General features: G+C 42.8%; 3 protein-coding genes and 1 pseudogene across 4 annotated transcripts; 1 reads left to right on the top strand and 3 right to left on the bottom strand.

Moving 5' to 3' along the window:
- Positions 1-29,232: 29,232 nt before the first annotated feature.
- On the top strand, positions 29,233-31,669 carry ARL11 (ADP ribosylation factor like GTPase 11). 2 transcript variants are annotated; one of them, XM_047755693.1, is made up of 2 exons: positions 29,233-29,750; positions 30,518-31,669. In XM_047755693.1, the coding sequence occupies exon 2, from the start codon at positions 30,536-30,538 to the stop codon at positions 31,082-31,084; it is 549 nt and encodes a 182-aa protein (XP_047611649.1). In that variant the 5' UTR covers positions 29,233-29,750; positions 30,518-30,535; the 3' UTR covers positions 31,085-31,669. The 2 variants fall into 2 exon arrangements, with proteins under 2 accessions (XP_047611649.1, XP_047611648.1); XM_047755692.1 differs by having other exon boundaries at positions 29,693-29,750; positions 30,477-31,669.
- A 25,141-nt stretch (positions 31,670-56,810) lies between these two features.
- Positions 56,811-90,130, bottom strand: EBPL (EBP like). The gene is given in 5 exon segments (XM_047755691.1): positions 56,811-57,281; positions 57,284-57,354; positions 59,245-59,383; positions 64,792-64,861; positions 89,906-90,130. Coding segments are annotated over 5 exon segments (618 nt in total). The 5' UTR covers positions 90,077-90,130; the 3' UTR covers positions 56,811-57,114.
- Positions 90,131-96,312: 6,182 nt separating this feature from the next.
- KPNA3 (karyopherin subunit alpha 3) lies at positions 96,313-178,946 on the bottom strand. Its single transcript, XM_047755866.1, has 17 exons — positions 178,466-178,946; positions 130,915-130,959; positions 120,956-121,045; positions 120,734-120,763; positions 120,593-120,645; positions 120,360-120,455; positions 118,382-118,467; positions 115,413-115,499; positions 114,878-115,047; positions 112,596-112,640; positions 106,896-107,027; positions 105,828-105,956; positions 103,021-103,125; positions 102,853-102,924; positions 102,534-102,696; positions 99,254-99,348; positions 96,313-98,857 (listed from the first exon to the last, which is right to left on the bottom strand). The coding sequence occupies exons 1-17, from the start codon at positions 178,532-178,534 to the stop codon at positions 98,759-98,761; spliced, it is 1,566 nt and encodes a 521-aa protein (XP_047611822.1). The 5' UTR covers positions 178,535-178,946; the 3' UTR covers positions 96,313-98,758.
- LOC125113283 (reactive oxygen species modulator 1-like) lies at positions 155,076-156,051 on the bottom strand (annotated as a pseudogene).
- Positions 178,947-253,132: the final 74,186 nt, after the last annotated feature.

Raw genomic sequence — 253,132 nt, 5'->3', positions numbered from 1 at the left:
CAAAATTATTTCAGAAAAACATGTTTGTTGAGTAAAACGGGGTTTGAGTCATAAAATATGTCCTGAGCACTCAGTGCTTATCAGGTGCCAGATGCTGTATCTGGAGTGTCTTGGAGGATGAAAAATTGAATAAGACATGGTTGCTGATCTCAGGGAATGTGTATTCCGGCTATTCCCCAGTACAGGGTGAAACATGTGATAGGAAAAGCTCAGTGAACAAAATGAGGAACCACAAATTAGACAGGGGTTTAGAGAAAAACTTTATGGGGAGATGAATTTGTAGGATAAATAGTAGTTAGATGAAGAAGGGAGGGAAAGACCTTCCAGAAGAGAGAGCAGTGTATTCAAAGGTAGGGAAGTAAGAAACAGTGTTACTTACTTAGGAAAAGAAAGTAACTCTGTATGGCTGGAATTGATCTCCTTTGCTTCTGGAACAAACGAAACCTGATGTATTTCAAAGAATTACATATTACTTATTGGATTGAGTAACTTTCTATCAGATAAATCATAGGCTTTTCACCTAAAATTGGCTTGTGCACTAGTGCCAGTTTTTTGTTTGTTTCTTTGTTTTCCGGTGCCCACAGAGTATGTGGAAGTTCCTGGGCCAGGGATCAAACCCAAGCCACAGCATTAACCAGAGCCACGGCAGTGACAACCCTGGATCCTTAACCTACTGAACCACCAGGGAACTCCTGCCAGGTGATATATATATATATATATTTTTTTTTTACCTTTCCTCCCCCCAGCTTCAAAAGCTCTCTATGATTGTTATCTAAAAGCAGCAAAATTATTTCTTCCACAGAAGACTATTTTAGAGCCCTCTAAACTTTTTGCACAGGGCAGAACTCAATTTACAAGTAGTACTTTAAGGAAGAAACTGGGCTCTAGCTCCAGAGGTGGGGCGGGGGGAGACAGCTCCTCCTGGCATCCGTGCTAATACAGGACTATGCGGGTAAAAAGCACCTGTCCAGAACCCAGGGAAATACAGTTAATGTAAGGCTTAAGGTGAGGTGGGACATAGGAAAACCATCCTACTCACTCTTGGAGGCTTCGGCATCCCTTTCGAAAGTGGGAAACGAGGATGTCATCTTTTGTTGACTCCCTTTTGCTCACCGTGCTCTTCTGCTGGGTCAGCCAAGCTGGCCCCACTTCCTTCAGCTGGACTCTCTAATGCCTGATTGAATGCACCTCTTACACAATTTTCTTTGCCAAAGAAAATCTTCTGAAGGTCCCCTAGATAGATACTTGTTTTTCGCAGGTCACTGGAAAGTTCTTGATATTAAACAAGCACAATTGAAAAGGGTTTCAGTTTACTTCCTCAAAGACTTGAATATGATTTCTCCCGAGAGAATGAAAACAGTTGGGAGCACTCAGGTTATCTCCACTTTTTCTTGTCTGCCCTTTCTTCCCCTTGGGATTGGTCAAGACCGAGGGAAATAGGCCAGACCAGCAACTCGCTTAATGCCGAAATAAGGAATATTTAGGTCACTCTATAAAATCACTTAACCTGTTTATGTAATACATAGTCAGGAAATCTGACGGCCAATCTCAAAAACAATATCATTATTTTGAAAATTGAGAATGCTATAACTTATTGCATCTCAGGGAGATTCCACCATGATTTTCAATTAGCTTAACCAAGCAGCTAAACATGATCAGTCACAGTAAATTTTACCACTTCAATCATCAACGATCAAACTACTTTGGGAGTCATTTCTACTCTCATAGTTGGGGTAAATAAACATGGCACAAAATAGGGACGTGGGGGACGGGGACAGGAAAGACTGAGCGAAGTGGTAATGAAGCCCTGGAAAGGAATTTTAATTCTAATTCCTTCTTCCCCTCACCCCAAGAACCAGGTGAATTCCCTTTGCTCACCACGCAAACTTGTTAAATAAACACAGAAGTATCTTAGCCCTGGCCAAAGTAGAATGCTCTGCTGATTCACAGCTTCACCTGTGCTAAGGCAGACGCCATGCTGAACAGGTTGCAGAAAGATAAACCTACTTTGCTCCCTGCACCAGGCATGAGACCAGCATGAGATTGAAGCTCTCAAAGTGTCGGTATCACTTCCATATAAGATCACACTTAGGCATAAAAGTGTCCTTTGCCAGATGAAAGAGCTTCTTTTTTTCTTTTCTTTTCTTTTTTTTTTTTTTTGCCTTTTAAGGACCACACCCAAAGCATATGGAGGTTCCCAGGCTAGGGGTCAAATCAGACCTGTAGCTGCCAGCCTGCACCACAGCCACAGCAGTGTGGGATCCGAGCTGCATCTGTGACCTACACCACGGCTCATGACAATGCTGGATCCTTAACCCACTGAGGCCAGGGATTGAACCCACATCCTCATTAATACTAGTCAGGTTTCTTAACCACTGAGCCACAGCAGGAACTCCTGAAAGAGCTTCTTAAATATGGAATCCAATCAAGGAATCCACTTTATAGCAAAGGGGCTGTAGCAGTGGGCACATGGCCATAGAACCCATCAGAGCTATCCTGTGACATAACACCCAGAAGCTATCAGCCTAATAAGCAATAGAACAGCCTGTTGAAAACCTGGCTGAACTGCCAACTTGGAGATGGTACCATGTGAAGGTAAAGTGCTCCTGTCCAAGATGCAGTCAAGCTCTAAATCAGTCACCATCATGTGGCGCTATACCCCAACAGAAGAGTACCTGGAAATGAGACCAAAGGAGTGTCCCTGTTTACCAGTCAATTACAGTGACCCTCCAAGCACTTGGAGAATTTGTGCTTTTCATCCTTCCAACTGTAACTACATGTTTAAAGCTCTTGGAGTTCCCTGCTGTGGCGCAACAGGATCGGGGGCATTTGGGGAGCACTGGGATGCTGGTTCAATGCCCAGCCTAGCACAGTGGGTTAGGGAGCCAGCGTTGCTACAGCTGTGGCTTAGGTTGCAACTGCAGCTTGGATCTGATCCCTGGCCCAGGAACTCCATATGGTGTGGGGCAGTCAAAAAAAAGGTCTTGGTCCTGGGGGTGGGGTTGGGAGTACCTTTCTACCAGGGAACACAGCTAGAGTCTTCAGAGAATTTTTTTTTTTTTTTTTTTGGTCTTTTTGCCTTTTCTAGGACTGCTCCCACAGCATATGGAGGTCCCCAGGCTAGGAGTCGAATTGGAGCTGTAGCCGCCGGCCACAGCCACAGCAACTCAGGATCCAAGCCTCATCTGCCACTTACACCATAGCTCACGGCGACGCTGAATCCTTACCCCACTGAGCAAGGCCAGGGACCAAACCCGCAACCTCATGGTTCCTAGTCAGATTCGTTAACCACTTCGCCACGACGGGAACTCCAAGTCTTCAGTGAACCACATTCAGGTACTTTGGGGCCCTTATGTCAAAGATGAGCAGGCAGGAGTTCCCATCATGGCACAGTGGTTAATGAACCCAACTAGGAACCATGAGGTTGCAGGTTTGATCCCTGGCCTTGCTCAGTGGGGTAAGGATCCGACGTTGCCGTGAGCTATGGTGTGGGTCTCAGATGTAGTTCAGATCCCACATTGCTGTGGCTGTGGCATAGGCCGGCAGCTACAGCTCTGATTCGGCCCCTAGCCTGGGAACCTCCACATGCCACGGGTATGGCCCTAAAAAAAAAAAAAAAAAAAAAAAAAAAGATGAGCAGGCAAGAATAAGATCCTGGTGGAGGGTAACTGACTCTTACCATCAAGAGGCAGTAGAGTTTCTGTTACACATGGAAGCAGAGACATGCGTTTGAAACCCAGATAATCAACTTGAACGTCTCTCTGTGTTGTCTGTGCAACCTGCTGGCAAATGGATAAGAGCTGCAGGTGCTGCTGGGAAAGGCACAGGAAACAGTAACTGGAATGCATGGATTTTGAGAGTCTGAGTCACTCCACTAGGTATGTCACCTAAACCTTCAGAGGTGCTGAAGGGGTAGCACCTCTGGGTAGTGAGGAGGCTCTGGAAAGGTCAGCAGAGGCAGGAAAGCATGGGTATAGTTTGCTGCCTCAAGACCAGCTGCAGCAGCGGCGGCGGGGGGGGGGGGGGTTCTAGTTCATCTCCCTAACCTTCCTTTTGTAAGCATCCCCCGGGGAAAATGGCACCCCAGTGCCCTGAAGGAGCCGCTCCTCAGACTCCTGTGAAGAAAGTGGGTCTGAATAATGGGAGGCATGGACCGTCCTGGATGCAATCTGGGATGGCCCCCCCAGACCACAGCTGTCAGCCCTCTCTGGAATTGCTTCAGCTGAAGAGGGCTGGTTTGCTCAAAGTCACCTCCTCTGCGGGGAAGCCACCCTCGGCTGACTGATGCTCAATCCTATTTTCTTTGGTGCAGCAGGCGTTGATTAGAGCCCTACCCTAATAAACGTCCCATGTGCTAATCGCCATCTCAGAGCTGACTTCCCAGGAAATCTTATCAGTGGCAGTTTCTCTAGTGTCGCCTGCAGTTTGAAGGAGAAGACAATAAACAAATAAAATAAATGTGTGATTTGTACTCGGAAGGAAATGAGCAAGATGCAGGGACAGCAAATACAGGCAAGGTGACATTTAAGCCAAGAGAAGTCAGCCATGGGAAGAGGAGGTAAGAGGGCAATTGAGAAAGGGAAAGAAACATCATGAATAAAGGCTCCTCCCCGAAGAGCTTAGCTTGTTGAAGTACAACCCAGAGCTCTGTATTCTTTTGCAAGGATTTTGTTTCAAATGCAATGGGAGGCCTTTAAAGGGTTTTAAGCCAGAGAGTAAAATGCCATGATTCGCATTTAAAAAATATATCTCTGATGGTGTGGAGAACAGACTAAGAGGCAACCATGAAGGAGGTTACTGCAGCATTAAGAAACAGGCCCACTTAGGGTTAAGGATCCAGCATTGCTGCGAGCTGTGGTATGGGTCACAGACATGGCTCAGATCCTGAGTTGCTATAGTTGTGGTGTAGGTAGGTAGGCAGCTACAGCTCCGATTTGACCCCCTCACCTGGGAACCTCTATATGTCCTAAAAAGACAAAAAGACCAAAAAAGAAACATGCCCCCCTCAAAAGTTCGCCCCTTCCCTCCAAATCATGTTCCAGGTGCCTAAGACCAGGGACTTCGCAGGCCGCTTCTAGCATCTGCATGGACTTCTTCCCTATGTCCCTCCCCCAAGGACGGCCTGCACACCCTCAAGGTCATGGGGTGGCCAGGAAGGGACTGTTATAGGGTCTAGAAGTGGAGTGGCCCCAAGCATGTATGAGAGGCACCTTACAGTGTGAGATAAAGCTGGGATTGGAGAAGGTGGGGAGGAACTCCGGGACAGGGATCAGAGTGGTAGTCTCCCCCTGCGGAGTTCCCGTCGTGGCTCAGTGGAAACGAGTCTGACGGGCATCCAGGAGGACGAAGATTGGATCCCTGGCCTCGCTCAGTGCGTTAAGGATCCAGCGTCGTTGTGAGCAGTGGTGTAGGTCAAAGACAAGGCTAGGATCCTGTGTGGCTGTGGCTGTGGCCTAGCCAGGGGCTACAGCTCGGATTCCACCTAGAGCCTGGGAATCTTCATATGCCATGGGTATGGCTCTAAAAAGACAAACAAACAAACAAACAAACAAAAACGCTCTCCCTGCTGTGCCAAGTTCCAATATGGTACCCCAAAGATTCCAAAAATCCTAAATTCAAGGTTTGGCTATCCAAATTTTAAAAAGCTATCTTTAAGCTATATTTGTCAAGATACAATAGAACATATCTTATTTAACAACTTGTTAACTTGATTTTAACTTATAATTTTTTTTTTTCTTTTTTGGCTGCCCCAAGGCATATGGAGTTCCCTGGCCAGGGATGAGATCCGAGCCACAGTTGTGACTTAAGCCACAGCTGCAGCAACTCCAGATCTTTAACCCACTGTGCCTGGCTGGGAATCCAGTCTGCGTCCCAGTGCTCCCAAGATGCCACAGATCCCGTTGCACACCCCAGCAGGAACTCCAATTCATAAATTTTTAGACATAAGCTATGTGGACCTCCATTTGTAATTTTCCCCTGGGATTATAAATGTTAGGGATGAGCCTGAAAGTCACATTCCCTACAAAGAAACAATGCATAGACAAAGCTGGCTTCTTATCACAAACAGTGGATGCCAGAGGATAATGAAATAATATCTTCCAAATGATGGTGGAAAATATCTGTTAATCTAGAACTCTCTATCCAGTTAAACTAATATTCAAAAGTAAGGATTAAAAACAGACAATTTTCTGGAGTTCCCGTCGTGGCGCAGTGGTTAACGAATCCGACTAGGAACCATGAGGTTGCGGGTTCAGTCCCTGCCCTTGCTCAGTGGGTTAACGATCCGGCGTTGCCGTGAGCTGTGGTGTAGGTTGCAGACGCGGCTCGGATCCAGCGTTGCTGTGGCTCTGGCGTAGGCTGATGGCTACAGCTCCGATTGGACCCCCTAGCCTGGGAACCTCCATATGCCGCGGAAGCGGCCCAAGAAATAGCAACAACAACAACAAAAAAAGACAAGACAAAAAAAAAACAGACAATTTTCAAATCAAGACGAAGAAGACAAATAAACCCAGGAGGAAGGATTAGAATGCAAGAATCATTAATGAGCAAGGAAATTAGTAGACACATTGCTAAATCTAAGTAAATACTGAGTATGAAAAATTACTTGTGAGCTGTGGTGTAGGTCACAGACGCGGCTCGGATCCCGCGTTGCTGTGGCTCTGGTGTAGGCCAGCAGCTACAGCTCCGAATCGACCCCTAGCCTGGGAACCTCCATATGCCATGGGAGCGGCCCAAAGAAATAGAAAAAAGACCAAAATAATAATAATAATAATAATAATAATAAATTACTAATTTTTAGGAGGAAAAGGAACCCTTGTACACTGTTGGTGGGAATGTAAACTGGTACACCCGCCATGGACAACAGTGTGGAGGTTTCTTAAAAAACGAAAAAGTTACCAGAGGGTCCAGAAATCCCACTTTTGGGCATATATCCAGAGAAGACAAAAACTCTAAATCAGAAAGATAACATGCACCCCACTGTTCACAGCAGGACTATTTACAATAGCCATGGCCTGGAAGCAACCTAAGTGTTGGTCAACAGAGCAGTGGATAAAGGTGTGATATATATAAACAATGGGACATCGCTCAGCTGTCAAACAGAATGAAATAATGCCATTGGCAACAACACCAATGGACCTAGAGATTATCATATTAAGTGAAGTAAGTCAGACAAAGCCAAATATTATATTTCTATGTGGAATCTAAAGAATAAGACACATGAATCTATATACAAAACAGACTCATTGACACGGAAAACAAATTTATGGTTACTGAAGGGGAAAGGGAGAGAGGTAAGGGATAAATTAGGAGTATGGGATTAACGGATACAAACCTCTGTATACAAACTAGATAAGCAACAAGGATTTACTGTGTAGCACAGAGAATTATATTCAGTATATTCAATCTTGTGAATACCTATATCTGAAAAAACATACATATGTATAACTGAATCACTTTTCTGTATACCTGAAACTAACACAATATTGTAAATCAACTATATGTCAATTAAAAAACACTCATTTTAGAGAATAAACACAAAGTGAAACTAAGATATTACACAGCAATCAAATTGAAGGTGAAAGAGGAGCTCCCATCGTGGCACAGCAGAAATGAATCCAACAAGGAACCATGAGGTTTCATGTTGGATCCCTGGCGTCGCTCAGTGGGTTAAGGATCTGGCATTGCCATGAGCTGTGGTGTAGGTTGCAGATGTGACTCGGATCTGACGTTGCTGTGGCTCTGGTGTAGGCCCGAGGCTGCAGCTCCGATTCAACCCCTAGCCTGGGAACCTCCATGTGCAATGGGAGCGGCCCAAGAAATGGCAAAAGGACAAAACAAAACAAAACAAAAAACCACTGAATAAGTCATAATACTGACTGAAGTCATCACAAGGGAGAAATCATTTAAAATATTATTTACACAGATGTAGTGAACAAACTAATGGTTACCTGTGCAGAAAAGGAAGGGGCGGGGCAAGGTGAGAGGAGGAGAATAAGAGGTACAAACTAGCATGTATAAGATAAGCTACAGGGTATACAGCACAACACAGGGAACACAGCCAATATTTCATAACTACATATGGAATATAAGCTTTAAAAAATTGTTCATCATGGAGTTCCTATCGTGGCTCAGCAGAACCTGACAAGTATCCATGAGGATGCAGGTTTGATCCCTGGCATCTCAGTGGGTTAAAGGATCCAGCATTGCTGTGAGCTGTGGTAGATCGCAGATGTGGCTTTGATCCCCATGTTGCTGTGGCTGTGGTGTAGGCCAGCAGCTACAGGTCCGATTTGACCCCTAGCTTGGGAACTTCCATATGCCATAGGTTCAGCCCTAAAAAGACAAAAAAATTGCCAATCACTATGTTGTACACCTGAAATTTATTTGATATTGTACACCAACTATACCTCACTTTTTTTTTTTTTGGCTGTGCCCACAGTATGTGGAAGTTCCCAGATCAGGGCTTGAACCCACGCCACAGTAGCCACCTGAGCCACTACAGTGACTACACCAGATTTTTAACCTGGTGAGCCATAAGAACACTCCTATACCTCAATTTTATTTTATTTTATTTTTTATTTTTTTGGGTCTTTTTGCCTTTTCTAGGGCCGCTCCCACAGCACATGGAGGTTCCCAGGCTAGGGGTCTAATCGGAGCTGTAGCTGCCGGCCTACACCACAGCCACAGCAACATGGGATCCAAGCTGTGTCTGCAACCTACATCACAGCTCGTGGCAATGCCAGATCCTTAACCCACTGAGCAAGGCCAGGGATCGAACCTGCAACCTCATGGTTCCTAGTCAGATTCGTTAACCACTGCACCACGACAGAACTCCCCTATACCTCAATTAAAAATAAATAAATAAAATGTTGTTTTAAAGGTAGCACAAACAAATTTTTTATTTGATTTTCCTTGTTTTATACTGTGTTACATTTCCCTGCAAAATGTAAAATATATTAATACAAAATATTTTGAAAGTTACATGCAAGAACTGCTCAGATTTTTGCTACTTCTACACACAACTTTATCTCCTAGACTTTCTCTAGTTTTAAAAAAAGGAGGGGTCAAATCTTGAGTACTGCAGTATTGCTTGTGCTTTAAGTTCAGAGTTTTTAGGCTCCTGGTTTGTATCATTAAGAGTCATGATGGAGATACCACTATGGCAGTGCGTTGAGACTCTGACTGCAGTGGCTTGAGTTGCTGTGGAGGTGCAGGTTTGATCCCTGCCTGGGCACAGTGAGTTAAAAGGATCGGCATTGCCGCAGCTATGGCTTAGATTTAATTCCTGGCCTGGGAACTTCTATATGCCACTGGTACGGCTAAAAGATTTAAAAAAAAGAGAAAGAGAAAAAGAGTCATGATACTGGGAGTTCCCTTATGATGCAGCAGGTTAAGGACCTGGTGGTGTCATTGCTGTGGTTCTTGTTATAGCTGTGGTGCAGGTTTGATTCCTAACCCAAGAACTTCCGCTTGCCATGCTGTGGCAAAAAAAAAAAAAAATCATAATATCTAACATTTATTAAGCAGGTATTGTGCTAAGTGCTTTACATGCAATTTTAGTTAACGCTAGCTGCTGTAATAGACAAATCCCAGAATCTCATGGCTTAACAAAATTGAAATTTGTTTCTCACTCACATAAAGTCCAAAACGAGTGTTGCTAATAGTTATAAAGCTCTTCTCCATGCTGTGATTTGGGGACCAAGTTTCCTTCCATTTCCTGAAGATGTGGTTCTGCCAATTTCAAACAAGTGGCTTCTAGAGAAACTACAGAAGTTGAAAGAACAAGGAGAAGCACAATGGGAGAGTTTTGTGAGCTGAGCCTAGAAGTAGGATGCATTGCTTCTTGAATTCCATCGGCCACAATGAACTGCAGGTAAAGATGCAAAATGTGGTTTAGCTGATTGCCCGTGAAGAAAAAGAAATGGTTTGGCTTATGGTTTGGCAGGCTCTGCCGCACATACGTTTTTTTCCCCATTTCATCCTAACACCCCCATTGGATATGTACCATAATTTATACCACTTTACAGATGAAGAAACTGGAACTTGGATAAGCTAAATCCCTTTCCTAATAACTCATGGTCAATAAATGGCAGAACTCAAATTAAAACCTAGGCAATCTAACTCAAAAACTATACATATTTTCTCTTTTCTGACTGCCCCACAGCACATGGAGTTCCCTGGTCAGCACCACAGCTGGGGCAACATGGGATCCTTTAACTCACTGAGCCGGGCCAGGGATTGAACCTGTGTCCTCCTATTGCAGAGGTACTGACCACCCTGTTGCAACACAGCGGGAACTCCCTAAAGCTATACTCTTTATCAAGGTAACTGCGATATGACTGAAATTCTTATTCTTGAAGAATATTTAAACTTTCTTTTAATGTAAGAGAGGTATGACAATTTAAGAACTGTGATTAATCCAAATCCATTATTTTCTTTTTTTAAAGAGCTGCACCCGCGGCATATGGAGGTTCCCAGGTATCTAATCAGAGCTACAGCTGCCAGCCTACACCAGAGCCACAGCAAAGCGGGATCTGAGCCGCGTCTGCCACCTACACCACAGCTCATGACAACACCGGATCCTTAACCCACTGAGCAAGGCCAGGGATCAAGCCTGCATCCTCATGGAGACTAGTCAGCTTTGTTTCTGCTGTGCCACAATGGGACTCCCAAACCCATCGTTTTCATGATGAAGAACCTGAGATCCAGAGGTGGAAGGTCCTTTCGAAGGTTCAAATCATTGCTGCTCAGGCATCATACAATATAAGGAACACTTTCTAAGAAAATATAATTTTGAAAAACTAATAACTTACGTCATCTTTTCTAAAAGTTTACTTCCTAAAGGATGTGGTTTATTTTAATGTAGATAAAGCCAAGCATTGAGATTTGTTGCTTGAAGAGGACGCACAATGCAGAGTAAGCCTGCCACCGTGTGGCGAGGGCGGAAACCCAAGGTCTGTTAAATGTTCTATTCCCGTTTATTGTTTGCTTCCAGTTTATTCACTAACCAACCCAGATCTGATACTGCCTTTGATAAGAAATTCACACCCAGCTATAATAAATTCTATAGGTTTAAGAACTTTTAAACTTCATCCAATTCTAAAACCACTGCAATATTTCTGATCCTGCCACCAGGGTGATCCCATGTTAAAATGTGGCCCAGGCATTTTCACAAGAGGGTTAATTACATCAGTGCTTCACAAACAAGGAAACAAATTTAACAATGAGTAGGATTTTAGGCATAGAGGGTACTTCATTTTGCTTAAACAGTTCATCACATAGTCTAACCTATTCCAGCTCGGCAGAATTCTACAGTGGGATTTGAAGCTTTAGTGAAATTAAATGTGTAATTTAGCTGGCCCTTGTCTAGAATCCATATTCAGTGTTCCTTGGCATGAAAAAGAAATGTGTTGCTTCTGTAAGAAATTTCTCACATTTAAAAAAATAAATTATTACTTTCGCTATACATCTCTCTATAATATGTAGTGAACACTGCCATATACTATCAGCCAAATTATAATTTATAGAGAATATTATCCTATTTATATTATAAAATATTCCAGATGAAGATCTCATATCCAAAGGTTAGAATCTAAAAATTATTTGGCATTCTGTAGTAGATTTCATCTGTTTAGCCAAATTTCACAAATCTGGCAATATAAACTTACCCTTAAAAACTATCCTCGGAGTTCCCCATTGTGGCTTAGCAGAAACAAATCTGGCTAGCACCCATGAGGATGCAGGTTCAATCCCTGGCCTCGCTCAGTGGGTTAAGGATCCAGCATTGTTGTGAGCTGTGGTATAGGCTGCAGACGTTGTGGTGTATTTCCCAAGTTGCTGTGGCTGTGGTGTAGGTGAGCAGCTACAACTCTGATTCAACCCCTAGCCTGGGAACCTCCATATGCCATGGTTATGGCCCTAAAAAGACAAAAAAAGAAAAAAGAAAAAGAAAAAACTATTCTCCATGAATTATACTGATTTGTTTATAAGAAAAACAAATGACAACTGGTGTTTCTTTTTATTTGCCCATAATTTAATTCAGAGGTCCTCAAATTTTTTGTTTTTTTAGGGCCACCCCTGCAGCATATGAGGTTCCCAGGCTGGGGTCTAATTGGATCTGTTGCTGCTGGCCTATGCTAGAGCCACAGCAACGCCAGATCCTTAACCCACTGAGGGAGGCCAGGGATCGAACCCGAAACCTCATGGTTCCTAGTAGGATTCATTTCCGCCACGCCACAACAGGAACTCCGAGGTCCTCAAATTTTTATTATAAAAGATATTTGTGCAAAACCTACAGAAAACATTATACTTAATGCAAATATTGGAAGCATTACCACTAAAGACAGCATGGATTTTTTAAAAAAATAGCCACCAATTCTTTGGTACCCCCTCCAATGTAGAGACAGAGTCTGTGTATACCCCCTTTGAATGTGGGTGGGCTTATAATTTGTAACCAATAAAATGCAGCAGAGGTGGCCCTGTGTGACTACTGAGGCTGGGTTGGAAAAGGCGATGCAGCGGCTCGCTTGTTTCCTGGAACATTTGCCATTTCATTATGCCCTTTGTCCATAATGAAATGGAATAAAGGAGACGGAAACCTTCAAACCTACACCTGTAGGTCAGTATATGAACGAACATGCAATAAAGGTGGTTGGTTAGCCAGGAAGACAAGATAGCTTGTTCATTAAATAGCATTTATTCAACTCCTCTAAGTTGTTGATTTTATTGGCATAAGGTTATTCATGATATCCTCCTTGTCAGTTTTCTTCATGTCTAAAATCTATAGTCATGTCTCTTTTTTATTCCTCATAATTTTCTTTTTCTTCATCGGCCTGATCAGCAGTTTATTGATTTTATTGATCTTTTCAAAGAATCAACATTTGACTTTCTCAGTTTTCTCTATTTTTTCCATTTGATGGATTTCTATTCTTATTTTGATTATTTTATTTCTTGTATATATTTTGTATTTAGTTTGCTTTTTTTTCCTCTAATTTTGAGATTGGCACTTCGATCATTGATTTTTATATTTTTTTCTCTTCTAATATAAGCATTTAAGTGTATGTTTCCCGGGGCTTTTGTGGTAACCCACACATTTTTTATTTTTTATTTTATTTTTTTAATTAAAAAAATTTTTTATGACTGAACCCATGGCATATGGAAGTTCTCAGGCCAGAGACTGAATCCAAGCCACAGCTGGGCAATGCTGCATCCTTTAACCCACTGGGCCAGGCCCGGGGATCAAACCTGTGCCTCTGCAGCCACCCCTGCTACTGCAGTCAGATTCTTAACCCACTGTGCCACAGCAGGAACTCCCTAACCCGCAAATTTTGATACATTATACTTTTATTTTCATTCAGCTCAAAATATTTTCTAATTTCCCTCGCAATTTTGTCTTTGATCTATGGGTTAATTAGAAGTATATTATTTAATTTCCAAAAATTTGGGGGGGGGAGTTTCCAGGTATCTTTCCATTATTTATTGCTACCTTAATTCCACAGAGGAATATACTCAGTGTGATTTCAATTCTTCTATAATTATTGAGACGTGTTTTATAGTTCACCATATGGGCTACACTGGTGAATATACTGTGCTTCCCCCCTCCCAGTGTAATCACTGGGCATACTGACAAGACAGCATTCTGTCCCAAGATGGCAAATAGGAACCAGGGAGATGCCGGCTGGCAGGCCCCACCCTAGGAGACAGACTGCATCCAGGCTTGAAGGAGACAGACTCCACCAACTCAAAAACTAAGAACATGAACCCCCTGGTTGTTAGCTCATTTGTCTTCTGATTCAGGGTCTCCTGTTGTCATTCTATGTGGTTCCATGAAAACCCAGAGAGATGCTATAAAATAAGTGTGCTATTTTTTAAATTCATGGAACAAAGAAGAGCCCTTGAAATATTTTATTTTATCTTATTTTGTCTGTCTTTTTGAGGCAGCACCCACAGTACATGGAAGTTCCCAGGCTAGGGGTTGAATCAGAGTTATGACGCCTGACCTACACCATAGCCACAGCCACTCCAGATCTGAGCCAAGGCTGTGACCTACTCTGCAGCTCACAGCAATGCCAGATCCTTAACCCACTGAGCAAGGCCAGGGATCAAACCCACACATCCTCATGGATACTAGTTGGGTTCGTTACCCACTGAGCCACCATGGGAACTCTGAAAATACTTTTTAAAATGATAGATGAAATGAAAAGTATAAAGGAAGGTTTTTTTGTTTGTTTGTTTTTTGGCCTTTGTGCCTTTTCTAGGGCCACTCCTGTGGCATATGGAGGTTCCCAGGCTAGGGGTCGAATTGGAGCTTAAATCCGCTGGCCTACGCCAGAGTCACAGCAACACCAGATACAAGCCTCATCTGAGACCTACACCACAGCTCACAGCAATGCCAGATCCTTAACCCACTGAGCAAGGCCAGGGATCGAACCTGAAACCTCATGGTTCCTAGTCGGATTCATTAACCACTAAGCCAGGATGGGAACTCCTTTTTTTTTTTTTTTTTTTTCTGGAAAGTTTAAAAGATAATGTTGAAGAAATCTTCCAGAAGAGTGAAAAGGCAAAGAAATAAGAAAGGAAAGAAAATATATATGTATTTTTTTGTCTTTTTGTCTTTTTTGTTGTTGTTGATGTTGTTGCTATTTCTTGGGCCGCTCCCGCGGGATATGGAGGTTCCCAGGCTAGGGGTCATATCGGAGCTGTAGCCACCGGCCTACGCCAGAGCCACAGCAACGAGGGATCCGAGCCGCATCTGCAACCTACATCACAGCTCACGGCAACGCCAGATCGTTAACCCACTGAGCAAGGCCAGGGACCGAACCCGCAACCTCATGGTTCCTAGTCGGATTCGTTAACCACTGCGCCATGACGGGAACTCCATGAAAATATTTTTTAAATTAGCAAATAAGTCAGAGCTCAACAACTAAACAATAGGACTTCCAGTAAGAGAAACATAAAGAAGTGGAGAGGAGAATTCAAGAAGATGTCCCAGAATTTAAGGTAACTTACCTTTAGCAGTAGGCAGCAGAGTAAAGGGTCTACTAATCTTCCAACATAATGGGTGAAAGTAGACTCACAAATGCCCGATTATGAAATTTTAGAATTCCTGAAATAAAGAGAAAATTTTTATGAACTTCCAGAAAAAAAAAAAAAAAGTCACAAAGAGTCAGCCTGGGTTTTTTTATTCTCAACAGCAACAGTGGAAGCCAGAACACAAAGAAGCAATCCCTTCAAAGTTTTGAGAGGAGGAGTTCCCGTCGTGGCGCAGTGGTTAACGAATCCAACTAGGAACCATGAGGTTGCGGGTTCGGTCCCTGCCCTTGCTCAGTGGGTTAACGATCTGGCATTGCCACGAGCTGTGGTGTAGGTTGCAGACGCAGCTCGGATCTGGGGTTGCTGCAGCTCTGGTGTAGGCCGGTGGCTACAGCTCCGATTCGACCCCTAGTCTGGGAACCTCCATATGCCATGGGAGCGGCCCAAGAAATAGCAAAAAGACAAAAAAAAAAAAAAAGTTTTGAGAGGAAATGATTTCCATCCCAGACTTTCATACCATAGCCAAACTATCAATCAGTTGCCAGAGTAAAATAAAGACATTTTCAGAATTTCAAGTTCTCAAAAAACATACCTCCCATGCATCCCAGAAGCTGCTGAAGATGTGCTCCACCAAGACAATAGTGTGTCAACCTAAATGTCCATTGACAGATGATTGGATTAAGAAGATGTGGTACATATACACAATGGAATACTACTCAGCCATAAGAAAGAACAAAATAATGCCATTTTCAGCAACATGGATGGAACTACAGACTCTCACACTAAGTGAAGTAAGTTAGAAAGAGAAAGACAAATACCATGTGATATCACTTAAATCTGGAATCTAATATACGGCACAAATGAACCTTTCCACAGAAAAGAGACTCATGGACTTGGAGAACAGACTTGTGGTTGCCAAGGGGGTGGGATGGTCTGGGAATCTGGGGTTAAGAGATGCAAACTATTGCATTTGGAATGAATAAGCAATGAGCTCCTGCTGTATTGCACAGGGAACTGTATCTAGTCACAATGGAACATGATGGCAGATAACGTGAAAAAAAGAATGTACATGTATATATGTGACTGGGTCACTTTGCTGTACAGTAGAAATTGACAGAACATTGTAAACCAGCTGTGACGGAAAAAATAAAAATCATTAAAAAAAAAAAAAAAGACAGCAGTGTATATACCAAGAAAGGAGAAAACCTGGCCTCCAAAAGCAGAGGATACAACACAGGAGGCAAGTCAAAGGGATCGCAAAGAGGATAGGTATACTACGTAGAGAAGCAGTTCAAATTGAGGTGGTTTGACTCAAGAGACAGATGCATGAGAACTGTTATCATCAAGCTCCCTGCAGTGACTGACACCACACCCTCTTTACCTGGAGGAAAACACTTGCAGGCCACCCTGGGTCAGATTCGTAACTGTATTTGGTTGGCCTTGAACATGTGCCTGACTCAGATTCTTTCTTCTTCTTTTTTTTTTTGCCTTTTCTAGGGCCACTCCCTTGGCATGTGGAGGTTCCCAGGCTAGGGGTCGAATAGGAGCTGTAGCCGCCGGCCTACACCAGAGCCACAGCAACACGGGATCCGAGCCGCGTCTGCGACCTACACCACAGCTCACGGTAACGCCGGATCCTTAACCCGCTGAGCAAGGCCAGGGACCGAACCCGCAACCTCGTGGTTCCTAGTCGGATTCGTTAACCACTGCGCCACGACGGGAACTCCTAAAATGTTTCTTATTTTTTATTTCCTAGATGCTCATTCTACACATGGAAGGTCCAACTTTAGAGATGAAAGATCTAGTAAAACATATGAACCACTGCGCCACGACAGGAACTCAGATTCTCATCTGCAGTTGGTTGCCCTTGAACAAGTCTCCCCTCCTCTCCATGCCCTACTGCCAGGATCAGCTGAGACGATTCCTTTCATTCCAAGAAGTATTCTGATTGGCTGGCTCCTAAGAGCTGAAAATAAAGAGCAGTCTGACCATGGATAACCAATTATGGCCTGCACTGGAGGCTCGCTGGTTCCCCTAGCTGTGGTAAACCCTGTGATTCGTAAACTGTCAGTGTCCGGCCCAATGGCTACCTCAGAAGGGGCTCTTGCAAAACTCTCAAGGAAGATAAATTCAGCTAATCTATGACTCAGAGACTCTCTAGGAAGCCTTCATGGAATACTGATAGTGTTCCTTCTTGCTGAGATTCATGCTTGCTTCCCAGTTTTTGTATTGATCACATTTCATTTGTATTTATATAAAGACAGCTGTGGTAGTTCCTGTTGTGGCTCAGTGGAAAGGAATCCAACTAGTATCCATGAGGATGTGGGTTCAATCCCTGGCATTGCTCAGTGGTTCAGAGATCCAGTGTTGCCATGAGCTGTGGTGTAGGTCGAAGACGAGGCTCGGATCTGGCGTTGCTGTGGCTGTGGTGTAGGCTGGCAGCTATAGCTGCAATTTGACCCCTAGCGGGAGCCTCCATATGCCACAGGTGCAGCCCTAAAGAGCAAAAAATAAAAAAAGATAACTGTGGACAGATGATATAACATTTGATTAAGAATAAAAAAGAAAAAAACAAGTTGACTCAAGTTAATCTCTTTTAGCCTCACTTTCTATATTTATAAATGGAGACCAAAAAAATCTTAGAACTGTCGGGAGGAATAAATAAACTAATGTAGATATCATTTATGATACAGACTAGGGGCTTAATTGGTGATGGTTATATTTTTTAATCTCAATTTTTAAAAAATTTTGGCCATGTCTGCAGTATGAGGAAGTTCCTGGGCCACAGATTGAACTCTTGCCCCGGCTGTGACCTGTGCTACAGCAGTGACAACAACAGACCCTAAATAACTAGGCCATTTAAAATCTCAATTTATGACTCGAAAAGACACATGTACTCCATTGTTCCTTGCAGCATTATTTTCAATAGCCAAGACATGGAAACAACCTAAATGTCCATCAACAGAGGAGTGGATAAAGAAGATGTGGTACATATACACAACGGAATATTATTCAGCCATTAAAAGGAACGGAATACCAGCATTTAGAGCAACATGGATGGACCTAGAAATTATCATGTTAAGTGAAGTCAGTCAGACAATGAGACACCAACATCAAATGCTTTCACTGACATGTGGAATCTGAAAAAAAGGACACAACGAACTTCTTTGCAGAACAGATACTGACTCAGAGACTTGGAAAAACTTATAGTTTCCAAAGGAGATAGTTTGGGGGGTGAGGGGATGCGCTGGGCTGTGAGATGGAAATCCTGTAAAATTGGATTGTGGTGATCATTGTACAACTGTAAATGTAATAAATTCATTGAGGATTAAAAAACATAAAAATAAAATAAAGACATCATCAGCCTCCAAGATGTCCAGGGTAAAAAAAAAAAAAAAAAATCTCTGTTTAACACGACGTTTCCTTTGGTGTGCGAGGATGTGAGCGTGTCGTGTGTGTTTGGGGTTGTCCATACAAAGTGTAGTAAGGCAGGCGCAGCTTGCAGAGGCTTCCAGGCAACTTTTGAATTCCTGCAGAAAAAACTGTGAAATGCGACGAGGCAGAGGAGCCCCAGAAGGCTGTGAGCTATGGCAGAATCAGAGGTTTTGGTAAACTGGAATAGTTTACACCTCTTACACAGATTTTTATCTTTTACTATGGACATTTTCAAATGTATGCAAAATGGAGAGACTAATCTAGAACACCCCTGGTCTACCTGGCTTCAACAATGATCAATTATGGCCAATCTTGTTATATTTATGTCCCAAAGCTACTTCTCTTTTGACAGATGATTTTTAAGCGAAACACAGAATCACATAATTTCACCTGTAAATATTTTAGAGTTATACTTCTTATGGCCCTAAAATGAATGTAATAAATTCTTTTTTTTTTTTTTGGTCTTTTTGTCTTTTTTTCTAGGGCCGCTCCCGAGGCATATGGAGGTTCCCAGGCGAGGGGGTCTCATCAGAGCTGTAGCCACCGGCCTACACCACATCCACAGCAAACCGGATCATTAACCCACTGAGCGAGGCCAGGGAACCTCATGGTTCCTAGTCAGATTTGTTAACCACTGCGCCACAACAGGAATTCCAAATTTAATAAATTCTTTTAAAAAATAATAACAAAAAAGTAACTGAGTAGACTTACTAATGTGCACTCACATGGAGAAATCACACAAATGTTGTTAAATGAAATAAGGAAGTTACAGACATTATAATTACATTAAAAAGACCCACCCATTAAAAAAACTAAAGATAAGAGTTCCCGTCCTGGCTCAGTGGTTAACGAATCCGACAAGGAACCATGAGGTTGCCGGTCTGATCCCTGGCCTTGCTCAGTGGCTTAAGGATCTGCCATTGCCGTGAGCTATGGTGTAGACCACAGATGTGGCTTGGATCCCGTGTTGCTATGGCTGTGGTGTAGACCAGCGGCTACAGCTCCGATTCAACCCCTAGCTTGGGAACCTCCATATGCCATGGGAGCGGCCCTAGAAAAGGCAAAAAAGACACACACACACACACACACACACACACACACAAAATTAAAAACAACAACAACAACAACAAAAACCCCTAAAGATAGAGCTACTGTATCATCTAGCAACCCCACTCCTACGCATGTATCTGGAAAAAATGAAAACTATAATACAAAAAGATACATGTACCCCTATGTTCATAGCACTGTTTACAAAACCAGGACATGGAAGCAACCTAAGTGTCCACTGACAGAGAAATGAATAAAGAAGATATGGTACTTATATATACAATGGATTATTATTCAGCCTTTAAGATGAATGAAATGCCATTTGCAGCAACATGAATGGACTTAGGATAATCATACTAAGTGAAGTAAGTCAGACAGAGAAAGGTAAATATATGATACCACTTATATGTGAAATCTAAAATATGATACAGGAGTTCCCGTCGTGGCTCGGGGGTTAGTGAACCCGACTAGCATCCATGAGGATGGGGGTTCGATCCCTGGCCTCACTCAGTGGGTTAAGGATCCAGCATTGTCATGAGCTATGGTGTAAGGTCTCAGACAAGGCTTGGATCCCGCATTGCTATGGTTCTGGCGTAGGCTGGCAGCTACAGTTCCAATTGCACCCCTAGCCTGAGAACCTCCATATGCTGCAGGTGTGGCCCTAAAAAGACCAAAAAAAGGGGAAAAAAAAAAGAAGATACAAATGAACTGATTTACGAAATGGAAAAAAGACTCACAGACATAGAAAGAAAACTTACAGTTACCAAAAAAGAAGGGGGGAGGGATAAATTAGGAGTTTGGGATTGACAGATACATACCACTAGGTATAAGATAGATAAACAACTATGGCACAGCTGTTTGGCACAGGGGAACTATATTCAATAACTTATAATGGCCTATAATGGCAAAGAATCTGAAAAAGGATAAATATATATATGTGGCTATATAGGATATATACTACATATAGGATATATATATATAAATAATATATATATATTAATATACAATTGAATCACTTTGCTATGCACCTGAAACTAACAGAACATTGTAAATCAACTATACTTCAATAAAAAGTTTTTGCTTAAAAAAAAATAATAGGATAGTATGAAAGACTCAACCAAACAAAAATAAATCATTTTAAATAATAAAATAATATATGCGTGCTCCAAAATACTTCAGTATACTATAGAAAAATAACTGCAAAAAAATGTACATGAAACTGTGGATACTGATTACTTCTGAGGAGGGGAGTGGTGATTTGGAGGGTGCAGTTAGGAATGACACCCTGTAATTTTATATTGTTTGACTCTCATACAGAGAAATATATTCATCACTACCTATGTAATTTTTTCAATGAAAAAAAAAAGAGAACTGAAGCAAACACTTGACTACTTGCCGCCCAGAGTGATGAAACACATCAGGGAAACGTGGAAAAGTCTCCAGTGCTGATTTGAGTTTCTAACAGCGAGGTGACCTTCCACCCTCCTTCCTAATCAAATGGTTTTTTTCCTGCCAACTAAAAATACACTATCCATTTCAGGAAATGTGGCGGATGGAATAGTGGCTGCCGCAGAGGGCCTACTTTGCATAGGGAAACAACCTTGGAAGAAAAATAGCAAAAAGTTCCCTGTCACCAGCTCCTCTTTTGAGGCACGGCTGGAGCCCATCACACACAGTTCTCTTGGCCTCCACATTATCCTTCCTCTGTTTTCAGCAGTTGGTCTGTGGCCCCTGTTTCTTGCCTCCCCACCCCTGCAACCCCTTAGTGTCAGGAAACTTCCTGCAAAAACTGTAAAAGCAGAAGCTGAAGGAGCTTCAGTGCAAAGCTAACATTCTTTAGATCTTTCTCACACTGTTTCAAAAAGCAGATCATCCACGGCTGTTTCCTTTTCCTCTGTGTGCTTTTTTCTTTTTTTTTTAAGCGATTCACTGCCAAGATACTATTTCTGTACAGAGGGAGAGGGAGAGGGAGGAAGAGGGAGGGTGGTGGGAGAGAGAGAGAAGAGGCACAGACACATATCCCCCCCCCCCCAGCTCTGCCATGTTCCTCATTCAGTTATAAAGACATAGTGTTGCCAATAAAATGAAAACGAGAAATAGCAGAAAAGTTCTGGAAGATGAGCTGCACTGTAAATGTAAAACAGAAACCGCTTAAAGTGATAATAATTCAAAGGACAATTTGAGGGTAGAGCTCAGGGATAGAGCATTTGACTGCAAAATACAATCCGTAATGCAAAATAAAGACCTTTAGACAGAGTTTGCAATATTATGTGCTGTGTCTAATTCTGTTATATGATGTCCTGGTGTCGATATACATGAATACTGTTGACCTCTTCCGTTCACGTGGCATGCACGTGCATTCTGAACAGTTTTGGAAAAAATAATGTGGTAGACTGCGGAAAGCATTGCTCATAGCTGCTCGATAAAAATTGCACTATATCTGTAGAATATTCGAGCTGAATGAAATTTAGAAGGGACCTAGTCCAACCTTCTTACTTTACAGATTAGAAAACTGAGGTTGAGAAACATTAAGTAACCTGCCGAAGATAACACAGAAAGTAGCAGACCTGGGGCCAGAACAGAATCCAGATCTCCTACTTCTTCTTCTTCTTCTTCTTCTTCTTCTTTTTTTTTTTTTTTTTTGTCTTTTTAGGGCCGCACCCAAGGCTTATGGAGCTTCCCAGCCTAGGGGTCTAATCGGAGCTGTTACTGCCGGCCTACACCACAGCCACAGCAATGCAGGATCCAAGCCACATCTTTGACCTAGTCCACAGTTCATGGCAACGCCAGATCCTTAATCCACTGAGTGAGGCCAGGGATCGAACCCACAACCTCATGGTTCCTAGTTGGATTCGTTTCCGCTACAACATGACCGGAACTCCAGGTCTCTTACTTCTTCAATGTGCCTTCTTCCTAAAGTATGACAATGCCTCACTGCTCTGTCTCTTGCTTGCGAGATAGCACACCAGAACTACCACAGCATTTTTTTCTGATTTCTTATTTTTGAACTTGATGACCAGACTACACAAGCAACCAAGGATGAGCACCTGGGACATGCCCATGGGCACGTGCATGCATGCACACTCACACACACACACACACACACACACACACACTAACACATGCTGTAAGACAACCTTCTACCATGGAACGTTGGGGAAATGCACTAGACACGATTGCCCACCCAACCCTATTTCCGATTTATTCTCGATAACAGTGCAACTTTACTCAGCCATCAAGAGATGGGAGACAGTACGAGCAGAGGTGAACCCTGCCTGGCCAAAGCCCAGCAATTTCATTCTCTTGGAGGCTGAGATACTAGAGAAAATTGACTGGGAGGCTCTGAGGGAATATTTCCTTCCTGATAAAATATACACACCCATGCACACAAACACACAACTGCCACCTTTCACTTCTTCCTGCTTACTATTTTGTTTATTACTCAAATGAATTGATCACATCTGTAGTTGTATAATGAGGGCCACATCCGAGGCACATGGAGGTTCCTAGGCTAGGGGTCCAATCGGAGCTACAGTTGCTGGCCTGCACCACAGCCACAGCAATGAATTCAGTTGTGTGAGGATGAGAAGCTGGCACTGAGGAAAGGAAACATCACCCACAAGTTGATGATGCCAAAACGGAGATATGGAAAGAAACTGGCTCCTCGATGATGCTATCAAGGTGCCAAACCAACCTGGAACTGCTCCCTCCTTACCTAGGGCCTGGTTTCAGCCCCTTGCAGCTGGGTGTTCTGGAACTCACGGCTAAAAGCATAGTTACGTTGCCTCTCAGAGCCTCAGCTTGTTTTTGATAAAATGGTGATGACGATACCTACTGGGCAAGGTGGTGGCGAGGAGGAAATGAGGTCATTAGATGCCTAAGGTAAAGGAACTCCCTAAATGGCAGCCACCGATATCATAAGCATTATAACCAGTACACCAGAATCCTCAATGGAGGGAATGGTGCCTCCACTCCCCTGTCTCCGTGGCACCTGGAATCTTTTCCCTGTGACAGGGATCTGGCCATAGTACATCCAGCTGCCACCTCCTCTCTGAAGGCTGAGGAGCTCCAAGCAGGAGTGTTTGGGCCTAGGAGCTGGCAGGCTAGACGGCCTATAAAAGAAACAAATGTAGAGAAAAATCCAGCATGTAAAATCATGGTGTAACTTGTGGTGCCACTTGATGATATACTGTAAGATCGGAGCTGGACGTAAAGTGTTCATTTCTTCTGTCCCAGATAATCCCCACTCTGGCGATCTCGCCAATGGAAATAACCCAAATGAAGAGAAAGACGTGATTCACAAAATCTTGAATTCGGCATTATTTTGGAAGGACATAATAATATTTATCCTTGATGCCATACACTCATGAAGGCAACACAAAAGGTTTTATTGGCGACTGTGTAGGGGGAAGGCAGTGTCATTTTCTACACAGACTTAAATGAAAGCAATCAGAATACGGAAGTCCTGTGCACTCTGGTTACAACCACGTGGAACAGCTATAATTAGGCCGGACTATAACTGGCAAACTGATTATTAAGTGCATGCAATGGAACACAGGAAATAAGGGGGCTGCAGACTGTTGAAGAAACTCTGGCCAGAAAAGGAAGGAAAGATGAGAAAAGATGACAGTGATAATAGTGGGCCAACAAAGGGCATTGTTTTCTTTCCACTAAGGCCATTCGATGGATTTCAAAATAGTCCGGGCAGCCAAGCCTGGAGCTGAAAGCCTGGGCAGCAAAGGTGCAGACGTGCCCCTGCAGCTGTGCCCTGGGAAGGCCTCCCAGCGGAAGCCCCAGGCCCAGGACAGTCCCCAAGGGCACCAGGATGTACCAGGAAGACATCCCAGCTCTTCGGTCACCCTGAGGGAGGAACAGAGCATCCCAAACCCAGGATTTAGGGAACACAGGGATCCAGCTTCCACGTGCCATTTGCGGAATAAAGAGGTTTTTTTTTTGTCTTTTTTTGCTATTTCTTGGGCCGCTCCCGCGGCATATGGAGGTTCCCAGGCTAGGGGTCCAATCGGAGCCATAGCCACTGGCCTACGCCAGAGCCACAGCAACGTGGATCCGAGCTGCGTCTGCAACCTACACCACAGCTCACGGCAACGCCGGATCGTTAACCCACTGAGCAAGGGCAGGGACCGAACCCGCAACCTCATGGTTCCTAGTCGGATTCGTAAACCACTGCGCCACAACCGGAACTCCCCGGAATAAAGAGTTCTTATCGAATGTTTCCTATTGATTCAGCCCCTGTTACTGGTGCTAGAATAGCACAGGCAGACAGATTTGTGTGTTCTGGGGAAGTCTGTGGAGGGCAATGGATAGCAATATTCTGCTTCTCTGGGTAAAAAGCATGGGAAGGCACAGACCTATGAAAAAATAAAATAAATGTATTTATAGATATAAATATAAATACAAACAAAATATCTTTGTAGTTAACATCTACTGTATCTTATGCCTGTCCAAGGTCGGCCACCGGACACGGCCAGGATCTATGCAGGGTGAGACTGCATGCTACCTTGAAGGACCAGACAGCAAGAACAGTCACCACATATGACTTCCAATTTGGGTCCCCCATTTTCATTCCACCTGGCTCCTCCACAACTGGTCCCTCCCTCATCCTTTCCTCCATCCTCTCCTGGCGGGGGAACAAACAGCAAAACTCACATCTTGCTTTATAAAACACCTATTTTACAACATCTGTTTTTATTTTTTTGTCTTTTCCAGGGCCACACCCGCACGGCATATGGAGGTTCCCAGGCTAGGGGTCCAATCGGAGCCGTAGCCACCGGCCTACGCCAGAGCCACAGCAACTCAGGATCCGAGACACATCTGCAACCTACACCACAGCTCACAGCAGTGCAGGATCCTTAACCCACTGAGCGAGGCCAGGGATCGAACCCACAACCTCATGGTTCCTAGTCGGATTCGTTAACCACTGAGCCATGACGGGAACGCCAAGATCTATTTTTAAAATTAAGAAATGAAAATCAGAAATAATAGAATCCACCTGCCCACATAGTCTTGAAAGAAAACCAAAATAATGCTGTAACTAAAAGATAAGGAATAACTAAGAAAAAGCTAAGAGTAGTAAGAGGATCTCTATTTCTATCACACGTGCTCAGGCGCAATCAAGGTACAGACTGTCGAATTCTCGCATCTAAATGTAGAAATAATGTGGCCGAAATGGCACCTGATCCAGCGTCTTCCTGTGTCTTATCAGCAGCTTAAATGCCACAGGCATGGCTGCTGTCTGAGGTGTGATTTTCTAAAATGGTGAACAGCACATGCCAAAGCTCCAAACAAGACAAAGGGCGAGCTTTCCTCAATTCAAGGAGTAGTGACATTGCTGGAAAAAGACAGTGTACCTGCAAATGTCCTAGGTACTAATGTACCAGGCAGTAAATTGTCTGGGTTTACACATAAAATGAAATTAGGTTTTAGGATCAGATAATGTTTAAATAGTGGGCTTTTAAAAATGACATAAATGTCTAGAGCAGTCGCAAGTTGGATTCAGGAGTTCCCATTGTGGCTCAGTGGTTAACGAATCCTACTAGGAACCATGAGGTTTCCGGTTTGATCCCTGGCCTCGCCTACTTCCTTGTTGAGCCCGGTGTTGCCATGAGCTGTGGTGTAGGTCACAGACACAGCTCGGATCTGGCGTTGCTGTGGCTTTGGCTCAGGCTGGCAGCAACAGCTCCCATTAGACCCCTAGCCTGGGAATCTCCACCTGCTGTGGGTGTGGCCCTAGAAAAGACAAAAAAAAAAAAAAAGTTGGATTCAGGAGTTCATTGTTGGCTCAGCAGGTTGGGGATCTGGCATTGTCACTGTTATGGCTCTGGTCACTGCTAGGGTGCAGGTTTGATCCCTAGCCTGGGAACATCCACAGGCTGCAGGCACAGTTAAAAAAGAAAAAAGTTGAATTCAAATTCAAGAACTATTCTTTCTTGTGCAGAATTGTCCTGGGCACTGTGGGACATCTTTGGAAAGTGCTCACCAAACTTTCCAAGTGCTGCCACTGAGTCACTGGTCTCCGTTTATGAGTCGACCTGGGGACCTGGGCAGAAAGCTTTCTGTCCGCTTTCTCCAAGCCTGGGGAAAGCCCACCCAGGGCCACAGCTACCTGTAACCAGGCTCCCCAAACACACTGCACCTGTGGCAACCACCCCAAATTCAGACACACTGCTTAGGGCTCCACAGGGTTGCCTAACAAACGACAGTCGCAGGGGATGGAATTAAACATCTCAGAGAATTTCCACCTTCAGCATGGCTGGAGTGTTGACTCCCACCACAAGACCCCTCAAAGATGAATGGTAGAGTGATAGAGGCCAAGGGTGCCCCCAGGTGGTCCCAAGTCAAAGCCCAAACTGTTACTTTCTGTGCTTCATTGCCTCCCAGGACAGCTGTCTGAAAGCTCCTCCCACCTGGGTGTCTGATGAAAAGCCTGCTTCCTTGCTGAGCCAAAGGGACGGGGCTGGAGTTTATGGAGGCAATTCACCTCCATACCCACATGGCCTTTGGGCAGGACTAGAGCCCCATTCAATATAACTGCTGTTTCCCTGGCTCTCTGCTCTTCCAGCTTACACGGGACATTAGTGAATGCCTGTCCAGACCCCGGAGGGAGATGTCTCTCTGAGCCTGAGGTCAGTACTACAAAGGGCCCCCAGGTGGCCTGCATGCTGGCCCTGTGGCCCCAGGCTTCACTGGAATCCTCAGGGCAGGAGTCTGGGAAGTGTGCCTCCCCTCGTGTCACCTGCAGGCACTCAGCACCCAAGCAGCCTGGTATGGTGCCTCCAAGCCTTCAAGTCTATGGCTTCTTCCATCTCTGCCCACCTCCCTTCTCCCCTCCCCTGGGCTCACACAAGGGGAACAAGGGCCAGAGTAGTACCCCCTTTGCTCCCCAGCCTCCAAGCACAGGTCATCCTTTGCCTGCTGCACCGGTATCCTCTGCCAGTCACAATCCTGCAAAATCCTGGCAAGATTCCCACTGATTCATCAGCCAGGCCCAGACAGAGCTGGGTCCCAAGTTCGTCTGATCGCCCAGCACCACGGGCAAGACAGACAAGCGCCCTCCAGACAGTGCTGGGCTGCTTTAAGACAGCGCACTTCCTTATAAAATATGGTTTTAGCAATAATCCGAATCTCCACCCTCCATATCTGATCAGGTCGCTAATTCTCCACCATCCCCCAGATGAAATCTGATCACCTTGGCCTGTCTTTAGTGAAGACCCCATTAGGTCGGTTTAGCCAGAACCCTGCTCTCCCCTGATGCTTCTTCTTAGCAATTTTCCATATCCACTGACACCCACCCCCACCCCCAGCTCCTTGGCTATAAATCCCCACTTGCCCACGCTTTTTCGGAATGGAGCCCAGTTCTGCACGAAGGTCTCTTCCCCTATTGCAGGACTATTCTGCAATAGTCCTGAATAAAACCTTTTTTTTTTTCTTCTTTTTTTACCACTTTAACCATTGTTCTGCTGTGGTTTTTCTTTGACTATAATTCTACCTCTAAATCCCTTCCATTATGCTTCAGTTTCTCACCAAAACGACTGTAGCCAGAACCACAGGCTCCCCCCAAAACCCAAAAGGACAGTGACATCAACAACATGACATAGGGGTGCCCGTGTTTCCGATTTTTCCCAATCGCTTCCTCCTGTTAAGATATAGCCACCTTACAACGACAGCCGCTACAATGAGGTGCTCGCCATTTGCAAAGCACTTTCTCAGTGAGCAACACGATGCAATGAAAGAGAGACGAATTATAAATCTCAGCAAGATCATGAACAAATTCTCTCTCCCGTCTGAGCAATTTCTTCATTAGTAAAATGAGAGAATCCCAACCCCCATCTTGATCCTTGACGATTTAGTAAAGAATGTGCCAGAAAGCAGAACTGTTACCAGCTATGAGCGCCAAGTCACTGGAGCTCCAGAGCCAAGTCAGAATCTGCTACAGAAGCAAAGGCTTCTGAGTGGTTAATTTTTTGGAAAATTCTATTTTTTGGAAGTATCATTTTTTTTTTTACTGGGAAAAACAAAATGACATTGTTCAAGAAAAAAAAATTAAGCAATAAGCTTAATCACCCTTAGTTCCACCACATTAACACAACTTTTAATTTTTATGGTTTAACATATATATATTTATATACACACATATGTATGTATATATGCGATACACACACACACACATTTTGGTTTACCTGCAACATTAAACCTATTTTTTAAGAGTGTTTTATTTTTGTTTGTTTTTGGTTTTGTCTTTTTGTCTTTTTAGGGCCGCATATGGAGGTCCCAGGCTAGGGGTCCAATTGGAGCTGTAGCCACTGGCCTACACCAGAGCCACAGCAACGCAGGATCCGAGCCGTGTCTGCGACCTACACCACAGCTCACAGCAACGCTGGATCCTTAACCCACTGAGCGAGGCCAGGGATGGAATCTGCCCCCTCACGGATGCTAGTCACCGCTGAGCCGTGACGGGAACTCCTAGAGGGTTTTAATCCTATTTGGGCAGCTTGTAAGCACACATGGTTCCAAGCAAATAAAAGAATCTCCAGGCACCAGAAACACACTGAGCTGCGGGAAAAGGGGGGATTCTCAGATTCCTCCACCAAGAGGATCACAGGACGGTGAGAGGAAGAGCAGTAGAAACAGCAAACGCAGACGTGGTCCTGAACGGGGGTGGGGGGGCCCTCCCTGCAGCATAGAGTCTGCGCTGCTAAGAAGCAGGTGTTACTGAGGACGTTTTGTGCCTGACCCCAGCAGGTCTGCTCTCTCCCGGGGCCCAGAGCAGAGAGACGGCCTGCGGAGCTCGCCCTGCCCCCAACCACGTGGGAAAGGGAAACAGAAAAAGGAGAACCAGTAGCAGCCACTCGACTTCCCTCACCTCTCGATCGTGGGACCTGACTGAGCAGCGGAAAGCAGCTGCAGGGGAGGACACGGTCACAGGGGAGCTTTCAGCCACGGTCTAATCACATTGGGTAGTTTGTTTTTTTTCAGGGCCACACCTTGTGTCACACCACATGCAGGTTCCCAGGCTAGGGGTCCAATCGGAGCTACAGCTGCAGCTGCTGGCCTACAGCACAGCCACAGCAACTCTGAGCTGCGTCTGCGACCTACACCGAAGCTCACGTCAACGCTGGATCCTTAACCCGCTGATCGAGGCCAAGGACTGAACCTGCATCCTCATAGAGACTGGGTTCTTAACCCGCTGAGCCACAACAGGAATTCCCAATACTGAGGTAATTTTAATTTTTAAAATTAAACAGAGGCTGTCTTATTTTCTCCCAGGGCCAACTGAAATGTACTCCTGGGGGTGAGATGTTCCTTCACCTGCTCCAGCCAAGGCTTCCCTAGACTAAGTTGGCATCAGGTCTTAGTCTTAGCATCTGGGATTCCTGTAATTCGTGTGTAATGTTCTAGAGGTCACTTACCTCAGTAAGACACTGGAGGAAAGCCCTTTGCCCTGACTGGTACATCTGTCCTCAGTCAACAGTATTTATAAATAGCCACTGTTACAGGACGCGCAGCCTGGTCCTACGGGGAGTTCCAAAGGCAGCAGAAGTTACCTACCATGAGCCGACAGTCCCCCTCCCTCTGTGTCCTGACCCCAGGATAGCTTCCACTTCAGGGTTTAGGCTTCCAGGAGGACAAGAGAGGCTAGAAGCCACGGACCAGCAGGAATGGAAGAATCTTTCAGTCATTTCTACTGAACCAAGCTTGTCTAGCTGGAATTTGGTTGTGCCTCCTTGCTTTAACCACAGGGAATGTGAGCCCGCATTCCATGTCTTGGGGCGGGGGGCTCCGCTCTGTAGGAGGCAGACGGGAGAGATGGGTCAGCTGATTCACCCACCCCTACTTCCTGGCCCTTTCAGAGCCCAGGCCTGTCTTTGAAACCTGACATGCTTCCCTACTTTGGCCATAGAAACCCTTCCTCCATGTGCCTGCATGAATTTGTGTTCCTACAGAAAAGAATAGCTGATGTGTGCACCCGGCCGTTCTCCCCTAGGGCCTGGCAGGGGCCGCCATGGGGTCTGTGAGCTCCCGAGGTCACAGGGCGGAAGCCCAGGTGGTGATGATGGGCCTGGACTCGGCGGGCAAGACCACCCTCCTGTACAGACTAAAGGGCTACCAGCTGGTGGAGACGCTGCCCACCGTGGGTTTCAACGTGGAGCCTTTGGAGGAGCCTGGACATATGTCTCTGACTCTCTGGGACGTCGGGGGACAAAGCCAGCTCAGGGCCAGCTGGAAGGACCACCTGGAGGGCACAGACGTCCTCGTGTATGTGCTGGACAGCACAGACGAAGCCCGCTTGCCTGAGGCGGTGGCTGAGCTCAGGGAGGTCCTGGACGACCCCAGCGTGGCCAGTGTCCCCCTCCTGGTGCTGGCCAACAAGCAGGAGGCGCCCCAGGCCCTGTCACTGCCGGAGATCAGAGACCGCCTGGGCTTGCAGGGCTTCCTGGGGCGCTCCTGGGACCTGCGGGCCTGCAGCGCCCTCACCGGCGCGGGGCTGCCCGAGGCCCTGGAGAGCCTAAGGAGCCTCCTGAAATCCCGCCGCCCCTGCATGGCCAGGTGAGTGCAGGTGGGCAGAGAGTGGAAGTCCTGACCTGGGCACAGCATGGGGACCGGAAGCATGGGGACCGGAAGCCCGTGGGGACCGGAAGCCCCGCGAATCTCGGGGCATCTCAAATTCGGTTTATCACACAAGGAATCCCCCTGCGCTTGGACAGAATATTTTCGTCTTGGGCCTTATTGTCACCAGTATTTATACTGAAAATCAAGTATTCTTTGCATAATGTTACTCTAAGGAAAATCACATACGTCAACATAGTTCATTTAGTAAAAACTGAACTGTGGTAACAGAACCTGTGGTTGCAGAACAGTTCAGACAAATTCACAGAGGGACAGAGGTTTCAAAATCAAGTCAGCATCTCACCTGGACAAGGTCACGGTCTTATTTGTGATTTCCCTGGTAGCCCCCGGGTATGCGCCACCATCACTCTGAGAGCAGGCGGCCAGGGCCGGCAGGATAGAGTCGGCTTCTGCGGAATCTTGGGTTTAGAGGTTCGCTGGGGCGCTCAGCCCCAGCAGAGGCCGGGAGTTCAGGCCTTGCAAAACTGATCTTCTTCTCTGACCCCAATTAAACCCTTCTCCAACTTTTTGTTATCGTGTGCTAGTCTTTTTCTAAAAGCCTTCATTGCTTTCTTTTTTCCTTCTCTTGCCTCCTTGTAGCACATAATGTTTCCTTAAAAATCAGATTAATCCATGATTTCATTCATTTATTCATTCACTTAATCAAAAATATGTGTATCATTGAATTTGTGGCAAAGGGCAATGAGCTTTAGATATGGAGCTGGACCTCGAAGTAGGAGGTGTGAATTTTGAAGATATGTATGACAGCAATGAACCTCTCACTATTCACAGTGGGAAAAAAAAGTTGAATGTAGCATCCTAGAAGACTTTTCAGGTGATCTTTACCTAGGACCCATGAAGCTCTTGGAATTATTTGCAGAATATTATGTTGAGCCCCTTTTCTAGGGAAGACAATCCATAACTTTTGTCAGATTTTTACAGGCACCTATAACTCCCAAAAGTTAAGAATCACTGATTTGGCTTTATCTCTCATCCAATCCAGGAATACTTTCTATAATCTGAGATTTTTTTTTTTTTTTTTGTCTTTTTGCTATTTATTGGGCCGCTCCCGCGGCATATGGAGGTTCCCAGGCTAGGGGTTGAATCGGAGCTGTGGTCACCGGCCTACGTCAGAGCCACAGCAACGCAGGATCCAAGCTGCGTCTGCAAGCTACACCACAGCTCACAGCAACGCCGGATCGTTAACCCACTGAGCAAGAGCAGGGACCGAACCCGCAACCTCATGGTTCCTAGTCGGATTCGTTAACCACTGCGCCACGACGGGAACTCCAATCTGAGATTTTTTTTTAATGGCGAGCAGCTTCCATTTGGTACCTGCTCTCATGTGAAACAGCTCTAAATGTTGGGCTAACATCAGTCTCCTTATGGCTCCTGATGGTGGTTCTGCCGTCTCTGGGGTGACACAATGTAAACTGGCCCTGGACGCCCTTCCAACCTTGGAGAGGTTCCTCTACCCAACATCTTCCCTTCTAAAATAGGTTGGACATGCCTAGTTCTTTTCACTGCTTGTCAAGTGAAGTATTTCAACACTTCCTATGTTAGACATAGAAAAGTACAAGGATGCAAAAACTAAGGGAATAAGGCCTCAGCCTCCTGGACCTCTGGTTGAGGAAGCAGGAGATTGTGACTCCCATAAGAGGGCAAGGATTCGGCGTCAGCAACTGTGTATTGAGCATGCGCTGGGGCCAGTTCTGTGCTCAGTGCTTTACAGAGATTTTCTCTACTTCTTCCAGCTCTGCAAAATAGGTATCATGCCTTCCCATTTTCTATAATTAGACACTGAGTCTCAGAGAGGTTGTGATTTGCTTGAGGCACTCCTCTTAATGACATTTCTGGACTTTGAAACCAAATATGAGCCCCAGTGAAGCCTGCATTCCCCCACAACGTCATGCTTCTAGAAGGTTTAAACCAAGGTTGACCTTCAGTTGGCAGATGTGATCGGGGAGTCATCTGGTTAGAGGAGAGAGACTGCTTGGAGGCATGAGGAAGAGTGTTGGAAGGACAAATAAGCCAGAAAGGCTGAAACAGGACATTGGGGTGCGGGTGATGTATTGAAACAGGAAACAAAACTGGAAAGACTGTTCAGCTTCAATTTGGGGAAGGCTTAGACTTTCATAATCAGGAGTTTGTCTTGGAGAAGTGAAATCATCTGGCTTCCATTTAAGAGGCTGATTGAGTGGCAGGATAGGGGTGAAATAAAGAGAAGGGGGACACGGGGGATGGAAAGGTGGGGAGCCCAGCGAGATGCCCACCACAGTAATAGAGGAGAGAAGAGGAAGACAAAAGCTGAGAGCTTTTTTTTTGGCTGCACCTGTGGCATGCAGAAGTTCCCAGACCGGGGATCAAACTTGAGCCACAGCAGTGACAACACTGAATCCTTAATCTCTACACCATCAGGGAACTCCAAGAGACATTTTTAAGAGAAAAGGCTGAGAGAGGAAGAAGCTCAAGGTTTTGAGTCTATGTGGCAGGCGGGGACTGAACTGAACAAGAAAGTGGGCCCAGGAAGAACAGGTTGGGAAGGAGCCAGAACCTGTAGGTCTGAATGTACTTATAGCTCCTTTCAGCCCATTCCATTATCTGCTGCCCTTGAGGGGCTGAGGACCCTCTGGATGCGTTTGCTGGTTTCCACTCATGGAGGCTCATTTCCTCACATGATTTGTCTTTTTTTTGCTTTGCTTTTTTTGAGGGCAGGGCTGCACCCATGGCATATGGAGATTCCCAGGCTAGGGGTCTAATGGGAGCTTCAGCTGCTGGCCTACACCACAGCCACAGCAATGGCAGATCCGAGCTGCATCTGCCACCTATGCCCCAGGTCACAGCAATGCTGGATCCTTAACCCACTGAGCGAGGCCAGGGATCAAACCTGCAGCCTCATGGTTCCTAGTCAGATTTGTTTCCACTGCACCACAAGGGGAACTCTGATTTGTGGTTTTTTAATTGTGAGCTCCTCTTTAGTAGGATTTGTTTTCCTGTGTGACTCTCACGTGCTCTGGGTTGCGACAGTGTTTCTACAGAGCGATTTCACATTCATTCTGTAGGATCTTGGCAGTTTCAATTGTTTTAGTTTCTTGGCTTGAGGCTCATGGACCTCACAGGTAGCAGAAATCTGAACTCGGTGCTTATTCATGGCACAGGCCCCAGGGATTCAATTTCTCATGGGTGATTGCTTTTCTTTGCACCCATGTTCCAAGAGAGACCGTTTGTTTCCTCAGAACTTGCTGAAGCTGGTGGGCAGAACTTTCCAATCTCCTTTTAAGAAAGGGACACCATTTTCATGCTCTTGCTTTCCTGCTGAGATCAGATCAAAATTTTCTCTCCTCCAAGCAAGAGGAGGGTAGAACCCCATCCTCATTTAGAACGTTCCCTGCAGACCATGGGTGGGGGCTGGCCTTTCCCGCTGGGAGGTCGACGCTGGTCCTTAGGACTGAGAATTTCACTCCTCAGCCTGCTGCCAACAGCAGGGCAGGGCAGTCAGTGGCCAGCAGAGTAGCTTTGGCCCTTGCCTCCCCACCCCAGGCAGGCACGTGTACACACATACACACACACACACACACACACACACACACACACACGTGTATGCACATATGGACTTACGTCACAGAGCTGCAGTGCAGGGAACCTTAGGAAAAGACACATCTTGCCTTCTGTTTTATTTTGTTTGTTTAAAAGGTGCTTTTTCTGGAGTTCCGTAGTGGCACAGTGGTTAACGAATCCGACTATGAACCATGAGGTTGTGGGTTCGATCCCTAGCCTTGCTCAGTGGGTTAAGGATCCGGCGTTGCTGTGAGCTGTGTTGTAGCTTGCAGACGCGGCTCGGATCCCGCGTTGCTGTGGCTGTGGTGTAGGCTGGTGGCTACAGCTCCGATTCGACCCCTAGCCTGGGAACCTCCATATGCCAAGGGTGCGGCCCTAGAAAAGACAAAAATAAAAATAAAAATAAATAAATAAATACATAAAAGGTGCTTTCCTTGCGGGAGAGGTCTTTTGCCTGTTCCAATTCACCCCCACCTTTCAGATCCATCAGCCTCCCATCAACCCGTGCATGGGAGTGAGGAGGTGCTCGAGCAGATGTGGCTGTATGTGCGGAACAGCCCGTGTCCATTTCCTTCTTATAAATAAACAATCTCCTCTTATCCCTGTGAACACTGCATGCAGTGAGCTTCTCCACGTTGGAGAGCTAATTGCTTCTTTGACTCTGGGGTTGAGTTTCTCCCTTCCTGACTCATTGATTTTGAAGATGTTTCTCCTTCCCCTCTTGGTTGGAAGCCATCCTTTGGTAAAAGTAAGAACCGCAGGAGTTGGGGTTTGGTGTGGTCCTGCTGCGTTTTGGGATTCAGGTGTCCGTCCTTCTCCACCCTCTCCTCCTTCCCCTGGGGCTGGCACAGCTGTGTCCTTTAAAGGGGGCCAGGCCCCCATCCCCAGCATGCGGGTGAGCCAGGACTCTGCCTTCCTTCTGGTCCTCCAGGCCTTCGAACACAACAGACCTCGAGCGCCCCAGCCGCAAGCTCAGGTGAGGTGGTGAGATCACCTGGCAACAGACTCACACTTTCCTCAGAATCCACATGATGAGATGCCACCCAGGTGGGGCACTGGTCCCTTCCAGAAGCCCCAGCCCCACAGACAGACAGTGGCAAGTCAGTTGAGCAGGGGTGATGAGATTGTTCAGACTGTTTGGGTGAAAGTGGGAGAGTCCCTGAGTGCGCGGGAGGCAGACATCCCACACCTCTTGGGCCTGAAAGGGCAAATGCAAATTTAAAGAAGAGGCTTAACTCTGTTGAAAATAAGGGAAGAGGTTTCCCCTCCTCCCACTTTTTAGAGTATTCACTTTAGAAAGCTTGTAACTTGTCTCTTTGAAATGCATATAGGGATTCCCCATTGTGTCGCAGGGGAAAGGAATCTGACTAGCATCCATGAGGACAGGGGTTCAATCCCTGGCCTCGCTCAGTGGGTTGAAGCTCTATCATCCCCATGAGCTGTGGTGTAGGTCGCAGATGTGGTTTGGATCTCACGTTGCTGTGGCTGTGGTGTAGGCCGGCAGCTGCAGCTCTGATTCGACCCCTAGCCTGGGAACCTCCATATGCTACGAGTACAGCCCTAAAAAGCAAAAAACAAAACAAAACAAAACAAAAAAAGGAAAGAAACAAAAGAAAAAGAAATGCTTGTAAATATTTTATTTTTTTGTCTTTTTTTTTTTGGTCTTTTTGCTATTTCTTGGGCTGCACCTGCAGCATATGGAGGTTCCCAGGCTAGAGGTCCAATCTGAGCTGTAGCCACCGGCCTACACTAGAGCCACAGCAACGCGGGATCCGAGCCGCGTCTGCAACCTACACCACAGCTCACGGCAACGCTGGATCCTTAACCCACTGAGCAAGGCCAGGGACTGAACCCGCAACCTCATGGTTCCTAGTCGGATTCATTAACCACTGCGCCACAATGGGAACTCCGCATGTAAATCTTTTTAAAAGGTCAATCAGCCTCTTGCCAGCTTCAGGACTCAGGGCTGTCTTTCTCAAGGACCAAGGATCCAGCCCTTTGACACGAGACTGGCAAAGGACATAGGGCCCCTCTCCCATCTCTGGGAGGGCGGGAGCCTCACTCTGAGTTGCAGAACTACCTCCTGCCATAAAGATATGAGAAGTTTGGGAGTTCCTATTTTGGCTCGGCAGTAACGAACCCAAATAAATAGTATTCATAAGGATGCAGGTTCAATCCCTGGCCCTGCTCAGTGGGTTAAGGATTTGGAGTTGCCATGAGCTCCCGTGACTTGGATCCCACGTTGCTGTGGCTGTGGTGTAGGCTGGTAGCTGCAGTTCGGATTCAACCCCTAGCCCTGGAACTTCTACATGCCGTAGGCACAGCCCTTGGGGGAAAAAAAAAAAAAAGTCTCCTAGAAGGTTTTGGAAGGCACTTCATTAGGAAGGACAAGCACAAGTTCTGTACGACCTGCGGCACTCCCCTCTGCGGATGACAGAAACCTGTGATGGCCTCAGAAGTCACCAAGAGATGTATTTCTCAGCACACTGAAATTTGACCCCTGCATTCCCTTCCCACACAGCTCCTAAAAGCAGCAGCTCAGGAAAAACAAAACAATTTTAGAAGGAAAAAAAAATAGTCTTTTATTTTTACCTCATTGTCTTGATTTCCACTCCTCTGATAAATTCACCCCCAAGGAAATCTTGCTAAGGATTATAAGCATTTAAAAATTTCCACAAGGAATGGCATTGTTCTGCTTCAGATTTCAAGCTACAAACCTAATCACGAATCCTTCCTCCTCGCCCTGCTCCCTGCTAGCAACTGGGGACACGTGGGTATTTTGACAGCCGCCTTCGAGCATGAAATTACAAACCTCAACTAATGAATTCTCACAAAAGCACTTCCAATTCTTCCAACAAAAGGAGGCATCATGATTATAAATTACCTCCGGATTATGAACATGACATCATATCATTTTGCAATTTTTATTCTACTTTTTCTTTTAACATCCCGCAAACTTCAATTTCACATGGCATGAAGTGTTGGCTTAGCCTGGGGGAGAAACATAAAGGAGACAAAGAAACATATGTAAAGATGTTCAGAGTTATGAAAATTCTCCCGCGAGAGACTCACTACCAAGATGGAGATGCCCCCTCGTGCCCGCCACCTGCCTTTTTATCTATAGACACTTTAGTCAAAAACCAATTTAATCAGAGAAGTGAGAACAAACAGAGTGAAAAGACAACTGTAATAATAATTTATCCATTAAGCCAGGTCAAGGATCTTCAGTTCTTCTTCAAAGACTATAGATAATATTCCCAGCCACATCCTTGGAGCTGTCTGGCAGGTGCTGAAACCCCCACCAGGTGCAAAAAGTCAACTGTGTGCTGCCCACAAACACAAGGACCCTAGACTGGTTGGAACCAGAAGGTGGATGACGCTGATTCCCAATGACCTCACCACCCACTGGTCAAGAAAAGGTCCACGAGCTGATCACGCCCTGCTCCTCGAACACTGTAAGACGCCTCACTGCCTCTCAAAGCAGAGCACAGTCCTCGAGGCACTGGCCTGCTGTGTTCCCCTCTCTGCCTGGTGATGAAAGCTACTTTTCCTGTTTCCTCCAGCTCTGTCTCCGTGTTTCTATTCGACATTGGTGTAGAGAGGCAGCCGATATCTTGGCAACGATGCCACCCCAAACTTTGCTCAAATCGGTGCCCTCTAAAGGTTCTTGGCGTGGAGTCTGGCCTTGAAGTCCATCAGAATGGATGAGAACATGAGCTGAAACCCCCACATGAGCTCTGTTCCTCTCCAACCTGGCAAATTATTTAAGCCCACTACGCTCCAGCTGCCTCATCTACCGAACGGGACTAATAATAGGAGGTACTTCGCACAGCTCTTAAGAGAACCCAGTGAGATAATACATTCCTCTAGGTAATTGGTATCTCCCGAGCACCTGCTATGTGCAAAGCACTGAGCCACATGCAAGAGCTACAAGGCTGGAGGAGATACAGACAATCGGTGCCCTTGAATGGAGTCTAGCTTTCCATAAGGGACAGGGTTAACACTAAGTCATGCTGAAGCATGTACAGCACATGGTTGCTATTAAGTCACGCTGATTGAAGCACATTGAAGCGTGCAACAAGGGCAAATGAAGCATAGAGTTCTGGGGGCCCAGGCTTTTCTGCAGACCCCTCTCCCACCCTCAGAATTCTCTGCACTCAGGCTTGTTCTGGGGTGAAGAGGGGGCCAGGGCTGGTAGAAGGGTAGAGGGAGTGGGGGTGCAGGGCCCCAGACTGCTCTGTGACTCCTGAACTCTGGACACGCAGCCTCCCTCCTCCTCCCTACCACGTGCGCTGACATCTCTATCCCAGCCCTGCTCTGCCCAAAGCATGTTCACTTGGAGTATACAAAGCCCTGAATTAGTGTCCGCCCCATGCACTTTAAATGCACGCTTCTCTTGCAAAGGCTGATGGGCTGATCAGAGAGGAATGATCTGAGAAGGCTGGGGTTGAATCCCCCACTCAATTACACACCTCTCTGAAAACGTGACGGTGTCAGACTCATCCCTTAAACTTCAGTTTTTCAATGAAACCATCCCTAGAAGAAGGGCAGCGGGGTGTTACTTGCGCTGTAATGTGAATGAATTGTCAAGACCTTTTCAGGAGGGTTTTATTACAGAAGCAAAGCTAAATGTTGAGGATAGCTGCAAGAAGCAAGCGTGGGGTGCGGCCAAAAAGAATGGGCCAGACGTCACGATTGTCTGAGCTGGGGTGAATGTGGCCACACCCCTCTCACTGTACACAGGGCAAGGACCTACTGTGCCAGAAAGGAGCATGGGGGAGTTCCTGTTGTGGCTCAGCAGAAACTAATCCAACTAGTATCCATGAGGATGCAGGTTCGACCCCAGGCCTTGCTTGGTCGGTTAGGGATCCAGCATTGCGGTATGTCACAGACGTAGCTCAGATCCCGTGCTGCCGCGGCTGTGGCATAGGCCAGCAGCTGTAGCTCTGATTCGACCCCTAACCTGGGAACTTTCATATGCCACAGGTGGCCCTAAAAAAGCAAGAAAAGAAAAGAGCTTGGGAAGGAAGGTCTAGGTGTGTGGACCGCCACCTTCTTAGGTCCTTGGAAAAGGTGGCCCAGAGCCAGGGAGCCCAGAGCTAATGGGCTGGCCCAGGAGCACCTCTTTAGGCTGGGGAATGGACAGAGAATTAATAATCTGGCTTCTTCTTCCTCTCACCCTCCCATCTCAGGCCAGTGTCTCCATCAGAGCTTGTCCCAGGGCACAGAATAGTGTGGGCAGGTTTGGAGAAGGGATCCAGGGTCAGGTGGGGAATGGAGCATGAAAATAAGCAGCCCACATTCTTTATACCTTCTGGTAGAAAGTGCTCAAGTCCAAGGGGACAACCAGCCAGAAGCTTCAGATTTCATTGGAAAAGCCACCTTTTCCTCAGTTGTATCCAACACTTTGAGTGGGGCTTCTCTGTACACAACAGGACAACATCATGACCCGGGAGAGAAGATGGCAAAATTCCATGGGCCTCATCCTACCTGGGGAGGAATCCATTCTTTTAAACCAGCATTCCAAGCTCTGCAAGCAAGTCATCTGCAAAGGGGCCCCCTTCTACCATTTTGAAAATACGATCATCTTCTCTGGGTCAATCAGATGATTTTCAGGAATCAAGCTCTGGGCGGTGGGGCTGAGAAGCCTGCTGGTAGTTTGGTTCTGACACCACCATGGGTCACGAGGTTCTTACCCAAGCTCAGAGGGCCCCACCACAAACCCTTCCTTCCCCTCAGCCAGTGATGATGACTCAAGAGGTTTCAGAAAGAAGCTCATGGAACATTCAACCAGCAGGTTCCTCCTGGGGGCGCTTCTCAGCATCTTCTTTTTTTTTTTTTTGTCTTTCTGTCTTTTCTAGGGCCGCACCCATGGCATGTGGAGGTTCCCAGGCTAGGGGTCCAATCGGAGCTGTAGCCACCAGCCTACAGCAGGGACACAGCAATGTGGGATCCGAGCTGCATCTGCGACCTACACCACAGCGCACCGCAAACACCGGATCCTTGACCCACTGAGTGAGATCAGGGATCAAACCCACAACCTCACGGTTCCTAGTCGGATTCATTAACCGTTGAGCCACAACGGGAACTCCCGCAGCATCTTCTAGATAGAACATTAGGAGCTGGTCCCAGACCTGCCTGAGAAGCCTGGCATTCACTCTCTAGGCTCTGCTCGCAACTCTCCATGTGTTCAGGCTAGAATATGATGAATGTATTGCCTGAAGGGGGTCTTCAGAAGGGATGAAGAAAAGAAGAAAGTCGTTGAGACTTGTGGTTTATTGTAGTGAAATGCACACATACTTTCACTCTACTGTCTCCCCAAGCCTCACTGGAAGGACAGTAAAGGGATTTTTTTTTTTTTTTTTTAAAGTCAAACCCCACAAGGACAAAGAAAGCAGAAGTGAGACTAGCAGGCTTGAGATAGCACTGAAATTACAGAAGATCAAAAGTGATGTTGTAGACCAGGAAAGTAGAAATCGGAGTTAGTGGGGGTAGGAGTGGGTGTGTGTCATCAAAGGACTCACCCTGTGCTGGGCACTGGCCTGCGTGTTGAAGGTGTCTTAACCCGTGTAATCCCTCCACAACTCAGCAGTTCATAACCGGACTTGGGGAATAAGGCACAGAGAGGTTAAATGGCTTGGCCCAGGTCCCAGAGCCAAATCTGAACCCCTGCAGAGGTACAACCCTGAAACCATGCTCTACACAGCCTCACAGTGATCAGCAAGTGGTTCTGACCCAAACCCCTGGAAATCTCAGGACTTGGGATACCAAGGTGGGGCCGGAAACAGAACTGGTGGAAAGTCTGTATGAAGAGACAGACTCTCAGACGCCCTCATAGTTCTACTCAGGCCGGGGAATTGCCCCTCTGCTCCCTGGCAGTATCTCAGTTTGTTCCCCAGGAGGCGTCGCCCAGAGAGGATGGGGTGAAACATCGCTGAAAAGAGAATTCCTCCAAGGTTTGTGAACGGATGGGTGAGACTGCCTGGACCTTCCCCATTTGGCTCCCAGGGGCTGGCAGTGCGGTTTACACATGGGAGCGGGGACTGGGAGCTCCCCACTAGGAGCTCTGGCCAGCTAGAGAGAAGACACACAACACGACATCCGAAGGGCCTTAGATGAAATAGTTGGCTCACCCGCTAATGATCCCTTCTGCCCTTGTACACAGGGTTCACACAGATTTCTGGCAACTTTTTGGTATCTCCCTCTTTTCTCCACCTACATTTTTATTACGGAAAATGTAAACATACAGAAAAATTGAAAAAAAATACTGTAATTCATCTGTCAGAATGGCTATCATCAAAGTCTACAAATAATAAATGCTGGAGAGGGTGTGGAGAAAGGGAACCCCCCACATTGTTGGTGGGAATGTAAGTTGGTTCTCCCACCACTGTGGAGAACAGTATGGAGGTTCCTTAAAAAAAACTAAAAATAGAGTTGCCATATGATCCAGCAATCCCACTCCTGGGCATATATTCAGAGAATACTCTAACTTGAAAAGATACATGCACCCCAACATACACAGCAGCAGCATTTACAACAGCCAAGACATAGAAGTAAGCTAACTGTCCATCGACAGATGAATGGATAAGGATGTGGAATATTACTCAGACATAAAAAAGAATGAAATAATGCCATTTGCAGCAACATGGATGGACTTAGAGATTCTCATACTAAGTGAAATAAGTTAGACAGAGAAAGACAAATATCATGTATCACTTATTTGTGGAACCTAAAAAAATTATACAAATGGACTTATAAGGATAAACGAGATATCTGTGTAATCTTAAAGTATGTCTATCAATATATTTACTAACAGTAAAAGGAAAAATAGAAACTCTAGAGTGGAGAATCCTGGCATAAACTGCTTAGCCAAGTGATCAAGATAAATATCTTGAGTACTAAGTCATGGCACCATCATGTGCCCTGAGAGGATGGGCTCCGAAGGGCACATCAGCGATGGTATTCTTGTCCCAAATCCATAACCTCAGTCTAATCATGAGAAAACATCAGACAGATCCACACTGAGAGACACCTTACAAGATAATTGACCAATATTCTTCAAAGCTGTTAAGATCATGACAGATGGAGGAGCTGTTTCACTTGGAGGAGACTAAGAAGACTCAATAACTAAATATATTGTGAGATCCTGAATTGGATCCTAGATCAAGAAAAAGACATTATTGGAAAAACTGGTGAGATCCAAAGTCTATCATTTTGTTAACAGTAGTGTGAAGTTAATTTTTTAGGGTTTTTTTTTTTTTTTTTTTTGCTTTTTAGGGCTGCGCCTGAGGCATATGGAGGTTCCCAGGCTAGGGCTTGAATCGGAGTTGCAGCTGCCAGCCTACGCCACAGCTCATGGCAACATTAGATCCTTAACCCACTGAGCGAGGCCAGGGATCAAACCTGCAACCTCATGGTTCCTAGTCTGATTCGTTTCCACTGTGCCATGACGCGAACTCCTAATTTCTTAGTTTTGATCACTGTACTATGGCTATGTGAGATGTCAGCTTTAGGGGAAGCAGAGCAAAGGTGTTAGAACTCTGCAGTGTTTTCAGAACTTTTCTGTAAGTCCCAAATCATATCGAAATGAAAAGTTAAAAGAGAACATTTTGAGGGCTCCAACCTAGCATTTTACACCCAATCAAACTATCAATCAATTGTGATGATAGAATAATGCCATGTTCTGACAAACAAGAGCTTGTGCACCTTTTATTAGAAGGCTACCGGTCATGCTCCCTCAAGCGAGTAAACCCAGATGAAGACCTGGGATCCTGGGATGCAGGCAACAGGGAATTCACCGCCAGAGGGAAGCAAAGGAACTTTCAGAAAACAGCTATGCAGAGGCCTCCGGAGCCATCTAAAGAGATGGGATCCAGAGGACCAGTGGTTCCCAGGAGAATGTCTCAAACAAACAAAAAAATCCCAACTGTTTACCTTATCTATCTGATTGCACCAGTGAAATCTTCAGTTTGACAGCGTAGTGTTGTATTATTGTTAGGTTGACAAGTAGGTAGAAAACCAAGCAAACAGACCACAACAGGGATCATGGGCAGATAAAAAGTGGCAATAGCCATAGTATACGAAACGGCTCAGTTGTGAACTTTTTTTTTACATCAGTCATAATAATGTAAATACTTAAATATTCATTTAACCAAAGCACCTCTATAAGGAAGCTGCAGGAAGGGAAGTATTTGCGTGTGAGTGGAGCATGGGGGAGACTGGGAGAGAGCTAGCTTCTTGTCTTCCAGTGGAGGAAGAGAATACATTATGTCTAAAGTCGAAAAGTCAAGAAACAGCAACACAAACATGGGAAGAAAATGTAGAGAAAATATGCGAAGACACAGCTTCTAGGGAGAAGTAATTAGGGCTGAGAAGGGATGAGGCTGGAGACCAGTGTTTTCCATCATAAGTCTCTATTTGTATTTCACTTCTTAAACTAGACACTTGTATTATTTTTATAAAAATAAAAACTACATTTTATTTAATAAATAAATAAGGCAAGAGCAACCAGAACATCACGGATAACCCTACTTACCCAGTGGTTAATGTGAGCACATAAACCCAACTAATTGTAGGCTTGGGTCAGGGTCCCAGCCTCATCTAGTTGGTATTCCTTCCTGTCCTGATTCCAGGCTGACCCTCACCTGGCTGGCCCCAGGGGCTCTGACCTCGCCAGCGCTTTCCTTGGCATCTGTATGTCAGAGCATAATGGTCCTCACCTTTGGCCGTGGAAGAGTTGTCTGGTTGCTACACTGCTCTCTGCACGCCTGCTGCCCCTTCCTCCTCATTTGGGCTCCTGGGCTACTCACGCCCACCAGACCCTGACTTGGATGGAGCAGGGTGGTCACCTGGTTCTCCAGGGCCACTGGGCTCCCTGTAGCACCTTTGCAACAAAACGATGCCAGCAGCAACTGGCAGAAGAAACCCTTTATCTCTTTCCTGTTCGCCACAGGTGAGCATGGTGGTATTTCTTTTCTTTCTTTTTTTTTTTTTGGCTTTTGTCCTTTCAGGGCCATACCTGCAGCATCTGGAAGTTCCCAGGCTAGGGGTCGAATTGGAGCTACAACTGCTGGTCTACACCATAGCCACAGCAACACCAGATCTGAGCCGAGTCTGGGACCTACACCACAGCTCACAGAAACACCGGATCCTTAACCCACTGAGCAAGGGCCAGGGATCGAACCTGCAACTTCATGGTGCTGTGCCACGACAGGAACTCCCGCCTGGTGGTGTTTCTCGCCCCAATTCTTCACGCCTTTCTCCAGCCACATGCCTGCTCTGGCTCCATAGGAAGGCATGTCCTTCCTTGTGGACGCTGGGCTTGGCCATGTGACTTTCTTTGGCCAATGGGATGTTAGTAGATGGACGCAAGCAGGGCTTTGAAAAGCGCTTGCGCACTGGAGTTTACCCTCTTGGGCCTCTGCCATCGCCACTGGAAGAAAGAGTTTTAGCTAGCCTGCTGTCCAAGGAGGACAGGAAGGGAGCCATGGAGAGCCAACCTTCCAAGGCGCTTCAGAGACCCGAAGTGAGAAGCAGAGCCCCTGAGCCGCTGCAGCCTGAGCAGAGTCCACCAGCTGAGTCCAATCCAGATCAGCCAAACCCCAGAGGACCCTCGGAGCTCCGAGGACGAACGCTTATTGCTGCCCGCCACTGAGAAGATCTGTGTGTTTCCCCTCCGGGTGCTGGGTGACTAATATAGGCACGGAACATTGGAAACCACCTACCTGCAGTTTACCCCAAGATTTCACAGATTTATAAATGCTCAGGGATGGTACCCCAAGTACAAACCAGAAAAAAGAGCCTGAGTCTTCACGACATGAAGAACAGACTTGTGGTTGCCAAGGGGGTGGGGCAGGGAGGGGGAGGGACTGGGAGTTCGGGGTTAGTAGATGCAAAGGATTACATTTAGAATGGAGAAGCAATGAGCTCTGCTCTATAGCACAGGGAAAAACATCCAGTTGTTCCTGGGATAGACCATGATGGAAAAGAATATTAGAAAAGAAAAAATATTCATATATATGTGACTGAGTCACTTTGCTGTACAGCAGAAGTTGGCAGAACATCATAAATCAACTATAATTTAAAAAAGACCTTGAGTCTTTAATCATTTATGAGCTAAGATCATCTAACCTCGACAGGTGTGGTGGATGACGAAAGATGTCCTGCTTACTTAGCAAATGCTCTGACATTTTTTACGGGAGACAGTCCAACATGAACGTGGTGCGCCAGGGGATATGTGTCCTTGGGTGTTGACGGGGAGGATGTGGTGACAATGGCTACCTTTCCATTTTATGTTGTGTGAAATTGCATATTAGAATGCTTAGATTCCTTGGCTTCCTAATTTCATGTGCCCCCAGGAGGAATCCCTGGCCATAGAAACTCTCCCATTCTAGGGGTGTTTAGTTGGTCCTAACTTAATGTGAATGCACGCCTTAGATGCTATGTTTACTTGAGCAGGTTTTAATAAAGACTGAAGGGCTAGCAATGAGTTCTAGAAGCCAGAGATATTACAATGGATTCAAAGCAGAGACTCCTTTACAATGTTGATCAGAGCAGAGAGGAGGAAAAGACCATGAAATAGCTGCGAAATGCGCCTAAGCTGGGCCAGACCTCCTGGGATCTAATCCCACCCAGGCCTGTAACAGAGCATCCTCGGTCTTCCTGCAGTGTCAGCCCTGCTTGGAATGGGGCCGCTGGGTGGGAGAGACTCAACCAAAGCTTGGGGGTCTGGGGAAGCGAAGAGGAGGGGAACCAGGGATGAAGGACAGGTAGATTCAAAGGCTATGGTTCACATCTTGCTTGGATTTAAGGGGAAAAAATAGGGTAATAGGTTCTCAGAATGCCGGTCAGGGTAGCCAAGGCTGAAGTTTTCCAAATCAGGACTGAAGCTGTGTGGGGCGAGTTCACTTAATAAAAGGTTCCTCTCAGCCCCAGGGCGTTCCAGGCAGATGCTGAGGAGCTGGAAGGGAGGAAAGGGCGGGGGGCGGGGGGGGGGGAGCAAGGAGATCACTCTGACGGGGCTCCTGGCCTCGGAGGGAGCAGCACCCTCTGGCTGTTGATCTGGGGGTGGGGATGGGGAAGATGGTTGTGATGGATTTGAAGACACCGGGGAATTCTCCCTTCCCCGCTGCCTTACGATGGCTCAGCTACCAGGCAAGCTGGAAGGAGGTAAGCCGCCAGGGTTGACTGAGACTAGGACTGGGGAGATGGGCCAGGCGGGGCTGACTCATCATGGGATGCGCTCAGGTTCACTTTGGGGAGGGATCTGTGTCCAAGGAGAAGCCATCTGGGGTGGACGCAGCCACGAGTGAGGGCAGATGACAGCTCTCACGAGGTGGCTGTGGCACGGTGAGTGCTTTCCAGGGGTGGGATCTGTGAAACACGAGTTCTGAAGGTTGTGAAGGGCTGTTGGCCTGAAATGAGCGGTCTCTGGTCCAACAAGCTTGGGAAACGCTGGGTTTAATGGAATTACACAGGTTTCTCCACTGTAGGACATCTCAGAGCCCTGATGATGGGGATAGCGAGTCTCTAAAGCATGGCAGGCGGGGATAGGGTGTATAGCTTTCTTTCTTTCTTTTTAGGGCCTCATTTGTGGCACATGGAAGTTCCCAGCCTAGGGGTCAAATCAGAGCTGCAGCTGTCGGCCTATGCCACAGCTATAGCAATGCCAGGTCTGAGCTGCCTGTGCAACTTATGCCACAGGTCATGGCAACTCTGGACCCTTAACCCACTGAGTGAAGCAGGGATCGAACCTGCATCCTCATGGACACTATGTTGGGTTTTTAACCCACTGAGCCACACAGGAATGCCTAGAGTTTTTTTTTTGTGTTTTTTTTTTGTCCACACCTGGGCCAAGGATGGAACCTGTGTGATAGAGGGACAACACTGGATCCTTAACCTGATGAGCCACAGGGGAAGTTATGGTGAACAGGTGTTTTTTTTTCTTTTTTTTTTCTTTTTTTAGGGGCAAACCCGTGGCATACGGAAGTTCCCAGGCTAGGGGTCTACTGGCACTGCACCTGCCCGCCTACACCACAGCCACAGTGACACCAGAGCCAAACTGCATCTGCAACCTGCACTGCAGCTCACAGCAAGCTTGGATCCTTAACCCACAGGGTGGGGCCAAGGATTGAACCCGAATCTCATGGATACTACTAGGTGGGTTCATTACTGCTGAGCCACAACGGGAACTCTGGTAAACAGTTTTTAATCATGACCATGGAACCTTTTCTTCACAGAACATAATTTGGGACTAGGTAACTACTGACAAGAGTCCACAGATTCGAGGAGTTCCCTTCGTGGCTCAGCAGTTAATGTACTCGACTGATATCCATGAGGATGCAGGTTCGATCCCTGGCCTCACTCAGTGGGTTAAAGATCCAGCATTGGCGTGAGCTGTGGTGTAGGTGGCAGACACGGTTCGGATCCTGTGTTGCTGTGGCAGCTACAGCTCTGATTCAACCCCTAGTCTGGGAACCTCCATATCCTGGAGGTTGAGCCCTAAAATAGCTAAAAAAAAAAAAAAAAAAAAAAGATACTGCAGAGTCGGGGCTGGGCATCCATTGGGTCCGGCACCAAAAGGAAAAGGATCTGGATCCTTGTGTGTCGACACCTCCACTGCCGCCACCAAGCCCTGCTCCACAGGCCAGGTCCATTCAGAGTTTCAGGGCCAACAAGAAAACAAACTGAGGTTCGAGACAGATTCTGTCCCTGTGGCAAACTGAAGTGCAAACTTAACAAAGCCTCGCGGGTAGAGGTCTAAGGTGCTTGGGGCCCCAGCAAGGAGGCTGGGACCAGGGGACCCATGGATCCCTGGCGTGTGGACAGCACCCCACCCCCCCGCCACAACTAAGATCAGCCCGACGGCAACCCTATCCCCCCGCTGGAGACCTGGGGGCCCAGGCCTTGTCAGACTCAGTTTGAACAGGTAGGGGCAGCCAGGGGAGGACAAGCCTGGGGGGACCAGCTCAGCGGGTCTGGATGAAATGCGGGAGCTGACACTCCACAGTCGCAGCTGCTTCCAGCTCCCTCACTGCAGGAGGCTCCGTCCCTCCTTTCCCAGTTGCTCCAGGTCTCTTGCGGCCCCGATGTCAAATCCCCCTTTCCAGAAGCACAAGCAGAAGATTTCCTTAGAAAGGAAACCAAAGGATGCCGAGGACAAGGAATCACAAAAGCCCTGATGATGCAAAGCAACAGCGGCGTGAAAGTAACTCGAACCCAGCCTTGGACAGACTGACGAAGCTCCCGGGAGCAGTCTTGCTCATTTTCACCTTTTATTCTCTCTGACCTGCCTGCTCAGAAGCCCCAGGTTTGGGCCAGTTGTCCTGCTTCCAGTCTGAGCACCTGGCACGTTTAAGGGCTGGTCCTGAGACTGCCTCTCAGCCGGCGGCAGCGGGGATGTTGTATATTCAGGACCAGGACCACAGACCCAGTCAACGCTGAATAAATGCGTGAGCTTTTATTTGGTAAGAACAGCGGAGGGAGTGTGCTCCCCTCACAAGTGTGTGTGCCAAATACCATGACTCCGTTTCTGTTAAGGAGACGCTCAAAGCATCTTGCCCCCCCGAATACCACAGGTCCCCACCCAGCATCCCCCAGTGGCAAAGATGGCAGGGCTCCAGGTTGTCCCCCCCCACAGCCTGTGGCACGGGACAGATGCTCACCGTCCTCCGCCAGGTTCATCTTCCGTAGAAGGAAGAGGATAATCCCTGTCCACAGTGCGTATGGGATCATCGTGAGGATCAGATCAACAATGAGCAGGAAAGTGCTTTTTAAAAAAATTTCTCTCAGCAGTATTTTATAGTTTATTTTACTTTATTTTTATTGTGTCTTTTTAGGGCTGCGCCTGTGGCATATGAGGTTCCCAGGCTAGGGGTCGAATCGGAGCTGTAGCCACTAGCCTATACCAGAGCCACAGCAACACAAGATCTGAGCTGAGTCTGCGACCTACACCACAGCTCATGGCAATGCGGGATCCTTAACCCACTGAGCGAGGCCAGGGATTGAACCCGCATCCTCATGGATACTAGTCAGATTCGTTTGCACTGAGCCACGACAGAAACTCCAGAAAAGTGCTTTGAATTGGAATGAATGCACATGCAGGGCATTTGTAGTACACAGTCCTTTCCCTAGACACCAACCAACCTGGCAGCCCAAAGGTTTCACCCTCTCTGGCTCAGGTTTACCAAGTGCCTAAGGCAGATTCCAGAGGACATACCAAGAATCTGAAAACCAACAAGAGGTTGGGAAACAGACCCCACAACTGGGAGGCTTTGAACTTGTGATTCCCCCCGAACTCACCACTACCTCCCACCCCCACCCCACCCTTCTCCTAAAGGCTCCAGACACTAAAAATACCCCAGCCACCTGCTGCCCAGGGAGGCAGTAAATCACCGGCCCTAGAGCACCAGAATCCAGGCCGACGTGGCAGGTGGTGGCTGATGTGGGCCAGATAGGGCAAGTCCACTCGTCCCACCAGGTGGCCGGGATGGGGAGGGGCTGGGAGGAGGAGACTGCCCACAGGAAGCAGGGGCGCCGCTGCAGGTGCTCCTTGGGTGTAGGGTGACTGCAGGTGGGTGTGTCACGGGAGGGAAGGGGCCTCCCTGGGAAACGGTAGGGACTTCTGGGGCGACAGGCAACTGCTTCACCACAAAGAATTAGGTCATCTCATCCAAATCCACACATCTGCCACTCAACTGCTGTCCTATCGTCCCAGGGCCACCAGAGGTCACTGTTACAGGGAACATGAACGGTTGTGGTCCAGCTCCGGACAGGCACGGACTTTATGGGGACCGTTCAGACCCTGGACGCTCAGGGGCACATCAGTGAGGTCTGTTTCCTGCTTCCAGTTATAAGGGATTAGATCCCAGCCCCTGGGACCCAAATCAGTTCAACTCCCAACACGGAACCAAGAAATGCCAAAAATCTGTTCACGGTTACTTTGAGCACAAACAGTAAATCAGAAATGAGAGGCCAAGACACTTTTTAACTAAAAAGTCAGTTACTTTTTAACTAAAATACATCATCAACAAACACACTTGTGGGGAACAAGAAGCAGAGTGCTGTGGAGTGTTGCTCACATCTGAAAAAGTGGAGACCCTGATAGCATGTCCCCCACTTTGTCACCCCCCCCCACCCCCAGAAAAACCACTGCAAGAAAGGTAACTGCTGTCACAGGAGCACTGGGTCCAACCAGTGAAAAATACTAACAGAACAATGCAAATCACAAAATCAAAACAACACAATTAAGAGGCTACTCAAGTAGAATGAACAGACCCCGATGATCAGAAATGTACTGAGGTTAAGTTTTTTGATGAGAAAAAAATCCACAAAAGTGAAGAGTTTTCACAGATTATAGGTTTCTGGGAACATGTCTAACACCGTTGGACTAGAAAGAGCACATTTAAGTGAACCAGGTTCTAGTTTATCAAAAAGCTCTGTGGCCTTGGGCAGGTTACCTAACCCCTCTGAGCCTCTGTCTCCTCGTGTATGAACTGGACCTGTCCAAGGCCCCTTTAAACAACACATGACTCTAGGATTCTAAGTGTGGCCTTGAGGGGGCCCTGTGCAGCTGGGAAGGTGGATTTCAAAAACAACAAAACAGTGCAGGGACATTTAAGTGACACACATAAGGGCTGCAAGAGTTTTGGAGTCCTCGCCTTCTGAGTCCTGGGGGACGGAGGGAAAGCTTCTGGGGGGACAGGGATTAAACACCTAAAACACAACCCTGCAGCACACTCAGCACACTTGATCCCTCCCTTGAAGAGCTGGGAAGTGGCCAATCCAATATTTTAAGATGTCAACTTGATCTGTGTGGACGTAAACATCTAAGGAAACCGGTTTCCAAAAATAAATGCTAACAGCTACCCATCAACCTCTCGAAGCACATGCATTTCTCCAGAATGGGGCATGTTCTGTAACACTATCCAGTCGGTGTTGTGTGTCCGTGTAGACCTGCTGCTTCTTGGATGATGAATCTGGGGCAAGGGAGAGAGAGGAGGGAAGGGGGGAGGTCGAAGTCCTTCTTCAATTGTTAAAAGCCTCCCCCAAATGTTAATACACGCAAAGGCAAGAGCCTGAGAAATAGAAACTAGATTTGTAATAGTGGTTCTGTCTGATGATACTGGGGGGGGGTAATTTTTTTTTCCTTATTGCGTATCTGGAGTTTCCATTTTTCAGCAATGGACACGTATCAGTTGTGTAATATATTCTTTAATGCAAATGCATGAGGGAAGGATAATACATCAAGCCACTCTCACGTCTTAGCACCTTCATGTGAATTATTGGATGTGATTTGCTGCCTACAGTGAAGTGGTGGTGGGATGTGGATTTTGCTGGTTTGGGTCTGCCAGGCTGTGAAGGCAGTGGAAGGGGAGAGAAGATGCAGAGCTTCTAAAAGGACAGTGGGTGGAGGAGGCCTGCCAAGCCCTTCCTATAACTCAAGAGAGCATTTTATTAAAACTAAGAACAGCAACAGTTCACCTTTCTCATTCAAGGCTTTGCCCAATTATTCTCATTACTAATTATTTACTTTTAGATCCAAACTCCAGATTTCATAACAAACAAAATACTTGTTCCTGGATTTTAAGAATAATTTGAAAAGAAAGACAAAGGATTCTTCTCTACATTTTTTTTTTTTTTGGCATTTTGGTCTCCATCATGCCTTTTTTGGACAAAGCTTTATTTTATCATTTCACATTGCAGTCTGCAGACTTTTCCAGAAGCCCAAGCACTAGCACTTCAGGAGGTGCAAAGATGACATAATTAGATACAAGGAAACATCAGCATTTAGACTCTGGTTTTTGATGGGTTATGCTGATATATGCCTCGACATTATCTGTATTCTCTGCAAGAGAAGAGTCTGCAAAGGAAATCTATAGTGTCAACACTTCTAGGGAGGGAGGGAAGATTTGCAGGAATCTAGTTACCTCCAATATAAGCAATTTATAATGTACTGCAAATCATTTAACATAATTCAGCAAAACATGCCTTCTATGGGCAGCTCCTAGGAAACAAATATGATGGAAGGGGAGTGTAGTGGGCAGACAGTGGAGTAAGGGCCCAGGCAAAATTTAGACTTAAAATATATCTGAACTATACCCCCTCAAGGAGTTAAGAGTTACTGAGGCCCGAAGAGAGGAACAATATTGAAGGCAGTGATTTATCTAATTAAATCTAAGATGACATCAATTATAAGATGCTTTTTTTTTTTTTTTTGGTCTTTTTGCCTTTTCTAGGGCCGCTCCCACGGCATATGGAGGTTCCCAGGCTAGGGGTTGAATCGGAGCTGTAGCCGCCGGCCCACGCCAGAGCCTCAGCAACGCGGGATCCAAGCCGCATCTGCAAGCTACACCACAGCTCACGGCAACACCGGATCCTTAACCCACTGAGCAAGGCCAGGGATCGAACCCACAACCTCATGGTTCCTAGTTGGATTCGTTAACCACAGAGCCACGATGGGAACTCCAAGATATTTTTGAGGGGAAAAAACATTGCCACCTCAATTATGACCCATCAACTGTAAAATGCATTCTCATTTTTAAAATGTTAAAATGTGGGTGGAACATATCAACCCTAGAGCTAACAAAATACAGCATTACCCGTCTCGACTTGCCCCCAGCTGCCAGTCACAGGGAGATGGCTTTCTATTCACAGTGACCTGCTAGACTGTCCTACGAGGACACCAATCCTTCTTCCCACTCACTCACGTAAGGGCTAGGATGTTTAGTTTGTTTGTTTGTTTTTTGTCATGTCTTTGGGCCGCTTCCGCAGCATATGGAGGTTCCCAGGCTAGGGGTTGAATCGGAGCTGTAGCCACCGGCCTACGCCAGAGCCACAGCAACGCGGGATCCGAGCCGCGTCTGCAACCTACACCACAGGTCACGGCAACGCCGGATCGTTAACCCACTGAGCAAGGGCAGGGACCGAACCTGCAACCTCATGGTTCCTAGTCGGATTCGTTAACTACTGCGCCACGACGGGAACTCCAGGGCTAGGATGTTTAGATCTGCCTTTTCTTGGCAGTGGAGCGCATGTGTCCTCCACATTCCTGTCAGCCTATAATCTCCACTTCTCTCCCATCCAATACGCAGCAAAAACTCAGTGGTGAAAAATCATGTTTTCAGGACCGCCTGCAGGACCTGAGGCCCACCCATTTTTCTCTACTCTGTTTACCCGTGGATTGAGCCAGATCAGCAGAGCGCAAAGTACTGGAAACAACTAGGTAATCCTGCATAGAAAGGTTTTTACAGATTCTCTCTGGCATCCTGCCTTCAGGCCCATATGGGGGACACTGTTAGAAACAGCCTGAGTCGGAGTTCCCGTTGTGGCACACTGGTTAACGAATCCGACTAGGTACCACGAGGTTGCGGGTTCAATCCCTGGCCTTGCTCAGTGGGTTGAGGATCCGGTGTTGCCGTGGCTGTGGTGTAGGTTGGTGGCTACAGCTCCAATTAGACCCCTAGCCTAGGAACCTCCATATGCCACAGGAGCGGCTCAAGAAAAGGCAAAAAGACAAAAAAAAAAAAAGAAAGAAAGAAACAGCCCGAGTTGTACTGAATTTTTTGTCAAGGGCAGAGCATATTCTTTTTTTTTTTTTTTTTAGGGCCGTGCCCATGGCATAGGGAGGTTCCCAGGCTAGGGGTTGAATCGGAGCTGCAGGGGCCCAGGGATTGAACCTGCAACCTCATGGATCTTAGTCAGGTTCATTAATTGCTGAGCCTCGAAGGGCACTCCCGCCATGAAATATCTTAAAGTCAACTTATCCTTTTAAAGAAATCTCCTGGGATTGTAATTACATAGAATCTATAGATCAATTTGGCAAGAATTAATTCTTTGCAATACTGAGCCAACCAATTCATATGACATAACTTTCTGCTGATTTAGGTCTTATTTAACTTCTTTCTTTCAATGTTTTATAAATGTTTTTCATTTTCTGTGTAGGTCTTAATCCTTCATTTTTTCCCCTTAAATATTAGAATGTTTTGATGCTACGGTCAACAGTATTTTTTTTAATTCTATTTTAATTGTTTACTGGTAACTGTTTTTTTGTTTTTTTTTTTAATCTCATGAAAACTGAACTCTGTGCTTCCCTATCTGATGTCCCATGAAACACCACCTCATTTGTGAAAGTGATCTGGTAACTATGTTAGGAAAAGTTGGGTTAAACAAGTTAACCTATTTCCTTTGCTGCAGGACTTCTAACGAGTTTAATATGCTAATATAATATTCTTCAAACTTACTTGGCTCTGCTTATTCAATATTCAACAAATATGATAGGTATCATTCAGGATAAAAGTGTAAAAAACAGCAATTAGTCAAGATGTGTTAAGCAGAAGAATTTAACAGAGGAAATGAGATGCTTACAACACTCAGCAGAGGACTGCAGAGCAGGTGTTGGCTAAGAGTCCAGGAACGGGACCCAGGGACCGCAGGACAGACTCTCCCACTGGAAGCACCACCTGTGAGGTCACCACTGGAGCAGCTCAGCCCATAGACCCTTTGCTCCCGCTGCTCCAACCACAAGTGCCTCTCAGTACCCACGAAGCTGAACACCTGCTGTGCTAATGCCCCTAAACCCTCACATTTCCACGATCTTACTTGTCACCACAAAACAAACAACAACAGCAAGGAACAACTGAAAATGCTCTCCATGCTTTCACCCTCCAAATCCCTCACAAGTACCTCTGAAAGGTGAAACCAATTTTGCATGAAGGACCGTAACCTGCAGCTCCCTGCAGGGTACAAGGAACTCTAGAAGGTGGGGGGAACGCAGACCGAGCTCAGCGACAGGATCCACCACACTGATCGAGTGCCTGGTGTACGTATGGGACTTTTTTTTTTGTCTTTTTGCCATTTCTTGGGCCAATCCTGCGGCATATGGAGGTTCCCAGGCTAGAGGTCCAATCGGAGCTGTAGCCACCGGCCTACGCTAGAGCCACGGCAACTCGGGATCCGAGCCGCGTCTGCAACCTACACCACAGCTCACGGCAACTCCGGATCCTTAACCCACTGAGCAAGGCCAGGGACCGAACCCGCAACCTCATGGTTCCTAGTCGGATTAGTTAACCACTGTGCCACGACAGGAACTCCTTTTTTTTGTTTTTTGTTTTTTTTTTTGTTTGTTTGTTTGTTTGTTAGGGCTGCACCTGCTGCATATGGAATTTCCCAGGCTAGGGGCCACAGCAACACCAGATCCAAGCCACATCTGTGACCTACATCACAGCTCACAGCAATGCCAGATCCTCAACCCAGTTGAGTGAGGCCAGGGATTGAACCCGAATCCTTGTGGATGTTGGTAGGGTTCGTTACCACTGAGCCATGACAAGAGCTCCCTGGGGCTCTCTTCTAAGCAGAGACTCCATCTGTGAGCTAAGCGTCTACTAAGAAAGGCAGGCATTGAACCAGTTAGTGCAAGAACCTGCTCCCCACCTCTGACAGAACCGCTCTAACCATCTGCCCACACAGGTATGTTTCAGTGTTTTCCCAAACACAATGTGACCCTATTTCCCTCTTGGTACTGAAGGTAAGTGTCAAATTTATGCTTCACTTCTATCAATGCCACATGCCATCATGGCATGCATTTTGCATATAACTTTACCTTCATCTTATTCTTTCTCACTCTTATTTTCCCTATGTTCCTAGTTCCTGATTTTTTTTCCCTTTTTACAGCCATACCTGAGGCACATGGAAGATCCCAGGCTAGGGACTGAACTGGAGCTGCAGCCGCTGGCCTATACCACAGCTACAACAATGCCGGATCCCTACCCACTGAGTGAGGCTGGGGATCGAACCCGCATCCTCATGGATACTAGTCGGGTTCATAACCTGCTAAGCCACAAAAGTAAGCCCTGGTTTACTTTTGATTGTATGTTGGTATGGTATCTCAAATCTTCCTGCTTGACAAAGGACAGATATAAATCAGTCATCTTGTTGAATCCCCAGTGTTGACTCATGAGGAGTTAGCACACTCACCAATTTGTTCTACTATCATGCAAAACAGAAGCACTCATTTCGTTTCTGGTTTCACTTTGGTCAAGCTGGTGGGAAGATCAAAAGTTGAAGAAACGATATGTTCTTTGAAATAAAATATTAATATAACATGCTGTACGGAATAGTATTTCATGATAATTGGCTTTATTAATGTAGAACAATTAGTGTCAGCCACAAAAATGTATAACTCAAAGTGTTATTATTACAAGTTAAAATTTCTTCTCTGTTCCCTATCTTGCCATTTAATTGGAGACAACAACAACAAAAACTCGCCACCTTACAATCCATTTGAAATGGAATCCACTGAAATCCATTAGGCTGTTCAAAAATGACAATGTAAAGGAATGTATTATATTTTGGCCCAACAAGAAGGTTGATTCATTCTGGCTCATAAAGCAAAATAATAACATTTACAATTTTGAAAATTCACTGAAATTTTTTGCCTGCATTGGATCCTTTGCAATGCACGTCCTTGAGTTCTACCCACGACTGCCACAGTAACAGGCCTGGGATCAGAACCCACACACCATTGAAAAATACCAGATAGACCCAAAAGTAGAGCCAGTTGTTGGTGCTGAGGTTGGGACTTCCCAAAGCCAGTCTGGGCAGAAGGTCATCCACCCGCCATACAGTTCACACACGCACAGGGTAATCTGTACGAAATGCCTGTTAGAGAGAAAGAGACAAGGGATGAAGCTGCCGGCGGCACCACCGTGGCCAGTCTTCCAGCGCAGAAAACCTCCCTGAGACTGGACCGCGGGTTTTATGGAGTGTTCCTTTGATGGTGCAAGTTGGTAATTAAAGGAGACTGTGCTTTCTTCAAAGAAACAATACCGCCCTTTCTAGAAGATTATTCTCACAGTTAAATAAGGTCTCTGGGGTGTCCTGCCTTATTCTTTCTTTTTTTTTCTGTTTTTAATCACGGCACCCACAGCATATGGAAGTTCCCAGGCCAGGGATTAAATCTGAGCTGCAGATTTAACCCAGATCCTTAACCCACTGAGTGAGGCTAGGGGTCCTCATAGATATTATGGTAGGTTCTTAACCTGCTGAGCTACAGTGGGAGCTCCGTGCAGTCAGATTCTTAACCCACTGCACCACAACGAGAACTCCTACCTAAAAAAAAAAATTATTTTATTTACTTTTGTCTTTTTAGGGCCATGCCCGTGGCATATGGAAGTTCCCAGGCTGGAGGTCGAATCAGAGCTACAGCTGCTGGCCTACACCACAGCCACAAAAATGCCAGATCTGAGCCGAGTCTGCAACCTACACTGCAGCTCAAGGCAATGCCAGATCCTTAACCCACTGAGCAACACCAGGGATCAAACCCACATTCTCATGGGTACTAGCTGGGTTCATTACCACTAAACCACAGTGGGAACTCTAATTTTTATTTTATTGTTATATTTTTTTGGCTACACCCACAGCACGCGAACATTCCCAGGCCAGGGATCGAACCAACACCACAGCAGTGACAATGCTGAATCCTTACTAGCAAGACCACCAGGGAACTCCTCTCCCGTCCTATAGTTGGTAAGATTTAGTGAGGTCACACCTGACCCAGTAAAGCGAGACCTGGATGTGAATCTCTCCATAAGCCACAATTCTACCTGCTCCAAAAGGGATAATGATAATAATAATAGGCCATTCCTTGAATAATACTGTGGAGATTAAATGAGATATGTAGATAAAGCATTGTGCCCAGGACCCAGGAAGCCCACAACAATGCCTACGTTATAAATGTTTGAAATAATAAGAAATGGGCGGGTAATAAATCCACAACCGTGATCCCGGGGTCAAAGACGGGTAAGGCACCAAGGAGAAATTGCAACTTTCGTGCCATTTCTTTATGTAAAACTGAGCGTGGGGAGGGAAGTGTGATCTTTGAGGTCTCTTTCAAATCTGAAATTTTACGATGAAGCTCTACATAAGACTTCTGTAATAGAGGACGGTGGAAAATTGAATGCCCCTGGGCCTCCCCCGGACATTGTTTTAGGGAAATCATCCCCCGGAGAGCAATCTCTTTGTCCCGGGTCACTCTGTCCCTAAGAAGGAGATGAAGGGAGGGAGGGAGGAAGCGGAGTTCAAAGCTTCGGAGCCTGACGGATGGATGACTAGCCGGCCGTCTTCCTCCTCCTCTCCTGCCTTCCTCAGTCCCTCCACGACCTGCGTCTGAAAGCTTGTCTTGTATGTCAAGCTCCGAATTACCTAGGGGATGTTTTCTCCCCCCTGGCAAGTGGAATAGGAGTTTTCTAGAATGATTTGGGGATAAAAGGATGGCGATATTATCCTCTGATTCTCCAACAGATCAGTGGCCAATCTGCTAACGCTGTTAATACTGGGCTTGCCTCTGCAGCACGGAGGTGGTCACTGAGTCGTCTTTCTCATGTTTTTTATTGCAGATGGTCTGAAATGATCCTGGTGGCACGATTTTCGTTTCTACTCTACTTTTCCTCTAACCAAGAACAGCGGTCATTATCCACTCCCCAGGTCACTTTGGCATCAGGGCAGCGCATGGGTCTCCTCTTCTCAGAAGGACAGGAGAAGAGCACTTACCGATAATATTTCTCTTTGACGATGGCATAAATGAGGACCAGTGCCAGAGAGCCATCGAGGACAACAGTCAGAATTTCCAAAGCCACAATGGTGGGATCAGAAGTCAGCCACCTCGCATCAGCTTTGCCATATTCCTTCCCTAAAAACAAAAAACATGGTGTGACTCATCTGGCCATCGTTTCCAGGACAGTCGATGGCAAGGACCCCCTTTTCCCATGAGGAGGAGGTGAAAGGGTAACTACCACCCTCTCTACAGTTTTCACAAGGCTTTCCTGGAAGGCAAGAGAGGTCCTGAGAAGAAAAGGCACTTGCAACCCGACACAAGTAATAATAACAACATCCCGTTACAGTTGTAAAATAACTTGCAGTCTCCAAAGCGCTTTCACATGTGTGCCCTCTCTCCCCCCTCCCTTTTCATCACAAGCAGCAGAATTCTAAATTAATTCAACGCAGTCAGATTTTGCAACAACAATCTTTAATAATTAGCTTGGTAAAGGCATTCTGATTCCTTGCTTCCAAACTGCAATATAAAGTCTGTGCTCAGATGTGGGAAAATTACTATTAAGGAAATGTTTATAAAAAACACATGCTTATTAATAATTGAAGAGGAACTGAGGGGGCGGCAGGGAGGGGAGGGGACTCGCACAGCCTCAAGTCCAAAACGGACAAAGGGCGTGTTTCAGTCTACTGCAGGGACGGAATTTGCGAACCACAGCCACCGAAAAAGCCTCGCTTGTGCTGCCCGGGGAGCAGGTGTGCCCTAAGAAATCCTCCCAGACCCCACTCTCAGGACAGTTTCTTCTAGAAAGTACCATGAGGTCAGAAAGCCTTTTTATTTTTTTATTTATTTATTTTTGTTGTTGTTGTTGTTGCTATTTCTTGGGCCACTCCCATGGCATATGGAGGTTCCCAGGCTAGGGGTTGAATCGGAGCTGTAGCCACCGGCCTATGCCAGAGCCACAGCAACGCGGGATCCGAGCCGCGTCTGCAACCTACACCACAGCTCACGGCAACGCCAGATCATTAACCCACTGAGCAAGGGCAGGGACCGAACCCGCAACCTCATGGTTCCTAGTCGGATTCGTTAACCACTGCGCCACGATGGGAACTCCCAGAAAGCCTTTTGAGAGCTGGACCAAGGACCAAGGACCCAGGGGACGTTGTATTCCTCCCTCCCTCCTTCTTTCTCTCTTCCTTCTGTCTCCTTCTTTCCTTCCTTCTTCCTTCCTCACCCTTTTTCCTTTCTTTCTTTCTTAATTTATCAAAAACATGCTAGTCTAAGAGTTCTTATTGTGGTGCAACAGAAACAAATTTGACTAGGAACCATAAGGTTGCGTGTTCAATCTCTGCCCTTGCTCAGTGGGCTAAAGATCTGGCGTTGCTGTGACCTGTAGTGTAGGTGGCAGATGTGGCTCGGATCTGGCATTGCTGTGGCTCTGGCGGAGGCTGGTGGCTACAGCTCTGATTCAGCCCCTAGCCTGGGAACCTCCATATGCTGCGAGTGCAGCCCTAAAAAGACCAAAAAAAAAACCAAAAAACAAAAACCCCACACCAGTCTAAGATCTTAAATAGCCAGTGGGGAAAAACCAGAGGGGAAAAAACCCTGAAGTCCCTACCTCTTCTCTCCCTTTAAATACTATTCTCATGTTACTTAGAAGACACATGAATGGTCAAAAATTAGCCATGTGATCTGATTGGTTGGAGCAGCACAAAGCAATAGTCTCCTAATGGCTCCGGTTAGGATTCCTCTGGGGCCAAGGACAAAGGCTTCTGATGAAAGGCTGTCCCCAGAGAAAGGACAGGCCTGTAAACAGGATTAGCTATCTAATGACATAACACACAGACACATGCCTCTGAGGGGCAATGCGGTGAAAGGCCGGGCACAGCCGTCCAGCCTGTCCTTAGCCAACTACCAGCCATAACCCAACTGGAAAAGAACACCACAATGAAAGTAAAAGTTTTCCCTCTAAATTTAAACATAGTTACAATAGGTGAAATGTACCATTTCGTCATCCAAAATCCAAGAAAATATCATAAGTAAAAGGTCAATGCTTTAGGAGCTAAGAGATTAGTGGGTGTTTAGACATTCACGAAAAACAATCCCATTCATTCGTTCTTTCTTTTTAAAACATTTTGTAATTAAAGAACAATTGCTTTACAATGTTCTGTCAATTTCTGCTATACAGCAAAATGACCCAGTCATATATATATATATATATACACACACACACACATTCTTTTTCTCATATCATCTTCCATCATGTTCTATCCCAAGGGACTGGATATAGTTCTTTAATTCCACACCATTTTTGTAGCTCATAGAAGCCTCTGTGCCAGGTATCGAGAATGCGGGAGCGACCAGGATACAAAGTCTGCCCGCTGGTGGCTCACACTGCAGTGAGGCTGAACCGTGCAGATAGCGATGCAGACAGAGAATGGGGCCACGGAGGAGAGGTTCTCAGCCAGCCTAGGGGAGGGGGGTCTTGATTACTCCCTCTTCAGCTGGTACATGAGGGCGGGATTCCTGCCCTGGCTAATGTGCCCCCCCCCCCACCCCAATGACACTGGTCAGATGAGGCTGATGGCCATGCCTCAGTCAGATAACTCAGGCTGGGGGAGGAGGACGCTGCAGGATGTAGGGCCCCATGGGGGCTGCACTAGGAAGTGGAGTGAACGAGGGAGGGCTGGGGGGGGCTCTGCAGAAAGGGGCGGGATGTGGTGGGCTTGTTTGAGTAATTCCGAGAACAGGCAGGGACGGAAGCCGGCTCCTCAGATACACAGGCACTGAGCCTGGTCCCCAAGCCCAGTGGGGGGGCTGCTTGTCTAGGGACCTTATATGAGGAAGCAGGGCGGGGAAGGGGTCTGGCAGTTAGGATATGTGAAGCCCAATGGATTTTACCAGATCGAGGCACATCATGTCTTAAATCTTTTTGTTGTTGTTGTTTTGGGGCCACATTTGCAGCATGTAGAGATTCCCAGGCTAGGGGTCTAATCGGAGCTGTAGCTACAGGCCTACACCACAGCCACAGTGACTTGGGATCTGAGCTGCATCTGTGAACTACACCACAGCTCACAGCAATGCCAGGTCTCCAACCCACTGAGCGAGGCCAGGGATTGAACCCACAGCCCCATGGATACTAGTCAGATTTGTTTCTGCTGCGGCACAACAGGAACTCTGCAAGTATCTTTTCTTTAGCAAGTTCTATATCCTGGTGAATCAATGGCCAGTCTAAGATCAGCATCTGAGAGGCCTCTCCCCAGACCCTCCGAATCAGAATCTGCATTTTAACAAGACCCCCAGGCAGTCTGTGCACCACGCGTGCACCACCTTTTCAAGTCCAAGAAGCACCACCTGACCTTATCTACTGGATTTGCACTTTCACACTAATAAAGGGCATCTCCATTAAATGCGATTTCACTTTTTCTAAGGTGAAAATGTAAATTAGAGACAACTGATAAAGACTGAATTAGCTATTTGCATTTCTCAGGACTGAGCCAAATCTGGACTGTTTGCTTTCTCTGATGCCCAGCCGGGCAGCAGAGGTGGGAGGGCGATCACTCGGGCTTGGAGTCCGGCAGCCCTCAGGCTTCCCAGCAATTCTCAAGCACAGTTTAACCCGGCAGATGCACCGAAAAGGTGCCCAGCTGCCCTTCTCTCTGCCCATCAGACAGGACCTGATGGGCATCAAAGATGACATGTGGGGGTTTTTTTGGTCGTTGTTTTTTTTGGCCCCACCCATGGCATGTGGAAATTCCTGGGCTGGGGATCGAACCCTTGCCACAGCAGTGACCCAAGCTGCTGCAGTGATGCCACATTCCTAACCCACTGCATCATAAGAAAACTCCAAAGATGACACGTGTTTTGCTTTGAGAAGCACAAACTGTGGCTGACTCAATTCGGCTGAATTGAGTCAGCCACAGTTTCTCAATTCTCTTCTCAATTCTCCAGAAGAGTTTCCTAATACTGGCGGTGGACAGGAATCCAGACCTTGGCTAGAGGACAAGATTTCAGAATTGCAGAGGAAAGGAGATGAATGCAGAATTTCAGACGAAAAATCTGAAAGAAGTTATCTTGTGCAGGGCAGTTCTATCATAGTGGCCAAAAACCCAGTTGTGGCACTGCTCGCTTATTTCTCAAGATTGTCCAAGTACATGGGAGGAAGTCGATACTGACTGACTGAATGTTGACTGATTTATGGTGACGTCATGAAGACGGAAGACTAATATCTCTGCAGGGAATTCCCGCTGTGGCTCAGTGGGTTAAGGACCCAATGTTGTCTCTGAGGATGTTGATTCCACCCCTGGCCTCTTCCAGCAGGTTACAGATCCGGTATTGCTGGGGCTGTGGTGTAGACCACTGCTGCAGCCCCAGGTCGACCCCTGGCCCTGGAACTTCCATATGCCACAGGTGCAGCCATAAAAAGGAGCAAAAAAGGTTCTTGCTTGAAAGCTTACATGATTCAATCCTGAAATTAATTCATGCAGATACTGGTATAAAAGAAAAAACAACGGGGAGTTCCTCTGGCGCAGAGGAAACAAATCTGACTAGGAACCACGAGCTTGTGGGTTCGATCCCTGGCCTCGGTCAGTGGATTAAGGATCTGGCCATGAGCTGTGGTGTTGCCATGAGCTGTGGTGTAGGTCACAGACACGGCTCAGATCTGGTGTGGCTTTGGCTGTGATGCAGGCCGGCAGCTGTAGCTCCGACTGGACCCCTAGCCTGGGAACCTCCATATGCTATAGGCAAGGCCCTAAAAAGAAAAAAAGAAAAAAAAAAACCCGGAAACAAAACAAAACAAACAAACAAACCCAACTGTCTGCAGAGCAGGAAGATTTCTGGAAATTTATCTACAAGATTTTACATATATACATAAAGCTTGATATTAAAAATATGGAAAAATGGAGTTCCTGTTGTGGCTCAGTGGTTAACAAACCCAACCAATATCCATGAGGATGCAGGTTTGATCCCTGGCCTTGATCAGTGGTCTAAGGACCCTGTGTTGCTATGGCTGTGGCACAAGCCATCAGTTACAGCTCCAATTGGACCCCTAGCCTGGGAACCTCCCTCCATATGCCGCAGGTGAGGCCCTGAAGAGACAAAAACACACACACAAAATATGGGAAACATCCAGTTTAAATACTGTAAACTCTTCAACCTGCACACACAACAAATACTTTATTGAGATATAATTCACATGCCAGGCTTGGGGTCTGATTTGGGATCAACTATACAATTAAAAGTACATAATTCAGTAAGTTTCAGTATAGTCTTAGATTTGAATCGCCACAATCTAACTTTATAATGTCTCTACCCTCCCCCAAAAGATATCTGTACCCATTATAAGCCACTCCCCATTTCCGGCTTATAGCCTTGCCGTACCCCCAGGCAACTGCTACTCTATAATCTTCTCTGTAGATTCAACTGTTCTGGGTATTTCATGTTAATAGAATCGGACAACATGGGGTACCAGTACTCATTTCATTGACAGCCACACTTGCAATTAATCCCCTCGAACATGGCAAATGCAAAGGTTTTAAATTACTTACACAATGAAGCAATCAAGGCATCAGAATCTGTGATGTTTCCTACCAAAGACAAGTAGACAAAAGGGCCTTCCTAGAGAGAAGAAAAGGAAAACATGCTCTAATTCAGAATCATAACCACAGGAGGGCATCGCAGATACAGCTCAGTGCACCCGCCCCCTGCCCCCCGCCAAGCTCTGACCCCAGGAGCACACATCCTCAGCCCTGCATCTTGGAGCCTGGCTCCCTGACTTTGGAAGTGGATGTGTCCAAAGCAAATGTTTATACAATAAATGCTAGTTTTCAATGACTGGCATTATAAAATCAGAGGTACATTCTGATGGGGGGAAATAAGTTGAAATTTTGCAAAAAGAGGAGTTCCCTTTGTGTCTCAGTGGGATAAGAACCCAGCCAGTGTTCCTGAGGATGCGGGTCCCACCCCTGGCCTTACTCAGTGGGTTAAGGATCCTGAGTTGCCACAAGCTGCAGGGTAGGCTGCAGAAGAGGCTCAGATCTGGTGTTGCTGTGGCTGTGGCGTAGGCCTGCAGCTACAGCTCTGAGTTGACCCCTAGCCTGTGAACCTCCATATGCCGAAGGAGCAGCCCTAAGAGGAAAAAAAAATTGCACAAAGAAAGTGCTCAAATGTTATATTAAATAAGGTAAAATGTGGATTATTTCAGGGGCCTTCCACCTTTGAGAATCACTTTTCACAGCAGTTCATTTCATCTCGCCTGAAAAAAAATCCAAGATCTCTTTTAACAAAAGTGGCCTTCAAGTATCTCTGGCAGGGCTGAACTAGTCCTTTTTCTTGCAGATGGGAAAATTTAGGAAAATTAAAAATGCTTCCAGGCTACATTAAAAATTTTATTTATTTATTTATTTTGTCTTTTTGCCATTTCTTGGGCCGCTCTCGCCGGCATATGGAGGTTCCCAGGCTAGGGGTCTAATAGGAGCTGCTGCTGCTGGCCTACGCCAGAGCCACAGCAACATGGGATCTGAGCAGAGTCTGTGACCTACACCACAGCTCAGGGCAACGCCAGATCCTTAATCCACTGAGCAAGGTCAGGGATGGAACCTGCAACCTCATGGTTCCTAGTCGGGTTCGTTAACCACTGAGCCACGACGGGAACTCCTACATTTAAAATGTTAAGTAATGAAATATCTACAGTTATATGTAGTACTTGCCCATCACTGAAATGTTTCTTTGCCTAAAATTTCAAAAACTAACGAACTAGAATTCACTAGGATATTTGACTGGCATGTTGCTCCTTCAAAGAAATTTGTTGCTGGTCAATAGAACTTTTTTTTTTCTCACTTCTTTTGACCAAAACAATCACTTATGTGACATCAAAACTGTCTCTGCCTAATCCCTAAGCTCACTTCTAGTACAACTTCGCAGAGGCTACCACTTTTAACCACTTCTGCCTGTAGTTCTGGCAACTATCTTTCTAACTCATAATCTACTTATATTGCTATCTCCTTAGATCTTATCAATTAAGTGCCTCTCCTAAAAAACTATGATATAATTTCCTTCATTTCTCTCCCCTTCCCTCCTTCCAATTTTTGATAGCGTAGGGGGAGAAAAACTTCCTTCCACCCTCTTAGGTTCTGTACTTGGCCTAAGAATTAACCGACATAAAAAGATAAATAAGAAAAGCACACGCATTTTATTTAATATTTTTACAAGTACAAGGTAGTCTTCAAAAGGAATACATTTTTTTTTGTCTTTTTGGGGGCCACATCTGCAGCATATGGAGGTTCCCAGGCTGGGAGTTGAATTGGAGCTGTTGCTGCTGACCACAGCCACAGCCACGCCAGGTCCTTAACTCACTGAGCAAGGGTAGGGATCAAACCTGCATCCTCATGGATACTAGTCGGGTTCATTAACCACTGAGCCACTATGGGAACGGCCAGTCTTTGAAAGGAAAATGAAGACATGAATAAGCTGCTAGGGCCCCAAACTTAAATACCTTTTTACACAAAGAACTATGAACTGCAGGGATGTGATAGGACAAAGGGGCTTGGGCTAAGGACAGTAAATTGTGGGAAAGTGACTAGGAAATATATGGGGAGAAACTAATGAAAGATAAGGGTCATTTTAGTAGGTTTGGTTGTATAGGACCATTTCAGCATTGACGCCCGGTCCCCAGAGAGAAGAAGGTTCTTTCCTTTCTGGTAAGGGGGGGGAGGCACCTTTCTCATGGGAAATTCAAAGACCTGATTTGGTGGAAAGGGGGTGGTCAGAGAGCCCTGCCTGCATTTACTATTTCTCCACTGCCTTCAAGAGAGTCAACATGCCCAGTGGCATCTTTTGGAGTGGCATGTTATGTACCCCTTTAAGAGCTATATTAAGTTTCCTTAATTCTTCTATTAGTTACCCACATTTGTAGCCTAAGTAATAAACTCACAACCTCAGTTACTCATCCATCAATGCTGTGCAGTACATGGACCTCTTATCACATAGGAACCCCCGCCACACTCTCTCCCTTTCCTCTCCATTTCCAACTCTCAAGCTCTGTCCACATTGTTGAGATTAATTATATTTCCATTCTTGTTCTGTAAACATATCTGTCTTCCCTATTTTGTCTGTAAGTAGATTCTAAAAGCTGAAAAGCCAATCGATAGCACTTACAATACGGTGATTACCTAAATATTGTTCACGGCAATAGGCCACAACGTCTTACTCCACAAATCCTTAAGAAGAATGTGGCAAGTGGAGAGTTCTTTCTTATATTCATGAATTTCTCAAAATCATGCCACATTTTAGTTTGCTTCATATTTGGGCCATGACTTTCTTATAAGATATTTTTGTTTATGCTACAGTTTGTAATTGCCTTTCTTTTTCTCTAATCAAGAGACAAAACCTGACTTTCTCCCTATCTCATTAGTATCTTCCAGCTCCGTAAGATTGTCCATTTTCATCTTTGCCAAGCAGAGGCGTTGAAGCTGGTTTATTTTCTCTTTTCTTGACACTCTGTAAGTTACGTAATTGGTAAGTGTGGTTTATTTCAGAGCATAGGTAAAATGTATAGTCTTTAAAGAAGGTTTTTAAAAATTACATGTGAGGAGTTCCCGTCGTGGCGCAGTGGTTAACGAATCCGACTAGGAACCATGAGGTTGCGGGTTCGGTCCCTGCCCTTGCTCAGTGGGTTGACGATCCGGTGTTGCCATGAGCTGTGGTGTAGGTTGCAGACGCGGCTCGGATCCCGCATTGCTGTGGCTCTGGCGTAGGGCGGTGGCTACAGCTCCGATTCAACCCTTAGCCTGGGAACCTCCATATGCTGCGGGAGCGGCCCAAGAAATAGCAGCAACAACAACAACAACAAAAAAAAGACCAAAAAAAAATTACATGTGAGATAAATAGCAGTGTTTTTAAACAAGAAGTACTCCTCATTCATTTTGCAACTCTCTATTTTCACCAATTGATTTTTTTATTTTTAGCACAGCCATAGGAAATCTACACCTTTTTCCTGGCATGGCCTGGCAACTTTCTAGACAAAACACATCCATTGGACTGGCCAGTAGACTCAATAAGGCTGAGCAGAATTTGACCCTCTCCAGGCTTCAATCCATTTATCTGTGAGATGAAGGACTTCCCAAAATTAGATTGTTGATCTCATCCTCAAACTAGACGTGACTTCCACTAGCAAACTCCTCAGCTGGGGCCATCAGCAAACATGGACTCTGACACCTGGTCTGGGATCTTTCCTCAGAAGCAATTTCTTGGCTAAGAGCAAGATAGAGACTTGAAATCTATAACATGGAAGGGACCCAGGAATGTATATGAAATTTGTTCCTTTTAGAAGTAAAACTGTCCCTGCTTGTAGATGACATGATACTATACCTAGAAAATCCTAAAGACACTACAAGAAAACAGAGCTCATAAGTAAAGTTGCAAGTTACAAAATTAACACAGAAATCAACTGCATTTCTTTATGCTCACAGTGAAATATCGGAAAGAGAGAGCAGAGAAACAATCCCATTTACCTTTGCAACAAAAAGAATAAAATACCTAGGAATAAACCTACCTAGAGAGACACAAGACCAGTACTCCAAAAACTAAGAAATCAAAGATGACACAAATGGATGGAAAGATATACCATGCTCTTGGATTGGAAGAATCAATACTGTCAAAAATGGCTATACTACCCAAGCCAATCTACAGATTCAATGCAATCCCTCTCAAATTACCACCGGCATTTTTCACAAAACTAGAACAAAATATTTTAAAGTTTGGAAGCACAGAATACCCAAAGCAATCCTGAGAAAGAAAAATGAAGATGGAGGAATCAGGCTTCCTGGCTTCAGACTGTACTACAAAGCTACAGTCATCAAAACAGTATGGTACTGGCACAAAAACAGAAATATAGATCAGTGGAGCAGGATAGAAAGCCCAGAATTAAGCCCATGCATCTATGGTCAACTACTCAATGACAAAAGAGGCAAGAAAATACAATGGAGAAAAGACAGTCCCTTCAATAAGTGGTGCTGAGAAAACTGGACAGCTACATTTAAAAGCATGAAATTAGAACACTCCCTAACACCCTACACAAAAATAAACTCAAAATGGATTGAAGACCTAAATATAAGACCAGATACTATAAAACTCTTAGAGGAAAACATAGGCTGAACACTCTGACATAAACCACAGCAATGTCTTCTTAGATCCACCTCCTAGAGTAATGAAAGTAAAAACAAAAATAAACAAATGGGGCCTAATTAAACTTAAAAGTTTTTGCACAGCAAAGGAAACCCTAAACAAATGAAAAGACAAGCCACAGAATGGGAGAAAATCTTTGCAAATGAAGCAACTGACGTGGGATTAATCTCCAAAATATATAAACACTTCCTGCAGCTCAATACCAAAAAAACAAACAACCCTATCAAAAAAATGGGCAGAAGATCTATACAGACAATTCTCCAAAGAAGACATACAGATGGCCAAAAAACACTTGATAAGATGTTCAACATCACCAATTATTATAGAAATGCAAATCAAAACAGCTATGAGTTACCACCTTACACCAGCCAGAATGGCCATCATCAAAAAAGTATATAAACAGTACATGCTGGAGAGGGTGTGGAGAAAAGGGAACCCTCTTACATTGCTGGTGGGAACGTAAATTAGTGCAACCACTATGGAAAACAGTATGGAGATTCCGCAAAAAAAACTAAAGTAGAATTACCATATAACCTAGCAATTCCACTCCTGGGCACATATCTGGAGAAAACCATGACTCGAAAAGATGCATGTACCCTGTTGTTCATTGCAGCACTATATACAATAGCCATGACATGGAAGCAACGTAAATGCCCATTGACAGAGGAGTGGATCAAGAAGATGTGGTACATATACACAATGGAATATTACTCAGCCATTAAAAGGAAAGAAATAATGGCATTTGAAGCTACATGGATGGACCTCAAAATTATCATGCTAAGTGAAGTTAGTCAGATAGTAAGAGACAAACATCATATGCTATCATTTATATGTGGAATCTAAGAAAAGGATACAATGTACTTATTTGTGGAACAGAAATTAACTCACAGACTTTGAAAAACTTATGGTTGCCAAAGGTGATAAGGCTGGGGTGGGGGAGGGATGGGCTGGGGGGTTGAGACCGAAATGTTGTAAATTTAGGTTGTGATGATGGTGGTACAACTATAATAAAATGCATTGAATTTTTAAAAAGTATTTCCTTTATATTTACCTGTTGAAGTTCTACTCCTTTTTCAAATCCCAGCTCAAACCTTCCTTCTTCTAAGAAATCTCCCCCAAAACTCCCAGTAAAAATCAATTTCTTACTCTCCCTTGTTACTAAATGTGTGTTTCTGTAGTCAACTGTCTGTTGGTAGTGAATCTCCAGTCCCCGTTAGATCACACATCTTGGGAGTCTGGGATGTTGTCTTCTCCGTCTTCGAATCCCCAAACCCTGGGGCTATTTTGTGTTCAGTGTTTGCCAACCTTGAATTCATGATAAATCCACATAACGAAGTACTTAGAAAGAAAGGGGCCCTATGGGGCTTTTAGAAGGCACGGTATATGTCTTATGATATTACTATTCTAGGTGTAATGTAGTATAGGAGAGTGCATATAATGTATAATGAATATCTTCTTTGGAGAAATGCTGCAGACATCACCTCCTCCAGGAAACAAAGCTTCTCTAATTCTCCTGAGAGGAGGTGGATGTCTCTTCTGCACAGGATCTTATTTATGTCCTCCTTAGAGCTGTCAGTTCCTTCCGTCAGGTCTTTGTCTTTTATCTGTGTATTCCAAATGCCTTACAGAGGGTGCATACTAATAAACACTTACTAAAAGCATAATAAATAAAAGGAAGAGTGGGGGAAACGAGAGAGTTAAAACAAACAAACCAACCTGGGAGTTCCCGTCGTGGCTCAGCGGGTTAAGAACCCAACTAGTATCCATGAGGACATGGGTTTGATCCCTCGCTCAGGGGGGTTAAGGATCAGGCATTTCCATGAGCTGTGGTGTAGGTCGCAGATGAGGCTTGGATCCCACGCTGTGGCTGTGGTGTAGGCCACCAGCTGCAGCTCCAATTTGACCCCGAGCTTGGGAACTTCCATATGCCACACACAAGGCCCTAAAAAGACAAAACAAAGAACAAAAAACAAAAACCCCAAACAATCTAATTAGAAAATGGGCAAAAGAAATGCAGAAACATTTCACCAAAGAGAATATACAGATAGAAAATAAACATATGAAAAGACATTCAACATCATGAGCCATCAGGGAAATGCCAGTTAAAGCCACAATGAGGTATTATTACCTACCAGTCAGAATGCCTAAAATAAAAAATACTGATGGGCGGAGGGAGTGGGATGGACCTCGAGTTGGGGGTTAGTAGACACAAGCTATTCCATTTAGAATGGATGGGCAGTGAGGTCCTGCTGTACAGCACAGGGAACTGTATCCCAAGTTGTGGGATAAACCACGACGGAGGATAATATAAGAAAGGGACCGTGTGTGTACATATGGCCGGGTCACTCTGCTGTGCAACAGAAACTGGCGCAACACTATAAATCAACTATACTTTACTAAAAAAATAGGGACAATACCAAATGCTGATGCGAATGTGGAGACACTGGAACACTTACACATCTCTGGTGGGATGAAAATAGAACAGCCTTCCTGGAAAACTAGAGTTTGCCAGTTTCCTAAAACGAAACTAAACATGCAATTACCATATGATCTAGCCATTACACTGGGCATTTGAGAAAAATACAAACTTATGTTCACATATATATGTACACAAATCTTTTTTATTATTTATTTTGCTATTTTAGGGCATATGGAGGTTCCCAGGCTAGGGGTCGAATCAGAGCTATAGCTGCTGGCCACAGCCACAGCCATGCCAGATCCAAGCCACATCTGGGACCTACACCACAGCTCAAGGCAATGCTGAGTGAGGCCAGGAATCGAACCCTTATCCTCATGGATCCTAGTCGGGTTTGTTAACCACTAAACCACAAAGGGAACTCCACGTACAGATATGTTGATAGAGGCTTTTTTGGTGATAGCAAATGTCCTTCAACAGCGACAATGCCCAGTGCTTAACTTTTAGGAAGATGGGCCTAATCTACAGAAACTCGCCATGAGGAAGGTAAAATGATGAACACTGACTGGTCCACCATCTCTGCCAGTAATAGATTCAATGCAAAACTGAGCAAACCAGTAGCAGGAGGTAATGGCCCAGCCTCAGAATGAGAGCAGCTCTTATGGGCCTAAAGATTCTTTGAGGGGAGTTCCCATTGTGGTGCAGCAGAAACGAACCGGACCATGAGGTTGAGGGTTCGATCCGTGGCCTCGCTCAGTGGGTTAAGGATCTGGCGTTGCTGTGAACTGTGGTGTAGGTCGCAGATGCAGCTCAGATCTGGCATTGCTGTGGCTGTGGCTACAGCTCTGCTTAGACCCCTAACCTGGGAACCTCCATATGCCACGGGTGTAGCCCTAAAAAGGACAAAAGACAAAAAAAAAAAAAAAAAAGAAGAAGGATTCTCTGGGGGCTTCTGAACCAGATCTGTTCTAACCAGAGGCCTAGATCAAAATCACTGAAAAACATGAACTGCTATTTACCAAGGGTCCACATTTTCTGTAGAATTCTAGAGGGTGGAAACAGACTGAGCTCCTCCCATGAATTTACGTTTTACATCGAATGAATGTTAAAGAAATTTTTCTTCCCCCTTAAAACTAGTTCTAGACTCTGGAAAATGAAGCTTGTAGAATAAATTTGGAAGGTTATCAGCTCCATAATACCTGGTCAAGAACTAGCCATCTGGGAGTTCCTGACGTGGCGTAGCAGAAACAAATCCGACTAGGAACCATGAGGTTGTGGGTTCAATCCCCGGCCTCGCTCAGTGGGTTAAGGATCTGGTGCTGCTGTGAGCTGTGGTGTAGGTTGCAGACGAGGCTCGGATCTGGCATTGCTGTGACTCTGGCGGAGGCCAGCAGCCGCAGCTCCAATTAGACCCCTAGCCTGGGAAACTCCATATGCCACGGGTACGGCTCTAAAAAGCAAAAAAAAAAAAAAAAAAAAAAAAAAAAAAAGAACTAGCCATCTAGAATTAAAGTTCCTGTTTGGGCTCAAAAACCACCTGGAGGTTTTAAGGATGAGGTGGAAGGTGTGTGGTTAAGCAGCAAAGGCCAGGGAGAGGCTGTAAATTGGAAAGAGGCTTGGAACGGGGTGGGCATGTGGGTAAAGCGAATGTGTTGGACGCTGAGGATCTGGGTGAGCTTGTGCAAAAACAAAAGAGAAGACTTTACTTCTTACATTCCCGGCTACCTTTACCTCTCGGAGTTTCAATTCCCTAATCAAGAAAAGGAATCAGTCTTCTCAACAGATGTCTATGAAGGAATAATGGAATGAATGGAATGGAATTAGACCAGGTCTACTTCTCCGCCTTTTCAGAGTGTGTCTTACTGCCTGGAAGCCTTGATCGCAGGACCTGGTCCACTGCCCTCCCTGGTGAGTCCAGGAGCAGCGGCCTGGGGGCAGCGCCTGTCAGCAGAGGGTCAGGTGTGGAGGGAGGGGCCCCCGGGAGGACCGTGGGGTCAGCGCCTGTTTAAGCCCCAGGCTTTCCGGCGGGAATGGGCTGTGAGGACACCTGCCAACGCCCATCCGCCACCGGAAGGCCAGGCTCACAGCAGCCACCAGGATGGACTCCCTGCCTGAGCGGCTGGCTGCGCCGATGCCCGCAAGAACTCCCGCGCTCTCGCGGTCACTCCTGCCCTGGCGCGAGAGGCAGGCACCTGTCCCCGAAGAGGAGCAACCTGAGGTTCTAGCGAGAGACGAGACGGACTCAGGACGTAGGGGTGAAATGCTAGCAGGTCTGGATCCCCTTCAGGATACTCGGCAACAGTAAGATAAAAAGGGAGGGAGGGGAGTTCCCGTTGTGGCACAGTGGTTAACGAATCCGACTAGGAACCATGAGGTTGCGGGTTCGATCCCTGCCCTTGCTCAGTGGGTTAACGATCCGGCGTTGCCGTGAGCTGTGGTGTAGGTTGCAGACGCGGCTCGGATCCTGCTTTGCTGTGGCTCTGGCGTAGGCCGGTGGCTGCAGCTCCAATTAGACCCCTAGCCTGGGAACCTCCATATGCCGTGGGTGCGGCCCAAGAAATAGCAACAACAACAACAACAACAAAAAAAAAAAAAAAAGAAAGGGAGGGAGGGAGAAAAAGAAAAAGGACCGGTGAAGCAAGTACCGCAAGACTTGAACATGTCGAACCCTAACATTATTCTCTCTACGTGTGTCAATGTTTGAAATTTTTCATCGTCAAACTTCATTTAGAAAAGATATAGTTGTCAAACACAAGGGCTGCCCCTCACGTTTCTGGACTCGTGACTCAGGACCCCGTGGTCCCAGAGCCCCTCTGCCTTTGCTTCGGACACAGTCAGGAGCGCCTGGACCGCAGGCCCTGAGGCTCGGCTCTCCCAGGACGCCCTGGAGACCCCGTGCAGCCTGGGTGTGCGGGTCTGGGTCAGCCTGGGTAGCCCAGCTGAGGTGAAAGCAGACAGGGCTGCAGCCCAGCAGGCAGAGCGAGCACAGCACAGAAGTACACCGTCTGCCGTCCTTTCTCCCCGCAGATGCTCTTTATTTTATTTTTGTCTTTTTTAGGGCCGCTCCCAGAGCATATGGAGGTTCCCAGGCTAGGGGTCTAATCCGAGCTGCAGCTGCCGGCCTACACCACAGCTCATCACAATGCTGGATCCTTAACCCACTGAGCGAGGCCAGGGATTGAACCCACAACCTCATGGTTCCTAGTTGGATTCGCTTCCACTGCACCACTACGGTTACCCCCCTTGCAGATGCTCTAATATGTGCTTGGACAGCACTGCTGTGAGTCCCCAGGTTACTCAAACCTCGATAAACTTTAGGGCAAACCTGCTACCTTTTGCAGGTTCTTCTGCCAGCACCACAGTGCCCCTCCCCCCACTGTCCCCACGAGGACACTTGCATAAAAAGGATGAAAAGAAAGGAGAGAGCCAACAGTTATGACAAAAAAAGAAAGGAAAAAAGCTCTCATTATTCATACTCCTTTTCCAAATTACCTCTGCCCTCCTCGTGAATGACCAGCCATCAAAATGCCAGCCCTGGTGTCCTCCTGGCTCTGGGTGACAGGCTGAGCAAACTCTCTCTTCTTGCCTAGTGAAGTCGGCAGAGAAGCTGCACGGTGGGCTTTTGTTCCCCTGAATAAAGGCTCTCTTCCTGTCACATGTCACCTGTCCTTCCCAAGTCTGTGCTCCCAACATCCGTGGCATGCTAACTTGCCATCCAATTTTTCTTCACTTTTCTGACATTCCTTCTGGTGATGTACCTTTGCTATTTTAACTATTAAAAATTACAAAAGGGATATGTGCTGAAAGTTAAAAAAATAAAACAACAACAAAAAGCTGTAACTACATAATCCAGCCATCCCACTTTAGGAAATATATCTGGACAAAACTATTAATTCAAAAAGATACATGTACCCCTATGTTTATAGCAGCGCTATTCACAATAGCCAATACATAAAAAACAACCTAAATGTTCATCAACAGATGAATAGGTAAAAATGGGGTACATATATACAATGGAATACTACTCAGCCATAAGAAGAATGAAATAATGCTATTTGCAGGAAGAGGGATGCAACTAGAGATTATCATACTAAGTGAAAATAGAAAGAGAAAGGCAAATACCATATGATATCTAATATGTGGAATCTAAAATATGGCACAAATGAACCTATCTATCAAACAGAAATAGACTCACAGACAAACTTGTGGTTGCCAAAGGGAAGGAAAGGTTTGGAATAGACTGGGAGTTTGGGTTTAGTAGATGCAAACTAGTACAATTCAAATGGAAAGAACAAGGTCCTACTATATAGCACAGGAACTATAGCCAATCTCCTGGGATAGACCATGATATAAAAGAAAAAAGAATATATATATATATGTATTACTTAGTCACTCTGATGTACAGCAGGAACTGAAACAACACTGTAAGTCAACTATAGTGTAATTTTCAAAATTTGTTTAAAAAGCTATAGTGAAAGGTAAAAGTCTCTGTCTCTCCTGACCCCCCAATCTCAGCCCCCAGAGATACCACTGTTGAGTTCCATAGTAGCCTTAAGACATTTTTCATGTATATGTTATCACGTAGCTATAAATGTTTAAAATACTTTGTCCCTGCCATTAGTTTTTCTACTATTAACCTAGAGGGTGATGAGGAAAAAAATTCCACAATGATTATTTACTTAAAAAAATTTTAAAGTTCTGTGTACTAGGAATTTCGGTTTTAAAAAACATAGGAAAGTTCTGGAGTTCCCGTCGTGGCTCAGCAGAAACGAATCTGACTAGCATCCATGAGGACACAGGTCCGATCCCTGGCTTCGCTCTGTGGGTTAAGGATCTGGCGTTGCTGTGAGCTGTGGTGTAGGTTGCAGATGTGGCTCAGATCTGGTGGTGCTGTGGCTGTGGCTTAGGCCAGTGGCGATAGCTCCAACTGGACCCCTACCCTGGGAACCTCCATGTGTTGTGGGTGTGGCCCTAAAAAGAGACAAAAAAACAATAAAAACACAGGAACGTTCTTATTAGATGTTATAAAATGTGACTGAACTATACCTATGTAATCAAGTTGCTAACAAAATCAACTTAAAAGCTAAATTGTATCATGGCCAATAAATTAAATAACAAAGACCAGTCTCATTCTTCACTTAAGGTGTTCTGGACATGTAATTTTAACAAGGTGCTGTACAGACTTTAGACTGCTGTACGTCAAGGCTCAGATTAAAAAAAAATGCTTGAGCTGGGCAAGCTTTTGCTCTCTATAATTCAATGACCATTTTGCAGAGAATGCCCAATTTGCTCATTTCTCCATTCAAGAAAAACTGAGCAGCAAAAAAGGCTTTATAGGAATAAAAAAGAACATACATTTTCTTTTTTGTACTTTGTGTTTGTACTGTGAAGGCTGAATTTGTATGTAAATGTATTGCAAGTTTGGTTTTTTTGTTTTTTTTTTTAAAGTGTTTGAATGAAGAGCCAGAATAAACACTGCAACATTCACTAAGGAGTGGGAGAATAAAGCGAAGTAAAACTAGAAGCAGTTCGTAAATCCTGTCAAAATTTATTAGCATTTTCTGATCTGACCCACAAAATCTTAGCCCAATCAGACTTGATATTTCCATGTCCTAGCAACAACACACACCATTGTTTCTAGAAGGGTCAGCTGCTTCGGCTTCCTATGGCTCCTCGGTGATACGGCTTTAGTGACTTCATAAACGTATGCTGCACAGCTGTCACCCACTTAATGAGATAACAACTTCCATTTGATGGAACCTGCCCCGGCAGATGGGCTCTGGCCCAAGAGGAATAATGGACCATGCTGGCCCTTTCAGAACTTTGGGTATCAAACAGCCACAAAATTCGATGGTTCCTACAACCTGGCAGTTTAGTGTTTGATTTGAGGACTTCAAAAACATTTCCCCCCTTTTAAGAATCTACTCTTCTCTGCCAAGACAGTTGTTACTGCTTTGATTAGAGATCCGAAACCCCCCAAGGCTCATCTTAACTGGACATGTATATCATGATATGACATGCGGCGGGGGTGGGGGGGGATGAAAATTAAAGGTAATCCAAGTAAGGAGTAAGGCAAGGAGGGGTCAAAAGGGACAGAGGAAGAATGAACATGCCCTCAGCTCTGCTGAGCGTCAGGCACTGCACCCGGGGTCCACATCCTTGTTATCCAGCTGCGGTCCACGAACCACAGCATGGGCACCACCTGGGGGCTTGTGAAAAATGCAAAATCTTGGACTCTACCCCGGACCTAGGGCATCAGAATCTGCATTGTAATAAGATCCCCAGGCGATTTCTGTGCACAGTCCAGACTGACAAGCACTGCCCTAAATTAGAGATTTATTCCTCGTAACAACCATTTAAGGAAAATATTATTCCCACACTTTACGACACGGCCCCACATTCCTGCTGAAATCCTACTTCCGAAAGATGACAGTGTTAGGAGGTGCTTAAGCCTGGAGGGTGGAGCCAGTGTGAAAGGGATCCGTACCTTATAAATGAGGCTCCTGCAAGAGGCCCCCCCCCCGCCCACCAAGGTGTCAGCCACAAACCAGGGGGCAGGGCCTCACCTGACTGTGTGGACATCCTGATCTCAGACGTCCAGGCTCCAGAACTGTGAGATTTAAATTTCTGTTGTTTCTAAGTGACCCCATCTGTGGCATTTTGTTACAAGACAACAAGGAACTGAGACAGAAGACGTGTCCTTCCTTCCCGCCCCTCCGCATCCGGGAGGGAGTCTCAGCAGGGAGAGGGGCGCTGCCCAAGCTTCCCCAGGTGGGAAATGGCAGAGCCGGCTGCAAGAGCGCATCTGTCGACCCCGAAGCCCATACTCCTGCCACCTTCCCCCTCTGCCGCGGGCTCCTGACTATCGGTCAGAACTCTTCTGTCGGAGCGCTGAGTAACCAGCACTGCACTGGAAAGGCAGCCGGGGCATGTGTGGGGGTGACTGACAGGACGGAAGAGCCCCAGGAGGGAGTTCCCGTCGGGGCTCAGCAGAAAGGAATCTGACTAGTATCCATGAGGTTCCATCCCTGGCCTCGCTCAGTGGGTTAAGGATCCAGCGCTGCCGTGAGCCGAGGTGTAGGTCACAGACGTGGCTTGGATCCCGCATTGCTGTGGCTGTGGTGTAGGCCGGCAGCTACAGCTCCAATTCGATCCCTAGCCCTGGGAACTTCCATGTGCTATGGGTGCAGCCCTAAAAAGACAACAAATAAAAATAAAAAATGAATAAAGTTCATCTGGAAGGATAAGGGTTCACTTTATCAGCTCTTATGAAGGCATTATCAAGCTATAATAATAAGAAACAGTGTGGAGAGAATCGAAACCAAAAGATTCATAAGGTAAAACTAGGTTAAAAGATCCCCAAACATATCTACGCATACGAAAGATTTCAGCATACGATAAAAATGGAATTTCAAGCGGAGAAAAAATGAATTATTCAACAAAGATGAAATACTTTCTTGCCTCCCCTGCCAAAAAATGCATAACAAAAACTTGTAACTGCTATTATTTGCACTAAGATAAGAATATCTCTTGCAGATCAACAAGGAAAAGATGAACGGCCCCACAGAAAAAGAGGCTCTAAGAGGTGGACCTGGCAGCCCAGCCCAGATTCCTGTCTCAACGCCTGGTACAGAACAGCAGAGCCTCCCTCCAGCAAGAAAACGTGACGCTCAGTCTCTGAGGGCATCCGCTAGGATGAGGATGGAGCAAAGACTGGATGTTCCTTTTTCCTGGGAATCTTATAAGCCTCCTGGGTTTTATGAGACTTTATAAATGAGAGAAGACCCCCTAGTAACTGAGGTTGAATATAGTTCTCACTCCTGGGCAGGTTAAGAGCGTTCCAATCCAATTTATTTTCATTTTTTCAGCTTTATTAAGGTATAATTGACACATAAAATTGTAAGATATTTAAACTGTATAATTTATATATATTGTAAAAGGCTTCCCATAGCGAATTAAAACACCTGTCACTTCACAAATATACCTTTTTAATTTTTTTTTTTAATGTTTACTGTGGACATGATTTTATTCCTATGGGCCTCTTTTCTAAATTTTTTATTTTACTTTTTTTTTTGTCTTTTCAGGGCTGTACCTGAAGCATGTGGGGGTTCCCAGGCTAGAGGTTGAATGAGAGCTGTAGCCGCTGGCCTATACCAGAGCCACAGCAATGCCAGATCCGAGCTGCATCTGTAACCTACACCACAGCTCATGGCAACGCCGCATCCTTAACCCACTGAGCGAGGCCAGGGATGGAATCCTCAACCTCATGTTTCCTAGTTGGATTCGTTAACCACTGAGCCACGATGGGAACTCGTTAAATTTTTGATAAAAAAGAGAAGAACTATTTCTCATATGACACATTTGTGGTGGAAAAACTTATCTCCTTACACATACTTTTTTTTTTTTTTTAGGGCCACACCCACAGCATGTGGAGGTTCCCAGGCTAGGGGTCTAATTGGAGCTGCAGCTGCCGGCCTACACCAGAGCCACAGCAACACCAGATTGGTAACCCACTGAGCAAGGCCAGGGATCGAACCTGCAACCTCATGGTTCCTAGTCGGATTCGTTAACCACTGTGCCACGACGGGAACTCCTCCCTACACATACTTTTTAAACCCAAATCTCAGTTTTAGAAATTTGTCATACAGAAGTGAAGACATCTATTCATGGATGTTTATTGTAGTTTTTGGTTTGTTTTTAGTAGCATAAACTCCCAAGAAACCCCATAAAGCTGGAGATTGTGTGGTTGATTCAATTGTTGCATATTCGTGCTATGAGATAGAAGAAAAAGGATATTTTGACCCAGGTCCCCCAGAAAGTATTATACTATGTTCTACTGCTTTTATGGGTATTGCCATCCCAAGGAGGCAGAAGAGGAGTATGAATCAGATTGAGGCAGCATTACCGGCTTTAGGAACACTGCTTAGGAACAAGCTAACTGATTTTTTAAAAATTTTGGCTGTGCCTGCAGCACGTGAAAGTTCCCAGGCCAGGGATCAAACCCACACCCCAGCAGTGACAATGCTGGATCCTTAACCCACTGAGCCACCAGGGAACTCCTTGATGTTTCAGTCTTAAATTTTTCCATAGTTTGTATGAACTACCGCCTCTCTGGGGAGTCGACCTTAGGGGTGGAGGGAAGAAGAATTTATCCTGTGGCTCTGAAACACCCCCATCAGAAGTGCATCCTGTGGGCAGGTGTGTGGGAGCTGAGTGGGTAGGATGCCTGGGGCAGGTGCTGGCTGGTTGGGGCCCAATGAAGCTGGAGGTGGTCACTACCATGGTGGCAGCAGCAGAGCATATTGTCAAGGGTCAGATGAGGCCAAGAAGACCTGAAGGGATGCAGAAGAGGCATCTGATGCAATACTGGATGAGTGTGAGAAGGCTGCTGATGGGAATAAAAATGGGTGCCCTCTTTCTGGAATCTTTAAAAATGGGCTTCCCTGCAGCAACATGGATGGAGCTAGAGAATCTCATACTGAGTGAAATAAGCCAGAAAGACAAAGACAAATACCATATGATATCACTTATAACTGGAATCTAATATCCAGCACAAATGAACATCTCCTCAGAAAAGAAAATCATGGACTTGGAGAAGAGACTTGTGGCTGCCTGATGGGAGGGGGAGGGAGTGGGAGGGATCGGGAGCTTGGGCTTATCAGACACAACTTAGAGTAGATTTACAAGGAGATCCTGCTGAATAGCATTGAGAACTTTGTCTAGATACTCATGTTGCAACAGAAGAAAGGCTGGGGGGAAAATGTAATTGTAATGTATACATGTAAGGATAACCTGACCCCCTTGCTGTACAGTGGGAAAAAAATAATAATAAATAATTTTTAAAAAAATTAAAAAAAAAATGGGCTTCCCTTAGAACTAGAAATTCTACTGTCAGGATTCTTCCTGGGTAAGTACCTAAGGCCAGTGCATGAAAATGCACATAGAACATTCTAATGGCCAGCAATGGGAAGAGTCCGTAAGTCAACAATTAGGGACTAGGAAATAGAGTGAAAGTATGATGGACTCCTATGCAGTTATTTAACTATTATGAGGTAGTTCAACAGACGGACATGGATGCTCACTGAACAGCGTTAAGTGAAAAAGACAACAAAGAATGAATAATATGACTCCACTTCTTGTAAAAAGAATCCTGAAAAATAGTTACCTGTCTATTTTCTTTTCCTTTGGCTGCACCTGCAGTATATGAAAGTTCTCAGGCCAGGGACTGAATCCCAGCCACAGCTGTGACCTGCGCCACAGATGTGGCAATACTGGATCCTTAATGCATTGTATGGAGTGGGACTGGCACGGGGATTGAACCTGTGCCTCAGCAGCAACCAGGGCCACTGCAGAGATAATGTCAGATCCTTAACTCACTGTGCCACAGTGGGAATTCCTTGGATCTATATTTTCATGTAAATTCTGAAAGGGTATTCCTAAGAATATGAACAATAACTATCTCTGGGTAATTTTATCTTTTCTTCCTTTCAGATATATAAATGTTGTGTTTCGCAATGACTGTGGGAGTACACAATTTAAACAAATTCTGTGTTAAAAGACTATCTTGACATAGAAAAAGAACTGACATTTTATATATCTGAACAATTTGAGACCTAAAATGTAAATGACTACTATAAATAAAAGGACAGAATCATTCTTCCATTCATTTGCTATTAACCAATACTCCAGAAGCGCGCCTACAAACCAGGCACCATGCCAGGTACTGGAGACAAAGGGACACAAAATAGTTACAAATTGTGTTTCATGATATAAAGGAAAAAAGATACTTCCTTTAGAATGTCTTTTCCATTTCAAAGAAAATAAATTTTAGTTGCATTAAAAATTTTTGAAGTATTTATATACTTTCCCCTTATACAAAATTTTAAGTCAATTACAACAAAAAAATTCAATTAAATGGTAAAATACATACATAAGAATTTGGATCCAGGGACAAGAAGAAGGTCCACATACAGACCGTCTTTTGTTATTACAGAGCGTAATGGGGTTCTGAGCTTCCAAGCAGCCAAAGTGAAAAGGAGAAACGTTTATATTGTTCTTGCTGCCAGAGAGAAATAGACAGACTAACTTAGTTTTTCCTGGCACTTATCTGCAAAAGAAATTTCTCATATAGGCTTCACATTAAGAGCGACATTAGTAACGTCTTCTCCATATGACACAATAAGAGAAAAACTCTGCTATTCCCTAAGCTCTGGGAGGACAGGGGCCATTTATTCTGTGTCTAGCACAGCAAGACACAAATACCCAAGGAGGCACTCACATTTTGTGCAAATGAGGAACAAGAGAAATATAACATTCTGAGATGTGGCTACATAGACAGCCCCCTCTACGTCTAGGTAACATCCTTCTTCCGATGTTAAAAAAAAGACTGAAGTTTGTCTGCGGAAATACAAGGGCTGTTTACCCACACCCTCAATAATGGACAGGGGGTCAGGACTGTTCCTATTCTGGAGGCTTTTGATTAGGCACCATTTCTAAGTTTGTACTAAGCTTCTCTAGAGAAAGAGAATCAGTGGGAGATGACATCCATATCCATGTGTATACAGAAGTCTGTTCATCTGTCTAAAGAGATTGACCTGGCTTATGCAATTATGCAGGCAGACAAGACCTATGAGTCAGCAAATTGGAGACTCAAGAAAGCTAACAGAGTTCTAATCCAAGTCCGGAGAACCCACGGTGTCCGTCTAGGCTGAAGGCTGGCAGCCTAAGACCCAGGAAAAGCCGCTGTTTCCGTTCAGGTCTGAAAGTGGACAAAAGCCGGTGTCGCAGGTTGAAGGTGGTCACGAAGGAGGAATTCGCACTGATTTGACGGAAGGCCGGGCTTCCCGTACTGGTCAGGCTTCCCGATGTAGGATGAGGCCTCCCCAGAGCAGGGAGGGCGCCCTGCTTTACTCTACCACCCGGAACACTCACCTCATCCAAACACACCCTCCCAGAAACACCAAGGATCGTGCTTGTCCGGGCACCACGGCCCAGGCACGCTGACACGTGACATTAACCATCACATCGCTCTCCCACTAACACAGTTAAAACAACTGCGAGCCACCGCGCCTACCACACAGCACGACGGCCAAGTCATTTCCCAGAGAGGGTACCTGTCTTAGAGCCAAAGTGGAGCCAAACTGACCAAGATGACGATGCCAGAACAGGAAGGAAAACACGAGACAGCCACGGACGGTGAATTAAAAAGCACCTTCAGACCTAAGGATAAAGTAGGAGGTGGAAGACATTTTTAGAAAGTCCCAGAATGGGAGTTCCTGTTGTGGCGCAGTGGTTAACGAATCCAACTAGGAACCATGAGGTTGCGGGTTCGATCCCCGGCCTTGCTCAGTGGGTTAAGGATCCGGCGTTGCTGTGAGCTGTGGTGTAGGTTGCAGATGTGGCTCGGATCCCGTGTTGCTGTGGCTGTGGTGTAGGCCAGTGGCTACAACTCCGATTTGACCCCTAGCCTGGGAACCTCCATATGCCGCAGGAGCAGCCCTAGAAAAGATCAAAAAAAAAAAAAAAGTCCCAGGATGGGAGGCTGAACCGATGGCGACGTGACTGAGAAAAGGGTAATGTCCCAAATCCCAAATTGATAGGGCCTCACGCAGTCCCCGAGCTTCAGGATTTCTTCAAGATCACTCATGGATGTTAAAGCAGAAGGAAAGGAGAGACCACCGCGGCCTGGGTTTTCCATGACACCTGCCTCTCACACCAAACACCAGCCTGAGTCGTTTCCGGGGATGGAAGTGGGGGAGTGGCTAGTCGAGGGGTTTGAGCAGAAAACAAATGGTGGATTCAGGCCCAGGTGGCTCTCGGGAGGCCACGTGCTGCCAACACAGGGCTCTGCACTTCCCCTCCCTTGACTGGGCTCTTGCTCAAGGGCGCTCAGATCTTCCCAACTCACCCAGAACTCAAAGTCCCTCGGCTGCCCCTGCCGTGTCTTCTAAGCCTTCCTCTGTCAACAGAGAACTAAGGACATTGCTCATCACCCAGTTCCTCAAGAATCAGGTCAGCAGCCACTGCAGTCGCTGATGGACAGGGGACCCTGTGAGGAATTCGGGACAAAAACAGGAAGAGAAGAGTTCCTGCTGTGGCGAAACGGGATCAGCAGCAGTGCCTTGGGCATGCTGGGATGCAGGTTCGATCCCCAGCCCAGCACAGTGGGTTAAGGATCCAGCATTGGGGCAGATTGCGAGTGTAGCTCAGATCTGATTCCCGGCCCAGGAACTTCATACGCCACAGGGCAGCCCAAGAAGAAAACAAAACAAAACAAAAAACAGGAAGAGACACTAAGCTTTAGAAAAACAGAACCCATATATAGCTAGATGTATATTTTAGGAAGAATTTTAATGAGCCCGGATTCTGGCATCTTCCCACACAAGGAAAAGCACTGAAATCACTAACTTGGATGCCTGTCCCCTGTGACTAGCAGTGAGCTTTCCCAGAGGTGAGTGCTTGATGACACCAATTCCCAGCCAAAGATCATCATAAGCTGCTTTCTCCCTACCCCTTGGGAGGAGTTTCCTCAGAGCTCCCAAGAGTTTGTCCCCTGACCACAGTCCTCAGGAAGGTGGCGAATAAAATTTCAACTCACAACCCCTCACGCTCTATGTTGTTAAGTCAGCATCTTCCAACACTCTCCCTCCGCCCACCCAGGACATCTCCTGAGGATCTTGCACCTGCCACCCCACGTCTTCTCTATCCCATCTGCTAAGCCCTTGCCTTTGGCTCTGAGCGCCTTTATTCAGGCAGTATCACTTCACCATCGACTTCCTGATGCTTGGTCCCAGAGGCCCTGAATCAGCCCTCAGCCCTCCACTTTTTTTTTTTATTTTAATTTTTATTTATTTATTTTTTTTAATGGTACTGCAGCACTTAATCGTGATCTTGAAATTTCCTTCCTTGGGTCCCAGGATCCAGGACTATCCTGTCCTTGATCTTGTCCAGTTTCTCCCCTTCCTGGATCTTCCTCTTCCTGGTTGTTCAATGCAGACGTGTTGAAAGATTCTGCTGTCGCCTCAGCCTCTTTACCTGTCTGTTCTTACTCACAAGTCACCCATTCCCAGGGCTTCCTGCTGTGTCCTCCAAGGCGGTGAAGAACTTTCAGCTCTCTACTCTGCCCTGACTCTGTCTCTCCAAAGCGTCTTACACTTTCGATTGCTTCCTGGCCATTTCTCGTCAACTACACACCAGAACCCCAGATTCACGGTTCTAAAAATCCGACTTTCCTGTCTTTGTTAACATTATCAGCAGAACCCCTGTTGGCCAGATTCTAAACCCCGAGATCATCTCCATGCCCAGTGCGTCAATGGTCGCTCTGACTTGACAAGATTCTCTCTCCTACTGAGCTTCCCTCCCCATGTTCATTTCTCTCACCACCTTAGCTCAGGTCTTTCTTCTCACTCCTGATTTACTGCAACTGCTTTTAGCTGATCGTCTCTCCCCTGAACTACCCTTTCCCATCCACCCTGCATTGTGTTGGGAGACAACTCTCCAAGAACACCACCTATTCCTGCACAAAGGCATTTACACAATTGAAGACTGTTTACGTAAGCAGACGGTCCAGGGTAGTACAGCTTAGAGACCTCAGCCTCCCGAGATGTTCCAGGGTAGTGAAGATAAAGACCTTTCCTCCCCTTCTTCAGAGAAAGTCTGTTACCGTTCCTGAGGAGAGATCAGATCTCTCTCCACAGAGAAGTATGAGCAGGTCACCAGCAGCTCCAAATAAGAGGGGGACCTAGTTTGGGGGTTCCTCTCCGGTAATGCACCCCCATCATGTGCAAGTACCATGTGGCCCTCTCTGTGTGGCCGTGTGGGGCTTGGGGGATTAACCAGGCTAACTTGTATAACTTGCCAAATCTCAGACCTCTCACAGTTTGACTTAACACACCCCCACCACATTACCTTTCGAAAGATCTGCTTTGGCCACGCTACCTCCTTTAGTGAAACCCTTGAATGGCCTTCTACTACAGGATAAAACTCAAGCTCTTCCCTGCCATCCAAGATCCCTTTCGAGCCTGCCCTCTCACTTTACACAAGGGACGTAAGCACTTGAGGATTTTGGTATCCCCACAGGGCCTGGAAGCAATCCTCCACTGATACTGAGAGAGGGCTGTAGTATCAAGAGAGAGAAAGCAAGCAAAGCGTTGGCCTGTAGATGTTTATCAGCTGGATACGTGCACATACCAGATGCTGCCGGAATCTTACCCTATGTAAACCTTGTGCTGAAATCCATGTGGACTTCAAGATGTTTCCCCAGCATGGACACACACGTCCTGCTTCCAGGCTCTGGCCAGGCCTAGAGAGCCATACTTAGATAGTAGATGAAGGAAAAATCCATGAAGCACCAGTGCATGAAACACCCAGAGCAACTTCTGAGGAATGGTGAGCCAAGCCACTGATTTCCTCACCATGTCACTGGGGCACCTACCCTTCAACCCTGGCCATAACCAACAGAACTGAAGGTCGGTGCTGCTGCCCCAGGTAATTACACTCTGGTTGGACATTAGGGAGCTGCACTACCTCGGGAATGCTTGGCTTGAAACCCTGTCCAACAGGAGAGCTCCGCATTTGATGGTGGCCAACAGACCCGAATAGCTCCTATTTGAGAAGTAAAGTCAAAAAGGGTGAGGAGAGGCAGCTCAGGTTCTAGTGGGAACAAGTGAATTGTGGTTTTAGTTTTCCTTGAGGCTTTACATTCCAGTCTTAGCCTGTGCTACATTTTGGGGTATTCTTAACGACCAACTCCCAATTGTTCCAAATATGGACATGCATTTGTCTTGCAGGCTTCAACCACTTAATTCAAGTGTCCTCCTCACCAGTCTCTAAGATATGGGTATAAAGATGCTGGCTGAAGCACTGGGTGTAAACAGCAAATTTAACCAGCCCGCCCATATTAATAGGCGTATTTTTATCATAGTTCATCAATTACAAGTTACATGCCAACTTCCAAATGTGAAATATCCATAAAATAACCCACAGTGGATAGGTCACTGACTGTTCTAATATGTGAAAAAATGTGCATTTTAGAATTAAAGAACTAAGGTATGGTACTGCTATTTTTTGTTTTTTAGGGCTGCACTTGTGGCACATGGAGGTTCCCAGGCTAGGGGTCCAATCAGAGCTATAGCTGCAGCTGCCAGCCTACACCAGAGCCACAGCAATGCAGGATCTGAGCCGTGTCTGAGACCTACACCACAGCTCAGGCCAACGCCAGATCCTTAACCCACTGAGTGAGGCCAGCTGCGCCACAACGGGAACTCCAGGTAGGGTACCTTTAACTAGTGGGCTGTTCTACGACTGGGTCAAGTAAATGGCAGGAGGGGGGGCTGTGGGGGAGGGGAAGGGAGGCAGTTCCTCCAGAACCAGGAAAGCGGAGGGGGAGGCTGCCTTTCAAGGTGCCACAAATGGAGATGTGTGTGGTGCTACCTGCCACAGTCTGTGCTTAAAAAGTAGACTTAATTTTAAACCAGGGGATGCTCATAGGGGTTTACCTTTTAGTGTTTTTATACCATTTTTGTGTATCTAAAATATTATACACCTTTCTTTACGTGGACCTAGCAACCTGTTTTATTGGCCGCTTACTGTTCAAAGACAGCTTAAAAATCAATTCTGTAAGTAAAGGCGTTCGGGGAAATATTTACTGTCTATTACCTCCCCAAGGTGACTATTAGGAAAGAAGGAATTTCATCATTCCAGCAACAGCTGGTATGGGCAATATCCAGCTGATAAACATCCACCGACCTCGACGATGATCCAAAGCTTTGCTTTCTCTTCCTTAATACTCCCGTTCTCTCTCAGTATCCCGCCAGGATGGCCTCCAGGAATGCCCCCACCCCCACCCGGGGGCACCCACATCTGCAATTGCTAAAGTCCCTTATGTAAAAATGACATTATTTGCATAGAACCTGACATTCTCCCCTATATTTTCAATCATCTCTAGCTTATTTTAATACCTAATACAATGTAAAGAGTTGTAAATACAATGTAAATGCTATGTTATGAGTTGCCAGGCTCAGGGGTAGTGAGTTTGTGGAATTTTTTTTTTTTTTCCTGGTATTTTCTTTCTTTTGGCGGAGCCTGAAGTGGAAGTTCCCCGCCTGCACCATTTACCTGGCCAGGGATCACACCAAGGCACAGGAGAGACCCAGGCGCTTCAGTGACAATGCCAGATCCTCAACCTGTGTGCCACAAGGGAACTTCCATTTCCCGGTATTTTCGATCCTTAGTTGGACGCATCTGCAGATAAGGAGGACTGACTGCATAGACTCTGGCTTCACATTAGCTACAGGTTTGCCTACTACGGAAGGTCAAATTTGCAATAAAGGTATTTCAACAGAATCACTTAAATACAACCCTCCTGGCCATTTATTAGGTGGGTTAGAGTTTTAGGGATATGTTTCCTAAAGCGTGGCATGAAATCAGGTTGCAAGCTTTGGAGCCGGACTACAACAGACTCTGAATCACGTCAGCTGTGGGGCACTGTAAAGTCATCCAACTACGCAGGGCTTGTTTTCTCCTCTGCAAAATGAGGACAATAAAAAGTATTGTGGGGTGTGTGTAGAGCAGAAATTTTAAACACAGTATTGTGCCTGCATACAGTGCATACAGTCGTCACCCCATAAATGGCCATTACTATTAGGGCGCAGGGGTTTGGTTTTGTTACAGGCCCGGAACTCCTCTCACGTCTTTTTCCCTGCTCCCTCTGGCGCGTTCAAACCCGCACGTTTCAAGTAAGCCAAGGCCTTCGCTAGCTTAAAATCCGACTATCGTAACACCGTCCAGGAATAACAATTCTCAGGGTTTTGGGTTTTTTTAACTTGCTATTGGAAGTGGCACTAGGGAAAGCTCCGCTCTTCTTACGGACTCGGGACCTCCGGGGAGAAGCAGCATCTCGCCAAAGGCCCCGGGCACCGCGGCCTCCAGGTGCTTCCCGGGTCTCGCCACAGGGAACGGGGCGGCCAAGTCGTCCCGGTTCTTTTCAGGAAACTCCCTGAGCACAGGGAAGGAAGTGAGCCGGCGTCCGACCGCGCGTTCCGGGCCACGGTGACGAAACTTACCAGAGCGAAGTGCACCAGGGCGTCGAAGCACAGCCAGGCGAGCGCTCCGCGGTCCGCCGCCCCCCGCCCGCGGCCCAAGCGCAGACCCAGCGCGCAGCTCACCGCCAGCAGCGCGGCGGTCAGCAGCAGCGAGCCGCCCGCCGCAGAGCTCAGCTCCCAGCCCGCGCACATGCTTCCTGCTCCGGGCGCCGACTGCGGGCATCGAGAGCAGGGAGAGCCTGGATTGGGGAGGCGGGGAGGCGCGGCGCGGCGCGGGGCGGGGCTGCTCGGCCCCGGCGAGGTGGAGGGAGGCTTCCTCTCCCGCCCTGCCTCCCAGCGAGCGTGCCGAGCCCCAAGATTTTAAGTCAGGATCTTGCTCACCATCTCGCTGAACTGCCAGGACCCAAGCAGCTCCCAGACCACGTCCAAAAGACCGGTGGTCGGCACGCATCTTCTGATGCAGTTTGATTCTTAACAAGGCTCAAAACCTTAAGCCAGAAAGTGAAGTCCAGATGTTGGAAATTTTGCTAATAGACGGAGGAGAATTTTAGGGACAAAGGTTCTATTTAGCCCCTTGAAAATTTTGCAATTAGTACGGGTCAGTGGTGTTCTGAGCCACCCAGTCTGTTTAAAGCTCTCATGGCTTACTCTGATCCTATTTTTAAAAAAGCCAGAAAAGCAGCAAATGTTTGGGGGAGAGGAGCAATAGGCCACATGGACTTGGTGCTAGATACTTCCACCTGCATTATATCATCTAGCTTCATGCCAACCCTAGGAGGTCAGTATGTGCATTCCTATTTTATAAATGTGAAAATAGGCTCAGATCAAATAACTTGTTTAAGGGCTCTCAGTGACAGCCAAGACTAGTGCCCATGACTGGGTGTTGTTCCTAAGGCTTTTGACCCACACACACTGAGGTCTTAACAACCAACCCCAGTCAGCCCTCCGTATTTGCGGGTTTTGCAGCCGCGGATAGGGAGGGCCAACTATGGGATTTGAGCCTCCAGATTTGGGTATATTTGGGGACTTCTGGAACCATCGCCTGGTGGGTACCTAGGGACGACATACTAGCTCTCTTTGAAGGCAGTGTCACTTTATCAAGATCACCATATTAACCTTTTCTAATTTGCTAGCATCTTGTTCATTTGCCTTTAACCTTCTCCCCCTCTCCCTTCCACAGGGAGACTTAGCAATGGAGAAAGGAATCAGAGTTTTAAAAAGACTGTAACCCTTATTGATCAAGCTTGTGTTGTCAATTCTGAATAGCCAGATAAAATATAGAAAACCAAGAAAAATTTCAGATAAAAAAAGACTTAATTTAGAAGACTATTCTAATGTATCACTAGGGTACTTATGCTGAAAAAATTATTGTTTTAAAATATGGTATACACACACAATGGAGTATTATTCAGCTATAAAATGGGAGGGAATCCTGACATGCTATACCATGGATGAAACTTGAGGACATTATGCTGCATGAAATAAACGGGTTACAAAAAGACAAATGCTGAATGATTCCTTTTATATGAGGTCATTTAAAAAGTTAAATTCCTAGAGACAGAAAATAGAATGGTGGTTGCCAGGAGCTTAGGGAAGGGAGAAAAGGCAAGTTGTTAGTATGGTTAGAGAGTTTCAAATTTTCAAGATGAAAAAGTTCTGGAACATAGTTCCACAATAATGTGAATACACTTAAAGCTAGTGAACTGTACATTTAGAAATATTCAAGATGTGTACTTTGCACAAATTAAAAATGACTTAAGACAAATATATGATATCACTTATGTAGATTCTTATATAACTTCGACAACTATACTCAATATCTTGTAATAACCTAAAATAGAAGAATGTAAAAAAAGTATATATTTATACATATATGTATAACTGAATCAGTGCTGTACACCTTGAAACCTGCACATTGTAAATCAACTGTATTTCAATAAAAATTAAAATATGAAAAAAACCCCAAAATTTGACCTCAAAAAATATTTTAAAAGTGAAAAAAGGAAAGTGACTTCTGGCACTGAGAACAAGTTCAAAAACTTTCTCCCCTAGTTACTCACTATATCATTTTAAATGTAGCTGTTAACACTGTATGAAATTTATTTATACATGTATTGCCAGTCTCTTGCCACTAGAATATAAGCTCCACAAGGCCAGGGGTTGCGTCTGGCTTAGTTACTGTTGTATCCCTGGCACCTGTTACAGAGTTTGGCATATATGAGTTGCTCAATTAAATAAATGCCAGCTGAAGGAGTGGTTATAGCCAATCCTGTCTCCTATGCTTTGGATTCTCTCCTGTAACTTAGGTAATTAATGATCACTCTTCTCTTGTATATTCCGTATCTTTCTCAACTGGTTTTCCTCCATCAGTTTCACCACACCACTCTTAAGTGATTACCCTGCCTTGTTCCCCTTCAGAGTAAAACCAAAACTTAAGAACCTGATTCCATTCACTGGCTTCATATTCTGCACCTGCTCCTCAGCCCTTCCTACTGAGTTTCCACCCTCATTACCACAATGATACAGCTCTCACTAAAGGTGACCCCTGCATCACTACCTTACTTTTCCTGACCTCTCAATAGCATCACTGGACACTGAAATCTCTTCTCCCTTTCTTTCCTTCTTTTTTATTTTATTTTATTTTATTTTTTTTTTTAGGGCCACAACCGTGGCATATGGAGTTTCCCAGGCTAGGGGTTGAGCCAAAGCTACAGCTGCCGGCCTACACCAGAGCCACAGCAACGCCAGATCTGAGCCGAATTTTGCAACCTACACCACAGCTCACGGCAACGCCAGATCCTTAACCCACTGAACAAGGCCAGAGACTGAACCTGCAACCTCGTGGTTCCTAGTCGGATTCATTTCCGCTGTGCCACGACGGGAACTCCTTTTCCTTTCTTTTTTTTTTTCTTTTGTCTTTTTAGGGCTGCACCCGTGGCACATGGAGGTTCCAAGCAAGGGGTCTAATTGGAGCTGTAGCTACTGGCCTACCCCAAGCCACGGCAACGTGGGATCCTTAACCCACTGAGCAAGGCCAGGGATTGAATCTTCGTCTTCATGGATGCTAGTCAGGTTCATTTCCGCTGAGCCACGATGGGAACTCCTTCCCTCCATTTTCTGCGAAGGCACACAGGGTTTCTCTCCACCTCGCTAGCCATATCTTGTTTCCTTTGCAAGCTCCTCCTCCCTACATGCCCACCGAATGCTGGAACTCCACAACACCTGGTTCTAAGCCCTGTTCTTACGCTCAGTGCTGGACCCAGGCAGTCTCACCCTCACGCTTAGCTTTAGTAACCACAAAACAGGCAGAGGATTCACATCTCCAGCCCGGCCCTCTCCTCTGAGTTCCAGACCAGTATTCCCAACCGCCCCACTGGACAGTCATTTGGATGACACAACCCAACCCAACCCAAACTCATCATCCTCTACTCCATGTCTGAGTCTCAGTGTTCCCCATCTTATGTTACTTCATTCATCAGCTACAGCAGCCCAGAGACACAGGAATCACTGCTACTTCCCTCTCCCCACACTCCACATCTAAGGCATTGCCAGCTGGGTCAGTTTTAGGCCCTCTTGATCCCCCCCACTTCATGGACCACGATGTTCACTGTCTCTTACCCAGTACTTCACACTGTTTTGACGTGTACGCACCACTAAACCCAAAGTTCATTTCCTGTCCTTGCTTTACCACCCAGTGGTTGTTATTAAACACAATTCTCCTATCATCACTCGTGCTTAATGATTTACCATTGCTCTTAGAATACCGAAATTCCTTTATATGACTTACAGGTGTGGGGTCTGGCACCTCTCTCTTCAGCCCCTCTGCTGCCCCTCAGCGGTCCTCCTCCCTTTTCAACCCCAACTGTACTTTCTTTCACTCCTCTGAACTCCTGTGCTGCTTCCTACTTCATATGCGCCATTTCCTCTACCAGAAAAGCTTTTCCAGTGAATCTGCCCAATTAACTCCTGCTTTTTCTTTTTTTCTTTTGTCTTTTTAGGGCTGCACCCGAGGCATATGGAGGTTCCCAGCTAGGGGCTGAATCGGAGCTGTAGCTGCCGGCCTAAACCACAGCCACAGCAACCCCAGACCCTGAGCTGTGTCTGTGACCTACACCACAGCTCATGGCAACACCAGATCCTTAACCCACTGAGTGAGGCCAGGGATCAAACCTGTGTCCTCAATGGATACTAGTCAGATTCATTATCCCTGAGCCACCATAGGAACTCCCGTAACTCCCCTGCTTTTCATCATTTAAAAAAAAAACTTGTAAGTTTCCTTCTGAGTCCAATCTCATAATGCTTCAAAGTACTTTTCAACCTATGCTGTGATTTTTCTGGTTCAACTCCAGCTTTCCCAGAGAACTTAAAGATCTTCAATTAAATATGCTTGAAAAACACTACTATAGAGCAGCGTTAAGACAAAGGGCAGTCAACACATCTGGCTGTTTCACACTTCTTTTAGCCACGGGAGACATTTAAGAGGGTAGCAAGTTACCCATATTCCCATTTCTATCCAAAGTCCTTTTGCAGGAGATGGGCCCAGGGCTATCAGGAGTTCCCAAGGTGATCTGGGAAGTGTGGTTAGTGCTACCTCTGTTTCTCCTAAAATTGAGAATGAAGAAAAGGCATTTTTTTTTTTTTGGTCTCTTTTTATCTTATGAATCTGAAGAAAAAGCCTGGCACTATTCACAGAACAAAAAGGCATGCTTAGGCTGTCTCATCTGAACCACGGAGTTTTCTAAATGAGTTGGTTTAGGCCAAGGGTCACACCTGGGGCAGTTCTGGCCTTGAGGAAACATTTGGCAACGTCTTGAGACACTTTTGGTCATCCTGACTGGGGAGGGGAGAGGTGCTACCCACATCTAGTGGGCAGAGCCTAAGGATGTTGCTAAACGCCCTACAATACTAGGACAGCATCTCATAACAAAGAATTATCCAGCCTAAAATGTCAATGTTGAAGGGTTTGTGAAATCCCGACTTAGGTTAAAATTGGTTGAGGAAATTCACAGACAAATAAAGAGGCTAAAGATGTGAATAGGTTACCTTCCTAACTGCTCTTCCTAAATACTTTCTCTTGATAGAGTACTGAGCCCATCTATACACTGTGGACCCTTGCAGGGGGTTAGGGCGTTTTAAAGTCCTTTGCACACTTAAATATCCGCCTATAATTTAGAGTCAGCCTTTCACATATACACCATTTTCCATACAGCAGTCCCTCCGTGTAAGCAGATCTACATCAACGGATCCCACCAACTGTGGGTCGTGTGGTCATGTGGTACCACAGTGTTTACTGCTGAAAAAAATCCATGTATATAGTGGACCCAGGCAGTCCAAACCCACGTTGTTCAAGGGTCAACCTGGTATATAGAGATAGAGCCTCAGCTATATACTGGTTTTCAGTTGTTTAACAAAGCACATTTCTGTGATGAGTTCCTTTTACACTCTAGACAAGGGAGTGGTGAGCATTCTTTCTGATATATGCCTTAAGATTTACAGCTTAATGTACAGAAATTATACTTTCTCTACATAGATTTATTTAAAACCCCCAGTTCAATGAGCATTAAGAACATTCATAACCATTACTGTAAGACAACTGACATTCACAAATTTTTACTTGCAATAATTAAGTAATTAGTCTCCTGAAAAGAACAACCTTTCTGAAGGAAGTCATGGCAAGATTAAGTAGGAACACTCTAATTTATTTACTTATACACTGAGTTCTTTCAAAAATAATTTGAGGTGCCATAATACAAAAGTAAAAATATCTGCAGGTTTCATTTAGAGCCGTGACCTCTATCTAACGGGTTAAAACTACTGGGTTTATTTATTGTCTTCCATAGTTCTTGTTTTCAGGGGATAGAGAGGCTTTAATAAAGTTTGGATTTTTGTTTCATGAAAGTCTTAATTATTCTCTTTTCAAATGGCCTGAGTTACGGTATTTAAACTTGAGATACTCAGAGGGAACATCATATGATGAGGGCAGAGACTGCAGTGATGCAGCTTCAGGCTGAGGAATGGCCCGGATGCTGGCAACCACCAGGAGCAGGAAGAGGAAGGGTCCTCCCTCCCCTGGAGAGCACACCTCCCAGCCATCACCTTGGTTTCTGGCTTCTAGCCTCCACACTGTGCAAATTTAACTTTCTATTAAAAGGTAAGACGCCGGGTATTGTAAGCCACCTGGTTTGTGTACTTCATTATGGCAACTTAGGAAATTAGTGTAGATTTTGGTACTTCATTTTTGTTAGAAGATATTCTTAAATCTAGCATTGTTATTAGTTACCCTGGTTTAAAATACAATGAAAGAGCAATTCAGGATTCACCTCCATTGCAGCTGATGTTGGAAAAAGAGTTCCAAAGTTAAATTTAACCACATAGAAAACAAAAATAGGAAATCAAGATACTCTCAGAAAAAGTTCTTCAATGTTTTATCATATTTGATAGCAGCTTTTTTTTTTTATTGGTTACAAAACCTAAGCCCATATACAAAATTAGGAACACATTTAGATGCCTCTTTTGAAAGAACGTTTTAGTCTTTTTTAACTGAGTTTAAAAAAAATAAAAACAATGCAGTTTTTCAACACTGTTTTGAAAACTTAAAAGTGCAGCAATATACTTAGTTTCCTTTATCTATGAAATGGTGCAATTCCAATTCCAAACTGGTAAGGTCACAACAAACTGAATCAAGCAAATGCACACGTAGGTCTGCACTACTTGATGCTAACGTTCACTTCTGTTAGTTTGCACTTAAAACACAGGAGGAAATAGGAATCGGCACAGTAGAGGCCCAATTTAATCTTGATGTGTGCAAAATTTAAAAGGTAACTGTAAGTATGGGGAGTCAAGAAGAAACTAAACTGGAAGGGGTACAGTTCACAATATTAAGAAGATTTGGACTTTAAGGGTTTCACCGAAGTTTGTGACCTTACTTAGCTTTGACTCTGTCATTCCTACTTTTAGTGAACACCACACAGTTTCAAAAATTTAGACTAAAATGTCTGAACAGGATGCAGTTACCATATGAAGCTTTAACTCAAAATTTGGATAAAGAAAAAAAGGCACAATGAACTTCAACTCAATTTTATGTGCACAAGAGTTGAAAAGTCTGAGCCACCTTAAAGAGAAATTGATTCTAAAATTTATAAAACCTATAATAATCAGAGGCCAAACCACTATATTAAAACAGATTCTCTAGCAAGTAAAAATCTTGCAGTTTAAACATACGCTTGTATCCACTTGAGATACAAGACAAAACTCACTCTTTAAAGTGGCTCCACCTTGGCAGATACATAGATTTGTAATGAATGCACACCTGCTATATGTTGTTTATCAGTGAAAATACCCCCGCTGATTCACAAAGCTCTGATGGCATCTGTCTCATCTTCCTCACAGTAAGTACACCCCCCCATTGGGTAACTAAGTTAGTTTAGATTTCTATCCTTTCACATCAATGCATTGGGAAACCATACCCAGTAAACAAGAGCAACAAAACCATTTCTGTGACAGCACAAATTATTCAGTTTAAAAATGTTCAAATCCATATCCTTTCATTAATAACTGGGTCAGACAATTTACCAAAAGCAGTAACTTTACACAGTAATACCAGATTTTGCAGAATTAAAGATCACTGCAAATCAGGTTTATGTTAAATAACTGCAGATTATTCCTCCATGCAGATCCTTGTCTGAATCTTTTTATATGTGAATATGCTTTTCGAATAGGATCTGACTGAACTTTCCCATACTCAAAGAATGAAGTTTTATGACACTTCTAAATAGTTGCTGGTTTGTTGCCAACCACATTATCAAAAGCACTGGTTACTAAGTAAAAAATATTTTAAGACTAAATTACAGTAAACATGAAAGCTCCACAGTTTAAACCCAATATAAATCAACCATATCCAATTATCAATTTAAAACAAAAAATATTAACTCCTGAAAGCTGAAAGCAAGATTTTCTTTTTAAATATCACCAATGGGTACTTCAGACTTTTATAATTTTTGTTCTTGTTTTTTTCTTCATAAGGGACTCTTGCTTTCAACTTAAACAGAAGTTCAAGTCCGTAACAGGTTGCAGCTCAGGTAAAATACCATGCACAGCATTTGATTACTTCAAAACAGCAGGAACACACAGGCTGAAGTGAGTGGTCAAATAGGGCTTGCTGTTCTCAAAAATTAGGTATAACGGCGAAAGCTTTACCATCCATAGCTAAAGTTCTTCCTCCAACCCTGGCTTCTGAGGCAGATAATAAACACATCAATTACTGGTAGATGAAGTATAGTTTTTTAAAACTTATCTGTTTAATCAATAACCAAGTTTCTTTTTTTAAGTTACTTTTTTGTGTGTGTCAGTTCCACCAATGAAAATCATTTGGCTTGTAACTTTAAAATCTATTCTTCCACATAAAGAGTATGAAAATATGTTTGTGGAGGACAATGATGGAGGCTCAGGTCAGACTGCACCTCTTTAAAGTCTTCCAACGTGTGTGTGTGTCATACCAAAGTGTCTTGATCCACAGCGCACCATTTTGCAATGGAATATCAAGTGGGAAGCTGACATGCCACCACTATGGAATATTCTAAACTGAAGACTGCAGTTGTCAGCATGTGGCACCAGGGAACGGGGAAAAATACGGGAGTTGAGATTGTTAAGGAGAATTCTAAAACAGTTTAGGAAATCATGCATATGCATTTACAGTCCATGTGGATAGTGACTTTTGGCAACTGCAAAGTGACTGAGACATGGCTTGCTTTAGAAGCATCAAAACGAAGAGGCATGTATGTTTTGGAGCCTTTTGTAGTTGTTGTTCTTGTCATTTGGTAGCCATCTGGTGGTGCTTCATATTGAATGTGGGAGAGATGCTGCACTCAATTGAAATTAAAAATTAAATTCTTTTGTTTGAAGGTTGGCTGTTGGGTCAAAATTGTAAGTACCTCCTTGGGTTGCTTCAGGAATGAGGCTAGGATCTTCATCAATCTATAAAAAGCAAGAAAAAATCTTTTATGTTAAGATACTATACATTACAGTGTAAGTAAGAGTAATTTACTTCTTAGAGAATTCTGCATGAATGTTATTACCGAAAAACATTCAAGTAAATCAATAGTAATGTCATTAAGAAATTCAACCATTTAAAACTAAACACACATTTAAAAATGGCCCCATTCTTAAGCTCCTATATCTGTGGATTTATTTTACCTACCCAAACATACATCACTTCTATAATTACTAATTCTTCCCATTTAACAAATCACAAAAGCGACAAGGTGATGGAAATAGAGCATAAACCTAAGTCACAGAAAATTCACAGTAACCTTCCTTTATGTATAGATTTTAACATACATGCAGATGTATTATACTTTAATATATACTTACATCATCACCAGAGAAATACTGATCTATGATTTCAAATGCTAATTTATATATGTCTTCATTTTCATGTTGCTGTAAAACTTCAATTTTCTCCAAACCTGATAAAAATAAAACAATCAAAATAATTAAGAACACACTAATAAAAACTGTGCTCTTTTTGGTGTTCTGTTGTGGCTCAGTGGAAATGAACCTGACCAGTATCCATGAAGACGCAGGTTGGATCCCTGGCCTCACTCAGTGGGTTAAGGATCCGCCGTTGCTGTGCTGTAGGCTGTCGGCTACAGCTGTAGCTCTAATCTGATCCCTAACCTGGGAACTTCCATATGTGTGTGGCCCTAAAAGCCCCCCCCCCCCGCAAAAAAACCCCAAAACTGCTCTTTTTAACTATGGAAAGTCCTAATCAACTCAGGAACCCTCCCATTACCCTGCAAAGATGATATCTGGTCTTAAAAAAAGATAAAAAAAAACCTGAGCTGCTCTGGTTGGAGGTGTCACATCGCACTAATTTCTTCTTTTTTAGAAGCTCTTGAGGTACCCTGGCCCCTGAGGCAGGCAGTTTAAAAAACACCTAAACATCCCATTTGACAGTGAGGAAGCTGTGGCACAGAGACGTGAACGGGTTTATTTCAGGTCACATGGCAAGTTAGTGACAGAACTGGAACCAAGATCTTCCCCAGACCCCTTTCATATAGTCATGCTGCTGCATTTAGTAAATTTTATCTTTCTCTTTGTTTTCCAAAAGTTATTACTTTTACATAACTACAAAAAATAAAATTTCAGGGAGTTCCTGTCAAGGCACAGCAGAAATGAATCCGACTAGGAACCATGAGGTTGCGGGTTCCATCCCTGGCCTTGCTCAGCGGGTTAAGGATCCAGTGTTGCCGTGAGCTGTGGCACAGGTCGCAGATGTGGGTTGGATCTGGTGTTGCTGTGGCTCTGGTGTAGGCTGGCAGCAACAGCTCCAATTAGACCCCTAGCCTGGGAACCTCCATATGCCGCAGGAGCAGCCCTAGAAAAGGCAAAAAGACAAAATAAAGTAAAATAAAACTTCAGAAACTTAATGACTGATACAAATAGAAGATAAAAATTTTAAATTTGGGGGAGTTCCTGTCGTGGCACAGCAGAAACGAACCCAACCAGAAACCATGAGGTTGCAGGTTCGCTCCCTGGCCTCACTCAGTGGGTTAAGGATCCAGTGTTGCCATAAGCTGTGGTGTAGGCTGCAGACACGGCTTGGATCTGATGTTGCTGTGGCTGTGGCAGAGGCCAGGAGCTGTACCTCCAATTCGACCCCTAGCCTGGGAACCTCCATATGCCGCAAGTGTGGCCCTAAAAAACAAACAAAAATAAATAAATAAATTTTGAAGTAATTTCTTTCTTTCCTTTTTTTTTGTCTTTTTGTCTTTGTTGTTGTTGTTGTTGCTATTTCTTGGGCCGCTCCCGCGGCATATGGAGGTTCCCAGGCTAGGGGTCAAATCGGAGCTGTAGCCACCGGCCTACGCCAGAGCCACAGCAACGCGGGATCCGAGCCGCGTCTGCAACCTACACCACAGCTCACGGCAACGCCGGATCGTTAACCCACTGAGCAAGGGCAGGGACTGAACCCGCAACCTCATGGTTCCTAGTCGGATTCGTTAACCACTGCGCCACGACAGGAACTCCTGAAGTAATTTCTTTAAAAAAAATTAATAGGGTGCTTGTCCTATAGCCACAGTGAACTGCAGAATGCCTTTATTTATACTCCTAATATAATCTATGTATCAGTTGTACATCTATTTTAATAACAAATATCCTTCCTTGAAATGTCTTTTTAGCTAGGTTATTTTGAAACAGTTTCTTTTTTTCAATATAGTAATACACAAACCAGAAAAATGGAAAAACAGGTGTCAAAGGCAATGGATATAATGTGCTTTATAAAAATTATAAAATGCCAAGTAAATATATATCCAATTATACGTATTTCTCTCATAGGCAGAAACAACTATATTGATAAAAAGCTAGAGTAACAATTCTTTAGCTTAAACTTTCTGGGTTATGCTATTTGCACCAGAGTACAATGCTCTTTTCAAATTATCTTTAAAAGTAAAACATCTTAAAACAAAATGAACAGTGAATTAAATAGTAGTGCCGTACAAAGATCTGGCTTTTAATTATGCTTCTATCACTAACTACTTCTCTGACCATGCACAAGACTCCTTAACATCTCTACATTTTCTTCTTGTTACCAAGAAAATACTTCCAATCTGAATATTCTATGCTGTTACAGCATTTGTTTTCTCTTGAAAATAAACTTGATAGTATAATCATACAAATTAGTCAATGAAACATAAAATAAAACATGACGTTAGGGTAACTTCAGGTTTGGGCACTTTAGTGCATACTGAACATGCACCTTTAAAAACAATTTTAAAATATATGCTTCAAATGTCATTACCAAAGAAAATAATGACACAGTATTTCAAATCTGAGTCCTTTTTCATTAAAATTTCCAAGTAGGAGTTCCCGTCATGGCTCAGTGGTTAACAAATCCGACTAGGAACCATGAGGTTTGGGGTTCGATCCCTGGCCTTGCTCAGTGGGTTAGAGATCCGGCATTGCCGTGAGCTGTGGTGTAGGTTGCAGACGCGGCTCGGATTCCCGTGTTGCTGTGGCTCTGGCGTAGGCCAGTGGCTACAGCTCCGATTTGACCCCTAGCCTGGGAACCTCCATATGCTGCGGGAGCGGCCCAAGAAATGGCAAAAAGACCAAAAAAAAAAAAAATTTCCAAGTAACTTCTACAGTAATAATCTCAGCATGTAGTTCTAAGGCTGAAACAAAGTATCTAGATGACCGTGAAATCATTAACCTTTTCCAACAGTATGGAATAATAGTATTTTACAAAGTGAGGTCCAGAGTCACATGCTAATAGGTATAACATGAAAAAAATGTTTTCACTGTCAAGGAGTTTGAAAAACGCCAACTTTAACAAAGCTTCTAAGTTTCTCTACTATAGTGGTTTCCAGAGCTTTTAATTTGCTTGTATGCAATGTGACTTCAAAGGGAGTATTTAGGTTTCCTAAAAAGCACTGTGAATCTCTAGGAATGTTATGGAGTGTCTTTCACAACCAGTTGTTTTGGAGAAAATCTTCTGCAGTACTAAAACAGCAAGTGAAGAACAGCAACAGCCTCAGAGGATGTTAACAGCAATGTATCCTAACAGTTTTCTTTCTGATTAGCTCTCTCTAAAGGAAACAATGTTTAGAAGTTCTAGTGCTCAAGTACTTTTCTTTAACCAACTTCTTACCTCCACATTCTTCTATTATTTCAGCTATTGTGCTTGCTTCATCACCAGCCATTATCAGAATGTTTTTCAGACCATCTAGAACCACCTGAACGACTTGAGAATCTTTTACTGACAGTAAATTACAGAATGGTGGTATTACATTCTGCTGTACAAGGTACTCAACCTAGACAACAAAAGAGAAGAAATACTTCTATTTATATAATTCTCTTTCCCCCCCAAAGAACACAATACAGGGTTTATAACCAGTCAGAAACTCCTAAGCTTCAGAGTAGTATGCTTTCCAATTATTAACAATAATAACAGTTTTTTCCAGACTCACTTGATCTTTTCTGCCACTTATCGTTAAGTTGCTAATTGCCCAAGCAGCTTCTTTTTGTGTTCCAAAGTCCCCCTAAAGATTAAAAAAGAGACATTAAAATGAAATTTTTGGTCAAAAGTCTTGGTTATTATATACTGACAGACATGATGAACTCTTACTATGACTGACCTTAGCAAGCTGATGAATAATCATAGGGATCAGTCCAGCATCTATCACAGCTTGAACTTGCTGCTGGTTGCCTGCTGTAATGTTGGAAAGGAACCACACTGCTTCCTAAAATTGAACAAAGTACAGGGCACCTTTATTTGAAAAATTGTATCTTTAACATGTTTCATGTTTTATTTTAACACATTTATACATACAATAACAAAATCACCTCAATTGCATTAAGGGAAATGCATTTAAAAGTGATTAGGTTATATAGAATATCCTCTTTTAAACATATAAGGAAACTCTATCCATAATAACTGGGCCCATGAACCTAGCTTAACCTTGCTAATACAGATGCCCAGGACTACAGGCTAGACACTATTTTAGACAATGGTTATATGGCAATGAACAAAACAGACAAAAAAATACCTTTACTCGTCAAACTTACATTTTTGATGTTTGAGGTCCCTCTAAAAGACAGATGATAGAAATAAACAGACAACTGAATTTCCTAATACTTTCTTAAAACTACTTCTAAGAAAGGTGAATTGCTTTATTGTAAAAAATTTGCTGGTAAGATATATTTAAAAACTAAGCTTCTAACTAGACTAGGATGGTCAATATAACAAATTTTATTGTAACTTTAAAGTATTTAGGTCACAAATAGGTTTACTGTACTTTTAGTCATATGTACATCTTCCTCCTTCACAAATTAAAGATTGTAACTTCATTTTGCCATCCAACTGTGATGAGGTGTTAACAACTGACGAGTTGGTGTTTAGAGTACAGGGTGTTTACTACACTATTTTTGCAAATTTCTCGTAGGTTTGAAAATTTTCAAATTAAAATGTTGAGGGGGGAAAAAAATGAGTTGGTAATTTACACCTCCAAGGAATGTGATGTAAATAACCAAATGCAAATAACACAAATGCTCAAGGTGAAACTTGTGAAGCAACTACCTGCTTGCTGAAGCTGAGCAGGTTTTTTATTTGAACACTTTTCCTTTCCCCCTAATGTATCTTCACTGAGAGCATATCAGATAATGACCAGAATTTCCCTCCACCCATTTCTGTCTAACTTCCTCACTTCTCAGCTCTGTTTCCAATAACGGAATACATTTAGCTGCTAAAATCACTTCCTATTAGAACTTCAGTAAACATAACTTTCCTAGAGTCTAAAAGACTCTGGCTTCTTTCCTTTCACTGGAACAAAATTACATATAAAATGTGATTTCTGACAACATACTTTCCATGAAGAATCCAACTGTCAAATTATAACTACGTAAACATAGTTTATAATTTATGAAATTTATAAAGTAACTGTATAGATATAGTTATGACAACAGAAGCAATGATCATTTGTGTTGGTTTGGAGGATGGTGGCATTTCAGGCAGATAAAACTGTATTAACCTTAAATACAAATCAAAACCATGAAATACCACTTCACAGGAGTAGGGTGGCTACAATAATTAAAAAAGGGGGAGTTCCCTTCGTGGCTCAGCGGTTAACAAACCCGACTAGGACCCATGAGGATGCGGGTTCGATCCCTGGCCTCGCTCAGTGGATTAAGGATTCGGCATTGCCGTGAGCTATGGTGTAGGTCACAGATGCAGACTGGACCCCGTGTTGCTATGGCCGTGTTTTAGGTTGGCAGCTGTAGCTCCGATTCAACCCCTAGACTGGAAACCTCCATATGCCACTGGTGCGGCCCTAAAAAGACAAAAAGCCAAAATTGGAACCCGCAACATACCATTTGTGGGAATGTAAAATGGTTGGTGGGGCCACTATGGAAGAGTCTGGCAGTTCCTCAAAAAGCTAAACATGCAATTATCATATGACTTGACAATTCTACTCACAGATATATACCTAAAGGAACTGAAAGCAGGGACTCAGAGACACTTGTACACCAATGTTCACAACAGCATTATTCACAACAGCCAAAAGGCAGAAATGATCCAAGCATCCATCGACAATGAATGAATGAACAAAATGTGGTATACACGTACAATGGAATATATATTCAGCCATACAAAGGAATGAAGTTCTACACAGAGTCTCCAACAAGGATGAAACTTTAAAATATGCACATGAAGACTAAAGTACTTAAGCACATATTCAATGGTGGTTTGTATCTCAAGCTTAAAATCTTTAAAAAAAGCTAGTTTAATGATCCTTTAATTTAGGCACTGCATAAATTAAATTTCACAAGGAGATTAAATTACAGTCTATTTGTTTTTAAGAGACACCAGCAAAAAAGAAGGTACCAGACACCTCATGGAAAATTTCATATGTACTCTTACCTAGTGGCTATTAATTTACTACTGCTCTATTTATTGAAATAAAAACACTGGTTAATACAAAAATTTTATCCTGTGATGATGATCATGGCAGCACTTACAGGAAGAAATTAAAAACTGAAACATAGCAATTGCAGAGGTAATAATTCTCATCTTAACTAAAGTGGTAGTGGGGTTTGCTTTTTTTTTTTTTAACGGCCACACCCGCAGCATATGGAGGTTCCCAGGGTAGGGATCGAATCAGAGCTGCAACTGTCAGTCTACACAACAGCCACACAGGATCTGAGCCGTGTCTGCACCCTACACCACAGCTCACAGCAACACTGGGTCCTTAATTCACTGAGGAAGGCCAGGGATTAAACCTGCATCCTCACGGATGCTAGTCAGATTTGTTTCCACTGAGCCATGAAAGGAACCCCCATTAACTAGAGTGGTTTTGAAGAGCATCACAAACAGAAAAGGGAGGCAGTTAAAAACGAGATATGCAAAGAGAAAGAAATGCACTGTTGAGGCTGTTACATGCCTTACCTTATTTATCTTCTCTTTTGGGTGTGATAAGAGATTTGGGAAGTGGGACAGGACATCGCAGTTGAGAACAACCTGGGTCTGCTCATCGGTACCTGTCACTATGTTGCCAACCGCTCTGAGTGCTGCTGTCTGGGGTGGGGATAAAAATTTTTTTATAAATGTATTTGTTTATGATGAAACTAATTCTATGTTTCTCATAATCCTGAGAAAACGTAAAAATGCCAGGGGTGAGTGATTAAAACTTACTGCATTCTTACAAAGTACTTCACGGAACCGATAGCAATTTTGAATTTTAAATAATTATCTTGTAAAAACTAGAACTATATGGAAAAATTGTGTGGAAAATTGCTGGAAAAAAGGTTAAAATAAAAAATACAAAAGTCTGTTTTTAACAGTAATTTTTATCTATTACTAAATTGGCACAACAGAAAGATTTTACTCAAGGTCTGGAATGGGCACACATTTCTAACTAAAAGACACTTCGGCAGAAGTGGGATAAACAGATCTATCAGCCACCCATCTCTAATTAGAGTAAGGAGAAACTGGGTGGGGGGGGGGAGGGAGAGAAAGAGGAGGAAATGCAGTTAGGAAGCTGCTGCAATTATCTGGAGGAAAAAAAATGACTCGAACTAAATCCGTGGCTCTAGATACAAGGAGAAAATGGATTTGAAACCCATACAAGAAATGACAAGGTTTTGTACTGGAGGGAGACAAAGCAGGAACATTACGGTTTCTAGCTTGGACTCTGCTGTCCACTCAAGGGGGATGAGAAGAGGAGCAGGCTTGTGGGAGAAGATATGTTCCGTTTCTGCCTGGTTGAAATGACAACGGAATGCTTGAAGGAGTTCTCAGAGGCTATGCCTAAGGACTCAAGGGCAATTGGCTATATGAGTCTGAAACTCAGCGAAGAATATGAATGAGATAAAGATTGACAAATCGACAGAATCAGATTCAGTATAATAGCAGAAGAAATATTGAATATATGCGCATATATGCAGAACTGAAGCCTGGATGTACAAGTGAATTGGTTACAGCAAATACAAGTAAGAAAAATATTTAAATACTTACTTGAACTTTCACTTCCTGATGGCTCAGAAGAGGCACAAGAAATGGGACAACCCCTGAATCAATAACCATCTGTATCTGCTCATTACCTCCATCTGTCAGGTATGACAGTGCCCAAACGGTATCTACGAGAATCTACAAGAAATAAAAAAGAATTACCATCTAATGAATTGTGTGAATGCTTAAAAGACACAATACACTTAAGGGATGGTGACATAAAAAGTAATTAAATTTTGTTTTAGCTTGGTGGCAAAAATATCTGCTGAGGTGATTCATCTATTAAAAAGTAGATAAAACTCTCTCAATACCTACCTCAGTTCATTCCTCACAGAAATGACACAAAGAAATCTGGGACAACTTCTACCCCCAACTTCCACATATATATATTAGGTAGATAAATTTTAAAATGGGCTAAAAAGTAATTCTCCCTGCCCACACAAATTGAATACCCAATAATTAAGAGGAAGCACTTTGTACACAGAATGAGACCAATATATCATGCCGCTTCAACTCTAGGAGAGATCAAAAGATCATCTCTCTAACGCCAGTAGTTTTCAAACATGTTTATTTAGCAACGTAATTAATTTCTCAGACAAAAGAAATGCCTTGGCTCTTTAATTTTGGGGAAAAAAAATAATTATTGCAAAGCTCTTCAAAAAATCCCCAATTGAAGAGCATACAGTATAAACTATGCTCTACACCCATCTAATTTTGCAAATAATAAAATCATGAAACAGGCTCAGGTTTTCTGACTCATTCAAAGTCAAAGAGCTTGTATGTAGCTTTCCTTGATGTCTTCACAGAGGAATGTAAGCACAGGTTTGATTTCATGTGACATCCAGAGATGCCTCCTATTAGAATATTCAAATTAAAGATATTCAGTGCTCTGAAATAAAACAGCAGTCACTTGAATTCAAATTTTTCCATGTACACTTCCCAAAAAGTATACAGATTAATAAGAACAAATAAAACCACATATAGCCCACACTTCCAGTGTTACCAGGAGTCTGAGGACACTACAAATTTCAAATTACCTATAAGAAGAGAAAAAATGAATTCCAGCTTTTGTCTGGACCTCCTGCCCTAAGCCTATATGAGACTTCAGAGAGAGGAGACAGGAGTGAAGGGCTTAAAGGTAAGATGTCCCAGTAAAACGAGGACCACATGTAAAGTAAAACAAACCCACGTTAGTGGAACAGAGACCATGCGGCTAAAAGAACCTACGATATTTACCAATTGCCCTTAGAAAAATCTGCTGACACCTTTACTAGAGGATGAGCTTTGCTGAACTCAGAGATAACTGAGGAAAGAGTTCACTGTAGATCAAAGACTAACGCAAATGTGAAGATGAAAGTGGAGGAAAAAATTATAAATGTTACAATGTTTCATGAAAATAGGAATATTACAACTTTAAAAACAGGAGGACAGAAGCTATGCCTGAGAGCTGCACCCAGCTACCATCACACCCCTTCACCAAGCAAGGCCTCTTTGCTAGAGGTGTCTGCGGATGCTGTGTGTGTGAACAGAGCTTGTCTACCGTCCAGTCTGGCAGTTAACAGGTAACAAGACTTAAATAGGAAACAGGGTCTCATAACACCCAAAATGTGCAGGCTTCAGTTGAAAATTACTCGTCATACCAAGAACCAGGAACATCTCGACTGAAAAGGGAAAAGATAGTCAACAGAAGCCGACACTGAGATGACAGAGATACAGGAATTATCTGACAAGGATTTAAAGTAAATGTCATAAAAATACTTCAGCAAGCAATTATGAACGCATCTGAAAATAAAGCAAATGAAGTCTCAGCAAAGAAATAGGAGACATAAAGAAGAACCAAATGAAATTTAAAACGAAAAAATTCATTAACCAAAATTTCAAACTCACTGGAAGGAGTTCTCTCACAGTAGAAGGGAGAGAGGGAAAAAAAAAAGATATATTAATACAAAATCATCCAATTGGGGAAGGGGGGAGAGACTGCAAAGAATGAACAGAGCTTTAGGGACTTGTAGGATGATAACCTTTGTGTCAGCAGAGTCCCAGAAAGAGAGGTGACCTGAAAAAATATTTGAAAAAATAATGACTGAAAATTTCCCAAACTGGGCAAAAGATTCAAAAATGGGAGAACGAGGTGACAGAAAATAGAATGAGCTCATCACTTATTGTATGGATAAAGATAGGAATCAAGAAATGCCAGTCAGGGAGTTCACATTGTGGCTCAGCAGTAACGAATCCAACCAGCATCTGTGAGGATGCAGGTTTGATCCCTGGGCCTTGCTCAGTGGGTTAAGGATCTGGTGTTGCCGTGAGCTGTGGTATAGGCTGCAGAAGCAGCTTGAATCTGGCATTGCTGTGACTATGGCTGGCAGCTTTAGATTCAACCCCTAGTCTGGGAACTTCCATATGCCACACCTGTAGCCCTAAAAAAAAAAAAAAGAGAGAGAGAGAGAGAGAAGCACAAGGGCTTGTGACTAGCATCTGAAGTGTGACTGTGGGTGGGGGGAGCGGGGCACCACGTGGAATCTGACACTATCTATAGTGATAGATAGTACTGGAACTGAATTAAATTGTGGGACACCCAGCTGTGTCGTAGATGCTTTTTGTTGTCGGGACCCCTCCTCCAACACACTTGGTGATCAGAAGTATGAGAAGTGGTGTTTTGTGTGAGTAATAAAAGAGACACATAGGAGAGAAATACAGTAGGGAAGAAAAAACTGAGTATTCACTAAACAAATCTATCCTTTTCCTGTAAATTGTGAGCCTGAGTGTAAAAGCTTTTCAGTGATTCCTTCTAGCGAAAGACTGAACCTAAAGCTGGTGTTGGGGAGCTCTGACATACATATCAAAGAGTGTCACTAAAAATCAAGTCTCAGCAAATAACCAAACTGCTACAACTAATTAATTTCATTTATACCAGCAGCAAAATAAGGTAGATATGTATCAAATGTTAGGTTTACACTCGAAATTGTCTGGGCACATCAAGTCACAGATGGACAACTTCAACAAGGACAAGAAAACCAAATGCTATGGCCATCACTGTGATTTCACCTTAAATTTTAAGAAGCACAACTAGACATCAAAGGAAGACAGACTGACCTAAATCAGTCCAGATTCCTTCTCTAGTCCTCAGGGTCAATCAATATTCAGTTCTTTCTTCAATGTCACAAACACAGAGTAAAGTCCATAAACCACCTAATTCCATACCCCAACACAGCTTCTCCAGCAGTCTCACTGGTGACTGTCTCATGAGAGAAGTCATTCTGCTATTTTACACCTCTCTGTGCTGTTGTTCTTGTCTTGTCTTGTGTCGGCCCTTACATCCAAGTTAGAAAGCTGGGCATTATCCCTGACTCTTCTCTTACCACCCATGTCAAAACCAGCAAATCTATCATCTAACATTCCTCTAGTTTTCCCTTGTCCTCTTTATCCTAATGTCTAAGTTCCAGTATTGGCCCTAATTTTCCCCCATCCACACCACAAAATCACCAACAATCTGCCTTCTCAACTCCAACTTCCCCTAAAATCTACACTCCACTCAGTGGATACGAACTACCGACCCATAACATAAACTACACTATTATTCTTGGCTTCCTATCATCTACACAAAGATGATAGATAGAACCTAAGGTGGTATGCAAGACTGAATGATCTAGAACCTACTAAATCTCTGCCTTACTGTTTTCCCCCCACTCTTTGCTTCATAATTTATGCTTCCATCTCTCTACTTTAAAAAAACTTCTTGGCTGGTTCCCTTCTCCCTCTTTGCCACTGCTCAAATGCAGAGAATTGCTCAGAATTCAATTTTTAGCCCTTTTTCTAAATGCTACTCAATGTCCATATTTTCATGAATCCCTTAAGTGCTGATAAATCTCTAAGCACTGTTTTTTCCTTCCTGGAAGCGTTACTGTGGAAGAACAACAGGTAAGTCAGAATCAATAAACTCATCATCTTCCTCAAACAGTCTCATCCTTTGGCTTGACTCTTAATGGTTCATGGTATTATTATCCATTCAGACAGCCAAATTAGAAATCAAAGTAATTTTTACTTTTCCTTCTGATACCTTCCTCTTGAAGTACTAGTCACATTATCTCTCCTAACCATTACTGCTTGAGGTTTACACCTTCACCAACTTCCTTAAACCTTCCCAAACTGGCCAGCCTACATCCAAACTTTCCCCATTCCAGACCCTCCTTACAACTCTCCCAAGTTACTGTGAACATGAGCACATCACTCCTCTATCTAAAAAACTGGAATGACTCCGCACATATTATGAAATAAAGCCCAAACTCCTTAACACAAGATTGAAAACTCTGAAACTTAACTCCTAGGCAAATACGTTTATTAATTATTTGTTCTTCACACCTGCTGTGTATTCTCTTGAGCCCTTAGTATCTTTCTCCATGTACCTGAAGTGAACTTTTCAACATGATCAAATCCTTCTCATCCTAGTTGTATGACTTTAGACAAATTATGTAACTATCTGCCTCCTTTACTGTATTTGTAAGATGGAGATAATTATAATAACCAACTGCATAGGATTTTTGAAAGAAACAAATGAGTTAACATATGAAAAGTGCTTAAAACAGTTACCTGGCACACTTTAAACCTTTAATAAATGCTAACTATTTACATAGTCATCTTTATAAACAGACAGGGTTATACAAACACAAACATTCAACATTCAACAAATCAGAAAGATCGTGGTTGGAACATCAGAAGTCAAATAAATGCTACAATCAGTTCTAAATTCACTGCAATTGATCCACTGTTTTACTCCATGGAAGAATAACATTTAGCCCTGATACATCCAGGATAATTTTCAGACTGCCGGATACAAAAATTTGCCAGAATTTATAGAGTAAATGCTTAATTAAATCTCATGTAATGAACAAATTATCTAAAGACGGCTTTGCATTTAAACTATACTTGGTGTCCCTCAATACCGTACCTCAAAAGGTTGTAGTCGGCGGTCGGTTGTGGTTTCATGGAAAGAAAGCAAGATCTGTCATCATAAGATCTCAGTTTTCAGTACCAACTTTGACCCTAACAAGCTCTTCAACTTTGGATAAGTCACTTATTCTTTGAGCCCTGAGGCTCAATTTCTTATATTTTTCTTTCTTTTTTTTTTTTTTTTAGGGCTGCACTTTTGACATATGGAAGTTCCCAGGCTACGGGTGGAACTGGAGCTGCAGGTACCAGCCTGCTCTATAGCCACAGCAATGCCAGATCCCTAACCCACTGAGTGAAGCCAGGGATCGAACCTACATTCTCATGGATACTAGTTGGGTTCTTAACCTGCTGAGCCACAATAGGAACCCCCTCTTATTCTTTAAAATGGGGACAATAATATCTAGCCTATCCAATATAAAAACTGAATGAGATTAAAAGAATTATGAAGATGCTTTTTATACAGTTTTTATCACTTTATAAATACTGATACTTCAAAACACTAATAATAATGATACAAATAACTAATTTAACTACATCTGTGATAATTTCTCTAAAGTTATTATTTTTGCTATATAAATCACTTGAGATATAAACTTAATTTAGCTTCAATCCTGTTTCTGAAAACTACATATACATTGTGGAAGCTGGACAAGTTAATAAGATACATGGCAACATTTAATAAAAGCATTAAGAATAAATACCCCTTTCAGTCCCATCCAGAGTAAAATCTCAAATCTAAGCTTCTGCTTTACTTACATTTATGTCCGTATGGTATATGAGGACACATAATGCTGGTAAAATCTGAGGAAAGAAGATAGACAACAAGTAACACTAGAGTTGATGAAGATGTCTTTGTAAAACTAAATAACAGTTTTTTTAAGCAATAAATATTATTTGCAGGGCAAGAAAAACAACATTAAATTTGTGTGAATCTCTATTGGGAAAATAAAAATCTGCTAAATTCAATCTGAAAAACCAAAACCAAATTTCAGATGTCTAATTAAAATCTGGCAGAGATTAATGTCTCTTAGAGGAAAAATAATTGTTTTCAATAATCTTCTATATGAAATACGTCAACTGGAAAGAACGAAAATGTAACTATACAGCGCAGCTATTTTTAAAAAGCTATTCTTTTTTTTTTGTCTTTTGCTATTTCTTGGGCCGCTCCCGTGGCATATGGAGGTTCCCAGGCTAGGGGTCAAATCGGAGCTGTAGCCACTGGCCTACGCCAGAGCCACAGCAACGCGGGATCCGAGCCGCGTCTGCGACCTACACCACAGCTCACCGCAACGCCGGATCGTTAAGCCACTGAGCAAGGGCAGGGACTGAACCCACAACCTCATGGTTCCTAGTCGGATTCGTTAACCACTGCGCCATGACGGGAACTCCTAAAAAGCTATTCTTAAACTGCTGTCAATGTCTCACTTACCTGCATAAAGTAAAAATAAGATCTTTTTTTTTTGTCTTTTTGCCATTTTTTGGGGCCACTCCCGTGGCATATGGAGGTTCCCAGGCTAGGGGTTGAATCGGAGCTGTAGCCACCGGCCTACACCAGAGCCACAGCAACGCGAGATCCAAGCAAGCCATGTCTGCGACCTACACCACAGCTCACGGCGGCAACGCCGGATCCTCCTTAACCCACTGAGCAAGGCCAGGGATCGAACCTGGAACATCATGGTTCCTAGGCGGATTCGTTAACCACTGAGTCACAACGGGAACTCCTAAAAATAAGATCTTAAGACGCTACGTGAGTCAAATTAAAGTTTCTGACCTCAGATTTAGTCAAGAAAATTATGGCCAGTATTGAGTTTGCTGAATTCAGGCATTACAGATCTTTCTTTAATCTGGGGGGTCGGGGGGGGGAAACTGGAAGGAATTACTAAGTACCCTTCCCTTAAAGGCAAAAGGTGGCCCAAGATGGCAAAAGATGTCAAAACTATAAAGATGAAAGATTCAGGAGTTCCCATTGTGGTGCAGTGGAAATGAATCCGACTAGGAAGCATGAGGTTGTGTGTTCAATCTCTGGCCTTGCTCAGTGGGTTAAGGATCCGGCATCGCTGTGAGCTGTGGTGTAGGTCACAGACTCGGCTCAGATCTGGCGTTGCTGTGGCTGTGGCGCAGGTCAGCAGTAACAGCTCTGATTAGACCCCTAGCCTGGGAACCCTCCATATGTCACGGGTATGGCCCTAAAAGGACAAAAGACAAAAAAAAAAGATTAAAGATTCATAATCAACATTCTCTACAGTCAAGTGATTAAAGGCTATACAGGATTTTTTGAAACTTAACATACTTAGATCCATTTACAAATCAGGTGTAGATAGAAAAGATTTTATTTTGTTTTAATCCGTATATTTAACACAAAGCAGGTCACACATCACGAGCACTAATTTTGTCAGGAATCAAGGGAAATTTCAATTGGACTTCAGGCAAATTCACTCATGAACATTTGAATATAAGTTCATCATTTTATCTGTAGCAATCCCTTGTTTTTTTTAGTGTTAAAAATCAACAGTGTGGCGTTCCTGTTGTGGTGCAGTGGTAACGAATCTGACTGGTATCCATGAGGATGTGGGTTTGATCCCTGGCCTCGCTCAGTGGGTCAAGGATCTATGAGCTGTGGGTGTAGGTTGCAGACGTGGCTGTGGCCAGCACCTACAGCTGATTCGACCCCTAGCCTGGGAACTTCCATATGCTGCACCTGTAGCCCTAATAAAGAAAAAGAAAAAGAAAAAAAAAAGCCAACAACAACAACAAAACAATGCAATGTAGCAATAAAATGCTGACATTTTATTTTCTTTGGCATTTTTCTGCTTGAATTTTTTTATGTTTTCCTGAATTGTGGATTGACATTCATTCAGGTGCCACAAGTCTCAACTTGTATTTCACAGGAGTCAAAAGTTAAGTGTGACATGTTACTTTAAAAAATCTCATACCTGCAATGAAATCAGTGTTTGCATTATTTCATTTCCTGTGCATGAAAATCTAAAGCATAAACATAGGGAAAATATACCATCTGGCCTTTGCAATTCTTCATTTACCTCCTGAACTGTCTCCATAGGCGGTGGGGGGTCCTTATTCCTGCAGAGATTGACAATGACCCATGTGACGTTCCGAAGGAAGGTGATGGGAATGGAGGGATTGATGAAGGACAGAAGAGGTTTGACAACTCCCAGTGATATGACATAATCTCTACATTGAGGACCATCACCTACAGAAATGAAAATTGTATTTAAAAAAAAAATTACATTCAGGATGAGAAAGTCTGAAATGTATGCAATGGCTCATGTCGGGACACTGATGTTCTATGTTTCCTCACCATTAGTCAAGGGCATCAAGCACTGCTGTTCCGCCAGATTTTGATTTGGGGAACACAAATTTAACCTACCAATCCTGATAGAAAATTTTATATCCATTTCAAAGAGGTACCATCTGAAGTTAGTATTAATGAGGCAAGAAGATAGTCAACCCACATTAAAATCAGAGGAAACATAGTGTGTAATGGCTATGCCAATGTAGGAAAAAAGTTAATTAAGATACTTAAGTGGAGTCTTTTCAAACCTAAATGCAACTTACCTATAATATTTCCCAAAGCCCATACTGCTTGTTCACAAACATTCTGATGCGGTGAATGAAGAAGTCTTAGAAAAAGAGGTACGGCATCTACAATAAAAAAAAAAAAACCCTCTTATTTATACGGCAAAATGTTGAAGAGTTTATAGATTTCAGCAGAGTTTGGCACACCATAGCTGCCCAATTATAATTCACTGAATGAATAAATATGGCAAATACCTTTATCCTAAATAAATTCTATATTTCCCCTAATAATATTCAAGTAATAGACCTATTGAGAGGGTCTAAAAGTTACTATGAGAGTGTTAATTAAAAGAAAACAGCAGCATGAAATTTTTCTTATAACACATTAAAAAAAGTTTCTACCCTGAACATGTAATCTTAGAATATAATACTTTTAGTCAGTGTGATCCCTATTGCTGATAGGGGACTAACTATAAAGAACTGAGTATTCCCACATCAAGCCTACTTTATGTATCAAGACAACTTATCATTATAATACTTAGTCTTTACATAACTTACATGTTAATTCAAATTCCAAAACAGTGGTATCGTACTCACTTCAGATATGAAATTAAGAAAAAGTGGGAGTTCCCGTCGTGGCGCAGTGGTTAACGAATCCGACTAGGAACCATGAGGTTGCGGGTTCGGTCCCTGCCCTTGCTCAGTGGGTTAACGATCCGGCGTTGCCGTGAGCTGTGGTGTAGGTTGCAGATGCGGCTCGGATCCCGCGTTGCTGTGGCTCTGGCGTAGGCCGGTGGCTACAGCTCCGATTTGACCCCTAGCCTGGGAACCTCCATATGCCGCGGGAGCGGCCCAAAGAAATAGCAAAAGACAAAAAAAAAAAGTGGGAAAAAAAAAAAGAAAAAGTTAGATCACTTTTTCTTAAATTTTCTTAAATTTGAGTCAACTGTATACTACCTGTAGGATTTTTAGCTGTTTATCTCTATACTACTACTTGTATTATTTAATGTTTAAATTAAAATAGACTCATTTTAATAGCTTTACTGAGATATAATTTACATGCAATACAATGTCTGTTTTAAGTGTATAATTTAATGATTTTTAGTATTTATACAGGGTTGTGTAGTCATCACCACAATCTAATTTTACAACATTTCCATCACACCACCCCTGCCCCAAGAAATCCCATACCCACAATAGTCCTAAGACTCTCTCTCCCAGTTCTAGGCAACCACTTACTCTTTCTGCCTCTATAGCTTTTTCTATTCTGGACATTTCATATTAATGAAATTTTATAGTATGTAGTTTGGATTCTTTCGCTTGGAATAATGATTTTGCAGTTCATCTACGTTATGGCGCATATCACATTTTGTTCTTTTTTATTGCTGAGTAGTATTCTATGGTATATCACATTTTGTTTACTACTCATCAGCTAATGGACACTGGGGTTATTTCCATTTGGGGGCTATGATGAGTAATGCTGCTGAAAACATTTCTGTACAAGTCTTTATATGGACCTACTTTCTTATCTCTTAGTTTCACATAGTAGGGGAACTGCTGGGTCATGTGGTAACTCTATGATTAACCGTTTGATAAACTGTTTTCCAAAGAGGCTGAACTATTTTACATTCCCACCAGCAATGTATGATGGTTTGAATCGACTAATATTTGTATTTTAACTAATTTTAGTCATCACTTCTGTAACAGAATACCAGTATCAATTACCACACACGGAAAATAACCAAAAAATTAAAAATGAAAACAAGGAGTTCCCGTCGTGGCGCAGTGGTTAATGAATCCGACTAGGAACCATGAGGTTGCGGGTTCGGTCCCTGCCCTTGCTCAGTGGGTTAACGATCCGGCGTTGCCGTGAGCTGTGGTGTAGGTTGCAGACGCGGCTCGGATCCCGCGTTGCTGTGGCTCTGGTGTAGGCCGGTGGCTACAGCTCTGATTCAACCCCTAGCCTGGGAACCTCCATATGCCGCGGGAGCGGCCCAAGAAATAGCAACAACAACAATAACAACAACAAAAGACACACACACACAAAAAGAAAACAAAATATTGTTATTTAATGGTACCTACTAGTCTCTATTGAAAGCCTTAGTCTAAAATCTGTTCCCTTTCTTTTACAACTAACATCTACCTAGAAACCTTTTCTTTGACATTACTGAAATATCCGAAACAAAAGTGAAAGAAATAGATTCTCACTACCTGATTCAATGAAACTTACTGCTATTTCATAAGTGGTAAGCTACTCAGCACTTAGGAACAGAATCTATCTTTCTTTGTTTCTCTCTCTCTCTCTCTTCTCTCTCTCTCGCCTTTTAGGGCTGCACCTGCAGCATGTGGAAGTTCCCAGGCTAGGGGTTGAATCGGAACTACAGCTGCTGGCCTACACCACAGCCACAGCAATACAAGATCTGGGCCTACACCACAGCTTGCAACAATGCAGGATCCTTAACACTAAGCAGGGCCAGGAATTAAGCCTGAATCCTCATGGGTGCTAGTTAGGTTTGTTTTACCTGAACCACAATGGGAACTCCAAAACAGAAAATTTAAAACCTATCATTAGGAGGTGATTTATAAAATATAAAACCTTTATTCGCTTTTTAGTAACCACAATTCAAATTATTAAATGATAGATTACTGATGGCTATAGGAAAGATATCAACTATCATAACGTACAATATTCACGAGTTTAAAAATGTTATAAGACAAAACTGTCTTTACAATAAAACCCCACTTCTATCCCTCTGCTCAAAAAAAAAAAAAAAAGTCCAGGGAGTTTCTGCTATAGCTCATCAGCTTAAGGATCCAGTGTTCTCTGCAGTGACATGGGTTTGATCCCTGGCCCAGTGCAATGGGTTAAGGACCTGGCATTGCCACAGCTGTGGTAGGTTGCAGCTGAGACTCAGATTTGATCCCTGACCGAGGAAATTCCATATGCTATGAGTATAACCAAAAAAAAAAAAAAAAAGTTCAGCAAGTAAGGAAGTTAATTTACTTACTAGACTGTACAACAGCTTGCGTCTGTGCAGAAGTTCCTGATGCTATATTAGTTAATGCCCAAGCAGCTTCAAACTGTAATGAAGGACTGTAAAAAAACAATAAAAACAATCTTTAGACATATAATTACCATTTATATTTATGACCTGCAGATTATAAGGTTATCCTTTACTTTGTCCTTGAATTTCACCCTGTTGTATCCAACTGCGTGTTGGATTTTTCCAGCTGAATGTCTCACTGGCTCTCAAAGTCAGTCAATATAAACTTACTCCTTTATGTCCACTGGTAACTGCAGCATTTAGCCATTCGTTATTTTTCTCGACTCCTTCCTCTCCCACAGACATCTAATCAATAGGTCATATCAATTTTACCTCTTAACTATTTCTTCTATTTCTAGCACCATGCCTAATAAAACTATGCTAGCTGCAGCCCTCATCATCTTATCTGAATCACTGCCACAACTTCTGGCAGGTCTTAAAGCTCTGATTCCACTACACCATCTGCTTTATATGTTGGAGACATTATAAGGCTACATAATTTTGCTAAAGGGATGAGATCATTATAAACTGGAATTGTGAAGGAAGCTCTCACACAAAAAAAAGAATACCGAAGAAGCTTTTCAAAGAGGGATAAATAAAGAAAGGCGCCGACAGCTGGAAATACAAATAAGTATCATGGGTGGGATGATCATGATGTATACAGATGACTGGGAAGAGATCAAGAGAGCTGAAGCCAAGAAGGTATACAAAAATATAACATGCGATGAAACTGAAAGGGTAGGTTATCTTAAGTGCATGTGCGGTGGGACTAGTAGGCCCCACATCTCAGGCTTCAGAACTTGGAGTTTATTCTATAGACATACTAAGTATAGAGTGCTACTGAAAAGTCAAGTAAAGAAAACAATGTTGGGAGTTCCCACTGTGGCTCAGCACATTAAGAATCTGGCACAGTGTCCATGAGGATGCCGGTTCAATCCCTGGCCTCGCTCAGTGGGTTAAGGATCCAGCATTGCACAAATTGCGGCATGGGTCACAGATATGGCTGGGATCTGGTATTGCCATGGCTGTGGCGTAGGCCTGAAGCTGCAGCTCCAATTCGACCCCTGGCCCAGGAACTTCCATATGCCACAGGTGTGGCTGTAAAAAGGAGAAAGAGAGAGGGAGGAAGGGAGGAAGGGAGGGAGGAAGGATGGAAGGAAATAATGTTGAAGTCCATGCAGAATGGATAAAAAATGGTTAAAGGCTGATGTAGGAAAAATCTGTTAAGAAGGAATTATTTACATTAAGTTAGGATAGATAATAAAGATATATTCTTTTAAATAGAAGAACAAGGTAGGAGCTGGTGGTAGTGAGCAAAAACCAAGGATAGTCAAGGTTAAGGACTCAGAAGAAACCCTATAAATACTGAAGAAAGAGAATGAGGTGGTGTTTTTCCCTTTCTATTCTGGAAAATTATAAGCTGCCCTCTTATTTTTAATTTATCACAAATGAAAACAGTGAAGTTAGACAACTAATCATGGTTGGAGTTCTGTTAAAGACTTCACAGAGTATCAGTGGATCCGCTGGAATATTCCCGGGGTAAGAAAGAGCCACTCAGTTCTGGAAACCATTCATGTTGACTCAAGTCATGAGGTTAATCTATATATAGACTCATAAGCAAAGAGTGACTCAAACACTATTTGGGTTGTTTTAAAATATTACTTAAAAAAACCCAACTAACAAAGACTATAAATCTTTGAGACAAATCTTTGAGACAATAAACAGAAGCTAAAATTTTCCTAGAAGATATACAAACATGTATGTTATACATTAAAGAGAGAAGCAGTTTATGTCTGCTGAGTATGATCACAGAATAAGAAAATTACACAAAAATGCATGACAAATGAAAAACGTAATAAAACCAAATAGAACCCACTGGTTTAATAATCATAAATTTTCACTTAGCTGAAATAAGTGAACAGAGAGTCAAATTCATACTTACTTATCATCCCTTTCTAGACATTTAACTAGAATTGGTAAAATCCCAGATTTTATTAGGTCATCAATTGGTGGATTTCTGTCACTGGATAACAGCTTTCTAGAAAAAGAAATATAAGAAATTAACTGCTATCATTTTCAAACTATGAACAGAAATAACAACATACTATTTCCAGACTATCAGCTAAGACACCCTAGGTGTGACATCATTCTCTCTCTGGATAAATTAGTACTTACCTTGCAGCCTGGACAGCACTCAACTGGACAACTGGGTTATCACTTGTGGCATTCTGCAACATCAAATGTAAATTTCAGAAATTAAAAATAAAAATCAATGTCAAAATACTTCAAAATGAAAATATTATATTAATAACATACCTGCAATATAGCTTCTAGTGTGACATTTTGCTTAAAAGAAAAAAAGATAGTTCAGCAAGTAGTTTAATAGCAAAATTTATTAATTAAATAATCTATTGACTAAAGTTAAGAGTTAATGTACCTTAATTATCATTGTAAAATTGACCTTAGATTGAGAATAAAGTTCTCTGGCTATTATAAAAAATTATTTTTAAAACACCTTATAAGAACAAAATAACATACTGCTTTAAAATCAGCATCAACATCTGAATCTTCTAAACTTTCTTCTTGGGGAACATTTCTTTTTTTCAGTAAGTGTTCATCTCTTTTGTTCTGAAAGGTAACCAATAAATAGTTTAGAAGTCACGAGGGCTGCTGTTAATGAAAAATCCATTAAAATTATCTCAACTATCAGGCAATTGTGAAACACTGTTTTCTAAATCAGGGTAGTATGAATTATATGTATATACTGCAAACCAATGACAGGCTACATTTTGGATTTGGTAACAAAATTGACTGGCTTAAAGATCAGCTTTCATATACACACATACAAAATTTATCAAGTACCAATTGTTTTGACCAATACTGAGCCTCCTAACCTGTAGTGAGGATTTAAATTTTAAAATTATTATTATTATTAAGTCTAGCAAATATATTTCAACTATTTGGCTAGCTTTCATCAACTTATTGCTAATGGTTGCCTGAAGCAATTTATTAAGAAGTCAGCTTAATGAGAAAGAGTTCACTGCTCAAGCGTTTATTAAATCTGTATGTTTGTTGGGAGTGTGGGGAATGGAAACTTATTAGCATAAATGCCACCTACTTGCTATCACCCCAGATTTTAACTTTTGCCACATGGCTTTTATAATAAGAAGTCTATACTAGCAAAAATATTTCTGTATTTTATGAGATTTCAACTGCTTATAATGGCAACTTGTGCCATTTCACACAATATGTAACTTTGGATAAATTACACTTTCCTCTAAATTTTGAGTTTGTCTACAGAATTAAGTCAAATAAATTAGATGAAAGATTAAGTGATTTCTAAGATCCTTTCCAACTTAAAATTTCAAAGGATTTACTTTCTAGTTTTCAACACAATATTTACAGAAGTGTTTGATTATAAGTTATTGATGAGGTATTAATACTGATGTTATAATTCAAAAAAAAAGAAAATTAATACTAGAACTATATAGCTGAAGCTTACTCACTTATCTGCATGCATCTACTTTTATCCTATGTATAAGCAAGTATGTTTAAACAAACTGATGCTTATGTATATGCTAATGCTTAGGAGATTACTAACTTCAAATTACATCTCAGCATACTTATTTAGTAGTAACTATTCAATTCTTTACTATTTTAAAATTAATGCATCTCACAAACATGAAAATCCATGCATTGACATTTTATAGTCTCAGGTGGCTGCCCCATGAAATACTTCTTAATTTATAGAGGAAAATCCTGGCAGACAGCATCTTAACCAAATGGCAAAGGTTATCATCAAGAGTAAGGGAAAAATCAACATGATGTGCCTTCTGGTATGATGTATCGAGGATTTGAGTTCAATCCCTGGCCTTGCTCAGTGGGCTAAGGATCCAGTGTTGTCTTAAGCTGTGGCGTAGGTCACAGATGTGGCTCAGATCTGGTGTTGCTGTGGCTGTGGCACAGACCACAGTTACAGCTCCGATTTGACCCCTAGCTTGGGAACTTTCATATGCTGCAGGTGCTGCCCTAAAAGGAGAAAAAAAAAAAAAAAAACTGGTGTGGGGAGTTCCTGCCATGGCACATTGGGTTAAGAATCCAACTGTAGTGGCTTCGGTCACTGCAGATACATGGTTTGATCCCTGGCCCGGCACAGTGGGTTAAAGGATCTGGTGCTGCTGCAGCTATGGTGTAGGTCCCAGCTGTGACTCAGATTCAATTCCTGGCCTTGGAACTTCCACATGCCGTGGTGCAGCCATAAAAAAACAAGCAAACAAAAAATAGTCCGTACTCTTCCTTTAAGTATACCATCATGAAAGATAAAGACTGAAGAACTGCTGGCTGAAGGAGACTTAAGAAACATGACACTAACTGCAATGTCTAATCCTAGCTTGGATATAAAGGAATTATAAGGAACAACCAGCAAAATATGAGTAGGGTCTATGAATTAGATAGTAAAAATTTATCTATGTAAACTCGACACATGCACCGTCGTCATGTCGAAAGGTGTATGAACTGATGTATTACGGGAGTAATGGGGCACTGTGCTGCAACTTAACTGCTTCAAGGAAAGAAAAAAAAGATGTATGTGTGTCAGAAAGTAAGACAAAGGCAAATATGGAAAAATGCGAAGAATCAAGGAAGCCAGGTGCTGAGCAATGGGTGTATGGTTTTTCTGTGCTATCCCTGCAACTATGAATTTCAAACTTCAAGTTTAAAATTTTACCAAATTTTTAAAAATCTATGCTTTATACTTTGTAACACAGTTAATCTTAAAATCTATTATATGGTAATTTTTAACATCTCTTAGAATTTAAGCCACTTTTAAAACTTTCAATAAAGTTTATCCATGAACAGATAATAAAACAAAAATTATTCTAACCCTAACTTCATTCTATTTTCGTTGTTTCCTTTAACTTCTCCAGAGCCTGAGTAATCAAGCTTCCAAAAGGCCTTTTAGGGATCTTACTCCCCCCATTCCTCCTACTCTCCCAGGTATTTCAGGCATAAAAGCAATATAAAGCATAAATACAACCAACGCCTCCTCTATATACGGATGTCCAATCCAGGGATAGCATTTTACCATTATATATTATCCCTGCTGTAAGGAAGCTCCTTTCTAATCCTAATTTATGAAGTTTTTCTTTTATCTTAAGCCACAATATGTAATTAATTTTATTAAGTTGTGCTTCTTTTTGTAGCTACTGAAATGAACAGTTTTCCTCTTTCATCTATAAATGTTGTAAATTAATTGATTTTCTAATGTTAAACTTAGAATCTTGCAATGTTAAATTTATAACCTTATTAAGTCCTGGGATAAACCTTTCCTGGAGTTAAAAATATATATGGAGTTTCTGTCGTGGCACAGTGGAGACAAATTTGACTAGGAACCATGAAGTCGGGGGTTCACTCAGTGGGTTAAAGATCGGGCGTTGCTGTGAGCTGTGGTGTAGGTCGAAGACGAGGCTTGGATCCCGAATTGCTGTGGCTGAGGCGCAGGTTGGCAGCAGTAGCTCTGATTAGACCCCTAGCCTGGGAACCTCCACATGTGACCGGTGTGGTCCTAAAATGCAAAAATAAAATAATATATATACACACACACACACACACGATATATATATATATATATGTATATATATATGGTGATATATATTATTAGATTCAATTAACTAATATTTTATTTGCTTTTTTTTAAATGTATGTTCATAAGTGAAACTGGTTTTTAAGCATCTTTTCTCATGCTGTCTTGGTCTGGTTCTTGGTGTCACGGTTTGCTAGCCTCAAAAAATGAGTTGGGAAGTGTTCCCTCTACCTTCTCTGAAACCATTTAATATGGCTGAAATTGTCTTCTGAATGTTAGCTGGAGTTCCACCTGTAAGGTTACTGTTTCTTTTCAGGGGGGTGGGGGAAGTTAAATTTTTAGCTACTGATATAATTTAATTATTTTTAGACCTATTAAGGTTTTTTATTTTTCTTGAATAAGCTGGGTAAATTTTTTCCACTAGGAAATTATCCATTTCACCTATGTTTTCAAATTTATTGGCATAAAATTATTCACATTCAAATTGTGGTTGATTTTTAAAAAATGGCTATAATTCCCCTTTCCATATCTATGCCTCCAGATAACCTAGTCTTGCACTTATTCCAGATGTAGCTTTTTTTTTGGCCTTTTCTAGGGCTGCCTTCTCGGCATATGGAGGTTCCCAGGCTAGGGGTCTAATTGGAGCTGTAGCTGCCGGCCTATGCCACAGCCACAGCAATGCGGGATCCGAGCCACGTCTGCAACCTACACCACAGCTCACGGCAATGCCAGATCCTTAACCCACTAAGCAAGGCCAGGGATGGAACCCAAAACCTCATGGTTCCCAGTTGGATTCGTTAACCACTGCGCCACGACAGGAACCCCCAGATGTAGCTATTGACTTGCTTTGGCAATGGGACATTAAGTAAATGGACCTGAAAAGTGCCTACACATCCAAACATGTCCTCTCTCTTGCTGCTTCTGCAATTTTAGAACCACCATGTGAAAGCTCTGAGCTAGACTGCTAGACGCTGAGGTCATGTGGGAGACAACCATGGTCTCATCCAACAGTCAACTTGTGTGGGACCATCTTAGATCATCTAGTCACAAGCTAAACCACCAGCTGACTGGAGATGAAGGAAGGAGCCCAGCAGAGATTAGATGAAGTTTCTAGTCTATATTAATTGGTGTGCTGACAAAAGTATCTCCCACAATGATCATGTCTTTGACAAATTTCTCCTTGTAATTCATCAATCTGGCTTTACACATATTTGAACATATGTTTTGGGGCATATACAAGTTTAGTGTTATTATTGCTTCTTAGTAAGTTGAAACAATCTATTTGAATTGAAAACATCCTAACATAGACCATTTTGGGCACTGAAGGGCAAGAAAGTCATACTGTATTCTTAAAAAAAATGTACAAGTTTGGATTAACATTTACACACTACTATATATATATACACACACACACTATGTATATATGAATAGTATATACATTTCTACGTATATATGTGCATAACAATCGCTTTGCTGTATACTGGAAACTAACACAAAATTGTAAATCAATTATACTTGAATAAAAATAATTTTTTAAAAAATATATACAAGTCAAGAAAAGATTATTATTCCTGGGGAAGGTTTCTGGTGATCTAATTAATCAGTAAAAGAAAGGCTTCACCAGAATCAGTAACTTACACTGTACTTGTGCTTGTAAACCTACAGATTTTTATCCTCTTAGAGACTGTACTATAATAAGTTCAGCATCTATAAAAGGTATCTTTTTCTTTTGTTAAGTGGGAGGGGAGCTCAGACGATATGAGAACTTGTCTAGTTTCTACACCTACCTTATCTCAAACACATACACACAGATTATTAGATCCATTTTAAAGTTCCTTTAGAAATCCATTATTAATCTATTATCTCATATGTATTTAATACTTCTTAGATCTGCTTTCTTTTTTTTCTTTTTAAAGAAAATGGTTATTTTTTTTATGGCCACTCCCACAGCACGTAGAAGTTGCTGGGCCAAGGAGAGAACCCAAGTCCCAGCAATAACCATGCTGAATCCTTTTTCCCTTCTTTTATTTTCTTTAGGCTGCCCCCCTGGCATATGGAAATTCCCACAAGGGATCCTAGCTGGAGCTCCAACCTATGTCTCAGCTGCAGCAATGCCAAATCCTTAACCCACTGAGTTGAGTCAGGGATTGAACTGGTGATCAAACCAACACCTCCACAAAGATAAGATGGATCATTAACCCCACTGCGCCGCAGCAGGAACTCCACATGCTGAATCCTTAACTACTAGGCCACCAGGGAATTCCTAGATCAGTTTTCTGACAATTGGTTGAACACATGGAATTGCCTCTTTGTAAATCAAAAGCTTTAATTAACTATGGGAGATTTCTTATAACTCAATCTAATGTTTTTTGAGTTAACAAATTCTGTATTATTAATCTCTATATGAAGTTCCTTTTCATTCTATCTTGAAAAAGTGGTTTGCAATTCTTTACCTAAATCTGTAGAACAAGTCATCAGTTACTTCTTATACATGTTATGAAAAGGATATTTACCAGTCACATTCCAAATTTGAATAAATAATTAAATTTGTTTTAACCAGAAATACCCTCATTCTTTTAAATCTTTATCTAGTTTTAGTTCCTTTAAAAGTCAAACATTAATTTTAAGATGAATAAATCGGGACACAGAGAATCTGGCTAAATTAAATAATATACTTGGGAAATATTAATTAAGATGTGAACCCAGAGACTAGAGAACTACAGAGACTATTGTGGCTACAGAGTCTGCTTTTTCTTTTTTTCTTTTTCTTAGGGCCACACTCGCAGCATATGGAAGTTCCCAGGGTAGAGGTGGAATCGGAGCTGTAGCTGATGGCCTATGCCACAGCCACAGCAATGCTGGATTCGAGCTGCATCTGTGACCTACACCACAGCTCACAGCAATGCCAGATCCTTAACCCACTGAGCAAGGTCAGGGATTGAACCTCTGTCCTCATGGACACTAGCAGGACTCGTTAACCACTGAGCCACAACGGGAGCTCATAGATCAGGGTTTTTCAAATTAAAACTTTTATTGAGGGTAACTCCAAATCTGTATGCAGTTGCAATAAATAATGCAGAAATCCCTTGTATAGTTTACCCAGGTTCCCCCAATGGTAATGTGTCGCAAAACTATAGTAAAATATCACAACCAGGACACTGATGTTAATAAAATCCACTATCTTACTCAGATTTTGTCTTACTTGCATTCAACTTATGTGTTTATGTGTATTTAGTTCTATACAGTTTTATCACCTGTGTAGGTTCTTATAGCCACCATTCTAGTCAAGATACCAAACAATTCCGAAACCAGAAAATGCCTTCCTGTTGCTCTTTTATAAGCAAACCACCTCCCTCTCACTTCCCTTCCTCACTAACCCGTAACCACCACCAATCTGTTCATTTCTAAAATTTTGTCATTTCAAAAATATTCTTAAATGGAATCATACAGCATATATACTCTTTGTAATGGGATTTTTTTTTTTTTTTTGCAAAGCATAATTCTCCGGAAATTCATAAAAGCTGTTGCTTCTATCAGGAATTCGCGTGTTTTCCAGAGTGATTATACCATTTTACATTCCCACCAGCAACATATGAGGGATCTAGTTTCTCTGTATCCTCACCAGCATTTGGTATTACCACTAATTTTAGCTGTTCTGATATATGCTTTTAATTGGTTTTAACCTTCATTTCCCAGATGGCTAATGATGCAGTAATCATCATCATGACTGCTGTCTGTATACCTCCTTCAAGGAATTTTCTCTTCACTTCTTTTGTCCATTTTCTCATTGGATTGTCTAGGTTTTTTTTTTTACTGTTGAGCTTTAAAAGATCATTCCATTTGCTGGAAACAAGTCCTGTACTTTCAAGAATCTCAGTGTCAGTAATAACAATGCTGTGATTTTCTCCTCAATGGAGCAATAAAGACAGCAAGGCTGGAATCAGACACTCTGACCGTAAAGAGTGGAAGAATCTTCTCTTTAGGACTCTACACAACTCTACGGAATCATGTCAAAATCAATTAAGCTTTGTCTCAAGTTTAGGCTTTGTTTTTTTTAGGAAGGGGTCACTTTCTTGCTGCTTACTCAGGAAATTCTCAAATGTGAAATGAGGAATTATCTGAGATTTCTTTAGTTACTTTCATTTTGATCTTCCTACAAAGATTTTCAGGAATTAATCATAGTAATTGGAAAGGAAATGATGTTATCCAGGAGGAAAAAAAGAAAAGGAAATAAGAGGACTCTAAAGTAACCAAGGTGAATATTAAAAAAGATGTACTCTGACAAGCAAGATTTTTAATTCTATAAATTAAATACAGAGGGCAGGCACAACTATAAAAGGAACAAATCACCAAATATAAGTGAAGAGCTTAGATTTATGAGCATATCAAAAGGTCTAAAAAGCTTAAAACAGGGGAGAATTCTGAATAATACCAAGAGCAATACAAACACAGAACTATACTCCAAGCATGAAAAGTTAGGAGAAAGTAAAGGCTCACAGCTGGGGAGAGCTGCTGTAATGTGAAGAGATGACAAAAAAAGAATAATTATTTCCAGTTTTATTTCCACAGGCTCTATTAAAGTTAATGATCTTCATAAGATGAATGAAAAACCAGATACAGAAGGACACACATTATTCTATTTTATAAAGTTCAAAATATGAAAAATAATCTACAGTGTTAGAAATCATGATAATGTTATCTTTGAGGGAAAGAAGTAACTGGGAAGGGTCCCTGGGATACAGGTAATGTTTTCTTATTTAGGAGCTGCTTACACGGATGTTTGCACTTTGTGGAAATTCATCAAGCTATATACTTAAGCTATACTGACATTTTTGTGGGTATGTTATACGTTAATAAAAAGTTAAAAAAAAAAAAAAGAAGAAGAAGAAGCTAAGTCCAAAGTGTTAAGACTGGCAACGAGCTCACCTTACTCACTTTATTAAGCTAAGGCTTAAGTTCGTTTCTCTGGTCCAAATGACCGAAGCATCTGAAAAACTTGAAGATATGATTGCCAAATCACTGTTGTTAATCCGTAAGTATTCACAAAGAAGTTAAGGAATTGAAAGAACATGGGATTAGCAAGTACTTTTCAAATTTAAAAATGGGTGAAAGGGGTACAGGATAATGGATTTCATGAATTATATACCAAAATATCGATGCTGAGCAAAAATTCATGACACAAAGTGGGTATAAAATAAATACTTATTGAGACTTATTGAGTAAACAAATGCACAGGTCCATTTAATTCTAGTGACTCACTGAGAGAGTGTGTACTCTCAGAATCAAGACCTTTCTCTGTAAAACTGAAAAGTCAAGATGATAATATATGAGTTTTACAAGTAGATCAACAAAAGGATCTAATCTAAGAAAAACACAAAGATTTAGAACTGTTTCAAATCTAGTTTTTAAAATGTACATGTATACAGACAGAACTTACTATGTGTACTTTCTTTCTTTTCTTTTGGCCCTTTTAGGGCCGCACCGTGGCATACAGAAGTTCCCAGGCTAGGGGTCAAATCGGAGCTGTAACTGCTGGTTTACACCACAGCCACAGCCAACTAGGGATCCAAGCCGCATCTGCGACCTCACAGCAACGCTGGATCCTTAACCCACAAGAGAGCCCAGGGATTGAATGCGCATCCTCATGGATACTAGTCAGATTCATTACTGCTGAGCCATGACGGGAACTCCCTATGTGTACTTTCTTAATTAATAATTAAAATTTGCTTAAAATAAAATATGCTTGCATGAAAACAATCTAATGAGGATAATTCAAAAATAATGGAAAAAAATAAAATAAAACCTAATAGCAGTTGCATTTAGTTGGTAAGATACAAGGTTATTCTACTTTTTCTTTTTTGCTTTTTAGGGCCGCACCTGCTGCATATGGAGTTTCCCTGGCTAGGGGTCGAATTAGAGCTACAGCTGCTGGCCTACACCAGAGCCATAGCAATGCCAGATTCAAGCCGTATCTGCGACCTACACCACAGCTCACGGCAATCCCTGATCGAGGCCAGGGACTGAACCTGCAACCTCATGGTTCTTAGCTGGATTTGTTTCTTCTGAGCCATGATGGGAACTCCGGTTATTCTACTTTTATTTATTTTTCTAAAGCACCTTTAACAAGGATGTATAACTTCTACATGAGGAAGATGGAGGGATTCTGTCCAGCACAAAGCCCACAGAAAGAGGATGTTAAGAAAAATCCAGAGTATCTAACTTCGTCAGATGTTGGGAGAATTCCAATGATAGTGGTAAAGTACTTCACACAGTTAGTACCTCAATAAGTGGAAGCTATTCTAAGTGTGTACCATTATAAATTATTTAATGATATATTTTTATGCTGTGGGTTTTAGGGATGCCCACTAATTTGCCAGAGTATTTTCATTATTCAAGTTACATAAAATTTTAACATCAGGAGTTCCCGTCGTGGCACAGTGGTTAACGAATCCGACTAGGAACCATGAGGTTGCGGGTTCGGTCCCTGCCCTTGCTCAGTGGGTTAACGATCCGGCGTTGCCGTGAGCTGTGGTGTAGGTTGCAGACGCGGCTCGGATTCTGCGTTGCTGTGGCTCTGGCGTAGGCCGGTGGCTACAGCTCCAATTGGACCACTAGCCTGGGAACCTCCATATGCCGCGGGGGCGGTCCAAGAAATGCCAAAAAGACAAAAAGACAAAAAAAAAATTTAACATCAGAAAAATCTAATTTTTATAACACAAATCACTCTTACCTTCCTCTTTTTAAATTTTTTATTACTCAATGAATTTATTACATTTACAGTACAATGATCACCACAATCCAATTTCATAGGATTTCCATCTCACAGCCCCAGCGCATCCCCCCACCCCTCGAACTGTCTCCTTTGAAAACTGTAAGTTTTTCAAAGTCTGTGAGTCAGTATCTGTTCTACTCTTACCTTTCTCAATTCAACTGTCACTTCATTTCTGTGTCTTCGCATTGTCTGAAAAGAAAAACAAAAACTTCATAAGTATGTAAATATTGATACTGCTGGTATATAAATTAGAGTCTTAGGCATTTAAGATTTAAATTTTTTTAGATTTTATTAAAGATTAAGGATTAATCAGTTTTAGACTTTAAATGATGAACTATATGAAGTTAAAAAGCCAAAACTCCTGTCTATTTTACTGGATATCTGTTGATTAGTTTTGTGGGCTGTGTAAAGTACGGCTTGGCTGCCTAGGATCCATTCCCCTCTCCTAACTGCATCCAGGATACTTTGGGGAATTAAATACTCTCCATTGTGTCCAGTCTTTCTTTTTTTTTTCCCCCTCTTTTCTAGGGCCACCCCTGTGGCACATGGAGGTTCCCAGGCTAGGAGTCTAACTGGAGCTGCAGCCGCTGGCCTATGCCAGAGCCACAGCAACGCCAGATCCAAGTCGCGTCTGCAACCTACATCACAGGTCATGGCAACATCAGATCCTCAACCCACTGAGCAAGGCCAGGGATCGAACCCGCAACCTCATGGTTCTTAGTCGGATTCGTTAACCACTGAGCCATGATGTGAACTCTGTGTGTCCAGTCTTGATGGAACCATCTATTAAAGCAGTTCATTCTCTCTTAGCATAAATAGGGTATGAGGCTCAAACTCGGCCATCAGAAACTCTCTCCTATAACTCTGAATCTTAAGCAAAATGTAAAGAAAAAAGAAGGCACATTAACTTGCAAAGGCAGTATTTGGACAAGGTAGTGAACCATGCCTATATCCTGGACTTGCTGTATACTGAGTTATTTGTTGTCCCTACTCATTTTATGAACTACCCCATATTCTTCCAATAAATTATGGTTTTGTTTAAGTCAGCCAGAGCTGATTTTTGATGCTTGCAACCAATGTATTGTTTCAAGTGATTCATGTTTTAAAAAAGTAAATGACTCATTGCCATGGCCTTAAAAAAATCACATAAAAGTGAAAATAAATTTGGAATAGATATCTTGTATCAAAAGGTAAGGAAATAACTGAGGTTTACTAAGACGCTCTCTCAGGAATGTCTTAGCAAGAATTACTGAAATGACTAGATATCCCTTCTCCCTTTGACAAAGGGATATGATAGATTATTTTATTACATGTACAAGCATGGTAAATGCTTACATTTTAAGAATAAAGGCTACATTGAAAGCTACATGTCATTATATATTATTATTTTAATGTACTGCAAGATTCAGTATGCTATTATTTTATTTAATGATTGTTTTGCTATGGTACCTCTGTAAAACTTTCTTAAAGTGGAGTGATAATCCCTTGCTAGGGAAAAAAGAAAATCCCATAGAACCCAAATTACAAACTTACTAAATATATGAAAATATTAATATAGACATAAACTCATGCTTAAATATATACTAAATGTAAACAAAATGGGCAAACAAAATTCAAATTAGTAACATTTATTTAATGTGATGGAATGATGTACTGGTAAAAACCACTATCACTAATAAGGTTCAAAAGTATAAAGACAGAGCACTGAATCTAATTTTATATTTAATATGTTTCTGTGTTCCAACTTGAACACTATTTTTTTTTGTCTTTTGTCTTTTTTTTTTTTTTAGGGCCACACCTGCGGCATATGGAGGTTTCCAGGCTAGGGGTCCAATTGGAGCTGTAGCTGCTGGCCTACATCAGAGCCACAGCAACGTGGGATCCAAGCCACATCTGCAACCTACACCACAGCTCACAGCAATGCTGGATCCTTAACCCCCTCTGAGAGAGGCCAGGGATTGAACCTGCAACCTCATGGTTCTTAGTCAGATTCGTTTCTGCTGCGCCATTACGGGAACTCCTTAATTTCAACACTATTAATACAAAGAGTGCTTTATGTATAAACTCATAAGTGGTAACAAATATTGGGCAATTCTCAAATACCAATATTGTTATTTGACCACTCTGTAAAGCTGTCTTCATTCACTTGAAGATCAGAACTGTACTACTGTTAAAATTTGCCATATGAACATCTAATCCAGTTGTTACTAGAACTGAGAAAAACATTTACACTGCAATAATTACAACACCTAATTGTTTACAATTTTTTTGAGAGTACATTAAAAAAAGGATCTAGGAAGCCCCCTCCAAAATGTAATCAAGTTACTGCTACATTGTAATTCCCATTAAAATAATGCTTTAGCTTTTATAGAAGTGTTAACTTCTGAAGTATGTAAATTAGTAATCCATATTTCAGAGGAAGTTAGTTAGCATGCGAAGCACCCAAATCAGGAGTTAACTCCCAATCAGTAAGTGCTCTGAGTATCAACATTTGAATTTTAACATGGGTTTGTTAAATAACATAAGAGAAGCTGGAAATAACTTTTATTTCTGAAAAGGAATTGTTCAAGATATATGGACTAACAAGGAATATTGTACAAGTGCCTTGATTTTTACTTGCTGGCAGTATTAGAATCTGGCAAGCCCTGCAGTCAATCTTCAGAGAAGTTTCTGAGTCTAAGCTTTCCTTTGATCCTGTGTCCCACCCTATCTTGGAGGATTTTGTCCCCTAATCCTAGTCAGATCTTTGTGGTATCTTCTTAGGGTTGAAGTTTTATTGCAAGGTGGTAGTTTAGAATCTAAAGGGCCTAAACCCGTAAAACAAGCTGTATGACTTTTTGTGACTGCTTCCTAATACATATCTGTATAAGCAGCAAATTCTAAGGCTTGTTTTATTATTTTATTTCACTGGTAGTAAAATTTTTAAGGGGAAACATCTATTACCTTCACCAATCTATAAAATTAGAAGCCTCCTTATTCATCCAAAAGAACCTCTTAGTGTAAATGGCCAAAAGGCTTAGCTTAGGCCAGTTAGCAACAGGTACTACTGCATATGACAGAAGCACCTTTCAATTAGTCATTATTTAGTCTCCTCTCTGAGTTACAGAAAAAGGATCCACCTTAGGCCCTCTCCTCCCTTATATTTTTCCCAGGTGATCTCATCTACTCTCAGGTCTTCAATTACTGTTTGATGGCCACTCCCAAATATCTATCTTTATTCAACCCTCTTGCCTGGGCTTCAAATCTCTAAGTACAATATTTACTAATTCAACAAAAATCTACTGAATTTAACCAAAAGGCACCAGGCAATGTACCTGCAACTAGGAGCAATTATAGTCTAGTACAGTGGTTAACAAACTGCAGCCTGTGAGCCAGTTCTGGCAAGCTGTCTGTTTTTGCAACTCAGCGCAAGAGTGGCGTGTACATTTTTAAGTGGTTACATTATAAATGATACTAAGTGGCTACACAATACCCTTATTTTTGTCTTCTGGCCCCCAAAGCCTAAAGTATTTACTGTCTTTTTAAGAAAAAGTCTGCCAGCAGCTGGTCTAGGGGAAATGGTAATAATAACCAGTAATACAAATATGTTAACAGTTAAAGTAAACAATAAATTTCTACATCAGAAGAAGATATGATCAGAGGGTAAGGAGAAGGCTTGATGAAGAATTAAAATATGCGTGCATGTGTGTAGTTTGAGGGTAGAGCATAGTTTATGGAACAAGGCCTTAAACTCAGCTGCTTATAAATATCAAACCTGCTCCTCTTCCCCCCTCACCAAAAAAAATCCCACCTATGCTTATATGACTATTCCCTATATCAGGAAGCAGCAGGACCATGCAAAACAGTTGCAAGAATCCCTATCCTGGGAGATCGTCCACGTCTACTCACTCTCATTCTCTGACATTCACCAAAACAGGACTCAAACTTACAAGCTTTATTGCCACTATCCTAGTCTAAACCATCATCATCTCACTTGGGTCACTACTAGTCTCCTAATTAATATCCTTCTATGTACTGAATCAGTTTTCCACAGTGCAGCCAGAGCATTTCTTTTTTAAATGCAAGCCTGTATTGTTGTTCTCTTGAATAAAACATCTCAATTAATTTTTTAAATCACTTGAAATCTTTCCCGCTACCAAAAAAAAAAAGTTTCCAGGACAGCCAAACCAAAACCCCATAGACCAGATTTACAGGATGGGTGACAAGGTAAACCCACGAATTCTCAAATACAAGAAAGATCTGGTTAAACCACCAACTATAGGACTCATATGGTCTCAGTATATCTGCAGAAGGAAACAGAAGGGGAGAAAAGTAACAGGGTTATTAAAAGACTTGAGGGGAAGAGAACCCAAAATCATGAATCATTAGAGTTTAGAAAGGGATGTGAGAATAGGTGCAAATGGAAGGGATCTTTTGCACATGACAACATTGTAAGATATGCTAAGAGTAGACTCAAAAACAAGGGCTGAAGTCCCTCGTTCTGGAAAAAGCCCCGGAACTGAAAACAAATTGCTGGGAGAATTTGAAGTGAGCAAGACAAGTATACTACAGCAAAGCAAAGAGAGGATCCAGATGAAACTGGTTTAGTGAAACAGAGCCACGTCTCAGAAAATGGGAAGATATAGACATACATTTTATACATATACACATAATTCTTTTTGGTTTTTTTTTTTTTTTTAAAAGCCAAACAAAAGTGGTAACCTTAGAAAAGCTATCCTGACCCATCCCTCACTCCAAAACGTTCAGGAAAAACCTATTATAAAATGAACAACAGGATGTTCGCTTGTGGCGCAGCAAGTTAAGGATCCGTCGTTGTCATTACAGTGGCATGGATTCAATTCTTGGCCTGGCTTGGGAACTTCCACATGCCACGCGTGCAAACAAACAAAAACATTAGAAAACAAAAACAATTTGACAATTGGGGTCAAATTCTATGCTATAAGACATAAAAAGCAGAATGATGCATTAGAAGACTTCTGAAATGCCACACCTACAAAACAGGTAAAAAAATTATATCCTAGCAAATGACAGAAAATGTCAAAGAACATTATAAATCGAAATTAGAAAAACCCAGAAATAAGATTCTAGAAATCAGAATTTGAAAGAAAAAATATTTCAGAAAGGAAACCTAACCAAGAACAACCACATAACAGACAGTGCTTAAGAGATAGAGAACGTGCAAAGAAATAAATTTTTACTCAAAAAAAATGAAAGTGAAAATTATTAGAATTACAGTGACAATAAAGATAATCAAAGAAGATTCTAGATACATAAGTCATCCTTAAAGAAGAAAACCAATGAAACAGAGCAAATACTAAAATCTATAATTAAAAAGAAAACAACATCCTGAAACTAAGAGACTTAAAATGAAACACTGAAAGAGTACAAAAAGTACCTGGGCTATCAACCCAGAAAAACCAATACCAAGATATATTAACTAATGGATTTCAAAAGAAAAAGAAGAGAAGAGAAGAGAAAGAAAGAAAGAGAAAGGCAGGCAAGCAAAGGAGAAAGAAAAATGCCTCTGGGACATTTAGCCAAAAAGTGTATATATAGTGATTTCTAAGGTAGATCTAATAAGTTAGTTCAACAAAGTCAAAGGATACAAGACAAAAATACAAAAATCAATCTGTATGCCTATATACTAGCAATGAACACACGGACAACAAAATTAAAAATACAAACAATATCATTAACAACCGCCCCCCAAAATACTTAGGTATGAACCTAATGATACATGTACAGGATATATATGTTGAAAATGACACAACACTGATAAAGGATATCAAGAAACTACAAAAAAAAAGAAAAAATAATGGAGAGACATACTGTGTTTGTTCATGGATTGGTAGATTCAACTTGACGTCAATTCTCCCCACAATCCACAATGATACAAGGCTTAACACAATTCCTCTCAAATCCCAGCAATACTTTTTGTAGATACAGAAAAAAAAAAAAAAAAGACTACTTTAAAGTTTATATAGAAAGCCAAAGTAATTAGAATAGCTAAAGCAGTTTTGGGGGAAAAAAGAAAATAAAGTGGCAAGAACCAGCCTATCTAACTTCAAGATTTATTATATACCTACAGTATTTAATAAACACAGTGTATACTGGTGGAAGAATATATACACTGATCAACGGAACAGAACGGAGAACCCGAAAAACAACTACATAAATATGCTCAACTGAGTTTTGAAAAAGGTATGAAAGTAATTCAAAGGAGGAAAGATAGACTTTTCAACAAATGGTACTTGCTATTCAGGTAGATACTGATAAGACAAATGTATGAAGCTCAATTTAAGACGCATACCTTACACACACAAAAAAAAACCCATGAAATGAATCATGTTTAAATATAAAACTGTAAAACTTTTAGAAAAAAAAACAAAACAAAACACTGAGTAAGAAACCTCTGGAGAGCCAAAGAAACCTTTGGAACCAGGCAAACAGTTCTTAGACATGACTCTAAAATCATAATCCATAAAAGGAATAACTGGTAAACTATACCTCATCAAAATTTAAAAACTGCTCTGAGAAAGCAAAATGTGGAGAGAATAAAAAGACAGTTTAGAGAATGAAAAAAAAAAACTTGCAAATCACACATACATATATGATAAAGGACTGATGTCTAGAATATACAGAAAACTCTTACTCAATATGAGAGTAATCAATTATACTAGAAAATTGGCAAAGAAATAAAGAGACATTTCATCAAAGAAGACAAATAGATAACAAATAAGCGTATGAAAAGATGTTCAATAATATCAGCCATTAGGGAAATACAAACTAAAACCACAATGAGATATTACTACACACCTATCAGTACAGCTATATTAATATTTGAGACAACACCAAATGCTGGTGAATATGTGCAGAAACCAGAACATTGCTGGTGGGAATGTAAAACACTATCTGAAAAACTTAAAAAAAACAAAAACAAAAACTATTTCTTAAAAAACTCAACATGCAAATACCACAGGACTTAGCAATTGTACTTCTGAACCATTTATCCTAGAGAAGTGAAAACTTATGCACACAAGAAACCTATACACAAAATATTAGAGCAGCTTTCTTTATAACAGCCCAAACCTGGAAACAACTCAGACATCCTTCACAGCTTAAAGAAATTGTGGCACATCTATACCATGGAGTGCTACCCAACAATAAAAGGAATGACCTACTAACACAATTAACAACTTAGATACATCTCTAGGGAATTATGTTGAGAGAAAAAGCCAATTCCAAAAGATTGATTCATACCCAATGATTCCATTTACATAACATTCTTGAAATAACAAAATTACAGAAATGGAGAAGAGATTAGTGGTTGCCAGGGATTGAGGATGGTGTGGGATGGGGCAGGGAGTAAGTATGACTACAAAAATGACATGAGAGGAGTTCCCATCGTGGCGCAGTGGTTAACGAATCCGACTAGGAACCATGAGGTTGCGGGTTCGGTCCCTGCCCTTGCTCAGTGGGTTAACGATCCGGCGTTGCCGTGAGCTGTGGTGTAGGTTGCAGACGCAGCTTGGATCCCGCGTTGCTGTGGCTCTGGTGTAGGCCGGTGGCTACAGCTCCGATTCAACCCCTAGCCTGGGAACCTCCATATGCCGCGGGAGCGGCCCAAGAAATAGCAACACAACAACAACAACAACAACAACAAAAAGACAAAAAAAAATGACATGAGAGAATCCTGTGGTGATGGAACTGGTTTATACTCAACTGTATAAAAATCAGTATTTTACTATAAGGCTGCAAGATGTTACCATTGGGGAAACTGAGTAAAGGGTCTCTCTGTACTATGTTTTATAATTGATGTGACTCCACGATTACCTCAAAATAAAGGTCAATTTTTAAAAACCTTTTTAAAAAGCATATATTTTACATCAAATTCGGAGGAGGGGAAGAAGCGATCACTCCAAAATTCAATAATGCACATAATAGATAATCAATAGTTCATAACTAAAAGAGTAAGAGTTACTGCTGTGGCACAGTGGGTTAAAAAAAATCTGCTGCAGAGGCTTAGGTTTGATCCCTAGCCCAATGCAGTGGGTTAAAGGATCTGGCATAGCTGCAAGTAGCAGCATAGATTGCAGGTGCAGTTCAGACCCCACGCTGCTGTAGGTGGGCAACTGAAGCTCCAATTTGACCCTTAGCCTGGGAACCTCCATATGCCGCAGGTGTGGCCAATTAAAAAAGAGGAGCGAGGAGTTCCCATCGTGGCACAGCGGAAATTGATCCGACTAGGAACCCTGAGGTGGTGGGTTCAATCCTCGGCCTCTCTTAGTGGGTTACGAATCCTGGGTTGCCATGAGCTATGGTGTAGGTCGCAGACGTGGCTTGGATCTGGCATTGTTGTGGCTGTTGGTGTAGGCCGGCATTAACAGCTCCAATTCAACCCCTAGCCTGGGAACATCCATATGCTGTCTAAAAAGACAAAAGACAAAAAAATAAAAAAATTTAAAAAAAAGAGGAGCAAGAGGGAAGGGAGGGAAGGAAAGAAGTCCCTAACAAAAAACCACATATTATATGATTCCAGTTCTATAAATGTCCTGAATAGGCAAGTCTATAGACATAGAAAGTAGATTAGTTGTAGCTTAGCTATGGGGGAAGGACGGGGGAATGAGGAATGACTCCTAAAGGACCTAACATATCTTTTTGTGGTAATGAAACTATTCTAAAATTGGGTATGGTGATGGCTGCGTTATTCCTATTTTTAGTATGAATATACTAAAAAACACTGAGCAGACGTGAAAATGTATGTGAATTATATCTCAATGTTTGTTTTTTAAAAAAAGCCATATAATGCCACATACAAATCAGTCTTGGCAAATAAATTAATAAAGTATCCCAAACCTTTACATTTAACAACCAATTTACAAGAAACAGAAGGACATAGTGAACACCATTAGGTTGCAAAGAGCAAAATTCAAGATAAACAATAAGAAGCAACCAGACAAAAAAGGAGGGCACGGAGAGGTTTGCGAAATGGAGTAGGAGCCTATAGATTTTAAGAGATTTAAGAGACATAATCAACAAATCCAATACGTAGACCTTATTTGGATACTGATCCAAACAGTCATGTGTTTTATACACACAGTAGCGTGTGTGTGTGTCACATATAAAAATAACAGCTGGGGAAATCTGAACACTGGATATTTATTACTACTATTAATTATGTTTAGCTGTAATTTTAAAAATTACTAACTTTATTTTCTTTTTAGGGCATATGGAGATTTCCAGGCTAGGGGGTCTAATCGGAGCTACAGCCGCCGGCCTACGCCAAAGCCACAGCCACGCCAGATTCGAGCCATGTCTGTGACCTACACCACAGCTCACTCCAACACTGGATCCTTAACCCACTGAGCGAGGTCAAGGAAAGAACACACAACCTCATGGTTCCTAGTCAGATTCATTTCCACTGCGCCATGACGGGAACTCCTAAAATTACTATCTTTAAAAGATATAAAGTAAATAAATTCACCCATAAAAGAGAGCCTTGAAATAAACCAAAACATATATGGAAAGTTGGTATGATAGAGATGGCATTGCAGACCACTGGGAAAAAGACAGACCATTCAGTAAACAATTCTGGGCCATGTGGGAAAAAATGAAACTGGATACCTACTATATCACCATTCAGAAAAATCAATTCCAGATGGTTGGAAAACTTACAAAAGCAACACCTTAAGTTTTCACAGAAAAATTTCTTTATGATCTGGGAGTAGAGAAAGATTTCTTAAGCAGGACACAAAAATGCTAAACCAAATGAATAATTCCATTAAAATTTAGCATTTCTGTTCTTTGAAAGATGCCACACAGAAAGTGAAAAGGCAAGCCAAACTGGAAGGATAGTTGAAGCATGAATAATAAATAATTAATGTCCAGAGTATACAAAGTATTCATATATCAATAAGAAAAAGACAAAAGACAAACAGAAGACAGACAAAAAAAAAAAAGGCCGTTTCATAGAGGATAAAACAAGAATAGCCAACATGAAAAGGTGGTCAACATCAATAATCAGGAATATACAAATAAAGATCACAATGATATACCATTTTGTTCTTGTTTTGAGTTTTGTTTTTTTTTTTTTTTCCGGAGTAGGGGGAGTGCTGCACCTGTGGCATGTGGAAGTTCCCGGGCCAGGGATCAAAGCCAAGCTACAAGTGACAACACTGGATCCTTAACTGCTAGGTTACCAGGGAACTCCTGAGATACCATTTTGATCTTAAGATTGCCAAAACACTAGTCAGTATAACATCACTGAATAATGATGTTATGGTGAGCAGCTGGTGAAATGTCAGTTGATACAACCGTTTTGCGGAAAAAAATTGGTAAAATATGGTAAAGTTGAAAGATACCCAAGGATACAACAATTCTATTCCAAGGTATAAATCCTACAAAAACTTCTGCATATACAGAAGATAAGATATTTACTAGTAGTTTCTGGCATCACTGGTTTGCATAGCAAAACACAAAAACAAAAATATTGAAAGCAACTCAAATGTTCATTAAAAGCAGAATAAATGTGAGGCCCCTGGTGGCTCACTGGGTTAAGGATCCAGCATTGTCACAGCTGTGGCTTGAGTTTGATCCCTGGCCTGGAAACTTGTGCATGCTGTAGGCTCAGCCAAAAAACTCAAAAATAAAAAAAGAGAATGAATGAATCATGGCGCAGCATAAATGAATCGATGTATCCATGAGGATGCGGGTTTGATCCCTGGCCTCACTCAGTGGGTCAGCAATCTGGCACTGCCATGAGCTGTGGTGTAGGTCATAGCCGTGGCTTGGATCCCCCCATTGTTGTGGCTGTGGTGCAGGCTGGCACCTGGAGCTCCAATTCTACCCCTAGCCTGGGAACTTCTATATGCTGCAGGTGACGCCCTAAAAAGCAAAAAACAAACAAACAAACAAACAACACAAAAAACAAACAAACAAAACTAAATACCATGTTATTTCAGGAAACAAATATGTATGATAAATCTAGAAAAGCAAAGTAATGATTTACACACATTTCTGACAGTGGATTACTTCTGGCAGCAAGATATAGATGGGATCAGACAGTTTTTGTTCTAGTTCTTAAGTATAGATTCATGAATATCTGTTCTATTATTGCTTCAAAATTTGTATCTACATCACCTATTTTTGTACATCAAATATTACATAATTTTTTAACGTTTAAAGTAAACAGCACTACTGATATTTGACCATGCATTCTGAGTTGTCAACAGCTGTAATACACTGACTCTCATCTCACTGTGACCAGCAGCACCACCATAAAAAAATGGCAACCAAGCAAAGTTTAATGCTAATAGTTCCTCATCAGATTTCAATCCTCAGAATGTAATCCAGAAAATACTGATAATCTCACTACCACTCCACTGTCTAATTCAAACTTTGATTCACCTTCTCATACTAGACTTTGCTCTGGGTTAGGAGTTCCAAATTTTTGGCCTGCATCAGAATAACCTGGCTAGTTAAACACACAGACTGCTGGGCTCCATTCCCAGAGTTTCTCAAGCAGCAGGTCCTTGGTAAGAATTAAGAATTTGCTTCCTACAAGATCCCAGGTGATATTGATGTTGATGCTGCTCATCCAAGGAACCACATTCTCAACCACTGCTCTAGGTTAACACACAAAATATCCAACAAAAATTTCACTAAATTAGCAGGCATCCAAAAATGATACTGAATGATTTTCCTCTAAGGTACTTATAAACAATGTAAATTATTCAGCACACATTGAATACATATATATTATACAAATTACATTAGCGCACTATCCTATAATGGCACAACACAGTGGTTAGAAACATCTGCTCTGGAGTCAGCAGTCTAGGTTTAAATTCTGGCTCCCCCACAGGCAAGTTTGACAATATCCTGGGAATGTTACTGGCCTCTCCATCTCAGCTTCTTTATCTATAAAATAATAACAAAGCCTCCTAGGATTACTGCAACAAATGAGTCAAATTCATGTTAAGTGTTTATAACAGGGACAGCGCCTGGCAGAGAAAGCCCTTGATGAACATTAGCTATCTTCATCATTAATGATGCTTCCGTATTCCCTATGTGTCAGAGTCAATGTCACATCTATCTCTATACCACTTCAAGACCATGGTTTTTTTTTTTTTGTTGTTGTTGTTTTGTTTTTGTCTTTTTCTAGGGCCACTCCTGCGGCATATGGAGGTTCCCAGGCCAGGGGTCTAATCGGAGCTGTAGCCACTGGTCTATGCAACTCGGGATCTGAGCTGTGTCTGCAACCTACACCACAGGTCACGGCAACGCCGGATCCTTAACCCACTGAGCAAGGCCAGGGATCGAACCTGCAACCTCATGGTTCCTAGCTGGATTCGTTAACCACTGAGCCACAACGGGGACTTCAAGACCATGTTTTTAAATAGCTGTGGAAAATGGCTTATGCCATCTAACCATATCATCTGTGCCCATTCTCATTTCTGTCACCAGTGCCCTTATAATCACTAAAGACTAGGGAGCTGGCTTAGTTTTCCTAAGTTCTGACAACATCCCTGGTATCTTCAACAACCCTTCAAACAGCCCAGTTCAAGAGGCTGTCCAGGTACAGACTAATAAGGTTCTTCCTTTTTTCTACGTTTCCATCAATCTTTTCATCAAGAACCAGCCACAGATCTGCCAGTCCAATTAGGATATATTTTGGATGTTTTACACTCATTCAAAAACTCTGAAATATTCAACATTTTAATACAAAATTAGTAGGCTTTCTCTTAAGATACTATCTTCAGTGTTCTTTAATTTGAAACATCTCTGCTCCTAGTAGCAAAACTCTCCCTAGATCCAATTAAGGCATTAGACAATTTCCCATTAATCAGCCATTCAACAGACTGACCTAGATCCAGAAAGATTACTTTAGCCCCTTAGCGCCTTGATTTTCTCCCAATTTTTTTTAACCCCTTCTGTTTTTTTGCTTCATTTTTACATTCCTATCTAATTGCCCTGGCAAAAAGCTAACCTTGGGTCACTTCTATTCTCTCTACAAAGCTGAGTGGCCAAGTGCTACAAGAAAAAAAAAAAAAAAAAAAGCAAACCTCAACCTCCAATATGGATATTACCAATTCTAGGTCTATAATCTCACATTCTCAATGCTTGCTGTTTGGAAATCTTTCCAGCCTTCTCTAGTTAGATTCTGTACAAAAAACTACTGCTCTCAAGTCCGCTTTTCCACATCCTCCTTTCTCTCTCTGCAGAAAACCAAGCCTTCTACTTTTTTCTTTTCTGTTTTAGGGCCACACCTGCAGCATATGGAAGTCCCCAGGATAGGGGTCGAATGAGAGCTGCAGCTGCTGGCCTACACCACAACCTCAGCAACACTAGATCCAAGCTACATCTGTGACCTACCCATACACCTCATGGCAATGCTGGATCCTTAACCCACTGAGCAAGGCCAGCAATCAAAACTGCATCCTCATGGACACTAGTTGGGCTTGTTACCACTGAGCCACAATGGGAACTTCCCAGGCCTTCTACTTTTTAAGAAAACAGAAACCACCAGATAGCAGCAATTCCTTAATGTCCTATCATGCACATCCACATCTTTTCCTCAATTCTATCCCCAATAAACTGCATCTTCAAACATCCTTTTCTGTTTTCATCCTATCACAATGACAGTGCAATGGGTGGCTATCTTCCCTCTCATCTCCTCCAGGGTCTTGCTTCACCAATTATTCCTATCCCCCTCTCCCATTTGTAACCTCTATTTCTCATCATCATGTGTAAGCTCAAGTCTCACTTTATTTCGAAAAATAATAATAATTTTTTTAAAGAAATCTTCCTCAACCCACGTTTTCTTCTTCTTTCTTTTTTTTTTTTTTTTTAAGGGACACACCCGCAGCATACGGAGGTTCCCAGGCTAGGGGTCGAATTGGAGCTGTAGCCGCTGGCCTACACCACAGCCACAGCCACACGGGATCTGAGCTGCGTTTGTGACATACACAACAGCTCACGGCAACGCTGGATCCTTAACCCACTGAACGAGGCCAGGTATCGAATGCACGTCCTCATGGATACTAGTCAGATTTGTTTCTGTTGAGCCATGACAGGGACTCCAACAACCTATGTTTTCTTCGGACTACTGTCTTCCTTGGCCAAAATTCTTGAAAGAATAGTTCTCACTATTTTCCACTTCTTCACTTCATTCATTCAGCCAACTTTCCTAAAATTCCATTGATATTCCTCTTGCCAGCATCGTCAGCTATCTTCTATTCAAGGAAGGCAATTCTTGTTAACCATTCATTCTTACCTCCTCAACTTCCATAATACCCACCTCTGTGATCTTCATCCATCCATGATGTTCTTCCCTTATGTTCTGTCTACAGCCCTGTAGGCCTACTCATCTAACCACTCTACAAACCTCTTCTAGAATATTATATTTCCATGATTTTAGTTACCAACTACATATTAATAACTGAGTCATCTGGGTTTGTTTAGTGATGAATTCTCAAATGGGATGGTGTGTAACTCTTCAGTAAGGTTATAAACAAAATATATGTATTAGGAAACATCTAGTTAATACTTAAATATAGGGAAATATTTATCTGGTGTTTAAAACAGTACAGTATAGTGCTTGGTTCACCTGTACACAGTCTAGGTTTCAATTAGTCAATATGTCATACTGGAACCATTCTTCTTTTTGGTTGTTGTTGTTGCTTTGAGATATAATTCACATAGCACACAACTGAACCATTTCAAGTGTACAAATTCAAACCTATAGCCAATATAATACTCAATGAAGAAAAGCTGAAAGCGTTCCCACTAAAATCTGGAACAAGACAAGGATGCCCACTCTCACTACTGTTATTCAACGTAGTATTTAAAGTTCTAGCCACAGCAATCAGACAAACAAAAGAAATAAAGGTATCCAAATTGGAAGAGGAGAGGTAAAATTATCACTGTATGCAGATGACATGACATTACATTTACAAATCCCTAAAGACTCCACACCAAACCTACCTGAATTCATCAATAAACTCAGCAAAGTAGCAGGATACAAGATTAACATTCAGAAATTAGTTGCATTTCTGTACACTAACAATGAAATATTAGAAAAGGAATATAAAAAAAAAAAAACTTTTAAAATCACATCCCCAAAAATTAAATACCTAGGAATACACCTGACTAAGGAAGTAAAAGACTTATACACTGAGAACTCTGAAACATTAATCAAGGAAATTAAAGAGGATTCAAAGAAATGGAAAACCATCCCATACTCCTGGACTGTAAGAATTAATATCATCAAAATGGCTATACTACCCAAAGCAATCTACAGATTCAGTATGATCCCTATCAAATTAGGCATGATATTCTTCAAGGGTAATGAGCCCAACTAGTGTCCAGAACTAGAACAAACAATCCAAAAATTTATATGGAACCATAAAAGACCAAAATTGTAAAAGCAATTCAGGGGGTGAGGGGGAGGAGACAGCAAGAGGCATAACTCTCCCAGACTTTAGACAATATTACAAAGCTGCAGTAATCAAGACAGTGTGGTAATGGTATACAAAGACATATGGACAAATGGAACAGCATAGAGAGCCCAGAAATGAACCCAGACACTGACTCTCAATTACTCTTCAGCAAGTAGGCAAGAATACGAAACTGGAAAAAGTCTGCTCAGCAAGTGGTGCTGGGAAAACTGAACAGCTCATGTAAGCCAATGAAAGTAGAACACAACCTCATACCATGCACAAAAATAAAATGGCTTAAAGACTTAAACTTTAAGATACCATAAAACTCCTAGAAGAAAATATAGGCAAAACCCCTAGACACCATAAAACTCCTAGAAGAAAATATAGGCAAAACATTCTCTGACATCAACTGTACCAATGTTTTTTTAGGTCAGCCTCTCAAGGCAATAGAAATAAAAACAAAATAAACCAATGGGACTTAATCAAACTTACAAGCTTTTCCACAGCAAAGGAAACCATTAAAAAAAAAAAAAAGAAAGAAAAGCAAAGAAAAGAAATCAACTTACAGAATGGGAGAAATAGTTGTAAACAATGCAACCAACAAAGGCTTAATCTCCAAAATGTACAAACAGCTCATACAACTCAATAACAACAAAACAACCCAATTGAAAAATGGACAGAAGACTCAAACAGACATTTCTCCGAAGAAGACATAGGATGGCCAAGAGGCCCATGAAAAAATGCTCAATATCACTAATTATTAAAGAAATGCAAATCAAAACTACAATTAGGTACCACCTCACACTGGTCAAAATGGCTATCATTAAAAAGTCTACAAATAACAAATGATGGAGAGGGTGTGGAGAAAAGGGAACACTTCTGTTGGTGGGAATGTAAATTAGTACAACCAAAAAGAAAACACTACAGAGGTTCCTCAGAAAACTAAATATAGAACTACCATATGATTCAGCAATCCCACTCCCGGGCATATATGGACAAAACTACAATTCAAAAAGATACATGCACCTCTATATTCACAGCAGCACTATTCACAATAGCTAAGACATAGAAACAACCTAAATGTCCATTGACAGATGAATGGATTAAAACCATGTGGTATGTATACACAATGGAATACTACTCAGCCATAAAAAAGGACAAAATAATGCCACTGGGCAGCAACATGGATGCAACTAGAGATTCTCATACTATGTGAAGTAAATCAGAAAGAGAAAGACAAATACCATATCACTTATATGTGGAATCTAAAATATGGCACAAATGAACCTGTCTACAGAAGAGAAACGGTCTCACAGAATACAGAACAGACTTGTGGTTGCCAAGGGGAAGGGGAAGTGGGACTGATTGGGAGTTTGGAGTTAGTAGATACAAACTACGACATTTAGAATGGATAAGCAGTGAGGTCCTACTGTATACCACAGGGACCCATATCCAATCTCTTGTCACAGAATATGACAGAACATAAAATGAGAAAAAGAATGTAAAAATGTATGACTGGGTCACTTTCTGTACAGCAGAAATTGAAAGAACATTGTAAATCAACTATGATAATATTTTTTTGAAAAGTGTACAAATTAATGGTTTTTAGTATATTCACAGAGCTGTACAACCATTACCAAAGTCAATTTGAGAGTATTTTCATCACTACAAAAAGAAACCTATCTTTTAGCAGTCACCACCCCATTCTACTCAACTCCCACCCCAGTACTATGCAACAAATTTACTTTTTGTCTCTATAGATTTGCCTCTTCTAGACAGTCATATAAATGGAGTCATACAGTATCTACATTTTTTGTGACTGGTTTCTTACTTAGCATAATGTTTTTAAGGTTCATTCATATTTTATCAGTACATCATTTATTTTATTGCTGACTAATGCTACATTGTAAGGATATATCACATTTTACTCATCCATTTATCCCTTCACAGACATTTGGATCACTTCTATTTTTTTTATTACTAAGTTTTTGTGGAGATATATGTTTTCATTTCTTTTAGATATACAACTAGTAATGGAATTGATAACTCAATGTTTAACCTTAGGAGGCTGCCAAACTGTTTTTCAAAGTGGTTATACCATTTTACAAAACCACCAACAATGATGAGGCTTTTCCACTTCACTGCACTGTCATCAACACTTGCTATTATCTCTTTTATTATTTTAGCCATCCTAGTGGGTTTCATGAAGCAGCATCTCATTGTGACCAATGATGTCTTCATGCGTTTACTGATCATCTGTATAGTTTCTTTGGAGACATGTCTATTCAAGTCTACTGCCCATTTTTTAATTGGGCTGTCTTTTTGTTTGTTTTTTGCTTTTTAGGGCTGCACCTGCAGCATACGGAGGTTCCAACGCTAGGGGTTGAATCTGAGCTGCGGCTACCAGCCTATACCACAGCCAGCAACACCCGATCCAAGCCGCATCTGTGACCTACCACACAGCTCACGGCAACATCAGATCCTTAACCCACTGAGCAAGGCCAGGGATCAAACCTGCAACCTCATGGATACTAGTCAGGTTTGTAACCCACTGAGCCACAATGGGAACTCCTGGGTTGTCTTTTTATTATTGAGTTTTAAGAGTCTAGATGCAAGTCCCTTACCAAACATGTTTTACAAATTCTTCCATTCTGTGGGTTTCTTTTCACTTTATGATCTCCTTTGAAACACGAATATTTTTTATTTTAATGAAGTAGAGTCTATCTATTTTTTATGTGGTTGCTGGTGCTTTTGATATGGTCACTAAGAAACTACTGCCCAGGAGTTCCCGTAGTGGTGCAGGGGTTAACGAATCCGACTAGGAACCATGAGGTTGCGGGTTCGGTCCCTGGCCTTGATCAGAGGGTTAACGATCCGGGGTTGCTGTGAGCTGTGGTGTAGGTTGCAGACGCGGCTCGGATCCAGCTTTGCTGTGGCTCTGGCGTAGGCCTGTGGCTACAGCTCCGATTCGACCCCTAGCCTGGGAACCTCCATATGCTGCGGGAGTGGCCCAAGAAATAGCAGAAAGACCAAAAAAAAAAAAAAAATTAAAACTTAAAAAATTAGAAACTACTGCCCAAAGTCGTAAAGATTTACACCTACTTTTTTTCTTCTACAGTTTTTGGGGGTTTTTTTTGTTTTGTTTTGTTTAATATGTTAGCTCTTATATTTAGGTCTTTGATCCTTTTTGTGTTAATTTTATATAGTGTGATATAGGGCCTAACTTCATTCCTTTACATGAAGATATTCAGTTCAGGTGTCCCAACATCTTTTGTTGAAAAGACTACTTTTTCCCTACTGAAATGTTTTGGGACCCTGCTGAAAATCAATTTACTATAAATGTAAAAGTTTATTTCTGGATTCTTAATTATATTCCACTGATATATGCCTTTCCTTATACCAGTACCTCACAGTCTTGATTAATGAACCATGACTCTGGATTGCTAAACTGTTAAAACAGTACTATTAATCATATGTGAAGACCTCATTCCAGGATAAGCCCCCAAGAAAATATCAAATTAGTTTAAAATGAAGTTAAAGGAATTATCCTCAACAGAATCTCTTAATGTACATAACTAAATAATTTTTCAAGCTGCTATCCATGAGAAATGAATAAAATATGTGATGCAGGAAGGGAGGGAATATTTCTAAGGAGGCTTAATTTCTGAGAAGTCAACAGGGACAATAAATTTCAAAAGTCAGACTTGAATCACCCCTTCAACTGTAGTTCCCTTTAGCCAGCATTTTTTAAATAAACTGATGTATTTGTAAGTAAACAGATTTTGGTATATTCTGCAAGTCCAACAGCCTTGGGAATTTAAGCAGCTTTAAACTTTAAGCCCAGATCTCTCTCCTGAGCTAGTGAGTCTCCTGGATGACTTCCCAAAACACCCTACAAGTTCCTTAACATATTCAAAACTGAGTTCATCATTTTCCTCACAGATCTTGCTTCGCCTACTGTTTTTACCTTATCAGTAAGGAATGGTACTTTTAAAAAGTGGGATGGAGTTCTCTTGTGGTACAGCAGGTTAGGGATCCTGGCACTGTCACTGCAGTGGCTTGGGTTGCTGCTGTGGCACAGGTTTGATCCCAGGTCTGGGAACTTTTTTATGCTAAAGGTGCAGCCAAAAAAAAAAAAAAAAAGGCGGGGGTGGGGTGGGGTTGGGCAATAAACTACCTCAAAAAGTGGTTCTGAAAATTAAATGAGTAAATATTAACAAAAAACACTTGGCATAGTTTATATCAAATTAGGTAGTCATGTTCATTTCCTTTTATACAGGTTGTAATAAGCATTTCCAATTTTAAATACCATCACCTCTCCTGTCCACTGTGTATTTAATGTCAGTGCTTTTATTTTTCATTTCTAACTATATTAAGTCCTTTTCCAATGTTTTATCTACTTTGGTAGTGTCTTGTTTTCTTCCTAATGTTTCTGATTCCTCCCTAAAATGATCCAATCATTTTAAAATATTTATTTTGTAGTCTTTTTCTGATACCTCTATTACCAAATTTCTTAGGAGACTTAAGACTATTTTTGGTATGTGCACATTATCCATAATAGATTTATTTCCTTGTGTATTTTATAATTTTGGGTTATGAACTTGAGGTAAAAGGACTTCTCTGTCCTTTTCCTGTGCTAGAGAGACTGCCCAAAATTTGAAATATTTAGGCTTTCTGCAACAGTAATTAAAAAGCAAACAACTTAGAATTTAAATATCAGAACATTAAATTATCTCCATGATGGAAAGCTACTAATAGCTCCTTGCCTGTATATTAAAAAGGAACAACTTCCAGGCCAAATGTAGACTGAAAAGAGCTCCCTATGTGCACAGGAACCATAAATTCTGATACATATTTTATCCAACTGAAAGACCTATTCCAGCTTAGAGCAATGCCGTCTACAGTTTATTCTTTAATCTTTCATTCTTCTTTAAGTATGGGTTACACTGTGTGTGATCAACTACAATAGCTCTTCTTGAGGCATTAGAGAAATTTTCCAGGGAAGACCTTTTCTTAACCATTTTTTTCCCCCCACAAAGACTCAACAGCTTATGAGCTTGAAACTCACCAACATTGCTTTCTGTCTCTCTCAGATCTCTCTAAAATAAACAAAACAAAAACCTATACCAAACAACTTAGACTCTAAATACCAGAACATTAAATTATATTAACTTTTCTATTTGACTGGTATCAGTCTGGAAGTATCATTTTGATCTAAAAGGTCTTGTCTAATATGGAAAATAAGAATGAGTAGGGAATTTCAAACTTCCTTCTCTCTCAAATCCCTTTGGTCTGCTAGCTACAGTTTAAAATACATATATGGCATGGAGTTCCCATCGTGGCACAGGAGAAACGACTAGGAACCATGAGGTTGCGGGTTGGATCCCTGGCCTCGCTCAGTGGGTTAAGGATCCGGCATTGCCGTGAGCTGTATAGTGTAGGTCGCAGACGTGGCTCGGACCTGGTGTTGCTGTGGCTCTGGTACAGGCCAGCAGCAACAGCTCCGATTAGACACCTAGCCTGGGAACCTCCATATGCTGCGGGTATGGCCCTGAAAAGACAAAAAAGACAATTAAATAAATAAATAAATACAGCAGAGGAAGAAGTTTAATAGAAAACCTAACGTCAAAAAATTGAAACTTGTGGAATTCCCGTCGTGGCGCAGTGGTTAACGAATCCGACTAGGAACCATGAGGTTGCGGGTCCGGTCCCTGCCCTTGCTCAGTGGCTTAACGATCCGGCGTTGCCGTGGGCTGTGGTGTAGGTTGCAGACTCGGCTCGGATCCCGCGTTGCTGTGGCTCTGGCGTAGGCCGGTGGCTACAGCTCCGATTTGACCCCTAGCCTGGGAACCTCCATATGCCTCGGGAGCGGCCCAAGAAATAGCAACAACAACAACAACAACAACAAAAAAGACAAAAAAAAATTGAACCTTGTTTCAACTCGTCAAAAAATTTTACAATTTCATTGCAGAAAGAAAATTTCATTGCATTGGTGGTCTTAGGTATCAACTGAGAATTTCAAAAAATTGAGGAGTGAGATTTTTCATTTTACAAATAACTGCAATGGGATTCCTTTAAAACCTAAGTTCTCCTTATTGGCACAAGAGAGCTGGAAAGATAAGACTAGGAGATAGATCTTTATGTCTCAAGAGTTTAAAATTTTAAGTAATACCATGAAAGAATTGAATGCAAGAAAAATGCCACCCTTGGAGTTCCTGTCATGGCTCAGTGTAATGAACAGGAACCTGACTAGGATCCATAAGGCTGCAGGTTTGACTCTCGCCTTGCTCAGTGGGTTAAGGATCCAGTGCTGTTGTGAGCTGTGGTATAGGTCACAGATGTGGCTTGGATCTGGTGTTCCTGTGGCTGTGGTGTAGGTGTGCAGCTGAAGCTCAGATAAGACCCCTAGCAGGGGAACTTCCATATGCTGTAAGTGCAGCCTTAAAGAGAAAAAAACAAAAACAAACAAAAACAAATTTTTAATTTAAAAAATAAAAAAAGAAGAATGCCACCTAAAATAGAGAAAAGAGAAGTTATACATTATGAACATATTCATTATCTTGATTGTAGTGATTCGTTATCTTGATTGTAGTTCGTTCATAAGTGTGTACATGTGTCAAATCCTACAAATGGGCACTTTAAACATGTACAATTTTTTGTATAATTATACCTCAATAAAGCTGCTTTTCATTTTTTAAGTTAATTATTTTTTGGCCACGCCTGTGGCATGTGGCAGTTCCCAGGCCAAGGATCAAAGCCAAGCCACTGCAGTGACAACATGGGATCCTTAACCCACTATGCCACAAGAGGACTCCAAAAAGTTTTTTTTTTTTTTAAATAAGCCTTGGAGTTCCCACCCTGGTGTAGTGGGGTAAGAGTCTGACTGCAGTGGCTCAGGCCGCTGTGGAGGTGTGGGCTGGATCTCCTGCCAGATGCAGTGGGTTAAAGGGTCCAGTATTGCCACAGCTGTGTCTCAGGTTCAATCCCTGGCCCAAGAACTTCAACGTGCCACAGGTGTGGCCATTACATAAAAAAAGAAAGCCTTAGTGAATATGATTCAAACTGTAAGAGAATTTTATTTCTATGTACCGTATTAGATATTAAAGCCACAAAAGTGATACAGTGGAAAGAGTACAGAAATGGTTTTGCCAGCAACTAGTTACAAGATATTGAACATATTATATAACCTATCTGAACCCTAGATTCCTTCTTTTTTTTGTAGATTCCTTTCTTTCAAAGATGTTTGCATCTTTATAGTTAAAACGCAGCTTCTGCGGACAGTATATTGTTGGATCTTGCTTTTTAATCCAGTCTGACAATTTCTCCTTTTAACTGGAGTACTTACATCCATTTATGGTTAATATAATTATTGATGTGGCTGAAATTAGGCATTTGTTATGCTATTTTTGTTTACTGCCTCATCTTTTTTTTTTTTTTTTGGTCTGTTTTTCTATTCCCATTTGCCTGCCTTCTTTTAGGTTAATAACATTTTTTTAGTATTTTGTTTGCTTGCTCTACTACCCTTTTAGGTTTCTTTTTATTTTTCATTTTATTAATTTTCTCACTGGGGATTATAATTTGAAACTTTAACCTAAAACAATCTATACTACTGATTTTAAATGGCCCAGCATGTGTGTGTGTGTATCTGTGGAGGTGTGTGCATGCACGTGTGCATATGCATGTGCACACACCACCAGTGCATGCATAGTACAGCAGATTATCAAGCATTTGGGCAGAACTTACATGTAAATTTTAGGACTCACTCTCATATTTATAGCACCTGATCTGCCAGTATTTCCCCCCAAGTTTCTTATTCTTTTGTCAGCCTGGAATGCTCTGCTCTTATACTTTGAGCCAGTAAGACTGTAGTATTCTGCTCCAGGAAGCAAGAGGATTATAGAGTGACCTTCAGACAAAAACCCACTAACTCATAAATTTCATTAGACAATTCTAAGAACAGGCTCCTTTCTAGTTTCTGCCTGCTTTTGATCACTCTCTAGTACCTTTAAATAAAAATTTTAAAATATTTTGTCCAGAGCTTATAATTTTTCAGTAACTGTAAGGTGCTGTGCCATTACTGGAAGAGAGAACTCCACGTTACTCTTACAACATGCATTTTTCCCTTCTGAAAAGGCCTTCATTAAGTAAGGTAACTTGTGCTAGTATTAGGAATAATTTGCCTTTTTCTTTAATAACAGCTTTACCCAGATATAATTCACGTATCATAAAATTCACTTCTTTGAAGTGTAAGTTCAATGGATTTCAGTATATTGAGAGCTGCACAACCATTACCACTATCTAATTTTAGAGTATTTTCCTACCACAAAAAGATACAATATTATCCTTTATCATTCATTCCCCATACCCCTACTCTATATCCCCCGGTAATCACAAATTTACTTTCTGTATCTATGGATCTGACTGTCTGGACATTTCATATAAATGGAATTACAGTAAGTGGCCTTTTTTTTTTTTTTTTTTTTGCTGTTGTTTGTCTTCTCAGCATAATGATTTTGAGATTCATCCATGCTGTAGTATATTTCAGTACTTCTTTTTATTGCTGAATAATATTCCATTTAATGGATATATCACATTTGGTAAAATTTACCAGTGAAGCCTTCTGGTCCTGGACTTTTCTTGGGAAGTTTTATGAATTCAATCTCTTTACTTGCTACAAGTTTATTCACATTTTTCTATTTACTCTTGAGACAGTTTTGATAGTTTGTGTCTTTCTAGAAAATTTTCCATTTCATCTAGGTTATGTAATTTGCTGGCTTATAATTGTTCATAGTATTCCCTTATTATGTTTTATTTCTACAAGGTAATTTAAGTCTTCTTTTTTTCATCGGTCTAGCTAAAGGTTTGTCAATTTTGTTGATACTTTCAAAGAAATAACTTTTGGTTTCATTGGTTTTCTCTGTTTTCCTATTCTGTTTTATTTATGCCCTAATTTTTATTGTTTCTTTCCTTTCCTTCCTTCTGCTTGCTTTTAGTTTATACTTCTTTTGTAATGTAGGTATTTACAGCTATTAGTTGTCCTGAGTACTGCTTTAGCTTCATCTAGTAAGATCTGAAATGTTGTGTTTTCATTTTCATTCATCTCAAAGTGTTTTCTAATTCCTTTGCAATTTCTCTAATCCACTGGTTATTTAGAAATGTGCTAATTTCCACATTATTTGTGAATTTTCCAAATTTCTTTGTTACTGGTTTCTTTTCTTTCTTTCTTTCTTTTTTTATTCAAAGGTTTGTTTTATTATAGTACATGGGCTGGGACTGATTGGAGAGGCTGGATGTAATGGGCAACCACTGCCCTGGTTAGCAGCGGATGCCCATCCTGATGGCCATGAATGTGCCAAAGGTGCCACCACTCTGCATCATGGTTTTCCCGATACTACCCATCAGCTCCTCCTAACCCTGCATTCTGATCCTGAGACAGAAAAAGATGCCCAAAAGCACCCCGCCTACCATGCCCATGGTGCAACCCATCACAAAGTCCATCTTCATGTGGTCAAACCAGCTTGGCTGGGACTGCCTGTAGGGCCCCATGGCCACAAGCATCTCGCTTATGGCCTCCATTGCTTACTTCTACCTATTACTGATTTCTAATTTTACTCTACTGCAGTCACAGAATATGTTTAGTGTGATTTTAATGTTTTTTAATTTAATGAGTTTTCTTTTGTGACCAGACATAACCTATGATCTATCATGCAGAATATACCATTGAACTTGAGAAGAATGTATATTCTGCTGTTGTTGAGAAAATAATCTACAGATGCCTGCTATGTAGCCAAAACAATCTTGAAAGAAGGAACAAAGAAGATTCACATAAGCTGATTTTAAGACTATTATAAAGTTACAGCAATAGACAGTGAGGTCATGGCGTAAGGATAGGCACACAGATCAATAAAACAGAAAGGAGTTCAGAAATAGACCCATTTATACAATCAAGTAATATTCCACAAAAGTATCAAGGTTATTCAATGAGGGCTGGAAGAACATCTACCTGTATCTAAAAGTATACACAATATAATTCAAAATGAATTATGAACATAAATGTAACAGGTGAACTAACAACTTTCAGAAGCAAACAGAAAAACGCAAATTAAAACCACAACAAGACACCACACTCACTAAAATCACAAAAATTTAAGAGTGCCAATACTAGCGAGAGTGTGGTGCAATCAGAAATTACATGCTGCTTGTTGATGGGATTATAAAATACTACAATCACTTTGAAAAAGTTTCAAAGCTTCTCATAAATTTAAAGATATACTTAACATACAACCCAGCCATTTCACTTCCAGGTATTTATCCAAAGCAGACAGACAGACACACACACATCATAGCAGTTTCACTTATAAGTGCACAAAACCAGAACCCAAATGTCCAATAACAAGCGAATGGATAAACAAAGTGTGATATATTCATACAATGGAATATGGGTCAGTGATAAAAAGAATAAACTTCAAGTGAACAAAACAGTATTAATGTTGTATTAAAAAAAAAAAAAGCCAGACACAAAGAAGTATATATTGTGATAATACTGCATAAAATTGTTGAAAAGGCTGGAGTTCCCGTTGTGGCACAGTGGTTAACGAATCCGACTAGGAACCATGAGGTTGCGGGTTCGATCCCTGGCCTTGCTCAGTGGGTTAGGGATCCGGCGTTGCTGTGAGCTGTGGTATAGATTGAAGACGTGGCTCCAAGCCCGCGCTGCTGTGGCTGTGGAGTAGGCCGGCAGCTATAGCTCCGATTCGACTCCTAGCCCAGGAACCTCCATATACCACAGGAAGCAGTCCTAGAAAACACAAAAAAAAGACCAAAAAAAAATTTGTTGAAAAGGCAAACTGATCTACTATGATAGAAAGTAGATTAGAATTTACTTGCAGCTGGGGGAGGAAAGGGAGGGTTGACTGCAAAGAGACATAGGGGAACTTTTGGGGGAGAGAGAAATATTCTACATCTTGACTGTGATGGTGGTTACAAGGGAGTAATTCTTTGTCAAACTCAATAAGCTAAACACTTAAAATGGATAAACATACCTCAACAAAGTGTATTAAAAGCAGCTATTACTTGCAGGAAGTGAGGTGGTGAGGGTAATACTTACTACCCTCCTTTGAATTTGTATTATCAACGTGTGTATTACCACTGTGATTTAAAACAAGCCCATGACTACAGAGAAGTACTCAAATTATTTAAAGCCCTTTCTAAATTAATTTGCCTCAAAGATCAATTTTTCTATAATACATAATTACCAATAACATTCTGTTTTTCCTCCTATTAATACTGTATTATGCACTGCATCTGTGTTTCTTAGCACCATTGGAGCAGTTGATATGTATTCTCTGTAATTAAAAAAATTTATAAGCAGTCAATAATCCACAATAATGTTATAAATAAAACTTACACTAGTGTTTACATGATGCTTATTTAATGCTGTCCTTATTATTGTATGTAAAAGTGCTTTTATTTACAGTAGTTACATAGCCAAACTGACATTACTTAAGTTCATCCGGCAGAGGAACTGAACAAGACCTCAATCTTTCTTAAGAGCCCTAGCCCAAGACTTCTATTCCACTAACAACAACAAAAAAAGCCCCACGAAACACACAAACAAAAAGCAATCATATTCTGAAAGTCTTTAGCACCAAAACTAATCCCTGTGCTAGTCATACCTTAGTCCCCTTCATTGATAGAAGAAATTTGAGACTCCATTTTTTTCTCTCCAATGCAATGGGGGCAGGGGGAGTTTATAGTTCAAGCCACACTAGCCTCCAAATCTATGGCGTAGCCACAACTAGGGAGCTCTTCTAACACCTAGGCCTGGGTGTCCAGATGCCTGGTTCCTTTCAGGCTGCAAATTCAGAACTTAGTTTTTTCTCTTTTCTTCTCCCTTTTTGGCCCCTTATCGGAAGGGAACTCTGGACTTCCTCTTGAGGCTGTCCCTACCATAAGCAAGTTTGCCCAACTTCCCTTCCTCCCACCTGTCTTCCCGAGAAGAGTGTAGTTTTCTCAGCAACAGGTCCAATACCTACTACATTTACCACAAGAAAAGTGTACGTTGGGGTATCTCAGTCACAGTATATTCAAAGTTTAGTCATGACCACAAACATCACATCCTCATTTAATGCCATCATGTTCACAAATACAAAATCTGAGAATTAAGGTGAAAAATCTGGTAGGGCCTCCTAATCACTGCATGAACTAATGTCTAATTTACTAGAAGATTCTGTCTGCACTGGATTCTAAGACAATTTATCCAGAACATATTCTTATCATGAAAATATTCTAGCTGTTTTCACAAAAGTTAAATAATATACTAAAGAACTTATTACCAGAAGAGAAGGATTAAGTAATCTAAAATAGTGCTTCCCAATCTCTTTCACATGACAGCACACACAAAAGGTATTTCTACAGCATACTGAGACTGAGGGCCAAGACCACAAGGGCTCTACCACCCAGACTCCCGCCTGGGCACCCTAGGGCAGCATGTGAGACGAGAAACACTGATCCAAGAGCTCCTCGTGCTAATGCTCTGGGTCACTGCAACAAACTGGAGAGAAAATTATCCATACACTGTCATCAAGAAATTAGCTTAAGAAAAACAGCTGTTTCTTACTATACATGTATCTAACCTACACATCTTGTTTAAAACATGAAACATTCCTAGTTCATGTCATCTCCACTATACGAGTCCTGTCAGATCTTTAAGGCCAGAGTTCACCTGTCCTTCCTCTATGTTCCCAAAACCATTCTTTACTTTTATTAAACAATCTGTCTTGCAGTTACCTATAGCTGTATTATTACTCTATTAGATTAAATACCCTTTTGAAGGTAAATTTTTTTTTTTTTGTCTTTTTGCCTTTTCTAGGTCTGCTCCCGCGGCACATGGAGGTTCCCAGGCTAGGGGTCTAATCGGAGTTGTAGCCTCCGGCCTACACCAGAGCCACAGCAACAAGGGATCCGAGCCACGTCTGCAACCTACACCACAGCTCACGGCAACGCCGGATCCTTAACCCACTGAGCAGGCCAGGGATCGAACCCGCAACCTCATGGTTCCTAGTCGGATTCATTAACCACTGTGCCACGACAGGCACTCCCGAAGGTAATTTTTAAAGGTAGTTTTCACAACTGTTAAATCTCAACTTGTGGTGAGTCATACTCAATGATAATGCTGCTTGCTCTTTACCATAATCAGTGTATACAGCCCATGTACTTTCCCCCTCTGTATTCCAAAATTTGATTAGCTAAATTCTCAACTATTCCACTTTTCCAAACTTTCAAAAAGACCAAAATGTCCGTTTGCATTAGCCCCACATTCACAAAACTTAGTAAAGCAAATGTCCATTATAGAATGCTAACATCCGGAGTTCCCGTCATGGCGCAGTGGTTAACGAATCCGACTAGGAACCATGAGGTTGCGGGTTCGGTCCCTGCCCTTGCTCAGTGGGTTAACGATCCGGCGTTGCCATGAGCTGTGGTGTAGGTTGCAGACACGGCTCAGATCCCGCGTTGCTGTGGCTCTGGCGTAGGCCGGTGGCTACAGCTCCAATTAGACCCCTAGCCTGGGAACTTCCATATGCCGCGGGAGCGGCCCAAAGAAATAGCAAAAAGACAAAAATAAATAAATAAATAAAAATAACTTAAAAAAAAAAGAATGCTAACATCCAAGTATCAATTCTTTTATTCTAATCAAAAACAATGTTCCCTTTGGAGTTCCGGTCATGGCTCAGTGGGTAACGAATCCGACTAGGAACCATGAGGTTGTGGGTTCAATCCTTGGCCTTGCTCAGTGGGTTAAGGATCCGGTGTTGCTGTGAGCTGTGGTGTAGGTCATAGACGCGGCTCGGATCCCGAGTTACTGTGGCTCTGGTGTAGGCCGGAGGCTACAGCTCCTATTAGACCTCAACCTGGGGTCTATTAGACCATGTGCCGCAGGTGCAGCCCTACAAAAGACCAAAAAAAAAAAAAAAAAAAGTTCCCAGAACTCAACACATAACTGACAAACCCACACTACTGCTACCTGACATAGTCCACAACAGTAACTTTTAACTATCTGAGGAGATTGAGGAAGCATTTTAAATTAATGTCACTCCTACTGGGGAATTTTAGCCAATGAGAATCTATTCTCATTCAAGAGTATATGGGCATTTTTATAATGAAATGTTATGATAGCCTTACTTGGAATTATCACTTTATAAACTTTCTCCCTAAAATTTGCAAATACATCTGAATGCTAAAATTTTATTCAGAATCATGATTTATATTTTCATCTTCTCTTTCCCTTTAAAATACATTTAACTTTTAACAGTAAGTAGAAGAAAGAGAAGTATAAGTGAATATATAATAAACTACTAATACAAATTAGTACACAAATTAATGTCATGCAGCAACATTCCCAAAATATTCTATGTCCCATGTTTTTGTTTAAAACACCAGTTGCTAAAGTTAATAAAAATTTATTTTTGCAAAGTTTAACAAGAAAAAAAAAAAGCCTCAATAAATGTTCTAAATTGTACATTATCCCAAAACCAAAATACATATATATTCACGGAACTAGATTCAAGTTAACAAAATTAATTCAAATTTACAAAAAGATACTAATTGTAGAGTCCATGGCTCTCTGCTTAATTAATATTGTTTAACACCAAGCTTCTAGGGTGTTTATCATCTATGTTTGCATCTCTACCATCTATATATAGCCTGATATTTAGTTAACATGATCATACTTTTCAGGTTACCTACTTTTTCTTAGAGATTCAAATTTTGAGAGGAAAATAAATATACTATACAATCTAATTATTTCAGTGCCTGTCCAGCTACCTTCCTTCACACTCTGTTCAGCTTTCTCTCAGTCTCTATTGCTATTTTAATAAAGAAAAATGACAACAATGTATAACTGAACTGAACACACTCTGTAAACATCACAAAGATGTTTGGGAAAGCTTTACAACTTTCCAACTCTGAGACAGAGGATGCAAAGAGTACACACTATTTCAACAAAGGAAGGGTCCATAACACAAGATTCACGCTGTACCAATCTGTCTCTCTGTGATTCTAATGCTTCTACATTTAAGACAAAAACTTTTTCTTGCGTGGTTTTAAGTCAAGATAGAATAAAGTGGAATATAACAAGCTGTTTCAGAGACACAAAGTGTCTTAATATCTTTCTTATAATGTATGGCATACTCTGAGTCTGATTCATTCATTCATTCACTCATTTATTGGTTGCCCTGCCTGTGGCATGTGCAATTCTGGGGCCAGGGATCAGACCTGAGCTGCAGCTGCCACCTAAGCTGCAGCTGTGGCAACCGTGGATCCTTAACCCACTGTGCTGGGCTAGGATCAAACCCAAGTCCCAGCACTCTCAAGACACCACTGATCCTGATGTACCATTGCACCACAGCGGGAACTCCTAGAGTTATTTTCATTTTAAAAAGTAAAAGAAGGGGAGTTCCCGTCGTGGCGCAGTGGTTGACGAATCCGACTAGGAACCATGAGGTTGCGGGTTCGGTCCCTGCCCTTGCTCAGTGGGTTAAGGATCCGGCGTTGCCGTGAGCTGTGGTGTAGGTTGCAGACGCGGCTCGGATCCAGCGTTGCTGTGGCTCTGGCGTAGGCCGGTGGCTACAGCTCCGATTCAACCCCTAGCCTGGGAACCTCCATATGCCGCGGGAGCGGCCCAAGAAATAGCAACAACAATAACAACAACAAAAATAAATAAATAAAATTAAAAAGTAAAAGAAAATTCACTATCAAAAAATTGCAAATATGAAAAAGGCTTTATTTCTATAAAGTCTCCTCATTCTATAATAATTTGTACACTATCTTTGGAAATTAAAAATTAACTACCTGTTATTATTAATCTATTTTGAGAGAGACAGGATTAGTCCTTTACTTCCTAGCTGGAGAGTAGAAGGAAAATACTTATTAATTTCCTATGTCACATCCCAACCCCAAACACAAGACCAAGAAGGTTTCTTTTGAGTCTAGACATGGATAGAATAATAGCGGGTATTTTTACTTTGAAATTTCCTATCAAAAGTGATAAAGTGATACAACAATTACTGTTCTGGCTTCTTTTAAGTATAATAATATATGTCTTGCCATGATATTGTGATTTATAATATGAAATATACAGTTGGTCTCTGTCCACTGTTCTTGAACAGAGCCCCAAAACCCTTGGAATTTCCTAAGTGTAAAGAGCAGTAAAGATGTCTTTTGTGAAGTTCATGAGACAACTTCTGGACAGCCTCAAATAACCTAAGGTTGGGGGCTGTACGCTGTAGGAACTAGACCTATGAGTAGAGGGCTGGAACTTTCAGCTCCACCCCCAACTTCCTGGGAGGGTAGAAGGGCTGGCAGGTGAGTCCTGTCACCAATGGCCAATGATTTAATCAATCACGCCTCCATTAAAAACTTGAAAGCTCAGGGTCAGTAGAAAATTGACAGAACACTGTAAACCAGCTATAATGGAAAAAATAATAATCATTAAGTAAAAAAATAAATAAATAAAAGAAAAGTCAGGGTCTGGAGAGCTTCCAGGTTAGTGAAAAGCCAGAGACTGATATGCTCTGAGAGAGCATGGAAGCTCTGCTCCTTTCTCTCAAACCCTGCCCCATGAATCTCTCCCATCCGCCTGTTCCTGAGTTGTATCCTTATACACTAAACTGGTAACCTAGTAAGTAAAATATTTCTCTGGGTTCTGCACCAAAGCACTACAATAAACAGAGGAGGTTTATGGCCAGGAAGTCAGAAGTTGGGTGGGGGTGAGGGGCAGTCTTATAAAAAGGACTGAACCTTTAACCCATGGACTCCAACGCTATCTCCAGGTAGATAGCATCACAGTTTAGCTGAACTGTAGGACATCCAGGCGGTGTGGGAGAATTGCTAGCCGTGGGGAAAAACCCAAATGTTGGAACTGGTGTCAAAATCAGACTTAAAAACTTTTAGGCACAGATGTTAAAATATTGATATATAAAACAGAATATCTAGAATTTTGCTTCAAAATATTCCAAAGAAAAGTAAAAGTGGATAGGGATATAACTGAAACAAGACTGGCCAAAAACTGTAACTATTTTCAAATGGAATACAGGAGTTCAATGTTACTCTCTCTACTACTGTATGTTTCAAAGTTTCCTTTTTTTTTTTTTTTTTGTCTTTTGTCTTTTTAGGGCCACACCTGCAGTATGTGGAGGCTCCCAGGCTAGGGGTCCAATTGGAGCTTAGCCGAGGGCCTACACCACAGCCACAGCAACTCGGGATCCGAGCCACATCTGCGACCTACACCACAGCTCACGGCAACGCCAGATCCTTAACCCACTGAGCAAGGCCAGGGATCGAACCTGCAAGCTCATGATTCCTAGTTGGATTCGTTTCTGCTGCGCCATGATGGGAACTCCTCAAAGTTCTCTAAAATACAGCTTTGTTTTTAAGTGTGTTGTGTTACTCAAGTGTAGGAATCAGAAAACCTGGTTTTCAATTATGTGAGTGGACAACATTATTTCTCTACACCCTCAGTTTCCACCTCAGTTTCCCAAAAGGGTCTGGACTCAAGTTGTATTTTTTAAGATTTTGCTAGTTCAATTTTTTTATGATTCAACTGAGTTTGGTTTCTACACTTTGAATTTGGTTTAACTGACAATTTTAACTATAATCTAGAATGCATTCATAGCTACATCTGATACAATCAACTGGATATCATTCACAACTGTTACCAACATAACACTACAGTACTGTTGGTCCTATCTGTCCTCGGATTCGAAGGGCCAGCTGTATTCACTGTACCACACACGCCATTTTGTAAAGGGATCTGAGCATCATGGATTTCAATATTTGAGGGGCTCCAGAAACCAATCCACAATACCAAGGGATGACTGTATTTATCTCAGCTGAGCCTTCATTCCTAGATATTCTGCATTCTCCCAAACACTTTGTCTTTCACTATTACCTCTCTTAGACCCTTTATTCTCTGGAGATAAATTTTTCAAAGAAAACAGAGGCCATCAGGAATAATCTGTTCCAGTTTCCCCACCTGGAAACTGCAACAGCCCATCTTCACCTCTGTCTGTATTTCTCCAAGTCCTTTCCAACTGAAGCCCCTGCAAAACCTAACCACAATGTGGATCTCTCACTTCACCTCCCTAACAGCTCCCCACTACTCCAGGCTCAATCATTTATTCCTTTTCTAGCCAGGTCCTTAAGTCTCTTTTGCTCTTTTCTTCAGTTTAGCTTACAAGCAACAGTCAATCCCACCACTTCTCAACAAATGAGAAACAATAAGAAATTCTTTTAACCATATCTCCTCCTCAAGCTAACCTGCGGTCCCTCCTTCCCGGGGATTTTCAAGTTTTTTAACTGAGTTCCTACTGACTAGTTTAATCTACACTCAACTCCAACTCACTCCTTACCATATTATAATCTAGCTCCCAGCCTCCACCACTCTCTGGGTTTTCCACTTACCACTAGTCCTCAACTACAAAGAATTATTTTATTTTAGGTCCTCATCATCCAGAAGCACTGGATGCTCCAACGGTTATCCCTCCTTTAGGAAAGTCTTCCTGCCTAAAGTTCTTTCTTTAAAAAATAATTCAATGAACTTTATTATATTTATAGCTGTACAACCATCACAACCAAATTTTAGAACCTTTCCACCCCAAACCCTCAGCTTCCCTAAAGTTCTGACACACCACTTTGCTGTAAGCTTCCTACAGACCATTCTTCAGTACTTATGTTCACTAGTCCTCTAAAATGATGAGGTTCCTGGGGTTCTTTCCTCCCCTGGTCCTCTCTTCTTCTTATCCTTATGAGCTCTCATCTATATCATCATCTTAAACACTCTAAGCACTGCTTGAACTATTTTCCAAATTTTCATCACTGGCCACATCATCCTAGAACAGGGAGTATGTAAACTAGGGCCTGTGAGCCATATCTAGCCTGCCACCTGATTTTGTAAACAGGCTTTGTTTACCTATTGCCTACGGCTCTTTCATGCTCATAGTGGAGTTGAGCAGTTATGACATAAGCAGTAAAATATTTAGGCTTCTAAAAATATTATAGCCCTTTACAGAAAAGCTAGCTAACTTCTGTTCTCTGTTCTTATTCTGATCAACTAAATAGTCCTAGTAACTTTCTGCCTTTGGCGCCCAATGCCAGTGCTATTAGTCAGATCATCCATCTCCGAGACCCCTGAGAGTTTTCTTTCTCCCAAGCTCTCCTCCCATCCTCATCAATCTATCTCCTGTGATGCAATCAAAGCAATAGTTCTCAATGTATAAAACCCACTTCTCAATTTTAAAATCTTCCCCATGGTAAGTAAAGCTTTTTCACAATGCGACCCCAGCTTATCTTGTCCAACTTCCTAAGCACTCCACCTGTAAGAAATACTGAATAAGGAGTTCCCTTCGTGGCTCAGCAGTTAACAAACCCAACTAGAATCCATGAGGCTGTGGGTTCCAACCCTGGCCTCACTCAGTGGCTTGAGGATCCGGCATTGCCGTGAGCTGCGGTGTAGCTCACAGACGTGGCTCGGATCCCACAGTGCTATGGCATAGGCTGGCAGCTGTAGCTCCAATTCGACCCCCTAGCCTGGGAACCTCCATATGCCCTGGGTGCAGCCCTTTAAAAAAAAAAGAAAAGAAAAAGAAACACTGAATGATTTTAGTTCCCCAGAGCACATGATGCTTACTTTCAGGCCCAATGAAATAACTACACTTTTTTTCTAGTTTCAGCTTAAGCACAATCATCTCCATGAAGCTTTTCCTGACTCGCTCACACTCCCTAGGTGCCCACTGTACCCTCTACCCAATTCCATTATAATAATTATTTGTTTACTGTTACATCATGTCCGCACCAGTTCCTCGAGCAGAGACTGAAGCAGAGCAGGAGAATGGCAATTAAGGGCACAGAGGTTTTAAGTAAGAAATCTAGGACTGATGACAGTCTTGCCTCTTGCTAGTTGTTTGATCTTAAGCAAATTACTCCAGTTCTTCATCTGTATAATGGCAATTTTGTGAGGACTATTTAAGATTTTTGTTACAAGCAGAGTACTCTATACACAGTAAGTACTCAATAATTATCATTATTTTCACTGTTTTATCCCTCACACTTAGTTCAGAATTCAGATAACTGCTAAGTGAAGCAAGCTAGGGGGTTTCTTTGTTTTTGTTGTTGTTGTTGTTGTTGTTGTCTTTTTAGGGCCACACCCACAGCACTTACGGAGGTTTCTAGGCCCAGGGTCAAACAGGAGCTATAGCTGATGGCCTACAACAACGCCATATCCAAGCTGAATGTGCAACCTACACCACAGCTCACAGCAACATCAGATCCTTAACCCACTGAGCGAGGCCAAGGATCAAACCTGCAAACTCATGGACACTAGTCAGATTCATTTCCACTAAGCCACAGTGGTTTCACTGAGCCACAACAGGAATTCCTGAAGCAAGCTAGTTCTACACACATTATTTTCAGCTACATACTGAAATTTTCCATCTGAACATTTGGCTCCTAAAACACATTGCCCTTACTCCTGAACTGTTTCAGTTAGAGTATCCAATTTGTTAACCTTTGCCCAGGACCTTCCTGGTTTGAACACTGAATGTCTATGTCCTGAGAACTTCCTCAGTCCTAAGAAAGCCAGGACAACAGTTATCACCTTAAATTAGAGATATGTTGCCAACAGTAAAAACAGATTGGGTTAATTTAAGAAAGAAGGCGGGGGGCAGGGGGAACTGGGGACAGGAGGATTTATTGGGAAAATATAGAAAAATTCACAGAACCAAAGGAAAAGCTAAAGAATCAGATCTAAGAAAAAGATCAGGATGAAAGCAACTCCAAAGATCTAGGTGGTGGGAATTAAGAGATTTATTCATAGTACTTATGCTAGGATGAATCACTTAGGTCCCAGTATCAGCACATTCAAGATTTAAATGCCAGGGGACAAGATATGATTGGCCTATTTTGTTTATCCAGAAAGAGTGATCCACTTTAACAAAAACAGACAGAAGCATTTAGATTAAAAATTCCAGGAGTTCCCTAGTGCCCTAACAGTTCAGTTATAGATTCAGCATTGTCACCACTGTGGTTTGGGTCACTGCTGTGGCTCGGGTTCAACCCCTGGCCCAGGAACTTCTATATGCTGCAAGGATGGTCAAAAATAAAAGAAGGTTAAAAATTCCACCAAGAGGTATTCAATGGCAGAAGAACAGTTTCCAGAGGCGGAATCAGAATACCGCTTCCAAAAGAAGGGGGAAAAGATGTTAAGATCACTGTTATCAACTGTTGCTTGAACACGCCATGCATTTAACACTCCATGACCTAGTCACTGTTATCCATGTTATGTTTCCTTCTGTCCTGGCAAACTCCTGCTCTGCCTTCAAGACCTAGCTCAAGTGAGATCCTCAGTGTAAGCTTACTCAGTTTTCCCAGATATAGTTGCTCTCTTTCCCCATGCTCTCATAGTACTTTGCAAATTAAATACTTATATCATAGAGCTTATCATGCTGTACACTAGGTATCAGTCTCTCCCACCAAACTGAACTTCCCTAGAGCAAGGACAGTATTATTCATATTTATAATCTATAAAATTAACAATGCCTGCCTGGCACAAGCAAATGCTAAACAAATGTTTAATAAATCTGTTATCCAAGTCACTAGGATATAAACTGTATATGAAGCAACAAATTAAAAGGGAAGAGAAGAGCTACTACAGGTAAATATGCTGACAAGTAGCAAACAGAAAGGTGAAAGACTAAGAGCAAGGGAGGACAGGCAAAAAAAATTATGAACAGCAAAAACTCCACAAGCATAGAAATTAAGGCCAAAATTCTGACAAATCTATGAATTTGAAAAAAAATACATGTACCCTAATGTTCACAGTAGCACTATCTACACTAGCCAATACATGGAAGCAACCTAAGTGTCCATCAACTGATGAATAAATAGATGTGGTACATACATAAAATGGATTATTACTCAGCCATAAAGAAGAATGAAATAATGCGTTTGCAGCAACATGGATGGACCTAGGGATTATCATACTAAGTGAAGTTAAGTCAGACAGAGAAAGAAAAATGTCATATTAGTATCACTTACATGTGGAATCTAAAAAAATGATACAAATAAACTTATTTACATAATAAAAACAGACTCACAGATTTAGAAAAACTTAAGGTTACCGAAGGGTAAGGGGCAGGAGGAATAAATTAGGAGTTTGGGATTAAATACAGATACTACTACATATAAAATAATCAAAAAGGACCTGTTGTATAGCACAGGGAACTATACTCATTATCTTTTAATAACCTATAATAGAAGAGAATGTAAAAAAAAGAACACACACACATAAATATATAAAACTGAGTCACTTTGCTGTACACCTGAAACTAACACAATATTGTAAATCAACTATAATATAAAAATTTTAAAAAAGAAATCAAGGCCAAAATTCTAACAAATCCAAGAACTCAAAGGTATCATTTATACAAAAGCAAAAGTTAATAGCCATATGCATAATGGTGAGTCTCAAGAACCAAGAAAATAACTAATCTAAATTATATTCTATTTACAAAGGCAGAGACATGTATAGGACACTTTTAGAAATGTTGTCACTTCAAAATAAATGAAAATTTGCTATGTAAACAAATAAACTTAAATCCCAGAAAATTCAACAGTTCGGAAAGATTAATTCCAAGTAAATATAGTCATGATTAAATTTACTATATTTTAATTGCTAAAGTTGGTATCCTAACTTGTGACAAATTTTTTTCTTAATGGTGAAACTACCACAAAGCATAGCTACATCCTCTTTACATATTTAATACTGCTTTCTTTTCAAAATAAAGGAATAGAGATTTGGAAATGAGAATATAGCCAAACCTTACCCTAAGAAAACTAAAAGTCAACTTAGGAGAGTTCTATTGTGGCACAACAGGTTGATCCAGCAGCTTGGGTCACTGCTGTGATGCAGGTTAGATCCCTGGCCAGAGAACTTCCACATGCCCTGGGCACAACCAAAAAAGAAGGGAGGAGTTCCCGTCGTGGCACAGTGGTTAACGAATCCGACTAGGAACCATGAGGTTGCGGGTCCGGTCCCTGCCCTTGCTCAGTGGGTTAAGGATCCGGCGTTGCCGTGAGCTGTGGTGTAGGTTGCAGACGCGGCTCGGATCCTGCGTTGCTGTGGCTCTGGCGTAGGCCGGTGGCTACAGCTCCGATTCAACCCCTAGCCTGGGAACCTCCATATGCCGCGGGAGCGGCCCAAGAAATAGCAACAACGACAACAACAACAACAACAACAACAAAAGACAAAAAGACAAAAAATAAATAAATAAATAAATAAATAAAAAATAAAATAATAACAAAAAGAAGGGAAAAAAAAAGTCAACCTAGGAGTGCTGTCAGGCATGGAAAGAGAATGTCACTGACTGTGAAGTTAGATTTTCAAGACACATTTTCTAATTCTTTTATTGGATCCCAGGAAGTCAGGTGACTTTTTCCACTTCAAATGTTATTCAGGTCTTCAACACATTTCATCCAAACAACTAAAATTAATTTCACTAGAAGTGGTTAACTCTGACATCATGACATTAAACTATGCTCCATCATCTGAACCGTCTGACAGTCTTTTTTTTTTTTTTTTTAAGGGCCACACCTGCAGCATATAGAAGTTTTCAGGCTAGGGGTCGAAATGGAGCTGCAGCTGCCAGCCTACACCACAGCCACAACAACGCAGGATCCAAGCTGCATCTGCAACTTACGCTGCAGCAACACCAGATCCTGAACCCAGGGATTGAACTGCATCCTCATGGTTACTAGTCGGGTTCTTAACCCGCTGAGCCACAAGAGGAACTCCCATCTGACCAGACTTAACAGCATTATTGTGATATATTCTAAGGCACACAGCACCACCAAAGTATTTTTTAAATGAATATACTTAAAGATAACTGATTAAGCCTTTAAAACTAACCTCTACTTTACAGAAAATTGGGAAGGTGGTAAGATATAGGAAGAACAAGGTAACACCACAAAGAAAGACAAATCCATTAATTAAGGACGTTCTAATAGGTTGAGCCATATGAAATTGGTGATACTTGGTTGTTCTGAACTTCGAAAATGGCAAATTCATATGGTTTACTTAATATAAGAAAACTGACCTGATTTCCTTTTCAACAAATTAATGGCATTTTTTTAAAAGGTGGGAGAAAATAGCCAAAAGGTAGAATCTACCCAAGGATCCATCAGTGGATAATGAATGAATAAACAAAATGTGGTACATCAATGCAATGGACTATTCAGTCATAAAAAGGAAATTCTGACACATGCTGCAGCATGGATGAACCCTGAAGGTGTTATGCTAAGTGAAATAAACCAGTCACAAATGGAGAAACACTGTACGACTCTATATACAGGAAGTTCCTAGTAGAGTCAAATTCATAAAGACAGAAAGAAGAGTGACTGCCAGGGGCTGGGGAGAGCAGGACTATAGTTACTGTTTAATGGGGACAGAGTTTCAGCTGGGGAGGATGAAAAAGTTCTGGAGATGGATAATGGATATGGTTACACAACAGTGTGAATGTATTTAATGCCACACAACAGTAAAATGGTTAAAATGGTAAATTTTATGTGTATTTTACTGCAATTTTTTAAATGGTGGGAGGAGCCTATTCCTAAGTCTAGAGACTTAGGAAACATTATACAAGTGGTTCTAACAACCAAATGTTAAAAAGAAAAGAAAATTAAAGGACAGATGGGGAAATTTAAATGTGGACTACATCAGATGTTATGAGGAAATGATTAAATGTATCAGGGTGATGTGATATTTATTTAAGAATGCTTATTTTTTAGCGAAGCAGCTATAAGTCTTCAGGAGTAAAACTCTCATGATGTACAAGAAAATTTTAAAAATTATTTCATGTATCAATCTCTCAACATTTTTTCTATCACAATAAAAAGTCTGGACTTGATTTGGGAAGCAGTAAGATGAGGCACTAAAAGATTGAAAGTTTCAGTTAAAAAATGTATTTTAGGAAAGTTACTGTGCTGGTGGTACTTAGAATGGAAGTACTCATTCAAGAAATATTTTAGTGCTTGTTTTGTTCCTGCCACTGTACTAAGAAGTGGGCAAAGTAGGTATACATAGGAAAAACAGATAAAACATAATTAAAATACACTATCAAAACCACAATGAGTGAGAAGGGTTCCTAACTCAACCTGAGAGGATGAGAGGAGATTCAGAAAGATTTCTCAGAAGAGCTAAAGCCACGGTTGAGTATTTAAGAGGGCTAGGAATTAGCCAGGCAACAGGAGGCAGGGGAAGATATTCCAGTCAGCAGGACAGCCCTGAGAATAGAAACAGCACTGGCAAGCAGGGAGCAAGGGATTCCAGATTATGTATAAGCATATAAGAAGTTCAGTGTTGCTACAGCTTAAAGGGGTGGGGGTAGGGGGTGGACACAGAACCTGGAAAAATAATCAGGTATCAGGCTCACTGAAAAATCTCATGAGTTGGAGGAAGAACACCACTTTGGAGGCAACTTTTAAACTGCTAGGTGATAAGTAATAAGGCCAAAAGTAGGCTGGAGGCAGGGGAATAGAGAGGCGGGGTCCAAATCCACAGACAGCACAGAGATTCAAGCTACATGACTGGCATCTGACTGAGTGCTGGAAGGTGAGGAAGGAGTCCAAGAAGGCTCTTAAGTTTCAAGTTCAGGTCACAGGGAGGGTGATGATGCCATAAACAGAAAAAGAAAAAACAAAGGCTTTAAACACTTTGAGCCTGAGAAGCTGATGTGATGCTCATGTGATTAATTTCCAGCAGATGATTAAAACAGATTTAAATTCCCCACACTGAAATGATGGTTAAAACTAAGGGAACTGCTGATGTGGGCAAGAAAAAGTCTAGAGAAGTGAGTTGAGGACAGAGTCCCAAAACACACTTATACTCAAGGGGTAGAAAGAGTTGGTAAAGTCAACCAAAAAACAGTAATCAATGAGGCAGAAGGACCAGGAGAGATTATATACCTAGATAGTAAATTCAAGAAAAGATAATTATAGTGTACCTGCTAAATGACATACAGATTCCTTAAAAACTCATGTTCTGTAAAATTAGGAAGACAGAGGGAAATACATCAGGATGGTTGGAGAAAGAAGCACCTTTAAGACAGAACATATGGTTAAACAGAGGCAAGAGGCCTACTCCTGGGCTTCCTGTGTATGTTTAACTCTTCCTGCACTTCAGCTACTGGGAGGTTACTTGGGAGGGCTAAACAGTTAATGTGTTGGTAAAAAGCAACTATCGACCAACATGAATTTTGCCTGAACATCATTCCTCTTTACCATTTATGTATGAATTACCATCGTGGCGCAGTGGTTAACGAATCCGACTAGGAACCATGAAGTTGAGGGTTCGATTCCTGCCCTTGCTCAGTGGGTTAACGATCCGGCGTTGCCGTGAGCTGTGGTGTAGGTTGCAGACGCGGCTCAGATCCCGTGTTGCTGTGGCTCTGGCGTAGGCTGGCAGCTATAGCTACGATTCGACCCCTAGCCTGGGAACCTCCATATGCCGAGGGAGCGGCCCAAGAAATGGCAAAAAGACAAAAAAAAGAAACAGATTGTCAGAATCTGTTTCTAATTTCTATAGCAGAACAGATTGTCAAAGGAGGGCTAGGTAACACTATCAATGCCGTAAAGTCAACAAGGAAATAAGTTATTAATGTCTTAGTATAATACTGAACCTTCACCTCCCAAGTATATTATCTAGCCTCTCTTAGAGCATATTTCTTTAATTTTATATACTGGTCACTAAATGAATGGCCAGTCATAGACCAAGGTCCCTATCCTCCATGGGCTTGACAGAGACGACATACTTTACTACGTGCCATACACCCACAGAATTTGCTGTACATCACAGCAACTTATCCCAAGAGGTAAAGGAAAGCGCACTTAGAGAAAAGGAAAAGATAGGGACTGACAGAGTACTAAGTGTGTCATTAGTCAGGAAAAGTCCTGTAGAGAATTTCTGGAGGGTTTTTTTACACTATAATGACATGTTATGGCAGAATTATAATCCTGGTGTTCCAGAGATGCATAAAGGAGTCGGAGCGAAGAAAGAGTTTGACAGAGTAAGCCCCACTAAACAGAGAGCAAAAGAAGGTATATAAGAGAATAGCATATACAAGACATGGAAAGGAAACGTATCGGTCACTCCAGCATTTCAAGTACTTTATCACAGATGGCAAAATAAAACAGATAGAATATACAAGAAAAACAGTTGGTGAAGTAGAAAAGGCAGAGATTTTTGTGAAATTATGTGTGGCATGCTAAGGTTTCTAATTTTATTCTAAAGGCAATGGGATGATTTGCCAGGAAAGCAATATGAAAATATTTCACAAAAATCAATCTATAAGATACACTGGGGAGGGAAGATACAGGGAAGCCAGGTGTACTATCACACCTGCACAGGTGACAACGACAGGGGCCTAAACTAGAGCAGGGTGTAAGGTTGGTAACAAAGGTAAAAATATGAGTGCTCCTCAGAGGACTAATACAGAAAAGTGAAGGAGGGAAAAAAAGGGACTCAAAGTTAAGGATATGGTTTTAAGCTTCAACAGATAGTATTTCTTATCAAGAGAGGTTCCAGAGAGGGAAGCAAGTTTGGTGGTACTTGTTAAATTTGCAAATGAGAAAATATGCATTTATCCCTGGTATTAAAACTGAAGCATCAAGTTTAAATGTTAAGGCTAAGGATATGGGTTATTATTTTTCTGTGAAACCAATGAACTGACTTCTTACTGATAAGGAAACTTTGAAAGAGTGAAAAAAAAAAAGGCAAATAAATGATAAATAGGATGTCAAAAAATTAGCAAGGTTTTAAAATATCAAAATAGGAATTTTTCTGTTTCTTAAATATTTTCCCCACTAATTAACCTTCAGATGTGAATCATACAAGTCAAGTTTTAGGCTCTACTCACTGAAGAGCCAGTAAAGTTCAGTGCACAAGAGTTCTGGCTTTAGCGTCACGCTGCTTCGCCATAAGTCTAGGCTTATGCGCCACTTAAACCACCCTTGGACTTAGGGCTAAGTTAGGACTTAAGAACAGCAGGCCTCAAGTTTCCTCAGCAGTAAATGTGGATAATAATACATACATACATCAGAGGATTGTGAAACTAGATTAATAACCCATATAAAGTACTTGGTACAGGTACACTGTAAACATTCAATAAATGTTACACATTTTAAAACAATTATTAGTTACTGTCACTGATGAAAATGTCACATCCTTGTGCAGTGTACAGGAGCCAAGAAAAACTTCACCTGGATAGCAGTTACCTGCATGCTTCACTTATAAGTGTTCTCCAAATGGAACATTTCTGTTTGGTGCACTCTTCTAAAGAATATTTGAAAAGTTTTAAATACTTTTTTAAAAAGGAAAAAAGCCTCAGAGTTCCTGTTGTGGCTCAGTGGTTAGCGAACCCGACTAGCATCCATGAGGACATGGGTTCAATCCCTGGCCTTGCTTAGTGGGTTAAGGATCCAGCATTGCTGTGGCTGTGGTGTAGGCCAGCGGCTACAGCTTCAATTGGACCCCTAGCCTGGGAACCTCCATATGCCGCAATTGAGGCCCTAAAAGACAAAAAGACCTCAAAAATAAATAAATAAATAAAAGGAAAAAAAGACTAAGAACCAATGTCTCAAGTGAAAAGGTTTAGTATTAAAACATACATTCTGGACCAAATAAAATTAAGAGTTTCCTTGTCACTATGTATTTCCTAATTTTAGCTACAAATTCCACTCAACCTACCCAAATGCTAAATTGCTGTCCATGATAACTACTCCCTCTCCTACTTCCACCTATAAACCTCAGGACAACCTTTATCCACTTTGTCTCTGTGAGCTTTACCAGAAGGGGAAGAGAAAGGAGGAGGAGAAGGTTCAAATTCTTGTTCCATGTTAGGACCATCCCCAGTTTCGAGTTTTAAGAAAATTCCTCTGTGCACAGGAGATAACAACAGTGCTCCTCCAAAATTAACTCTAGATATGCCTGCAAGTCACCTCTTTCCAGTGCTGTAATCAGGTTACATCTCCAAACTCTACTTGAATAAATTCCTTCAGATCTCCTTATCAAGAAGTTTCCAAGCAACTTTTTGCCACAGAAATATCCTCAGACCACCACAGGTCTGGAAGTCTCATCTCTTCACTCCTTAATCTAATCTCTCTTCTTTCTCACCTGAATTTTTTTGAATGGCTGCACCCGAGGCATATGTAAATTCCTGGGCCAGTGATTGAAACTAAGCCACAGCTGTGGCAACACTGGAGCCCTTAACCCACTGCACTGGCCTGGGAACAAACCCATGCCTCCGCAGCGACCAGAGCCGCTGCAGCTGGATTTCACAGTGGGAACTCCTCACTTGGTTCTTTATTCACCAATATCTCATATGCCCTGTTCAAGTTTAGTACATACTTCCCTTAAAATTCACCAACCTTTCTTCCACGAAGCTTTTCCCAACTGAATGACTATGAAACTACTTTCTTCCTCAGCCCTCTCCCTACTCACAATTCTCTGGCTTAACGCCACACTGTTATTTTCTTTTAAAATATTTTATTTTTGTACCTAGCATCTTATTCATGTATCGTCCAGCCATATCACTCATAATATGTTTTACCTTTTATCTATCCCATGTATGAAAAGGTAGAAATCAAAGCTCATCAAAGTACATTTCACTTTTTGAATAGCCTAATAATCACTACTACTTAGTCACAGAGCTAAGGTGCAATGTAAGTTTCTAGTGTAATACAGTTTCTAATGGATAAGACTATATGGGGTGTCTAATCTCAGTTATACCAAATTTCACAAAAAAGCCACTTGATCGGATTTGACCCTTTAATCACATCTCCAGTATCTATCTCTCTCAGCAGTCCTACAATCTCTCAGGACTCTTCAATTACTGCTCCCTCATTCTGGAATGCCCCTTCCTTGGCCATCTTTCTTTCATCCTTCAGGATCAGCTCCCTCCCAGTCATCCACCAGGAATCAACCAGAACTCTCCCCTGACCATTCAGCTCCAAGTCAAAATCTTCTCATGCAGTCTCAGAATACACTTATTGATGTCCTGCACTGTAATCATCAGTTTACTTTCCTATCATTCCTACTGAACTATAAAAGTAAAATCCCTGAGTTACAAACCAAACACTGTTCGATACCCAGTAGACCAATGAATGAATGCTCATACCCACTTCATGACCTTGTGCAGACTGTGTAAGCACTTTTGTGTTTCCTCATCTAAAGTATTTTCCTCCTGTAAAGTGGTGATAATGCTACACCTAGCTCATAAAGTTGTCATAAGGCTTAAAAGAGGTATCATGAAGCTCTTAGTATAGTGGCTGCCACATGGAACTACCATTTGAATGTCTGCTATTTCATCCCTTAGTTATTCTCCCTCATGTATTCTAAGAATTGTAATGTGACCGCTATTTTCAGGCTTCATATCTTTTTTATGCATCTAGAAGTCACTGATCACATTCTGACCTTTAGCAGATATATACTGTGTGCATATTATGCGCAGGAGTCCTTACTAGGTATCACTGAGATCCCCAAACAATAGAGGCAAAAAAAAAGGGGAGGGGGAGGAAAGAATGTTAATTAGTTCTTCTGTACAAACAATACAAGTATTTTTCAAACTACATTAAGTTTTGCTTTATGACAGAGGGTAAGCTTCAAGAAAAATGACTGATGATTACGGTTCAAAATTACCTATCATCAAGAGGACCAATAACAAGAAGCAGTTCCAAATTTCTTACTGCTGTTCTTAAGTTGCACTTTTGCTTACAAGTATTTCTCACTGAAAAATTTAACAATGACCAGGACAGAAAAAGATGACTTTTATCTGTCTCAATAATATGAAAATTCCAAGGCATTTCCTTACGTTTTTTCCCAATTACTATTTAATTTTGTGGCTCCGAAAAATGGCCTCAGTTTTGTCTGTTCTTCTACAAAACAGAACACTGAACGGTATATTTTCCCCACCACCTTCTCTCTTTAAGACAAGATAAAATGCGCACTTCTTCGTCACACTGGCCGCTTAGCAAGAATGAGAAAACTGCAAATCATGTCACCTAGTAAAAGAAAAGAAGGCTGTGTACCTGAAACCACTTTCCCCCAACAATCCAGAGGTCAGAGTCCCAGTGAAGTTTGTGCATTACACTAACTACACTGCTTTTAGAAGCTGCAGAGAGACCTCTAGCGCTGCCTGGACAAGCCGAGTTTGCAAACAGTACCTGCTAATGTCACCTTAATGAGACAATGGCAACATGCTGAGTAGCAACGAACTGAGTGAACACGATCAATGTTTACAGTTTTGCAACCACTTGGAAATTCTACCAGCTTAGAGCAAGGCCCTATGAACCTATGTATCCAATTTATTTCAGTAAAACGTGTCAAAGACATGATTACCCTATGCACACCCTCACTACAAGAAAAGGCTAAGAAAAGAGGTCCTGTGAGCGGAGGTCGGAACAACGTCTCTTCCAAAGCCTCAACACAATAGACGGTAAACTATTGTCCACCTTCAGCTTGCTCCAAATGCCAGCAGTAACAGGAGTATGAGCTGGAAAAGCAAAGCGCGACTGGTCCAAAGAACCGCACTGGAATATAAGAAAATGGTCCTAGCGCATCCTACCCTCCCCCATTCACCACCCTCAAACAAGTCAGTTACCCGGCTGGTCCCCACCCCCCTCTGCGGGCCGCCACCGCCCGCCTGGGCCCGGCTCACAGAAGGTAGGCGCGGGGACCGGCAGAGCCGAGGCTCCATGTGCAGCAGCGCGGGAGGCACTGAGGGGGCCGCGCCGGGCAGGAGGCTGCACGGGCAGCGGGCGCGAGCCGTGGCCGCCCCCTCGGCGGGGCGGTCGATGGACCCGGGCGGCAGCATCCCCCCCAGCCCGCGAGGCCCCAGCCCGCGGACCCCGCCTCAGCTCCACATCTCTTCCTCGCCGACAGCAGGCCGCGCCCGCGTGACGGGGCCGAAAACCCCGGCGTTTCCCGGACTCCGCGCCGGCAGCTTCGAGAGGCGGCTGCAGCCCGGCCCGCGTCCCGCCGCCCGCTCCGCCCAGCCCCTGGCCGCGGTGACGGGAGACGGCAGCTAACTCCGACCCACCGCGAGCCGGCGAAAACCAGCCCGGCGCCGGCCCCCCGCCCCTCCCCGCCGCCTCGGGGCCGGCGCGGCCAGGCGGGCGAGCCTGGAGGGCCCCAGCAGCGAAAGCACACTCACTTCCACATCTCGGCCCTTATTCTTAAAGCTCTTGATGCGGTGGTTCTCCAAGCCGGGGTTCTCGGCCATGGCTGCGCGCGGCTCCGGCGGCGGCTACTCCTGCGGCTGCGGCGGCGGCGAGTCTCGGCGCGGGAGGGGGAGGAGGGGGAGAGCGGGAGGGAAAGGGAGGAGGAGGGGGAAAGGCGGGCACGTTCCGTGACGCCTCCGAGCGCGAGGTGGCAGCAGCGCCGGGGGAGGCGCAGGCCGACAGACGGGCGGGGCGGGAACCGTGCTCTGGAACTGCGCGCTCTTGTGGAGGCCGGGGTCACGTGTCCGGGGCGGGCTCCGGCCTGGACGCTCGCCCGGCTGGATAAGCTCCACGTGGTACTCGGGATGACCCCGGCCCCAGCCCCTCCGCAAATCCTCCCCACAACCCCGCCGGGCTTCAAGTATGGTGCCAGCAATGGAGCCGAACTTAGCAGCTTTTACTGCCCCCGGGACGCGGGGTTGCGGGAGGAAACTACAGTTCCCAGCATGCCATTCCCTAGCGAGGGTAACTCTCCCGGCTTTGACAGAATTAGAAGAATGCCGGGAACCCTAAGCGCGCGTCTTTATGCGCGGCGCGCTCAGGGAGCCCGGGCGCGGGGCTCCGCCCCCAAGGCCGCCTCTGGGCGGGGAGTGGGAGGAGCTTCCTCGGAGACGGCACCTTGCGTCCTATTGGGAGGGAGGGGGCGGAGTTTCCTGGGAGGTGCACCTAGCTCCCTGTAGCCTAGAAAATTAGAAACCGATGCACGGCTGGTGCTTTGCTCTCTTGCTTCTTTGCGGGGGGCGGGGCGGGGGGTGGCACGGGGGTCTCCTGAAATAGCAGCCACCCTCATTCGCTGTTCCTTTGCTCTGCTTTAGTTTTATAATTAGCATTTATTTCCACCTGACATGTATATATGTATGTATGTGATATGTGTGTGTGTCGATCTGGTTTACCGCATCGGAATTAGCTCAGTTAGGTAGGGACGTTAGGTATACTGCTGAATCCCTCCGTTAATACAGTGCCTGGCACGTCATGAATACTCAATAAATGCTTGAATAGATTAGTGTCTTCATCATTCTCCCAAGCTCGGTTCTGCAACCTTCACTCTGGCAGGTCCTGCATTTCTGTACTCTCGATATTTCTGTTCCACCTCTGCACATAATCTTCTCGGCCCTCAGAAAGTAGTCAAGCCTTGGTCTGCAGACTCTTCCAGTCTAGCATCTCCCTTTAGGGTCATCGTAAGAATGATCAGGAGAAATGTGGATCTGTAACACTGATAGTTGCTTTTTGGGCAAGTGAGCTTCTTTGAATGTAGATGAAATAATGATGTAGTTTCAGAATCTATGGCAGCTATAAGCAGGTATGCAATGTTATAGTATAATTCAAATGACTGAAGTCATTCAAAGGTTGGGAAGGAATATAACCATAAAGAGATTAAAGAAGATATTCCTTCAAAGCAAAGGGGAGTTAGAAAGCTCAAGGTCCAGGCTATGTCCAGGACATTTTTGTGAGTGCTGGGTGGTGGCCTGTCAATAAGCAGGCTCACTTACAAGCTTCAGATAATTCTTGCCATACTTGATTGTCAGGCCTGCCAAAGGTCCACATTTCAAGGGAAATCAAATGCTGTGTTCTCTTTTCTTTACTTTTTAAATATTGATTCATGTTTGGTGGGGTTTGTTTTGTTTTGGCTGTACCACAGCATGCAGAAGTTCCCGGCCAGGGATCAAACCTGCATCACAGCAGCACAGCAGTGACAATGGCCAGATCCTTAACCTGTTGAGCCACCAGGGAACTCCTCAATTTATCATTTTTTAATGCACTTTAGGGAATCAGTCACTTAAAAAGGCCTTCACATTATGTGATCCTAGTTGAATCACTCATTTGATGGGGGAGGAAAACACCCAAAGCTTAGAATGAATAAATACATTACTGTAACTCTAGTTCTTTAGGCAATAGAAGCTGCATGTTTGCCATTCCTCCTGCTTGACTAAAGAGAAACTTCCAAACTGTTACTCAGTCTCTATTACAACCTAGCAAGACTTTCTGTTTTCAGGTTACTTTACCCGCTTCTATCTCTTCTCGTCACCCTACTTGTCATCAATCATGTCAGTCATTTTCTTTCTTTTTTTTTTTGTCTTTTTGCCTTTTCTAGGGCCGCTTCCCACGGCACATGGAGGTTCCCAGGCTAGCGGTTGAATGGGAGCTATAGCTGCCGGCCTACACCAGAGCCACAGCAATGCCAGATCCGAGCCGAGTCTGCAAACTACACCACAGCTCATAGCAACGCCGGATCCTTAATCCACTGAGCAAGGCCAGGAACTGAACCCTCAACCTCATGGTTCCTAGTTGGATTCGTTAACCACTGAGCCACAACAGAACTCCACGTCAGTCATTTTCGAGTTAGATATATTCAGTGAGCCCTTAGCATGTGTTAGTCATTGAGCTGACAAAGGGATATATCTGTAAACAAGACAGCCTGCTTCCAGCCTCCACCTAACTCTGTATCTATCAGAGCAGACAGATAACAAAACAAGTTATCACCCCAAATGTGTGATGAGTGTTGAAGCTCACAGCAGGGAGATCCTTATAGCCTGCTGATTCCTAATATATGATGGCAAGATCCCAAATAGAGGTCTACATATCACATATCTAAAATTTTAAAGTTATAAATCAAGCTTACAAACTTAAAATGTATTCTATCTTTTGTCATTGACAAATACACTTTCTTTACAACCTGGAAGTCTAGGTTGAATTTAAATTTCCTCCCTTCTTGGACTTCTGCTTCAGAACATAGCTGTGCCAAGAAGGATGGAAGCTGGCCCCCAGCCCATTTTTTGTTCCCCTTCTATTTCATATCCTGGCTTCATCCCACATTGGAATAGACCATGAGAACATGTATGTGTGCATACCCCTACCCACAATGTTCAAGCTCTGCCACTCACCCCCAAAGCTCTATTCACAGCCCCCACCTGCCTCAGGAGATGCCCCTTGGCAACTTGCTCAAGCCTAAAGTGTGCAGAGCAGTGGCATCAGGTGCCCTGAGGAGAAGAGACCCAGGAAAGAGGCCTGGGAAGAGCCTGGAAGCAGACGTGGCCATTTGAGCAGAGAGTCTCAAGGTCCTGCTACCCAGAGCTGAGTCTAGGGGCACAGGTTCCAATGAGCATGACCACTTGGCCCACTGGACTTCCCATGGGCAGGAGTGCAGCAGAAAAGAGCCAGAATGAGGTCCCTTAATGGTCAGGGCCCAGACCAGGGCCCCTTCTTGCCCAAGACTAACTCAGTCAATTTGATTTCAGCATGGCCTAAGAGTGTCTCTTATTTCCATACTCTTTTTTTTTTTTTTTTTTGGCTGCACTCAGAGCATGTGGAAGTTCCTAGGGCCAGGGTTTAAACTTGCACCACAGCAGTGGCCTGAGCCACAGAAGTGACAACACCAGATCCTTAACTGCTGAGCCATCAGGAGCTCCCTCTCAACCTTCTTAGCTGGACCAAATGTCTACCACTTGAAATCCCGCCGGGCCTCGAAGTCTTTAATCTCTGGGAAACTATCTCCAGTGGCTCAGATTTGGGGCTTCTCACTGTGACCACCACCTCCTCTTCTCACTCACTCTACTCTTCGTCTTTTTCCCAAAACTTCTGACAACTCTTCTTTTAAATGGATTTCTTTTCCAAATATACTTTGAGTGTCCACCACCTACCAAACATTATATTCATCAGGCACTGACAGGGCAGGGAGTAGGAAGCAGAGCAGAGACAGGAAGGAAGGGCCCTCTGGCTGGATGCCAGTCAAACTCTTCTTTATCTTCTTCTGACTCACTACCCACCTTCCCAGGAGACAGTCAGGTGACAATATGCAGAAGGCAAATGCAAACACAACAGATCCAAAAAGGAGCTCATGGTTTTCCCCTTAAGTCAGCTCCTCCTGCAAATTCACCAACTCTGTTAATAGCATAACCATTCTTTCAGGACTCCACTCAAAGCTGAGAACCATCCCTGCCTTTCTCAACTCCCTCACTTTGGCACCCCATTAATCCACCATTCGGTGCTTCTTGAATCCCGCTCTTCCTCCTGTGCCACCCACAAGTCTACCTTAACGCCTCCTTCATCCTCTCCACAGCAGTCTGACTCACTTCTCTAGATTTTCCTGATTTTACCTCTTCTGGCAGTCGGTAAACTCCTCCCCCTCTACTGTTTCTGTCAAATCATTTCTTTTTCTTTTTCTTTTTCTTTTTCTTTTTTAGGGCTGCATGTGGAAGTTCCCAGGCTAGGGGTCAAATTGGAGCTACAGTTGCTGGCCTACCCCACAGCAACACCAGATCCGAGCCGCGTCTGAAACCTATACCACAGCTCAGGTCCTTTAACCTACTGAGCAGGGCCAGGGATCAAACCTACGTCCTCATGGATACTAGCCAGGTTCATTTCCACTGAGCCACAATGAGAACTTCTGTCAAATCATTTCTAAACTCCTCAGTCTGGGGGTTAAGATCAAGTGTGATGCAGGACACTTTTTTCTGACTCCCCTACATATAACTTATGCTTCAGTTTACATGTTCTATTCAACTTTTACCAAGAATATCTTAACCTTTCAAACATTCGCATCTTTGCTTTTTGATTTCCCTGAAATCCCTGATCTACCTCTGCCTGTCAAAATCAGTCCCACTTTAAACACTCAGCCCAAGAGGTCACCTGCTCCACGAAGCTTTCCCAGCACGGTACAGTGGAGGGAATTTGAGAATCTGAAAACTCAGACTCTAGGACTGACTTCCTACCAGAGCACGCCAGTCACTTTACCTTCCCTGAATCTTCTCCTCCTCTGCAAATGAGGATTCTGAATCACGGGGGTTTTGTGAGAATCAAGTTCTAAAATGCATGTGGGGTGTTCCTACTGTGGCGACGCAGGAACTTCCATGTGCTGCAAGTGCAGCCAAAAAAAAAAAAAAAAGCATTCAGAAGTGCTTTGAAATTGCTATATTCATGTTAGTTGTTGCTCTTTCCAACCAGAACTGGTATCTTTCTCTGAGCCTCAGAACTTACCTACTGTTTCATATTTCTGCAACTTGTGCTGAGTCTTGTTTCTCTCACTCACCTGTAAACCCTTAAAATGGCTTGTACATATTTGTGTTTTCCAGCTGAGAATAATCAGATCTTACGAACATTTTCTCTCTTTCTCTCTCTTTTTTTGCATTTTAGGGCCTCACCCGCGGCATATTGAAGTTCCCAGGCTGGGGGTCAAATTGGTGCTACAGCTGCTGGCCTGTGCCACAGCCACAGCAACGCAGGATCCAAGCCGCATCAGCAACCTACACCACAGCTCATGACAATGCCAGATCCTTAACCAACTGAGCTAGGCCAGGGATCAAACCCATGTCCTCCTGGTTTCTAGTCGGGTTCGTTTCCACTGCGCCACAACCGGACCTCCTTATGCATGTGTTCTGAATGAATAAATGAATTAATAAGAATGAACGAAATACTCCCTGCATGATCACATGTTGGCTATTCCACTACTCTCTTAGAGCACCTGAAACAAAGAACAAATACAGAAAACTGCAGAAAGTGACATTCAAGTTCATCAACTTAACTCCTGAAAATTTGGTGGTAAAGCAATCTGAAACAATAAGAGTTTTCATTTACTGAACGCCTGTCACATGCCAGGCGCTTACACACATTGTCTCTAATCCTCCTGCGAACACTACACGGTTGGAGCGATCATTTCCACCTCTCTCTGGGGCACACAGAGCTTGAGGCTCTGGTTCTAGGGCCGGGTGAAGTTCTGTGATGCCAGCAGGAGAAACAGGAAAAGTGAAGATAAAGACCACCAACTTTCCCAAAGGACAAATGTGATCTGGGGCTCTAGGAAAGCAGATCCAAGGGATTTTCCTTCTTAAGGAACATCAACCATAGAGATAGCTGTGTCCAGCAGAGCGACCATCTCATAACCCATGATGGCCAGTAGCAGCAAACACAGCATGTGGTGAGAAGTCTGAAAGGAAGAACCTGGAGTTCCCATCGTGGCTCAGTGGTCAACGAGTCCTGCTAGTATCCATGAGGACTCTGGTTCAATCCCTGGCCTTGCTCAGTGGGTTAAGGACCCGGCATTGCCGTGAGCTGTGATGTAGGTCACAGATGTGGCTCGGATCCCGAGTTGCTGTGGCTGTAGCAAAGGCAGTGGCTACAGCTCCGATTAGACCCCTAGCCTGGGAACCTCCATATGCTGTGGGAGTGGCCCTAGAAAAGACAACCAAAAAAAAAAAAAAAAAGGAAGAACCTGAGAAATTCTCAGAAATAACTGGACGTACCCAAAGGGGAACTAGTGCCTGGCCAGTGAGCTCCATACATAATAATGTGCATAAGAGAAATAAGGTGATTTCATTTTATTGTAATGGGCTCATGATCCTAGGACACATATATCATACTTCTGATAGCATTCTCAAATAATCAGGATATAATAAAATAAACTTAATGTTAAAACTGTAGCAGGCATACTTTAATTATAAAAAGCATAATTCAATAATTCAGAATAGGAGTTCCCTGGTGGCTCAATGGGTTAAGGATCCAGCATTATCACTGCTGGGACTCTAGTTACTGCCATAGCTCAGGTTCAGTCCCTGCCCTAGGAACTTCCATAAGCCGTGGGCATGGCCAAAAACAAACACCGCCCAAAACAAACAACTAGACTTAGTAGGAAGTGACTTCTTTGAATAAATACGAGATTTGATATCTGTTTCTGTGCCATTTTCTCCAGTAAACATCAGCACCTGGGGGAAAGCATACCTGGCATGTAGTGGGTTCTCAGTAAATGTTGAATGGAGTATAAATATATAAAATCGAGTAGAGAAAAAAACATGAAACCGACTGATGGCAGAGGGGACCATAAAATGTTTAGCTTAATAAAACAGAGGAACACATTTCTTAATGGTATAAAAAGTCTTATTATCCTAAGGATGGGGATTCTGGTTATAAAATAACAACAACAACAATAGCCAACACTGTGGAGTGTGCACATGTTTGAGGAGCTACGCTGAACCCTTCCTTGCATTACTTCATTTCATTCTCATAACTATGATTAGGTAGAAACTCTTTTAATCCCCATTTTATAGATGAAGCATGTGATGAGGCTAAAAAATGTTAAGTAACTCTTTCATGGTCAGAAGGAGACAGGGGACAGGCAATGTGATTCCAGAGCCCACATTTGTAATTTGTTTTTCTGAGGGTAGGTGCACAGAAAGACAGGGCCAAGAACAGTTTCATGGCCTGGCTGAGGCACCTGCAGAGTCTGGCCAGTTTGCCCGTCTCCTGCAGGACCCTTGCCCCTTGCCTCTGAGAGCCATGAGCCTTGTCCTGTCCCACAACACATGGAGACTCCACCCTTGATTGAGTATAAACATAAGGCTTTCCACAGAACAGTGAAGTTATAGTCAATTGTCCAAAAAAAAAAAAAAAGGTCTAGGAAGATTGGTAACCGAGAAAGGAATTAAACAAGTCTGATAAGTTAGTCTCTACTGAAAAGAGCTTTTATAGTCAAGTCAGCAGAGCTTGGAGACGACCTAGCGAGACATACCATAAATCCAGAGGTCAGACAAAAAAGGGGTTAGCGTGTGGCATTCTGTTAGGTAGGCATCTATATTTCATTTGCATATCACTCTTTGCAAGAGATGTAGTCTGTTTATTAATATTGAGCACTAAAGGCTCCGGTTTATAAATATTCAGCTCTAAAACTATTCATGGAAAATAGGATAACTGGAGGCAGGAGATACCTGAAAGCAGAAATCAAAAAGCTTGGTTAGTTAGTTTGATTGTAAACATACTCCTCTGTCCCTACTGCTTGGGAATTTGTGATTCCCTACATTGGAAAATGCCTAGAGAACTGAATATTGCAGTAAGGATATAGTTCTAGGAAAATTTTTTCCCCTCTTGTCAAGTTTCTATGTATCTTATAATCAATATTGCCAATAAATCAGTACTCTAAGTAAAATATACACCAGAAGTTTTCCAAAAGAAGTATTTCCTATCCAAATTTTGTGAGTCTTTCAGCTTTGAGGTCTATCTCCCTTAAAATCAAATTATTTAAATTTAAATGACTTTGATTAGGATGAAATGTTATTTTTTGTCTCCAACTACCTGCTCATTTTTGTTGTCTTTGACATCCAGATCTACTACGCGTGAGATCACAGTAGCTTGTGTTTATAGACGAGGCAGTGTGATGTCCTACCTCTGTGCAACCACTAAATGCATGTGGCTGTTAAATTTACATTAAATTTGATTAAAATTAAATAAAATTAAAAATTGAGGAGTTCCCTGGTGGCTCAGCAGGTTAAGGATCTGGCATTGTCATTGCTGTGGCTCCGGACACTGCTGTGGTACAGGTTTGATCTCTGGCCCAGGAACTTTCATATGTCACCAGTGCAGGAAAAAAAATCCAATCTTCTAGGATGGGCCATGATGGAAAAGAATGTGTGTGTGTGTGTGCATGCTTGCGTGTATGTATGTAAATATATGTGTGTGACTGACAAATATATATATCAGTATGTATATGTATGACTGAGTCACTATGCTATACAGCAGAAATTGTCACATCGTAAATCAACTATACTTTAATAAAACATTTTTTTAAATTGATTTCTTCAGTAACACTAGTCTCATTTCAAGTGCTCAATAGCCACCAACATTGTGGCTACCATACTGGACCACAGAGAAACAGAACATTATCACAGAAAGTTCCATGAGACACCATTGTCTCAGAAAGAACACAGATTTATCAATAGGCAGACCTGTGTTCAATTCCCATCGTCTAAAGAATTTTTTTTAAATGAATTAAAGTATAGTTGATTTTGGAGTGCCTGTGGGGGCTCAGTGGGTTACAAAGTCAAGTGGCTAGTTTCCATAAGGATGTAGGTTCAATCCCTGACCTCACTCAGTGGGTTAAGGTCCCAGTGTTGCCATGAGCTGTGGTGTAGGTCGCAGACGTGGCTCCGATCCCCGAGTTGCTGTGGCTGTGGCGTAGGCCAGCAGCTGCAGCTCTGATTTGACCCCTAGCCTGGGAACTTCCAATGTTGCAGGTGTGGCCCTAAAAAGGAAAAAAAAAAAAAGTATAGTTGATTTATAATGTGCCAATTTCTGCAAAGTGACTCAGTCATACATATATACACATTCTTTTTTAAATATTATTTTCCATCATGGTCTATCCCAGGAGATTGAATATAGTTCCCTGTGCTATACAGTAGGACCTTATTGTTTAATCCATTCAATCCTCTCTTTGACTAGCTTTTGAGACTCAAATACAACACTAATATTTTCTCTCTTTTTTTTTTCTTTCATTTTTCTTTTTAGAGCCACGCCTATGGCATATGGAAGTTCCCTGGCTAGGGGTCAAATCAGAGCTGCAGCTGCTGGCCTGGCACAGTGGAAACAAATCCAACTAGGAACCATGAGGTTACAGATTTGATCCCTGGCCTCCCTCAGTGGGCTAAGGATCCAGTGTTGCTGTAAGCTGTGGTGTAGGTTGCAGATGTGGCTTGGATCCCTCCTTGCTGTGGCTGTGGTGTAGGCCAGCAGCTGTAGCTCTGATTCGACCCCTAGCCTAGGAACTTCCATATGCCGCAAGTGCGGCCCTCAAAAGACGAATAAATAAATAAATAAATAAAAACATCATAGGGCACATATATTTTTGTTTCTTAATTTATGACATCATACATCAATAGGAGAAAAACAAGTTGAATTGCCCTGGAGAAACCTAAGCCGTCGGTAGTTGTTTAAATGCATAAATTGACCCAGGACATTTCTGATTCCCAAACCATCCCTAAAATGGAATGAACAGGAGCATGGGCAACAAATGTCTGCACTTGAACAGGACGTCTATTGGCCATCTACGTCTGGCTTGCAGAGCAATGAGGCAAAATTCACTCTCCCCTGTCCCCACCCTTTAGCTTAGAGATAAAACCCATGCAAGTTGTACATCCCAGCACTTTTGAAAGTACTTTAACTTATCTGTCTCTCCAGCCCCACCCACTCTCCCTACTTTCAGATCAATATGGAGACTTGTATAACAGCATCCAAAACTGAGAGAGCTCTGGATAATGTGCCCACAGAGCCTAATCCCTGCCTCGCTCACAGAGGGACACATTACAAATAGGAATGTGAGCAGCCAGAGCCAAGATCATTCCGGACTCACAGAACAATTGTTCTATCAACCACAACTGCACAGAACAACTCAAACAAAATAATCAGGAGAAGCTATGAGTAACTACAGCTCATCATGATATGAACTGCTAATGTCACGCTTATTTGAAAAATCCAGTTTTTCTAAGCTTCTCAAAGGGGGAAAAGAAGGAGAAGATTATGCAATGAGATGATAAAAAGAGGACAATACTCTGTCCTTACTAGTCAAAGCTGGACTGCAAAATATACTAATTAAAGAAAACTTTAGTTTGTTTCTCCTTAGACTTTAGTTGAGCTTTGCTTAGGTTTTCTCTCATATCAAAACAAAACAAAACAAAAAAACCCCCCAAAAAAACCCAAAAAAACCCCCAAAAAATAAGAAACAAAAAAACAAAAACCAGCAATGAAAGGAGTTCTCTCTCTTGCAAGATTACGACCCAGTAACTAATGGGAACGCAGGGCAGATAAATACTTTGAAAATACATAGGAAGATATCATGTGTTCTGACTCACAGTATAGGCAAATACACTCACTGACAAGAGAAAAATCTGAACCAAGCCAAGCCCTGCCATTTGAGACAGCCGTAACTCTGAAAAAACCATCCTCCTTACTAGTCATTTATTTACTGCAGAAATGAGAATAATAATAACTAACATTAATTGAACACTTCACATGTTCTGAGCACTGTTTTAAGTGATTCGCACATATTATTAACAAACCTATAAGGTAGGTAGATAATACCATCTCCCCATTTTACAGATGAATCAACTGAGGCACAGAGTAGTTACAATGACTTGCCCATGGTGACACAGCTAATCTGTGTGAGAGCCAGGATCAAAGCTTAGGCAATCTGGATTCATGCTACATTCTTAACTCTGTGGGTAGCGGGAACAATAATAAACCTACACAGACAATACTTCCTTACTACACACAAATGTATGCTCATAGGCCAAGACTTATACCTATAGTTGTTTGTAGAAACCAGTAAAGAACAACCTAAAAAATTTGAATTGTACCCTTATTATCGTCATTAAACCCACTTCTCTTTGATTTTCAAAATCCCCAGTAGGAAGACTATCTCAGCTGGCAGTAATTTAAAAAAGTCAAGCGGTGAATACATCTCACATTCTTTTGGCTCTAAATCAAACTGCTCCTGAAGTTGGAATAGTTCATGAATTTTTCTCTTTTTGTAGCTATATCACTAAATAAATCCTCCTTTCAAAAAACCTGGTTGAGGAGGTTCCCGCTGTGGCACAGTGGACTAAGAATCCGAGTGCAGCAGCTCTGGTCCCATTGGACACATGGGTTCAATCCCTGGCCCAGCGCAGTGAGTAAATGATCCCTTGTTGCCACAACTGTGGCATCACAGCTACCGCTGGGATTCAAACCCTGGCCTGGGAACTTCCATATGCTGCAGGTGCAGCCCTAAACAAACAAAAAACAAAAAAAAAGAAAAAGAGAAAGAAAAGAAAAAAAAGGAAACGAAAGAAAAAAAAAAACTTGGATGAGTTTCAATAGAAAGATCCATAGCCAGTACATCCTCTTCTGTAGCTATAGGCATCTCCACCCAGCAGGAGGGATTGTTCCAGGGGTGGGCTATAATTTGAGCCAGTCTATTCAGAGTAAATCTCAGGACTTTTGTAGACAGGACCAGAAAAGAAGCTCAGCAGAAAACTGAACTTGAACTTGGGTAGACATGAGCCTGGAGATACTATACCCAAGGTTGCTGGAATCCACTGCACCACTGTGTTAAAGTCCAGGGTACCACCCTAACTAAGGGAAGGTAGAGTCAAGAGATGGAGAGAAACAACCCTGTGACATCATTTGAGTCCGGAATCCTTTTCAGTGCCTTTAGCCAGTAGATTCTGGTTTTTGCATAAGTTCTATCATTAGTGATCAAAAGAGTTCAAATATACCCCTTTAATATTTCTCAGATTTATCTTCTCTCTTTCTACCATGTCTTGGATCAAGCTGGCATCCATTCTTTACAGGGTTTTCCAGTTATCTATTCTTGCCTTACAAGGACCCTAAGATGCAGTGATTTAAAACAACAATGATTTATCATGTTTCCCTATTCTGTGTATTGGTAATAGGTAATGATCCAGATGTATTAGTCAGCTTTATCAAAGTAGCAAATGACCCCCTGACTCCCAGTGGCTTGTAACAGCCAATGTTCCTTACTCTGCCATCATGTCTGCCACCACATTAGTGAAGGCTCTGCTTCTGCTGCCTGTGTTTGCACATTCTGGGACCAACACTGCAGGAGTAGCTCCTGAAACATGCCATTCCTGTGCCAGACAGAAAAGAGCAAGAGAGTAGGTAGAAACATACACAACAGCCCTTAAAGCCTCGGTTAAAATTGTGTCTATGCTATGTCCTTTCACACCTCATCAGCCAAAGCAAGTCCCTAGCCTGGAAGGCTCCCCATTGCTCTCAGGATAAATTAAGTTGACACCCAATGCCCTTTTGAGAAGTTAAGTAAGACAAGGAGATACACGAATGCACACACACAAGCACACAGAGGAGATTTTATATTTATAGATGCACACACACACACACACACACACACACACATGCAATATTTCACCTTTTTTTTTTTCTTAATCTGTGTTTGCAGCATATGGGAAGTTCCGGGCCAGGGATCGAACTTGTGGCACTGCTGTAACCAGAGTCACAGCAGTGACAAGGCCAGATCCCTAAGCTGCTGAGCCACAAAGGTACCTCAATATTATACCACTTTTGAGGCAACTTGACTTCTACCTGGAAGGGTGGGGGTCAGCCTCAACTTGCTATCTGGAATCAGTCCTTTTCTAATCAGGGGAAATGCAGGAAACCTCTGTCCAAACACTTGTCAGGCTTCGGTTCTGATTATAGGTCTTAGTTCTAGTACCTGGGAGTCTCCCCCTTTTTTTAAGGGTTGTAAAAACCACATAACATGACAATGACCCTCTTAACCATTTTTATGCGTACAGTACAGTAGTATATGCACTGGCTGTGCAACAGACCTCCCATACTTCCTCATCTTGCAGAGCTGAAACTTTATACCCATTTCCCTCTCCCTCCAGCCTCTGGATCCAGGCTTTTGTCCCATTTGTAGGGTCACAGTAACTCTGCTGGACTTCCCTTCCCAAGTGTTGCTTGGCTCTGTGTTGTCTTCATAGCCTTCGTCACAGAGCTTCTGCTCAAAGCCTACTACTGGGTCTGCCCTCAGGAACAGCCCCACCCATGAGAGTCTAATTTCCACCTCCTTTCTGGCTACAAATCAGGAGCTGAGATAATAATACTTTAATATAAGGTAATAATAGCATTTACTGTTTATTGCATGTCCTATAGCCTAGGCATCATTCTAGATGCTTGACAGATAGGATCTCTAATCCCTACATAACCTAGAAGTACTGCTATTCCTAGATGTGTCTCTCTTTACATCAGGCACCATTCTTGATGTAGATTTCAATGCTTTTTCAAGTCCCCTGTAACAATCCATTAGCAACAAAAGTATTTGCAAGCAATGTGAAATTTACTGACGCGTCCCCAAAGGAGTGGAACAGAATTCTACACTGCACATTCAATAGAAGTTGAATCCTCTAAGGAAGTGGGTTTTCTCTGACGTCTTCTGCTGTGCCACTATCAAGTCTCCTCCTTTTCTTCCCAAGGCTTAGCCTCCTCAATTTTATGCTGAATGTATAATAGAGTAACAGGTAACAGAATATGTAATTGTTTAAGCCAAATACAGCTTATATATAGCTTACACAATAAAGTTTATTATCTCTGGAGGCATCATTTCCAGGTTTAATTCAGAGGCACAACGATGCCATCAAATACCCAACTCAGGTACTTTCTGCCTTTCTCCTTTGCCATCCACATCATGTACGTTTTCATCCTCACAGCTGTTCCTCATGGTCACAAGAAGGGTGCCATAGCTCCAAAAATTATATCTGCAGATAACTATATGTAAAGGTAGAAAGAGGAGCATTTCTCTTCATGTCCCTTGCCTCCCACCCTAAATCAGAAAGGAAAATGTTTCCCAGAAATATCCCTGAAAATGTATCTTTAAACTCAATCACCAGGGTTGATTTACGGGCTTGTAGTAAATAATAATTGGTGTTTTTAGCCTCTAGAGTAAGAAAGTGGGTTCTGGTAGCAAGGACAAAGCCAGAGGGTGGGGGGTGGGTGCGGACATAGAGAATGGTTGTGGAGAAGAGATCTACCAGTCTTGGCTGTACAAAGCCTCTTGAAGTCCTGCTCATTTCTGTGCTCTGCAAAGTAAAATGTCCAAATATTAATAGGCCATGCTTCCTGGAAGTCTAGTTTACAGCTGTGTAATATTACTCAGGGAGGCTCTTAAGAGTCCCACCTCACCCATTAACCCTAGTGGGGTTATCAAAGCAGAAGATATTAAACACCCCCTCACCCGCCCCAGGATATCTGAAAATAGCTTTACTGCCATCTCCACATACAGCAGTTCTGGAGACTGTCATTACCCCATTGCACAGATTTGGAAACTGCATGGCTCAGTCTTGAAGTGATTTGCCCAGAGTCAAACAAGTATCACACTGCAGATCAATGTTCAAATCCAGGGCTGCCTGGCTCCAGTGTCCTCACTACCAATGAAAGCAGAACCAAGAACCAAAATAGACAAAATGGGCTTAAAATTTACCAGAAGGGGAAATAACTTCTTGGCCTAATTTAAAGCCACTATAAGGTTCTAAGAAGGATGTAATTTCTGTCCTTCGCTATCTTTCATTTTATTTTATTTCTGTTTTTTAGGGCTGCACCCATGGCATATGAAGATTGCCAGGCTAGGGGCCCAATTGGAGCTACAGCTGCCAGCCTATGCCACAGCCACAGCCACATCAGATCCAAGTCACGTTTGCAACCTACACCACAGCTCATGGCAACACTGGATCCTCAACCCACTGAGCGAGGCCAGGGATCGAACCTGCAACCTCATGGTTCCTATTGGATTTGTTTCCTCTGCACCTTGAGGGTAACTCTGAGTCCTGGGCTATCTTTAAAAGATAAAATAGAGCGGTGCTTTTAGCACTTGGCTGAGAACATGGAGGCATTTTAAAGCATCTGAATGAATGAACACAAGCCGAGCTTCTGAGTTCCTGACACCCAACCCTTTAAGTGGAGTCTGGGGAGATCTTCATTCAACAGCAAACACTTACTGTGGACTTGGCCTCCGCCCCGACAAAGAAGGTCTGAGGCCAAGAAGCTGGGTAAACAGATATTTTTGCCTCCGTGCAGTAAGTGCTATTATGAAAGTATGAACAGAGGGCTGAGGGAGAGGCGGGAGGGTGGATGTTAGAAAAACCAAGATCGCCATCGCCCTGGCTGAGGTCACACCCGTGTTCCAGGACAGTGCAGTCACTCGGGTTCAAGACAATGACCCTGAGTCAGGAGGAAAGAGCTAAACTGGACTCAGAATACACCTTCCACAAGGTAGGAGAGTGAGAAATGTTTTGAAAAAATTCCCTTCCAGAATGGTTTATAGGAACACATTTTAGCAATTCCAAATGTAAATTTCAGGCTTTTGTTTGTTTTGAAGCTCAGTTTATGGAACACTTCACATGGCTTATGTACATTATGTAACATAGTTGGTAACTTGCATACATTAGCTTATTTAAAGCTTACAATAATCCTGTGAGGTAGATAGTCTTATCTTCCCACTTAAATTTTATTTTATTTTTTTTTATTTTTATTTTTTTTTGGCTTTTCAGGGCCGGGTCCAATCAGAGCTGCCACTGCCGGCCTATGCCTCAGCCACAGCAAGGAGGGATCTGAGCCATGTCTGCGACCTACACCACAGCTCATGGCAATGCCAGATCCTTAACTCAATGATGGAGGCCAGGGATGGAACCCGTGTCCTCATGGATATTAGTTGGGTTCACTACGACTGAGCCACAACAGGAATTCCTAAATTTTTTTTAAAAATTAAAAAAATCCTCCCCTCCATTCTTTTAGGTGCAGATACTAAGGATCAGAGAGGTTAAGCAATTTGTCCCATGTCTCTAAGTTCCTAATTGGCAGGGCCCGATTTCGACCTTTCCTGCCACAAGGTCGAAAGACTAAGATGTCTTCTAGGAAATTCATTTCCAGAAAATACATTCTTTCATGGGAAAGGTGGTTAGAGATTAGTACACTGGGTCTAATTAGATAATAGGTGTCCTGTATTTACTCTTCATAGAAAATCAACAAAAGTAGTGATCAAGGTTGAAGATCCATCAGTAGAAAGGAGAGGAGAATCATTTTAAAAAATGGTTATTGCCAAGGGGGAGGGCGGAGGGAGCGGGATGGACTGGGAATTTGGGGTCAGTAGATGCAAACCCTTACATTTAGGATGGAGAGACAACAAGGTCCTACTGTATAACACAGGGAACTCCTTCCAATCCCCTGGGATAGATCATGATGGAGAAGAATATTAAAAAGAATGCACATAGGAGTTCCCTCTGTGGCGCAATGGGACCTGTGGGATCTGCAGTGTCTCTGCAGTGCCAGGATGCAGGTTCGATCCCTAGCCTGACACAGTGGGTTAACAAATCCAGCAGTAGGTCACAACTTCAGCTTGGATCTGCTCCCTGGCCCAGGAATTCCACATGCCATGGGATGGCCAAAAAAGGAAAAAAAAAGAATGTGTGTGTGTGTGTGTGTGTGTGTGTGTGTGTGAGTCACTTTGCTATGCTGCAGAAATTGGCACAACACTGTAAATCAACTGCAACTAAAACAATTTTAAGGAGTTCGTGTTGTGGCGCAGCAGAAACGAATTCAACCAGAAACCATGAGGTCGTGGGTTCGATCCCTGGCCTCACTCAGCGGCTTAAGGATCCGGCGTTGCCCTGAGCTGTGGTGTAGGCCTGCGGCTACAGCTCCGATTAGACCCCTAGCCTGAGAACCTCCATATGCTGCGGGTGCAGCCCTAAAAAGACAAAAAGGAAAAAAAATTTTTCTAATGGATACTGTACAATATATACTGTACATATATTTCTGTAACAAAGTATTTATTAAGGAATTCAAATTTAAGGAGAACAATTTTGCCACCCTAATCATCTATTTGGACGGTACTTTCTAAAACCAGGGCAAATTTACAGCTGGGCTGCAGTATTTGCAGGGCCACCATGGAAGGGGGGCAACACCGAATCAAGACCCTTGCCACTCAGGAGTTGTCCACCCCCTGACTGCTTTTCAGAAATGCATATTCTCAGGCCTCTCTCTAGACCTACCGAAACAGAATCTGCATTTTCACAGGATGCCCAGGAAGTTTAAGGAGTTCCCTGCTCCAGATGTATTCTTCTCCCTGGTACTTTCCCTTCCATCTTGGATAATGTTCTCTGAGTCTATGAAAATCAGCCACAAAGTAGGTCATGCCATAGGCTCTAGAAGACTATTTTATATCAAAACAACATTTACTATCTCTTTAACTGGATTTGTTTTTACTTCAACTTCATCTAGTAACTCCTTTTGAATAGATTTTAGGGAGATCTAAGGTCATACAAGGCAAAGGGGAAATAATGGGGAAAAGAAGAGGGAAGAAAAGGCAGGTGCCATAGTCTCCCTACGGCACAGACCCACCATGCAAAACCCTTGACGTGTTACTGAATTTCAGCACAGGTCAGGTGCAAAGCCCATTACCTGACACCCTGACTGGGTGGTCTGGATTTTGAATGATGGCCCCTCCCGTCTGGAACCCTTTGCTATTTTGCAAACATTTCAATGGCTCTGCTGAAAGCAATGAAACAACAGCTGGTGAATAATCTCATTTCATATTAATAGAGCAGTGTTGACCCATCTAGGCCCCTTAGTACTTTACAAAACAGGACATCCTTTCTTTCCCAGGGCAAGGAAGGAAAGCCTCAGCCACACTGCACAAGTAAGGGCCACTGCAGAATGAGGGGGCAGAAAGAGCCCTTTTCCTGCAGACAGAACCCACTGGACTCTTTCAGATGAAATTCCAGTTAGGTTGAGGAGGATGGGAGGGAATATCTGCATTAAAGCACCAGACTTTACCTACACTAAGAAATAGCCACGACTGACTAAGAGGATTCTTGTCCCAAGGCTGCCTCAGTTTTCTTTATGTGAAGCTCTTTCTGTGAAAGCATGATAGAGGCGTCACAGTTCGGTAACAATCCTAAAGGATAAATCTGGGCTATTTTTAATATCAGGGCTAGCTGGTGGTTGCACATGAGTGGAGTCAAATAAAACAGAACGTGACAACACCGCTTGTTAATCAGTGCTCCTGCCTGGGCCAGTAGCGCTTTCAACAGTCTAGAGAATTGCAAAGGAATAAAAAATAATCTGTGGTTTTGAGGTACTTCATTTTGCTGGAGGATTTATTCAAGACAAAAGACTAGGATTGTAGGTACAACCTACTAAGATACAAGCATTAATGATATATACCGTGGCCTATTATTTTATCATTGACAAATACAGGGTGGGAAAGCTAAAATGTTCTGATTAAGCAACACTCTGGAGGTTTTGTCAAAACTCCCCCCCCCCCGCCACAAACACCCAGGAGAAAAGCAATGCTTTTGTTAACATTATTTAACATGTACTAAAGATGAATTGGGAATTCCTGCACCAATTCTTTTAACGTGGAATAGGAAGAAGTTGCTAGAAGGGAGTTGTTAGGTGGATTTTCTGCATGCCACCAGAATAGTTAAGCTATTCTAGGGCCAGGCACAGAAGCCTCACCAGGGGGAATGAAGGAGAATTGGTGGACATTTCTTAGAACAGCATTTCCTGACCTCTACCCTTTGTTTGGGTCAAGGACTCTGTGATAATTAATTTTATGCCTATACTTGACTGAGCCGGATCACCCAGATATGTGATCAAATGTTATTCTGGATGTTTCCACGAGGGTGTTTTTGGATAAGATTAGCATTTAAATAAGTGGACTTTGAGTAAAGCAGATGGCCCTCTGTTATGTGAGTGGGCTCATCCAGTCAGCAGAAAGCCTGAATAGAACAAGACTGACCTCCCCCAAGAGCCTCTGGACTTGAACCATAGTACAAGCTCTTCCTGGATCTCCAGCCTGCCAGCTCTCCCTGAAGATTCTGGACTTGTGTGAGCCAATTCCTTAAAATAAATTTCTATATCTGAATCTTTATCTATATATCCTATGGTTCTGTTTCTCTGGGGAACACTGAGTAATATAGACCCCTTCTTGAATTTTTAGGATGAATATTTAATAGATGCCTTCTGTGTGCCAAACTACGGACCTTTTCCCAAAAAAAACTGCACAAAAATGCAAACTTTACTTATGGTCTCCAAGGAATCACCAAATCCTTGAAGCACATCATGGATTCACTCTCTCAAATGAAAACCCCTGTGGGCCTCCAGCTAGTAAAAGGGATACAACTAAATATTTCCCCTTTCAAATCTTCCTGTCCTGGAAGCAATTACCACCTGACAGGTGGTGTAAAGAGTGGAGGGTACATACATGAAGTTATAAAACAACCAGAGGAGTTCCCATCGCAGCTCAGTGGGTTAAGAACCTGACTAGTATCCATGAGGATGTGGGTTCGATCCCTGGCCGTGCTCAGTGGGTTAAGGATCCGGCATTGCTGTGAGCTGTGGTGTAGGTCGCAGACACGGTTCAGATCTGGCATTGCTGTGGCTGCACCTGCAGCATATGGAAGTTCCCAGGCTAGGGGTGGAATCTGAGATGCAGCTGCTGGCCTACTCTACAGTCACAGCAACACCAGGTCCTTAACTCACTGAGTGAGGCCAGGGATCAAACCCACATCCTCATGGATCCTAGTCAGGTTCTTAACCCACTGAGCCACAATGGGAACTCTCAGTATCGTTTTTAACTTACAGGGTCCCCTGCCTTCTTTTCTTCTTTTCCTTTTAACTTATTTGTTGGAGAAACTAGGTCATTGGTTCTGTAGAGCTTCCCGCATTCTGCATTTTGCTGATTTCCGCACTTGCGGTGTTATTCACCACGTTACCCTAAGCCCTGTATTTCCTGAAAAGTATTGGTTAGATCTTGATTCGTTCAGTTTCCACTTTCTGACAAGATACTGCATAGCTGGTGCCTTGAACTTAACTTCCTATTGCATCACATCAGGATCATATGATGTCTGACTGTCTGCTCTTTTGTGATGTTAGGACTGACTAGTGAATTCAAGCAAAGCCAGCTTGATCCGTTCATTTTAAAGTTCTCTACACACTTTTCCCCTGATAGTTTTTAATAGCCCTTGACGATCATTGCTTAGATCATCATGTTATTTCATTAAGGATTGAAAAAGTATGGTATTTTAATTCTATCATTCTTCCTTCATGTATTAGCTGGAAAGCTTCTAAAACAAGAACTTTTCCTCAACAACAATTCAGCTATCCTGAGATACAATTCATACAGAAAAGACAAGACAAATGCTCCATTCTTTCCCTTTTTAAACCAGTTTTCAGAGTGATGAGTTGGTTCCCTAGCAACCTGTAAAGGTGACCTATGAGGATTTTTTTTTCTGGTATAATTATAAACTCATGGATTTTAATATACTTGATGAATTTCAAGCCACTGCAAATGCTCAAATTATTCCATCTTTGAACATTGAGAGTCTCTTTATATTGGCTCCTGACCTAAGTCTTTTGGACACAACCCAGTTGTCTCTGAAAGCTTCTTTGCTTTATAGTATGACCAAATGTTGATTTCTTGTACCAGCTCTGATATCAGTGATAATCCACAGAAGCCCTGGTTCCCTTTAGTGACCACAGCTGAATTGAGGGACCACATTCTGGGTGCCAGGAGTATTTCTTACTCCTGGGATCACCAGTGAGTAGGCCTCTTCAGTGGCCCGATCCAGACTCCTGCCTCCTACTGCCCTCATTCCCTTCACACCCTCATCCTTGCTCACTGTGCCACTAAAAGGGACAGAGCAGGCAACTCCTGCTGAGGGCCCTGTCATTGCCCTCACTGTCCCTGTGCCTACTGTGCACTTTGCTCAACACTGATGGCTCACGCCTCCTGTGCTTCAGGCCTTTGCTCAGATGCCACTTACTTGAAGGGCTTCATGTTCAGAGTGAGACCATCCCTGAACACGTCATCCAACCTGGACCACGGAACCCCTTCCCTCTCCAGTACCCTCCACTCTCTTGCCTGCCTTTGTTGTCTCTCCACACATACCCTGTAACACTATGTAACTTGCTTGCTGATTATTTTGTCTGCTGTTTACCCATTAGAATGTACACTCCAAGAGGGCAGAGACTTGTCTATTTTGTTCATAACTGTACCCCTGGCATCTAGAACAGGGTCTGGCACAGAGGAGCTGATTAGTAAATAGCTGTTGAAGAAATGAATTGAGAGGGATCCAAGCCCACCTGCTCTTTCAATTATTGGAAGCTTTTGACAAACATTTGTAGCCTCCAAAAATTAGAGGTTTGTGGAGAATATGAGCTCAACCTGCCCCATTACTTCACTATCAAGTCTAGAAATGGGACTAAACTCAGTCACTACACACACACACACACACACACACACACACACACACACACACACACACACGTTAGCTTCATGGGCCACTGTGAGGATGGTGGATTTTAGACTGAGTGAGATGGGACGTGTGAATGACACGACTCTCCTGGGTTGTGGTGTTTTTGTTTGTTTGAGGAATTGGGCTAAAATCAAAACTTTCATTTTTTTCTTTTTTGCCATACCTGCAGCACGTGGAAGTTCCTGGGCCAGGGATTGAACACACGCCACAGCAGTGACCCAAGCCGCAGCAGGGACAACACCAGATCCTGAACCCATTGCCCTACAAGGAAACTCCCCAACCACAGCTTTTAGAGTGGAGTTGCCATTTATTGAAATGGAAAAGAAAACAAGAGAAGGAGATTTTTGAGGGACAAACCCTGTTGGTTTTGACAGGCCGGTGAAACACTGGAGCTGTCTGGTGGACAATTACACAGAAGGGTTTCAAGCTCAGAGGAGACATCCTGCCTGCATAGATGAACTTGGGCGTCATCAGTGCAGAGACAGTACTTAAAGCCATGAGGCAGCAAGAAGAGAGGAGACTGAAAGGAGATGAGGTTCTAGGATTGAGCCCGGGGTCCTTAAACGTCTGGGAGAAGAGGAAGAACCAGCAAAGGGGGCTGAGAAAGACTGTCCTGGAAGGCGGCCGGAAACCATGCGGGCCGGGTTGTCCTGAAAGTGTTCCAAGGAGGACAGAGTGAACAAGTGCCATCATGCTGCTGGGGGTCAAGTACCATGACCACTGGATTAAAGATAGTAACTAACTGTCCCTCGGGGATAAATCGAAGCCAGCGCACACATACAGAGCGCACTCCCCAAGCTGATGTATCTTAAAGTAAATCGTGGGTGATATGAAGGGGTTTTTCTGGGTGCATTTTACTGGAGGGGGGCTAACCACGGCCCCACTCTTACTTGGGCCAGGGTGGGCAGCGTGCAGCCCCCTGTCTCTGCTCATCAGGGTGACACTCAGGCCATCTCCAACATTAGGAAACCAGAACCTTCCCTCAGGCAGGGTTAGAGAAGTGTCTTCCACTCCTGGGAAACACCATCCAGGGGAGGTCCCCTCACTCGGGGGTTGAGGGGAGGCAGGGCAGCTTCAGAGCTGGGAGGTGGCGAGGTGGGGGAGGGTGGCCACCCCATCCGGAATCTGCCCACACTTTCCCAGCGCCCTTCCCCGCAGGGCTGGCCGCCTTCCCCAGGGAGCCTCTCCCTCACAGCTTCCTTCAGCTCACTCATTCCCCCCCCCCCCACAACCTTTGGCTGCCTCGGCTTCTCCACAGGGAACAAAAACATCCACAGTTTAAAGGAAATTCATGATAACTGAAAACAATGATCACTTTGAATGCAGGCAAGACTGAGGCACATCTGCCCTACAGGGAACACCTCTAATCCCCACCTGGCCCTCGGGCATCAGTGCCCATAGGCTCCGAAATGAAGGAGGTGGGGACCCTGACCCTTGGCCTAAATGGTTTCCTGAAAATACAAGGAAGGCATATTCTTTTACCAGAGTTGTCTCCTTAAGCCTCTTATAAGCAAACGGTTGTTGGGTTATATGGTTCTAATCAAGCTTTTTTTTTTTTTTTCCCCTTAAGGTTTTATCTACAAATCTACTGCAAGGCAATGACAATGGGAATTATTATCTGAAATCAGGTTTGGGAAGAGTCCTTGACCTCAGCCCCAACCAGCCCATCCACAAAATGCAATGCTTTCCAGACACAAAAACCTTTGGACGGCTCTACCTGAATGGATGTGGACCCATCCCCTAGACATATTAGGTGACAAATGGAGTATTTATTACGTTACCATTTGTGTAAAAAGAAAAAGAGAGAGAGAGAGCACAGACATTTCTGAACTTGTAACAGATTGGTATATATAGAGAAAGGAGACCTGTATTTCATTATATACCTTTTTGCTGTTTTTCCATTTTTAGAAGGTACATAAATCATCTATTCAAAAATTAATTTTAAGAAAACTAGAGAAAGCACTTAGGTAATCAATACTCTTCAATTGACTGATTGATCTTGGCCTTCCAAGGAGGACTTAGAGATGAGAACTGAAGAAGGGCGTGCTTTTAGAGGGATACATCTGATCTCCTGGGGAAGGTTTTAGTGCCAGAGTGGGCCTGGGATAAGGAGAGTGGAAAAGGTGTCAACAGACACCCAGAGACACTTGAAAGAATCTGTGAAGTACTTAAGTTCTTTGACACTTAGGAAATTACATCTTAGCTGTGATAGATGTGAGAATGTGCTGGTTGAGAAAGCCCAGGGCAGTTCCCTCTGGTCTGGAGCTGGTCCAAGGAGTCCCCTCTGCTGTCTTTGGAGGGTTAGGTCAACGCCATGCACGTCTTCAACGAAGGCTGTTTGTCTTTTTCTGGAAGGGGCACGCTGGGGGAGAGGGGAAGCACAGAGGTTCTGAGCCTAGGCCAAGTGAGGAGGAGTTGGAGGTTTTGGATTGAGGCTCTGTGACACCTTATCTCCAGTACCTCATTGCCATCTTGGTGGGCAGTGGGGTTTATTCTCTAGGAAATGTCCCAGGTCTGACCCACACCGTCAGGCCAGACTCCATTTGGGATTTAATCCTAATAAAATCTTACTCTGGGAAGCAACCTCTCCCGAGTTGTTACTTCCTGGTTATTTGTTCTAGAATTGCTTCAATCATGTTAAAACCAGGCTTGCCCTTAGCTCTGAATGAAGACAAAGAGAGGTCAAGAGAAAAGGAGGGACAGGTGTTAGTTAAAGCCAAATCACTGATGGCTTATGATGTGCCTTTCACTTTAGCCCTCTATCAGCAGTGTTTCTAGTGACCTGGAGTAACCGAGGGGGAAAGACCCAGATTAGCATCCCAACTCCACCATCATCAGGCCAACAACCTGGGTTAATTGAGCCAGTGTCCTCCTGGGTAAAGGGAGACACCATGGCTTCTTCAGTGTCATAGTTAGGAAAGGATGAGAGCCTCTGTGCAACTTAATCAGCATTTTTTGAGCAACGATTATGGGATAGGAAGAGGAGTAAAGCAATCTTGTGCTAAAGGGCCTCAGTGACAATCAGAGAGGTAATAAGTTGAGCTGTGGACTGATCCAGGGAAAGAGAAAAGAATGTAGATTTGCAGAGAATAAACAACAAAAACACATCCCCCCTCCCCGAACTCTCCACCACACTGCCCTCATTTCTCTTCTTCATAGCATTTGTCAGTGTTTTGTTTCTATGCTGGGGCCAGTCCTCCTCCTCCAGAACACAGTCTGCTGCAAAGCCCGACATCTGCCTTGTTTCCTGCTACATCTCCTGTACCTAGGGTCCTTCTCTTCCTGTCCCCTTCTTTCTCTCTTCCTTCTTAGTTTTTGAGGGAGGCGAGGGGTTAGGACTTTTGGTTGGATTTTAAGATTATGATAACTTCAGAATTGTTTCAGAGAAAAAAAAAAAAAAAAAGACGTTCCCTGGTGGCTCAGCCGGTTAAAGATTCGGTGTCGCCACTGCTGTGGCTATTGGTCACTGCTGGTGCGGGTTCTCTGGGATCTCTGGCCCCGGGAACTTTCACATGCTGTGGGCGGGGCCAAAACATGTTTCAGAGATTTTTAGTATTTTTAGTATTTTTCCCCAAGTCCTATGGCCTGAAATATAGTTGTCCCTTGGTATCCACAGGAGATTGGTTCCAGTACCCGCCATGGCACAGACACTCAAGTCACACAGTCAGCCCTATGTATCCAAGATCCCAAACAGATATGAAAAACCTTGAGTCATGTAATACTGTATTTACTTATTTATTTTGCCTTTTAGGGCCACACCTGAGGCATATGGAAGTTCCTAGGCTAGGGGTCGAAGTGGAGGTACAACTGCCTGTCTGCACCCCAGCCGCAGCAATGCCAGATTCGAGCCTGATCTGCAACCCACACCGAGGCTCACAGCAACACCGGATCCGTAACCCACTGAGCGAGGCCAGGGATTGAACCTGCATCCTCATGGATACTAGCTGGAACTGACTGTAAAATCATGGACATCCATCCAATGGAAAATAATTAAATTATTATAAAAATGTAGACCTAAAATTGATATGAGAAGTTACATATTTAAGTGAAAAGGGCAGAATATAAAATATTCTGTATAGTATTTAATTTGGAGGGGACTAACTCTGCCTCATATCTGTACCTGTACACTTACATGCAAAATTTTTCTGAAAGTATAAATCCCAAAATACTAATAGGGCTTAACTCTGGGTGGCTGGATGAAAGATATTCTTAAAAAAAACACCCTCCCAGAATTCCCGTTGTGGCATAGTGGGTTAATGATCCAGCTTGTCTCTGCGGTGTGGCCGGTTCGATCCCCAGCCTGGTGCAGTGGGTTAAAGGATTTGGCGTTGACACAGTTGTGGCTGTAGGTTGCAGATACAGCTCAGACTCGGATTCGATCCCTGGCCAGGGAACTTCCATATGTGGCTGATGTAGCAGAAGAAGGAAAACACACATACACACAAAACAAAATTCCTCTCCAACCTATAACAACATCAATACAAAACAAACTGCTATATACACCAATCTCATCAGCTTAGGATATAGCAAGGCCATAACATAAGCAGATAAGTTAGGAATTCCCCAGAGAAAGAAAACGAGGAATGGCTTTCTTGAAATAAGAGAAGCTATTTTGCGATCTAAGCCTGGCTGCGGTGCTTGCCCTTGAATGAGTCCCAGTAATTAATGATCTTAGGGAACAAAGCGATGCAGGAACAGAGAAAAGGCAGCCAAACAATAGCGCAGTGATAAAGCAGAGTCTTAGTTCCTCCTCAAGGGACTTACACACTCAAAGTTCCTTTGAGTTCTGCAGGAACTAAGGCCCCTCCCAGGTGGAGGACAGAATGAGGATGTTGACCTTCTGACTTCAATCAACTAAAACCTGGGCTCTGTCGACCTTTGACCCACCTCTATGAGGAATTCTTCTATACTCGAGTTGCTTCATGGATGTGCATGTCCCCTTAACTTAAAACTTACCCAGTTTTGTTGTTTGGAGAGACACTATTTTGGAGAAGATTCCCTATGGGGTCTCCTTACCTGGTGCACACAACGAGTCCTTCCTTTACCTTTGGCTTCGTTGTGTCTGTTGGCCTGACACTCAACCAAGAGGCAAACCCAGCTTTTGAGTGACAATAACAATTAATACTCAAATGAATATGTTTATATTCCTTTGAAAATATATATTCCATTATATGAAAATTCATTTTGCTCCGGAGGTTCTCTTCTCTGATACTTCTTGGAACCACCTCCCCACAAGGTTTACTTACTAAATTCAAAGGGCTCATTTCAGGACACCATTAATTTCCCCCCCTCTGGTCCCTTGGCTAAGTTTATTGTATCTGTTCTCTTCTTTTACAAAATTAAAAACCTGAAAAGCCAAGCCCAAGTGACAGCTTGAGTCTCTCTGTTCATGGAGACAGAAGTCTCAGGCTGGCTGTTTTGTTTTTTGTTTGTTTGTTTAAGCAAGACTTTTCTGGCTACACCCACAGCATGTGGAAGTTCCTGGACCAGGGATTGAACCCATGCCACTGCAGTAACAACACCAGATCCTTAACCTGCTGAGCCACCAGAAAACTCCCAAGCAATATTTTCATGATGAAGCAGTATGTTTCTGTATCTTCTGGTGTACGCTCCTTATCTCATAGTAGGCTACTAACAGTTCCATCACTTGCAGGAGCACTGCATCAAAGGGCAGATAGAACCCAGAGGCAAATCCCTGGGGCCCACTGAAAAAAAATGTTAGATTAAAATCAATGTGCAGGAGTTCCTGTCGTGGTGCAGCAGAAACAAATCTGACTAGGAACCATGAAGTTGCAGGTTGGATCCCTGGCCTCACTGGGTGGGTTAAGGATCCGGTATTGCTGTGAGCTGTGGTGTAGTTCGAAGATGCGGTTCGGATCTGGTGTTGCTGTGGCTGTAGCGTAGGCTGGCAGCTACAGCTCCAATTTGACCCCTAGCCTGGGAACTTCCATATGCCACAGGTGTGGCCCTAAAAAAAAAAAAAAAAGACATCCTATGTGTAAAGAGTTGTGCTAGAAAACTGTTAGATAAAAACTTCAATGTATGATTTTTTTTTTTCAACTTGCATAAACAGGAGTCAAAGCTTTTTGGGGAAAAAAAAAAAAACCCTACTGAAAGTAGGATCTTAGGTAGTAAACAATGAATAAGAAAAGACTCTAGAGGGTCATAACAGCCTTCCCAGCTTCCTTGAAACTATACTGATCTCCTACTGAGCAGGCCAGGACAGAGAGGCCTGGATGCTGCAGCCTGATATGTCTGCTGTGCTCCTGTTGGGGGAGCAGCCCACGGTCAAGACCTCCTCACCTAGTTGTTTAGTTTATGAACATTCATATTCAATATTACGTTCACGAGTTCACCCGAGTATAAGAAGTACATCACTTGAGGTTCTCATCCTAATTCTACTTTTCATCACTAAGTGGTTCTGGACAAGTTACTCAGGCACTCTGATCCTCATAAGCCACAGCTGCAAAATTGAGGGCTTGCTCTAGGTAACAATAGCTCAGATCTATCAAGTGCTTACTACATGCTAAATACTGACCTAAGTGCCTTTTGTGAATTATTTCATTTTATCCTTCTGAGGTAGGTACTATTATTTCTTCCATTTTACAGATGGGGAGACTGAAGTTCAGAGAAACTATAAGTTACTCAAATTTCCTGAAAAACATAGAATCTAGGTGAAGGCCAAGAGCTAATGCTCTTGGGAGGTACAATTCCAGGGCAGCAAGAGAGGGAAGAGAAGAGAAGCAGGGAAGGGTGGGAAGCAAATGCAAGGTGATGGGTTACTGCATCGATTAATACTGTATTTACCATGAGCCACGAAGCAACCAACTGGTCTCGAGGCAGGAGCAGTGGCTTGGCCTCATGGAATCCTCCACACTGGCTGCATGGATAAACCACAGTGCAGAGGGTTCAGAGGAGGGACAAGAGGAGAGGGTTTGCTGTCAGCTTTCCTCTGTCTTTCTCCTACTGGTCAAGTTTGCCCCACAGAGAGTCAGTAACTCCACACTCCTGGAGTGTCCCTGTGGGGCTCACAGGTACAAATCCTTTCTGTGTCCCATTTTGGTCTGTAGGAAATAGGCTTCATTTAGTCCCCTTGACCTTCCCTGGGTTCCAAAGGGCTGATTCAAACAGTTGCTGATCAGGGAAAGGAGGGGATGCAGAAACAATGGAGAAGCAGTCAAGAAATAATAGCCCAAGAGTTCCCATCGTGGCTCCAGTGGAAACTAATCTGACCGGCATCCATGAGGATGCAGGTTCAATCCCTGGCCTCGCTCAGTGGGTTAAGGATCCAGCATTGCCATGAGTTGTGGTGTAGGTCACAGATGAGGCTTGGATCTGGCATTGCGATGGCTGTGGCATAGGCAGGTGGCTGCAGCTCCAATTCAACCCCTAGCCTGGGAGCCTCTATATGCCTCGGGTGCAGCCCTAAAAAGCAAAAGCCAAAAAAAAAAAAAAAAAAGAAGCAATAGTGCAGCTTTGGGGCAGGGTCCTGGTTCCTCCTAAAGGAATATACTTAACAAGATCTTTGAGTTCTTCTGTGAGACCCAGGTGAAGGATGGTAACTTCAGGCTGAGCACAAGACTCCTGGAGCGCCCACCCTGTTACTTTGCCAGCAACCAATCAGAAGAAATCACACACCTGCTGTCCTCACCCCAAATTTTGCCTATAAAAACTTTTCCTCCCAAACTATTGGGGAGTTCAGGGCTTTTGAGCAGAAGCCATCCCTTCTTTCGTGGTTCTGCAATAAACCATTCTCTGCTCCAAAGTCCTACATTTCAGTTGGTTTGGCCTCACTGTGCAAGGGGCACATAAACTTGGAAAGGAAACAACCTGGACTCTTTGGCAGTTACTGCGGAAGCTAGATCTCAGCTCTGCAGGTCAGTACTTTAAGTCTGGAAAAGGTGGAAGAAGAAGTCATAACTGTAGGTATGTAGCAGGAGGTGGACCTGTGTGGGCCATGCGTGACAGCTGAGGCGAAATAAGAAGCAGAAGAGACTGGTGAGGCAAGAGGTGCACCTGACACCCAGGGACAGTGTGAGGTGGAGATCTGACTCCAGGACTAGAGCACCAGAGATAAGTATGCTACAGATCTCTGAGCGGCCTTATGTGTATTCCTTTGCATGGTCAGATACAGGCCCAATCCTTGTTCTTTTTTAAATCGGAGCTATAGCCACCGGCCTATACCACAGCCACAGAAACACGGGATCTGAGCTGCACTTGCCACCTACACCACAGCTCATGCAAATAACAGCTCCTTTAACCCGCTGAGCAAGGCTAGGAATCAAATCCACATCCTCATGGATGCTAGTTGGGTTCATTACCACTGAACCACAATGGGAAGTCCTTTGCCCTCTTGAAACAAGAGGGAAGGGGGTAGAGCACAATCTTTAAAAGAATGGCATAGCCCTTGAAGATATGACAAAAACTGGTTAGAATCAAATGAGTCCAAGATGGCAGTAGATCTGACTTTCAGGGTACCTTGGGCCTCATTTTGCACTTATTGTCATACATTAGCAGCCAAATGACATGTCCACAGGTGCCAGCACAGTTCTGAGGCCAACCATAAAAGGAAAAATCCCCCCCTCCAAAAAATAGTTGGAATAATCCTCCTACTCATTAGCCCGGAAAAACTCACCACCCCATATTTAGGGGCCTGCTCTCTTGCCTTTTGAGATAGACCACATTCTGTATATGGAATGTCTATTGCTCAGGCTGCTCTCATCTTCTGCGATGGCCACACACTGTCCACCTCTCTCAATAAATCTACTTCTTACCTATCACTTTGCCTCTCCCTGAATTCCTTCTGCACAGAGACATAAAGAACCTGAACTTTAGTAAGTCCTGAGACCAGGTGTGATTTTCATTAAAAGACAGTGGGTTCAAGTTCCATCTGAGTTGTGTGGTTTCAATCTCATTGTTCAAGTCTTAGATGACAATATCCCCTCTCTTACCTTTCTGGAGAAATCCTACACAATTCATAAATCCTACTTCAGCAACATTTTTTCTCCTTCTGATTAAGTCACTCCTTCTAAGTTATTTTGTGCCTTGTATATATTTCTGTGATTTCATATTTGGTATTTATTGGTACATACCTGTATCACACCAGGCTATGTATTTACTGAGGGCAGGAATCTTGCTGTGTTTTCAGATCCTATAGCCCAGGTCTGCCTAGACAAGGCATTCAATAAATACCTGTAGAACCAATTGATATACAATTATTATTATTATTTTTTTTCTTCTTCGTCTTTCAGGGCCACAACTGCAGCATATGGAGGTTTCCAGGGTATGGGTCTAATTGGAGCTGTAGCCGCTGGCCTACACCATAGCCACAGCAACGCAGGATCTGAGCCGTGTCTGCAACCTACACCACAGCTCACGGCAATGCCAGATCCTTAACCCACTGATCAAGGCCAGGGATCAAAACTTCATCCTCATGGATGCTTGTCAGATTCGTTTCTGCTGAGCCACAGCGGGAACTTCTGACACACAATTTTATGCCTGAGCAGGCTTCCTTTTTAATTTTTGAATTTTAGAACCATTTTAGATTTACAGAAATAGTCTAAAGATAATACAAAGAGCTCCCACATGACCCATGCCTAGTATACCTTATTATTAATAACTAACACTAGTATGATAACTTTTTCATAATTAATGAACCAATATTGATACATTATTATTAGCTAAAGTCCACAGGGCATTCAGATTTTCTCTGTTTTTTACCTAATGTCCTTTTTTTCTGTTCCACGATCCGACATTACAGGTCGTTGTCACATCTCTTGGCTGTGACAGTTTCTCAATCTTTTCTTTGTATTGAATGACCTTGACTGCTTTAAGGAGTACTGGTCAGCTGTTTTGCAGGCTGTCCCTCAAGTGTGAATTATCTGATGTTTTTCTTCCGATTAGATAGGAGTTATGGGTTTGGCAGAAGAAGATGGAGAGATAAAGCGCCATTATCATCACACCTTATCAAGGGTACAGACTATCAGTATGATTGATCGCTGTTGATGTTGACCTTGATCACCTGGCTAAGGTGGCACGTGTCAGGTTTCTCGCTCTAGAGTTACTCTCCCTCCCACCCCCTTTCTCACTGACCTCATTGGAAGAAAGTCAGTGTGCACAGCCCCCTTTGGAGGAGTGAGTATCTACACAAATTCTTTGGAATTCTTCTGCATGGGAGATACATGTCTACCCACTCCCACGGATTTACTTCTTCAATTGTTTATTTATATCACCATAGACTCCTGCATATTTATTTTATACTCTGGGTTATAAGCCAGTGCTATTTTATTTATTTTGTTGCTCAAATGTTCCACCTTTCGCCACTGAGGGCTCTTTTATTGGACTCCTTTGTCCCTTTCACATACCTTAACTATTATGCTATTTGTTTTGTTTGTTACAGCACTTCACTTTCTAGCCCTATAAGATGCTCCAGGCTCATCTTGCATTTCTTGCCCTAATCCTAAATTCAGCCATTTCTCTGAGGACCCCGAGTTCCTTTTATTGAAGGGTGGTACTATAAACCAAGATCTGGGCTCTCGAACTAATATGCTCATTGCTACTGGAGTGTTGCTGCTCCCAGACCCCCTCAGCTGACAGAGCAAGGAAACATACTGGTGTATACTAATTGGGAAGACTCTTTTTAATCTTACAAAGCACTTAAAAAAAAAAAAAAACAACCAGGACTTGCCCTGTGGTGCAGCAGGTTAAGGACCTGGTGTTATAAATGCTGTGACTCAGGTTTGATTCCTGGGCCAGGAACTTCCTCAAGCTATAGGTACAGGTAAAAAGAAAAATAAAATTAAATTAAAATCAGAATAATTTAGACTTCTCTGGTCATTCCGTCTCAGTCTCTCTATCTCTCTTTTTTAAAAATTTTATGGCTGCTCCTGTGGCATGTGGAAGTTCCTGGGACACAGACTGAATCCAAGTCACAGCTGTGACCTGAGCTGCAGCTGAGGCAGTGCCAGATCCTCTAACACACTACGCCAGGCTGAACCTGTACCTCTGCAGTGACCTGAGCCACTGCAACTGGATTCTCTCTTTCTCTCTCTTTTTCTTTCTCTCTTTCTTTTTTTATGGCAGCACATGGAAGTTCCCAGGCTAGGGGCTGAATTGGAGCTGCAGCTGCAGGCCTACACCACAGCCATGGCAACACCAGATCCAAGCCACATCTGTGACCTATGCCACAGCTTGTGGCAATTCTGGATCCTTAACCCACTGAGAGAGACCAAGGACTGAACCCACATCCTATGTCAGGTTCTTAACTCACTGGGTCACAGCGGGAACTCCTTGCTATCCTTTCCCCTGTCAGGTCCTTGGTTCCAGCCCAGACCAGCTTGTCCTGCCTGCCATCCCTGCCTGTCCTTGCTTACCCCCTGCAGTGAGTTGATCTCTGATGGCTGCATTCGTAGGCTCCACAGCAGCTGGCTTCTGGTTGGGTTCTGCCAGAAGTGGATGGAAGACAGCACCTCCAGCGGCAAAGGTATCGCCTCTCTGGCTCCAGCTCCTCCTAGACAGGCCCACTGTGACACTTCAGTCTTCTAGGCCCTCCTGACACCACCTCTGTCCTTCGTCCTGCCTGTCTTACAGGTGTCAGTGGCCTCTGACTCTGGTCTCCCTGCTTCCTGGTGCACTTCTCAGCCTCTTTAACACACATACAACCATTTCTCTGAATAAGTTCTTTCCGTTTAAAATATGCAGGGCTTTCTACTTCACTAGTTAACCCTGAGACAGGTTTGGGTGTAGTTTTTTACAAAGAGGCTGCAAGGAATGGGAGTGGGGCTTGGGAGGGAGAATGAAACCAAAGCTGGACTATCAAGCCAATCACTGCTGTGGGCACCTGGGACTTGATCCCACTGTGGATGCTGATTTGTTGGGGTGAATGGACCTCAAAATTGTCAGGCTGCTTCCAACTGCTCAAAGCTTGCCTAAAGGTGGGTAACTCCCTGCTATCTCAAAGTTTTCATGTATATCCAAATGGCTCAATGGGTCCCTACAGGGTTGCCACTGGTGGTGGCAGAGAAGTCCCTACCTTCACTCCAAAAGAAATCTACAGATTCAATAGGTAGCTGAGGCCTACTGGGATAGCTAAGGCTGGTGGGATATAGATGCCTAACTCTTTGCTGCAGCAAACTAAAGTGTTTTTGTTGTTGTTGTTGTTGTTGTTTTTAAAAAAGGGTGAGTTGGAGTTCCCATCCTGGTGCAGCGGAAACAAATCCAACTAGGAACCATGAGGTTGCAGGTTCGATTCCTGGCCTCGCTCAGTGGGTTAAGGATCCCGTGTTGCTGTGAGCCGTGGCGTAGGTCACAGACTCTGCTCGGAGCTGGCATTGCTGTGGCTGTGGTGTAGGCTGGCAGCTGTAGCTCCGATTCGACCCCTAGCCTGGGAGCCTCCATATGCCACGGGTGCAGCCCTAAAAAGACAAAAAGCCAAAAAACAAGCAAACAAACAGGGGGAGCCAGGAGGATGTGGTGCAGGCACAGAGGTGTCTGATACTGATATACTCTGTTGTTGTTGTGGGTTTTTTTGTTTTGTTTTTTGGTTTTTGCTGTGCCTACAAGTGGAAATTCCTGGGCCAGGGATTGACCCCCTGCCACAGCTGTAACCAGAGTTACAGCAGTGACAATGCTGGATCCTTAACCTGCTAAGCCATGAGGGAGCTCCCACTGATACACTTTTAACAGGTGCTGTTTCCCATGGCTCTGCTCTAGGTCCTCTTTTACTTTCATTCTTCACTCTTCCTGAGCAATCTCATATGAGTTATCCACACTGATACAGGAGTATCAGAATTTGATTTGTGCTTTAGAAATAATCTATTAGGATTTCCCATTGTGGATCAGTGGGTTAAGAAGGATTCAAGTTGGATCCCTGGCCTCACTCAGTGGGTTAAGGATGCGGCGTTGCTGCACGAGCTGGGGCATGGGTCGCAGATGCGGCTTGGATCTGGCCTAGCTGTGGCTGTGGTGTAGGCCGGCAGCTGCAGTTCCGATTTGACCCATAGCTTGGGAACTTTCATATGCCACAGGTGTGGCCATAAAAAGGAAAAACAATCTATTAGAACCACCGGCTTAATTTACTTTTACCACTGCAAAATTCCCTTTGCAGAGAGGAAAGGCTTTCAGATACTTCTCCTAGAGAACTTTCTGTTGAATTTATGCTGGTTGAACTATCTGCAACTAGATCAATAAGAACTACTCAGCAGGTATTTATGATGAAGCTGGTGAGCAAATTCAACCTTCTAGAAAAACCACAGTGGTGATCATTTTAAGTGAACAAGCATATTCTTTACCACAGGCATTTAAACAAATGCAATTTTCTCTAACAAAAATGCATAGTTTCAAGACTGCAAGTCAAGAGTCCTCGGAGGAGAACTATTAAAATTAAACTCTGACTATGACATGAATGCTTTTTTTATGTAACCAGAAACCCAGCCACATCATGGCCAGCTACAGAATGAATACATATTTAACTTAAATACTATGATAAATAGTACTTGAACATTCACGAAATGTTCTCCCTCATCGTTTTAAACAGGGTGGTCACTTTGCACTCCCTAAACAAGTGTGTTTATTTTTATTTTCCACTCAAAGATTCTCATTAAGGGTCAATGAAACTTGTGGCATAAGATTCAAAGCTGGAGAGAGGATTCTGGGGAGATGGTGAAGTAGGAATCACCAGTAATCTGTTCCCCCCATCTAGACAAAAACTGCCCTGGCAGAATCTGTTTGATGTACCTCTTTTGGAACTCTAGCGTCTACTGAAGGCTTGCAACTTCCCAGGGAAGGCATGGAGAATAAACCGTGGTTCACTGCAGTGGACTTTGGTCAGTTTAAGCTCTTAGCACAGTAGCAGCTACCCATCTCCCCTGATCCAGTACTTTTGCAGGCAGCTGTACACATGTTCCTGAAGCAACGTGCACACAGCTTGTGGGAGCCAAGGTGGGCAAAAAGGACCCCGCTCTCCAGATACTGAGGATCTGTGCTCTGACCATGGACTGCTGCATAAAGAGATGGGCTACCAGTGTTATTACCTCTCCCCACTGCTGTAAGCCCCTGCCCTAGCTGGTTGAAGTGATGTCTGGGGATTTAAAGAGCTAGCACCCTTTCTCACCCCCCCCCCCATTCATTTTTCTTTTTTCCCTTTGGGAGACAGACATTAAAGACTGGGACACTCAAAAGCCGCTGCACATAGAGGGAAAATTAGAAAGTGACTGCACATGCTCAGGGAAAAGTGCAGGCTCACATTAGACCTAAGAATCCCAAAGTTTACATCTCAGGCTGATATTTGGCACCAAGACACCCTACAACAATACAAAAATGAATAAACAACAGAAAAAACACAAAACAGAAACCCTAAGGAAAGGTGAGAATATGATTTCCAGAGTTTAAATATTAGATTCCAATGTCCACTTTAAAACACACACACACACACACACACACACACACAAAGCATACAAAGAAATGGGAAAGAGTAACCTTTATCCAGGGCAGGCCTATTGGGTGTAGGAGGGACCTGCATCAGGACAAGAATACAGAGAGGGGAGAGTCTCTGGAGGCACCTGCTGACCTCGCACCTGCGAGGCCCCTCTGAACTTCCCCCTGGGATTCCGTGAGGGTCTCCTACTCCTATAGAAGCCATCTCCCTCTTTTTTACTTGAGACAACAAGTATATTTCTATATCACTGCAGTGAATGAACGCGAAGAAGGCAATGAAGAGTGAAAAGGACATAGTATTTCTCCTATTACCTCTTATCAAAAGAAGGGGTCTCTGAAATCTTAGCTTTCCAGAGCCCTTCTTGATAGCCTCTGTCTCTTTCTAGTATGTGGCACTCCTGTCTAACCCCTACTCACCTATGACACAAGAGTGACTATCAGGCCCTGGAGATGTGGCCACAGACAAAATAGAAAAAGACCCTACTCCCGGGGCTTACATTCCAGTGTGGGGAGACAGACAGCAAAGAAAGAGGGAACATACCAGGTGGAGATATGATTTATACAAATAATTAAATGTAGGAGTTCCCGCTGTGGTACCGCAGGTTAAGAATCTGACTGTTGTGGCTCAGGTCGCTGCAGAGGTACAGGTTTGATCCCTGGCCCCGGGAAGTGGGTTAAAGGATCCAGTGTTGCCACAGCTGCAGCTTAAGTCACGGCTGTGGCTAGGATTTAGTCCCTGGCCTGGGCACTTCCATATGCTGTGTGTGCAGCCATAAAAAAATAATTAAATATAGGGAGTTCCCGTCGTGGCGCAGTGGTTAATGAATCCGACTAGGAACCATGAGGTTGCGGGTTCGGTCCCTGCCCTTGCTCAGTGGGTTAAGGATCCGGCGTTGCCGTGAGCTGTGCTGTAGGTTGCAGACGCGGCTCGGATCCTGCGTTGCTGTGGCTCTGGCGTAGGCCAATGGCTACATCTCCGATTAGACCCCTAGCCTGGGAACCTCCATATGCCGCGGGAGCGGCCCAAAGAAATAGCAAAAAGACAAAAATAAATAATAATAATAATTAAATATAGTGTGCGTGCATGTGTGTGGTTTTACAAGGGTGTCAGAGAAGGGCTCTCTGCTAAAGCAACATTTTAACAAATGTTAAAATGAGAATACTGGGGGAAAGGGACCCAGGAGATGTGCCTGGAAGCCAATAAGTGGGCAGTGGGATCAGGATGTGGAATCAGGGGAGATTCTTTTAAGATGGGACTAGAACATTTCCAGTGGCTGAGGAGCATCTCATGATTCAGGCATGCAGGAGAGAGAGGGATGAAATCCAAAGGCTGATGAAAGGCAATAGCCTACAACAGAGCTGGGACCCCTCTCCCATTGTAACAGGATGGGATGTGGTACAGCTAGAGGCAGGTTGACGATGTGATGGAAGATGATTTCAGAATAATTCCTTCTGGGATTATCAGTGGAGTGTGAGGCAAGTGTTCAGAAGATTTCAGGGGAAAGAAAGAAAATGAATGAATTTTTGGTGATCCAGAAAGCAAACCACCAGGGCAGTCTTCTGAACTTTTAACATGGAAATGAGTCACCTGGGAAGTTTGTTAAAATTCTCAGATCCTGATTCAGTAGGTCCAGGTGGGGCCTGAGCTTCTGCAAGTGCAAACACTCCCTGGTGATGTCGGTGCTGTTGGTCCAGGACCACCACTTAAGCAGGGAGGGAAATATGTAGGATTTGTGGGCAGGATGTAGGGACCTTCAAGGTCTGTGGCCATGAATTCAAATAAAAACATTCATCCAGCTTGTGTTCTTTTCTTGCTGCTTGGATACAGGAATGGAGTAGGGGATAATTGGGTTTAATCAAGACTGAAGAGAAAGCCAGAGTTAGTGGTATTTATGAGGAAGTGCCTATAATGATGTGCCATTCAACCTAAGCTGAGGCAGGAAGGAAATGAAAAACTAAGCTAGGATGGGTAATGAAAAGGCCAATGAATCATGGACCTTGGTGAGGTCTGGGAATTGCAGGGGAGGGTTTTTTTTTTTTAATTAAAATTTTTTTTTTTTTTTTTTTTGCCATTTCTTGGGCTGCTCCCACGGCATGTGGAAGTTCCCAGGCTAGGAATCGGAGCTGCAGCCGCTGGCCTACATCACAGACACAGCAACACAGGATCCGAGCCATGTCTGCGACCTACACCACAGCTCACGGTAACGCCACATCCTTAACCCACTGAGTAAAGCCAGGGATCAAACCCGAAACCTCATGGTTCCTAGCCACGACGGGAACTCCAGGGGGAGGGGTTTTAGAACCAACAAGCTAGGAAAGGATGAGGTGATCAGGTTGAGAGGGGCTTTGAGACATAGAGGTGACAACAAGGTCAAGCATACGACCTCCAGAGTGGAAAGCTACAGATCATGTGAGGTGCCAAAGCGTTAGATGGGTCATTCCCCAAATAGTGATGGAGGTGGCTGGTGAAAATGAAGATGGTGAGCTCAGAACTCAAGTCCCAAAGGAACAAAGAGGGGTGACAAGGGGGCTGGGGAGAAAGCAATTACAGGGTGGCAGGGTTTTAGTCTCATGGCACAAATTTCGAAGGAGCTTTGTGCCAGCACCTGGCTAGGTGAGACAGACACAGTCCCCTGACGCTCCCCTCCTCAAGTGCGATGGGAAACCATGAAGGGGTTTAGACAAGCGCTATAGACCAAATGTTTGTGTCCCCACCCCCACCCCAGCCCCCACCACATTCACACGTTGCAATCCTAACCCCTAATGTGGCAGTACTGGGGGGCGGGGCCCTCGAGAGGGGATCAGGCTCCACAACATGAATGGGATCAGTGCCCTTAGAGGCTCCAGAGGGCTCTCCTGCCCCTTCCACCATGTGAAGACAAGGGAAATACAACCATCTGTGAGCAAGGGAGTGAGCCCTTACTAGACACAGAATCTGCTGGCACCGTGACCTTGGACTTCCCAGCCTTGGGAACAATGAAAAATAAATTTCTAATGGAGTTCCCACTATGGCTCATGTTTTATAAGCAACCCAGTCCATGGTATTTTTGTTATAGCGGCCTGAACAGATTAAGACAGCAAGGAAGTGACATGATCCAACTGAGATTTTGCAAAGATCTCTCTGACTGCTGTGCAGAGCAAGAACTGGAGGGAGGTTCAGCGGCATCTGGAGGCTATTAGAGTTGATTTTGTTGCCAAAGTGTGGACTCCAGCAGTATCAGCATCACCAGGAACTTGTTAGAAATGCACATTCCAGGGGCCCCCCAGACCTACTGAATCAGAAACTCTGGGATGGCGCCCTGCGATGTGAGTTTTAACAAAAGCTCTCCAAGGGATTAGGTGCAAGTTAAAGTCAGACAAAAGAATATGGTGCTTTGGATTACAGCCGTGGCGAGGGAGAGGATGGAGCTTTATTTCGGCAGCGGAGGAAGGACTAGGACAGAGTATGGGATGTGTGGGTGAGGGAGCAGGTTTCCGGGAGAGGGAAAAGGACAGATGGGAGTACTGGGCACAGGAGAGAAGGACAGAGGAGGAGCCACCTTGCTGGGCAAGATCGAGAGGTCAGTCCGTCCATGGCACAGGGTGAGTGTGTTCTGGAGAAGTTGGCCGGGAAGAAAAGTTGTGGGTAAAAACCACATTCCACACTAGTTCCCAGCACGAAATTGGAGGAAAGCTGCTCTGGCCTCTGCAGGGCATGGTGTTGACAGTGTCATCTGTGGCTCTCTAACGGTCTGGCTAAGTGTCAATATTTCACACTCGTCGTTGTGGGTGTGCCAGAAAGAGCACTGAGCTTGGAATCCAGAGGAGTCAGGCCCCGGCTTTAAACCACTTCCAAGCAAGTCGCGTCACTTCTGTGAGCTCCAGCCTCCACCTCTCTTCACTGCACATTCCAACGCCTGTCCCAACTGTCTACAAGGGCACTTCTCAGAGTCTAAGGAGCCAGTGCAAACAAGAATTCACTGATAATTCTAAATCATCTTACAGAGGGAAGGGAGGCAGTATTCCAGATACTCTCATCATTATTGTAAGATTCTAGTGTCAGAACAGAGCTCTGGTGGCTGCCCCCTTGCTGAGAAACGACAGTGGAAAGATGACTATTCCCTCCAAATACATTTTCCTTTCTGGTTATGACCTGCAATCCGCTGTACGAGGGCGTTCCTCCGACTGGACTTTCTGCACTGGCCAGGCACAGGTACCCCAGAGAGGGAAACGCTCTTGACAAAAAAGATTCACTATTTATTTACCGTGTCCCATACATGAGTGTTTTACACCGATCGCATGTGCCCAGTGGGAATTCCGTTCACTGGACATCACTACCCTCATTTTACAGATGAGGATGATGCAACGGAGACCAGGCGACTTACTCAAATTTACAGAACCCATGAGGGGCAGAGCCAGCCCCCGCCTCTTCTCCTGCCTGCCTCTGGATGCTGCGCTCTCCCTGCTCCTGCCCCTTCGGATGGACAGTTGAGGTCACCAGGCACAGGCTGGGGAAGGGGGCTCAGCTGGGCACAGCGGTGGGGGGGAGAAGAGTGCCGAGGCCTGAAGATGGGATTTGTCGGCTCTACCCAAGGCACTGCAATTGTTCTGTAGCCCTTCTCCTGGTCTACTATGACTTTCATTCACAAGCACCTTTCAAGCGTTTTTGTTCTCCATGACACCCAACCACATTTACTTAGCTATTGGTTTGAACAAGGGCTCAGGGAGGCCCCAGAGGCAGGCAGGCCTCCCTGAGTCCATTAACCTATAGAACAAACGCACAGCAAGGGGTGGGGGCAGATTGTCTCGGCCTGGGGTCTTTTTTCCAGGGTTTTCAATACAGTTCACTTTGCACACACAGAGCATTACGCTTGTGAACTTTGGTGTGGTCAGGAGAGATAGCAAATTTGTTTCGAGGCTGTGGCAGTTGATGACACCAGCCTGTGACATGAGAGACCAGTAGAGTTAGAAAGGAGCCTGTGTTCCTTGTTTTGCAAACACAGAATCCAGGAGCCTTGTCCACAGGTTCAAGCGGGGGTTGGTTAGTGCAACAAAGAGGACCGGAATTGCAGCCTTCCAGGCTGTTCTTCTAATCACTCCTTAGTTGCTACAAGACCAAACAACAAAAAGTCCGGAAAGAACTGGCACCTTTTGCACAATGGCCTTCATTAAACTGTGTTTTCTGAAATGACAACAACAAAAAAACCAAATAGGACCTAATGAAATTTATATGCTTTTGCATAGCAAAGGAAACCGCTAAAAAAAAAAAAAACATGAAAAGACAACCTATGGAATGGGAGAAAAGAGTGGCAAATCATGTAACCAACAAGGGCTTAATCTCTAAAATATAAAAACAACTCATACAACTCAACAACAAAAAAATCAAACAACCCAATCGAAAAGTTGGCAAAAGATCTAAATAGATATTTCTCCAAAGACATGGAGATGGTCAATAGGCACATGAAAAGATACTCAACAGCACTAATAATTAGAGAAATGTCAATCAAAACTCCAATAAGGTACCACCTCACACTAGTCAGAATGGTCATCATTAATAAATCTACAATTAACAAATGCTGGTGAGGGTGTAGAGAAAAGGGAACCCTCCTACATTGTTGGTAGGAATGTAAATTGGTACAACCACTATGGAAACAGTATGGAGGTTCCTTAAAGAACTTAAAAAAAAAGAACTACCAAATGATCCAGCAATCACACTGGACATATATCCAGAGAAAGCTCTAATTTGAAAAGATGCATTCACCCCAATGTTCACTGCAGCTCTATTCACAACAGCCAAGACATGGAAACAACCCAAATGTCCATTGACAGATGAATGGATTAAGAAGATGTGGTACACATATACAATAGAATACTACTCAGCCACAAAAAAGAACAAATAATGTCATTTGCAGCAACATGGACACAGCTAGAGATTAACTTCATACTAAGTGATATAAGTCAGAAAGAAAAAGACAAACACCATATGATATCACTTATATGTGGAATCTAAAATATGGCACAAATGAACCTATCTACAAAACAAAAACAGACTCACAGACATAGAGAACAGACCTGTGATTGCTCAGGGGGAGGGGGAAGGAAGAGGGATGGACTGGGAGTTTGGGGTTGGTAGAAGCAAACTATGACATTTAGAATGGAGAAGCAATGAGGTCCTACTATCTAACCCAGGAAACAATGTCTAATCTCCTGGTATAGCCCATGATGGAAAAGAATATAAAAAAGAATATAAATATAAACATATCTATCTATATTATCTATCTATCTGCATATATCTGAGTCACTGCTGTACAGCAGGAATTGGAACATTGTAAATCAACTATACTTAAAAAAAAAGTTTTTTTAAAAAAGTGTTTTTTTGTTTTTGTTTTCTGTTTTTTTTTGTGTGTGTGTGTCTTTTTAGGGCCACACCAGTGGCACATGGAAGTTCCTAGGCTAGGGGATGAACTGGAGCTGTAGCCACTGGCCTACACCAGAACCACAGCAATGCAGGATACGAGCCATGTCTGTGACCTACACCACAGCTCAGGGCAATGCCGGATCCTTAATCCACTGAGCAAGGCCAGGGATTAAACCTGCATCCTCATGGATACTAGTAGGGTTCGTTAACCACTGAGCCACAATGGAAATTTCCAAAAAACAGTGTCTTCTGAATATGCGCTTGGTGCCATTTCTCCCATAAGCACTGCTCTGCTGGATCACAACTATCCTGTGGGCTGGTACCTAGCAGGGCACACCCTCTCCATGATTTGCACATTGTGGGTCCCCAACTGTTGGCAGGATGGATGGGTGGGGTGGATGGATGATTGCAGGAAGAAGCTGGAGAACATCACCTGGACAAAGAACACCACTTAGACTACAAAGAACTCAGAGTACAAAGAACACCAATTAACATTGCTGACTTTTTCTGTCACTGGAGACTGTGTCTCAGAGGAAGAACTCTGCTATCGCCCAGCAGTGTACAGACACCAGCTGTCAATTAATGTAATTACTACTGTTGTTTTTTTTTCATGTGTCCCGACTTCTTCAATGGAAAGGCAAAAAACAATTAAAATACTTGCTCCTAAACTGTCCTAAACACTCCTTTGGAGTGGCTGTGAAAACCAACCATCCTGAGGGATGGAGAAGAGGAGAAAAGAAAAAAAGGAATTATGCCTCAATACCCTCCCTTTCAGAACAGATCAGAACGGTTTAAAAAAAAAAAAAAGAATCACCAGTGGATGCAGAGAGTGGCAAAGAAGCCCAGGGCTGTGCAAGCAGCAGCAGGTTCCCAGGAGGAAAGAAAAGTATTAATAATGGCTGTTTTGACTCTCTTGTCCCTAGGTTCTTTACTGGGCCCATGACTAGGTTTGCAGGTCACTTGGCCCCCTCTGGAGGGCTGGACACTTCGAGCTGCTTCTGGCCACAAAGGTGTTTTTGCTGCTTTTGGAGTTAGGCAGAGCTGGGTTCTATTCCACAAGCTGTGTGACCCTCAGCCAGTTACCTAACCTCTCTGAGCCTTAATTTACTCCTGAGAAAAGAACAGTACTGCCCAGAGAAAATCATGTAGCACCCTGGCATCAGGTGCATGCTCAGCGAAGCACTGGAAAGCAGGGGGCTTCTGGCTCCCCAAGTTACTATGGGCAAGTGGGACAGCAAGCAAGAGGCCAGCTGGAGGGGCGCCTTCAGCGGGACCTCAAAGCTGCTCTCAGCATTCCCTCCGCCCAAAGAGCGAGACCAGGCACGAGTTCCGAGGACAGCGCGCCCCCTTGAGGCCGACCTCAGGAGCAAGGGTTGCTACTAGACAGGGCGCCCTAGGCCAAGACACAGGGTGGAAAGGGGCTGCCCAGGCCGGCAAAGGCTTTGACTCCGTTTTCTGGGGTACTGCAGCGGGTACCGTCAGTACCAGGCTGCATGCCCAGGCTGCCAAGCTGATCACAGTTGAGTAAGCTGAAAAAGCTACTTGGGTTGTTCAAGCAGTAAAGACTCAGGCTCAATCAGTGTTTACTGAGCATTTACTGTGTTCCAGTCTCTGTGCTGGGTGCGCTTCATTTAATGTCATGGATTTCATTTGAACTTCTCAGCAACACTGTGAGGGAGGGGTATCTGAAGGTGACTGAAGCACCCTTAGAGAAGTTATTTGCACACAGTTGAAACATGGCTACGTTGGAGTTTGGGATTTGTATTAATTTGCCGGGGCTGCCGTAACAAAGTACCCAAAATCGGGTGGGCTTAAATGACAGAAATTTAGTGTCTCACAGTTCTGGATGCTAGGAGCCTGAGATAAGTGGCAGAGCTGAAAGGGAGGGATCTTTTCCAGGCCTTTCTCTTTGGCTTGTACACAGCTGCCCTCACTCTCTGTATACATACCTGTCTCCAAATTTCCTTTTTTAAGGACAACAGTCATTGGATTAAGGCCCACCCTAGTGACTTCATTTTAGCTTGATTACTTCTATAAAGACCTTACTGCCATATAAAGTAACATTCTGGGACACTGGGGGTTAGAATTTCAACATATGAATTTGGGGAGGACACAGTTCAACCCATAAGGAGATTTAACCCAGGATTCCTGTTTTCTAAGCCTGGTGCTTGCCTGTGGTGTCAAGCAGTGGTTCTTAAACTTGGGTGAATTTACTTGGAGAATTTTTTTTTAATGTTAATGCCTGAGTTCCACTCCCACAGATTAAGGGTTTAATTGTGTGGCTGGATGTTAAGATTTTAAAAAGCTTCCCAGGTCATTCTAGGAGCAGCCAAGCTTTGAACACCTTTCCATTATCATATAGCTATTAATTTAAAGAAAGGGTTAACAATAAATATCAAAAAAGTAAGCCAGACTTAAATAAAACATTAAGATCACAGAAACGGGTCAAAACATATAAATGATTACAATAAATATACATAAACTAAATTCGTCAGTTAAAGAAAAAGATTAACAAATTGGATTTTTAAAAAAATCCAGGTATGAGCTACTAACAAGAGACAATCCTAAAGGATAAGGAAAATACAAAGGCTGTATCTAAATGATGGAAAATTATACATTAGTAAAATACTAATCAAAATAAAGTTGGTTTATCTAGAATAATATTAGATAAAATCAACCTAAAGAAAGACAACAGCAAGAAGATGCATAGCGTGTATATATATAATAAACAAAGGGGGGAGTTCCCATCGTGGCTCAGCAGAAACGAATCTGACTAGTATCCATGAGGACGAAGGTTCAATCCCCAGCCTCGCTCAGTGGGTTAAGGATCTGGTGTTGCTGTGAGCTGTGGTGTAGGTCACAGATGCGGCTCAGATCCTGCATTACTGCGGCTGTGGGGTAGGCCGGCAGCTATAATTTGGATTTGACCCCTAGCCTGGGAACCTCCATATGCCTCGGGTGTGGCCCTAAAAAAAAAAGAAGACAAAAACAAACAAACATATAAATAAACAAAGCGGAGTTCCGGTCGAGGCGCAGTGGTTAACGAATCCAACTAGGAACCATGAGGTTGCGGGTTCGGTCCCTGCCCTTGCTCAGTGGGTTAACGATCCAGCGTTGCCGTGAGCTGTGCTATAGGTTGCAGATGCGGCTTGGATCCCGGTTGCTGTGGCTCTGGCGTAGGCTGGCAGCTACAGCTCTGATTAGACCCCTAGCCTGGGAACCTCCATATGCTGAGGGAGCAGCCCTAGAAAAGGCAAAAAGACAAAAAGACAAAAAAAAAGACAAAAAAATAAAAAATTTAAAAAATAAATAAATAAACCAAGGGATATAAAATGTATGAAACCAAAATGATGGCATGACTGAAATGTAATTTCATTGTAATGGGAGATTTCAACAGTCTTCTCCTGATTATTGATAAATTGAGCAGACATCCCTCCCTTTAGAATATTTTCTAAAATTCACAGTAGAAAATAGAGGTAAACACAGTTCAGACCTTTGGGTAGGGAAAGATATTGAAAAGGAAACACTACAATGTTGACCATAAAAGACTGATAAATATTTCTACATAAAATTAAGAACTTTTGTTCATCAAAGTTACTTTGGAGAAAGTGAAAAGTTATATATAAAAGATATTCAAAATACATTAACTGGCAAAAGATTGGTATGAATATACAAAGAACTCCTACACATCAGTAAAAGAAAAAAAAAAGCATAAGCAGCCCAAAAGGAAAAAAAAGAGAGAACTTTTTTACAGAAGAAGAAATACAAAGCCAATATATATGAAGAGATGTTTAACATAATTATTAATTGGGAAGTATAAACCTAGGCTGCAATGACATACTGTTTTATACTCATTCCATTGGTACAAATTGAAATGGTTTTCCATTACCAAGTTTTTTCTAATTCTGGTGGGAGTTTTTTCTAATTCTTTGGGAAAGGTTGGGCGTTTTCTCCTAATTGGAACATTTATATACTGTTATAGGTCGAATGGCATTCCTCAAAAGTTATGCTGAAGTCCTGACTCCTGAAACCTTATTTGCACTTTGCAGATATAATTTGCTAAGTTAGGATGACATCATACTGGAGTAGGGTAGACCTTAAAACGCAAATGACTGATGTTCTTATAGGAAGAAAAGAGCAATGTAATTTGTCAAGGTCTTAGTTTTTGCTTTAGATGGCGCTTCATGGGTGCTCCTCTATATATCTCTATATCTATATCTGTATCTATATCTGTGTCTATATATATGCCTCTGTCTATATCTATACCAAGATAATCATATCTACTGGAAGAGGCCACCTAAGGACTCTGATCAAAGTATGTCTTAGGCAGGATAATGATTAGTCCTAATCCATTCCGGTGTACCTGAAGCTGTCTACTCCCCCAAATAATTTGGCTTGTCCAGATTGGTTCATGATTCTACACACTGGTGCTTCTAACTCACTTTGATTTTCACAGAGGTCTGGAAGTTGGAACAATTCTTCCAATCTCACTCTATGACAAGCAGTGCAGTTAACCAATCTAGATCAAACATGCAGGTCTGGCTTGTTCAGAAGTTACTGTGCTAATTCGGTTGCAAATTTCCATTGGTTAAAATAAAGGAATCTGGAGACTGAAAGTTCATTGAGTTCAAGTGCAATCAACTTAATAGGTGGGAAAAGGAAAAAAAGAAGGGCATTAAAGATGCTCAGATCTTCTTAAGAGATGTAGAGATAGCAAATAAGTTTGGCAGGAAGTGGCAGCCAAAAAACATGAAACCACAACCCTGGGAAAATAAGTATTAATCAGAGAGTAGAGCAGGTGAGAGAGAACAGGAAAATGGAATCTGCCCTGCCCATGGGTCCGAATGCAATGTTTCAGGTATGTTCTTCTCAGCAAAAATATTCTTAGCATCTGCTCTTGAAATGATGGAGCTGGTTTAAAACAATGTCTGTCGGGCACCTCAAGGACCCCACATTCTGTAGGCAAAAAGGAAGACAGTTAAAAGAGCAAAGAGCACAAATCTGTTTTCATTTGACGGGATGAAAGAGTCTACACTCTCCTTTTAAAGGCCTGGCTGTTGCATGATTCAGAAGCAGTATGACGCAGAGATCTGGGAAGCTTCAGGGACACCTACCCCCTGAGAGAAGTTTGCGAGGCGAGGAGCACTGAATTGTCGTGGCGTGAATTTGCAAAACCTGACAGCTTCGGAAAAGATATGGCATTGGTCTAGAAATTCAGCACGTAGTACTTTTATTTTATGGTAAGGAAAAGGATATGAGAAAAGAGAAAGTAGTGTAAGTATGTTTTCCATATTTTTTCCCTCTTCTGCCCTGTCAATAAAAGGGCAAAGATATTATTGAGCAAATGTTCTTTAGAAAAATTTGATGTATTCTCATACTTAGAAATTTTGCTACAGGGATAGTCACTGCTACTGTTTACACGAGACATTCCTACTCTGGAATCTAAAAGCTGAAGTATTTACTATGCTTAGATAAACCACATATTTCTCCTTGTGAGTACAGCCTGTTCAGGTTTATACATACCACTGCGCAATTGCCCAAGCACTGTTCCCAGTTTTACACATGGTGTTGGATGCATTTATGGAAACCGATGTGAAACGCCTTTGCTCTTTGCTAACCAGGCCAGTCAAAGGCATACCTTTGACTCTGAGACTGAATTGAAACTGAATTTGGCTTTGGTTAGTAGAGGCTCCAGGAAAATTGATAAAATAGGAGAAAGAGAAATGAGCTTCTTTTTCTAGAATTTAAATGGAGAGACCCAGGACTGAGGATAGGAAATTTGTCATAATGATGGAAAAATCTTAAAAAAGAAAAGACATAAATGAATGCAACTGAGGAATCCAAAACCTTGCCTAGCTTCTGGCCCTCTTGAGGCTTTGATTCATGAAATACCCTAACATTTTTCGGTAATCTTCTGCCATACTCTAAAATGTCTACAACATCTAAACAACCCATATTAATAGGAAAAAAATATTCAATTGTGAACAGAGCCCAGAGATGGTACAAAACATTTCTTCGCTCTTTTCATCACATCATTGTTCAGTCCTGACCTCCGGCTATGCTCTTTGACAAGGCCCAGAGTATGTCTCCCCTGAAGCACTGAGAATTGCATTCATGAGGGGAGCCCCTGCAAACTCTCTCAAAGGTGAGCTCTGTGATTGCTCTCCTTGGTGAGCCAGGTTTAAAAGGTACCACCATTGATATGGTCTCTCCAATTCTAATGGGGATAATGGATCTCAGAGTGCGGCAGAGGTGGTGGCAGCACTTAATCGCCAATGACAAAGTGAGTACATCTACTGGCGGGAGGTAATCCGAATGCCTTGGCCTACAGAGATCTTTGATGGTGGTTATGTTTTTTTGTTTTTGTTTTTTGTTTTTTTTCATGGCATGCAGTGCCTTGATGTGAGATTTCAGTTCCAGACGAGAGATTGAAACTGGGCTGCAGTGGTGAAGGTGCCGTGTCCTAACCACTAGAACACCCCAGGGAACTCCCTGATGGTGGTTAGTTTATCATGCTGTTCCTAGGAATAAAACAGGTAGGCAGTCTATTAGAGTCTTACTTGATCTATATGAGAAGGGAAAACTCTAGGTCTGGAAGTCAAACACCTGACTTGCGTCACTACTGTGGACAGTTGTGGCCTCTTACCCGGTTTCCAAATGGAAGGCAATTCACAGACCCAGAGCTTCTGGAATAAAGAGGAGGCAGGTGCTCCTTGGGGAAAATCCCTGTTGACTTCCATATAACTAGAACATATGCGTGGAGAATCAAGGAGTGGAAGTGGGGGTGGCTCCTCTTCCTGTTACACCCAATAACGCACTCACAGGTAATTTTTGCTTCTCATCCTGATAACCCCGAGCTCGGCTGATTGGAAGGTCTCGGTCCCCAAAGAAGAAATCTTTCCACCGGGGGAAATAACACTGGTTCAATGTAATTGGAAGCTGAGACTTCCACCTGGCCATTTTGCGCTCCTCATGCCCTTGAACCAACAGGCAGAAAAAGAGTTACTCTAATGGCCGGAGTGGTTGATCTTAATCACCAAGGGGAAACTGAGTTGCTGCTACCAATGGGAACAGGACAGACCATGTCTGGGACGCAAGGGATTTTCTGGGGTGTCTTTAGTATTTTCATGTCCAATGTTAGTGGTTAACGAAAACCACAGAAACAAACAGGAAGACACAAGATAACTGACTACTCGGTTCCTTGGGGAATGCGAGTTTGGGTCATTCCACCCAAAACCCCCCAGCAGCTGAGGATCTGACTCAGGGAAATACAGAATGGGCGATGAGAGAAAGAAGCCATAGCTATCAATTATGGCCTCACAGCCAATTAAAAAAGTGAAGACTGTACAGCTTTACGCATTTTCTCTTTGCTTGTTATAGGTATCTTTTTATTTGTATATGTCAACCATTTTTCATCTTTCTCCTTCTTCCCAACTTTATTTTATATATAAGTTGTTGTTCTTTTTTTTTTTTTTTTTTTTTTTTTTTTGCTATTTCTTTGGGCCACTCCCACGGCATATGGAGGTTCCCAGGCTAGGGGTTGAATCGGAGCTGTAGCCACCAGCCTACGCCAGAGCCACAGCAACTCGGGATCCGAGCCGCGTCTGCAACCTACACCACAGCTCACGGCAACGCCGGATCGTTAACCCACTGAGCAAGGCCAGGGACCGAACCCGCAACCTCATGGTTCCTAGTCGGATTCGTTAACCACTGCGCCACGACGGGAACTCCCCTGGAACTTAACTTTCTAATTTAATCTTTATGATAACAGACTAGTATATGTGACTGTGACAAAATTTGAGGATTAATTAATCAGTGGTGGATATGGTGACTGACATGATGCTAAGTGTTTTCAGTAGCAGGTATTGTAGGGACGCTCGAGTGGGGGAGGAGTCCTGGTTCCTGGTTCCCATGTGTTTCTCTCATCAGGCTCCTGAAGCAAAGGTGGCTTCTCTCAGGCTGGGCTCCCCCAGTGTGCAGGGGCCAGAAGCCCCCAGTAGTCAGGGCTACATAGCATGTACGTCCCTGTGAGTAGCTTCCTCTGACCCCACCTTGGGCAGCTTCACAGTAGAAGGATGACTACTGTGCTTCTATCAGGCTGGGCTCTCACAGTGTGGTACCTGCCTGTGGATAGCTTTCCTTAGCATCTCAGACAGTAGCTTTGGGCAAGTTGGGAGGCATGGCATCCTCCTGTGCATGGCTTACTCTGGCACCCCAAATGGTCTCTATCCAGGGAGTCCCACTAGCACAGCGCCCCAGTAAACATCTTTGTCAACCTGTCAGCCATGCCCGCACCTGCCTCAGCTTTGGAGAATGGGTTTCTTCTCTGGAGTCCTATTTAAGCCCTAGGGTTAGTGACTAGTTCCATATCTGCTACTTCTCTATTCTTTAGAGGTTCTTTTACTTCTTATAAGTCAATCTTGTGTTCCTCCAATCCCTGTTATAGTTAATAATTATTTATGCTAAATGTACCTTGTTAATGTTACTATGTGGTTTCAGTCCACTCACTGTACCCTGACTGATACATAGAAAAATGAACCCTGAGCTTGTTATAGACTGAATTGTGTACCCCCTCCCCACCAAAAAGATATGTTGAAATCCTAACCTCCAGTATGTCAGAATGAGACTTTATTTGGAAATAAGGTCATTGGAGGTGTAATTAGTTCTGATAAGGGCATACTAAAGTGGATGGGGCCCTAATCCAATATGACTGGTAGTGTCCTTATAAGAAGATGGCCTTGTGAAGACACAGACACCATGGGATGATGAAATCAGAGATCAGAGTGACACATCTATAAGCCAAGGAACAAGAATTGTCAGGAACACCGGAAGCTGGAAGAGGTAAGGAAGGATTCTTTTCAGAGGCTTTGGAAAGACAGTGGCCCTGCTGACACCTGATCTTGGACTTCCTGCCTCTAGAACCACGAGACAATAACTTTCTGTTGTTTTAAGCCACCCAGTTTGCCATACCTTGTTATGGAATCCTCAAGAAATAAACATAGACCCTTACCTCAGACCATACACAACAAGTCATCTAAATGGATCACAGGGAGTTTCCATGTGGTTCAGTGGGTTAAGGATTCAGTATTGTGAGACATGTTTTTATAATATTTTCTTAGCCTCTTTGCTGAAAACTCCATCTTGTCTTTCCTTACTTTGTCCCGTCTTCCTGCTTGAGAAACAGTCACAGTGATGGTAAATGACTTAAGCTTAAAAACAAAGACCTAAAGGCATGGGTTATTCGCGGGGTCAGCTGAATGAGGATGTAATACATTGGTCTAGGCACACCAGATTGGCACGCCATTTGCACAAGCATGATATGTCCCCTAAAGAATAAGAGAAAGAGGAACCTCATGGCCAAGTGGTTTATGAGTGGTTGTTAGCAGAATATTCATTAGCAAAGAGAACCAAGGTGCAAACCTAGGCACACAGGGTTGCCGGCAAGCCATTTGAGGAAGCACAGTGAGGATTCTCTGAAATGCTGTGCATAGATAGCTAACTCAAATGCTAATGATTCTTAAATGCCTAAAGTTTAGAGTGAAAGTTTAACCATCTACCAGCTAAGTGACTTTTAAAATAATAAAAGGACTTATAAAATAATTTAAAAAACCCTATATCCTGCACCTACAACCCCCTTTTCACTTGACGTAATCCTCAAGAGCACAGTAAAAGCAGTGTGGTTTCTTGAGGCAGGGCTCTTGGTCCCTGAGACCTTGAGTCCCCCGGTTTCCACCTTTACTTAAGATAAATGTCTCTGTGTGTGTCTTGTTTTATGTTAACTTTTTTTCCTTAAATTCCATAGCACCTGTTCTTCAGCCCCATCCTGCTGACCTGGTCTCGGCAATTCAGCATTGTCACTGCAGGGGCTCAGGTCACTACTGTGTTGCAGCCTCAGTCCCTGGCCCTGGAACTTCCACGTGTTGCAGCATGGCCAAAAAATAAATTAAATAAAATGGATCACAGCTCTAAATGTAAAACCTAAAGTCATGAAACTTCTAGAAGAAAATATAGGAGAAAATCTATGTAACCCTGGAATAGGCAAAGTTTTCTTAAATAGAATATAAAAAAAGCCATTAAAATAAATAGTTGATTAATTGTACTTCATCAAAATTTAAAACAGTAAAGAAAAGTCACATGGAAAGTCAAAGTGCAGACTGGGAGGAAATATTCACAACATATAGATCAGGCAAAGGACTTATATATGGTATATATAAAGTGCTCTTACAACAACACAATAAGACAGACATTCAATTTAAAAATGCCCAAAATATTTGAACAGAAGCCTTAAAGAACAAAAGAAGCACATGAAAGGCTGCTGAATGTCATTTATCATCCAGGAACTGTACGTTAAAACCATAGTGAAACACCACTGCATACCCATTAGAATGGCTAAAATGAAAAAGACTGACTGTAAAAAGTGTTGGTGAGAACAGAAAGCAGCTATAACTCTCAGACACTGCTGGAGTGAATGTTAAATAGTATGTTCACTTTAGAAGACAATTTGGTAGTTTCTTAAACACTTAAATGTACACATCCTCATAAACCAGCCATTTCACTTCTAGTTTTTACCTAGGAGAAAAAGTCTTTGTCCCCACAAAGACTTGTAAGTAAATGATCACAGACACTTTGATTATAACGGCACCAAAATGAAAACAACCCAAATATCTAACAAAGGAATGGATAAACAAATTGTGATATATACATCAATCCAAGCAGTGGCAAAAAAAAAAAAGGATTAACTACTGATATACAAAACTATATGGATGAATCTCAAAATAATTATGCTGAAAGAAGCCAGAGAACAAATACATACTGTATTACTCCACTTATATAAGATTTTAGATCAATTTATGTAAAAAGAAAGCAGGTTGTCCAGGGACAGGCTGAAGGGAGGTATGAATGGCAGAGGCATGAGAAAACTTTATAGAGGGTGAAGGAAATGTTCGGCATCTTGTTTGTGGTGATGATTCAAAGCTGTATGTGTATCAAACTTATCAAATGGTACACTTTAAATATATGCAGAGGTTTTTTTTTGTTTTTGTTTTTTCCTCTTTTTACTGCTGCATTTCTGCACATGGAAGTTCCCAGGCTAGGGGCGAAATCGGAGCTGCAGCTGCCGGCCTCTGCCACAGCCACAGCAATGCCATATCCAAGCCACATCTGCAACCTCTGACCCAGATCACAGCAACACTGGATCCTTAACCCAATGAGCAAGGCCAGGGATCAAACCTGCAATCTCATGGATACTAGTCACATTCTTAACCTGCTGAGCCATGATGGGAACTCCTAAATACAGGCAGTTTATTATAAGAATTATGTCTCAATAAAGTTGTAAAAGTGGGAGAAGGGAAGCAACATATATTGGCATGGGTCAGAAGCATGTATCATATCAGCCCTTTCATTTTCCAGAAATATGTGGAGTTCCTAGATTCTGCCACATGGGAGGGTCTTCCTTGTTTACTGTCCTCCCTGGTCCCCTCTAGGGGGACATGGGCTGGGGGAGGGGGGGGCATCCTGCACACCTTTTGCCTTAGCAGCTCATGTCCTATCGGTGGTGTGGGTACATGTAATTGCATAATCACAGACTCATTTTTGCCGACACAGCTCTTTTAAATCCTGCTTGGAGTTCCTGTTGTGGTGCAGTGGCAGCAAATCCGACTAGTAACCATGAGGTTTCAGGTTCGATCCCCGGCCTGCTCAGCGGGTTAAGGATCCGGCATTGCTGTGAGCTGTGTTGTAGGCTACAGATGCAGCTTGGGTCCCGTGTTGCTGTCGCTGTGGCATAGGCAGGCAGCTGTAGCTCTGATCTGACCCCTAGTCTGGGAGCCTCCATATGTCACGAGTGTGGCCCTATAAAGCAAACAAAATAAAAATTTAAAAATAAAAATAAATAAACCCTGCTTGACTGTCTTTCAGTTTCATTTTGAGGGGGCTTTATTAGCTAATAATACTAGAAATCTTGCCAAGTTATGGGTATGGATCAGGACTCAACTTTTGACTTTTCTCACTCTCTTCGAAGGCCCTAGTTGTATCGGTTTATGTCACTTACTTCATATGGGATGGTATAGAGGCTGAGGGAGCTAATGCACCAAGACGGGCAATGGTGTCTCAAATGGTGGGGCTTTCATCAGACAGAGGGTTCAGGGCCCAGGGAAAGGACCAGGCTTCCCCCTCCCAGGCTCCTCCCTGGTCAGTGCATGACCTATAGGAGGAAAGGGTAGTGTGACAAAGATTTTTAAATGTTTGTTTAAAATGCTCTGAGAAATATTAAAGCATAATAGCTATTACAAATATGAATGAGAAAAAATGATGATTCAGTCCTGAGTTTTCCTATGTGACATGATGGCATCTGCTAATTGGCAGGAAGGCACCTTCCCTGCCTGCCGGCAGATTGCTGAGATGTACAAACAGCTCCCTGGTATCCATTAGGTTACCTATATAAAGCATTTAAAAGGTATTCTTATCAGTTTGGAAGTGGACTGGATACAATTTATCTTTACTTTATTGTCATTAATATTGCTCTTTATTCTGATGTGTCCTGTCCGTGTGTTAAAAAAAAAAGAAGGTCACAGTGGGATGGACTGGGAGTTTGGGATTAGTAGATGTAAACTATTACATTTAGAAAGGATAAACAAGGTCCTACTGTATAGCATAAGGAACTGTATCCTATCTAATGGGATAGACCATCATGGAAAATAATATAAAAAATGTATGACTGGGTCACTTTGCTGTTCAGCAGAATTGGCAAATTCTGTTGATTTACAACACTGTAAATCAACTATACTTTAATTTAAAAAAAAAATCACATTGTCACTGATAACCAAGATGCTAAATGGTGATTACAACTGACTAATAACAAGATGATTTTTAAAAAATAAGATTGTCCTTTTACAAAGAGCATGTGCATTTTGGAATTGATATGAGAAATTCATCTGTACTCACTTAAATGATATTGCACAACAAACCTAGATACATACAGATCCTGTTTTTATTTCCTCATGATTTTTACCTATGATAACTACCTTTGTAGATTGGTTTTGGTTACTTCCATACTTTGTTTTGCTCTAATCCACTTTGTAGATGCTGAGAAATGTTATTTTGCCTCACTTAAGACTTAAATCTCTAATAAAAAAACATCAATATTCAGTAAAGTAAATCTTTTAAGTTTCTGTGACTTGGCTAGGAGCCCTTGACACTAAGAGGTTGTTAATTTTCCCTGGGGTCTCTCACTAGGGCATTGTAGCATAATGACTATGTCACAAAAACTTCAAGATATATTTTGGGCATTTTGTTGATTGGTCTATGTTTTGCTGCATAGTGTGAAACCTGTATAAAGCATGGTTAACCTGTATATATAGACAGGTTATGTTGACTAGTTATAGCATATTTAGGATTGCCTTCAATATTTGTTTCTTATTGATGTGTGTGCTGGTAGGAACATTTACTACAAAAAAAGACAGAGAAACAGGGAAGTAGCTGGAGAGAAACGTATTCTAAGACAAGAGAGGCTGGAGTTTTTCTGCTGATAGAAGCAGACACTGTGTGATTCAGCAGTTCTATTCCCAGGTATAAAATCAATGAAAGGATTGCACATGTGCACCAAAAGGCATGCACAAAAATGTCATAGCAGCATTTTTGTAATAGCTCTAACTGGAAACAATCCAAATGTCTGTCAACAATAGAATGATTAAATAAACTATAAGATAGTTTGAAAAAAATGGAATATGTACAACATTGAAAATCAGTGAACTATAATTATATGCATAACATAGATGAATCTCACAAACATAATTTGGGGCAAAACAGTAGTGGCTTTTGGGCAGGATAGAGGGGTGATAATTGGAAGTAGGCATCAAGGCGGCTTCTGGGTGCTGGTGATGTTCTATTTTTGACCTATGTGGGGTTGTATAAGTGTGTTCACTTTGTGATAATTCATTGAGCTGTTCCCTTTTATTTAAAAATTGAGGTAAAATTCACATAACATTAAATTGACCATTAGCCAGGTTAAAGTGAAAAATTCAGTGGCATTTAGTATATTTTGCAACCAGCACCTCTATCTAGTTCCAAGATATTTTCATCACCCCAGAAGGGAACCGCACCCCTAAGAAGCAGTCACTCCCCTCTCCACAAGGATGTAGAAAACAGTTCGTTTGCTTTTTTTTTTTTTAAGTGAAACCAGGCAGGTCCATGTGTGACTTTTCTCAGTCACATCCAGCTGTGTAGAGTCAGGAATAAAAGAGCTACTTCAGGATTGGGATCTGCCGTGGAAGGGAAGCCGACCAAGGGAGTGAAGTGCACTCCTGAGGCAGCAACTACAGCAGACAAGGAATCTAGCTGGACAAGGAGCAGAAGGGAGTCACAAGGGAGCTGCTGAATATCTGCCATGGGGCTAGTGGACTGGTGATTTTGCCATCTGAAGAAATATGGTAGTGGACACATGTGAACAAGTGACCTAGAAGGAAGGAGATGGTGGTCAGAGGGTAGGATACCTTAATAAAGATTTCAAAAGGCATCTGAATTGGAGGAGAAGAGGTAAAATTGTCACTCTATGCAGACTACATGATTCTATATATAGAAAACCCTAAGGACTCCACACAAAAACTACTCAAACTGATCAATGAATTCAGCAAAGTAGCAGGATACAAGATTAATGTTCAGCAGTTCCCGTCGTGGCGCAGTGGTTAACGAATCTGACTAGGAACCATGAGGTTGCAGGTTCGATCCCTGGCCTTGCTCAGTGGGTTAAGGATCTGGCATTGCCGTGAGCTGTGGCGTAGGTTGCAGATGCAGATCGGACCCCGAGTTGCTGTGGCTCTGGCGTAGGCTGGTGGCTACAGCTCTGATTAAACCCCTAGCCTGAGAATCTCCATATGCCGCAGAAGTGGCCCTAGAAATGGCAAAAAGACAAAAAAAAAGTTAAAAAAAGATTAATGTTCAGAAATTGGTTACATTTCTATATACTAACAATGAAATATTAGAAAAGGAATATAAAAATACAATACCTTTTAAAATCTCACTCCGCAAACAAAATTTTTTTGGAGGATAAGTACTTCTTTTTTTAATTACTCAATGAATTTATTACATATATAGTTGTATAATGATCATCACAATCCAATTTTACAGGATTTTCATCCCACAACCCCAGCACATTCCCCCACCCCCCGAACTGTCTTCTTTGGAAACCATAAGTTTTTCAAAGTCTGTGAGTCAGTAACTGTTCTGCAAAGAAGTTCATTCTGTCCTTTTTTCAGATTCCACGTCAGTGAAAGCATTTGATGTTGGTGTCTCATTGTATGACTGACTTCACTTAGCGTGATCATTTCTACCTAACTAGATACCTAGGAATAAACATGACCAAGGAGGTGACTTACATGCTGACAAGTATAAAAACATTAATCAAGGAAATTAAAGAGGAGTCAAAGAAATGGAAAGACATTCCTTGCTCCTGGATTGGAAGAATTAATATCATTAAAATGGCCACACTACCCAAAGCAATCTACAGATTCAATGCAGTCCCTATTAAATTACCCATGGCATTTTTCACAGAACTACAACAAACAATACAAAAGGTACCATAAAAGACCCAGAATTGCCAAAGCAATCCTGAGGAACAAAAAACAAGCAGGAGGCATAACTCTGCCAGACTTTAAGCAATATTACAAAGCCACAGTAAACAAGACAGTGAAGCGCTGGTACAAAAACAGACATACAGACCAATGGAACAGAATAGAGAGCCCAGAAATAAACCCAGACAAATATGGTCAATTAATCTTCTACAAAGGAGGCAAGCATGTAAAATGGGGAAAAGACAGTCTCTTCAGCAAGTGGTGCTGGGAAAACTGGACAGCTGAATGTAAACCAATGAAAGTAGAACACACCCTCACACCATGCACAAAAATAAACTTGGAGTTCCTGTCATGGCTTAACGGAAACGAATCTGACTAGCATCCATGAGGATGCAGACTCAATCCCTGGCCTCACTCAGTGGGTTAAGGATCCGGTGTTGCCATAAGCTGTGGTGTAGGTCATGGACGAAGCTCGGATCTGGCCTGGCTGTGGCTGTGGCTGGGAGCTACAGCTCTGATTTGACCCCTACCCTAAAAAAAAATAAGAAATAAAAAATAAACTCAAAATGGCTTAAGGACTTAAACATGAGACAAGACACCATAAAACTCCTAGAAGAGAACATTAGCAAAACATTCTCTAACATGAACTATACAAATGTTTTCTTAGAGTAGTCTCCCAAAGCGAGAGAGATAAAAACAAAAATAAACCAATGGGACCTAATTAAACTTACAACTTTTGCACAGCAAAGGAAACCATAAAAAAAACTCCAAAGAGACAACCTATGGAATGGGAGAAAATAGTTGCAAACGATGCAACCAACAAGGGCTTAACCTCCAAAATATACAAACAACTCATACAACTCAAAAGCAAAAAAACAAACAACCCAATTAAAAAATGGACAGAGGACCGGAATAGACATTTCTCCAAGAATACATACAGATGGCCAACAGGCACATGAAAAAATGCTCAGCATTACTAATTATTAGAGAAATGAAAATCAAAATTACAATGAGGTACCACCACTTCACACCAGTCAGACTGGCAATCATGAGTAAGTCTACAAACAACAAATGGTGGAGAGGGTGTGGAGAAAAGGGAACCCTCCTACACTGTTGGTGAGAATGTAAATTGGTACAACCACTATGGAAAACAGTATGGAGGTATCTCAGAAAACTAAATATAGAACTACCATATGATCCAGCAATCCCACTCCTGGGCATATAGCCAGACAAAACTTTCGTTGAAAAAGGTACATTCACCCCAATGTTCACTGAAGCACTATTCACAATAGCCAAGACATAGAAACAAATGTCCATCATTTGAACATCTGAATGGATTAAGAAGATGTGGTACACATGGAGTTCCTATCGTGGTGCAGCAGAAACGAATCGATTAGGAGCCATGAGGTTGTGGGTTTTATCCCTGGCCTCGCTCAGTGGGTTAAGGATCTGGCATTGCTATGAGCTGTGGTGTAGGTCTAAGAAGCAGCTCAGATCTGGCGTGGCTGTGGCTGTGGCATAGGCCAGCAGCTACCGCTCTGATGAGACCCCTAGCCTGGGAACTGTCATATGTAGGTGTGGCCCTAAAAAGAAAAAAAAAAAAGTGGTACATATACACAATGGAATATTACTCAGCCATAAAAAAGAACAAAATAATGCTATTTGCAGCAATGTGGATAGAAGTAGACACTCTCTTACTAAGTGAAGTAAGTCAGAAAGAGAAAGACAAATTCCATATGATACCACATATCTGGAATCTAATATATGGCACAAATGGACCTACATACAGAAAAGAAACAAACTCTCAAAAACATGGAGAACAGACTTGTGGTTGCCAAGGGGGAAGGGGAGGGAATGGGATGGACTGGGAGTCTGGAGTTAATAGATGCAAACTATTGCATTTGGAGTAGGTATGCAATGAGATCCTGCTGTATAGCACAGGGAACTACATCTAATCACTTATGATGGAACATGATAGAGGATAATGTGAGAAAAAGAATGTGCATATATATATATATGTGTATAATTGGGTCACTTTGCTGTATAGTAGAAATTGACAGAACATTGTAAATCAGCTATAATACTAAAAAAAAAAAGATTTCAGATTGCCATGTGTGATCTGGGGGACATGACTCTGTGTGTGGCTGGCTGAGGTGAAATGGAAGGAACATGAGGAGACACGTTAGTTGAGGACTTAAGGGGTCAGAGTGTTGGTGATTCAGCTCCCTGGTGTTAGATGTTTGAACGCATCAATGCTGAAGTCCAAGAATGGGTGAGGATGACGTGACAGAGTTGGGAAGGAGAGGAAGGCAGGAAGCTAAGTGTTAGTGCCTCTCCAAAGTGGAGGGCCAGGGCTGAGAGGTAGCTAACAGTTTCAAAAGGAGGATGTTGAGGGAGCTAGACGACTGGATCTTCAGAAGGGATGGGGCGTTGGGGGAGGGAGAAAACTGCACTGCAAGCCAGGAGGACACTGCCTGGGGTGTCACAGTGTCCTTGGGAACAGCCAGGCTTCAGTTAAGATCATAGAGAAGAGGTCCTGAGAACACAGGTGCAGGGGGAAGTGATACTTGTATCAGACTGGAGGACTGCAGCAACATAAAAACGGGTGGGTTGGGGATGACTGGCAGGTCTGTCCTGCTGGTGGTAACTGGAAAAGAGGGTAGGATTCAGCCTGAAGATACTCTCAGGTGAGGGTGGCAACCAGATCTGATGCTGTGTGTCCTGGCAATTTTTCTCCAGGAAACACACATGACAACATGGTGTTTTGGGTGCTTATGGGTTAGGGAACCTTCCTAATATGTGGCGTTAATAGTTATAAATGTCTGTTTGACTGGTTTTCTCTCTGATAAACCCTTGTCCTTAACATCTCTGTTAGAATACGTCCCAAGGAGGTGCGTGCATGCTGCTGTGAATGATGCAATAGAGATAATTTAGAAAGATTATCAAATCACTGAAGCCTGTTGTTTTTACTGAGTTTCTCAACTGGTTACAACTAGTGAAATCATAATTGTTGGCATGGCTCTCAAGATTTTTTTTTTTTTTTTTGACATTGCAAAGTGTTCTGCAAAGCATGTATCTGATGAAAGACCTGCATCCACAATATATAAAGAACACTCAAAACTAATAATAGGAAAACAACTCAATTAAAACAATGGGTAAAAAGTTTGAACAAATACTCTACCAAGGAAGATATATGAACTACAAACACATACATGAAAAGATCTCAACATCATTAGTCGTTAGGGAAATGCAAACTAAAACCACAATGAGACACCACTACACAACTATTAGAATTGCTAAAATTTAAAAAAACAAAAACAAAAACAAAAAACAACTGACCATGACAAATTTTGGCAAGAATGCAGAGAGATTGGAACTCTCATACACCACAGGTGGGAACGTTAAATGGTTGAATGTTAGAAACAGTCTGGCTGTTTGGTGAAGAGTTAAACATACACCACATGTATGATCCAGCCATTCCACTCTTAGTTATTTACTTCTGAGAAACAAAAGCATATGTCTAAGACTAAAACTAAGCGTACGTCTAAGACTTGTACACTGATGTTCACAGGAGCTCTATTTGTAACAGCTCCAAACGGGGAACTATCCAAATACCCATTAACAGGTGAACAGATAAATTGTGATATATCAATAGAATGGTACTTGGCAATTACAAGAAATGAACACTGAAAGAAAGAAAGAAAGAAAGAAAGAAAGAAAGAAAGAAAGAAAGAAAGAAAGAAAGAAAGAAAGAAAGAAAGAAAGAAAGAAAGAAAGAAATGGGAGTTCCCTTCATGGCACAGCAGAAATGAATCTGACCAGGAACCATGAGATTGCAGGTTCGACCCCTGGCCTTGCTCAGTGGGTTAAGGATCTGGCGTTGACATGAGCTGTGGTGTAGGTTGTAGATGCGGCTCAGATCTGGCGTTGCTATGGCTGTGGCTGGCAGCTGTAGCTTCATTTCAATCCCTAGCCTGAGAACCTCCATATGCCGTGGGTGTGGCCCTAAAAAGCAGGGGGAAAAAAAGCAAAAACAAGAAATGAACACAAGGACACAGGTAAATCTCAAAATAATTATGTTAAGCGGAAGAAACCAGACCCCCTCCCCAAAAAAGAGTGCATACAGTATAATTCAATGTATCTAAGAGTCTAGAAAATTTGTAGTGAGAGAGCAGATCAGTGGTTCTCTAGGCAAAGGGACAGAAAGAGGTTAAGAAGGGACTACGGAGGAAGAACATACAGGGTGAAGGATACCTTGATTAAATTGAGTGTGATGATGGTTTTGTGGGTGTAATGTATATGTCAGAATTGTCAAATTATCTAAATATATACAGTTTATTGTATGTCAATTATACCCCAATAAAGCCAGAAAGTTGATAAATAAAACGCATTGCTACTATGTATTAGGCATTGCACACACTTTTTTTTTTTGTCTTTTTAAGGCCGCACCCGTGGCGTATGGGTTGAATCAGAGCGTCAGCTGCCAGCTTACACCACGGCAACACTGGATCCAAGCCACGTCTGCGGCCTACACCACAGGTCAGGGCCGCCAGATCATTAACCTACTGAGTGAGGCCAGGATTGCACCTGAATCCTCATGGATACTAGTCAGATTCGTGCCCACTGAGCCACGATGAGAACTCCCCTTTACACACCTCATTTAATTTTTATTGTTTGTCTTATACCCTTTGATTCAGGCATTATCAAACCCCCCTTTAGAGATGAGAAAACACTTCCCTGAACTTCTTTTTTTTTTTTTTTTTTAGGACCGCACCTGCAGCATATGGAAGTTCCCAGTTCCCAGGCTAGGAGCCAAATAGGACCTGTAGCTGAGACTTACACACAGCCAAAGCAACGCCAGATCCGAAATGCATCTGCCACCTACGCCACAGCTTGTGGCAACATCAGATCGTTAGCCCACTGAGTGATGCCAGGGATTGAACCCACATCCTCATAGAGACAATGTCAGGTCCTTAACCCTCTGAGCTACAACAGGAACTCCCCTTCCTGAATATTCTCCTCCTTTTTGTTCTAACTGAACCCGAGGAAGCCTGAGGGTGCACCCCCACTTTAACTTCTCATTTTAGCTTCCAGACCATTACTCTTCATCCCTCTGCTCTAAGTCCTAAAACCAGTTTACTCAGGGTCAGTGTTTGAATGCAAGTCCATCCACTGATAACTGGAGCTCTTTCCACTCACCATACATAGGAAGATGAGCCTTAGGAGATGGATTGTGCTCCGACTTCCCAGCCAAATGGATGTGGGCACCTCCTGGAGTTCTCTAGGCTTCATTTTCCCATCTGGGGAAAAAACGAGGCTTGCACTACGGAACCAGAAACTAATCTGTGGAACATTCTGATCATTAAAGATGTAAACTGTGGGCAGAGAATTTGGTTGCGTTGAAATGAATACCACCACCAGCTCTGTTCGTGTAAAAGGGGAAATGAATGTGAGCGGTTCGACTGCTAAGGAGGGTCAGTGTCTCTACAGATTAAGGGCCCAGGCTCCACATCTGGGAAGAGCAGAGCTCAGAGCATGGCTGTGAAAATTCTTAGTTGTGTGACCTCAGTTACTCAACCTCACTGCACTAGATTGGACTTTTGTATTTATTTACAGATCTTTTTCAGTTTTATTTTTTTAATTATATAATTAAAATAATCAAAATATTAAATACATTAAAATATATTTTAATAATTATATTATATATAATTGGATATAAGTGTGTTTTTACTTGTTATTATTTTTTCATTTTTATCTTTTGGGTGTACATGTTAGTTCTGAAGTTCTGGGGGTAGGGATAGAACCCAAACCTACGTGATAGCAGTGACCTGAGGCATTTCAGTGACAAAGCTGGATACTTAACCCACTGAGTCACACATGAACTCCTATAAGTGTGTTTTAAGAAAGGATATATATTAAATCATTAACTTCTGAGGAGAGGAGTGAGGAACAGGGAAGCAGATAATATTTTTACATTTTATTTTATTTTTATTTTATTTTACTTTTAATTTAATTAATTTATATTTGGCTGCGCCCATGGCACACGGAAGTTCCTAGGCTAGGGATCAAACCCGTGTCACAGCAGTGACCTGAGCCACCGCAGGGACAATGACGTATCCTAAACTGCCAGGCCACCAGGGAACTACATATTTTTACCTATTATGGGCTCCTCATTTGCACAGGCCCTTCCAAGTCCTGAGAAGGATTCTTGCAAGAAGCATTTTAGGCAGAACTGGTTAATGGCTGTGTCATTTTCCCTCTAACCTTTCTGGGACACTTCCCCTGCGCTGAGTATATTGAGTGGCCACAGGTCCCTAGGCTCTGGTCAAGGGGCAGTTGAGCTGGGGAATCCATTTAGTGAGGGTTTCTTGGGAGGCAGCTGTGAGGGTCACAGTTGTTTCCCAATACAGTTAAGTTGCTGGGAGCTGTCCAGACGTAGGTATGGCTCCAGGCTTTCTCCAGCCATCCACTCTGCTGACTTCTCTGGTATTGTGACATGAAGAGACAGAGCCAGCGGTCATATTGCTTCATGAATGTGTCCTACTATACCTGGCAGTGGGAGTATGTGGGTATTGGCAGAGAACAGGCTTGCGCTACGGAGCCAGAAGCTAAGCTGTGGAACATTCTGATCATCAAAGATGAAAACTGTGGGCAGAGAACTTGGTGCTCTGAATTTGGTTCTTTCCTGTGGAGAATATGCTTGATTATGCCCTGATATCTTACAGTTCACACAGGAAGACATCTGATATAGATTCTTCCCATTACATAATAATTCTAAATATTTACAAGCCATTTCCAATCACGAGTTGTGAAGCCAAAGAAAACATTCCTAATTTATCAGTAATAAAAACAAATTTCAACACGTTATGCTAGAGAATAGGCTAAATAATTATCTTTCTCTTCTCTCTATAAAATATTAATATAAAAATTGTCAGTATATTAAACAGGTAAAGAGTATGCAGTCAAAAACATAGCCTATTACAGGGATGATTTAATAACTACTTTAAAATATCACGTTAATTTTCCTGAATTGTATAATGTTTATAGTATTTGCGAAGGTTTAAAATTTTGTTTTTTATTCTTTTTTTTTGTCTTTTTGCTATTTCTTGGGCTGCTCCCACGGCATATAGAGGTTCCCAGGCTAGGGATCTAATCGGAGCTGTAGTCTCTGGCCTATGCCAGAGCCACAGCAACGCGGGATCCGAGCCGCGTTTTCAACCTACACCACAGCTCACGGCAACGCCGGATCATTAACCCACTGAGCAAGGGCAGGGACCAAACCCGCAACCTCATGGTTCCTAGTCGGATTCGTTAACCACTGCGCCACGACGGGAACTCCTGTTTTTTATTCTTAATATTCACTTTCACACCTAATGTTGTAGTTATTTGTAGTTTTGTATGTTTCTTACTGAGGAAGGCCCAGATCAAATAAGCTAGATCTGTCCCTGTTTCACTAAGGGTAACAGAATCAGCGTACAGTCAAGCAGCACTGTGATCTGATCAGGCCATGGCTGTCGAAGAAAATGCAGAAAGAACTTGTGAGACTGAATAGTCTGGCATGAATATTATTAATGGATATTTACTTATTTTTGGTTCCAAGATGCACCCTTTTCAAAACTGGGCAGTGAAAGTATTTGTGTGCTAGCTAGAGTAGGCTGAGTGGTAGATCTGGTTCCTTCCAGCTCCAACTTTTGTTTGTTTACTATTGTTACTGCTGTTATTATAGAGGGCTTACTATGCGCCAAACACTCTGCTAAGAAAATTATACAAAAAATCTCATTAAGTCTTCACAACAATCCAGATAAGTATTAACCCCATTTTATAAAATTAATTCATTCGGGAGTTCCCACCATGGCACAGTGGGTTAAAGAATCCGATTGCAGCTCCTTGGGTCACTGCAGAGGCGTGACTCTGATCACCTGCCCGGCTCAGCAGGTTAAATGATCTGGCATTTCCACAGCTGGGGCACAGGTCGAAGTTGCAGATTGGATTCAATCCCTGCACCAGGAACTTCCACTGCTGTGGATGTGGCCATAAAAATAATAAAATAAATAAATAAAATTAACTAATTCATCCAAACGCATTTATTGAGCACCCATATGTGTAAGGCACGGTGAGAGAAATACACAAGATGGACAAGGTCCCGGCAATTTTGGAGCTGACATGTTAGCAGGATAAGATGATGTGCATAAGTACTAGGTGATGAAATGTGCAAGAACAAAGAGATTGAACTGGTCTGAGGAGTTACGGAAGGAGTTATGCTGAGGGAGTGAGAAGGAGAGACCTTGTCCAAGTAGCAGTCAGCCAGCAAGGAGGGACAAGAGCCATCTAGGCAGAGCAAGCAGCATGAGCGTAGGCCCAGATTTCATAGGTGAGGAGGCCAAGGCTCATTTATTCATTCATTTGTTCAACCAAATTTTTTTTTTTTTTTTTGCTTTTTAGGGTCATACCTGCGGTATGTGGAAGTTCCCAGGTCAGGGGTTGAATGAAACTAGAGCTGCAGTTGCTGGCCTACACCACAGCCACAGCAACATCAGATCTGAGCCATATCTTCAACCTATGCCACAGCTCACCACAATGCTGGATTCTTAACCCACTGAGTGGGGCCAGGGATTGAACCTGTATCCTTGTGAATACCAGTCAGGTTTGTAACCTGCTGAACCACAATGGAAACTGCTGTTCAACCAATATTTACTGAGCACCTGTGATGTTCCAGGGACTGATCTCAGTCCTGGAATACAGTGGTGAATGAGAAGGTCAAGGTCACAGCCTTCATGGCACTTAACATTTCCAAGGAAAAGAGAAAAACATGAGACAAATCTATGAACAAACACAGTGTCACACATTAATAATAGAGGAATAAGATAAGATGATGTGCTTAGGGGGTCCACTTTTGATTAGTCATCAGAGTCAGCAGCTCCAAGGAATGGAATTGACTAGAGAGCTGTGACCTGAGTGATAAAAAGGAGCTTCCAAATAAGACATGAGGGAAAAGCCACCAGGTAGAGGAAACAGCAAGAGCAAAGGCCCTGAGGTGGGACCAACTGGGCACGTTGGACGAACAGGAAGAGATCTAGGGCTGAACTGGAAAGGGAAGCAGGGTCAGCTCCCGAAGAGCTTCCCACCCAGGCTCTCTGGTGTGCCGGAGACACTGCTCTACCCAACCCCTGGGGCAGCCTTACCTGTTCCCCCAGGATGAGGAGTTGGGAGGTGATTCTGGCACAGTAGCAATCCTGTGGAATGCTTTATGCCAGAAGTGTCACATTCTGACTTTAGAAGGTCACTCCGGCTGCTCTGTAGAGAATAGATGATAGGACAGTGGTGGACCGATCCCATTACCTGCTGCTGAGGGAGAAGCCAGAGAAGCCAGTAACAGCGGAGACAGACGCAGGAACAAATTTGGGATATGTTTTAGGGGTAAAGTGCATGATTAATCAGTCCAGGGCCACACTACCAGAAAGGAGCAGAGCCAGGATTTGTGACATCTGAATTACATTCCAATGGGTTTTCTACCGAGATGATTACTTGAGTTGAGCAGAGAGAGTATTCATTGCAGATAAGAGCTGTGATCTGAACCTGACTCTTCCACTACCTGGCTGTGACCTGGGGCGAGTGCTTAACCGTGATGTGCCTGTTTCTTCATCTCAAAGTTGGGAGGATGATGGTAATGACTCAGAGGGTTACAGTGGGATCATAAAGTGCGCAGAATATTTCCTGGCACATATACACAGTCAATAAATATCAGCTACTTCTTAGAAAAATAATGTTTTTTTTTTTTTTGTCTTTTTGCCTTTTCTTGAGCCGCTCCCGAGGCATATGGAGGTTCCCAGTCTAGGGGTTGAATCGGAGCTGTAGCTGCCAGCCCATGCCAGAGCCACAGCAATGCGGGATCCGAGCCGCGTCTGCAACCTACACCACAGCCCACGGCAACGCCGGACCCTTAACCCACTGAGCAAGGCCAGGGACCGAACCCACAACCTCACAGCTCCTAGTCGGATTCGTTAACCACTGCGCCACAATGGGAACTCTGAAAAATAATTTTTATAACATAAAATTTACCATTTATGTGTATAATTCAGTGGTGTTCGTACATTCACAACATGTGCAACCACTGCCACTACCTGTTTCCAGAACATTTTCATGTATCAAACTGAAACTTGGTAACCATTAAATAATAATTCCTTATCGCTGTCTCCTCCCAGAAAGACGGAAAATGGGGAAAAGAGTAACCTTCCAGTGGAGAAACTTGATAACTACTACCTTAGCCCGGTGACCAAGGTCAACACCAGAAGCAAGAATTGATGTTAATAGTGGTACCTTGGATTCGATGGAGGCTGGATCCATAACGGCATCCTCAGGAGCAGGAGCATGGAGCAGCGGTGACTTGGGGCTCCCAAGCTCTCCTTCTGGCTCTGGGAAGGACTGCCCCTCTGCACGCACAAGCCCGGGGTTGTCTGGTGAGAAGCATGGCCTCAGAGGGGATGGAGTGATCATCTGGAGATATAGGAGTTGGGCTGTTTCATAGTACAGATTCATAAAGGTTATACTAGTTTAAACTTAAATTTGCATCTATCTTTAATATATGGCCCTTTTTTTTTTTTTTTTTTTGGTAACAGCTTTATTGAGATCTAATTGATATACCATACATCTCACTCTATTTAAAGGATAAAGTTCAGGAGATCCTGTTGTGCTTCAGTGGTAACGAAGTACCACTAGTTTCCATGAGGATGCGGGTTTGATCCCTGGCCTCGCCCAGTGGGTTAAGGATCCAGTGTTGCTGTGTGGTGTAGGTTGAACACATGGCTTGGATCCCACGTTGACATGGCTGTGGTGTAGGCCGGCAGCTACAGCTTTGATTTGACCCCTGGCCTAGGAACTTCCACATACCGAAGGCCCTAAAAAAAGCAAAAAATAACAAATACATAAATAAATAAAAAGTAAAGTTCAGATGAGAAACAGAAAATAAAAAAGAAACAGGTTCACCGATACAGAGAAAAAACTAGTTACCACTGCGGAGAGGGAAAGGAGGGGCAAGAGAGGGGTACGAGGAAACAATTATGTATAAAATAAGCTACAAGGATATATTGTACAACACAGGGAATATAGCCAATATTTGACTATAAGGATTATAACTTTTAAAAATTTGAATCTCTTGGAGTTCCCGTTGTGATGCAGTGGAAACAAAATGAATCCGACCAGGAACCATGGGGTTGCAGGTTCGATCCCTGGCCTCGCTCAATGGGTTGGAGATCCTGCGTCGCCATGAGCTGTGGTGTAGGTTGCAGACACGGCTTGGATCTGGCATTGCTGCGGCTGTGGTGTAGGCCAGCAGCTGCAGCTCCAATTCGACCCCCAGCCTGGGAACCTCCATATGCCACAGGTGTGGCCATAAAAAGACAAAAGACAGGGAGTTCCTGTCGTGGCTAGGTGGTTAACGAATCCGACTAGGAACCATGAAGTTGCGGGTTCGATCCCTGGCCTTGCTCAGTGGGTTAAGGATCTGGCATTGCCGTGAGCTGTGGTGTAGGTTGCAGACTCGGCTCAGATCCCGTGTTGCTGTGGCTCTGGTATAGGCCGGTGGCTATGGCTCTGATTAGACCCCAACCTGGGAACCTCCATATGCCGAGACAGCAGCCCAAGAAAAGGCAAAAACACACACACACACAAAAGACAAAAGACAAAAAAAGATACATATATATTGAATCTCTATATTGTACACTGGTAACTTATGTAACATTGTATTTCAACTATACTTCAATAAAAATTTTTTAATAATGATTTTTATTTTTCCCATTGTAACTGGTTTACAGTGTTGTCAATTTTCTACTGTACAGCAAAGTGACCCAGTTACATATACATGTATACATTCTTTTTTTGCACATTATCATGCTCCATCATAAGTGACCAGATATAGTTCCCAGTGCTACACAGCAGGTTCTCATTGCTTATTCATTCCAAAGGCAATAAATAGTTTGCATCTATTTTTTTTTAAATAAAAAGTATAAAGTTCAATGTCTATTTTAGTCTATTTACAGGTTTGTACAACCACCACCACAATCAAATTTTAGAATATTTGTCACCATAAAGAAACCCATATCCTTCAGCAGTTACCCATCCTTTCTGCCCAACCTCCCTAGCCCTAGGCAACCACTAATCTACCATCTGTCTCCATAGATTTGCCTATTCTGGACATTTGACTTGAACAGAATCATTCAATAAGTGGTCCTTTGTGACTGACTCTTTCTCTGAGCATAATGTTTTCCAGCATCATCCATCAGGGGCATGCACCAGTACGTCATTTCCTCTTGTGGCCAAATAGTGTTCCATTGTATGGATACACCACGTTTTATTTATCCATTCATCAGTTTATGAGATGCTATGGACTGAATGCCTGCGTTCCCCCCAGAATTCGTATGTGGAAGACTAATCCCCAAAGTGATGGCATTAGGAGGTGGGGCCTTTGGGAGGTAATCAGGTCCTAGAAGGTAGGGTCCTCCTGATGGGATTAGAGCCTTTTGAGCTCTCTCGCCCCACCCTGTGAGGAAACAATGACAAAACAGCCATGGCAAACCAGGCAGAAGATCCTCACCCAACCCCAAACATGCTGGCACCCTATCTTAGACTTCCCAGACTCCAGAACTACGAGAAACAAATTTCTGTTGTTTAAGCCATCCAGTCTATCGTAATTTGTTATAGCTGCCCAGACTGACTAAGGCATGGGCCTGGGGGTTGTTTCCGCTTTTTGGCTATTATGAATAATGCTGCTACGAACACTGATGTAAAAGGTTTTGTCTGCACACACAGTTTCATTTCTTCTAAGTATATACCTCTGAGTGAAATGGATGGGTCACAGGTTAACTCTATGTTAGCCTTTTGAGGAACTGCCATCCTTTGCCAAAGCGGTGCACTGTCTTACATTCCCGCCAGCAGTGTATGAAGTTTCTACTTTCTCCAATTTTTTTTTTTCTTTTTGCCTTTTCTAGGGCTGCTCTCCGTGGCATATGGAGGTTCCCAGGCTAGGGGTCTAATCGGAGCTGTAGCCGCCGGCCTACACCACAGCCACAGCAATGCGGGCTCTGAGCCTCGTCTGCGACCTACACCACAGCTCATGGCAACGCCGGATCCTTAACCCACTGAGCAAGGCCAGGGATGGAACCTGCAACCTCATGGTTCCTAGTCGGATTTGTTAATCACTGTGCCACCACAGGAACTCCCTCTCCATATTTTTTTTTTTTTTGCTATTTCTTGGGCAGCTCCCGCGGTATATGGAGGTTCCCAGGCTAGGGGTCCAATTGGAGCCGTAGCCACCGGCCTACACCAGAGCCACAGCAATGCGGGATCCGAGCCGCGTCTGCAACCTACACCACAGCTCACGGCAACGCCGGATCCTTAACCCACTGAGCAAGGGCAGGGATGGAACCTGCAACCTCATGGCTCCTAGTCGGATTTCTTAACCACTGCACCACCACAGGAACTCCCTCTCCATATTTTTACCAGCACTTTTTACTGTACATCTTTTTGATGTACAGCCATCCTAATGCGTGTGAAGTGCTATCTTGTGGTTTTGACTTACATTTCTCTGATGAATAAATATATAATATTTTACAATCAGAATAAAATAAGTGCTATTTTTAAAATAGCAATGATTAATCTTCTTTTGGTAAGACATGATCGGTGTCCTAGTTTTCTCTGACATTCTGTGATTCTGCATTTTAAACTGTGTATCTGCTCTTTTAACTCATTGAGAGTTTACTTGTGAAAGTGTTCTTTACTCTCTCTCTCTCTCTTTTTTTTTTTTTTGCTTTTTAGGGCCACACCCGGCATATGGAGGTTCCCAGGCTGGGGGTCAAACTGGAGCTACAGCTGCCAGCCTATGCCACAGCCATAGCAACGCAGGATCCAAGCTGCATCTGTGACCTACACCACAGCTCACAGTAACGCCAGATTCTTAACCCACTGAGCAAGGCCAGGGATCGAACCTGCAGCCTCATGGTTCCCAGTCAGATTCGTTTCCACTGTACCACGATGGGAACTCCACTCTTTTTTATTTTCTATGTCATTAACTATTTTTTTTTTTTCTTTTTGGCCACCTCTGCAGCATATAAAAGTTTCAGGCCAGGGACGGAATTCAAGCCAGAGTTGCCATCTATGCCACAGCTGCAGCAGCGCTGGGATCCTTAATTCACTGTGCTGAATCAGGGATTGAACCAGCACCTCCACAGAGACAAGCCAGATCATTACTCTACTGCACCACAGCAGGAACTCCCCCAAAGTTATTAACTTTTATGGAAATTTATTTTTACATGAGCGTATTACAGAAATGATTATCCTCAGTGATGGGATTTCACTCTCCCTGCTAAGGAATTCTCCCCTCTACACACGTTAGAACGGCCAACAGCAGCACACTGACTCGCAGGCCTCCCTAGCCCTGCATCCAGCACATTCAGGAGAACCACTCTCAGAGAGGGGAGGACAGTGCTGTCCTGGTGGAAACGACACACAACCTCTGAATTCCCTGTGGACACGGCCAAGCCACTCCAGCAAGAGTGGCAGACTCCTATGCACTGTGGTGAAACAACAAGAATCCAAAAGTTGTGTGGTGTTGGCCATTTTCATCATTTCATTTTTCTTCCCCAAACTGACACAGTGTTTCCAAACTGTCTAACTAAATAGTTACAGACTTTTCAAGGTCAAGTCACTAAGGGCTTTGAGATAATCTGAGTCTGAAAAATGCTGTAATGAAGCTTATCTTCCAACCTCCTTTTCAAATTTCATATCATATAACTTAGAAATAGAATTAGGTTTGACTGCAAAATAAAAATGGCTTACATAAGAGAGTGTATTTCTTCTAATGTGTAGGTCTGACAGTGAGCCGTTCAGAGCTGGTATGGCAGCTCCATGGTGACAAGGACCAAGGAAACTTGTATTTTGCTGCTTTGCTATATATAGCATTCATTCTTAAGATCATTTAATGGTTCAAAGTGGCCACCAGGGCTCTAGCCATTACTTTTGTATTCTAGCCTAAGGAGGAGGAAGCTAGGAAGAAGGCATGCATCCCTCCCTTTAAGGATACTTCCTGGAAATTCCATATACCACTTTTGATTCCATCCCGTGGGCCAGAACAGTGACACACTCATATCTACCTGTGAATGTTATTCCCTACAGTCCTGTGGTTGGTTAAAAGTGGAAGATTCTGTCACCAAGTATCTAAGAATAATGAAAGGCCACAGTGCGGATTCGAATCCTCACTCTGCCTCCTCTTGGCCACATGAACTCAGACAGTTTCTACATCTATAAAATGGGGAGACGGCACCTACCTCAAAAGGTTGTCCTGAATGTTAAACAAGTGAAGAGATGTAAAGTTCTTAGGACAGACAGTGCCTGGCGCATAGCTAATGCTCAATCAGTTTTATCTTCTTTTGCCGTCCCTCTGAAATGCTGAAGCAAGTTACAGTATTTATGCCTACAACCAGCTTTAAATTATTTTCCTCAATAACCTAGTTTGTTAAATCAGTTTTTGCCAAAGCATTGCCTAGTACCCCATTCCTAAGAAAACTGTCTTTGACTAGATGCCTGGGAAATGTCGCACATTCTATCTCCCTCTCTTGGTCACCAGCTGGTTCTCTGAAGCCCTATAGTAAATATGCATGAAATTTCCTAAAGTAGTTGGCCCTTTGAACCATTTTTGCATAATATCTAACATCCTCTTGAATCCTCTAGAATTGGTGTTCTTTGGAACACACTTTGGGAAACAGTGGGTTGACTAGATGCAAATTAGAGAAGCTAAACTACAGATCAAAGTCCCAAATGGCCAGTTTTTAATGGCCATTAAAATAGATTAGAATACATTTGTTTAACAAAGTAAATCCATTTTTACTCCAAGCCATATCTATTAGGCCCGAATCAGTAGTCATTTAAAAAATAATCAATATGGAGTTCCTGTCGTGGCGCAGTGGTTAACGAATCCGACTAGGAACCATGAGGTTGCGGGTTCGGTCCCTGCCCTTGCTCAGTGGGTTAACGATCCGGCGTTGCCGTGAGCTGTGGTGTACGTTGCAGACGCGGCTCGGATCCTGCGTTGCTGTGGCTCTGGTGTAGGCCGGTGGCTACAGCTCCGATTTGACCCCTAGCCTGGGAACCTCCATATGCCGCGGGAGCGGCCCAAAGAAAACACAAAGACAAAAAAAAAAAAAAATCAATATGTAATGAAGAGTGAAGCAGTTACTCAAAAAAATAAAGCAAAGGTAGAGTTTACTCAAGCAATTGTACAGAGCTCCTTTTGTGGACATTAAATCTTTATTTTTCTCATGGTTTTTTTATGGTATAAGGACTCCTGAATCATTTAATTCTCTAGAAGGAGCAAAAGAATTCTTCAAATTAAATACTTTCTTCAGCAACCCAAATTCCCTAAACAAAGGTGTGTAAAATATATCCCAATGATTCTAGTCTACTGTTACCATGATATATTTTCACTGTAATGCTAGAAAACACAAGTCTACGTCAATTTCCTCCTGTTCTTGTTGGTGGGGTAAAAATGCTGGGGAGCCATGAACATGGTCACCTGCTTCCTTCAAGGTTTAGACTGTCTTACTTCTCTCTGTATTAGCCCCGACTTGT

This window comes from Phacochoerus africanus, chromosome 13, assembly GCF_016906955.1.
Source record: "Phacochoerus africanus isolate WHEZ1 chromosome 13, ROS_Pafr_v1, whole genome shotgun sequence".
In the NCBI taxonomy this organism is placed as follows: domain Eukaryota; kingdom Metazoa; phylum Chordata; class Mammalia; order Artiodactyla; family Suidae; genus Phacochoerus; species Phacochoerus africanus.
The sequence above is the reverse complement of the archived record's forward strand: the minus strand, read 5'-3'. Positions and strand labels throughout refer to the sequence as shown.

Excerpts from the sequence above, each read along its gene's own strand:
- ARL11 (XM_047755693.1), top strand. The coding sequence starts at position 30,536 with ATGGGGTCTGTGAGCTCCCGAGGTCACAGGGCGGAAGCCCAGGTGGTG.
- KPNA3 (XM_047755866.1), bottom strand. The coding sequence starts at position 178,534 with ATGGCCGAGAACCCCGGCTTGGAGAACCACCGCATCAAGAGCTTTAAG. Across the intron at positions 120,646-120,733 it reads CACTAGAAGCTATATTGCAG|AATGCCACAAGTGATAACCC; the intron begins GTATGTTATTAA and ends TTGATGTTGCAG. Across the intron at positions 105,957-106,895 it reads ATCAGGAAGTGAAAGTTCAA|ACAGCAGCACTCAGAGCGGT; the intron begins GTAAGTATTTAA and ends TCCCCACCCCAG.